General features: G+C 39.3%; 1 protein-coding gene across 9 annotated transcripts; it reads left to right on the forward strand.

Annotated features, from left to right (window-relative positions):
• Nucleotides 1-52422: 52422 nt before the first annotated feature.
• On the forward strand, nt 52423-210431 carry EYA4 (EYA transcriptional coactivator and phosphatase 4). Of its 9 annotated transcripts, XM_005230135.3 has the most exons (20): nt 53947-54763; nt 70655-70756; nt 133731-133780; nt 156960-157084; nt 158261-158329; nt 163679-163771; nt 169565-169631; nt 171549-171691; nt 171829-171972; nt 172969-173048; nt 173428-173593; nt 180838-180974; nt 182532-182615; nt 191488-191577; nt 197628-197686; nt 197791-197951; nt 200298-200412; nt 202275-202396; nt 204563-204663; nt 206397-210431. In XM_005230135.3, the coding sequence occupies exons 2-20, from the start codon at nt 70724-70726 to the stop codon at nt 206475-206477; spliced, it is 1920 nt and encodes a 639-aa protein (XP_005230192.2). In that variant the 5' UTR covers nt 53947-54763; nt 70655-70723; the 3' UTR covers nt 206478-210431. The 9 variants fall into 9 exon arrangements, with proteins under 9 accessions (XP_055667169.1, XP_005230192.2, XP_055667168.1 ...); XM_055811194.1 differs by lacking the exons at nt 53947-54763; nt 158261-158329; nt 204563-204663 and adding exons at nt 52423-52860; nt 204703-204803 and having other exon boundaries at nt 173428-173611; XM_055811193.1 differs by lacking the exon at nt 158261-158329 and having other exon boundaries at nt 53949-54763; nt 173428-173611.
• The last annotated feature ends 77927 nt before the right edge of the window (nt 210432-288358 follow it).

Here is a 288358-nt window from a genome sequence, read left to right on the forward strand (position 1 = left end):
TCAAAGACAGTAGGACAGTGTTATAGCTGAAGTCATTCCTTCTTTTTTTTTTTTTTTTAAGCTTGAATAAATTCAAAATCAAAATTGCTGCTCATGGGCTTAAAGGTAGGCAAATTCTAAATACCCTGCCTGTCAGTCACAGTCTGTAATGTTAAGCATGCCCTCATTTAAAAAATTCTGTAAGTACAAATGGAGTCAATCAAGACTCAGTTAGAAAGATTATTATTACTAAGGCAAAACAATATTAAATCTGTGAAGTTTTGGGTTCTGCAACCAACCACATCTTTATACAGAAGACCTCTCAGGTAGACAAGATGACATAGCTGATTTTTTTTAGATCATTGTCTGATCTGATTCTGCTGTTGCCTTCCCACAAGAGAAACTGGATGTAAGCAGAAACAACTTCAGTTTGTCAGTTCACCGAGGATTTTGCAGTTTAGAAGAGGCTGTAGTGGTTCTTCCAGACCCCTTCCCAAATCCTTTTCCTAGATTTAGAAGACACACATTTTTGAAGACCACATGTATTAAAACAGATGGTAAATCTGCAAAGTTATTCTCAAAAAGACAATGAAAATTCATAGATTATTCATAGATACACTATGAACATGCTCATTATTTCTTAATAAAAGCAAATAGAAATCCCTCTCCCCAAAAAATTATTAGTTCCAAATAGTTTTGGTCAGGCCATATAACCACAAATATGACCATGCCTTGGGTTTTTTGTTTGTTTTGTTGTTTTTTTTTTATATATGAACAATGCATTACATTGATATATGACAGTCACTGGAGGTGAATCTTAAAAATGTAATCTTCACTGATGAAATCATTCAGAGGAATGAGAGCTTATAAAAATTTTCTTGTCATAGCAGAACTGCTTACAAAGTGGCAATGGCTTCATGACTGTTCACATGTGCCGTTCACAGAGCTTTAATGAGGAACTACGGGTGTTCAGAGGCTGCCAAAACACTTGTTTGTGGGTCAGGTCAGGAATAGACTGACCAGTCTGGAGACACATGAAACTTTCCCAAAAAGTTCTTGCATGACAAAGGACAGTATAGGGATATATGTCTGTTCTAACACTTACTGAGATATTAAACTGTAGGAAGAAATACAAACCATGGAACTCATACCCATCTGTATGCTCTTAAAATGGCCCTGTAATATATACAGCTTAGACAGGGATACATACTGAATCATACCAAGTTTGATTTTGGAAAAATGTTGTTATGATTAAAGGCAATAACAATGATGATGTTCATCACCAGATCGTCATATGCTAATGTCCTTGTTTCTGTATTGTACAAGAGATACATTTTGAGCTAACCCCTGGTGCAGAGAGAACGAATGCTCTCATTTAGAGGGGGCTTCCACTGCTGTGGAAACAGCCTATCTCACCTGAGGAGCTGAAATATATTCCATGCATCCCTGTGCAAACCAAGATTGGAAACAATTTCAGGGCTACGCATTATGCTGGTGTCCATGCTACAACCATTCTATCAGGCTAAACTACACAGCCTGCAGGACTTCACAGTATGTGGGCCACAGTTTTAGTGACCAGGCTACTAAAATCCAAAACCTGGTAGGAATGACAGTAATTGCAACAGGAGAAAGAGTTCCCCAGTGATTCTACTAAAAAGAAAGTCTATGTAAAGGCAAGTTAATTAGCATTTCCTGAAGATAAGGCTTAAGGAGTGAGAAAAAGATAGCTTCCACAGGGTAAGTGCTTGAATAGGTAGAAAAAAAGCCTGTTGACATATGACCTGTCTTTTTTTTCAACTGAAATCGTAATGACTGTTAGGGCTGTAATGTCGTAATTCTGCATTGCTCCAAATACTATTAACCATTTGATACCAAAATGTCAAAGCAGCTGATAAAACAAGATTTTTAGTGTCTCTTAATATCCAGCTTTATCATTGCTTGTTTTTTTCCATGTGGCAACCATTAGCTGAACCTGCAGCACTGTATGTATGAACCTTATGAGCAGAGCACCTCAGATTCCCTTTGCTGGGTATAAATTTGGCTTAGCAATTTTTAGAAGATCCATTGGACAGGATCAGACTGTTGGATTTTGCTAATGAAGACTATCAGGATGCAATAACTATTGGACTTGCTGTGGTTTAAAAGTGTTACCCAGTGAACTGTGCTGACATGGCAGCTCAGCGTGGGAATTTTGCAGCATTTTTTTAACAGTTTTGTAAGCTAATGAAAAAGGGTATTGATGAAGGTCATGTTGATTGGCATTTGTACATGCCCACATCCTGGTTTCCTCTTTATACTTCAGAACCTTTAAATCCAAAAGGAAAAAAGAATTAGTGATGAGAGGTTAAAAATTATACGGTTATGAAATTAATATATGAAGGAAATGTTATCTTTTTTGAGTCTTCCTAGGTGCTGTTCCTTCAGTGTTAAGCACCTTAATGCCTATCTTGACTTGTGTGTTTCCAGTGGCTTTTTAAAATATACTGTACTTCATAAAGCACAGTGATAGCTCAACAGTGTGAAAGGAATGTTAGTATTATAACTCTATTAAGTTATGTGATTAGTGTTCAAATTCCTACCTCTGATACAATTTCAAGGATTATAATAAGTAATTAACATCATCAAGGGCCTTATTTTCAAAAAATAGCTTCTAAATTTGAACCAATATAGCACATGCAATCAACCAGTTCCTTGTCTCTGAAACAGTAAATCCCAGATCTTGGAAAGCCATTCCATCCACCTGAGCTCCTCTTTGGGAGCACACCTCCAACTAACTCCTGCATCCTCCCATGTGTGCAAGCTTCCATTCATAAAATCTCATTGCAGTTTGGACTTTGTCCTGCCAGAACAGCACAGAATGCTGTGCAGAATGACCTGCTCTTTGGAGACCTTTTTGATGGGGAAAAAAGAACCAAGAAAGAGCCCCTGAACAAAATTCTTGTTGGTCAGTCAGAGAGCTCAGCACAGAGAACTGCTAAAGATGACAGAGAGGAATCCACCCTAAGTTAGGACTCAGTATGTGTCAGCGCTAAGAGTCTGGATGTATTCTTCATCTCCCCATACAGAAAGAATGAGGGCCAGCCTGGCAAGGACAATCAGCCATCGCTATGCAACTCACTGTCCTTTCATCACCATGACACACAGGAGAGAGAATGTGACAGAAAAGTGCCATGAGAGGAATTTATTTTTGAAATCGCTTTTAAAACATAACTCTTCTGCTTGATTTCCTTCAGAGTCCTAGGTCTGAACAGATGCAATAAAATGCTTATTTCTTTCCCAAAATTGATGTAGGCTTTTGCATGTCATACTTGACAATACAATAAAATCCAAAGGATGTCATACAAGTATTGGATCCATTTCCAATATGCCTTCATTATGTCACACCATGAGGGAAAAGGTACCATGGCCAATACCATCAATCTGTTGTGTCCAAATACTGCTTGTACAACAGCTTTTGGACCTCACTGACAATTGTATATAGGCTATAGAAATCAACTGCCCCATTCTGTTCCTTGTGCACCAGCTGTATCACTGAGCTCTTATGATAAGGAAGAAGATTCCTCGAAAGAAAGCGTTTAGAAGGTGTTACACTGCCATTGGGCTAATAAGATACAAAGGCCTGTAATACTCTGCCACTAACACATTGCCCTAAGTATGCTTCCCATCGCAACACTTTTGGCTATGCTTTTAATACATGACACTTTTACCAGCTTGTGAAACAACACAGAAGGAAACTGTTGCCCAGATAAACCTTTTTGACCTTTGGCACAGTCATTAAACTCCTAAAATCTTTTAAGAAATCATGGTCAGTGCTTGGCATACCACTTCAAAAAGGATCTAACAACAGACAGACAATGGTTATAAATGGCAAGCAAAGATAAGTACAGATACGGAAACTGTTTTGCATAACAAGAGACTAAAAGTGTCTGCTAAAAGACTGCTTGAGAGGAATCACACTAAAGATTTACAATGTAATGAATACAGAAGAGAGGTTAATCAGAAAAACCTATATACCTATTCTTAAAATGGTACAACACAAGGAGACATGCTGTGAAATTAAAAGGTGTCAAAGGAGAAAGGGGCTGATACTTCCAGCACTAAAAAGTGTTTTATCATTCTGTTCCGTGGGAGTAGAGCTGGTGCTCTATTTCCCTGCTGCTCTGAGGGATACCTCATAAAACATTACTGTGCTTATGGTAAAAGATCCTGTGGTGAAACACACTGTCTTGGCTTCTAGCACTTCTTTCACTGAGTAGAACCAAATGAAGAAATGACAAAGCAGCAACTTTCAGATATTTTGCTTTACAGTCTTTGCTTCTTAGAGAAAATTGGATTAATATATTTTAAAAGATTGAATTTTCCACAAACGAAAAACTGGGATAAACCCGTGAAAATAGTGTTTTATCCTCAAAAATTGTCACAAAAAGAATTTTGTGGGAACAAAAGTATTAAGTGGAAGTGTGTTATCTTTGAAATGAAGACCTGAATGAAAAAAAAAAAAAAAAAAGTTAAGCAAAATGGTTTTGACTAGAACAAGTAAAAATGGAATAGGCTTCAAAAGAGAAACACACAGTTAAGCGAGAAGAATACATTTAGTTCACAGAGTGACATTTGATGAGATAAAACTTTTACAAAGGGGAAATCCTTTACACTTCCAGGTATAACATGGGTACTAGTTTCTGCTCAAAGTTAGGGAGAAGTATCTCCACTGCATGGCTTATTTTACAGTTAGTACTGCAAGATGCCTATATCTTTCTTCCTTTGAAGGTTAGGGTCACATTTTTTGAGCATTTGAGTCAGAAATGCAAGGTGGTGTGACCTAGTTATGGGCAGTCTCAAATCCCATTGGAATTGATCATTTGTGATGTGTTCAGGATTGCGTATATACCCCAAAGCAGCTGGTCAGGTTCCAGTCGCAATGTTTGGAAAACACTGTGTCAATTACTGCTTAATACTGCTGGAGACTAAATTCTGTTTGAATAAAAGAACAATCCTGATGTTTCTCCCATTGTTTCACATACTGCTATTTCTAGTTAGGAAACTGGCCTACCTGGAAACTCCTTATGAAATTGATCTGTTTTGTATTTTGAATGCAGAAAACAGATTCAGTAACTAAAAAGTAGTCCTAAAAAAATCTCTGTTCTGCTTTCCTGTCTCACTTTTTCTCTCCATATGTATATAAAGACATGTATATCCATATATACATGTATACATACATGTATTTAAATAGATATATAGAGAGACCTGTGTTGCAGGAATAGATATTAGGTGAGCACCAGCTATGCCTTCTGAAATCCTGAAAATTTTTGTAATTCCTCCCACAAACAGATAAATGAAGAGAGTGTCAAAGGCTACACACACGCCCCACCCCCCTAGAAGAGCAGGGCACGTACCCTGCTTGTAGACATCTATAGGCTGATGTAAATTTTAAGGTTAGCTTTTTTTCTTTTGCAGATTTCCAGTACCTTGAACTTAAGATAACAAGTCTAGCTTCTGCTTATATGGATGGAGTTTTAAGGTTGTCCAGCACAGTTCTCATCACTGTTTGGCCATCTTTTTATAAGAAATCCTTATGGGCTACTTCTCATAGGCTCAACCACAAGCACAACAGCCGCTTCAAGTAAAGCTCCATGTTCTCCCAGTTTATGTTGCTGCCTCTGCATTATTAACTCTTTTATAGTATTTAATGGGGAGAAATAAGCCAAGATCTATATTTACAAGTCTTGTGAATGGTAGAATTGTATTTATTGTACAGAAGTTCTAACTCAAAACCATCTTGTTTGAGGAGTTTAATCTATTTGACAAACAGCCATTTGACAAACATTATTTTTTCTTCCCCCAAATGGTTTATTCTGCAAGGAATGACAAAAAAGTAAGTTGGAAATTATTACATCAATTACACAACCTTGAAGCTAACATGAGTGCTTGATACAGATTCAAAAAACCAACACCAATGAGTACAATCAATCTTAAAAATCATGTTCTGGGCTACTTAAACAGTCATCAAAGTGACAAAAAGGAAACAAGTCCTGTCCCAAATTAACTTTTGATGCAAAATTTCCTAAGGATTTGTGTAAGTCATTACTTTTCTTCTTCTTGTCTACTGGTGGGCCAAATAGGAAAATGTGAGCTGTCACCAAAGCTGGAGATGTACAGAGGAACCAAACATGGGCATGTTATCTAGCACCGTGAGATTAACAAGTCAGGTCAAGATTTTGACCAACCATAAAAACACGCATGAATGAAAGGACCCTTTCTATCCAGTGAACAGGCTGATATCCTGAAATCCACCTGGCTTCAACAGGCTTGCGAGCATGTTCTCATGAGCTTCCTAAGACATTGCCTTACAAAGCCTGTCTTGCAGGTGACACTCTTAAGGGAAAGATACTAAGAGATTTAATCAGCAACAGTTTTCATCAGATTTCCTAGCTGCCAAAACATTCTTGTGTGTCAATTGGAATATGAAGGATTACAGTTTGAAGAGCTCTCATTGACATCCTTGTCTACTTCACTAAAAACTATGTACTTCCTATCATGTGGGCTCTCAGGAGAGCAAATCAGAGGCCTTGGCAACAGCATCACATGGAAAGCCTCTTATGAAATGTGAATTGAACACAACCAGTGAGTACTCTCAGGAATAAGATAGTACATGGCAGATATTTCTCATTTCCTTGCTCTTAAAATAGGTCAGAATATTTTAGTTTGCCTTTAAGATGTATATTGTCTTCAAGTCAGAAAAAAACACATCAGTTTCTAGCAGTGCCTTTCTAGTGTTTTTTAATCATATGGATTGAAAACGTCTTTTTTGTTGTTTTTAAATGGAATTAAAAGCACTACATTTGGAAGAGATTTTTTTAGACATCTGAATTGACACGCAAATCAAAAAATAGCTCTGTTTTTAAATGGGCTACATGTTGGAGAAAGTAGTCCATTGCCTGCCTATGAACAGAGCAGTGAAAGAATAAACATAAAGTGCTTTCTGGCTCAGCTTTGTAAGCCAAATCTTGGGTGTCTCTCTTGCACACAGCACTGCAGCAGAAGAAAGAACAGAGTGTTTCTGTGTATTAGAAAGCATTTTTCATCTCATACATCACTGTGATTCCAGAAAGTCAGCTGATCTTCTTCTACATTCACATCAACACAGATAATTTAAAATAATAATTTGAGGTGCTGGGGTTTTTTATAATTTTTCTCCGCTACAACTCCTTCTGCCTCTCCTTCCCTCCATAATAGATGGATAAAGCAGATGTGTCAGTAGTGAGCATTTTTAGCCAAATACCTTACTGAGTTTGGTTCAGGTGCCTGCCTAACAACAAGCAGAGCATTCCTTGTAGTGGCCTTGGTGTATTAGAAAAGGATTTACTGTCACCGCTTTCCAAGCTGCATAACAAATCCTTATAGAATATTACAGCAAATAATAAAGGGACTGTCTTGTACACACCTCAGCTCAAAAGCAGCCTTACAAAAGTAAGCAGAATAGCTGAAAAGGGAAGTGCCTCTTCAGAGAATAATATTGTCTGTGATTTTTTTAAAACACCAACTAGTGTCCTCTTGTCACTGGCCATGCACAAACTGCTTCTTGTGGATGTCGCCACAAGAAGATGAGAGCTGCTGACGAGAATAGCAGAGAAACAACTGGTGGCTATAGAAACTTGCTTAGGACTGGAACCAAAAGGCTAGCATCTATCAGATCCATGTAGTCAAGAGAGCAAAGAGAAAAGGATGGTTCTGTGCGGATGGGGAAAGAAGAACTGAAGAGCTGGCAATAGGGAAGAGTATTGCTGAGTAGTTTAGGGCTGAGAGGGGAGCTGTATGCTTAGGGGTATGAGTAGCATCAGGTTTGGCAGGCAAGCAAAGACAAACCTGAATGCTTGTAAGCAGAAGGCTAATAGATTATGAATCAGTGATCTCAACAGGAGAGGCTTAGGCAGTGAAGAACTGAAGGAGATGACAGAGGGATTCAGCAGTTTTGACAGGGGCAAATTTTTATCTGTGAAGACTGTGGGAAGATAAAACAAAGGGGTTTCAGATCAGGCACTCAGTGGAATTATAGGAAGATGGGAAAAAAGCATGAGTGGACTCCAAGTAGAGTCCTCTGAGCTATTTAATGCCTAAACAATAGCATCTGATTTCCAGAACCCTGGTGTGTACTGCTTTGAAAACTGCAGGCATTTCTAAACGGAACAAGTTAAAAACTTGTAAAGGTGCAGCTAATTTGAACTTTTCAGGTAAGGGGGACAAAGGAAATAGGGATAAAGGGCTGCACCTTTGGAGATGCTGAGGTCCCATCACTGCTGTCCTAAAAGACACAGCATCTTTCAGAGTTAGCTTTCTGTCCCCACTGATGCAGCACAGTGTGGCCCTTTTGTACTCCAGAGCATGACAGGACTCCATTGCATTTCTAATGCAGGGACACCTCGTTCAGTCTCTGGCAGCATGAACTGACACCATGATGATTAGTGAGGTTCATATTATTGAACGCCCTCAAGTGCACACTGTGGACTGCAGGGGATATGGGGCGTTCGGACTGCACACATCTGTCGATGTGATCAGAACGACCAATCCACTTTTATGACATTCTTTTAAAACAAAAAATGATCTTTGTTAGACCCTGGGGGGCCCTTACCAGCAGCGTGAAGAGTACTTATTAACCATAAAACCATGTTTAAACTGATTATATTCAATACTCCTGCAGGGGAATGAAAATCACCAGGCTTGCTTGGGTAAAGGTAACTCTGTGATGCATGACCAACAGACACACACAGGAGACTGTGGCCCCAGACTTTCTAGACATGACCGCTACATCAGACCGGCTGCATCAGAAGTGGCTTACCCATGGAGTCAAAGCTAAACTTGGGTTCTGAAGAATCAGTCAGTTTATTCCCTGAATTCATGCCTGCAGAACTTTACTAAAGGCACAGCTGATTTCAAATTCACTTCCATATTTCTATGCAGCCACCACACTGGTAATTACAATTGTGTTGTACCACTAGGGCTGGCCATCTTAAATTGGCTCCTCTGTGTAAGAGGGGAAGAGGTTTGTTTGGTCCTCTTAAACAATTTTTTTTCTCCCTTTTTTTTAATGGTATCAGCATTAAAACCAAGGACTGAGACATTTTTGAAAGTTACACAAAAAATCCAGGCTTTCCTTTAGCACTTTGGGACACCACTCCCTTTGTTTCCATGCGATCAGAATATTCATTTTTAGCTTAGAAAGGAATGGTCTTCCAGAGTGGGGTGGGACATCAGGGAGAATATGGAGAAGAAATGTTGCATTAAGAGAAAAATGCAACCACCCTGTCATAAAAGGAAGCCAGAAAGGAAATAGGGAACAGAAAGTCAGATGGATTGATTTCTGAAACCTTTCTAAATGCATATGTCTTTATGTCATGCCAGCATCAGTGTGTGTTGACACCACCATCAGAATTATCTCTCTGGGACTCAATATTTCACAAGGTGCTTAGGCTAGAAATGCTGCAGAGGAGACACTTGTGTCTTTCTCACTCTGCATTTCCTTAGAAGAGTGATATGAACATGAATGTGTAAACCTGAGCTGGGTTTAGAGGGAAGGAAGGTGCAGCAAGGTTTAAAAAATTATTTCACTCATCCCACTTAATTTCTGATTATCAGGACTCTTATACCTCCAGTTCTTGCTCTGGAGGGAGTCTCATTTTAGTGCTACTCAATACAAGTAGTCCCTGGAAGGGATTAAGGACCAGACTCCGTGAGAAGCACATGATTTATCTGTATAAATAGGAACTAGAGAGAAGCCTCAGTAGCTGTTCTCCACAAATCTGCATGCAAAATGGTATAACTCTTCTTTTTCATAAGCTCAGAATCAGAAGCATCATGATATCATTTTACAGCATCTGGGAAAGTTTTGTTATAGGCAGATCTGTATAAAATGATTCCATTTAGTCTGAACCAAACTTCACTGGTGGGTTGGCAGTCCCATAGTATATTTCTCCAGAAGTCTGAGTTGACTGACATTTTGAACTGTCTTTCTTCACTGAGGTCACATGAAGGTAGGCAGGAGGTAACACCTACAAACTCCCAGCGGAGGAAGGGAAATGATAGTGAAACTTTCCTTATTGTATAACACTAGCACTGAAGAAGTATAAATGCTTGGATATCTGCGAGTCCTCCCTGACAAAGTATTAAATCTGTACCACAATAACTAGCAGCTTGCTTTTCTGTGAGACCACAATACCTGTCATAGTCATAGTCATAGTCATAGTCATAGTCAGAGTCAGAGTCAGAGTCAGAGTCAGAGTCAGAGTCAGAGTCAGAGAGTCAGTCAGGGGAGGCATGTACAGGTTTGGTAGCTTATCTGCAGAGTTTAAAGGACTATCAAAGATACTTAACAGCCTATGCTACATTTTAAAATATTATAAGAATCTGAGCAGAGGTGTAGGATAAAATAAAATTGTTAATACCTAAGGCACATGTTTGTGTATATGGAAGTGTATATGCAGTCAGATTATTTAAAAAATTGTAGTGACTATCAAATACAGAAGTACCTATCATCATAAAATCTGAGGTCAGGTATTGGAAGGAAACCACAACAGAGGCCAGGAGTGAGTGCCTGAATCCTAAACAGATAAGTCATTGATAGCTACAAAAAATGACTTAAATAACCCTAGGATATCTCATTTAGTTGTCTTTGTGCAACTAGGAGATATCCATTTCAGTCTCTGAAATACTGGCTACTTTTTTAGCCAATTTCTGCATCAGACCTTCTTCAAAATGTGGACAATGCCTGCTATTGTGTGGTGACAACACAAAGCACACAGGAGGGTGAAGGAGCACTTTTTATTTGTGTAATTGCCAAACAAAGCCAATGGCAGTGAAACAGCATAAATGAAAGCTATGAAATACCAAGAGTGGCAAATACAAGAACTGAGACTGTGAGTGGAATCATCTATTAGTAATCACCATAATTAAAAATAGATTGGTGATATAGATTCCTCAGGGGGGCTGCTGCAGTTAAAAAAAAAAAAAGAAAAGAAACCCCTTCATGCCTAGCTGTGAATGGAGTTCAGTTTGACAATGACTGAAGATTGTCACTTCATTAGCTTTTTATCATCCTAACCACATGCTTCCTCTCCTAACTCCACCCCAAAAAATCACAACCAGGATAAGTATTAACTACCTCCTTCCTTCATTCACAGGTGCTGAAAATAAGTCAGTCTGAAAGCAGCATCCACAGTGTGCTTTCCTTAAGATGCTGGAGCTGGAAACTGGAATGCATGAATAGGAGAGGCCACCACTGTGGCATCTACTGTACTGCTCCAGGAAAGACAAAGGTCCACTAAAGATTTGTGGAATTTATTTGGAAGAGTTTAGAGGAACCCTAAACTACCCAGTGCATGGCACTGCTGGCAGAAGCTTCATCCAGCAAGTGTTGGGCTGAGCTTCGTCATGCTGGAGATCTGGTTTTGGCTGTGGTGATGTAGCTGTGGTGCCCCCCATTAGTGCAAGCAGCGGAGTGGGACAGGGTGGCCCTGGAGGGGTGTTGGGCCGGCACCTGGCACCATGGGGAGCTCAAGCTATCCAAGAGGTGACCATGGGCCCATGTGGGTCACCTTGGCACAACACCACTCCTCATGGCTGCCATTTAGGAGGGAGAAAGGGAACTGCAGAAATGTGCACTCCTCAGAAATAATAGAGAAGCCAAATGTACCTTCACTGATGGGTTTCTTTTGCATTTAATTTCATTTCAATGAGACAGAATTTGGGTGAGTCCCCATCATCCCTGGATACTCCTAAAATACTTTCCACAGACCTCCCCTTTCCCTCCTGAGATGGTGCCACACTGTGTCCACATGATAGAAAAATCCACCTTCCCAAGTGCAGTGCATTTTCAGACACCCATAAAGCACTTTCTCTGTTTAATGCCTGGCATTTGGGTTAAAAATAATGAGGATTAATAATTTTATTCCTAAAGCACTCCCCCTACTGATAGACTCTGAGAGATCTATACTATGCATTTAAGTATATGATAAAATGTAGGAAAATAGAAGAATGATCACTGAACAAGCCTTGATAATCTGCAAGAGGTATAAAATAAGATGAAGAAAAGGGATTGAATTCCAAGGAAAAAAAAAAGAACACACACGGTAGGAAAGCATAAATACAGAATAATCCCATTAAGAATTTGCTAAGAGACAGTAACTTCTCACATTCCTCAGTTACAAGAAAAAAGGACTGGTGACTTCAGTGCAGAGCAGCTTCTGCAGCTGAGGGCCACTGTCAGCCACCAGCAAGTGGCATTCCCCAGAAAGGGAGTGCTTGGTACAGGATGCTGCATGTGAAGGGTTCAGCGTGTGCTGGGGTAATCCAACGGGTTAGAGCCTCAGTGAGGATACCTTGAATGCTGCCAGGGCTCCGGCTGTTCCCGGCTCCTAAAAGCCCTTCCCTGCCCACTCAAATCAAGCTGCTGCTTCTTAGGCAGGCCATGTAAAACAATCCTGTAACACACTAATGGCCAGAAATGAAGGCTTGAGTAAGCACGGATGTTGACAGCTCTGAAACGCAGAGAAAGGAGTGGAGAGCATGGGAGAGGTGCAGAAGGGGGCCTTACTGACAATCATGATAAATGTTTGTGGCTTTTCTTTCACACTTGGAAGTGTAACAAACACCAGACTAAGCATTCGCAGGTAGGAATTTGGGCAATGCTTATTTAATGTTAAACTCCATGTGTAATACTATTGTGTGATTTTATTATTACAATCTGTTCCTACCTCTCCCTCTCCTTGCCCCCACTCCCTTCAACTCCCAGCACAGTATGACACTGAAACCACGGATGCCCTATTTCTACTGAAACCCTTCTCTCAAATCTTTAGGAACAATTGTGCATTTTTAAAGGGTTGTAAAAATAGTCCTGGTAGTGTTGCTGAAAAATCTATCCAGCTTTTATTTTCATAGGAACTATTTTTCATGATATCCAACAGTCCTTCCTGTTGGTAGCCTTTCCAAAAGATGGAAAGTGTCATGATGGTAAGCCAACAGAAAAAAAAAAACCACAAACAAAAAAAAAAAAAAAACAACCCAGAAAGCTTTTCCAGGGCATTACCCAGATAATCCAGCCCACACATAGATCTGCACATGAGCAAGCAATCCCATGGACTGGAGCAGGTCTACACATGTGTAAATTGAGGCAGAATCATTTTGTTTGCAAGATCTGAGCTCTTCTTCAATTCTGAAACAGAGTATGATTCACATGGTTGTGATTCACGTTGAATTTGAGCCTCAAATTTGAACATGCCAGCTTGTCATCAAGCTAGCTGCCTTTATTTTATTTTTGGCTTTTCCTTTGTCAGTGCAAGCTTCTTATATTTCAGACATATATATATTTTGCGAGGCACCTCAGCCTGCTGAGCCAGGATCTTTCATCAAGGAAAGAAAAGTGCATTGCTTGATTCTTACAGAAAGAAGAAAACATTGCTTGCTTTTTGGATTACATCCAAACTGTCTGTGACACCTTTAAATACCATGCAAGTAGTGCAATTGGTCATAAATTAAGCTATAAATGGGCTTTAAAATACACATAGTCTGATTAGCATGTGACCAAGTGTAGCAGCCAATAGCAGTCAATGACATATCCTTATACAATTCTAGATCTCTAGTGTTCTCTAAGGAATCTGTTCCTGAATTGTCTGTGTTTTAAGAAGTAATGGATTCACTATGTTTTACAGCATAATTCATATTTTGAGTGCAAAATCCTTCCAAATTCTTTCCTCAAAACTCCTGAAAGCCATGTTTTGATGCTTTTTCAGCTTTGTTTCTCAGATCTTTAAAGGCAACAACCCCACCACCAAAACCCAGAAAAATCTCCAACACAAAATTTCCCATGACTGTGTCATTAAGATACAAGAAAAAGCAAACCCCAAGCAATCAATTCATATTTTCGCATAAGAAGGCCAAAATAGTTCAAGTATTTTCATAGTAATGGGTGAGTAAAAAGAAAAGTGGTTACCCTTTCTGATTCTGCATCACTTCTACACTTAATCCTCCCGCTATGGGCCAAATGCTGTGCCAGAGCTCATCAGCTCAGGCACCACACCACGCTTTCATGACTGTGTGGCTTGAGGACGAGTAGGATCACATCCAGATAATCAGGATGAGAAGCTGAGAAAGTTGCTACCGTCTGTGATGGATGTGAAGATGTGACCAGTAAAGGAAGCTGTATTTCTGCTTCTCTTATCTATGACACCCCTGTGGAACTAAGTGTCTATTAAGGGTGCGAACATAATGTGTGGACTTGCTATATTCCAGAGCACCAGTCTCTGCCAGGAGAGCTGGCTCAGCCCTCCAGGTGGGCTTCCCCCTCAGGACCCATGTTGATCATGCAGAATTAAACCTGGGGACCATTTCCGTGAATAGAAATCATATATTAAGATTCAAACACACATTTTTCTTTTTAAAATAACTTAAAACTTCAGTGAAGAAAACTGAAAATTCCATCATGAAGTTGCAAACTGCTTTTCTGCAGAACTGCTTCTCTTAAATTTGTCCATTTTTCACAATTACAGTAGAAATAAAGATCATGACCATTTTGTTTTGTTTTATTTTATTTTACCTGAAATTTCATGAGCATTTTTCATTATCACTAGCACACAGAGAACTAAGATCTTCTTCAGGATACACTAATGCATTGATGACCATGGGAAAATTGAATAGTCAAGAGCAAAATCTGACCTCTGTGTCTCCTTGTCAACAAAAATAATACAGTAGATACACGTTACAACAATGGCTAATTTAATAATACCTATGAGAAATGTCATATGTGGTCAGCATACTATGAACTATAAAATATTTTTATATGCTTAAAGGATAGAACTGTACAAGGTATTTCATGTAGCATTTTATAGACACCAATATATCTTTTAATGCATGTGCCAGAGAATCAAAGAGGTCTCTTGACTTCATACTATCTGATCTTTTCATTAGATACTTTTGTAATGTGGCAGTGATATTAGAACTTATCTCATTATAATATAGTCTACTGCCTGGCTCTTATTCTCAACAGCTTCCTTATGGCTAGATGAAGGTTTGAAAACTTGGAATTACTTCCAAAATTCATAAGCACAAGAGAGTTGTTCTAACTAAAAACAATTTTGCTAAATAAAAAAGAATGTTTCTAAAAATATATATTAACTAGTTTTCCATGGTTTATTTGTGTGTAGGTTAGTTCTGCTTGTGTGTACTGGATACTGTAGTATACTGGATGAAATTCAGCCCCTTCATATAACTGTATTGAAATCAACACAACGGGATAATTGAGAGGAGTTTTCAGCAAATTATATCAGCTTAAATTTAATAAAAATAACACTAGGATAAATATAGCCTGAGGTTAGAAAATCCAAACTTTTTCTTTTTTTTGTCATTTTTCTTACTTTTTTCTTTTTTCTCACTTTTTCCTCTTTCCCTTCCCTTCCCTTCCCTTCGCTTCTCTTCCTCCCTTTTTCCCTGTGACTTTATGATAAATGCCTCACCAGCTCTGCCATCCTAGGAACCATGACTTTCTGTCTGCCTGGTGACACATAGCTCTGTGTAGAGGATGATGAGGAAACCTAAACAGTACTTGAGCCCTATTCAGATGAAGCACTGTCAGTTATGGGTGAGTTATTTGACTACATCCAATTTAAAAGAAATAATTTTAAACAAGAGCAGGATTTGAGCAGAGGAGGAGTCAGCAAAAACACAATCACCTCACAACTTCTAACCACAGACACCAGAGAGAACAAAACCAGCAAGTCTGTCCTTGGTTTGTTTTGTGTTTTGCTTTGAGAGCTTCACAGACACCAGATTTTGATTTTCCCCAGCTAGAAATATGTATATATTCTTTTTTTCAAGTGTACAGTTAAGATATTTATGGATGCCACTTCCATACCAAGCCATAAACCCACAGATCTTTCTCTGGATGAAACACTTGTCTCAGTGAAGAAATGCCAAGTAAGCCTGGCAATTTCACAGTCAGATTTGGGAGCCCTGCCACAGGTCGAACAGCTTGGTACTCCAAATCAAGAAAGTACACATTTGCACATCTGTTTAAACCACCAAAACAATTGTTTTGTCCTGTGTTTCCTTGCAGACTAAGGCTCAAGATGCAGTAAGGCTCTGTGATTGAACTCTGTCTGAAACCATAACATTTAAAGGCGTATCTGATGGTAAACTGAGGAAAGGTTTGTGGAGGTGAACAAACGGGACACCATTTTGGTCAAGCTTGTGCCTCAGGAAGCAGAAATGCACGATATACAGCCTGGCATATGGGCTTAAATTGTTGCTATTCAGTTGCAAGGTTCACAGTTTTGGCATCTGTCTTTCATTGTTCCTTACGAGTTTATAATGTATAGGCTACAGCCTTTCCTGGTAGGCTCTGGAAGCCCTTCGCTATAAGGAGGCCGTTCATCATTGTATCTCTGGGCAGCCTGGGGTCTCCAACTTCGGTACATAGAGTTGCCCTTTGAGCAAAACAGTGCATGTGCTGTTAACTATTTAACTGTTACCCAAATGAAACTCATATATTACAGTCTTAGAGTAAAAATAATACAGAACAACACAGTTTTAATTGCTATTTCTACAATAAAATTGTGGCTTATTTATAAGTTGGGATTTTATTACCTACTGCAATTTATACCCACTTTATCTGGAAGTTCATGGTGGGCAACAAATGACTGCTCACAATTTTTTTAGTGATTTTTCCATGAAAACATAACTGCATCTTAAAATATGGAAAAGCAATTTATAAGTAAAATGAAAAAAGCTTACACGGAAGATTACATAAAATACATCTGTCTTTTCAAACCACTGAGATATATAAACAACTCATTAAAAACTGAAAAAGCCAAAGAAAAGGACAAAAGATCTTTTAATGAGAAGATGTTTTGAACAGATATTTTTCTACTTTTAAAAAGACAGGATGTTGCTTCATTGGTAGGAAGATGATCTCGAATGAACAGGGAAAATACCAGAAATTTCAGCAAGCCCTGTCCCTGAAATGGCTTATGTTAAAGCTCAAAAAAAAAAAAAAAAAAAAAAAGAAAGTGGAGATGTCATTTTAAATAGAATCCAGGCTTTTATTTTTCCATTGCAAAGAGTTTTCTTTTATGTCAAATGAAATTTTAAGATCACCTATGAATTTGCAACTGAACCCTTTGCTGCCAAATCTGATTCCAATCCTTAAAAAATCTGTTTCTGTAATATGGCCAGCAACACACTAACTTCTAAAAGGTAGCCAGACGTATTGGCAAAAAATATATGTGGTTAATCAACTAAAACTATGTAGTAGTTTGGGAACAATCAATCAACTTCCAGAACCTTTAAGGCATGCAGTTGCTGTGAGAATATCCATGAGCAATGGTAATGCTAACAGCTAATGTACACAGATGGTTTTGGGATGGTCTTGTCTTCATTTTTTATTTTCAAGATGCTTCCATGCCAGTATAGGCTTTACTGTTAAACAAGAATAAACTCACCACAAATAAATTCCAGATAAAATACAAATATAGAGGGACAGTAGGTGTCACTTTGCACCAGGTTAAAATAAGCACTGTCAAAAATGAGGTTTGTGTTTGGCCAGTGGTGTTGTCTTGGTCTGTGCTCATTTGCACAAGAACTTGGGGACTTAAAGAGGGGCTTAGGCAAAGATGTAGTTAAATATATGCAAAGTTGGGATTCTGAAAACTGCCTCTGAGTTGCTCCTTGAGACATGATAGCTGGTAACTTGAAAGTTGCCCAAGCACTTGAAAACATTTCTTCTGTCTATATGCAGAAAATGTCTCATTCTTAATAAGCTAAGCTGATCTGCTCACTTCTACCGTCACACTTAAGCCTGCCTAGCATCTGCTAAATTCCTGGAGTGGCTCATTGAAATACATTGCATAGTCACCCCTAATGCACAGCAGTAAAGGAACAGTCACCCATAAAATGCAGCAGCACTTTCTGTACTTCTTCAAAACAGTTGAAGAAGGACTCCCACCACTCTCATGTTCCCTTTACACCGTAACACTGTGGTCTGAGTGCTGACTGAAGAAATCCGTGACCAAGGTTCAGTTCCTGGCTTTATCTCACAGCACTTTAACCCCCGTTTCCCACTTCCTAACTTGACTCTTTCTCCATCGAGTTGCTGGCTTCCACCCTGAGAGAGGTTTATGTATGTACATTACATTAAACTATTCTTGGATAAATTTGCAGTCTGAGCACAGGAACCAAGACAAATGGAACAGCATGATCCATGCAGAGACAGCATCTAATTCACTGCGCATTCTACTGAAAATTATGGAATTGCCTTTAATCTCCTTGAAAATGCTTTCAGAAATCTGTGATCAAAGCAGATGTAATAGCTCTGTCACATGAAATGGAAGCCCACATTTTTATACTTAAACTACCATAGTCCTGTTTAGGCCATCTGAGAATGAAAAAGTGATTGGGTTTTAGTTTTGCTGCCCCAAATGAAACTAGCTGCTTTTCAAATCTAGAATCCTCATTCTGATGGAGGCTACTGGTTCCACAGCTGACAAGAACTTCAGAAATTTTCTTGTCTTGAACTGGCAACATCTGGTTATTTTGATTTTGTTTTACTTTTATTGGGATAAATGTGTACTAGAATGTGCCTTGCAAGCAGATGAACTGAAGATGAACTAAGTATTTTTGTAAAAAATCTGTAAAGAAAGTGTGCCAAATAAATAGGTTTAATTTAGTCCATAAATGTGACAAGTTAGCATCATTGCCAATATTATGATTTTTTAAAATCAGTTTAGGATTTTTCCAAAACTATTACGGTCATTTAGATCAAGGTGGGAGGTTGGGTAAGGCTTAAGCCAAGTGTATTTTGGAAACTCAAATTTCAGGAGTTCTTTTTCATGCATTTTGTTTTGCTACAGCTCCACTGGTTTCAGAAGTCACAGTCATAAATTTTAAAGATTTTCAGGTGATTTTGATTCATATTCCCTTGATAAACTTGAATAAAGCAAATCAGATTAGTCTGCCTTACGAGGCAGTTAGTTAACATTTTCTACAACCATCTACACTTCTATTTACTTAAGGAGCAGTTCTTGTTTTCAGGTATATAAAAGCATTTTATAACCTTGAATATATTTTTCTTTTCTCTTAAACATTAACAGCAATTCTTCTGTACACAGAACATTCATGAATCCAAATCATTAACAGAATCTACGTCTAGACTAAATATTGCGTTTTAAAGCACAATCTTTCAAAAAACAGCTACTCCTCAATTTACATATGCAGGCATATTTTAGGGGTTTGTTTCCACTGCAGCAGATGATGATGTCATTGACACCTAAATCAGGACAGAAAAATGCCCATTTTTAGGTGTCAGTGACATCATAACTAGTTCAGGGAGCACATTGCACCCAGGACTCCTAGGCTTGGCAAGAGAAAGATCTGATGTCAAAACACACTTGTTTGAATGTACTCATCTCTAAGATAAAAATTACCAAAGATCTTACTGTGGAGATCTTAAAAACTTTAAAAAAAAGAAGGAAGGGGCGGGGAGGGGGGGGGGCCGGGGGAAGAGGGCAAAAGAAGATTTTGCTGTTCACACAGAAAAGAGTTGAAAATATGTGTAAAACGTATGTTTTGGTATTTTGAAGTGGTTTGTTTCTAACAATAGAACTGCACACTCATCACTGGTCATGGGATAAGTGTGGTTTGGGGATCTATGTTATGCCAAGACTCAAAGCATTTAATATGAGCTTTGTTTTGGAGCAATGGCAACAGCAAAAGGAGCTGACATGCAGACAGACGGTGGTGACTTCAGGCTTCTGAAAGTTACACGATCTTTTACATTTAGGATCTGATGCTTCCAAAAGTGCTGCATGACACAAAAACATCTAACCCGGTGTGATCCTTTCCCAGATGCTCATCAGCAGATGCACCTTCACAAGTTCTGGAAGATACTAAATTCCCTTCCTGCAAAAGTCTTTTTCAACTCTCACTGGGCTGTGCATCATTGGTTTGTATACCAGCTGACTGGTTTATGTGTGTTACTAGCTTTGTACAGCATCTCCTGGAAGGAAAAAATTCAAGGGCTGCTGCTGCATACAATAGTTAGCTGGGCTAATATGCCAAAAGGAAAACCAGCAATAACATAAAGCAAAGACACTGCTTTTTACTGCTTTTCAATTAATGCATCAGCAGGTCTCACCTTTCTTAGAATATTGCTATTTAAGATGCTTTCTGATTTGGAATCCAATTTCCTCATGTCTTAAGACTCTGAATGGTTTTAGGCATTCACTACGCATGGCCCTTGCAGCTCACCATGGCAAGATTGTATCTTCCCAGCTGGGATGTAGCATAATACTTAAAAACTAAGAACAGTAGGCAATTATTTTCTGAATGTAATTTACATTTTACACAGACTTAAATATTGCATGGTTATGGATATAAATCCAAACATTTAAGGATATATATTATATATATTCTATCCATTAATAGATATAGTCCCCATTTTGTGCGCCCATGCACACACTTGCAGAGCACATACATTATGTGCACATGGGAGAATACTGCTTTCCCTGTTTAGTTTTAACCCGTCAGGCCCCAATTGTTATTTGTAATGGGAGATGATCTACACACAGAGCCCTCAAGAGCACTTGACATCTTCCAATCCAGCCACATCTTCCCTCTTTAAATCCCCCTGCCCTCTATGACTCACAACACTAAAATCCCAGGGTCACAGCTATAGAGGCTGGAATAGACAAAGGAGAGGAAATTTAGGGTCATCTGAGAAAATGAAATTAAGAGATCCAAGAACCTCTGAGTGGCTCTGCTACAGTCCTGTGTCACCCCTTCAATGTAAGGAAAGAAGCCAATGTTATCTGGTTTTGCATGAGACTCATATTTTGCTTTACATGAAATTCAGATGAAAACACTAGGACTGACAAGATCAGCAAAAGCAGATCATCAGCAGAGTCTCAACTTAGCTTGCCTTACTCAGGCAAGTAAATACCATGATGTTAACACACACTGGAAACACATATTTCACACGCAGGAAGCATTTGCACGATTGGGTCTCCCAACAGAGACCCAAATGCTTCACATGTAAATAGTGAGGAGAGAGGGGAAGGAGAGGAGAAGTTCTGATGAAGCATGAATGGAAAAAGAGTGGCAATAACATCAGTTGTTAAAGTACCAACTATATTCATGATACAAGGTCTCATCCATCTGTCATTTAATTTAAAGGCAGGAGGTAGGTGCAGCCCCTCCATGTCCAGTCCTCTAGTCTGCATATTTCTGTAACCTTTAAAATCACTTCCGCAATTTCTTTTAACCATGGATTACTGAACTGGCAACAAACTATAAAAGTAAATGCATTTACAATACGCCTCTAGATAGCTTTACTGCCACGGAAATAGTTTTGTTGTGACCGTGGGCTGTAGAAGCATGAGGCTGGGGAAACTACATGCTTTGTAATGACAAAATCCAGCAGGTTTTAGCAGAGCATTTTGCTTCAAACCTACAGCCATTTCACCTGTGAAGCGTGCTTATTAAGTTCCTTTCATGACCACAGGACCTGCAATTTATAAATGCTGCAGGTGTGAAGGCATTGTGTGGCACTTTTAGGTTAGTGAAAGGACATTGTTATTCGTGGGTGAAATATTTCATTTATTCAGTGGAAGAGGAGTAATGTGTGTGTGGGTGGAGAGTGCGAAGCTGATGATAGAAAGACATAAATAGAAACAGACATCTATGGAGCACCTCAGCCATTCCATTGTATTGCTGCTTCCAGTGTTTAAATCTGCCAGTAATGGCAGGGTGCTGGGATTTTTCCTCTAATGATGCAGGCTTATTATATCTCCTGCCACTAAACTATTTTTAAAAGTTTACCTAATCTTACTTAATTCTTATGGAGTAACAGTGATGGTGCCGGACCATACTAAACCAGTAGTTGCTTTCAGTTAAGAGATCCAAGTTCATGTCAATGTGGATCAGTCCCTGTATCATTCCAACAGCCTTTTGCTCTGGTCATCATAGATGTCTATCCCAGAAACAAATGTCTTTCAGAAGTGGGACACTGGGATTTCTTGAAGTTAAAGGCAGGGCTTAAACTATTTAGTAACTTCTTTTTTTTTAGGATTTAGAACAATTGCTGTACATTATTGTTACTGGAGAATACTATGTCTTACTTTGCCTTCATTCTCTGGACTGTTTTCCATTAGCTATCCTCATTTTGGTTTTAAGGGGCTGACAAGCAACAATTTGAACACAACATTATTTTAACTTTATTTATATTTTTTTAAACAGTTTGTTAATGCAAACTTCAGAATTTTGTGATAATTAAATGTTTTTTTAAAGAATAGACTTAGTTAATGATCTTCAGTTTGGAGAAAGTTGGATAAACAGTTGGATCTAAGCTAATGAATTAGTGTGACTCTAACATTTTCTAGCTAAACCTGCCATGATCAGATAACACAGAAGTTAAGGTAACTCCGCCTGGAACTGTGATTTCATCCCATGTTCTTTGAGCAGCACCTGCAACATCATCTTTCGTCCTTGTTCCCTCCAATTACAGATGCACTGGTTTCCTTGCATTTCTATATCTTCCATAGGTTTTAGTATGATTAGACTGTCAGCTGCTGTTATTCACAAAGGAATACATCTCCAGAAATCTGTTATATGAGTGACTGACAGTAGGCTTTGTAAGTACATTATTATTTTAGAGCTAGATACTTGGAGGTTGGTGGAGGACTTTTGGTGGACAAATGTACTGTTCCTCTTTCAATGAGATACGGTCTCTCTGATGTATCAATACTAAGCTGTTCAAATAGAATATTCAAGTAATGAAATTTTTGTCAGACCAGTAAGGTAAAAAATAGATGTAGCAAAGCATGTAGACTCAGTGCTGTCAGAAACACTGGAAAATGATCTTTTTAAAATGATACTTAATCCCTCATTTTTCTATTTTCTTTTCTAATTTGGCTACTGGCACTTGGGCATCTCAATCTTTCAGCTCCAAGTGTGCTACATTTTTAAGTTATTGGGGGGAGCAGGGGGAGCAAAAGCCATCCTTGTCCCATTTATAGCTGTAATATTTGCTGAGTTATTGGAATATTGACACACACCCTCAAAAAAAAAACCACAACCAAACCCCAAAAAACGTGCCAAAGTAGATATAGACAAACATCTAAGACATTTTTTTCTTTAAAAAGAAGTTCATAAAAGTTGTGGGTTAACAGTGAAACTGCTTACAATAACTGTAACACAGAAGATTCCCTTTCTTACATCTCTTGTACATTACTGGCAGATGCTGAGTAGACAGTAATACTGCTTTCTCATTAAGAACATTTAATGGAGAATATTTATCCACCTGAAGCTAAGAGAAACTTGAGCAACATCTGAATTCATCTAGAACTGAAACTAAAGGGTGCCTTCATTTGGCCAGAGCACCAGCGTATCTTCTGCTAGATCATGAAACCTTTACAACTGTCAGAGCCTCAACACCTCATTCAGGAGACACAGACATGATTAAGTACGGACTCAGGGAGACTCATACCTCCCATCCAGTTACCAGCACACACCCCTGCAGCGCTTGCAAGACCCTTAGCATTGGGGGGAGCAAATACTGATCAGCTTGCAAGATTTCAGCAAATCATCCATAACAGCGGTGAAGTTGGAAGCTAGTACTTATAATAACAGCAACAACAATGGCACGTAGGACTCTTTTTTTAACTCTTTTCTGAGCATTTCAATATCTTGCAGTACATTACAAGCCTGCATCAAAAGACAAGTTGAAGTGAATTTTGAACCCGTGTTTCTTTCAGACACACATTACTTCAGGCATTTGAAGAAAGTGTCGAACAGCTTCCCCACCCACTTTCTCAAAGTGGAGGAGAAATTGCTCTCAAATGTTGGTTATAAACGTGTAATCTGAACTCCAGCCACTCGGCAGGGCTGCAGAAGAATTTACGATGTGCTAAATATTTCCTTTGTTCTTCCCAGTGGTAGCCTGCTGTAGCAATTAGAAAGCAACTGGCTGCACATGTAAACTGTGGCTGTTTTCTAAAGAATTGTTGATAACTGTTAAAAGCTTTCCTAAGCAGGACTTGCTTTGCCAATACTGTAATATTTTATCTTTAAATGTATGTCTATATTAATTCTCCATATTTTTTCCCCTCATCTTCTAATCTCAGTCGTCTTCTAGGTATCTTACTACTGGGATAGAAAGCAGACACAACCGGCGACCATTGCTGTAATTTAGCTGTTGCTAACCTTAAAATACAGCCTTCCAAATCACTCTTTCTTTATTGGGCAGCTATGTAGCTTCCATAGGAACAATGTGTTCATGTAAATGTTCCAAGCCACTGCAACAACATTTATTTCCATTTTTGCATGAAAATAATACAAAATAAAATCTAATATTGGTTCCATTCTTCTTGCTTTCAACAAAGAAAGTAGTGTCCTAAGCCATTCTGCAGCACACTGAACAGACAAGGTATCAGATCCCACAGTGGCAAATTTGATGTAAGCCTGCTACAAAAGGAATTGCAAAGAAATGTGCCTCAGGAAGACTGCAGGTTTTACAAACGGGAAAGATGGCTTTAGGAGGTGTCCCCCCACCAACATCCATTGCCTTAACCATGGCTACAGAGAAGGCAACAGGCAGACCAAAGCAGACAAACTGGTATAGCTGCCATATGTGGGAGCATGGGCCACACAGAAGGAAGAGCCTGCTAGTGAGAGGAACGTCAATAAACAAATGCACTGAGCATGGGAATGAAAGTTCAGAGTGAAGAATATGTTAGTTACGCTGGGATCAGCTTTAGGAAGCCTTTTGTGGTCCATCACCTCCAGCCCAAGGCTCAGCATGCAGGTGCTGGCCAGGAGCCAAGGGCAGTCCAACATCCTTGTTGCCTGTGCTGCCTCTGCAAAAGAGGTTGAGAGAGGAAGCAGAGGGAAAGCTTCCTCCACGTGCCAGCACCAGGATCCATGGGATCTGGCCTTGGAATTCCTATGGAGTCCTAGTCAATACATCAAAGTCAGTTCCTTGGCACTTGCATGCTATTGCTTAGCCCCCTGGCTTACCTAATCCTTGAGAGGTTATGTCATTGGTTCCCTCCAAAGACTGAGGGAAACACAGTTCCCTAGTCAAAAACCAGCCAGTGCCCATTTACATGTCAGAAAAAACACCACCTCTGCCAGGTGGCCTTCAAGGTAAGCCACTGGAAAGACAAGTTGAAAGCAAGCTTTCAGATACAGGCTTTGAGGAGAGCACACTCTCCTCTGTGGTGGCCTTCACCCTGTTGCACCACCTGGCAATGTCTGGAATGAAGTTCTTTATAGTCTATACAATAAGAGGTCAAATAAGTTGGACAGTTCAGGGTTTTGGTAATGGGATACAGAGCTTTCTGCTTTGGGCTTGCTGGGTCAGCCCCAGGCCAGGCTGGTGTTAACGAGTGGAAGTCATTGCCATCCAGCTGCTTCTCAGTGATATCTGTGAAATGGGCTTGGTTTGGGCACCTGTCCTTAGAAGGCTCTGCAGACAAACCAAGGAGGAGGGCAGACTAACTGTCTCTTTCTTCCCTAGTTTTGAGCCTCACAAGGAAGCATGGAGATACTCTACAGCCAGTGCTTTAACACCTTGCTAAGTCTTTGGTGAGAAATGTTTTCCAGAGCAGACCCAAACTGTGCTGAAGTTGGTGGAATGAATCCCAACTTGTGCTACTTCCTACTATATTACTGCATTTTAAATGTAAACATGGATGAATAGGCTCCAGAATAATATTTCCCTTCACAGCTATGTCCATCTGCTGCAAGAGAAAGTCATGGTTTTACTCTGTGCTACTGCATTGGTTCCGGCATTCAAACACAGACCTGCCATCCATTCTTTAATTTGGGACAACCACCAGTTTTCTTCTTCAATTGGCCAGCTTCCCATCACTGTTGTGAACTTGCATTTCTTTGGATTTTTAGGGCAAATGAATAACCTCTGAGACCCAAACACCTGTGCTTATGTGAACGCTGAGTATTTTTTCGTGGTTAGTCCCTCACAGGACATCCTGAGATTCCAGTCTCATAAGATGCCTTGAAACACAACCCATCCCCAGCTGACATGTTACATGGAGAATCTTGATGATTCCACCTTGCTAAAAAGCAGTTTTAGTAGTGAAATGACCAAGAACTCACTATTTGCCTCTTTTTGTGTCAACAACCAAATACTGGTATGTGTGTCCTGGATTGATTTTAATATTCAGCAATGTTGCTTACTTCTATATGTAAAAAGAAATATGCAGCAAGTAACATGATAGGAAGAAGTGGGAACAGAGAACAAATTTCAATGGGAGTCAAAGCAAAAGGTAGCACTTAGCCGTTACACTCACAAAGAGTGCAATCAGCACAGGCATCCAATGGGATCTACTCTGATGTTCTCAGTGTTCATTTATTACTTGTTTCTTGGAGATGTATGCTTCTGTCTCAGCTTTATATTGCAGCAGTGCTGACATCACACACATTCCCTCACTTTTTTTTTTCTTGCTTTGACCTACTGAGAGGAACACTTTTCTGCAGGCTCTGCCAGTGTAAGAGGATATCACTTGTCTCCCAGACTGTAAGTTTCCATCAGGCTGCAGCTGTAAATCTAAACACTAAATTGATTAATTTTTAGCACTATGTGTTATGGCAGAGCCAACAGGGCCAAAATAAAATTGACTCATTAGGTACCACAGACACCTTATGATAGTCCTTGCTACAAAGTTCTTCCAATCCAAATAGGTAAGACAGACCACAGATTCAAGGGAAAACAGAAGCAAGGTGAACAAAGATAACTCATCTAAATTCTAAAAGGAGCTCAGAATGAGCTCTGAGGATACATATTTATAATGAAAAATCTAAGTAAGGTCCTACATTTGGGCTGTTTCAGCAGGACTGCAGGAGGTGTTTGAAAGACATCGAGAATAAAAGAAAATAAGAAAATAAAATCACTATATTTAATGTTATTTATTCCTTCTTATAAATGGACTGTCTACATCTTAGTATTGATAGAAGCACTTTCTTACCCAAGGATTTCAAACAACTATTCTGAAGTGCAGCCTCCTCCTTATCCGATACTATGGGTAAATACTGTTCTCAATTTACAGACTGAAGCACAGAAAGTCAAGGGACTGGCTTGGCATTCTCCTAATGAATCCAAGCTGAGGCAAGACTCCAGAAGCAAAGATGTGCAATCTTGACTGTTAGCTAGGTGACATTTGCCTTGCATTCTACTGACCTATTTTGCAGTTAGACAGTGTTGGGGTCATCATGCTCGAGACTTAAGGCACATTGCTGTAGGCCCAGAGGAGCAGAAGGAGTAGATGGAGACAGGTATACGTCGTTGTCTCTCAGATAAAACAGCAGTGGAAAGATAGCAGAGACAGCACAAGTTAATACAACAGCAGTGATTTAACAGTTCGTGTGATGACAGAAACATCCTCTCCATTTGCATTTTGAGGCAGCTCTGATCAAACACAGCCATATTGTATATTTTTCCCTCACTGATCACTGCATTTAGAACATTATCAAGAAGCACTGCAACAATGAAATTAAAGTTATCAAAGTGCTGTTGAATTTCACCCACTTGTACATCAGCTAGAGTGTCAGTAACTTGTGCCATCAGTCTCTGATTATTTTTATACTTTGTTTGACAGACACTTCTGGAAATGTCTTCTTGTTTTACGTCGTCAGCAGAGCTCCCAGGCTAAGTTCCTTGCGTATCTTTCAATGCTGCTAAGCTGATTGGCATTTACTTGTACCCCCTCACTATAAGAATCACAGGCTCAGGCTTGGCAAGGATCACTTCTTTTTTTTTTCTTTTGCTTTTGAACAGAACAGCTACCCTCCAAACTTAAGCTCATCTGGTCTTATTGAAAAAAGAAGGGGGAAAAATTAAAATCAGTTCTTACTAATTAGAGGAAAATTGTATGTAAACAATTGAAAGGTCTTTTCATACTTATGGCCTGACATTTCCACAAAGAGCTTAATTGCTTGCATGGGCCTAAAGGGTTATGTTCTTTTTTTAAGTTGCATATGCTCTCTGCCAAATACTAGCTTGGACATGCTGTGAGTGATTTTTGGATCACCAGCAGCTCTTACTATTTTAGGCTCTGTCACAGCTTGAAGTTGTAATTAATTTTGAGGATCCTGACAATCATAATTATGACAGTCCTAGTTTCTGATAAGGCTCACTTACCTTTTTTTTTAGCAGGGAAAACTTTGAGTTTTGTGTTAAGAAAAGAATGTCATTCTACAGATTATCACACTGCAATAAATTCCCAATTTAAAGAATAAACATCTGCCTTAGAGTTGGGTGGGAAACACACTTCTTGTCCATGAAATTTGCCAAGTTTTCTTAAGTGTTCCCACCACGAAATCAAGATTCTTTGAAGCTCTATTCATAAAATCAGGTAAAGGAAAAGCCAGTCAAAACTCATCCATCATAGTAGTATACTGTTTTGGATGCTCAAGATGCATATGAGAGACAATTTCAGTTCCTTTTATGGCATCCTCTTTATCTGAAAGTGAAGAGCCCTGAAGAATAGGCCACTACTTATTCCACAAAAAACCTTTCCTGCTGGAATCTTCTAGATTCATGTAATAAGTAAATACTAAGTGAGGCACTAACTAATACTTTAGTTGGTGCCTTTCTCTGCCCAAGTCTGTGCCTGATTAAGTTGCTCTTTGCTATTCTGGGGTTTCTGTCTCTTTCTCTTCCCATCACTTCCTTCAACTTCTCTCCCATTTTGATTAAGAAATCAAGTTTTGGACTAGAGAGATCCCCAGAATATTGTACTGAACTGGTATGTTCCTACAGAAAGCTTCCATTCCCTTGAATATTTTTCTGTGAGATAAAAGGTTTGAAAATTTCTCATTTGTTCCCTGAAACTTAAAAAACATTGAATTCTTTTATTACAGGTGGAAAAGCATGATGCTTAAAACTTCCAGTATGGCTTTGCTTGCACCTTCACATCACTGGTAACTTGTAATAGCAATAATAGCAGGAGTATTTTCCCTTTCATGTTTTTAGAGATTGAACTAAAAATTCACTGGAGTTGATAGAAAGACAAATATTATATGTATAAAAAGATGTTTGCTGGACATTTGGATTCACTTCTGATGGCCCTGGGAAATAATAACGCCTCCCTCAACAGTTTTATGGCCCTTAAAGAGAGTAAAAGCATCCTGCATAAGCCTCACACCCCAAACTAAGCACATGCGTCATGCTGTGGTCACTGCTTTCTGAGATTTATCCTCCCTCTTTAGCAGCTCCCATTAATAGCAGAAGGAATTACACAGTTACAGAAAGGAGGATGTCCCTTCTGAAAGAATATTGTTGTGTGTTATTTGTAATACAACACTCAAGGCCAGCTTGTACCTTACAGGTTTTGGCTGATTTAGGGTAGCGCAGGGACTCAACATAAGTAAGGAAGCAGCTCAAGGAGTTTCCTAGGGCACATATTCCTAACCCAAGGAGCAAACCAGTTAAATAAAAGACAACACATAGCTCTGTGCCATCCCCTGCCCTGGGAATCACACTGTCGCTGTACACAGAGAAAGTGATGCCTGCCTTCTTGCCTGCTCCAGGGGGATTTTTTCCATCGCTGGGATCAGGAGAAAGCATTCTCTGTGCTTCCCCAGCACAGCAATGGCAATTTTACCTGCATTTATAGCATCCTTTTGCCTTCCCTCTAGAAAGAAGTGCCAGCCTTAACCCTTAGGAGATAAAATACAGCTTTGCATCACTATTTGAATCATATTCAGAGAGTTCTTCAAGGGACCGTAAGCCTTAAAATTATGCAAGCTCAAAAGGATCTCTTTTTTTTTTTTTAATCAATAATGTGAGCTTCTAGCTCCTCTTTCTTTGCCAAGAAGAGTCTGACAGTGTAAAGTAAGTAGGTACTAAATAATAGGAAAAAAAAACCCTCAAAAACAAAAGGGCAATGAAAAGATCCCATAACTTGTCATATTTTTTCTTAATTAAAGGTTTCTAAAGGAACTTAGTGATTTTTTTGTTAGTATCCAGGTTTTTCAGTGCCCAGAACAGGTAACTTTGGTTAAACATTTATTAAATCAGAATTAACACATTTAAAGCTATCCACATTTTATTTGGAATGGGTAGGGGAAAGCTTGGAACTTACTCCTTTTATTCAGTGAAAAACTCAGATCTAAACATGTCCGGTTTTCAGACCTAAGCATGGATGTGAGAAATTTGTAAGAGGTGCTGAAGAGCCACTTTAGAGATACAGCCACATCCATGAAGGAGTAGATGACTACCTGCACCCTCGAGGGCCTCGGTCTGCCACAGAGATTCTTAACCTCCTTCTCAGATTTTGCCTAATTCCCTTTAAATGTTTTATTTTAAAATTCCTAAACATCCAAAAATCTGCCGCTGGATATGCCCAGAAACCTGTTTTTTTACAGGACTAAGCAATTTGGTAATTTACTTATTCTTGATGCTCAATAGGATTTGCAAATTAGATGTTGCCTCACTCAGCTCTTAAATGAACTTTGCTCTGGTAGCCAGTTTTTTAATACCCTTAAATATTCAAGCCCAGCACGACTATGGCCACCAAAGAGGTTAGTAGCGATTAAAATATTTATGCAACTTCAGTTCTACCCTTTATCTGCCTGTCTCAGATGACAAGGCTATTGGCTGTCCTGGAATATCTAATTCCCTCCTATTGAAACAGCTCCGGTCTTTCAAATGAAGTCACCACTAGCAGTCAGACTGGATCCAGGGCTGCCTTCCTTACCTCAGGTGGCCTGCCATCATGTCTGATTGTACTCACACTTTCCCTTTCTTTAGACCAGTAAATTAAAATACCTATTTTTCTCTCCTAGTATAGCCTCTGGTCTGGCTGTTGTAACATTTTCTGGAGGACGCAAAGGAAGATACTGTACCCAGAGTGGCAAGTGTTCAGACCACTGAGTGACTAATAACAAAGAAAGAATGAGATGCAGGATAGCCATCAGCTGTAAACCTCTACTTACTGAAACGCAGCTTTAGTTATTCCAGTTTATTTCACCTTTTTTTACAGTGTTGTCCATTGTTAAGGGGCACGGTAGTGAAGTTTCATACAGGTGCTTCTGCATCAAGTTCGGGGTACTTGCTTTTTTCCCCTCTCCTTCCCCACAGCTTCCCAGGTGCACTCAGTGTAAGTGTGGTATCACCAACTCTTACTTCACTCTGTTCTGTTTTGATTTCAAACTACCCCACTTCAGAAAGCCTAATACACATCCTTAAACCACTGAGAAGTTTCTAGTGCACTAAATATCACACGTTGTGGATCTCTTGTTTTATCAAGTTTGCAGATTCTGCTGCATGCAGCCTCTGAATGTGACTGTACAGAGCCTTTGGGGGCACCTCGTCAGTAACAGAGATAGATGTTAAGAAAGAAGCTCCTACACAAAACATGGCTCAGAGGGCAAACTTCTTGCTCGTTGCTCTTCCCAGTATATTGCCAGGTTTTGGGATTCCTGAAACACAGGGAGTACCACCTTCTATGAAGTCTTCAGAAAGGATGAAACAGCCAATCCTTGGCTGCTGAAAAAGAAAAAAAAAAAGGATACATAAACACCCCACTCCACGAGGCGAGACTATGAATCCTGCTGCCCTGCAGCTAGGGTAAGGCATCTGTGCCCTAGAAAGTACTGACACCTAAGATATACCATGTCCTCAAAGCTTGCCCTGGTGGCTGCTCAGCATGCTGGCTGCTGTGAATTCCTCTGGGCGCTGAGGCAGGCAGGCATGTTGCGCTTCTGGAGCGAGGTGCCTGCCTTACAGGCACTGCCATGGAAAGAATTGCAAGGCCAAAGTTTCTTTTTTGGCTTTGGCCCTAGGATGCTTGAGATGAGGCAGAGCATCGCCCAGTGTTGCCAAAGAACCCTTTGCAGGCTTAGCCTTTAGAGTACAATTTCCCTCCAGATGTGAATGTATAACAGGCGACTTAGGAGGTAACAGCTTAATTGTTCTTTAGGTAGTAACGCTCTGTCCTGATCATTAAAAGATTTTATGTACTGTTCAGAGTTTGTACATTGTAGTAGTCATTATACTTACATAGATAAAACAAAACAGACTGATAAACTCGTTTGTTTTCCCTTAGTTTTCTTTGAGACCTCCTGTAATTGTAGTAACAGAAAGAGTAACAATAACACTGGTTAATAGGGTTGTCTTTGTAGGATGGATTTATTTATGGCTTGGAGTGAATTCTGCTCATAGCTCACTACTGAATCCCCATCTGTCCTGGGGCAAGGCTCCTGGTGCTTCTGCTCCCCTTTTGTAAAGGGAGTACATCACTCCATTTTCTACCTATTTTATGCATGTCTTGTCCTTTGAGAGCTATTGTGTTAGGGATTAATCTTCAGGCCTGCCATGAAAATAAATCTTCCTTAGAACATTATCTGACCATTGCAAGGTCTGTTTGGGCTCAGAACTTCATTTTACACTGAAAATTCCATCAGTACTCCACAGTGGTTGCACTATGTATCCAAAACCCAAGTTGTGCAAACCCAGGCATAAAGCCTTCCCTTGTCTTTAGAAAGATTCTGCTAGGTGCATCCTACACCCAGTAACTGGTTATCATTTCTGCCTAAATTATGTTCAGGCTGCTTGCAAAGCTGTGGAGAGATGATAGATGAGTAAATAACATAAAAGCATTAGAACCAATACCTATTTATTTTATTTAAATAAAACTAAGATGAATAAGTGGTGCCTCCAATAAAACAAAACAGTCCCCAAAACCTCAGTTGTATTAAAATTTTCATTCTCACAAGAATCTAACCAGTCAGTAAACCATCACATTATTATTACCCACATTATCAAAAATGTGCAAGATTTACAGACTTTAAATCTAAAAGGGACAATAAGAGAGGATCCTAAAAGGACATAAATTATATAATTCCGTGTAGTTATAATTCATAATCAAAATAATGGTTTTGACTGCAGCATCCAAACTGGTTTAGAAAGATATAAGGAGATGGTGCAGGTATCATATCCTGTGGGAATTTATTCCAGTGACAAACATCGCTTGCATTTGAAAATATGTGGGTTTCAACTTGAATGGCATTAAAGTTTACCCATTTGTTCGTCCTACTTTTTTTCCTAATAGGTGCAGCAGGTATTCAGTACTTCTTGTCTCTCCCTGTAAAAGTGCCCAGGCACTGAACATTGGCAGTATGAAGCCCACCATCAGTGGTCTCCACAACTGCTAAAAACCAGTTGGGTTTTCTCCTGTGTACCTGGAAGGAGATGTTTCCAACAAATTCAGACCATGCCAAAGTCCAAGGCTCTTGCAGAAAATGCCTTGCATGCAGTCAAGGATAACAAACCAGTTCTAAGATTTGAAAAGCAAGCAATCAGGAGGGCCAAAAAGCCACAACTAAGTAGAAATGTGTATCTCGAATTTTATGAATAAGAACAAATAAAGAATAGAAAAGTATCGCAAAAGAGCCTTTGAAAACATTATTAGGCTTCATTGTCCATTTAATCCTAAAGAAATAAATTATGTTGTCCTAACTAATTAGGATTGGTCAACCACCCTTGAATATTTGGGAAGAAAATGAAAAACTTACTCCTAACATAAAGCTGACACCAGAAGGCATCCAGTTTGTTCTGTGAAGAGGGATCAATTACCTGTTTATTTATAACTCATGAACTGGGATTACAAAATGTGGGCCCATGACTCACACGGGCTCCCAACTTGCTGTTGGAGCATTGCGCAATGCTCACCCATAAAGCCCGTGGCTGCTACGCTTTCAAGGTAAGACTGCAACTCCTCCTGGGTGGCTGCCTCAAGCACTAAAGGTGTCCAAGCAAACCTGGCATAATGGAGCACTTCCACCTTTCTCATCTTCTGAGACCTAAAGGTCTAACTCAACAGTTATTTTATCTATTTAAATTATCTTTTTTAACTGACCCGGTTTTTCTTCCATCTCCTTTAGTTTCCTGCCAATACACATTTTTCTTGTGTTGGGCCATGTAACAGTTTCTACTTTCTGAATCACCTGCATGTCATGTAGTCACAGAACAGCATGGGAGAACCCCTCTGGCTCCAAGACCCATGTTCCTGACACTCCTGGCTGGCTTTCAGCTATGATTTCCATCCTATCTTCCTATTTGCGTTTGGGGAATAGGGTCATGGAGAAGATGAAAGGCTGTGCCATAGTAGGGACACACTGCCTAAATGACATCCTGTACTAAAAGGGGTCTTGATAAAGACAAATTTCCACACAGCATCATGGGGTCTCCCTTTCATGTAACTTGGTGTGACAAAGAGCACCTGAAGAAACCCCACGTGGAGTTTATTTCTCACATCATCTGATGCTACCCTACTTGGTGCCTAGGTTTTTGTCATCTCTATGGTCTTGGGACCACAGTCAGGGCTCAGCCAGCCAACATTAACCAATGGCCCTACAAAAGCTGCTGTTTTCCAGGGAGAAATAGTTTGAGGTGTCACTGTGTGTTTATAGGAACACTGTCTTGCTGAGCCACAGTTTATCTAATTGAATGAGGAACTAAATGAACTACTCGTTTACTAGTCCTCACATCATCAAAAGCCACATATTGAGAATTATGAAATATATTTAAACATGCACACAGCAGCAACTAAATATATATCATAAAAATACTACTGTTAAATATCACAGAAAGGACACCTTAAAAAAATAACTTGGAGTATGAACTTTGAATGAGCTTATGCTGTTTCCTAACCTGGGAATGAAAAAAAACCCATATAGTAATGAATGATCTTTGCATTCAGCTATGAAATCCTACACCACCATAGATGTTTTTTTAACTCCTTTAGTCAACTCGGACAATCCTTCTAGAGTGAAAAATGTGAAGGTCATAAAAAACTACATACCAAAATATTACATGTAGGTATTTAGAGCTGAATGAACGAAAGGCTTTCCCACTGGAATAATTTACTCTCCAAAGCAGCCCCTCCTAAAAGATGGGTCTGTATGATTAAAATATGGCCAGCATTTTATAGTAAGTCTTTACCACTTTACAGTAGCTAGCTCTAGGGCATATTACAACTCCTATTCAAATGAGTTTTTCTATTGAATTTAAGGGGAGCTGGACTGAGCCTTTTAACAGCAGTCTTCTGGCCTCGTGCACTAAGTGTATGTAGATGTACAAATCTACACTTACTCTATTAGATTATTTCATGGAGCTTCTTCTAGCATAATTTTAAAGTTTCTTTTACATTAAAATAATGTAGTTTAATTCTCATTACATTTGATTTCTCAAATCTGAAATTTGTTATGTAGAGCCAAATTTCATTTAGAAAGTTTTTATTGGGACAATTTAGAGAATTTTAGCTCTTTATTGAAACATTATTACAGCATGAAACAGAAATTTTATTTCTTATTTGACTCTAGTGCTTATTAATATTTTGTTTTACAAATGTATAGCAACTTAATAGTCTGAGTGCCTATAAGAACATTAGATTATCTTTCAATACCCATAAATACGACTAGTAGTGCAGAATATTCAGCCTGAAGGTTATATCAAATTCAAGAAAGGTGAATGCAGCCTCATGCTTGCTTGAATCTCATTTTTAATTTAATAGTTTGCATTATAGAGCAATATCTTTTTAAAATAATGTAGAAAGAGATTCAAAGTAATTCTTTATCTGCAAGTTGATATACTCTTAATGTGGTGTAGATGTAATAATCCCATTTCTTTATCTGTATGTTGATACATTTCTATCTGCTTTAGTAATAATTAATGCCATTTAATTTCTTTTAAATGTCAAATTTTATTAAACAGCACAAATTGTATACATCACAGACAAGATATCAAGAAAGAGATGATTGCACCTCATGCTTTACGCCTGGGGCCTGACTGTGATATCTAGGGCCCCCAGGCATAATCTGCCATCTAAGACAGTGCATGGATCTTGACTACCGCCCAAGCAATTTAGGCAGCGCTAAGGGCGGTTTAACTATCAGCATAAACCAGACTGAGCCATTTTCAACACTATATCAAAACCCGGTGTGGCGGTGATTCTTTCCGTGAAACCTCTTCCAAAATTAAACTCACGAAGTGCCACCCAGAGAGGGTCCGAGCGCCCTGCAGGAGCCAGCAAAGCCAGCCCCTCCAGAGCCCAGCCCGTGGGCGCTGCGGCAGGTGGCAGCTGGTGCCCACCTCAGGAGGCTGCTCCATGGCAGCACCCGCACGTAGCAGTGGCAGGGGACAGGGCTAAGCATCACCCAGCCATCACCTAGCACTGGCAGGCTACTTGGCATGGGTTTGACCCATTGTAGCTCACGCCTGGATTATGTCAGGGTATGTGTGGAGAGAACATCATGGCATCCCTAAGACAGCTGCTTTCCCAGCAGCTTCATGAAAACCTGTATTTTCAAAACCATTTAGTTGTACCAAAATGTTTAGGAGACACAGATTAACCCAGGGAAGGGACACCAAAGGGCTTTTACTCTTCTACTCATGTTAGCACCGGTTGCTCTGCTTCGCGACATACTTGCTGTAGTATGTCTGTACAGCCCTCCGGTCAGACCGGACCCTTGGGGTTGCTGTTCAGCATTGTTTTCCTAAACGTTTCCACTCCTATAAAAGTTGAAGAAATTTCCTGACAGGCTCTGTTTTCGGTAGTTGGAGAAAGTATTCAGAACTGATTACAGTACTTATTCTTTAAAGAAAGAGGGAAGGAGAGAGCACATGGATATTTCTTCTTACATAAGAAGTAGGCAGAACAAGTGGTGGGTCCCAGCCAGGTCCTTAATAAAACGAATGATGTCTGTGTTCCCCAGAGGGCTCATGACGCCACTGCGGAGTTTGCAGTCAGCAAGAAGCAGCTCATGTTGCACACCACATGACACTGGAATATGACTAATAAACATCAGGAAGTCCCCAACGGCTGCAAATTTGGCAGCACTGTCTGAATTGGCCCGTCATGGTGTTCAAGAACCTTGTGAGCATACTTGGGCCCAGTTTCAAGTGGATAGTAGATCCCTGGGTTTTGATTTAAGGCACCTTGTTGTTTAAAAGAACCTGGCAACGTAAATAATAGAGGTGTTGCCTGTGAAGCCTGAGGTGCACAAGCTAAGCAAGAGGGAGCTGCAACTTGCACAATGCCTATCTGGTTTAAATAAGGCTATTAACATTCCTCACTAGCATTCATATACATGCATTCGTATTAAATGTCTAATAAAAATATTCAAACCACATCTGTTAACTAGTACTTTAGGTCAGTGTGGCAATTGTAAATTTTCACAGCTAAGTTCTCAACTTCTCAAAAAGAGTTTCTAATGGAAATGTTGATAGGCCATTAGCTAAGCACGGTGGTGAGAATGGCACTGCTGTAGTAAGAGTGATCACAAGTCAGTTTAACAAATAATGAAATACTAGTAAACAGATGAGGCTTTAAGCCTATTCATTAGGCTCACTTTCTGATGAGTTAAAACAGACTGCTTATTTATTGTTCATAAACACCCCCAGGCAGTGGAAATCTGTCACGGATAAGGATGGTGTGACAAAGTTTGTTTAGTTCTAGAATACAGTAGTCAGAAAAATGCAAGAAAACACACATGGTGACATAGGGCCCTTATGTTTGTAAAGTAGGAGGGAAATTTTCTGGTTAAAAATTCTAATATGTTATAATAATGTGTGTTATCCTACTAAAAATTAGATATCTGTGGGACCAGCCTAGAACAATGAGACTGCTAAGAATATCATTACTAAAAAAGTGAAACCGTTGTCTGAAACGGTCTCCGGCTGGAGGGTTGTGTTGTGGGAAAATATTTTAACAGGGTTTCCTATTAGTGTGATTGTTCTTGAGATGTAACACCGGTATTGAAATACAGTGGAACGTTTACCATGTGTGTCTCTATAATAGATGGTAAGTACTTCATGGCGATTTTATTTTTAGAAAACCTTCTTTCTGATTTTCGTTCTGTATTGCAATTCATAAATTGAAGGGCTAGTACACTTTACGCTTACATGATGCGTTTACACTAGAATGGCAAATGTTACACCACTGGATAGGCAGATCTGGGGAAGAAAGAGGAAGCCATCAGAGCTTATGATATACAGAGCCCGCAGCCGGCATGGTAGGCTCACGGGATCCAAAGCCCAGCCTGTCCCCTGCCAACAGCTCACAGCCAAAGGGCCTTATGCTGCAAGCACTGATAATTGTAACTATTGATACAGGAAAGTATTCACAGTACTACTCTGCAAGCAGGTAAACTATAGGCAAAATCTGGCAAAAGTAGGAGGTGAAAAGAAGCTAACTGGCACGTTTTTATTAGTTCCATTCTCCTGTCACTTGCCTATTGGTCTTAGTATATAAACTTGTAGCAAAAATATTCCATTAATAAGCTTATTTATACAGCAATGTGTTTAACCCCAGTTTTATATAGAGTGAATTTTTATATAGGTAGCGGATTTGTGCACAACTTAAAAAGTATATGCTATGATTTATTAGTTTGGGTGTTAATGAATGCTAAGATATTTGCACATTACAATATTTTAATAGTCCACTACAATAAGATACCTACAATTTTACAGCCAAAGCTTTTTATCCTTTTGCATTTTTTCCAGCCCTATGTTAAATACTTTTTCCTTGAATGGGAATGGCAAAACTCACAGTTGCCTCAGTAGAGAACTTTGGTTAAGCTGTTGCCCGCTTTTACCACTTGTTTTTCTTACAAAACCAGTTGTTATTGTGGGCTATCTGAAGTACACTTCCATGTCAGGCAAAGAGGAGGTCCTTTGCGAGAAGGAGGTCCTCCTCAAAATGGAGGTCCCCCTTGAGACAATGAAACTGAGGTGTTTCATCATCTTATCAGAGTATTGTGTTTGTAAGTGGTTCCCCTCCACTACGCCTGGCATGGAAGCATACTTAAGATAGCCTACAGTAACGATGGGCTTCGAGTTGTCTCCCACTCTTTAGATTACAAACATGTCACTCAGATAAAAGGATGAAACTCCTCAGTTCAGCATTATGCAAACACCACATGTGTACTGCAGTTCTGCACTTCTTTGGAGAACACAGAATTTATGCTAAGCTTTGTGTGAGTATAACCTGTTTCTGTCCTACAGAAACAAACGTAGACTGCAGAAATGATTCATGCAGATGCTTTGCTACAGTTCTGGCTTTAGTTACAATTGTCTTTGATTTCACTATTCATGTAATTCATGGAAGGATCTACAACTATCTATGTTAACAAAAATGTGTATTGAATTTGCACTACACATATGCTGATGCATCAATGGCATGGCATTTTCACAAGTTTAAATTACAATGTCTTGGCCTTGCTAGCGTATAGATAATTTAGTTTTGCTTACTCAAAGCCTCTGCTGAGTGAAATAATCCAACAGAAGTCAATGGGATTTCTGCCTTTGATTTTTACATCAGCCAGGACTTCCCATCCTGTGTTTCTAAATGCCTACACAGGTGGGGGTTTCATTTCTTTTTCCACAGCTGCTATGTTATACTACTTCCTTTCCTCATACAATTGTCAATAAGTGGTTCTAGCTTTTGGTTTTTAATTCTTAAGTATTATGGATCATAGGTAGTGGGGAAAAAATCACTGTTGAAGGTATTGTTTTCTTCCATAAACTCATGTTTCACCAGCATTAGGGAAACAAGAAACAAGTGTTCCCTGGAACGTATCTAAGATTCCCCTTCTGTACTGGGACATCCTATTCTCCTTCTGCAAGCACATACTAATGAAATTGCCAAAAATTGTCTCTAGCATTTGTCTTCATGATTTCAGTGTTGTTTTGTAACGTGGAATCTATCTCCCCTCACTATTCATAGCAATTTCACACTGGCTTCCTAGAAAGAGAGGAGAGCAATCCATCAGTGGTGAACCTTTGCAACACTAAAGATATACCTTTGAAGTTTGTCTTCACAGTCCTGTCATGGCTTGTGAAGCTTCCCTTAATATAGTTGTAATCCAATCGTGTTAACATATTCCAATAAGAAAAGAATTTTAGAATAAAGTGGAGGTTTAAAAGAAATTCTCTCCTGTGCCAGATTCTGTTATCCTTTTGTAAGACAGTCTAAGGAGATCCACTGAAATCTAGGAGACTGTTCACAGAAAAAGAGCTAACGTAGCTAAAGCTATTGAACTGTCTGGCCTGGGTTTTGGTGTTACTGATCAACATCTGCTCATCTTCCAAAGACATGGTCTAGTGTTGCTTTGTAGGTCTTGAATACCTTTTCTCCAAATAGCTGCCAAAGGTGACTGGCCATCTCAGTATGGTTATCAGGGTAGTAGCTCCATCCTTCACTCCAGAAAAGGTACCAAAACTTTTCAGACCTCTTGATCTTGCCAAATCTTCTAGCAGAAATATTCCTCCTGCAGCCTGGGACCTGGTGAAGGTGGTTGCTGGGGGCAGAAAGTGTAACGCCAGGCCCCATAACAACAACCACTGCAATATGAGATGAAAGTGATCTGATTTCAGGAGAGCTGAACAGCAGGAGGGCACTGCTTATGCAACATTTTTACCAAATTACTTAATGGGTGAAGACACCTAAAACAAGTTCTAGCACAGTCATGCCTTTAATCACATGCATTTGTTGTTGAAACTCAAGCTAATAAAAGGACCACTCTTTCCTACATTGCAGAAGTGTCAGAGAACTTTTAGTATCAAAGCACTTCAAGATCCACAGTATAAGGCATACTATGCATCCAAGTATTATTCTAAATAACCTCACTCCATTATTTTGCCTTGTCAAACAAATCCTTTGTCTTTGGTTTCAACTTTTTTTTCTGAGAAATAATGGCAAAACATGAAGTTAGTAGTGAGTTTATAGGTACAGATGCAATACCAGAGGCTGTTAGTTAAACAGGAGACTTAAGCTAGTATATGTGCTATAGGCTTCCACAGTTCTTTGCTGACTGCAAACTTGTAAATATTTACAGCTGTTTACACTATCAACAGTGAGCAAGTAACTCTTTCAAGTTCTTAGTTGTTTAAAGATGGCATATACTTTTTACATAAAAGGGAAATGGAAGTGAGCAAAATGTTTTTTATTCATATTTAAACAATTCATGGTGACTTTACTATTTGTATTTTTTTAATTCTCTGACTTTAAAATAAGGAAAGAGAAAGAAGAGAAGTACAAGAGTTTATAAAGATCTTTTCCAGTTAGACTTGTCACTGCATGGATGGAAATTAAACAGCTTTTTTTGTGTTGAAGGACCAAATAAAAAGATGTGTTACAGAGATGGAAACAGAAAGCAAACAAAAGGTTGAACAGCCCTAGTAGTAAAATATCTTTGCTGTATTTCACAAAAACAAAGTGAAAACTTTTATGGAGGCTGAAAAAAACCTTGGACTTTTGGTGTTCATAAAATTACAAATTATTGATTCACCACATGAAAAAATTACATTAAACCAATAACCAGGACTGTATACTTTCAAGGTTTTTTTTCCACATTAAAAATTATGTGTTGCTGGCTTTAAAAGGTTTTTTAATGAGATCGTTTAAAGCAACTTTAATGGTAGAAAGATCAGCTTCAATAAGAAGCGTAGAAGATGTACCAAAACATTAAATATTGTACATATAGGAACCAAATATAGCCCTTCTCAGTGCAGTCTAGATTTTAAGAACTAGGATGACTGGGATACAAAATTTATTTTTAATTGGAATCAACATCAGTATTAGAATAACCAAAATAATCTGATACCAGCAATAATGGGGGAGTAGGGACAATGTAACTAAAGACTCCAGCCAAGGTTTTCAGTAGAAGCAGCTATTTAGACAAGCTTTCCAGGAGGGTGGTGAAGTTATTTTGCTGCAATTCCAGAAGTGTGAGTTTAAATTATGCTGAAGACAATCTTCCAGTTAACCAAGCCAGACAGGTACTTTGTCAATCGGGTTGAGGAGCCAATTCTGACCAGCTCCTGGAGTCTCTTGTACACTATTGACTATGCAAGCTGCTTTGACCATTTGAGCTTCTTGGGCAAATTGGAAGTGCTTTGAAAAACTAGCAAACAAATAAACCCTAAATGTAAATTAATGCAGGGTATTCATATTTTTACTCCAACTATTTTGTTTAATTCTCTACCCTCTTTCCTCCATCATTCAAACAGAAATACAAGACGAATGGAGCCAAGTGCCTTAAGTTGTATGAGGTGTCTCTTAGATATGGACAGTTTCACATTTTACAAGCTGTGCCATCGATCTCCCCTCTGACTCAAAAAAGGTAGGTACCTCAGAGGAGGTATGTGAGAAGAATACGGAAGAGGCCTTTTATAATTTTTGGTGGGTTTTTTTAGTTATATGCTTTCAGCAGAAATGGAGATCTATTATAGGAGCAATCTACCTCTCTTAACACTGAAGTGTACTGCAGCATGTGACTCAAGCCATGAAGTGGTGCCTGGTTCATCTACGTAAACTACAGTTTTTTTCACCTTGTGATTTGTTAAATCAGTTAATATCTATTTACACAAGCCTACAGTCGCTACTTGTAGCAACAAGGTACAAGACTGTGTTCATCCATTTTGCTTGCTAACATGATGATAGTTTATTTAACAGAGCTGCAGTGCTTATACCACAAATGGTCCTCCTTTTCTTCTACCCTAAGTGCAGTCTCATCCAGTGTATTTACGCGAGTAGTTAATGACAATTGTAACAGCAAGGAAGCCTGGAAGGCCATGACACTTCAAGAGGGAGCACAGAAAAGATAATTTTGCATTTGGGGGTGGGGGGTGGATCCAGCTTATTCTGTAACTCTGAAAACTAGAAAAATAACCTAATAATTTGAGAATGAAAATTCCTACTTATTATACTCTCGTACTTATGGTACAGGGTGTACCACAGGTACCAATATGGTTTGACAGGAGGCATGGGTTCTGTTCCAGCTACTGGTACCAAGGAATTGTTTCACCCTGGGGAATTACTTTAACTAGTTTATGTTTGTCTTCCTACACCCTTAAATTTGAAGCTCTGCAGGAAGGTTCTTTCCTTTTCATTACCCAATGTAACATAACCCAATATAACTGAGCCCCACCCTGGACTGATACGCATTTTGTTTCCCAAAGCTAGAACAAATCTGGAAGTCTCTAGTGTTTTCCCACAGCAGTGTTAATTTGAGTTGTATAAATCTCTGTGGTACATATGAAGCTTTGATATGGAAACTAGGGAGACAGGATCATGTCTAACATCACTTTAGCTGCCTCTGCAGGATCATCCCATTATCCCTGTGGGGACTTTACTTGCCCACCTTTGCTTTTTTTTTTTTTTTTTTTCTTTAAAAACCTTTCCTCAGGACTCATGTAATATGTCACGTTGTTCTAATTGATGGGGGCTGACAGGATTCTTTTCAGAGCTTGTCAGCGCACCTCTTTAATTAGCCAGAAAGACCACTGCTGAGTGACAGCAGTGAATTCTTCCCACAGGTTTCCCAATCCCAGGTAGTACAAGGCAGGTGAGATGGGACCTGAGGGTAGCAATCTGTTCCTGGTTTCCAGAATAACATTGTCAGATGATAAGCACCATGAGGTCATGAAGCCAATATTACAGTTGATGGAAGGTTGTTTTTTTTAATTAGAGACTTCCAACGCTGCAAACTTGCCCTCCTTTTACAGTAATTTTAGTGTAACTATAACCAACATACAGAGTCAAACCCCTAAACCTGTAGATGTTTGAAAGATTTGTTTCATGTATATATCTGTGGTTTTCTTCTTCCCCTCTTCTTGACTTTTGGCATTTGTGTTTTTTCATATATTTACTATTTACAACTTGCCCAAGCACTAGGGCACATACTAGCTTGGAATTCCTCTGGAGGTGGAAGAAGTATCACTGACAACATTCACCACATGCTGCTTCTGTAGTCAGAGGATTCATTTACAGCCTTAGGTACCTGGGTAAGCAAAGCTCTGGTCCTCTGCAAGGTCTGTCAAACTCAGGCTTTGTATAGTTCCTGAAAAGAATCATTCATGCTTTATTACGTTGTTTTCTGTAAAATAGTGCAAGAAATATTTATATACATTATAAGGAATAAACTTTAAATCACTGATGTATGACTAAACGCCAAGGAAATCTCAAAAAAATGTTAAGTATTTTAGTAAAATGCAGCTTCTACACTGTGACAAGACTAATGGAATTATTTTACAACATGAGTAGAAGATACCAGAGTTAAAACTAAAAAAATCTGGAGAAACACAACAGAAAATGAATTGGCAGTTCTCAAGAGACTAAATTAAGACATAAATAACAGTGCCTTAATCTTAAATGAAATTCTACTAAATGTGGAGTATTATTAAGCTATCTATTAATCTTTCTAAACTGACTCAAAATTCTAATTTAACTGTAAATATATATATAATTCAGAGAATTAAAATGAGACAGACAATAAATCTCTCAAGCATTTGCATACAAACTACAGACATAGTATTTGCAATACAATATGATACATACTAAGTCACTTCAAACAGAACATGATCACAAGGGGAAAAAATACAGGCCAAAAATCAATACCTTGTTATTTCAACATTATAAATGTCACTAAACTCAGCTGTTAAGAATGTAATTCCTCCTTCCATGGGCATTTCTTGCAGATAATAGTACAGGCTGCAACTACAGAACCCCAGAAGAATTCAGACCGAGGACCCTTTCCCACTGAACATCTCATTAGAGTCTGTTCTTCAGGCCTGTTTCTCCATCAATAAAATCTGTAAGAATTTTAATTGCCAAGCACTTCCTAGAACTGAGGTTATAGAGATTATTTTTCTTTAATTTTCATCAAAATATGAGTAATATTAGGAGAAAAAAAACCCCACCATATTTCTACCTATACAGGCTGAGAAACTTATTTTGGTGGTTCTTGTTTCTGATGGAGGAAATCTACCTCCTCTACGGGGAACCAACAGTGCACATCCTTCCTGGCTGTCACGTGGCTCTATGTCAGGGCAATATTGCTTTGCTTTTCCAGGTTGTTCCACTTGAGAATAATTGCTGAAACAAACCCTGACTCAAACCTTTCTGATTTTAAGAAAGTACTAATTACTTCAGCAGTACATCCCCATTCTAGAAATCCTGTTTCACATTATGATTCATTTACAGGACAAGTAAGAAGGTTCCTGTATAAAAAAAATCCACCATTATTAACAGGATACATGATGATGAAGACTACTACAAGGATTTTATTATTTGTTTGCAAAGGTTGAGTAAATTGCCTGTAAATTATGCAGTCCTCACAAGCTCTGAGCAGTAAACTGTTACTACGCTTTGCACACTATGTGACTTTAATACCCAACCTGAAGTTCATTTATCAACAACCACTCTTGTGTAAACAAGCCATGGAGAAACCTGACCTGTTTTCACTTGTTATTGATGATCTTTCAAAACTCAGAAATTGCCTCCTCTTCAATTTCCTACCACTGAATTCTTAGGTAATCACCTCATCAATAGTTCTCAACAAAAATAATTGTTTCCAGAGCAAAACTCTCCCCAGACTTTAGGCCCTTTAAATTGGTCCCTCTCTGTGCTTCAAAAGTGTGAATAATAAAAATGTATACATAAAAAAACACTCAGAATGTGTATATGCTTTTATTAAGTCAGAAGTGCAGAAAAGTTTTCCCAGAACAGGATATGGGGCAGGGAAAATGAAACACAGGCTGCCACCTTTTAGGATACGTATATTTTTTTTTCTCCTGACATGAAGTTCAGTCTTCAGTCTCATTTACAGAGCAGTACACGTCATTCAAATGCTAATAAGGTACTCACATTCACAGCCAATCCCAAGTGCAGTCAACTAATGCAAAAGGTGAACAGAACTTTGTCTTTTAATGAGGAGGTATATATGCCACAGGGCCAAGTGTAGAGATTTACATTAACTGCTTTGTTCTCATCTGTGGTCCACATCCCTTGTGTCCCTTTCCTCCACCTCTCTTTTGCACTGTAATAGAAAAGATGCTCTGAAATCAGAGCTGAATTAACCACTTGTAGGTCTCAGAACTTAAAAGCTGTGGCAAAACGTACACTATTTGGGTTTAGTTCTTTAAGAAATTTTGAAGTATTTGTTACTAGGAAAAGAAGAATATAATGGGAGGAGGTGAGGAAGGATAAAGGTTAAAGAGAGCTTGTTTACCTTGATGAACCTCTGCCTCCCATTTTAACCTACTCAGGAGCGCTTTGGGGACTGTTGGCAAAAAAGTCCTTTTCCTATCCCAGAACTTTTGTTGCCCAACTGCAAATTAATGGAGAGAAAGCTGTGCATGTACCATTGCATCAATACTCAATCACATGTAGCAATCCGTCTGATTTGCTCTTCTTCCCCCAAAATGGAACTGAGAAAGCACATAATTTCTACTTGTCTGATTTGGGAAAATCAGTTGACTGCTGCCCAGGTGGTTCTCATAGCTCTTGATGTATCAATAGTGTTCAGTAAGCTGAAAAAAGGCTGTAAAGCCTTAAATAGTTCCACATTAGCATCTTCTTATCTTGCTTATAATTTGGAGATCGTGGTTTCAGAAAGTACATCAAACAATTAGCTTGTTCTCTGCTGAAAGTCTGTTTTATCATAGATGCAGCTAGGTGTAATTACAGTAATAATGTCCACACAAAAGCTACAGATATGTACCAAGGTATGTTCCAGTTAATACTAAAACTGAAGCACTTCTTTCCATTGATTTCAACCAGTGGATGACCATGACAGAGGAAATTATATTAGTAACTTCTTTTGTGTGCTTTACATGGGGCTAACTGGTAAGATCCCTGGGCCAGGGACCGTGTCTGCCTCTGTGTTTATAGAGTGCAATAAGACCTCCAAGCAAACTGTATAAATTATTAATATATGTAATAAGCAATCAAATGTAAATACAATAACTACATTAATAACTAATATTATATTACATAAACAGGCTAGACCCACTGGAAGAATGCAGAAGCCATAAACATTAAGGACTCTTTCAGAGTACATTTATTACTTCACAGCCAGAATGGAAAAAACTTAACTCTTGCTGGATGTCTTAAGATTTCAGTGCATAAAGAATGATTTAATAAGGAGTTTGCCCTCAGGATTAACTCACATCCATGTACAAAACAGATCTCTACAACTGCTGTTTAAATGCCCTTAAAGTAACCTGAACAGTGTTTTCTTAATCGATATTTCTGAGATTCAGGATGAGATCCTCACAGAAACTAAAGAGTCTGGTCAGGAATATCCCAAGACAAGACAACACTGCAATACCTTCTGAAAATGAAGGACAATTGCTCCTAAATGCTATACTTGGCTTTCTGCCTCTTACTATACTTACAGTGCTGCAACTAAACTAGCAGCTTAAATCTATATATACTTTCCGAGCTGTAGTTTACAAGTTCAGAAATGTCTAAAGTCTTTGAATAGAACATTTTAACAGGAGAAAGGAACTTGTACTTTGAAATAAAACAGGTTTTCTGAAAACACTCTTTGACATAATTTTTTGGAATCCCTGCTTTTCATTTTATAGTTTTTCTGTGTTTCCTTCCTCTATTGCATACCACCTGCAAATAAATGAGTGAAATTGCCTGAGCTTCATTTAATCTTTTACTAGTAGGAGAATCAAATTCAATCATGCTTCTGGAAGAAACAAAGTTATTTTTAGTGTAACAGTAATACTGTCATTTGTGGCGTCATTTGGAAGTGACATTTTTACTTCTATAAAAGATGTGAAAAAGTTTGTGGCCAATTATTCTTTACCAAATGCGTGTTATTATATTATAATGCAATACAGCAATGCTACGAAGTTGCAGTGTAGTAAAAAGTTCTTGGCATGAATCTGTATCTGAGTTTATTGCATAACAACCTCAGTCATGCTGACGATGACACTGATGAATGCTTCGCCATTGGTTTTGCTGGAAACCTCAACATGACTGATAACTGACTAATAAACACAAGTGCTCCCTTACACAGACCATTTCTGATCAGTGACAGTAAAATGATTGTATCATGTCTTTCATTTATGCTATCTGTACATGCAGCCAAAACCTATTTTCAATATGCTAGGTTTTACGGAATTTGAGGATGCTTTAAATAGATTTATAGAAATAGCATGGCAGCCATCTCAAAGTTATTCTGTTGAAGAGTGGTTGTAAACGGATATAAACAAGCAGACAAAAGTCTTAAAAGATGGCTGAAATTCCTAGAAGTAATCAGAAAGTGAGGAAACTACATTTAATATGAAACTGATTAAAAATCAAATACAAGGGAATTACACTAAGCAGCAGAACTAATGTTTAATGAAACAGATTAAAATGTTCACATTTTTATAAGTCATCCATGGAATGCTCTTTATTTTATTTGTGATGAAATGAAATCTGAAACAAGGTTCTATGGCCAGAATAAACACGGATGCTGTGGGGCACACCCTCAGCCCTCCCCCAGTGACAGAGGCTCTGGAGGTGAGGTAACACCAGCCATGACATCTCTCCCACCTCCACAAAAACCTGACCCAATGTTGTCTCTGGAACAGCTCTAAGAGTGACTTTCAGGCTGCATCTGCACTAGGAAATGCTCTGGAGGTTGCTCCTCTGCCCTGAGGCCATCTGCCAGAGCAGTTTCCGTAAGGCTGAAACTCTCATTATCAGCTCTCATACTCTCCAGCACAGGATGGCTGGACCAGACAAAGCACCAGGAACAGTCCTTGGCCCATACCACACCCTAAATAACACCAGGGCGTTTTTTAGGAGAAGGCTAACTTGTGAGAGCAAAACCATGCCAAGAAGTAAGCTCACAGATCAGTCTGCTAGCCCTGATCAGTGCAGACACAGTTTTTGTATCCCACAGTGAAAAGGAACACGTGGTTCATCAAAAAAAAAGTGTGGCCCAGCATTTTCTCTGGGTAGGCTCCATGTATTACTTAAATGAAACTTGCTGAAACCTCCATGAAACATGAAGGTCTTGCTGGAAGCAGAGTGGGTCTCTCCCAGGAAGGAAAAAAAGAATCCTGGTATAATTGCAGGACGCAAATTAAAATTACCAAGCACACCTCATTCTGCCTGCACAGCCAGCTGAAAAATGCAGGTTTTCCTTTGCACTTAGCCAGCTGCTTTTCAAGCAAGCTTTAAAGACAAAATTTGCACCGATTTCAGTGGGGCTTTTGCCCGTGTATGGGATGCAGAACAGAGCCCTCTCCTGGTAAGCACTGAAGATAATTGAGGACACCCCTGGCACCGTATTTGGCACTATCCACAGCACATATCTATGCAATGAAGTATTGAACGTAGGCACTCAAAATAAAATATTATAAAAGCTCAGCTATTTGGAGCCACGGAACCTTATGATTGAGGTCAGATTTATTTGGATTAAAAAAATATGGAAATCTAAATAACACTGAAATGATGGTATGCTTGAAAACTGAAACATTTAAAAAAAGTTATATAACATATTTAAAGGCACAGCTGGCATTTCATGATCACAACGACTAGCCAGTTGTAACCTGTTTTTGAACCCACAGCTGAACCCTGCATGTCGAATTACTGAAAAGGGTGGGTCACCTTCTTTTTAAACCTGAAATCTGATAACCAGGGTAAAGGAACCCTCATTCATTCTTTCTTTTTATGACTATAAAGCCATGAAGCACCAATAATAACCTTAGGTATACAGATCAACAGACTTTGCCTAATTAATACACTTTTGGATTTCATACTTGAACCTGTAAATAAGAAACCATATTTTAAAGCCCTGCTTATATTAAAATTTACAACAGGTACCTAAGCTGGATGTGGCATATGGTAGGCACTTCAATAAATCATAATAAAGATACATAGCCAAAATAGTGATTGTCTGTCATTAGATTTGCACAGAACAAGTATTACAACAACAAACCTTTTTTGTCACTGAGATGCCATGTAGAAGTATATTGGTTTAATTTCAAAATTATTTATAAAGGTTCTAAAGCCCATTTTGTTTGTAGTTACATATGCAAACATGATCATCTGGAACCGTACTACTTATGGTTGTAATCTCATTAGATTTCACAAGGTAGATACGGTTGGGTCTATAGTATTTGCATTTGAGATCTCCAAGGAAATTCCATTACCATATGAATTGGTATCTGTGCAGGGCAACATTCTTCAGCTGACTCCGTATTGAACCAGCATAAAGTATATGATCATAAATGTTGTCTTTATATGAAGAGGTAAAACAAAGGATAACAAGTACTTGAGGTCATTAAATACCCTATGGTAGTTTTTACAAGTGTAGGAGTGTCTGGCCTAATACCCATCTAGATAATGACATCCTGCCTACTTACATTCCCCTGTTCCTTTAAATGGATAAGGTATTATTCTTCTATTCTTGTGTAAAAGTGGACCCTACAGCCCTTCCTTGGGCTCTTAGGACTATTTCTAGCATGACCTTCTCCAGGCAGGACTCTATATGGTCACACAGAGTCATTTATATGGCTCAGTATATTATACCAGATTTTGGATTTGCCACCTTCTGAAATCACTTCCACTGAGCTCACTGGAATTTACTTCAATCCAAAGACACCCATTTGACGCAAATCGTCATTTAGTTCCTACCTGTGAAAGTCGCGTTTACAATAAATCACTGTGAAAAAACTACTGTTTGGTCATGAGATCTGTTTCTGTAGGACTTCCTTCGGTACATGTGACCCAGGCCAAATGCTCATTAGACCTTGCCCACTGTCACCAAAACCAATAGCAAAATAGCAATGCTGTTCAATGACAGCAAGGCCAGGCACCTTAATGGGACACTTACCTCGGGTCCGTACCATGTAACAGCAAATCTCCCATGCCTCCTCAATGGCAATGAAACATGTTACACTGAACAAGATCATACATAATCTTTTCAAGTCAGCTGCACCTTACATTTTAAGAGAGGGTGCAACAGATGGTACGACCTTGCTTTAAAATGACACGTCTATTAAAACAACCGATGTTACTAGGGGACTGTTCCCTACAACAGGAATTTGCTTCATTGAGGTAAAGTGGAAGGAAACCAGGCTTCAGAAAACATTCATTATTGTGTTCGTGTACCGATGTTAGACTGCTGCCGCTCACAAAAGTCCTCTCGAAAGGAAGGAGTTGTTAGTACATTCCCCTATGGAAGGAGCCTGTTAGCAAGATGGGTGCCGGCGTTAGTCACGACTGTTACTCTGCAGCAGGGTTGTCAATCGTAATTATTCCTGCAAATCTGAGTTTCCCCCCATGCTGGTTACTCTCTAAACTCTCAGTTTCAAAATGCACTTCGTATTTCTGGCTTGTCCTACACTATGTCAATTGGAAGGCTGGCTTTGGGGGGCTTTTTTAGTTTAAGTGCTTTTCTAGCTGTATTTCTGTAGATCAAAAAAAGCTTTCCAAGTCTGTTCTCTTTCTGAGTGGCGACTCTCCTAAGACAGCAAATACAGGTGTTTTATAGACTTGTTTTCATGAAGATTCAGTCATTTAAAGTTTGAAATTATTTAGGAGAAAGATGACCATTTTAGTACAATTCATTGACTGCATATTATGAAATTCAAAGGTGGACACAGCTTGAGTAAAGTTTTGCTTTAAATAGTATCACTGGATGCAAAGTAAGCAAACAGAAGGTAGGTAGGAAGGAGTTTTCCCCAGTCTGTACTTTTCATCATTTCATGTGACTTGCTGACCTCAAAAGCTTCTGACATTCAGTACTTCTGAAAACCAAGACTGTTCTCTCGCACCTCTCTCCAGCTATAGGGTCTAACTTTTGCCTTCTCCTTTGAATTTTTGACTTGCAGCCTTGGAGAGTGAAGTTAAGTTGATAGAAAGAAGGTGATGGAGCTGGTTGAGCAAGAGCCACCCAATCCACTCAGGAGATAATATGAGGTGAAGGGTAAGAATATGAAACGTGACTCAGAAATGAGGGATTTTCTTTTACTTCCCCACACTGGGCAGCAAACAGGACCAAACACAGCTGCTGAATTTCCAGCAGAAAAGAGTGTTCCGTTTCAAAGCAGGAAAGGATTTGGTCTCCATCCGCACTGACCAGCTTGAGGGGGAGACAAATGCATCCTGCAAAAGGGTACAGCGACAGGTCCTGCCATACGGTGCTTCATCGTAATTGATTACTCATATGCTCCCAGCCATCCCAAAAGGTCAGGAACGGTTTATAGGCTTGGTTTGTTGTATACGAAACAAAAGGGAAAAGTGCAGTAGTGAAGTGTGGGCTCTGCTACTCGTACTCGACGGATCAGCGTGAGTCAGCCAGGGGCTGACGCGCGACCCGTGCCCTTCGGGGCCCTCTCCGTCGCTCCCACCGCTGCTGGCGGCAGCTGCCAGGGAGCCGCGGTGGTGAAGGCGCCAGGCCCCGGCCGCGGGGCCGGGACACCTCGGAGGTGCGTGCGGGGGGCGGCGGGCCGTGCCGCCGCGGTGCCGGGGCCCGGCGGCGGCAGCGCAGGCGTGTTGAGCGGGGCGGCGGGCGGGCAGCGGGGCACCGGGCTCCCGCGCCGAGCATCGGCCGGCACCGGGCGCAGCCCCTCCCGGCACAAGTGCAAAGCGGCGCCCCGGGGCAGCGCTGGCCCCTGCGCCCCTCGCCCCCGCTCCCGGGACGACCTTTCTGGGCGGCAGGGGGTTACCTTTGCTTAGCAAAGCCCCGTCCCTTGCCAGGGAAACTTTCTCCGTGCCTGTGCGTGAGGCGCAACTAGTCGCACTCGCTGAAGTGCGGGGAGTGTTTGGCTTCTCCCGTACCAGCCTCCTCCTCCATCTATCCCCCCCGCCCTGAGGCTCCCCTCCCGTTTTCCTCCGAGTTGCGCTTTATTTGTGTGTGGAGAAAGGAGGGGGGCGACGACAGCGGGGGGGGGACGGGACTTGTGGAGGGGATGTCCTGTTTTTGCCAGAGGAACAGTGCAAAAGGGGAACCTCGTCTCGGAGAAGGTACGAGAATAAATAAATAAGGAGCAGACCTAAAATAAAGGTAGCGGCATATCCCGGCAGCAAGAAGGTGAGTGTCTGAGTCCCCCGTCCCCGAGCCTCCCTCCCATCCCTTCTGCCCGGAGGTGGGGGAAGCCGCTTCCCCGCCGCATGTGCATGTGTCCGCGAGATGGGTGTGTGCGTGCGCTTGTGTTCAGGGTGTATTTAGTATTGTTCTCTTCTTGGTCCGATGACCAAAAAACCAGTTGCTGTAAAACAAACGTGATGGCAAGGAGCAGCGGAGCCGTCCGTCGCGGGGCAGAGACGGTCTTTCGCCCCGGGCCCCACGCGAGTTTAGCTGGAAACCCCCCCTGGTCCCCGGTGCGGACGGGGTGACTTTTTGCCCGGCCAGCGGGACTTTATGGCTCTCTCCAGGTGTACGGTCGCTGCCGTTTTGCCCTCACTCCTCTTCGACTGGCTGTTGCCGTAGCTGCTGGGGTCAGCCCCGAGACAGGCGCAAGCCCTGCCGGCTGCCGTCGCATTGTTCCCCGCTTGCGCCTCCCGCCCACCCCGCAGCGGCGGAAATGGGGGGCCCGGGTGCGCCCCGCGAGCAGCCGGGGGATGCCGGCCCGCCGGGGCGAGGCGGGGGCAGGCCGGGCGGGAGGGCTCTGCCTGCCGGCGGGTTGCCGAGCCGCCCGCCCGCGCTTGTGTGGGCCGGGGCTGGAGCGGGCGCCGAGGCCGGCGGCGGCTGTACCGGACGCTGGGGGAAAACAAGTTTTCTGGCGGTGGGGAGCCCCTCCGGGCGGAGCGGCACGAATACACGCAGGGGTGGTAGCGAACCCCTTCCCGGAACACCCGTTTCTGCCAGCGAGGCAAGGGTTTGGGCAGCGCGGGCCGCCCCGCAGCTCGGCCGGGATCCGCCAGCGCAGGCGGCGGCGGCAGCGGCGGAGGAGGTCGGTTCCCCGCCCGCCCTCGGGCCCCGCTATGCCCCAGCCGGCGGCAGCGCCCGAGGTCCCCCGGGCTGCCTTCCCCGGGGCGGAGCGCCGCGGGCGGCGGCGTTTGCGGTGCCGGCGGACGGGGCAGGCTGCCTGCCGGCCGGCAGCCACCGGGGCTGGTGCAGCCGCTTTCCCGGCGGTCGAGAGGAGCGGGGATAGAGCTACCCGTTGTTTTTGTTCCTCGCCGTTTCCTCTCCCGGAGGGATCCCTCCTGCCCTTCCCCTCCCCCGCCCCGGCTTGTTTTTCTTGCGGTTTAAAGACAAAACGGTGCGTTTTCGGGTTGTCCCACCTCGCCCCCGCCCCCGCCGCGGGTCCCCGCTGCCGCCGGCGGACCGAGGCACGGGAAAGCCCCGGCGCGGGGGTCCCGGCGGCGGTGCGGGGTCTTCTGTTTTGGTTTGAAAGCGTTTCCACGTGGGGCAGCCTGTGAGTGAGTGTGTGTGTGTGTGTGTGTGTGTGTGTGTGCGCGCGTACTTGATCCGTGAGGCGGTAACAGGATTCTCCGTGTTCAAACCCAGTGGGCTGCTGGCCATTAATTTGCCTCTCCGGCTGTCATTACAGACGCTTCCAAAATCAGATAGCGGCGCAGAACCGCCGGCCGGGTTTCACTGGGCTCCGGCAGCGGCGGTGCCCGAGCCGCGGGGGCCCCGCGCCGTGCCCGAGCGGCGGGGGGTGCCCCGGGGCCGCCGCCCGGCACCCACCGGCGGGGCAGCCGCGAGCAGCGGGAGCGGGATCCCGGGGCAGCGCCGCTGCCAATCGCGAGTTGGCATCTAAAGTTTCATTTACATTTATGAAAATGCCGCTAAGAGCCAAGTAGGTACGGCGCTGCCTTCCCGTTATCCCGCGGGCAGGATTTAAAGCGGAGCCCACGGAGGGACACGGTTATCTCGCTAGTGGCGGTGTGAAGTAGCTGGTATTTCCAAAAATTCCGGGAGGCACGCCGTACCAGACAAGGGAGCGCCTTGGCCGATGCGGGTTTAAGCATGAAGTCATGCTGGAACAGTAAGAAACCAGTATTTTCGCTTTTCTGACTTCGGTTTTACGTGCTTCACTTGCTGAGACTAGAAAGCGGATCTAAGATTAAACTAACCGACAGTGCAGAGTTAGAGCAAAGTGTACAAAACAAGCTTTTTTTCTGTATGGTAAATATTTTTTTTTCCTTCGGTCTGACCTCAGTGGTTATTTGAAGAGTGTGTTTTGCATTACGGCTCAGGTTGTATCATTGTTTCATTTCCTTGACGCTCAAAAGAGAAGTGCCTATAATTACTGTGGGTTTGACTTTTTCTCCTAGTACTTCTGAAAATGCTGCCGAATAACAAATGTTTGCATACCTACAATGGGTATCATACTGCGAGTAAAGTGGAAGTGCAGATTGACATTTCTCTCTCTTCCCTGTGATTCTTCCTGTATGTTTGACATCTAACCTTAGCTGCATTACGTCTGAAACAGCTCTTCTTGCTCGCTTTTGAAAATTCTGGCATTGATGTTACCAAACGTTCTTCGATCAAAATTAATAAAAAATAAAGAGGACTATATTGACTAATGCTTTATTTATCTTTGTTCAGATAATTGGTGTGCAGTTATAAATTGTTATGTGTATATGGTTGTACTGCTAATAAATTTAGTTGAAGGTTACTCTTGCTGAATTTGTGTTTATTAGTGGCTTCACAACACATTGCAATAGAAATTTATTCTGCTCTATGGATAATGCCAATGGGATAGATAAATTCCAAACAAGGAATTTAATGAGTAGAAAACGGGTGCATTCCCAGTTCATTGCAGTTGCCAGTTAAAATGTTTCAAACAAGGCAACTAGAAATAGAGCTGTAGATAGTATCCTGTTGCATATTTTTAGCCTCTGATGCAAGCTTTTGAGATCTACTCTTTGAACTTTATGCAACTTTTACCTTTCAGTCCTAGAATTAATCAATATTAAACATTAGCATTTGGTATGGGAAAGGTACCTGTCTCTTTCCTTGATGACCTGGTGGTATTGCACGATGTTCAGTGCAATTCACCAGTGTTAAATTTTAAACTGTTTCTTCCTCTTAAATACAAAGGTTAATACAGAAAGAAGAAGGAAATTCCTGGAATTTCTGTCAAGTACTCTAGGACACAACTACTAATTTTTTCTGTGTTATCTTTTTCTTTCTTGAAAGCAGCAATTTTATGAACTCAGGGTAAAACAGGTCTCCTTTTTTATAAGGAGAGTTTATTCAGCATACTTCTATATTGCAGCTGCTGATCATATTTCATAGAGCTGTTAAAGCACTTAAAACCTAAAATTAGGTACTGTTTGGTAGTAAATATTTCAAATCACTCCTTGAAGAAATAAATAGAGACAGGGGCTTTAAAAAAAAGATGTTTTGAAATATATCATTGAACAAAAGTAATCCTGCTTTGCTTTTACTCAAAATAATGCAATTGCAACCTAAATCACTAACACAGTGTGCTTCTTCCTTAGGTTTTCTTCATCTCTTGCACTTATATTGTGCGCTTACCCTGAGTTTATTTGATATCATAACCTGGTACTTTGTTCAAGCTATGTTTACTGTGGCGACGCTTGCATTAACAGGTGGTGAATTAACTTCTAAACATACCTGTATTTCCAGTGAGTATTCTTCTGACACTAAGAACTGGAATGTTAGTTCCCTTGCTTCCTGGTGTGCATGTTTCTGTATGGCTTTTAATTGCAGAAGGTGTACGCCTGCTTTTTTCCAGATTTAAGATGAGTTAGTTTATAGATTAATATTTTTAATTTATGGGGCTTTTTGTTGTATGGTAATTTTCTGTTTGTCTTTTAGTTGAACATAGGAATAGGTTTATTTGTTCATTATCATTAATTTTTAGTATTGTTAGGGTTTGCAAGAAGTATGCGAACACAGGGGCATCAGACTAACAGACATCTGTCAAGTTGGTCGAGTATTTTTAAAGCTTTTTGAAAGTTTAGCACTAAACCAAGTCTGGTAGCAGAAACACTAAGATGTCTTTGATTTTTACTTTGTACTTGAGAAGCCAATGTCATTTCTGCTCTCTAACGTATCTAGACTCTTGCCATTTTGTGTTAGAAACGCAGTATTTATGTTGTGCAAGTGGAAGAAGAGCATTGGTATTTGGTCATCGATTGAGAGGCTTATAAGTAAACTTAATATGTGCTATTTTTCTTTTTTGGATTTAAATATTGTGTAAATGTGTGTCCAACTTAACCTTTTCTGTCATTGAAAAATGCTAATTGATCTTGCTAGCCCTGACATAATAGTATAGTTTGATATTTGAAACCTTTCAGCTTTGGCATGGCCCTTTAATCACCCCTGAGATTTCAGGGCATGATTCTACTGAAGGCATAAACTGCTACTCTTTTAAAATGTAAACAAAAATGGTTATTAAAAATAAATCATCTTAATGGTCTTTCAAAGTCAGGAGATGTTCTACCTATCAAAGCCCCAGGCTTTACAATATACATTTAAAACTTTCTGCTTTACTTGTATGTATTAGGTGACACTTTAGAAGTTGCTGTACAGAAATCTGATTTTCATGAAATTTTTTCTTTTGGCCAAGTCCACATATCTGTGTTGCGATGTTATTAAATCTGTCATTAAATCAGAAGTGCTTAAAGGAACTTGGATGCACTTTGCAGTGTGAAAGCTCAGATAGGAAGAGTGCTTATCTGTCAAGTAAAGAATAAAATTTATTTGAAAAGGCAGTGAAATTTACATTTTTAGTTTTACACATTGCAGATTGTAATGCTGCCAGAAGGATTGCTTTTTGGATGCCTGTAATAGAGGACCTTGGTGAAAACTATTTTAAAGCAGTTTCTTCTTTTTGTCTCTAAGCCCCAGAAATGTGTCGAATAGCTGGCCTGCCTTTTGCTTTAATGTTAAACAGTAAAATTACTTTGATGATTGATTATCCTATATCAAAATGCATCACTGGGCAGTCTCACTCACAGGACTGTTTATAGGCTAGTTGTCAGACTTTTGAGCAAAATGTCAAATGCTAATGGCTGTCTGAGGAGTACTAAAGTTTAAGCATTTTATTTTCAATTTGTTTAAAATTTCTTCATGATAAGGGAAGATTATAATGAGGAGTGATAATCTTCGGAACTCTGGGGGGTCCATATACCAGTGAGACTAGTGTATATTTGGTCTTAAGCTATTAGGCTCAGGTACTAGACACTAAACTGATTTAGACTGCAATTACCATAGATTTGAAAAGAAGGATTTTGGAGGTTATCTGTGCCTAAATTCCTTTGGAGGTCTGTGTCCTTTTCCTAGAATCAAAAAAATAAATAAAATCATGTTTTTTTTCATGAAACAGCTGTCCATAGAAACACAGTGCAGTGAGTAATGTTGCAGGACTGTGTAGGGCTGTTTAGTTGGATGTAATGTCTCCGAAGGACGCAGTCTGTCTGGGCTGACTGAATACTGTCTTTACCACCAGGATTGCCTCCTGTTGTGGCTGGACTATACAATTTGACTAATCTCGAGCAGTATGTTGCAAAAAGACCTCCCAAGACGACCTGCAAAAAATTCACATACAGAAGACTAATTTTCATATAGGTGATAACTTTTTGCTTACATATTCAGGTTAATATGCACTAGATTTTCTGGCAACATTAAAATTTATTACTATTGTGACATGACCCAGCATAAGTTGATGCTGTCAGCAGTGTCAAGAATAACTGCTGCCTTTTTTTTTTAATTGCGTAGATGCAGCAAGTAAGTGTTCTGCTCTTGACACATATATAATTAAACCACAAACCCCTATATTAAAATACCATGGAGGGTCTGCTTTAGACCACAAAATTAAAAGGAATACAGAGCTGAGTTTGCAACTTTTCAAATAATTCTCCTGTATGGCTATGTGTATATAACTATTGAAATCAATGCTGGTGCATGAGGTAATTGGAAACTTAACTTCATGTTTTGTGCCAGATCCTTAGCTGTTGCAAATTGGAGTGGGAATGTTGAAATTACTAGAGTGGTCTCACATTATACCAGATTAGTATCTAGTCCTCTATTCTTAGTGCAGTCTGTTTTTCTGGGGGAGTATTGTGGTATACTTTATGTGTGTGAGATCATGTGCACAGAGGAGTGATCCTGCAATACTTAGAAAAAGCAAAGGAGTGTTAAGTATAAATGTCCAAATCAACTTTTCATATTTTCTTCCATTTTAAGACATTTTCATATTCTTGTGTTAGAACATATCTTTGTATTTTTTATAGCATTTTATAAATGGTCACAGAAACGCCTTTTACAGTAACTGTAGTCCCAAAAAGGATGCAGATAGAAATATTGTTAATTGACTGCATTCTTTTAATTCCTTTCAGGCAACTTTGTTGCTCATAGAAATGAATAGTCAGTTTGCGTTTACTCGGGGACATTTTGTGAATGCCAAGCCTATTCAATGAAGGGTGTAAAGTCTGTTTACCATGTTAAATGTCACCTGGATGTTCCTTTTTACTCGCTGTAGTATATTCCCAGAGAATCACAGAAAATGAAGTTCACCTTATTCCCAAGTGAGAGCAGCTAGCCCAGCCTCTGTACATGCTGATTTGTGCATCCTGATGTCACACTGTATATGAGGTCTTTCTCCCAGCTCTCCTGAGTGTCCCAGCATAGACACGGTTTCACAAAACCAGGCACAGCTTAGGCAGATTATGCACATTTTGTCTGCCAAGTTCTAGCAATACAACTCAGATTCAACCTAATGTTCCTGTTCTGGTCTTCTTAATGCAGAGAACTAGGGAGCCTGGAAACTAATAGGGCTGAATGGTAGAGAGCTTTTACAAATGCAATAATTATATTCTGGGAAAGGGTCTCCAAAATAAAATTTCCACGTTACCCCAAGGCAAGATTTGGAACTGTGGTAGGTTTTCCAAGTGGAAAGATTACTTTTCCACTCAGCCACCTATTTTTATGTTTATTCTAATCTGGTGTGCTAGAAGGAGCTGGTGTAATGTTCATATTAATTTGATTCGGTTGATTGCTCCTTCAGAGAAGCAATTTTTGTGTTCAAAGCACCACCCAAGTGCTGAGCTCAATGTGCAGCAATATGGCTGGGAGTCACCTGCAGTAAGATCTTTCGGCTAAAATGGCTAGCCCGTGTGTTTGCTAGTAAGTTCTAGTAGCTAGTTAGGCATGAGTCAGATTGTTCTCCAATTTTCTGATTAAATGATAGCCTAATTTCTCCCAGGGGTAGCTGAGCAGTCAGATTTTTGACTTAAGACAAATGAAATGGAAGGAATTACTGCTTGATAGTTGTGAAACCACCCAGGTCTTTGAGGCCTTGCTTAGATCTGCATTGAAGAAAGTCCAGGCTTGGAACTGCAGCTTTAGAGTTGCTGTCAAATCAGGACTAAGCCTGCAGCAGTTTGATTGTAAGGTCTGCAAGGAAGAGGTCCATCATTTTGCTCTGTTTTTACATCATTTGCTAGGGGTATTGGTTCACATAAGCAGTAACAGCAGTAATCTGCATGTGACTCGATGATGTGACCAACCATAACTGAAGTTCCTATGTCCATCCGTTTTTTGTGGCAGAGGACGGAAGAGCGCGAGGCTACGGTTTCACGTTTGGTGGCAGTGCTTCTTAAGCAGCCCTTTACCCCTCCTCTGCCAGCCACTCGTTTAAGCTGGATCTGTTCCTTGCTGTGGTTCACAAACAGCTGTGCTGGCAATGAGGCAAAGGTCGGAATGAGTGGCAGCACTCGTGCTGCTGAGCCTGGCACTGGCGCTGCAGAAATAGCTGCGGAACCACAGTCTCCGTTACCTAATCTGCCACCTCTGTTAACTGAAGTGCAGGGTCAAGTCTGCGGGATAGGTGGAATTTTTCAGAACAAAAACCTTGTCTACAAAGATGATCCCTTGATCTTTAACCAAGAGGTTTTGTTGATGTTTTTTTTAACTAAAACTAAAGTGACTCCATATAATTTGCAGATATATGCACAGAGAATAACAATAGGGAAAGTTATGGTGCCTTTGGAGGGGACAGCTATGACGTTCTGAAAGGAAGGCAGGAGTTCAGATGTGATACTACACAACAGAACTTTTCCAGGTCTGTGCACCGCTGTCCAAAAGCTGGGCTCACAGCGGGCAGGCAGAGAGCAACTGCACCAGGAGGAGCATGCCATCGCCAGGGGCTGCAGCGCTTGTGACAGCCTGTGTTCTTTCACCACTGTTCCTGGGGAAAGAAGTAGAATGATTTCTCAAAAGTGGCCATTACTTAGCTGTCACTGTAGACAAGTGCTTAGTTTATGGCAACTATTTTTTATTAGTCTCAACTGTCACAAAGTATTAACTTACATGCTGTGACATTCCAAATGCCTTTTACATGTTGTTCCCATATAACACTGAAATACGCATGTTATACCACATCATGCATTTAGGAACACTCGAACATGCCAAACTAGTGATACTCTTTTTGATGTGAGTACAATTTCTAGATTTCTAGAGATAAGAGTAGTGTTGTAATAAAGGTCTGTAAGGGTTTGGAGTTGATGTGACTTTTTGGTTAATAAACTTGAAGGATACAAATTCAGCTTGGCACAAATGAAATGGACTAAACAGCAAATTAAAGCATAGATTTCAAAAATACTTGTTAATGAGCCTGTAAAGAGGACTATTACAAAGAGATTTTCAGGGGCTGTTCATCAAATCAAAAACTATTTATTATTTTACCTATGACACAAAGATCAGTGAGTTCTACAAGAAGTATATACCTTTGATTAGATCAATTGCTGACCTAATAAAAGAGATTTCTTCTTACAAACTTTCTTGTACTTCTGTTGTTAGGCTGTAATGTCCACAGTACTGCTACTACAAAGACTGAGGGAAGAGTAAATAATGAACAGAGCAGATTGCTAAGAGTAGCCTGGCTCGTTCAGCAAATGGAAAGCAAGCAAACACTATGTGCTCCACTACAAGCCTATGGTTTAATTATTTAAAAAAGCAATTGGAAGCTATAGCAAATGATCAGGATGGTATTGTAGCCAAAAAAAGGAGTAGTAATTTAAACAAAGTATAGGTAGAGTAAGAGAGGTTACATTACCTGTGTAGATAATATGGGTACAGCTACTAATGGAAAGCTGTGCCCTCTTTTAGCTTTGGAAAGGAAGCTTGAAAAATTGGAGAAGTTTCAGGTGTAAGACCAGAGGAGTAATTAAACAATTAGAAAACATGTCTTCCAGGGAATAAGCAGATTTTGGTTTACTAAAGGAGAAGGTAGCATAATTTGACCATGGCTAATAAATACCTAAATGGGGGAAAGGAGATCTGGTAAAGGCTCCATTGTTCCAGCAGTTATAATTAAAATCTGGGAATACCTGTTTTTCACAATTTCTTCATGTTGCACACTTAGTGCTGGCTCTTAGTAAAAGACTTGCCTGTAAAATGGTGAGCTGTTCCATGGATGTCACAGCATTTCAGTTGCGTATGGGGACTGCTGATGGGCTGGGAACCAAAATGAGTGCAGAGAGCTCGTGAGGATCATCAGCATAAAAAATGTAGACTACACAGCAATTCTAATCTGGGTTTTAAAGTTTTGTTTGTGCTGGACAGATGTGGCACATAGGAATTTTGCTACTTTTAATTTGTTGTATGTTGATGGTTTCAGTTTAACTTGATGGCCGCAATGCAGCAGTGTTAGGTTTGATGAGTAATAATTGTCCTTCCATTCCATCAGAAACTGCCTGGGCTGTGTGTAAGGAACCAGCAGGAGTTCCTTATTTTGGGACAGTTTTGTGTTCACATTTTTTGTTTCCCATTGTTCAGTAATTCCTTGGGAATGGAACACTTTCTCAAATGCGATATTCAGGCGTTACTGTCAACTTTGATTAAGAAAAAGGTTGCCTTTCTCCTACCAAACCAGAACCAAAGTACCCATGTTTATTTTTGGTGGCTTTACTCTTGTATTTCTTCCTGGCATTTCAAAGTGTTCCATTGAAGAACTGTATGTGAAACACTTGCAGTAACAGGAGTGGCAGCTGCTGGCCAGGGGTGGGCAGTGACGCTGACAGCTGAAAAGGGTGGGCAAGCTGCGAGCTTCCTCTTTCTTTGGGATGCTTCTAGGAATCTTAGTGAGTATTTGAACTTATTCAGTAACTATCATTGCATACTCATACTGACGAATGCAGTCTTCAAAATGTGGCATGGCTTTTTAAACCAAACAGGATGTATAGATACTGTGCTGTCATGGCTTTCATTTTAACACTTGATTGGATTCTTTGGCTTAATTTGTCCAGTCTTGTAAAACTGCTGTTTGCGTTTACCTGGAGGGTGTGCTCATTTTTAGGTTCTCCTAAATTCTGAAATTATAAGCAGGGTTTCTGCTTTAGAAATAACCTTTGTTGCTACCTTATGCTATTATTGTGTCACAAGGTGATATATATATATATTTAATGTATAGAAAGTAAATTTGATATGTCTTTTGGGGAGAGGAAATAAATAATATTTTCAAGTTGACAGTGTCTCTTTAAATATGCTGGCTAACAAAGCATAGCCTTTTTCTTTCTCTTTTCAGTGGCTTGTTTATAAAGAACTGAAATGTTTTATTTGGTTTGTTTTCAGCTGTTTTCTACAAAAAGGAGAAGGAAAGTGTCTCAGAAATTAACCAAAATATGCTGTGTAGTAAAAAAAAAAATCCTTCCTCCTAAAAAAATTTAGTTCTTCAAACCATTGAAATGGCCTGCTAGTAGGAAAAACAAACTAAATTTTTTATAAAAATTCTAAAACAGTATGCTTCCACCTGTGGCATCTTTGCATTACTTTTTTTCCCCCCTGGGAACCATCTTTTTGGTAAGGAATGTGTGGGTTTGATCAATCATGGGTTTGAAAACACTGCATTTAATTTTTTGTGCAAATCAATTTCCCTTGATTTTTAGGGGAACACAGTGAGATTCTAGATCAGATTTATTTATAAATCCAGGCCTGGAACAGCATTTGTTTTATTTATTCCTGGTTGGAATAATCTGTAATTGATTAATCAGGAATGAGTCGGAAGAGGTCTGTGTAGCTGCATGCCTTATCTAAGTGTGAGTGAAGAGGTCTCTCACCATTGGGAAGCCCTCAAGCATCAGTGGATTCACGGCTCTGGTTTCAATCTCAGCAATTTCACGGTGTATTGTGCAATGTTAGGATAAAGGAGGAATTGCTGAGTTTATAATTGTGTACTCTGAAATTCTTAAAGCTAATCCTTCGTATTTGTTGCACAGGTATGGGTTGGGAGTGGTAGGAAGAGTAGGGATGATACTAAGACCCTGAATCTTCTGTGAATCAGAGCCTCGGGGTTATCAGTGTCCTGATGATAGAATACCAGGATTTTATTTTTAATTCCTATTTTGTTTTGTTTTGGTTTGGGTTTTTTTTTGTGCTAATAGGGTCTGACATTGCACCTTGGAACTTACTCATTTCAGAAGCTTAGTTTCTATGAGCATTAGAATGTATACTGTATACCCAGTTTAGATATACGCATGTTCTTATGCACATCCGTGCCGGATAATGTGCTGGGATGAGAATGCTGAGGGGGCCCTGAAGGGTGCCCTACACAGCTCCCTCCAAATAGCTGGTACACAGACACCCATATATTTGATGTGAAAGCGAGGGCTGTTGTTTATAGAGGAAGCTGGCTGGGTCCGTTGGCTTTTCAGCATATTCTGGGAATTCCTCCTGTACTCCTTCCCTGCAAATGAGTGGCAGGGCAGTGCACGTGGCTGCAGTACGCAGGAAAGTCATCTGTCCTCAGAAGCCTACAAAAGTTGCGCCAGTTGTATGAAATTCCGCTAATTCAAAATAAGGAATAGTGTATCTTTTCTATTTAAGCAACCCACCTGCAAATGCAGGTTGCTGTGGGCAGGTGCCCCGCAGAGCACAGCACCCAGCGAAGGTCACGTCCCTCTACCAGGGGCTGCTGGAGGTGCCCAGAGCTGGAGTGGGCTGCGGGGGGTGGGCGGCGTGGCGGGCTCGCCTCAGGCCTGTGGGACGAGGGTCTGGGTAAGGAAGGAGCTTAGTGTTTTGGAGGTCACTGACAGATGGAGAAGTGGGTCCTGGATGTGCTACAAAGGGTTCCAGAAAGCTCTAAAACTTCTCTAAGAGTAAAATTCTCATCCTGAACAAGCTAAAATTGGGCTGAAACTAAACTGATCCAAAGAGAACCATATCTAACACTCTAGAGATGAGGGCCTGAGGGGAAAAAAAAAAACTATTAGAAGAGAAAGAAGGGAAAGACGGGTATTCCATACTCCCCTTAAATCTCTAGTCTGTGGAGCAAGATTTGTTTCCATAATACAATATGTTTTTTTCAGGAGGCTCATTTCACCTGTCTTGATATCAGGAGGTTGACCAGTTATCTCAGCAAAGCCTAAATACGCATGCAAGATTCCCAAGCCGCTTCTAGTTCCTGCAGAAATCATTCTGACTAAAAGAAATGAAAAAAAAACAAAACAAAAAAAGTTTGAGAGCTAAAATAAATATAGCAATTTTGTGTATTTCTCTCCACTGGCCAGTTTTTCTCAGGAAAGCAGTACCTGTCCCTGACAAGGTCATACTTGACACTATGGCTTTCTTGCCTTTTTTATTATGTTTATTATGTTTATGTTATTTAAAATTTGTTAGTCATTTGCTCTTCCTTGAAATTAGGTAAAGATAAAGTTTCTTATTGGTTTTTCCTCTGAAGACAAATTGTTTTTATTGGGGTTGACACTCCTTTCAAGAAAACACAAAAGCCAAAGAAGCTAAAAATTGGTTGATATAAATATATATAAATTAGTTCTAAAATTAGTTAGAAATATATCTAGCAATAGCTTTTCTGAGATTATGTTGAGCTGAGTTTTCTTTTTTTAACAAAGCACAGTGATCTTCAGTTTCTGCAAAGGCCTGTGATTATAATTTTTTTTTAAAAGTGTTAAATTACTATGTTTTTCTTATTGACTTGCCTGCTAATAGTTTCACTTGAGTTTTGAAGAAAGCTAGGTTATAAAGCGCATCAATCTCCTTCCTCACCTGGGGCATGGATCTTTCTTCTTTTTCAAATACGATACTGTTGGGGTCAGACAAAGCCGTATGTTTTTACTGTCCAAAATATAGTTTGGGGCTGTAGATACAGGCTAAGCTGAAAATCTAACAAATCAGCATTTTTTTTTCTTTTAATTTAGGTTATATTTTATCTTTTTCACATCAGACTGCATGTGATATGCATGCAGACAACTGGAAGAATCCGAAGTAAGAAATGACTGAATGTTGGACGGTACCTTTTTGTTACTGCATGTACCCGCTCTTCTGTTCCTTCAAATAAGTGAGTTTCATCAAATAACTAGCATGAAATAATCCGATTTAGTGAGACTGCAGTGCATATGCACTAGTTCCTTGCACTTGGGCCTAGAGCAATTAATTTTCTCATTACCTGCCTTGCATAACCGTTGGCAGTGCCTAAATTGTGCTTCACTCTCCTGATGTTCTGTTGAGGCTGGGGGAGTCCTGGCCCTGGCGCCTGTCCTCATTTGTTGGCACCTTACTGCTGCACATCCTGCATACAATCAGTTGCAGTTCCAAGCACTGAGTACTTCTTCTGTCACAGTGTTTTGAAGCAGAGCACCAGAAAATGAGAAATTGCTCTACTTGTGATCACTTCTCACTTAATGTTTTGACTCTGAACCTGTGGCTGTGATAGAAATTACTTCTCCTATGTGGCTATGATTCAATTGTGTTAACCACAGCAGCGTCCGTTCTGTTTATTCTCTGGGCTTCTTATGGGCGCATTTCAAAATGTAAAAAACAATATCGTAAATTTGACTGGGATGCTGCAGCTCCTGTATTATACTACCAGAGCATCACCATGATACAACCGCAGTAGACGTAACTGCTCTTCAGATGAGATGGAATAAAAAGAACCTGACAATGTGCTCAAGGGGCTTATAATGAAAAAAATTGTTGTGGTGAAAACAGAGGACCACCCTCCCATAATTTCATTTAAGAAAATGAACTCCTAGTGGACTAAAGAGAGGAATTTCTTTCTAAGTTTTTGGGTTGAAGTGAAAGGGAGGAAAATTTTTGTCTGATGGCTAAACCCTTCTTCCAGATGATGGATTATTCTTGGAGCTCCACCTCTCCATGTGGCTGATTGGAGGGCCTGAAACAGCCTCTGAAATACTCTTGGAAAACATTAAGTGCTTTAAGGCTGTTTTTTACCTGTGGATCCCCAAGCTTCACATTCTGTCTTGAGATTGTGAAAGCTGCAGGACAGGATGTTATTAGTCATCCTACAGAAAGTGAAGCTGCCTCAGTCAGTTTATTTGTTCCAATCTTCATTTTCTGAAGAAATCATTGTGAGGGAAGGCATCATGTCCTTCCTGTCTTACATTTTCAGTCATTTACAAAGCAGTATGGAGCAGATCCTCAAGTAGGTTGTTGTGGGGTGTGGTTTTTTTTTGAACCTACGGGTATATCTCTGGGAGGAAACACATGTTTCTCCTCATGGCCGAGTCCTGGAAGTTGCAGTTTAAATTTGATGAAGTGTTTTATTCCCCCAGATAAAAATAAATAAATAAAACATTAGATTTAAATGCATTTGTTGATGAGGAAAGTCAGGATTCCTCCTAATTAAGACATTTCTTAGAAAGGTAAAATTTTTATCTGAGAGCATAAAACACTTCATCAGTTTTAAAGCCACATCTGTGAGGACTGGATCAAGAGCAGAAACAGGCATTTTTCTTCATTCTGGCTTGTCTGTGAGTTGAAGACTTTTAACAACAGTTTTAAAAATATTTAAACCCAGTTAGAAACACTTGCAATATAATAGGGATAAGAGTGCCCTCCCTCCCTCTGTTTTTAATCTGGTTCTCTTGATGGAATAAACTACAAGGTTGAATTGGTAACTGGATTACTGCCTCATAAAACAGCACGAGGTTACTATTATCCTTTAATTTTATATCTTTATTAGGGAGTAATGTTGGTCTTATTTAAATCACTGACTTCTCTAATGGTTTTTCTCCTCTTTTACAAATTTATAAAACTAAACCCTAAAGGATTTGGTCTAAGTGCAATTGGCATAACTACCATTATAAAAATCATTGTGTTAGCAGTTGGTTATAATCAGCTGCTTTAACTAGGCTCAAAATGTAGCAGAATTTATCTGTTGATAGGTAGAACATGGATAAAGTATTAATTCTGAATTTTATTTTAAAAAGCTCCAGTAAGAGTATTCGAATTTTGAAGCAGTGTGAAGATGAAAAACAGAGCCCTCGAAACTATTATAATTCAGCATGTTCGTGCAAAGGATATATTTAACGCATTGCGTATTTCTGCAAAGATTAAAACAAGCTTGTCTTTGTCTTGCAATTCAGTAGAGTAAGTTTAAAAATTTGTGAAGGACCGTGTTTTTTAGAAGACGACTAATACAAGTGGCATATTTAATGATGCATTCCAGTGGATATATCCACCTGAATTTTGGGACACAACACACATATTGTGGGTGAGTCACAGAGAATTTTTAACAGTAAAATTATGTTGGACTTACATGGTCAGGATGTATTTAAAATATTGATACTCTTAAATTTTTAAGGAAAAACGTGACATCCATCTGTTGATTCCAGTGTGCGTTGATTAAGATCATGACCAATATGAAAAGAAACACGAATATGGGTCTGTCTGTTACGGTGTGGCTCCGTAGTTGATTTGTAGTTGAGTTTCACACAGAAAGTGAGGGATCTGACAGATTTAGAGCACTTAATGTTTGAATGCAAGCCAGGCATTGACTTTCAGTCAGTAAACCTAGAAACTTGTCAATTTGTTCTGAATCTTGTATTTTACTACTGAGTGCTTGACCATTTCTTTCTGCAGGCAGTCTTAGTAATGCAGTAACATGCTCACACTTCAAACTCTTAATTAAATTAAAGCAGATTTTGTGTTTAAGTTATTCATGGAATATGTTAGGATCGGTTGTGAAAATTTGCCTTTGTCTTTGGAATTGCCTTCTTCGGCAGAGGCTGCCACAGGAGCTGCCATGCAGAATTGCTTTCCCTCAAAACACCCACTGTTCTTCATAGGCTTCTCTCTGAAATTTGCCTGTAATGGGTGTTTTAAAGAAGCCTTTCAATTCACCTTTTGTCTCCATTGGACAAAAATAGCAGAAGAATTTTAAAAATACAAGGGTGTGTGCACCACATTGACCAAAAAGCCATGGGTGGTGGTTACTGTTTTGGTGAAGGCATCATGGGTGAAGATGTCAGTGTCTTGGCTCCCTCTGAAATAATAGAATCATCTAAGTTGGAAAAGACCATTAAGATCATTGAGTCCAACTGTAAGCCAAACACTGCCAAGTCCCACTAAACTGTGTCCCTAAGCACCATGTCTACACATCTATTAAATCAACGGGAGACTGAAACCATTTTGAAAAACAAGAATTATTTTCAGCTTTCTGATAAGTTGAAATACATGCAACATGATTTGCTGGCATTGGTCTTTTCCTCATATAACATCATGGTAAAAATTAATGAAATGTGAATAAAAATATTTTTGAAAGTTAGAGGGAAGGAAAACAGAAGAGTATCATCCAGGTAAGAATTGGGAAAAAAGTAGACCGGGGGTGTCATTGTGCACATGTGTATGTTCTAGGAAATACTTGGTACAAAAGACAAAGAAATTTTGGGAGTTGCATTTTAGGCAGTAAATGGAGATAATGGCAAGTAAGTGGCACTTCAGACTAAGGAGGTATTCACATTACAAGGTAGGGCGGTGGGTGGGAATGTGTGGGTGCGATGGGCTGTGGCTCCGGTTCCTTTGAGTGTTCTGCAAGTGCCAACAGAGCTACACATTGTTTAACCTCAGATAAGTGGTGGTTACCTTGGGACAGGGCAGAGGTAGCATGAAGTGTCAGTGTTTGCTGGTCAGAATTTAAAACAAAGATCCATAATGTGTTTATGTTATTGGGCATACTCCCAGGTCATGTTTATTTAGGGTGCCTTGTTGATAAACAAATCCAGGTAATATTGATAAACAAATCCAGGTTGTTTGTGTTCCTTAATTTTTGTGTTTACATACTGTTACATATTTTGTTTTCTTTTAAATGTAACATTAGCTACAAATATTATGATTATTGCATATATGAAATATCCCTGACACTTGTTTTGTTCTAAATTATGCAAACTTGCATAACTCCAAAGCGGATCTTTTGAGAATGGAGATTATAATATAAATGTGTGGCTTTATAGTTAAGGTTACCATAATAATTTGTATGCAGAACTATTAGAAAATGGACTTTTCTTATTGAAGATCTCAATATTTGATGAGAGTGATTCACCCTATGAGAGAAGGCATAGAGACATAGCACATAATTAGGGTAATGTCTGCCATTTAGCACTTTGTAGGGAGCTGCTTGTTATAAACCACTTTGTGTATTTTATTTAATCCTAAAGGAATTTAATGGACCTTAGAGAGGGGACTTCATGCTGATAATTGCATAGTAACCTTTTTCTGCCAGACACTTAATGACTAAGAGGTTATCATTAAATGTGTATTAAGCAGTTTTGTTCAAAGTTCCATAATTGTTTTTCTAATGTGCCCTCCCAAGGGTTATCTTGCGTTGTCTACTTAAACAGCTGCCTGTATTAAATATTCTAGCTTTTTAGCTTTTTTATTAGTTTGTTTTCATAACTATTTTTTATTGCAGGAGTTGAATAATTATTACTTAAGTGTATTCTTGTTTCTGTTGGTGTATTTTAGATAGCTTACCGAAATAATACTGGAGGTGTTGAAACATTTTATATGAAATTAGGCTCCATAGAAGTCAATGGGAACTTTGCTGCAGATTTTAGTGAAACCACAGCCTCAGTTAGGGTGTATGTTGCAGGTTTGCCTTGAAAATGGAACCGCAGACTAATATGTTCATTTTTTTTCTTCTTTTTAGAGTATTGAGCTGTAAATTGGAGGGAAGAGAATTTCTGCCTGAGGGGGAAAAGAAAAGTGAATAACCTCCATGGAAGACTCTCAGGATCCAAGTGAACAGTCAGTAAGTGCAAATGTTGCTAAACTCAACTGCATAAATTGAACTTTGTTCAAGCTGTGTTTGAAGGGATTTTGCTTCAGGTTTGAGAATTATAGTAAAAACAGGGGAAAGCTTCTGAGCTACTAGATTCAAACCTTGTCTTAGTTCATACATAAAGTGAGGGGTTTTAATCTTTTTAACCTGTTGAAAGGTAAAAGATCATAGTTGTATAGCATTTTTCAGAACTAGAATTGTTGGAGAGCTGATGGATGGAATTAAGGTACACTGGAAGAATAAAATGTTAAAAACTTGCACAATGGTATGCCTTGTTCAAATAATTGTATCAAAATGTATATCCATAGTTTTGCCAAAGCGAGAGCAAGCAAATGCCAATGAGACATTTCAGATGGTCAGACTGTGGCAGACGATGTAAATTGTTTCAGGACTGTCTTGGATTTCAAGGGAATTGTGAGAATTGGCAGTATGGCTCCCTGTCGCATGTCAGAGGGAGATTCCCCTTGTCATTCATGAAATAGCTGGGAAAAACAGGGTGAACGTTTCTTCTCCTTTTTCCTTTCTAATTTTTCCTTTCCTTTAAGGATGTGGTCTCCAGACTTCCTTACCACCATGCTGCAGTTCTGAGGAGACAGCGTTCTCTGATCAAATTTAAAGTTGGCTGGGCTCGCCATCCAAAAGTATTGGCACTGTTTTTAACATCTTAATTTCTAGCTTCCACAGTACTGGCAGATTTTGTGAGTACCATGATCCCCACAGGTCTCAGCTTGGGTTCAGTGTACTCAAGACGAATAAAGGGATTTCATATTTTTATTTCTGACACGTTGGAAGAGGTTATCCATGTAATAAACTAGTATTAATATCTTTTTTTATAGCAGAGACTTTTATAGGTAACCCAAGTGCAAGGAACTGAGAAGAGTTGCATGTGTTTTAAAAATGTCGGTAATTTTATTTAATAAGTGCTTTGCTCCTGACTGGATAGCTCCTATCTGAGACTTTATCTTGGACTAGAGTTTTATTACTGATTTAAAATGGTACAGAACTGGAAAGTCTTGACAGTGTCTTAAGTCACTATGATGGCACTGCTTGGGACAGCCGTGCCTATGTATGTATTTAAACTGTTCCCAACCAAGACTTCAGAGCATGTAAAAGCTACATGGCTCCATAATTTAATAAAGTTTTATAAAGGTCATAAAAGATTACACAGAAGTTCTTCTCTCATAGTCTGTGGAACAATTATTCTGTGCAGTGTACATGGTATGGTTATTAATAGGAAATAGCTTAGTGCAAAATTGTGTTTTCATTGCAGTTAAAAGTTTTTGCACCACTGGATGCCTGGTAAATGCATACTTTAGTAGCCATTTTACTACTTTATTGTAGTATGCTTTCTGTAGTATTTTTCATAGTTACTACATAGCTTGATGCTAATATGTGGGAACAACCTTGCAAATTACAAATTGAGGTGAAACCTGTGCCATGCTGCATATGGAGATAGGATTTCCTGTCCTTAATGCTATTGTTAGTGTCACAGAAAACTGTGATTCAAGACAAGCATTTATTCTTGTTACTCTTTGATGAACAGTGGCAGAACTTCAACAGAAGGGGTGGGAAGAGTCCTCTTCCATCATGCTCTTCATCCAAGTGTGCACCTGTACTAAGATCTCACCTAGGCATTGGGCACTGTCCTGGGAAAGGAATTGTAGTGTGAGGCCTGTCTGACTAAAGCAGTCCTTTCATTTCTCCACTTCAAAAGCCTTTTCACTATTATTTCATGGTTAAACTCCTCTCATAGCCAGGTTTTAAAAAAGAAAATAGTGTTTCTGGCTTAGTTCTTTGAAGTCACAAGGCAGGACTGTGAGCTAGAGATGCCAGGAAGAAGGGTGCATTCTTTAGCCAAGTCTTTGGTGGTTTAAGCTCTAGGAAAGTATCAGCTGTATATCCTACAGCCCTTCTGCTTGTGCTGCCCTGGTGTTTTGTATCCGTTAATGTGTTTTGTACTAGTTAGCTCTAGGCAGTTTCTGCTCATCATGCAGGACTTCCGTTTCTTGACATGTTCAAGGAGCCTACATACTTCATTCGGCTTCAGGATTCCTCTCTGGGAGCTGGGTACATAAGATTTAGACCATGGAAATTCAAGGAGCCAAAGGATCTAGCTGTTGCTGCGAGCGTATTAGATTGTGTGAATAAGCATGAACGCAAGATCTGTGCTCAAAATTGTGCTGGCACCTTGCCCCAAATACTCTAGTCCTTAGTTACTTGACAGACTGCCTGTCTTTGCAACCAAGATGGGTTAGAAGGTGCTTTCTGGTTAGAAGGTTGGGTGGCATGTTTCATGGACAGTTGGGTTTTCTGAATAGAGAGATTCCTTTATTGAATTAATTTCCCTCGGCAGTCTGTTAGGAGCCTTTTGTCCTTGGGAAAGGAGGCTAGGCACAGTTCCTTTGGACAGTGAACAAGATTAATTTTCAAGTTTCATTTTAAAGAAAAGAAATTATGCTGGTTTCTGCAAGTGGGTTGTCCTCATGAAGTATGATGGACTGTAGTGTAGCTTTTATTTTGACAATCTGCTCTGTAATTCTGAGATCACTATTATTGTTCTAACTCAAGTTTTTGTTGTTTAGTCTTGTCTTCTATTCTTTTAAAATACACTAATAAGAAATGATTAGTTCTATGATTCCTATTCTTAAACTATATTACAGTCAGGTGAAAGTCATATGATCATAGCTATGAGCAATTCCACAGCATCCCAGCTGCGGCATAAGAAATAAACTCTGCCACTTTTGTCTCAGACCAGTGACTGCAGGACTACATGCTGCTTCAGAAACCTAAGTGCACCCCTGTTCTCTGAGCCTCTAAAGAATTGCATTTGACTGAATTGAGCAGCTGCTGTGTTTTCTGAGATGCCAGCTTGATTAGATGTAATATATACACTATTTATTGCATTATGTCAGTAATTTGTTTATTTTTCCTATTTTTATGTCCAGTAAATTCCTTGCCCCTGCTAAATTTTAAATCCTTCTGCACTGATTGACCAGAAGCCAGTGTCCTTGCCTGCCTGTCATACCACAGAGCCTCTGTACTGGGAAGCCTGTTGTGCCCACTTTCCTTCGCCTTCTCACTCCCAGTCCCATGTGGCAGAGGTGCGGGAATTGAGACATATCTAAATCATACAGTGATAAAAAGAGTGAGAATCAGAGTGGAGTTTATTATTTATCTAAATCATACAGTGATAAAAAGAGTGAGAATCAGAGTGGAGTATACTTCGGGTTTCCTGTCTTTACACACAACTGCATAGGTAAATAGCTGTATCTTGAAGATCAGCAGGAAAATAATGCAGGTTACTACCTAGCACAGAGTAGAGCTGGGACTCTTCAGGTGCAGCTGAGATCCAGCAGGTTCCTCCAGCTGGCATGGAGCGGGCTGGGCTGGGGCTCATCATGGTGCTGTACTTGTGGGGCAGGTGTGTGTCCTAAAGAGCTCACAACTCTCATTTTTCTTTCCAATTCAGATGCAGAATATACTTGTGCATCTGTGCATAAGAGGAAATCTTCTGTTCATTAATAGAAAGGTTCAATTTATAGTATTCTGAAAGAAAAAGAAGAAAATAGTAAGACAGGTATTTCACAGATAGAGGAAAATAACCAAATGGTCTTTTTTTTGTTCCTGTGTGATGTCTGTCACCAAGTGCAGGCTGCTACTTATCAAGTAAGAGAATACTTAAAGCTACACAAACTGGTTTCACACAGACAGATGTGGCAAGGTAAAAACATAGTTTTAATAACTGTGATTCTCATAGTCTTTATATGCACAAAAGAAAAACAATGTAGAAGATAATAAAACACATTAGATTTTGCTACTGTTATTGCTATCCTTTGAAATAAATATGCTGATTTTTGCTAAATTCTAAAAAATACTTTTTTCAAAAGATGCATGTTAAAAATTCTTCTATTTATCTTTGAAGTTGGGAGAGAAGGAAACTATAGATCTTTTATTTATGAAGAGTGTAGCAAAAAGGGAGACAAAAGTTTTTAAGACTGGTCTTGGACATGGTTAATAAGATGATAAATGTTTAGCACCTAAATAGTCCTCTGTTGTGCTTTGGTATAGCAAGCACAGGATTTTTAGAACGTCAGTTCTAGACTCTTTATTTTATCTTCTTATAGCCATTATTTGCTGTTCAATCTGTAGTAGAAGAAAAATAATTTGGCAGCTAACTTGCTAGTTTAGGGTTTCAAAGGGCCTTGTTAGAAGCTGGTGTAATTTCATCCTCTGGCCCTTTTATGTAACAGCGTGCATATTTAGATTACTTCATTTTAGCCGAGAATTAAACAATAGATTGCAGTGCTGTAGGACAGGATGCTAGCAGATGTGAGGCTAAACCTGAACGAACAGGTTTTCATTTTTATGATGTTTGGACAATCATCCTCATTGTGCCCTTGGTAAGTTATTTGTTTTTCATCAGATTATACAGACTATCATATCTGTTACTTGCATTTATGTCCTGCTTGCAGCTGGACATCCCTGGCAACCTTTTCAGACAGCGTTGTTTCCCCGTTTTTGTTTTGTTTTAACGTGTGAAGGTGTCAGATCTGATCCCCTTGCAGATCGGTTTTCAGTGGTAGCTACCTCTCTGATGCATGAGCCCTGCGCCTGCAGCATTTCGTCTTCCCCGCTCCGGGGTGGGCAGCCTGCTTGCACCCTGGGAACTCTGGCTGAAGCTCATTTCAATGAAATGAAAAATAGTTTAAGCTCTTTTACTGAGTTTTAAATGTCAATCATACTTTAGAAGACTGTTCTGTATCACCGCATAGCAGGTTGCGGTTCTTATTTCTGTGATACCAATATTTGTAGGACTTGGAATAGTACAGGCAATTCATCTTGTCAAATTAGTGATGGTTGAAATAGACCTCTGGAAGTTATCTAGTCTAGTTTCTGGTCATGAAATGCTGTCAGTATGCACAAATATTTCACTGTTATGAAAGCAGTGAACTATGTTAAATACCAGTAAGTGAGTATCTTCTGAAGAAATTACACATTTAGCAAGCAAAATATAGTTGCCTTAATGAGTGATTATTTGCTTTAACTAAAAGCAATCATTGAAAGAAAAATGTTGTAACTTGAAAGTCAGCTGAAGTAAACGAGAACCAGTGTGTCTTTTCCAAGTTACATTTCAGAGCATTTTGGAAGGTTGCTTAGGTATTTTATTACCCCCTTTCTATAGACACAGTAATTGGCACAGAGATATAGATGGCTTGATGATCCAAAATTATTAACCACTTTGAATTATAGTAGATAAAAAATAAAGTGTAATACCATAATGCCTTGCCTGTAATCTAATAGGAATTTGAGGCAGAAACATCACCATTATTCTCTTCCTGCTGCAATATCTTTACATACGGCATGACAACCTCTGTGAACACATAAATACTGTTTTTCTAATTTCTTTGCCCTCTACCACTTCAGCATTCTGTAATTTCTATACCATAATCCACCAGTGCTAAATCTGAAGGTAGCTTTTCCACTCTACATTAGTAGTCGTGTATGTGTTTTATTTTTCCCATTTACCAAATGGGAGAGACCAAATCAGAGGGCACTCAGAAGCAGATAATGCATTTTGACACATGGAATAAACTGAGCTGATTTGTGTTTTGTATGAATTGCATATAATAGGAATAATACATTTTGGCATTGGTCAAAGATACAAGTATTGACACATGTAATAGAATGTACATTTCTTTGTGAGTTAATTAAAATTATGATTTGAATGCTAAATACATGATCCCTTCAAAAAATATCCAAGAGAACGGGACAGAATAACATCCATAGCCTGTAACCTTGCAAGATGGGATGAGGAGAGGGGCTGGCAAGCAAACAGAACTGTTCCTCTCACTGGCACTGTCACATCTCCTCTGGGTCGGCTCTCCACCTGTTTCCTGGAAGATGTTACAAAGTCAGTATCAGAGTTTTAAATGGAAAGGCGTTTTATGGGCCATGTTTAATAACAACAGAAACCAATAAAAGAAATACATTCTGTTGTCACATACTGTCCTTGGAGCACTGACAAGGACTGACACGTAACTACCATATAGTTTGTTATGACTGGTATTCCTGGCTCCAGAGAGGCTCCACACTGGAATTTTAGGGACAAAACTACTTGAGAAAATTGCTACTTCCATAAGCTAGATAAACTTCCTTCAAGGTAGATACTGTCTTCTGCCCAGAGGGCTCTAGGGGTCCAGGAGCATGGAATTCTGTATTAATAATGAAGTTGTAGCTCTGATGCTATAGGGATATCAGAGGTGACTTCTATTGTATTATAACAGATAATACCACTAGAAAAAAATGGAAAAAACTTGCAGGTACAAAAACTTCTTTTCAAGGCCTGAGAAGTGGGCCAACTTAGGCCTTCTTTGGAGCCTCAACAAAGGCTTAGTCACATAAGAAAAGGTTTGTATATATGCATGTAAATATAAGATATGGAACATATGAGCCAGTCTAATAAAATTATTGCCTCTCCCTAAAAATGCTTCTTTATGTGAAATCATTGAAATCTGACAAGACACATTCCAAGCTCTGCAGATGGATTTTTCTTATAAGATAAGGTACTTGTTCAAGCATTTAAAATACCAAACTTCTAAATGCTATACTTCTAATTATTTTAATATTGTATTTTAACTTAGAATTACTCATGAAATTTCCAAGGATGTCCATATCAGTCCTATCTGTGAATGCAAAGTGAAAATATAATCATTTCCTTAGGACACTTACTGTATGTGTATCAGCTTAGGCTTCTGATTTTGGCAGGGTCCAGGTGACGTTAACATGTACAGAAATAAATACTTTATTCCTCAATAAGAAGGTGTCAGTGTTTTGTAATGCACACAAAACGTGACAATATGACAACCAATTGATCTTCTCTAGCCTTTTCATTTTGTAAGGCTAAAAGCCTAGTGCTTTCATGTCTATTAAATGACTATGCCTACATTTTTAAGTGAAAAGTATGGATTACACTGAACATATGTTTGGTCTATTCTCATTTGATTATTGCAAAAAGTCCAGATGCAGCAGTGTGCTTAAGAATGTATGGGACGTAAGGGATGTGAGTAAGCCCACTGAAATCAATGGGATTTCTCATGTACTTTAAGTTAGGCATGTGCTTAAATACTTTTCTGGAAAATACTTGGAAATACAAAATAAAAGCAATAATTTCAGAAGTATTTTATTAGCAAATACTTCTGAATGATTTGTGGCTATGGCTAATATTTATTTAGCATCATATAACAGTCATGGTTTCTTTATTCTCCCTATAGTAACTTTTCTCTGAGCTTTGCCTCAGTATCTGAGTGGTTGTCTTGCAAGTCAACTTGTATTAAAAAAGGGAATGACAGGGAGAAGTGTTACATTTTTAAATCATAAAATGACACTAGATGAAGAATATAATTTCATATTTTATAAAGTATGTCTTAAACACTTTGAGCACATCCAGACCCATTAAACTACAGTCACATCCTTGTCCTCTTTTGTATTAGGTTAATTCTCTAGCAACTTAAAGGAGGAAAAGTTTAGTGTTGAAATGTTAGGGCTACAGTGAATGGGAATAGTTTTGCCATAATATCACTTGGGGCAGAACTTGTCTCAGAGGATCCCATTGAAGAAACAATGCAAATCTTGTGTTGCTTATTTTATTAATTAATAAAATAATTTCTTTTAAGATTAGTTCATCCTCCATACTTCTGAAACCAACACCTGATGACAGGTGAGACTATTGTTGCTGTAGGGTGCTTTGCAGCATGCCAGCACTTAGACTTAAGCAGTGATCGAGCTTTAGTCCAGGAGGTCCACTGACCCAAATACAAAGCAGCGCTGCAGCCGAGAGACCAGTTTTGCATTAGTGTTACTCTTATAAAGGCAACTTCTAGATGAGAAACAAAGTTTATTTCAGCCAAGACCAGAGCTGATTCAACAAACCTTTTCTTAAATGTGGCAACAGACCTAGTTTATCATCTCACTTTCTTTGTCAGTATATGTTAACTGCATCCTGACACTGGTTTCATGATAGTTAGGGCAAAACCAGACCAGAATGTTGTTGAACAGAGCCACTAATAAGCTCAGCACTTGTCATTTGTCAACTAACAACAAGGCTGAGAAATACTCTGAAAAGATCTATAGTCCTGTAGTGTTTAAGAACCTGTACCTGAAATTTAAGGTTTTTTTATGGAAAATTTGCTTACCCTAGAAAACCTAGGCCACCTATGGTAAAATTTTTGTTTCAGTGAAGAGGTTTTCCCATTTTCCAGGTTCATTGCCTAAAGCAAAAAAACCCAAACAAAACCAAAACCAAACACCATCACCACCACCACCCCCAAAAAAAAAGGAAAAGAAAAAAGAGAGAGAAAAAAAGGAAAAAGCAGTCTAGTGGTTTGCACAGGTGCCTTTGGATAAACCTGAGTCTCAAACACAGTAGGACTTGCTGACTGTTGCAGGTGTGTTCTTTTGCTGATGCCAGTAGATGACAGAGCTGTATCTGGGCAATAGACAGAGATTTTCTTCTGTGTTTGAAACTGATATAAATTCTAATCTGAAAAGCTTAATATGCTTTCCTGTAGTGAAAGAAAAAGCTGTATACAGAGGTGTGAAAAATCTTGTGGTCAGATGTTCTTTATAACGTGAATTGTTGCTGGTATGCACTGGAAATAACAAATTTTCACAGTAAACAGCAACATTAGAATGATTTTATTTTTTTTTTTTTTTTTTAGATTTGCTTAACAGGAATAAAAATATTTGAGTAACAAGGCCGAACATATTACCAATGTGATACTTTTAGTGCACTCAGTATGCTGTATAGCTTTCCTGACCAGTTCCTGAAAGAAGTTTACAAGATACTACTTTCCAGCGCCGGCTGACATTCTTTTTCAATGCTAATAGAGAATATGGGGGGAGGGGTACCTTTTTCCCTGTGAAAATAGCTGCTGAAGTTAGAATTTGGTGGTATTAAAAGGAAGAGAATCTGCTGTGAAACAGCCTTCAAAGTGGAGACTTAAGTGGTTTTACCCTTGGGGTCCTTCAGGCACCCTGCTCAGTCTCATTGCTGAGCTCAGGTGTGTGCAGGTTGGCATTCTCATCTGTATTTTCAGTACGCTCTTTGCTCTACATCCCACTAGCAGGTAAGGTACAGAGAAGGTTCTTGGAAGATCGTCTGATTCAGAGAACCTGGAAGAAAGGTGCATTTTGATCCCTAATGCTTGTTTGGTTCCTTTTCTTGCACTGCCCCTCATCCTCAGCCCCTACAGGCTCCAATCTGGAAAATACTGGACATAGAATTTTTGAGGCATAAATGATATCATTTGATAAGGTAATATGAAGCTAAAAATATAGATGGGTGAATGTTAACTCACCCTGATTTTTGCTTTTTAGGACTTTTTTTTTTTTTTTAGTAGTGGAAGAAGTGACTAGTGGGATTTCTGTAATGAAAAAAATCTTCTATAATGCAAACCTTTAGTTGTACCTTATTCTGTGAAGCTTTAAATTTTTTTGTTCATGTGTTTCAGTCAAAATGTTTGGCTTTAAATTTTTTGTTCATGTGATTCAGTCAAAATATACAAGGGAAGGAGCTAAACAAACTTCACTTGTTTCTATCTCATTTCAGTTAGCAACTGTTAAAAAATTAGCACAGATTTTCAAGTTTCAGTTTGTCACACAGTCACCTTCCCTGTGGGACTGCATGTGGCTTTGTAGTGAAATGCATTGGGGTGCTACCTGAGCATATTTGGGATTTACAGGATAAACACCCATACCTTGGGAACCTCACATTGCTGGTCACAGCAGTGTAGATGCTAGTTCTTTCTTTCACAGAGTCAAACTATGATGGTAATTCAGAAACCAGCAGTGAGTAATGTGTGCTTAAACTGTTTTTAGGAATTCTTTTTACTGACTGAGTAAATAGGATTTGTAGATTTATCAGCCCAGGTTGGACTAAGCATGAGAAATAACTTGTTCCCTATATGGTCATCCTCATAGACGCTATCGGGCAGTTAGCAAAACCTCTGTTTGTTCTTTTTCTACCCATTGAAAGATTCTTATTCTACTGTTCAAATCCTTCCAGTAGCCTGTGCCTTGAGCGCAGCATCTTGCTTCCCAGCAGTTGAGGCATTTGCTTGAGTGGAACAGGCTGTTGTTTCTTCTTTAGCTTGTTTTATTTCAGGTGTGACGTAAACTTGATAGTGTTTGAAACAGTGAAATTAAAATAATTCTGCAATGAAATCTGTGGAGCATTTCTATCCTTTCAGTAGCTTTTACCATCAGAGGGAGAATGTCTTCTATACTTAACAGAGTTCACACAGGAGTCTCTGTTCTCAGGGAAGTACAGGAGACAGCAGGAGTGAATGCTGTGTACTGTCAGTGTCCTATATGCCATGGTCTAACTGTTCAGGAACTTGAATCCAATCAGTTTCCCTTTATATACATTTAATCAGTTTCTTGTACGCCAAGTCATACATTGAGCTACTGCTTACCATCTTCCATTACGCATCTATTATCTAATTTTCAAGTGATTTTTTACTCAGCCTAAGCTTAAGTGCCAGTCACTGGCACATTCATTTGTTCAGTATATGCTAAATAATCTTAAGAGCTGTATTTATACAGAAAGCTCTGTATGTATCTATATTTATACAGAAAGCTGTATTTAAGAGAAAGCTCTGTATGTTCTCTTCCATGTAGTTGTGGTCTTGTAGTGGTGCTAGAGCTTTGGTGGGCTACGGACATCCAGCCATCTTGCTCTTTATCCTGTTACCTAACTGCTTGTCTGTCATCTTCTCAGATTCATTGCCCAAGTTAAATCTCTTTGATAATGAGTTTTCATTGTTTTTTAGCACCACATTACAAAAGTAAGGATTAACCTTTAGCCTTTTTAATGTGGCATCTGTATCTAGAAGATTCATAAAAATGAAACTAGTTTTATCCCTTTTTCCTATATCTTTGAAGGTGCAAGGGGTTCCTTATCACTTCATTCTTTCAAACGGAATGTATTTATGTATTTATTAATAAATGTAGTAAATGACAATTTAAACCATACTCTTCAGGGCATCACAAGTGAAAATCATAGGCTTCCAAGGAATTGATATCATACTCAGTTTTGTGCATGACTTGCTTTTAAGTCAAGGAATCCAGAGTTTAATTAATTGAAGGAAATTTTTACATTTTTCTTGCTAGATGCTAAACTTAATCTGGAGATAACTGCAAAATGACAGTAGCAGTAGAGGAAATAGTCTTTGCAGCACAAAGGGCACTTATGTGATGCATCATTGGTTGATCATTCATAAACTCCAGTTCTTTCTTGTTAGTCCTAGACTTCAGTAGTACTTAATGTTGACAAAAGAAAACACATACTGATAGATTTGCCGGAAAAGTCAACATTGGCCTGAATTTTCCAGGTTGAAATAGTATCTATTTTAAATTTTAAAAGGTTAGATTTAGCTAACATTTTGAGAACCTTATCCTGAAATGTTTACTGAAAATCTCAAGTTCATGTAATTTAAACTGTAATTTAGAATATGCCTATGATAGCAGATGTATTACAATAATGATGGTACACTTCAGTGCTTTTCTGATGCTGTTGGATGTCTTCTGTTTTGGACTTTAACCTTATAAAGAGTTCTGTTGAAAGTCCTGGCATGATAAGACTGAATAATTGCATAACAGGACATCCTACCAAATATAACCAGGTTTGAAGAAGTGATAGGTTTGGAAAGTCTACTGACCGCCTTCATATTTTTACCTAAATGCCTGTGTACAGATAGAAGAAGACCTAGAATTATTTAGAATATTGGCATTTTACACATTCTGTAGCCATGCAACTGTAGTTAACCTGCTGAATGTTTCTTTTTTATGTCTACAAAAACTGAATGCCTATATAGAGCCTTATCCCAACATAATTATTTCTGAGTCATGCAGCTGTAAAATTCACCTGTTGTTGAAAGCCTGTCAGCCTATCAAGCAGAGCTACTGTGCAAAGAGCTTATGTGAGCACTTAAAAAAGGAGAAAAAGAGGTATGTTTAGATCATAGTAATTGCTACTTTTATCTTCTGTGGTGTATGGGAAATTGTATACTTTGTCAGTCAAGGAAATCTTGATGTGGTCTACATGCTAAATTACATAATGATAAAAAGCAGACTATAATGCTTTGAACTTGTACTACATATTCTTTCATGGATGGATTAATTTCTCATGTTTATGAAGAGCCTAATGTGCATCAAAAAGACCTCTAAAATTTTTATGTCTCAATCTACTTCCGTTTATAACTGATCTTGCAGTAATAGTCAGTGCTGTGGATATGACCTGATTGTGGACCTGCAAATCATGGTGCAAAATTCACCGATTTACCTGTAAGAGTGTGGAGCTAATGAGTAACTGTAATTATCCCAGGGGCATTGCTATATTCTTTGCTGTCTGGGTTCACATAACATGACATGCATTGAAGAGGAAGGATGCCAGCTGGTTGTAAAAGGACTGCAGCATGGCTTCTTTAAAATCACCAGTTACAGAAACCCGTCTGGCATGTCCTAAGAGCAGGAACTGACCTACTATTTGTCCTCTGATTTCTAGCAGTCTCAGGAGATGCTCTTGAGGTTTTATTGAATACACGGTGCAGTGCCTAACCAGAAACGATGTAGTGTTTTGAAACATCTGACACTTTCAGCTGAGTGCTTCGCAGTGCTCAAAAATTATACTTGCTGGTAGCATAGTTTCAGAAAAGAATGAGAGAAGATATCAATATTCACAATACAGTCTAATCAAGAGTGTATTTGTAAAAACATCATCCATAATGAGTACACATAAAACTCAGGAAAAGGGAAAAAAGAAAGAAAGAAGGAAAGAAAGAAAGGAAGGAAGGAAGAAAGAAAAAAAAGAAAAAAAAATCCAGCAGCTGATAAACCTCACTGGAAATCTCTCCTTCATTATTCTATGGAAGTGGACATTTCCCTTTTTGGAGTTTGAAACTTTATTTCCATTAGTATTAGCCAGTATCCTTCCAGCAGTCTTTCTTTGTCTGCTTCCAGTTGTGCTATTCCGTGGGTAGTGAGAGGAAGAAGATACAGTAAAGTTTATTTTTCTTCATGAGTAGTATTTTAAGCTATTGTTCAAATGAAGAGACTTAGGTTGTGAATTTTGGCTGTGCATGGCTTGCATGGTTTCTTTTCTATGTCTCTGCAGTGCTAGTTACCAGGCCCCTTGGACTGGAAGGATTTAACTGGAGCCTCACTGCTTAAGCATGGTAATTTTAAAATTCTTTCTAGGCAAGGCTGTCCTGTAACTCAGCTAAAATGGAAAACATCAACAAGGTTGTTAATTTTACTGAAACACTATGACAGCTTTGAACTGCTGTAACTTTTTCTCACCTTCTCTTCATTAGCAAGGCTGTAGTAGCAAGGCAGATGTTAACTCCTCTGAAGAGGATCGCAGCCGATAGATCAGAAACGGTGTCTGAAGTGCAGAAGAGTGACACTAGCATTGACAGTTTTATGTGGAGTATTTTTCTCAACACACAGCAGGTGTGTAAAGTGTCATCCAGACCCCTATTTTTTTAACATGTAATACTCACACCACCTGTAATAGCTAGCTCAGTTCTTTTGAAAAATTTACATGTTCACTGAGGAAATTTTTAGTTGAGAGTACACATAGGAATGTATAGGATACGGCTGATTTTCTTGCAAATTTTTAATGCTGAAAGAGAGCAAAAGATGGCATATAGCATCCATGGGAAAAAGGGTAACCAAATGTAAGTGAAGATTGTAAGGATACTTGGCCAAGTATGTGCAGTAATGTAGGAAAGTGAAGTACAGCATGGCTGCCTGTTGGGGTGAGTAATACAGACACGGCTCCGTGGCTGCTGGTTTTGCCAAGCCACTGTGTTTACTTTTCATGTTTTATACGTTTTGGTGCTGCTGCTCTAACAAATCATCAAAGTGCCATGACTGAGTACTACTTGAAAAATTAACTGTTGTCTAGGGGAGGCTTATGGAACATCCTCTGATGTTTGGAGCTAACCTGGGCTGTTCCCACTGTTCACCCATCCTTTACGACTGGTTCCTGGGAGAGAATGGTAGAATCAGTCCCTGCTATTTTGCTGCTGTGCAGTGGCAGCTTTTGAGCTTAATGCTAACAAAAAATTTATCTCAGACAGTCAAACCATTATAAAAGTCGTGAAGACTGTATAGAGGCACAGACATATTAGATTGTGCAGAAAGTATCTCCAGCTGCTTTATTTCTATTTTTTTTTCCTAGCCTTCCTTTATAAGACTTTTCTCTCTCAAGAGAGTATAATAGTTTCTCTTGAAATCTGGATTTGGAAAATGGTCTTTAGCAGATGCCATACATAGTACAGATCAGGCAGCAAAGGCTTGTGTGTAAATCTGTCTGTAAGAATAAGATTTTTTATGATGCTGATGGAGATCTCTGCAGTAGTCCTGTCTGTGTTATGACTGCTGCTACAGAGATAAGGCCTTTGCATTTGGCTACATAAAAAGGTCACTGTTTTGTGAAGGCCAAAACCATGATTCTGCCATTGTTTTCCAATTTCTGGCCAGCTGGGGCGAAAGACAAAGCTGTATTCTTATCTATAAATGTTACTAATGTCACCTGGTAAGTTTACATGTGTGACTTTTCTGCTCTCCCAGAAGAAAATAGCTCCATTTAAATTAGAGAAACCCAGTGAGTGAATTACGCAAGGCCAAACTAAGGTATGCTTGTGAGTTTGACATCCATGAGCTCCACTGCAGCTTGGCTTCATTCCCAGGGCTTCCCATTTAACATCATAGTGTACATACTGTGAGGTTATAATGCCCTGTAAGTCGTAAATTTAATGGTGTCAGATTAAAGGGGGGAAATGGAGAAAAGATTCATCTTGGAAATAAAGAGGAACTGTAGCTGCCTTCCAAAGGGAAAGAAAATGACAGAATAAATCATTCTGTCATTTCTGGAGCTGACAAGACTATTCTGCATTAATAAAAAGTGAATATTGAAAGTGTAATAAAGTGTAATAAAGGTATTGTGCAGTGTGTAGTTTTTGGCACTATTTTCCACTGAAAGGATACATAACTGGGTGGATGCTGTGTGGGCTTGCAACCATCCTTCAGCTTTTTTGTGCTTGATGTACTTCTCTTAGTTGCTTGAAGGAAGCTATTAGTTACACATTATTTTAATGACAGCATGTAATAGAACACAAGAGATAACTGCTGTGCTTGCTTTACCCAGTACCCACACAAGCCACGTGTAACAAAGGAGACATGCCTTTTCAGTGCAAAGAAGTGTAAATCACTGTGGCATAACTAGAGTTAAAGGGTTCTGTTGTAGATGACACAGTAAGAAATCATGGGAAATACTGTGCTCCTGCCAACTGTCTTTCCATTTCCATCTACCTTAAGAGAATAGAATAAAGTCCTGTAAGTAGAAGAAAAAATTGAATTTCTTTAGTAATGCATTTAGGCTAGTGGGGATGTTGTAGTTTTCCTTTTTTTTTTTTTTTTTATTTTTTCTTTTCTCCCTTCTTTCAGTACAGGCTCACTTCGCTTGAAATATATTTGAGTAAATCATTTGGGAGAAGGCAATTTTTTTTCCAAAATCTAGTTTATGATGAATAGCAGTCTAAGGTTCGTTAGCAGCCTCATTGCATGCCTGCATAACCTGGATCCTGTCTCCAGTTGGTACATTTTGAAAAACATCCAACATCTGTCTTACTACTAAGAAATTTATAGCATAATTCCAGTAAATCATGGCATCCATTTTCTGCCCTCATAAAGAATTAAGCCCTTGAATTTTGACAACATTTAGATACTCTAAAGACTTACATTTTATTCAAATGTACAATCCTTTCTTTTTATAATTATGGATGAATGACCAGAGTCTTTACATGTATTGAATATGAACAAACCAAACATTTATAGTTAGCAGGAAATGTGTATTAAGTGGGAAGCATAACTGTTATTATGCCAGCAGAGGTCTTCCAGTTGTGACAACACTGGCCATCACTACGTATATAATTGGCCATATATTATGAACAATTTTACACTGCCTAATACGGTATAGTACATTTTAAATCATTAAATTTCCTGAATTCAAAACTGTCCTACTTCTTATGCAATATATATGATTTGAAATGATTGTGTGGTTTTAGAAAGAAATATTATATAAAAATTTCTACCATCAGTTAAAGACCTCCCACATTCATATGACACTAGACTCTTTTGAATAACTGTAGTCATCTTTATTAAAACTTTATTACTGTATGTATTGAATAGCAGACTAAGTGCCTAAGACCAGCATTACTTTTTGGCTTAAGAGTTATTGCTTCCCTGGGACTTTAGATTTGCAAACTTTCTTTAAAGGAAAGAAATCATAGATTAAAATTAGGAACACTACAGTTTTACAGCAGATCCTGCCCTTTCTTGGAGTCATCTGCTCCATTTGCATGAAACTTAACATTGTTTACTTGTACAGAAGTGAAAAGCTGGTCTGAGGATTAAAAACTCCCCATACCATATAAAGAAATACACTTTTCACACTTGCTCTTGGTGTAAATATTTTAATATATAAAATTTAGTGGAAATGGTTGGAAGATATATATTTTTTTAATGAGTGAGTTTAAGCACTGTTACTACTAGCAAAAAACTCACTGTTTTGAACATTGACATGTTAATATTTTAAATACTGAATTTTGATAAGCCAGTAAACATCTGCTAATTCAGCAGAAAATTCTTGGCTCCCAAACCAACAGCAAACAAAGAAACCAAATACATGGTGACGAAAACAAACCCTGCAGACCCTCCACTCTATTATGCAGTGGGATTAGCAGGTGTGTGCACTTTATGTATCAGTGTTTTGTAGTTCATACCAGAATTTTTTGTTATTTGAGCAAATTCAGTCTAAGGATGAGCGAAAACACGACAAATTTTTTGGAGCTTTGGTCAAGCCTGTTTGACTTGTAATGGGGTGGGTGTGTGCGTGTGCCCAGCATGTAGCTGTAAATCCCTGCTATGTATGTATATCAATTTTAAAAAGAAATTGATACAAAGAATGAGTTGTAGAGAATCATGAGGAAAAATGAAAATGCAACCCAGGTAATTCTGTAGAGTATTCATAATTAATATGGCTGTAGGAGATGCTAGGTTTTGAGGGCTGCAGAAAAACAACTGCTGATAAGAGTATTTCATCTTCATACTCAAAGAGGATCTCCTGCATTCTATTTGGCATTCTAAAAGCACACAGTAAAGAAACTGCTGCATAGTTGCATGGGTTTGTGATTTGATACGTGATGCTTTAGAGATCCTTCAATGATTGTCGCATGATGAAAAGTAAAGCCTTCAGAAACTGTAAGTCAGTCTATGGTAGTAATGCATTAATTGGTATGCAGAATTTGCAGCCCTCTGCTATTTCTGTCCTACTTATTTGTCATGTTGCTCTGACTTGAAAAGAACCTTGCTTCCCTGTCTGAAACACTGCTGCAGCCCTGTCAAGTGTGCTCAGGTTATATACACCTTTCCATTACATAGGGTTGGGCTGACCAGCAGGTTATCAGTTTGTGAATGCTGCCTATGTGAAAACTATTCCGTTGGTTTAATTGCATGATGTTATGGTTTAGGAAGTGAAAGTAGAAAATAATATCTCATTAGACTGGCTATTTTAGCTTTCAAGATTATTTTGTAGAATTTAGCTTTTAAGATTATTTCATAGAACTACGTTTAATAACTCTGAATTATACCAACCCAGATTTTGACAGATTGGCTGACTGCAAAATATATTAGTAATGTTGTGAGAGTGTGTGTAGCTTCTGGTTTGTTAAATCCAAAGTTTAGAGTGGTCGGTACTTATTAAAGTTTCTGCTGATTTCCAGTGTTAATAAACATTGCCACAGAATGAAAGGGTAGCTTTTTATTTCATTTTCCTGTATTAAAATTATAGTCATCTTGCACTGAGGGAGATTCCAAATCTAGCTTTTACCTCTTTGATCAAAGCTCTTACAGGCAGCAGAATGTTTTTAAACTTCTCCATATAATGTTCTGAATGGTTATGCTACGATATACTTTTATTCAGTTTAGTATTATTTTTAAGTGATAGAAAATCAACATGAACTATGTGAAAAAAGTAACCTTTTTCAGCAAAACAGTTATTTGAAACTAAAGAAGGGGTCTGGTATTCCCACACATATGCATCATTACCATTCATAGACTTGTTTTTTTTCCAGTGCAGACCACAGGGTTTTCCTGCTGGCTGATAATCACATGCTGATATGACAGCATACCAAAACTTGTCATTTTTCAGACCTTGCCAGTGGCTCTTAATCCATCTGGCCCATGTGTGCCCTGTCAGCTTCCTGCTTTGCTCAAAGCAGCCGCTGTGCAATCTTGCTTGCTGATAGCCACCACCTTTTTCAGCTTCAGGTTTCTCAGAGAACAGCACTGAATGGAAGGAAAAATACAAATTTTTTGTGCTGCAGTGCTGCTAGTGAAAAAAAGGAATGACCTTCTTGAAGTCATCTTTCCTGTGCACGATTAACATGTACAGGGTTCTTTCCTCCCTTGCTCTGTTTTTGCACACTCTGACTAGGTATGTATCAGTAGCTCCAAACCACAGAGGTGAACAGCTCTTTGGCCACCTGCCATTTATCCCCATTATGTCAATATGCCCAAAGCTGCCCATCTGCTGGAGAATAATGCAAAAAAAGGGTACTCTGCACTCTGCACCTTTTGTAGCACTTTCTACAGTGGACTAGACGTGAGATTCTGAATGGGTCCTGGGATATGGTTATACAAAAGGTCTCCTTTTGGCCCCACTGCATTTTACAGTTGAGGGTGCTTAGCTGGGCTATGTTTTAAGCAGCGCATCATATCTTAAAAATATAAAAGTACATAAATGAAAGCTTACGCTATGGAGCTAAGTTCTGAGTTACTTTTAATCCTGCATTTAATGTCTGTTATACCCATTTCCTATGGTACCATGGACCTGATTCAGAAAAGCGTATAAGCATGTGCTTAATTAAGTGCTTTCCTGAATAGGTATGCTTTTCTGAATTGGAGCCCGTAAGAGTAACTGGCATGTGGGTTGTAATCTCCCACCTGGGATGTTCTGGGGGTGGATATTAGAAGACAAACTATTTTTTTTCGGCTATTCCTGCTTTCTGGAAGACTCCTACTGCTCTAGGTCATTTCAGTTTTTGATAAGGTGCATTCATCTGTGAGCTGAATTAGATTTTATATTTATGGTATTCATCACTTAAATCCTTTTGTTTTGAAATTGGTTGTATTGATAGAAAGTATATTTGCATTTCATGTTAGAAAGCTAGATGCCATAGCAACTGTTAAAGAAATTAAAGAAAGCCGCCTTTTCAGTCTGGAAACCACTTTGGTACCCTTTGGTTTTGATATTTAGTGGCGTTTAGGTTTTATTTTTACAACAAAATTAATTAAGTTATTTCAAAGATCATATGATCAACTGCCAAAAGTGTGTTCTTTGGCACAGACCCAGATTCCTGTTCTCTTTTGGAAGTGTTACAGCTGCAATAAATTTGATTTCACCCTTGATAATTTCTTTAAAGTATAGTAATAATGTATTGTTGATTTAGTGTTTTTACTAAGGAAAAAAAAGGTCACAAATCACAAAATCACAAATTTTATTATACTTACCACACCTAAGTAGTTGTATATACATAAAATTCAAATACGTTTCAAGACTTGTTTGGTGTCTAGTTTTGGAAGGTTACTCAAATAATATAAATTCTGCAGTTTGCATGTTATTTGTCACTTCTGAGAATTCTGATAGATGGTAGGTTCCAGTGTTTCCTTTGAGGTCTCTGTTGAGTATTTAATAGAAAAAACGTACAGAAATCAAGAAGCTTTGTCTCTGTGTCAATGGAACACAAAATATTCTTTATGCCTGGCAATGTAATAAAATATTACGAAATACATATATCAAAAAGGATCTTTGGATGAGTGGAAAAAAGTTGGCTTTTTAATTTGGTAAAGTCATTTAACTTTTTAATATATTTTTTTGAAGCTGTTCTGTGGTCTTCTGTGGTCATGCTCATTTCATAGTTGTCCCATTTCTTCCAAACTGTCTTTCAGTTGTGTAGTTAATAGCCTTTTTAACTATTGCATTACTCAGACAGACACATCTTAACATAGTAGGCTTGTTATTTTATTTTTTCTTGACAAATGCTTAATACTTCATAAACCTTTCTAAAGTGTTTCTCTTTAAACAGAAAAGACGCTTCTGTTCTGTGTGATAACGTGGGACATTGTCTGTGAAGGCTGGTAGTACTTGCTGATTGAACATTACCATCTCTGTGCTTAGCCTCATTAAAGAATATTTTTGGCAAGTAAGATGGAGTATATCCTTCCCCTAGTTGTCAGCCATTAGTGTATGGGTTCGGACACTGCTTCCCAGCCCTGTGGAAAACAGACTGTTCAAAGGGTTGGCACAGTCACTGGTCTACTTGCCATGCCCATGTACCACCCCTGTGTGGTTGTTGACTTTCTTTGCATATTTTAATTTATCCCTCGCTAGACACCCCCGCTTGTAACTCATGTACGTCGTACCAAAGACAGGCCTTTGAATTCCTCCCTTTTCATGGTATTTCTGCCTGCTACTTGTTTTACAGCTTTTCACGAGGAGGTATCTGTAGAGAAGATGCAGATTCCCTATACAGCCTTCACAGCATGTGATGCTGTGATGACACTAAAGCAGTAGCCTCAGTTTTGTAACCTACATCTTGAGGTGCAAGAATTACTGAATATGAAGATTATAATGAATGAACAGAACAGGAAAAATAATGATTTTATGTTGGGAAGAAATTTATGATGAGATGGCAACTCTGCTGTTACTATTTTACCCATTTTTTATTTTCCTACTATTTTACCTATTTTTTATTTGCCTCCTGTGTAAGTAGAAAAATAAGGCAAAAGGCATAAAACAAAACTTTCAAGGGCATCTTTCCTTAGCTGCCCATTCAACCCTACAGGTTCTGAGAAACTAGAACTTTCCTTTGCTTCATTAGCTGCAAAGGAAGATCCTTCTTTTCTTTGTTGTTCAGAGCACATTTTAAATAATTTAACAAGCACAAGTGATTAAGGCATTAAGTATTAAAGTAGCTTTAGAATCAGACTGTGGTAATAGACAAGCATTGCCTAAGTTCCCAGCTGACCAAAAAATGGGAAAAAGCCTTACCTGTTCACCTAACTCCTGTAAAACTGGCAAGGTTTTGTTGGAAAGAACCTGACTGAAAAGCACATTTTTATGAAAAAATACTTCCCAAAGAAGTGTAGAGGTTCTTGAATTATATTTTCATGCTTACTCCTCTTTAAGTTCATCTTTAGAAAGTGTCATATATTTTTTCAGCATATATTTTTCTCAAAAGTTCTGAAATAAAAATATTCATCTTTACTTTTTAATTTTTTGGGTCATCAGTGTCAGGTACTTTCAACTCTTCATTAATAACTAAGATTTTAGATCTGTTGTTGAACACTGCTAAGTAAATAGCAGAAAGACTGTTGGTGAAAATACTGGTTTTATTGTTCAATGGATGCAAGAAAAATGTATTTTGAGGGGAAAATATTTACATCAAAATGTAAAGTTATTCTTATTTCACCTTGTATGCGGTGGATGGTGAGCTAGGTTCTGCCTGTAAGATGAAACACTGAAACTAGCAAGTATCTATGAACTTCTTGGCCTGCTGATGAATTGAGGTAATTTGTACACTTCTATGAGGATATAATTTGTCCTAAGAGAATTTCACTTATTTGCTGAATTAATAAACTTCCAGAAAGTCATTCAAAGCTAAATCAGTAAGAAGCCAGTCTATTTTTTAGTGGTGTTCCCATAACTGTATATAGTATAACATTAAATTAATTTGAGCATTCAAAAGCAATTATAATCAAAAGCAATTGTAATCAATGTCCTTATTAGATGGAAAGCTCCTAACGTAGGTGAAATAAGCTATTCTTTTCTAAATAGAGCTTTGAGAGCAAGGCAAAATTACAGCATCAAATGCATCCCCTTCCTTTTCCAGTCTTTTTGCTCTTCCCCTTCCATCTCTGTCCTTTCTAGTTCATGGGTCTGGCAGTAAACTGGTGGAAAACAGTTGTATATCTCATTTCTGTAAAAGCATTGTTTGATGCCACTGGTGAGCGTTGCTCTGTTACCTCAAAGGGGGTAAGGGCAGGGAACGAGTAACAGCAAATCTATTCAGGTAAAGCAGCCTTAAGTACCAAGCATCAGCTACTGTTGTCCTCTTCCAGCTGGTCCAAGAAACCACTTCGGTGTGGCATCTAAGGTGTGGAATTTAACCACTAGGATGTAGCCTTTCTCCTACTTTTGATTTTTCTGTTACTAATATAAAATTGTTTCTGTGCAAGAGACAGCAGTAATTGCAGTTATCTGTTTGAAGGCAGGGTGGCTGTGGACTCTCTAGACTTTCCTCTTGTGTCTTTGCATACTTTCTGCACATGTTCAGTTGCACTCATTCCTTGGTGGAGAAAAGGCTTTTACATCAAAAAAACACAAGTATAGATGGAAGCAAGAGTGAACAAGGTATGTATGGGAGAAAGCAAATTCAGCCCTTCTCCACATTAGTTTGGTGACCAGAGCATAATTTCTGATACAGTTACACTAATGATGTGCATCCATTTTGTTGCAGAGTAATAGTAAAATTGACTAAATTGGTAGTTGCTGCTCTCTTAAACCACCAGTACACAGTTCTAGAGATGGTAGGCAAAACCCATAATCAATATATGCAGTCTCAAATCAATGGAATTAATGCATTTTCTCTTACCTGTACAGCAATTAAGTTGGCATTAAGTACAGCATTGTTGTGTTTAAAACTCCATGGTAATGCCTCACAGTGTCTTCTCAGCTTAGTGTAAAGGTGGTGGTGTTAAATGACCACAGGGAACACTCTGTAATTCTTCCAGAAAATGGGAAGATGTAGCACTGAGCACCCAGCTATACATCACATTCTGATGTCTTTTTCCTACTATACCTGGGGAAAGCCAGAGGGTGTGTAGTGTGATGAGTACAAAAGAACTTTGCTAAAGGCTTCTTTAAGAAACATAAGTAAGAATAGCATTTAATCTGCTCACTAGTACATTATGTTAAAGGCAACAATAAGATGTAGAAAATCACTTGCCTGTGTGTTTTATATATAGTTTCAACTGCTCTGTGATTTTTATTTTTATTTTCTGGGTTTGCTGTCACCCCAGAATGTCAGTTCTGTTTTGCCTTTTTCTTCCCCCATGGAATGCTATTTTGTTGGGAAGGGTTACCTCATGGAAGAACCAGGCATGCCTGCAGCGTGCAGTGGTGCAAAGTAGGAGTACATGGTGATCTCTATGCTAGTTAAAAAGACTGGAAGCATGATGCTGAGCCCAGCTTGGTAAGATGCATGGAAAGGTGGGAAACTGGAGACACTAACCAGCAGCTTTAACTGCCAGGTAAATGGCAGAGGAAATCCCAGAAAATGATATGTTACAAGTTTTTTTTTCTATAAAACTACTAATAAAATTGCCAATAAAAATATTGAAACCAGAACAGTCAAGAGGGATTTTTCCCCCTCTCATTTTTTTGAGAAACAGAGCCATGGAATTCCAGAAAATAAGAACATAGCTGAAATTTTTTCCATCTTTTTGTGAGTAGTTTTTCAGCAGAGAAATTCTAATTTTGATAATGAGGTACATGCTATACTGCTTAAAAGGTGATGGGTTACCATAGCTGTCTTGAGGGAGGATTTTAAGTGGGGAGGCTTGCTTTTTGGAAATTTTCCCTAATAGCATTAAAATAACATGTTAATTTTTAGTATATTATTTGGGTGCTGTGATTTCTGCAGAGAGCACGGATCAATATAGAAATACAATAAAAGAATGTAGCATCTATATTATGTTTAAATTTTGAATTACAGCATGACATTGTATATTTTTACCCACATAGCCCACATTTCTTTTAAAAGGATATAAACCAGTTAGCTCTGTGACTATAATTTTTCAGATAATCAGCACAGATTTGTAAGTAGAACAAAGTTATTGAAGGAGATGTCTTCTCTTTCCCTCGTGGCCTCTCCCCTGTCTGGTGGAGAGGAGGGACTAGAAGCAGATAAGGCGTTAGGGAAAGGAAGTAAATTTCTTCCTGTAGACATGTATAACCAGCACTGCTGCTAAATCACAAGAGTTTTGTGATAGACTGTGGCTTACATGCGTTGATTGATCCCTTAAAGTGTTTGTCTGTAGAAGTGTGTGCAGTTGTAAATTCATTGCAAAATATCGTTTTTGATGATGAACTATTATATAACTTAGATATTGTAAGTGAAAATGCTTTACAATAATTAGAATGTAGCTCTTGGGAAAGAAGGTGTTACAATTGCAGTGGAACCATGGGACTGACAAAAATAAACAGTGACACTCTTGTCTTTCACATTTCAGATAGCAGTTTGTTGCTAGAAGCCTAGTCATATGGTGTTGAAAGGACTGATGTATTAATGTTGCAGATGGTAAAAGAGGGTTAGAACAGATTTATAGAACAAAGGTGTTTGTTTCTGTAGTCTTTTAAAGTTTTTTTTTAATTTCATACAGATATTCTATGAATTAGAACATTATACATATATATTTTATATACATATATATATTTATAAACACAGTTCCCTGAACTGCACAGTAATGTAATTTACTTTTTTTTTTTTTAAAGAGGAGCAGTTGCATATTTTCTAGTTTCTGTAAGGAACAAAGCAAAATCTGTAATATTTGCAGAATACCAAGTATGCACCATTGCATGATGCTCCATGGAGATAAGAGTTTTCAGGTTTTCAGTATAAGACATTTCTGGCTTTGTGCAGAAGCAGAGATCCAATAGCAGGAAGAATTACAGCTAGTAAGCAGGGATTTTGAGGAGTGCAGTTTTAGATGATGACATCTACATGTACTGCTCCAGTCTCACTCTAGGTACATACCTCACTGTTGCAAGTTGTCCTCTGCACTGTGTTTCTAATAGTAAGTCTTACATGACTTCATGGGACATTGGGAATTAAGACATTTGGGGTATATGTCTGTATGTGTGTCCCATCTGTGGGGTTTTTTTCCATTCCTCTGGGACAGAAGAATTAAATACCCTTTATGCTAAATTTCTTGCTGCGTATCAGACAGAGAACTTAAGTATGTGTGTATCTATTGCAAGCCATTGCTTTACTCTTATTGGAGAACACCCTCCCATAATATACATATATATATATATTTAAATAAAAAAAGCCAGTCTTGCTTAGGAACCTAATGGGGCCAGGTGGCTCATAGCTGAGAAGCCAGGCCACAGAGTGGGGAATCATTGATCTAACTGGTAAACAGCAGGTTAACAAGCAAACCCACTTATCTGCTCAGCATTTCCCATCAGGTAGACAATTACAGCACGCTGACTTTTTTGGCACTGCCTTTCTTCCTCCGTGTATTGTATGTGGAGCCCAAAAAGTAAATTAGGGCTCAAGATTCTACTTCTAAATACCTAAATCTGCTTGTAGATTTAGCCCTTGGTACCTGGTTGGTTACAGTTTTGGTAACACTGTTAGCTGTTCAGTAAGATTATCTGGTGATCAAAACAGCCACTAAGTTCATCACCTATGAGTGAGTACTACCTTGCTTGTTACCAAACAGAAATGGGAGCAATGATGTTCCACGGAGGTCTTTGTTAACAGCACACCTGTGGCAGAGTTTGTGTGGTTTGAATGGGTCAGAGACACCTAAGGGAGGTGCAGCTTCAACATTGAAAGTATTCTGAGTGGTTCTGTATTATTTTGATCAAAAGTTATCAGTACTAAAGTATTTTCATTCTGAAGGATAACTTGTATCTTTATTTGGAGCAATCCCTGGTGTGAACAGAAGCAGGGTTCTGTTCAAAGACAGAAGCTTTGGCTATGCCTTCTATCTGTCTGATAGCATTCAAAGATCATTTGATGATCATGAACTTCAATGTATGTGGTGCTTTTCATACACTAAACTGTGTTTTTGGAAAGCAGTAATATGCAGCAGATCAAGAGTAGACTGCTGATCATGCCTTAGGCAAATGTAGCTGCCTAAAAATAGCATCATTAGCCCACAAATGCGCATATTGGCATGGTGCACTCTTATAATTCAGCTTCATACTTTTTTTCATTTTTCTTTACACTAAGTCTTTTAAAAACGTCTGTGAGGTTTTGTGGAATGTAACCCTCACTGTGAGATATAGTCCACTGGAGAAATAGTAGAGAAAATGCCTTTCCACTATTCTGAACCTTTTTGTCACGGTATTTTATGTCACTATTTGGTGTCATCTCTGCTCTTTGTTTTGTTTGCTCTATGGCTTATGAAACACCCTCATTAGCGCTTTCTGGCCTGTCCTAGTAGTGCTGATTCACTAGCAGCTGATACTCCACTGTTGTTTTTTTTTTAGTTAACTAGCAAGAGAAAACTTGAATAGCATTATGAAAAGCGTAGTGGGAAGTATGGGACAGCCAGGTTCATCTTCTCCTGCTACATTTCTTTTTTTCATTCATCCGTCTTTCTGGTTCTTTTAAGTCTTGAGACACTGAATTTGGAAATTCAAGGTAATTTTCTGTAAACCTATCTGAAATATTTTTTTTTCAGCTATCTCAGCTGCTTTGTGCTACAAGGAAGAAGCTGCTTAAAATACTGATGTGTAGGATCTGCACAAGTACTGAAGTTAGAGTTCTTTTTAACAAATTGAAGCTGACCTCATCCTTCCTCATGCCATATATAAATATACATATACCTCTGTTTATACTTGGAAGTGCCTGTCTCATCTTATCTGAATTATATTTCTGCCTTGCTTGTGAAAAACTGCTATAAATCTATTAAATAATACAGCTTTTCAGGTTAGGACTAAAACCTTGTAAATCTGTGTCATCATCAGCATCTTTTAAAAGATGGCACAAATGGTGACATCTGGGAGCCAATTCATCATTTAATTAAATTATCCTGTAATGAAATCTGCCTTAATGAGATTAATTTTAATTATTAATCAGGAGCTGACATGGGCACAAGGCACCATAAATAATAAATGGAAGCTGTGTCTGCTCTGTTTCTAAGAAAGGACCTACTTTAGAAGAGCAGTGCTTTTCATGAAGCTGTGTTGGTTTTTGTGTGCTATCATGATCTCTATTTTGTTGGTTTCTATATCAAACTTTAAGGCAGAATATTAGTCCTGTTTCTGTTGATGAGTAACTGTTGATGTTTTAATATTTCATTTGATTCAGTCGTTACATAACCAATCACCTTCATTATTCCAGAAATAAATTCTGGTTTTGTTTTCATCTGTAGTAGTTAATTATCATATGGACATATTAGAGGTAAGTAATGTAGGCATAATTTATGGAGGCTGTGCCCAAAATGTGCAAGGCTTTGGGCTGGTCTGTGCTATCACACCTATGTTTATATGTATGTATGTGCTCACACTTGTGCAGCTTCTCCCATGTTCTGCTGTGATGTTTGTCTTCCTGTGGATTAAATTAGTGTTTGTATTATAAATGCCATTTTTAAGGACTTATGTTGCTTGGCCATATATGAAGTTTATCTGGGAAGCATGGCTCGTGGGAGAAATGATCCCTATGGGTACCAGCCGCAAATGCTCTGTGAGCCTTGTCATGGTTGTCTTACATGAAGAATGAACCCTTTTGCCTTTTCCTCCATTAACAAGCCAAACACCACTTTGCTTTCACTTGCCAAATGCAACGTGGTTCCGCAAGGCCAGAGCTGGTTATTTGCTGCTCACAGAGTGATTATTTCTTTGGCCTCGTGGGCTGTGCACGTTACCTACCATCTATATTTGTTTTGAAGGAACTGCCATTTGTTGTAGTTCCAGCGTTCCATGAATACTTGGTTTCCCTTCATTGTCTCTTTTTGAAAAATCATTTTGCTTCAGAAAGAAGAGTAAGACCAAAGTTGGAACAAGAGCAGATGATGCTGAGGGGTGTCAGTAACAACCCACCACATTCAGGAGTTTCTGAACGAATGCAGGTTTTGTAGGCTACCATTAGCCTGCTGGCCTGATAGCACAGCACGTGTTTGAGCCTCAGAGGAGAGAATGAGTGAGCACGTGAGGAGACTTCTTCCTCTAAGCTGAGGGAATGCTGCCTTCTACAGCCGTCCTGGGCTGAACGCAAGGTCTATTCAAAAGAATAGCCTGTCTTTCTTCAGCTCAGGCTAGGTGTGCTGATGAAGGAGCTTGGCAGTGTGTTGTGGGCCTTACGTGCTGCAGGGAAGAATAAAAGTCATGGAAAACCAAAAGACCTTCAAAGCAAGATCTTACCTCTGATGAAATTGATAGGAAATTGCCATCTGTTGCAGCATAGCCCAAATACAAGTTCTGTTGCCCCATCAGAGTTGTGTTTCTTGTTAAGCCCAAACGGTCTACTTCTAACCGCTATAATATCCTTCAGTGACATACGGCAGTTGTCTCCCAAGCATTTATCAGCAGTGATGACTGGAGAAGGTAGGGAATTCCAGTGCCACCTTTTCGTAACCTTTCCTTCCTACAAAACTGCAGTTACATGGTAACTACATGGCTTTCCTAGAAGGGGTAAAGCAATTTGTATTCAAGTCCCATATGCTGCCAGTTATGTGATGGGAAGTGGCTTTGTTTCTTTGTCCCTCCCAAACACACATAAACCTGCAATTACAGCAGCAGGACCTTATAATGGCATCATATAATTTGTAACAGACAGTGGTAAAGGCAGAAATACCTAGAAATCTAGACTGAAATGACTTACTGTCAGTTTTAGGACAGGTGAAAATTATTTATAATGGGAATTGTTTGCATCACAGAGACTTTCTTGCCCTGTAGTATTCTCAGGTGCTGAGTATTTTGGAAAGGGCAGTTTTCATTCTTTGTCAACTTTACACAGATTCTTAGTGGACATTGTTGTTTGCATAATACAGTGATGTCTGGACTCTTTGTCCCATAGAGCCTATGCTATATGGTAGAAGTAATTATAGGTATTATACAGGATAATTGTATTATGCTTTAAATAAGTACATTATGCAATATGACTCAGTAAATTTTTGTAAGATGTTAATTAAAGAAAGAAACATCTCAGCCTAAAAGAGTTATTTGTCTGATTTAGAAGTCCTAAAAACACTGGGGAAAAATTACCAAAGCTTGAAGCATGCTGAATTCTTGGTGCATTTCTTTTCTATTTCTTTACTAAAATCAGGAGATTGAAATTTGCTCTATCGTAATTTTACAGATTTCTCAGTATACATGCCATATAGTATCTGCTTTGTTATACATATTTCAAAATCAGCTTTTCATCCAGTGATGATCTTAGCCCCACCAAGATTCTCTTTTATGCAATGGTAAACAAGACAATAAAGGATTCGGATGCCTCATTGTTGTTTTATAACTCTCTCAAGAGACAGTGGATCTGGCTGATCAGCTTTTCACGCATTTCCAAACGGCATGCAGTAGCCTTCTCTTGGAAATGCTTTTGAGGATATTCAACATGCTTGGGAGGGGAGGGTAGGCTCTCACATGGATAAAGTTCTGGTTAGAAGATAGGAAACTAGTGAAATGGTCAAAAGGGATTGGATGATGTAATGGAAAAAATGACTTCTTTTTTCTTTTTTTTTTTTAAATGTCAGTTTAAAAAGTTCACTTTTAAAGATGGGGGTGTTGGAGAATATTTTGGGCAAGTGTCACTATGTTATTTCCCTATTCTTACACATTTTCAACATCTGCTGATGGTGGGATATTGGTCTCAATGCATTTTTTTGTTATCTTGAACAGATCTACATGTGTTCTTAAGCAAAGAGTTAACTGTAGAAAAAACTACATTAACCTGCATCACGTCTGAGAAGCTTGTTGAGGCTAGTGCAATAGTGTGATCTCCCATGCAGACTGCAGGGAGGCCACATGTTCTAGGAATGCAGTGTGACCCACTCTGCTAGCACAGCGTGTATTCTTTTGGGATCTGCATATGCTTCTGAACACAATACATCATACCTCACTAAAAGGGGCACATTTAACTTGTCTTTGAGCTGCTGATCTCAGTGCTATAAACCTCTCCAGTACTGGCCAGTCAGCCCTCGAGTCACTGTGTTCTGCTAAAAAGCAGGATGTTCCGCTGTGTGTTAGCGGCCAGGTTTATTATTCTGCATTTGGTGGGTTCTACATACATCTCTGCATTGCAATCAAACTTCAAGTTGGCTTTGTTGTCTAAGAGCTGATCCAAAGCGCACTGACAACTTGGAGGAGTCTTCCAATTAAATGCTGTAGGCTTTGGAACAAGCTATTATAAGACAGGCTGGAAACATTCAGAGTCACTGTTTCACACATGCACACACACACACTCGAATGTGTTCAAAGGATTTATTATCCAAGGACTATGGAGAATATTTTGTTCAACAGCTGCGCATAAAAATAATACTATCCAGTCAGAAAAGAGAAAACTCACTTCTGGCATGGTGACCTGGCAGATACTAGGAAATCTGTTTTTGAGGGTGGATGTGCACCCACACCCGGGTGTGTATGTGTTTGCAAAGTTGTCTGCTAGGCCAATTCATTTCTTGCTTTCAGGGAGAATTATTGAAGATTTCAGTGATCTGTGGATGTAGTTTAAAGGTTTTAGTTTTCTGTCCAGCTTCTCCCAGATGCATTCAATAGATGACAGATTTGAGGGTAATACTGGCTAGTCTTTATATATTTAAGACTCCCTTCCATTCTTTATTCAAGCACATACTGTGATCTGGACAAATGTTTAATATCATTGTTAAGTTGCAAAATTAAACCTTGGCCAGTTGGACATGATTTATTTGGAAGAGTCCAGCTCTGTAGAACATTCTGGTAGTCTTCTTGGGCAGGACAGCCATAATACTGTGCAGTCGCCTAACTGCCTTGGCTGAAAGTCAGAACAATCCCCACAGCATTAACTTCGCCTTTCCTTAATTGCTGAGTAGTGTTTGCTCCCCACAGTTTGTATGTGGATGTAAACTCTGTGCATTTGGACTTGTCCCCATACACTTTTTTCCAAGTCCTAGTTGGCTCCTACTGAGTTTAAAATATGCCATTTGAAACCATGTTTTCATTAGGCTTATCACCCTTGCATACTGATCTGCTTTTGATCTCATTGGGTCTGTGTCTGTTCCATAATTGGTTTGTCCACATTTCCTAATGTATAAATGGATAAGGAGATTTTAGGTGAGATATCTAACTTGCCAAGAAATTGGAATTTGTAAATTCAGCCAATCTAGATTTCCACCCACTTTCTGATGTATACATGTGAATGTAAATTGGTTTCAGTCACTGTAATTTGCATCCCAAAGAGCCAGAAGAAGGTGTAAGTTACTATAGGAGTGGATAACTAACTTATTAATGTGTGCTCCTTTTAGTTGCATTACCTGTTTAGCCTTTCTCCTGACCGTTCAGTGTATCACCAATACCTTTATAAGCGCAAACATTTTAATAACTCGAATTCAGAGATAATATATGCAAAGATGTAATGTACAATTTGTGAATGAGTGTGGATGTGAATTTGCCTGTTTTGTGCTTCTAGATTTACTCATTTCAGTCTTAAGGCCTGTTCTGTCATCCCAAGAGTCAAGAGGCTAAAACTCATGCTAACAAGGAGAAAGATGCTCTGGACTCTTCAGAGCATTCTGGGTCTGGCCTATGAGATCCATGGTTGATTTGCTCTTGGCTTCAGTGGTGAAAATCAGACCTTCAAAATAATAGTCTCCTTGCTCTTGTTTAAGATTTCTTAGAATTAATTCAAGTCATTCCACTTCCCAGGGTTCCCTGTTTCAGTCAAAATGTTTAAAACACCACTTATAACCATGATTTGAACAACCCATCAGAAAAAAAGGGCTTTATCTTGCTTTTTATGAGTATTTGAAAATTGGGATTTTATTAGAAATCTTGTCACTGACAGTATAACAATGAAATGTGGTCCTGTCTTGCATGAGACCTGAAAAAAAAAATTTTATGGACTCACTCACCTTTAGAATCTCTGTTTATATATGTTGTTAAAAATAAGGATACCACATTTGTTAGTTTATAGAAATTTAAATTTGAACTCAACCTGCAGTTTGGATGCAAACCAGAATTCCACTGAAATGTAGAAAAACAACATCTAACTTCTTTTACTGAAATAAAGCAGTCAAACATTTTGAATACATAGCAAAAATATTTTCATGCAAATATAACAGATTTATTATACAAGAGAATTATTAATCACAGTTACTAAGTGAGCAAGTCATTACGTTGGGAGAGATTGTCAAAGCTGTCTGGATACATGAAGGTGTTGAAAAATATACGGGAGGATTTTCATACATTACAAATTAAATTAATTGCTGACATCTGAAAAAAATAAGTTTGAATTGATAATTAGGTTTCTTCCTGCTTAGACCCCTTTGAAGTTCTGTGTACCAGAACCCATCCAAAATTCATTTAACTAGTAAAGCTCAACTTCTATTGTTTTATTTGTTTTATGGATTGGAAAAGAAAAAAAATTCCTCCTTTTCCATATCTTAATTGAATTCCTTTATGTTAGAGGTAGAAAAACTTGATTTCCCTTGAGAAGAAAACTGAAACTTGAAGTGTCTAGGAAAACTCATTTTTGTTCAGGTGAAAACAAAATATTTGAAAAACATAAAATTGCCAACATTTTATCCCCTATATATTGTAAAACAATTACATATTGGGTATAGTATGATTTTGTAGTTTGCTTTCTAATCTTGAGTTATACTTAGAAGTTTTTCTTCCTATTTATGTCTGAGATTAAAACAAGATCTTGTTTATCTGTTTAATAAATGACTCAATAATGCTATTTTTTAAAAAAATTCTATTAAGTCAATAATTCTAGAAAGTTTTGGTGTTAGTATAGAGTCATACAATTACAAATATAATTTAAAAATGCTTAGAATTTAATACAAATCGTTTAAATAGTAGACAATACCTGTTCTTTAAAATGTGGCTTCTCTGTTTTTACATTTGATGGACACTAGTCTCTTGGAACATTTTGGTATGTTTAATATTTTCTGCTATATTTCCAGATACTATACTAGCACTTTAAAGAAACTGGCTGTTTCTAGCAAGACAATTTTGTAGAAAGTTAGCCATATTCAGCACACCTTTGGATAGTTTGCATGAGTGATAGCAGGCCTTTCCTCCTCAGCAAAATTTTCATTCTTACCCTGGTAGGCTTCCAGACCATCTTCTTAAAGTTGGAGGGGCACTGAACCCTGTGAGTCAGCTTATGAATCAGCTCTTCATACCTTGGTAACTTCCAAACCTTGTACAACTTAGACATCGAGACAAAATCTGAAAGATGCTTCTGGGTAATGGACTGTATGCCATAATGATTATCCTGATTTATGCTCAAGGTTGCTGAGTTTTAATTGTATTATATCAAAACTTTTAATATTTGGGTTTTTGAGTCACATTCTTTAGTGCTAATTCTTTCATGTAGATGAAATGAATTTGATGTCCTTGTATTTAACCTAGCAGTGACTACAAAACTTCTCTTTCAGTGATTGAAATCTCAAAAAACTTTAGGATTTAGTCCCCCAAATTCCTAAGTAAATTTAAAAAATCTTGCAGAACAAAACATTTTCGTAATATCTGTTTTCTGGATTTTTACTGTTAGCACAGCTCCTGTTTATATTCATTTTCATTTTTAATTCCCTTTCAACTGAATTGGCCATCTGAATTTGCTCTCTCACCTTCAGAAAATGGCTTCTGTTTAACTTAATTTTGCTGAAGAAGTCCTCAGCTGATTTATTTAACCTCTGAAATCTGAGAATCTGTGTAGTATTTATCATAGAGATGTAATCACAGAAATGAATTTTTTTTAATGAAAAACTCCATTTTCCATCTTCAGCTTTAAGGACCCCTGATTTAATCTTTAGCTGTGTTGATGAGGTTCATGTGATAAAGATTCAGAAAAAGCAAGACATAGAGTTTGTTTCATTCAGTAAGAAGCTATGTGATCTTTTCACGTAATGTCAAATGGAAGGTATTAGTGTTTTCCAAATGCTCAAGGTTAGTTGTTCATTCACACATGTTCTTCTGAAACAGTCCATCAGCTCTTTTTTGTATTTGGTTTCCTACATTTCGTTGAGATGGTAGCTGTTTCAAGCTACTTGTCCCTGCAGAATTCCTCTTTGAGCTGCTTAGTTTATTCTTAAACTTGGTGTACCTCCAGGTCCTATTTGTGTTCCTTTCCCAATAACCAACTCTAAGACAATGTGTCCCTCTGAGCTTGCAAAACTAACCTAGTAACCTGTGGTCATCACTCCTGTTTTGTCTGTATGGTAAATCTTATTATAGAAACCAGAAGTTTAGATTTTATTTCACTAAAGTATCAACCTTAAGGTTCCCAGTGTTGATTTTCTTTTTCACTAAAGCAAAATCTTTAGTTACACCACAAAACTGTTTGTTTTAATATGGTAGTAGGAGAGTTCACACATGTACTCCAGGCATCTAACTTTACATAGATTTTTAGCTAATCAAAATTCAGGTTCATCTAACCTAATTGTAACTCCCCATTGAGGAACCCAAGCCAATGAAGAGATGTGGCCTCTTGCAGTAGTGAATCGGGTCTTGGTTTGCTGAGTCTCATGCTGGAAGAGTCTCAAGACTGAATGGAGAAGTGGGCTATTCAGAAGAAGTGGTGGAGTTGAGTTGTATTGTAGTTCTTAAAATATGAGTAGACCCCTCAGCCCTGCCACCCTTTGTCTGTCATACTATTTAGATAGGTGGTAGCGTTGATACTCTAGAGGACAGCATAAATGATCTCACACAAAATCTACAGTAAGGTTACCCAATGGTCAGTTTCTAATCTCTCTCAGTCTTACTGTGCTGTCACAGGGAAGCATGGAGGGAGGAAGGGAGGGAAATCCGCACTCTGTATTCAGTTCTGTTTGCTCAGCCTCCTGTGGATTTGGAAGAATTACAAAATTCAGATATGGGAAATGGAAATTAATAAAGATATTCAAAACCCCAACCCTCCTTTATGGACTGTGACAAATACAGTTGACAGATAAGTGCAGTAATGCATATGCAGTAATGACTAGGATAAAGACTGTAAGTCAAGTGCTGCAATTTAGGGAGTATTAAGAGAAACTGAAATATGTTTCGAACTAATAAAAAGAATATTTTTCTACCAACACATAATAAAGATTTGGAATTCACTGCCACAAGAGAACATGGATGACTGCAAGACTGAAATTATTTCATGAAAAAGGACCATCCACAAATATTAAGCAGTTTTGCTTTGGTCAGTTAGAAATATTTCTTGCACACACCAAGAAATCCATATAGTATAGTGGTAAGATTGAACTCCTTGTCCTGACAGGTTGTTCCATAACTTCACTGGACAGCGGGGTGACTCTTTAGTTTAAAAACCATTAGTAATGTCCACTTCCATAAATATGTCATTGTATCCTGTATAACCCAAAGATCTAATCTAGTAGTCTAATTCGTAATAGAGACTGACAGCAGGGATACCATTGTTGATATCTTCTAAATGGAGCTCTGAGCTAGCGCTGGAGTGCAGCACTCACTGGGGAAAAAGTCCCGCATTCCCTCTTCTACTGCCAGTTGTCCCTGCTCCCCTCTTCAAACAGGCACTCTTCTCAGAAGCACTTCACTTGTGACTCACTGTCTTTCTACCCTGCCCTTCCGCACAGACCCAGCTAGGCATTTATTTAATTTTTTAAAATTCACTTGGGAAGTTGTTTGAAACTTCCTTTTATCCCTCAGTGCTTTTACCACAGTGCTGGTGTGCTTGGAGCAAGGACAGAAAACAGAATTGCAATCGCACATAGAAACAGGGTACTAGCTAGGGTTAGGCACTGCCTCTGTACAGATGTGACGGTTCTGGGCCAAAGTAGAATAAACCTTTTGTACGTGGCTTTGCAAGTCAGTAATGCCATGCACTCTGAATATGTGATACAATTTTTCTTGTAGTGAAGTATCTGAGCTTTAGTTTTGCTAGATGTCCTAGTTACCAGCTTGCATGTTTCCTCTCTCTGCTGTGCACCTCAAGGTATTTAAAATATTCTTTAATACTTTCTAATATTCCCTTGAATTTTTGCTAAAACTGAAGATATTTATAGTGGATTCATTTTGAATTAACGTATGTGCTTGAATTGTTTCAAGTCTCTGAAGCAGTATTTTCATGCACTATATAATTTTTTTAGTAATATCTGAAGGTGTTTGTACATCTCTAGAAATGTGTGTGAGAAGTCTCATTTCTAATTGCACATTTTACACTGTGATGTCATTTTTGTCGAAAACCCTGAAGTATTACAAATCTGTAAAAGACAATAGACCTGAAATCCCTGGCAGAAACTTAACAGTACTTTTTCAGTTCAGGTTCCATTTGTGTGGTGATTTACACATACAGAATCATAGAATCATAGAATTGTTTAGGTTGGAGAAGACATTTAAGGCCATCAAGTCCAACCGTTAATCTAGCACTGCCAAGTCCTCCACTAAATCATGGCCCTAAGCACCACATCTACAGGTCTTTTAAATACTTACAGGGGTGGTGACTCAACCGCTTCCCTGGGCAGCCTGTTCCAATGCTTGACAACTGTTTTGGTGAAGAAGGTTTTCCTAACATCCAGTCTAAACCTCCCCTGGCACAGCTTGAGGCCATTTCTTCATGTCCTATCACTTCTTACTTGGGAGAAGAGACCAACACCCATCTCGCTCCAACCTCCTTTCAGGCAGCTGTAGAGAGCAGTAAGGTCTCCCCTGAGCCTCCTCCTCTCCAGGCTAAACATCCCCATTCCCTCAGCTGCTCCTCATAAGACTTGTGCTCCAGACCTTTCACCAGCTTCGTTGCCCTTCTCTGGACACGCTGCAGCACCTCAATGTCTTCTTTGTAGCGATGGGCCCCAAACTGAACACAGTGAGGTGCAGCCTCACCAGTGTCAAGCACAAGGGGACAATCACTTTCCTAGTCCTGTAGGCCACAGGATTTCTGGCAAAAGCCCAGATGCTATTGGCCTTGTTGGCCACCTGGGCACATACGCCTAACTGTGCACAATTAAATCAACACTTACTAAAGCCAGTGAAACAATTCACGTAAAAAATGAGCACATGCATATGCTTTTTAATAGGTTATGTTGAAAACATTGGCATAGAAACCAGTATTTTGAAGGAAATACCTTACTTAAATGTGTATCTCCGAAATGCTTTCTTGTATCCTAAAAATTGTCAAAATACAGTTGTGTCTGTCTGAGAGAGAAGAAAAAGGTTTATCTGTACTCTCTTTGTAGGGCCTATGACCAGAAGCACCACACTACCTTCAAGGTTGAGAAAAATTGCTTTGGCATACTACAAGAAAATACCATTAATGTTTTGGGTTTTATCTTTTCTTTTTTTTTTTTTTTTTTTTTTTTTTTTTCTGTAGTCCATTAGGGTTTGCTGCTTGGTTCCCAGTTTGGACAGAAATTTTGTTTACCTGCAGAAATTACTAGGTTTTCTTCTTCCATTTTGTGTGTATTTCAGTTCACTCCTTTCTCCACAGAAATACGTTAAAGCTTCTACATTTTATTCTCAGTTTTGAAGAGGTACTGTTTGTTTACTTTAAATTATCAAAAGCCCAATTGGAGAAGCAGAAGACAAAGTTCCCTATTTAGGCCATAATGTCAGTTTTTAGAGGTCTTTTATTAAAATAGATTTAAAGGTATACAAGAAAAAAACCTCATGGTAGGTTGCTGGGGGGTTTGTTATCATTTTTGAAGCACTGTGTAACTAATGTCTCATGACAATAACAGAAACCTGCTTTTATTAAATCTTCTGAGTCACATTACAAAATACTATGATTTGTGGTATTTTATTCTTAATTTATATATGCAATCTAAGTAGCATGTACATACAACTTATCTGTATTTTTGTCCTTGTTTCCAGAAATAGAGATCATGATGTAAAGCAAATAATTCTTCCAAATGTTTGCACTGATGCTGAAAAATTGTTTATGATGATGGAGGATGTTTGCTCTCCAGCTCTAGTCACTTGAAAGATGATCCACCTTTGAAGTTGTGGTAAAAACTCTGAAACACTATATTTTTTAGTAGGGTAGTGTTGAAATCTGTATCCTGATCCAAATTTACTCTCACAACAGTGCAACCTCATTGACTGTAGCGGAATTGCAAGTGTGATGAGAATAAAACTGGATGCAATGACTTAAAACTTTATACATAGAAAATGAGTTCTTTATACACAGAAATACTAGGTAAAGAAATACACCCAGGGCCAAATTTTGCTACTATATTATGGGTAGTTTTAAATTGACACTGCAGTAATGGAGAACATTGTCATAAGTGGACATTAATAGCATTGTATTTCTAATTGTAAATCTGCATGTTTGAAAAGTACTGAAGTATTCTTGCATATGAAGCAGTGAAGAATTTTAAGGTCTTTCACAAATTTAAAAAGCTTACAGAGTTCAGTAGGTGATCGGTTTAATACAATGATATTTTGGCAAAACTATCTGTGGAAGTCAAAACCCATGTTCTGCTCTTGATTATTGTGGTGCATTCCACACAAAATTGATGAACTCCTCTAAAGAACAGAATATGCCCCTATGTTATTCTGTGTTGCAGAGAACTAAAAACTTAACTTCAGCTTCAGGATGCAATAGCTTAAAGCAAAGGGTGGATTTAATAAAATTACAAAGAGGGAGGATTGTATTTTAGTTAAGCTGTCACTGGAGGAAAAAGGAATAAAAAGCCTATAGTGTAGTACAGCAGAAAAAGGAGTGAGCTGCTGAAAGCTGGATAATTTGAGGATATAGAGATGTCACTTCCTCCTTTTGCCAGGCTGTGAAATTCTTTGCAATTCCCATTGGTAAAGCTGCCAACACAAATAGAGGAAAAAATGGAAACTTTTGTGCAAGTCCTCCTTTGGTGAACAGAAGAACATATACTTTCAAAGAAACAAATTTATCAGCACCATGTTTGATACAAACTTTTTTGAAGCGCTATGGAGAAAGCACAGAGATCTTACCCAAATCAAGAAAGCATATAAGAAATTTATTAATTAATTATGGTAAAAGGTTGTTAGAATTATGTTTCTAAGGAATGCTTTTAGCAACAGATGCATACATAAAACCCATGGAATACTAACTTGTCTAACAGTTACGATGTTATCTGTAACTTTAGGGAAAAGCTGGCTGTGTGATACCTGAGGATTGTTGTTAACTAGCTGTTAGTCTCTTTAGATTAAAATATTGAGAGATCAACAGTTGATATGGTTCAGCAGTACTTTCAGAGCATGAGCTCTTTATTAACACTTTGGTGACACATTGCATAAATGTCATTGTACAGAAAGAGCTATAAAAACTTGGTACCAAAAAAAGTAATTATTATTTTTAATTTATCTTTTGTTCAAAATGTTAAAGGACGCTGGTAGGACAGTGTCTCATAATTGTCTGAGAATAGCTGTTTCCGGTAAAGGCTAAATTAACTGACCCAGTTAAGCTAGGTATCTCCCTGGACTGTCCATAACTAGACATGGAGAAGAATTTTCACCGTAATATCCTATGTAATTCATGTGTGCTTTTGGTTTTTACTTAAGGCTTCTTTTCAAGGTTTTTATACAGTGTAAACCATTTTTCCATAAAGTGGCTGGCTTCCATAAATTTATGAAACATAAGCTTCATTTACTCAGAGATTTTCTTGAGTTTTTTTTTTAAGTGAATTACTGTACAGGCAATTACAAAATTACAAATCTTGAGATTTACTTCTTTTTTGGAATTTCTTATTTGTACCAGTTTATTTTTAGTGCATGTATAGAAGTAATCACTTGCACTGAAAGTTTGTATTTAAAAAAAAAAAGATGGATTTTTTCTTACATATGTATCAATCATAGTAAGGGAGGTGACCTCAGTGAAACTGCTGATTTTGTTAATCCATTAAAGAGATAGTCTAAAAGAGATTATTTGCTAGAAGAGAGTCACATATGGATAGTCTTTTTCAGGGTGAGTCAGGCATTCCTTAATTCCCATGTCTCCCAGGTCGGAACCTAAACACCATCTTTCCCCTCATGCAAAAAGCACTTCCCCTACCAGGCTTTGCTCCAGGCACAAATAAACAGTGTGAGCCCTAACACTGTGCCCAGAAAGGTCAGGATCTGTTGCTGCTGCTCCCGTTTTGCCTGCCCCAGCACAAAAGTACAGCCTTGAAGCAGTTTGCATACCACAGTTTAGGAATCCCCACTTTAGTTGTCTCAGTCCTGATACTGCTGTAGCTTTCTGGTGGGGAGGTCCATGATAATTACGGAGGTGAGAGTCAGCTTTCAAAATAAACAGTAAGTTAAAGCAAGGAGAGAGCCCTTGTTTTATATGAAAAATCTATCATGCCATTCCTCAAACCATCATTTCTGAGTATGTAGCAATGGAGTAGCCACGTGTGTACTGAGGGAGTGGGGAAGAGGAAGGAGGGCTGGTCCTGTTGCAGAAGCAGAACAGAAGCTTAAAAAGTGCTCGGTATGAGCAGTGAGAACTATTGTACCCATCTGAAAAAATGACAGATATAAATGGACAGCATTTTGTTTACTCAAACTGGATGTTACCTAGCATAGGAGGCTTGGCTGAGAGCAGTCAGATGCTTAAACACTCTTACTGGGTGTCTTTGAATGCGTAATAATTAAAACGATTGAAAATGTGGTCTGCTGATCAGAAGTTCAAGTCAAAACTCCCAACAGTTCGATCTCTTCTTTCCCTTGCAGCTTTGAAAGTCTGCTTCAAAAATGTAAACTCCTTCCCAGCTTTCATGTAACTGTAATTGTCTCCTGTACTTTCTTACATAAACTTTTTATTTGATCATAAAACAAACTTGGAAGATTATACTAGAGTTGACTCTCTAGAACCATAACTAAAACTAGATTTTAAGCTTTCAGTGTTAAGATTGTATTTGTGCCCAGCACTGATCACTGACATGTTACTAATTTTGATTGGAGCCCTAGAAAATGTGGTAATAAAACCACATAATAATTACCAGAGGCTTGAATTAATACTTTTATGAATTATTTGTACCTTAGATGCCTGCAAAAGATAAGGTGTTACATGACAGCCTCCCTTTCAAAGAAATTATATGAAAATGCTTTTCACAAAGTTTGTACCTTGAACTTGAAATGCATTTTGCAAAGTTCATTTTTTTCCTTTGTTTTCAATCAGAATTAATATAACAGACACTCAAAGTGACAGGTGGAAATGAGTTGTGAATGAGTACTTTTTGGAAGAAAATTCATTGAAACCAGTGGAAGAAATCAAGATGGGAGATGTTGAGGCAGAAAATACTGTTTCCAGTTACGATAATTTTTTGTTTATGGCATTGGTGTTTCAAGTTAAAGGCTTAATATTTAAACATAAAGGCATGAAGATGCATACATGCATTTTACAGAGTTACACATAAGACTGCAGAAATAAATTGAAAAATGTGAGTGCTAAGAAAACATAAGCAAATTAAGACAACCTCAAAACTTTTTTTAAAAAAGTGTTTTAAAGCTCTTCCAGGAATGTGATTTGTGAATATGTACAGTTTGTTGCTGTTAATAATTCATGTTTACAATGCGTAATCCTTATGTTTATAATATTTTTTGGTTACCACTGTTCGAAAATCTGATATACTTACATGTCTATTTTTTCTTTGAACTCAGAACTTAGCTAGCTTCCATCTGTTCTTCAATTTGTCTTTTGAGATCTAATCAAACAGCTTTTACATTTTGGTGGCAGTTTCGATAATGAAAAAAGTGCATGCCCTGAAATCCAGCTGGCAACCTGGTTTTACTGGTTTTACTGTTGCTGTTCTCTGTATCCAAGACGTTGCTCTCTGCAATGCTAAGGGGAATAAGGAGAGAGAAGGTGATGGGGACTGTGATGAAATCGCAGACTTTGCTCTAAGGAGCTGCAGGCTGGTGAGTGCTCAGCCGGAACATGAGAGCTTTAGTGGTGGCTGCGGAGTGTAATAAATACAGTATTATAATAGTAATTATTTTATTTGTCTCACTCGGTTTTACAGACCAGCCATAGAGCAGGTAGGAGGCACTCATAAGGTAAAATTCAAAGGACAGTTTGTCTGCCCATAAAGCCTAATGGATTGTCACAGATACAGCTCAGAGAAAACAAACAAACCAAAAGTTACAAGACAACACAGCTGTCTTAGTGGGGGTTGTAAATTTAAATTTAGTTTAAATTTCTTGGACAAGCACAGCAGTTCAGATCTGGGAATTTATTCTTTCTGACAGTTTTGCAACTAAAAAGGCAAACTAACAAAAAAAGGTGAAAGCAGTTGAGTGAGTTTTTTGGCAAAGTTGTGTTGGCTGGAGGCACCATTATACCATTGTCCATTATATGGGTAAAAGTTGCCACCCCCAGGGCCTGCCGTGACCCCCAGAGCCAGGCAGCCAGCCAGGGTAATGTGGAGAGGCCCCGAGGTGCGGAGAGGCAGGGGCTGGCGCAGTCCTCTTGTTCAAAGCACCTTCAAACCTGCTTTGAATGCAAGATCAGAGTCCACTAAAATATTTATTTGACATTGAATTTGATCTCCAGTAATGAAACTATTGACCAACCCAAAATTTCACAGGCAGGCCTTTCTCAAAAGGTGTCTCCGCTTCTTAAATTCACTTTGTGTGTGTGTGTGTGTGATTTTTATCACTGTCTTGCTTGAAAAGCAAATTGACTCACAATGTGGAGTGGTTGTGGTGGCTCTCAGAATGTATTAAGACAAGGTTACTCAATGGCAACAAAACATGCTGCTACTGTGTGTTTTTCCTTCTAATGTCCCTTGAGAAATACTTTGCGTCATGTGATGAAGTCTGAAGGAATAGTGAAAAAACAGCAACTGTGAAAATGCATTCAAGGGAAGCATATGTTCCCATTAGTATCTTAAAAAGAGATTACAGTTTATATAAATAGAGCATTTTCCTTCTCTCCAATTTCTCTACATAGAGGAAAAAGAAAAAAGAGATAAATAAATCTTTCATACCTCCACTACTATTTTATTAGGCTGCAAAGCTGTGGATGTAACAGTGATTGGAGCTTACGCGGCCCTGCATAGTTTGGTGGTTTGTGACATTCCTTAAAATGTAAAAGTGTGCTGGTAAGCTTTCGTTTTTGGTTTTGTATTCTCTGTATTGCAGGCAAACTGAAAAACAGCCTATAAAGCAACTGTAGAACAGGAAAAATGCTATCTGAAGTAATTGTCACTACTGTGGCCCTAAACCAAACACTTTTGGTTGCAGAACTAATTGAGAAATTCAAAATAGCATTTCATACTTTTGTATTTTCTCAAATGAGTACAATTTTTATTCACTAATATCTGCTGTTTTCCTTTCTGTCACGTTTGTGTCCTTATCATGCTGGTGTAAATAAAGGGCATGAAGTAACTTCTGATTTATATGTCCACAGAAAACATCTCCTCCTTAGTAATCTCAGTTTGCAAACAGAGCAGTTCATCAGTCACAGGGATGCTGGGACAGTGGTTTCCCCTGTCAGCCTGAGAAAGGAGCTCATGCTGTAGGATGTAATAAGTTTCTCTGATCACCTCTTGACTACTGCTGTGTGCACAGAATTATGACATATAATTTTTTTCTCTCTACTATGCGATAAACACCTTTAAAAGTGTATGGGACTATACTTTGCCTCCAGGTGTTCAGAACTGAGAAATGATAAAACCATCTTGTTTTACTGGGAAAAGGCGGAAGGCTGATGGTTATTTCTTTGGTCCTTGCGTTCTTGGGAGCCAAGACATGTTAGTCTGTAGCTGAAGATGGGAGGACAGAGGCGAAGTGGTGGCCAGGGGTGGCAAACAAGTCTGCTCTGGTTTGGAGCCACTGAGGAAAGACCTGCTGTGTACGGAGGTGTGCAAAAATCGTGACGGCATGCTCCTAAACTGCTTGGGGAGTCTTAAGACCAGGCTGGCTTCCCCCTGCCTGAAGCCTGCTAGAAGAAAAGACACATTTTGTTCCTCATCTGCTACTAGTGAAGACTCTCTGCAGTTCATTGCGCAACGTCTAAGGGTTTGAGCCTTAGAGCTTACTGCCCATGAATGTCCCATGGCTTTCAGTCTACCCCTGGCAGCATTTTCTGCAATAGCTTTTTCCTTTGTTTCCCTTTTTTTGGTAGTGAAAAAAACAACTGCTTGCAAGCAATCTTGCATTAGCAACCATCTGACATCTTAGTTGTTTAAGCAGTTAAGAATGAGGCTATACCCAATGCTAATGTCAAAAACAACATCTGAAAGCTGATTATGCTCTCCCTAGTACTTTATATATGCTCCGGTGGGTTTTCATTGTTGAAGAGGTGGGCCTTTATTATGCCACATAATGCAGTAAAATGAGGATTACTTGGATTTCAGTGCATGAGATAATAGCAGCTGACAGGCACCTGTTTAAGGAAGTATATTGGATTTCTAAGCACAAGTGTTTTACAAAAATTAAGTGAGACTTCATATGAAAAAACTTCTGTACTTAAACTTCATAAATAGGTTTAAGTACCAAACAAAAAAAAGGCATCAGGGAATCTGGATGGATATATTTATTAGTGGCCCTTACAGTCCTGACAATCCATTCTAAGAATAAAGTGTGGGACCTGTCAAATGATGGCACAAATATCCTAATCTGAACTGACACGGCTTTCTAGCCCAGTTCATCAATCATGTTTTACTAGCTTTAACAGAGCCAAGCTGCTATCTGTCAATTCGATGGCGTAGTGGTGACAAAAACTGGTGCTGAAAATGTGCTGCAGGTGTAACTTTCACTCAAAGAGCATTTCTGAGTAGCAGTCAAGTTTGTGTTTGCATGGGGAGAGAGTGCCATCTTCAGTTTCACATCTCCATGTGAAACAAGCCTAAGCTTCCTAGTGCTGCCGGTGGCTAAGAAGTGGAGGGAAATGTATCAGCTGGAATTTGGAAACGGTTCTCAGGTCTTCCTTTTGTAAGACTTTGGACTTAAGAAAAAAAAAAAGATAAACACCATTTTCTTGTCCTCATTTTAAGATACAGTTAATTTAGATACATCTGTTGTAATGAGTAATTTGCAGTAAAGTAGATTGGGCTTTGTACTTTGGTTTGCGATGCCACATGAAGAAAATAACAATTGCCAGTTGGATTGCAACCCCCTTGTAACCAGTAGCACACTGTATGCATAAGAAAGGGGAGCTTGGAGTCTGCACACTGCTGAGTATTTACTGTGTTTTGTAAGAGCCATCAGTTCCATGTATTCTTTTAGCCCAGAATTGACTTTGTGTTTGCATTGGGGTCCTGGCACTTGACCTTTGTTTTTCTTGGCTCTGTCTCATTTTGCAGCAGAGCTCGAGGACACTCATCTCTTGTTTCCAGCATGTTAACATATTCAAGTAAATATTATCTGGCACAGACACATACATTATCCTTTTGGGGAGTATTTGTAAAAGTTTTAAAGTCCAGATCAAACAATGGCATCCATCTTCCTTCCTTCTGAATTTCCTTTATTCACAAGATTAATGTTGCTGGCAAAATTCTTTCTTTGATCTCTAAAAAGACTTTATTTTGTCAATATTCACAGACATGGTTAGCGCTTATAAATACCTGTATCACTTGCAGAATATATATGCCCAGGTACGTCTTTTCCGTATATTTTAACACTTAATAGGACTTTGCACAATAAGGAGCAGATGTGTCATAGCGACAGCAGGCGAGCAGGGACCAGGAAGGTGGTTTCATTAAAAGAGCCTTGGGATAAATGCAGCACATTAGATACCTACTGAAAGACAGGAGCTGTTGATGGGGTGACCTCTGAATGCAAGTCATCTTACTATAAACAGAAGGGTGTGGAAAGCCATTGGACAGAGCCAAGCTTGTTTACTATCGAGATCTCCTCTTAGTTAACTTAAGTAACCGGACTGTGCTGGGCTTGGTGTGACAGTTCAAAGAAGAACAAAGTGTCTTCAGTACTTCCGAGTTCAAAAAATCCTAGCTGGCTGGTGCAAAAGCTTTTTGGTCCTGAAATTCTGTCTGCTCACCTTAGCTGTTCTACAGTGGAAGTTAATTACTGTGAAACATAACAGATACTCTCTTTTTTTTTTTTTTTTTTTTTTTTTTTTTTTTGTCCTGGAAACTGACTTTGCATATTTGGGGAATTCGTTTCTGTTCTTCAGAGACAACTGAGGTAAGGTTATGATGGATTTTAATTTGTGATATTGATGCAAATGTCGTTTAGTGATAAAATGGGAAATATAAATGGGTACTAATTCCACATTCAGATTCTATTCTGAAAAGGATATTTGGGTTTCATTTCTGTAGTAGCAGTTTCAAACTTGTTTTTGGAACAACATATTTGTTTATAGTGGCTCTAGAGTACAGGAGTTTAGGTAGGTCACAGGACTGAATCCATCAGATTCTTCCAGGAGCAGTTTTTTCTTACAACAGGAGGTTACTTGTTAAGTACTGTAAGAACTAAAAGGCATCATTCTGTAAGATGCTGCAAATGTCACATTTTGTCAAATCTGTGTGCTGTTCTTTGGTGTGTTATTCAATAACGTATTTGTAAGAGACACTTAAAGGCCAGTATGCTGAGACAGGTGTCTAGACATAAATTGAGTTCAAATTAATTAGCCCTAAATGACAAAACCTGTGGCTACAAATAAAGTGAATTTAATTTACTAATACTTCATTCGAGTCCATTTAGTCCATTTCAAAGTTGATTAGACATCAGTTTGGAACAAATAATGCTAAAGTATAATTATGCTAAAGCATCAGTCCTGCCTTCTCAAAGTTCACTTTAACTGTCTCTGTAACGTTATCTGTCAGTTGCCGCTATGAGTTTGTATTTGAGTCTTACTTCATTGTGAATCTCTTTCAAACTTTTTAATGCATTTTGCAATTTCACAGACCATTATTTTGAGAATAAATTCTGGTTAAAACCTTACTTCTTCAGGGACTCTGTGCATGTTTGTTGCTGTTGTATTCAAATGCTTTTCTCTGCCTTGGGGTCTGCGTAGCAGCCAATTGCAGCTGTGCCGGCTGCCGTGCTGCATTCAGAGGGCCACGGTGGAGCTGGCATAACGATTACTGCTTCTTAAATGTCCGTTTCATTCAGGGAAACTCAGGAGGGGTTTACTCTGGGAGTGCTGTTTTATTATCCTAGCACAGCAAAAACGAAGTCCCAGGGAAGAAAGAGCAACGCCATTTGGCCCAGCTGTAAAGAGCCATTTACTGCTATAGAGAATTGTAATGTGTAGGGAACCTGTTTGGACGAAAGGTATGATAAATTATTGCAGCCAATAAGTTCTTCGATTTTGTTCCTGGGGTCTGGTGAGCAGCAAGCATCAGGATCCAGTTACATGTTTCTTTTCTTGGATTGTTCACTATTTTCTGAAATCAATTTCAGCGGAACAGCTTTTGACTGTCTCACTACGTTTTTTGCCATTAGAATTTTTTCTAAAGTAACTCAAATGTAAATTTGAAAAAGGTATATAGAACAAGTAATATTATAAATTCCTGGATTAAAAATACAGTTCTTGCCACAGCATTTTTCCAAGACAATTTTAGATTTCTAAAGTGCTTAGTATACCTTGTTAAATGGTACAGCAAATCAAGTAGCATCAGCCTTATATGTATGTGGATAGTATCAAGCCAAAAACCTCAAATTTGTCTTTGGCAATATATCTCTATGTTTGTGTGATCATGCAAGCATGTATGTGTATGTTAGAGTGGGCATACAGGGAAGCTAATTCATCTGTTACAGAAATTAGAAGTCAAGGTTATTCTCTAAACTTCAGCGGCTGTGGATTGATAAAATGTCCGAGTATACTGTAAAACAGAGGAAGCAAGTGAAAAAACACACTGCATACTATCTGTCTCATTTGCATGCTTACCTAGCTTAATTTTTTTGTTTTCTATTGTTTTCTTTGCAAGTAGCTATACTTACAGTTTTCCTGAAGTTACATTTACTTTGGGAGAATATAGGAAACAAATAGCACTTTACTCAGTTCTGAACTTTGAATTGAAAAATTTACAAAATAGTTTTAGAAGGGATTACAATTTTAACATTATATATCATTTCAGTATTTCAAATAAAAGGATAGCATGGCTGTATCACATTTATGTTTAAAAGGTATGTGAGCAGTTTGTAGAATTTAATGCCTTAGTTAATATGCTACTTATTTGGTTTTTATATTTTATTTTATGAACTTTTATTTTCAACTGTGGTGCTGGAAAAAATACATTTCTGTAATATCTTAACAGAAAGTATATTATCTATGTGGTTTATTTCTCTACTTTATGCAATATTTAATCATTGCCCCGAATTAATACATGATTAAAAAGTATTCAATTATAAGTAAAGATCTGAAGAAAATGTGAAGATTTTTTTAAAAGCTAATTTTAAAATTAGTCCCATTTTAACTCCAAAAGGGTGCAAGTTAAAATATATACTGAAGAAAATGGATTGATTTAAAAAGCATAATTATTTTATTTGTGTTGGATTGAACAGAAAGCGGTAAGCTGTATCGCAGACTTGTAGAATTTCCATATTATTTTAGCTAGGGTTAATCGAAGATCGGCTTCCTAAATATTGAAGCAAAGTTCTCGGTGTGTTCTCATAGCAAATCTGTAATTGTTCTTCAAAATTCATTTGAGTAATATTTAAAAGTAATTAGCTGAGCTTTACAGTTACATAACTTTGGCTGATCGTCTGATGTAACTGATAATAAAACCTTTGGAGGGTAAAATAATCGGAAGCGATTTCATGTAAACAAAGTTTCTGTATGTATTATAATATTTATTTGCACACATGCGCAAAACCATGTTCTTGTGTGTTCGCATGCATGTTTGAACAGTTCATTTTATCAAGGGTTTTCTCCTGTATAAAATGAATTATGTCATGGTGTTAGATTTTTGCTGTACTTACAGTATTTGTACTGCTGTTCCAGGTGAGCTCTGCATTCAATTAGAGTCACAGCTAAGAACCAAATGTACATGCTGCTCTGCACATTCAGAATGTTAGCTCCACTGAAGCACAGTTTAACTTGATTGATACTTGGATTTTAAAGCAAATAAGGACTAATTTTTGCCTGTGGCAAGAAATCTTTGAAGTTTCATGCCTGTGCTGAGGCTGGATTAGTTAAGCGGTAGGACTGGGGCTGGGACTATGACCCTGTTGTGCTTGGCAGGTTGTGATAAATGGGGGAATCTTTCTTAACCTCGTGGCCAAAACATTCCAGGATCAGGTTGGGGAGACAGGAGAGGAGGGAGGGGGTCAAAAGACGCAGGAGACTTGGCATGTTAGAGCCGAAGACAAAGGACACTTGCTTGTTTTTCTGAAATAGGGGCAAATGCACAGACTCTTGTGGGAAAAAAGTACTGCAGATGCATTGCAATATATCCTCTATTGTTATTTCTGACTGTTGACTTTGGTAGATGAAATTCATCCTTCACTATGAAGCTGTCTCTTTTTGTTTTGAGTGCTTTCAGAGTTTAGAGAATCTTGGTTGTTATATTTTCCTAAACTGAAGAGGTTTTTTTTATTTGATGCCTGAGATGTGTGTATAAATCCATCCAAAATAAATTGGAAGAACTCCTTATTCCAAGTAATTGCCTGTTAGCTAAAGAATTTACTGGAGGACTGCAAATATAAAAAAAATTGTATGAATATTTTTTTTAATAACCCACCAGTTAATTAATTGCTACTGGAAACCTAGTTCAACTGTTTTATTTATAGAACATTTTGAAAAGTAAAACATACTTTTAAGTATTATAAAATTACATATTTTAATGTACAGTATTAATAAAAAATCTAAGAAATTATTTGGATATGTTAAAGTAGTATACTGGGACAAACCAGTCAGATTTTCATATCTGAAAAAAGAAGCAAAATTGCCTTTTATGTGAGCTGACATACGATCTATCAAGTGGTTCTTGTGGCATTTTAAGAGCTATACTGCCTCTGATGTTGTCCCCATTGGCTAATAATGAAAAATATGTTACTAGATGGTGGTTTGACATTTGTTTACACACTTTATACTGTAAATACAGCTATTTTGGCTAGTGTTGAGAACTATAGCATAAAGCAAATTAAAAAAGAAGGTATTTTTAATGCGCTTTCTAATTGTGGCTGTTGTTACTAATATACAAGCAAACATATGATGTATCCCTTTGTATAGATAAAATCAATCATTTATCGTTTTACGATTTATTTCCCTGAATGACATTTTAACACTATGATATCAATAGCATTTTTAATGACTATTGTAAGTGTTCCTGGAGTTTACCTGTTCATTAATATTTGAATAATTAAATGTAGATCGTATAAATACAAAGTAGTTTCAGTAAATACAATTCTGCTTCTGTGCTGCTTACTAGCATATAGTAACTGTGTGTACATTATGTGTATTATATTTTCCTGTGTATTTATTATAAAGTATTTTATCTGTCATTTGCCTGTGATAAATTATTCTTTTTTCCTACCCTTTGAAAAAAATGCTTGTTTCTTAGAAGCATTTTCTTCACTCTTATTGAAGATTTCTACAGGCACTGAACAGTAAACTAACCAGAAACGAACTAAATTTGGTTGCGTGACGATACAAATGCATGTGAATAGGTCTTAGAGTATATCCACTTGTTTGTGAGAATTTACTGCACCATTGTATGTCATTTTAAATTTCCTCTAAGAAATTATTTTTTCATGAGTTAACATCTGGGCCATAAAGAACTGATTATTTTATTTTGACTAGCAAGTAGTTTGAGGTACAAAGAACTTTTTTGCATCCTTACCCTAATAGAAGTAAGTTGCTAAAGTTTTTGGTTATCTAATGTAGTTAATTAATGTTACAACAGCTGCTAGAAATTATCACTACAATGTTAAACAAATTAGCTTCAGTAATGAGGAAGAACAGAAATGTATGAAACTGAAGAAAAAGGACAGCTGTTCACTGTGAATGTACAGGCGATTTACTTGGTAATTTTCAAGGTGGAATGGGATGTGCAATTGCTTATTACCTTCTCCTTCTACTTCGACTTTTTTCCCAGTTCTGAACACACTTTTATTTTTAATTTGCAATGTAGTCATTTTTATACATTTAAAGTAGGTGGGGTTAATTGCAAAAGCCTCAGTGCATTGTACAAAAAATCCTAGTGTTGTAGAATTAGCTGATGACTTCAGCTTGGGCGGTTTTCATAGATCAAATTATTTGTTCATGTTCATATTCACAGATATAATCTGTTGAAAAGTCAGATATTTATGGTCAAATATCTTTGATCTACTACCAGGAGAAAAACTACCATGGAATAGCAGAACAGGGGGGTTTGTTGGTGGTTTGTTATTGTGGTTTGGTTTTTTAAAATTTTTATTTTATATTAATACTGTTTTAACATGGTCTCCATCTCATTCCCACCTTCCACAATGCCTACAAAACCCTGCCAGCTGATAATGGGTAGGCAGGTGCTGAGCTAAAATCCTGTTCATATTACCTGCTCATATTACCTTGTTCATCCTCCCTCCAACCTGTCCTCTTGCTCTGTCCACCTGTTGCTTTTTGCCACTAATTGAGCCTCCTGTCCTACAAAGGCATATGCACATACTTACCTTCTTTATTCTGAATCCTTTCATTGGAGGTAATGGGCCTAACAGCCATGTTCCTATTTAGACTTAAGCTTACATCTTTGTAGGCTTGTCCCAAGCTTGACAACTCTTTAGCTCAGGGAATGCCTTTTTGCTAAAGGACTGACTACAACAGCATGTTTGCATCCCCAGAGCTTGGCACATGTACTCAACGTGGAGGTACTCTTGCCTTTCAGGGTTGTGAAGGAGAGCAGTGAATAACTGGTATCCTTTCTGACAAAAATAATCAAAATTTAGAGCAGTAATTTCCTTTTTTTTCTGTCAAACGTGCTGGTGGTGTTCAGCTGGAGCTGAGGAAGCCAACAGTCTGGAATGATCCTTGCCTGCAGCTACAGTCAAGCCTCCCCTTTCCTGAGCCTTATCACAGCACAACTTCCCAGTGGTGACATCATTTAATTGAAGTTGACATTTTAGACCAGGTATAGTCTGAACTCTCGTCAGGATGTGGAACTGAATTGCTGTAATGAAGAAGTCAGATAACCTTTCTTCATCTGTGAATAATGGTCACTTACATTTTCTCATTTTCTGGTACTCTTGTGCACATACAACAGTGTCCACTGAATACAGTTGTCTCTCCTGAGAAATGAAGAAGGGTCCAAATGACACAGAAGTGATTTGAGTTCTTCTTAATAGATACACACTAAAAAATGTACTGAAAAGCTGCAGTACATCACTAGTTTTTCTCCTTTGCTGAAGGACATCTACAAGGATCAACATTTCTTCCAATTCTGTGTGACATACATGTGCTTGACTGGCCACACAGCATGGGTTCCACTGTCAGACACTGCAGGTAATACACTGATATCCTACCATTACATCTGGCTCATATAGCTATAGCTATAAAAAGCAGTGAAGAAAAGTTGGCTGGAAGTGTACCTGAGCAAAAGTGGTACTGGTGAACAAGTCGGTGCACTTGGAAGAGCTTGTGCCTACCATGTTATCTTGAATAACTCAGGTCTCAACCTAGGAACTTTCTTTGGGTCATCAATAACCTAAGTTGTCATGCAGCTTAATCCACGTACAATGCTTTCAATGTACCCAAACTATTCCATCCCATTCCCTCAGACCATGAGAAAAATCAGGTATTCATTCATTCATTCTTAAATGGACCAGACTTTTATGAAGACTTTGGTGCTTGAAAGCTAATTAGTACAAAGCTCACATTGTCAGGGTATTGTGAACACAGTAGACCTGTCTTTCTGTTCCACTAAACAACATTTTCTGAACTTTTTAAATATCATTCAAAACCACAATCTTTGTCTTTAAAGTCCCTTTAGCTCTGGGATATACAACGCAACTGGTGAGTACACGCCTCTGAGACAGAGAGGACGGTGAAGCTGGTGGTAGTGTAGACATTTCTTACTCAGCGCTGACCCAGCATCAGTGAGTGAACTCTCAGTGTAGCTAAGAAACACAAGATTGTTGACCAGGAATAAGGCACATTTCTGGGGGCTGATCTCCTTTAACCTTAGCACATAGCAATATGCATATTAAAAATACAGAAGACAAACAAAAGAGTACAGGGAGAGAAAAAGGACTTCTCTGCTAAACTGGAATATTTTACGTATATGTGTTTCATCATCAGTGGTGAGGACGAGTATTTGACGGATGTGTGAACATGATGTTTACTGTACTTGGGTATCAGTATTTTCCTAGGTAGAAATCAGGATAGTGAAGAATGGAAAAGAGGAGGTGATCGACAAGGCCATTTGTTTAAATTTTCAGTAAGTGAGGGATGGAAAAGCTTTGACAAGTGTTCTTTGATCTTAAGGGGGAAAGGCAGATTATTTTCTGGTGAGGCAACCAAGTCAGGAGAGAAATTGGCCTTTGTTACTGGGGAGGTCAGTATGTGTAAGCTCTTGGGTGACCTAGGGAAATCTAGATCCCAGTGAGGCACCAGCATCTTCAGAACGGGGAAATGCCTTGTGGCAGAGATACTTGACTTGTGGTAGAGAAATCAGCATTAGCAGTAGAAATGCACTGTACTGTTGCTCATAGAAGATGGTTTCCACATGAAAAGAAAAAAGCATGTTTTATTATGCTTTATGGCACAGTACTATATGCCGTTAACAAAATAGCTTGAAGTATTTGCATGATGTATTTGCAACATGGCCAAGTTAACACAGCCATAGGAACATTAACTTTTGAACTTCCTGACTTTCATTGCTTTAAATTTCAGCTTCAAAGTTTACTTTTTTTTCTTTGCATTTGTTGGCCCTGGTTAGTTTTGAAAAGCAGGAGGAAAGAAAGTTCAGGTTTGCTGAGGGGGCACTGAACTTTATGCATATAACGAGAGACAATTTGTTATTCCTTTGAATATTAAATGATAACTCCAAAACAGTTTTGATACACCTAGTTTGCTTATGATATTTCTGTGGATCTGATGAATCACAAGATTAAATCTAGAAAGCATTGCACAGCATGGCTCTTTTCCTACATCCCAGTATGTTTTTCTCCTGAAAAAAGAGATCAATGGTATCTGGGAATGCTGAGATTTGAAAAGCAAACACATAAAAATAATAAAAACTGTGTGGTTACAACAAATCTGGAGGACATCATAGGACCATTACTGGGGTAAAAATCAGATGCATTTTTCTGTGTCTAGATTAAGAACAGTATCTTCTAGCTCATTTACAGTTTGGCGATACCAGGGAGGCACCAAGGGTATACTTGCAGATGCAGATGCGCTGAGACATACTGCTGACTTGTAAAGGTAAAAAAAGGCCACAGGCTTGTCTTTAGTCGTTTGTTTTTTGTTTTTTGTGGGGTTTTTGGGTTTTTTTTTGTTTTGTTTTGTTTTGTTTTTAAAAAAAGACAGGGAGGGAGGGAGGGAAAAAGAATGTCAGAGAAAAAAAATAGAATGAGACATTTCCAGTGCTAGTGCATTAGTATTTCTTCCAGAATGTGACTTGGGCAATAAATGAGCTCCAGGCTGGTGGAGCTTCCCTGCTTTTGCAACTGCTGAATGGGAGCTAACTGCTTTTCTTTCTTTTTCTTTCTTTCATTCTGGGAAGGGAGCCAGGCTGAAGGCCCATCCTCCCAGCAGGACGGGGGAAAGTGTTCTGTGAGCTATGAGCTATTAGGTAACCCAGGCTGAAACAAAAAGTGCTATTGTGGTGTGGCATTTGCCCTGCCTGCCCCACCAGTTAGGTGAAGGCATATTTCCTTCTTTCATCGTACACAAACAAACAAAAAGAAAAAAAGAAAGCCAGTTTTTCCCACAGTGCATGTATAAATGTATTTCAAAATGTAGAGGATAGTACTTTACAGGTTCCAATCGCTTAAATTATGACTTGACTGTCACACCCTCTGGTATTTTTTAAAGTGCACTTGTGCCAAAGGCAATTTAATATGTGTTTTTAAAATTTTTGCAGGTATAAAAAGATGTTAAAGAAGCTTAGAGCTCTGAACCGAGTGAACCCATTAATCAGGTTGTAAAAACAAACATGCAGGAAACACTTCCACTAGCAAGAAAGTACCAGGGAAGGAAAGCTTTGTCCCCAAAGATAGCATATGAATGAGAAAGCTGAGTAGTTAAAGTTGTCTCAGATTTTATCAGTTTATGTCATAAATACACCTTAGTGACACCTACTTCTGTAAAACTTTTCAATAGAAACAGTTTTATATTGGATAAAACTTTCTAAGTAGCGCAAAGGCTTGTGCCAATGGTAAGACTGTGCAGTGTTCCTGAAAGGTGCAATCCTTATGGTCTCCCTGTAAGAATGAAAAAGGCATTTACCTGGACTGATGAAATCCCTATTTACCGTCTATGTATTGTGCATACCAGCAAGGGCTCTAGTGTGTCGCCGCTCACCATGACCGCCTGGTGAAATAAGATCATGGGGACACGCTGCACCACTTTGCAGCTGCTTGGTCTGTCTTTAGGCTGATTCGTGTCAAAGTTTCATCCACGCTGTTCTCTGCAGAGGTTTATACAGAAAACCTAAAGCATTGTGGGAACGGTGAAGAGTTTCACTTCAAAAAGTGGAAGCATTTAGCAGATTAGTATATGTTTTGTAAGTGATAGCTCCTTCTATAAACAATTAGAGTCAATGACTGGTTCAAGGAAGCTGAGGCTCTAAAACATGAAACTAGCAGGAGACATCTCTCCATTGCTGTAGTCAGTGTTGCAGGGAGAGCGGGTTTCGTGGAAGGTGAAATGAGGCACACAGGCTGTGTGGTGACAGTGGGCACTCCCTACCTTGCTGGCAGCTCCGTTCTATTTCCTCAATGTTTTCCTCACTACCTGTCCTCTTCAGTAGCCAGCAGAGAGAAGCAGCCGTTATTCACAATTAATCTTGGCATAATTCCACTCTGTCTGAAATAGATGACTTCTCTGGGTCAGGTGAAATACATCTATATCTTTCTGTTAGATGTAAAGGAAGCCTGGGGTGACAAGCCTAGAAAGATTTAGGTGCCTAAACTGCAGGTATTTGATACTAGATGTAAATAAAATAACCCTCTGGGTTATTTTTCATTGCAAGTTACATGTACACCGCATAGTGTTGCAGACCAGAGTTACTACTGTATTTGCCTGGGGAGGAGTGGAGGAGACAGAAGGGTAGCAATGATACATTTAATCATGAACATGTCTTACCTTAGGAAAGGTTTGCATGGAAAATAGAAAGAAGTGACAGTGGAACAGCAATGGTTTCCTCTGTTTCCATCCCTTCCTCTCACCCCTGTGCTGTGCTACACATTTGATGCCCCCACACAGTGTCCACAGTGTTCTTATTCCATTTCTAAAGATGTGGAAACATATATGATGTCTTTCAGTATGAAGTCTCATCTACTGTGCTACATAAAATACAAAGGTCAACTTAAGTAGTCTGCTTCCATACCTGAAACTTTAAAATAATTTGCATTCTACTTTCTTTTTTTTTTTTTAAAAAGGTCAGCATATTCAAAGCTCTGATCTGTTTTGATTAGAGTTGTTGATTTTAGTTGATGCCATAACAATTCCATTGCTAAGAAAGTGGAAGAGACTAGTGCACAGGTAAACCTAGCTTATGTGATGAGTGAAAAACTTGTTTTACTTAGGACTAACTCGTGTAGATTTTAATATAAAAAATACTTTAATAGTGAATTGGAAAATAAGTTGATTCATACAGCATGCTTTTCCTCATTCTTCCTTTGCAATTAGAACTGATATTTTCCAATCTGCTGAGATATGAGAAATGCACTTTAGAATGTGATTCACTTAAAATACAGCTATGTACAGTCTCTCCACTGTGAACAGTTGGGGAAAAAAAATTTTCTATTGGTTCAAGGTCTTCTGCTCAACAGTAGCATCAGTGTTTGGGTTTTTAATTAAGTCAGAAACCTACACAAAATTTGATAGTGAGTAACTATGATATTACATTTTAATGTACCTTTTAATTTCACGTTACAGTTAAATAAAAACTGGTTTTATACATTTATGTTATATAAGTATTCTTTTCAGATGTTTCTTTAGGCATCTTCAGCATTTCTGTTTGTTTTTGCAGAAGCCTCACTGAGATTTTCTCTTTGCAGGACATGCACAGCTATAGTATTATTTGAATTTAGCAGTCAAAAAAATGCTTCGTTCTCAATAATATCTCGATACTTTTTAAAAATGAGTTTGAAAGCATATATATTTGCAGAATGGCTACAATTTGTTACTAAATCATGGCACTGTATCTTTAAGCTAGCCCTGGTCCTGTTTTTGTAGGTCAAGATAATGTCATTATTTGTTTTATGGTAGCAATGAAGGATGTCATAGCAGCAAAGGAAACCTTTGTTTCAGTAGGCATTGTACAGACAGTCTCTGCTAAGGTTTTTGTTGTTGTTTTTAAGATGGTTGTAAAACTAAATGTAAACAGTGTCAAAGTTGGCATCTACAAAACGTTTGAAAGAGAAGCTACTTTTCTTTACTATTCATTCTCATAGCAGTGCCACAGACATCCTGAGATACATTCTTCTCATGTATTTCTATCAGACCCTTCCCCCTGATTGCCCCATCCTCTCCTGGGGCCATTCGACAGACACGATCCCTTCCCTGGACAGTGAGTAGAAGCTGGTGAGCTTTCACCAGGGTAGTTTGCTGCAGGGAGGTGTCCAGGCAGTAGAAGTGCGCTTGCTCTGCCCACATTGAAAACAAATCAGAAGTGGCATTAGCACAGGCTAAGCAAGCATGTAGGCATGCTTTAAGAGATGTCTCTGGGTCTGCAAAAAGGACTTTTGCCTCCTCATTCTTGTCTCCTTGATGCCAGAGCTTCCATAGCTCAAATATGCAGAGCTGTTTCCTCCAGGTCCAAAGCATTGCTGGCTCTGTTCATGCCCTGTTGCTCACCTACCAATTTGGGAGGGGTGCTTGAGGCAATATTTGATGAAGTAGATGAAGCTCAGCAGATTTGTTGCCAGAATAATTTACTGCTGATGTTGCAAGAATTTTCAGCAGTGCTTATTGTAAATGTTAGAAGAGATTTCTCACCTGTGTTGCATTATGAGTTTAATACCATGATTGTGTGTGCAAGAACACCTCACAGAACAGGACCCGTTCATGGTTTAACATCTAGTGTAATGAGGCCCAATAAAATCATGTTAAAAGGATGTTAATGTTGCAAAGGAAAACATCAGAAGCAAGGAAATGCCAGAATTAATATGGCCTGTGGAAATCTAGTCTCTTATGCATTATGGTGCAGATCTTATTACATGACATACTAGGCTTTCCAGGGGATGTGTCCTTTTTTCAGTGAATGTGTAGTTAGTTTTTTCTTTTTATGTTTCCCAGTCTGTATTTGTTTAACACAAAGCATCCAAAGGCCATGCTTAATCTAAAATCATTCATTATGTAGTATTTCTCATATACCTTAAGTGAAGTTCTTCAATGCTTAATAAATGCATCTCTTTCTCACACTACCCTCATAGTATCAGATACTTGTAACAGTGTTAATATTTAAAATACAATGAACCAAGGCAGAGATGAAGGCAGAAAATGTATTAAATGTTGACTGTTTTTTCCCCAATTTGAGTCAAATTAGACCTTCATTTTTCTGGATAAACATAACGTTTATACACTGCCTTGTAATTTCAAAGTATAGTTTCCCAGCTTGGATCATTAATTAGGTCTGCAGTGCAGCTGGTGTAGCAGAACGAGCCTGTTACTCTGGGCAAACTGGTCACTAAAGACTTTACTAGTGAGTTTCACAGATACCTGATGAATGCTCAGGCTTGTGTTTGTGGTGTTAGTCCCAAATCTAATTAGAGGAGAGGAAAGCAAACTGCTGTGCTGTCCCATCCCAGCCAGCCCCTGTACTCTTCCCCATTCCACCCCTATGCCTGCCACATTTTTTTCACCTGGCTTCTGCTCTCTGATTTTGCCCCCTGCAGATCCCATTCTTTGTTTGTCTACTGATTTCTGTTCCTTTTCTCTGTTCCTCCCTGTATTTAAGTCTACAGGGGGGTTCTGTTTCAGGGTATTGCCTGGGTACCTGCATGGTGGGAGACAGGACTGACAGAGGAGAGAGGGACAGTTTTGCTAACGTCAGTCCCTTTCCTGGTGTCAGGGGGGCTCCAGCCGCTGGGGAGAAGTAATCCTAAGTCTTATTCAGCACCAGCATCTTTTGAGATGGAGAGTATTCAATGCAGGTAGGGTCTTCAAAAATTCAGGAGCCAGACTACAACAGGAGTCCACTAATGGTGTGAAAGCAGGGCTTTTAGAAGCTTATAAATTGAAACAAATTTGGGCACCATTTCACAGAGATGATGATTCCTGGCTACTGGTACACCTTGGACTGCCCCCACTTCCAGTTTTGGGGTTCAGCCTCCAAACCCGCAGGAGCTAAATCTGCTCAGCACCATAGTGGTGTGACTTTTAAAATGTACGCAACAGCGTGTTTTCTCAAAAATTTGCATTTAAGAATTTTTAGCTGGAAACGTTTCAAACAGGCAGGGTAGGAGATTCCAGCATAGTTTGACAAAATTCAAACCCTACTGAAACTGGTAACTTCCTGCTCTTGTGAATGATTTTCAACATGCATATAACTAAAATTATGAGAAAACCTGTGTAAACAGGGGGGTGGGGGGGGTGGGGGGGGAAGAGAAAATAGAGCAGAAGTAAAGAAAAAGTTCTTTTTATAGCATTTAACACATGAGAATGGAAATAAATGTGATGTTAGTGACAGTTAATTATTTTGAAAACAGTCAGCAAGGCAGATTAAGAGGAAAAACAGTGCAGCTGAAGACAAAGGGAACAATATTTGGTCTTTGATCAGATGTTTTCACAGTCATTTTCTGTTCACCTTCAAGGGTGGCATAATTTTATGATTAACAAAACGTGTTTTGCTACTTGAGTAGCCTTAAAGAGAAATGGTGTTCATTCCATATGGCCACTTGAAAGAAAATCACATGCCTGTTCCTCCTTTAAGAAAGAAGATTTTAATTATTGAATCTTTTCTCTCAAAGAGGGACTCTAAAGATACACAATGAAGTTTACATTTAGTCTCAGAGGAAAAGACAAGTCTATACCATGTGCTTCTGCTGCACATTTCCTTTAGAGAATGATCACAGATGAAATGCATCATCTATATACCAAGCTAAAAAACTGAAGTACTCTTAGATTTAAAAATATTTTGTTTTCATTGCAATATTCTTGAATACAAAACACTCACTTTTTCCCCCCCAAGTTTGTTGCATCTCACAGGAGGTGAGTCTTTTTGATGCAGCTGGTCTGTCACTTTTCTGCTACTCTGTTTTAAGGTACATCAAAATTTGTCAGTTGGTTGGTTTTTTTTTTTTACGTTCACCACACAGGTAGAGCATAATCTTTCAGCCATTTCAGTGACTTTCTAATGTTGGTCAAAGCAAGATGCAGTAGTATCATGAGCAGGGGTAGGACAACGCATCTGTGAGTACCCAGCTATTTCTTAACCGGGGGAAGAAGCACTTCTCATCCCTGCCCAAGGAAACCAAGGCTCTTAATATATTGTGTATGTTAAAAGATCTCAGGTAGTGTAGTGTGTGTTTGAATTTTCTTTGCATTTCTGTGGTAACTGCCCACCACAGGCGCTGCCATCACTTTGCAAAATCAGTGTTGGGATGTGCTGGGTGACTGTCAGACTCTCCAGCAACTGGTTAAAGTCAGTGGTTGAACTTTCCTGACCTGGGGAGTGAGATCTGAGCCCAAGTGCAAGTGTGACAGACAGTGCTACTGGTGACAACCACATGAACAGCAGAGGAATGGGAAAGGAATGTATAAATGCCAGTAAATTTAACAGCAAGGAGACAGCAAAAATAGCCTGGTAGTTAATATGTGCTAAAGGGAAAAAGAAAAAGAAGCTTTACTAGGAATTAAGTAAGTTAGATGCATTTATATTTTCATTAATTTTATTTTAATTCTGTTATTATATTTGATATTTTTTTATTTTATAATCATACTTCATACTCCTTAGCACCTTATATTTTTAATTATTTTAAAGTATATTTTATATGGAAAATGAAAAGATTCTTTTCTGGCCAAGTCCCTCTGTAACTCAGTGAGACAATCTCCTTCTGAAAGTACACACCTCCTCCGAAGGAAGGGCTGTTTCAATTTCAGTGTCTCTGAATGATTTGAAGGTTTTTGAATGGTTGGCTGTGATGTTGTCAGTACACCAATCTGAATGACTGTTTCTCTTGTTGTATGTGAAGACACACTGCAGGCATTTTTCTTGGTATTCGATCATGTGCTTATATCTCAAGTATTTTACTGTATTTCAGATTCAACATTACTTCAGTAACAATGTAGTGATCATGAAACTATAGCAATGATGTTTGCATCTGAATGTTTATGAAATAGTACCTGTGAGTTTTGGTTTACATGAGCCTTCGCCGTCTCATGCTGAGCCACTTCACCATCACATACCTCCATGGCACTCCATTGTGACTACCAAGTCCATGGAGTAGCACAGCAGGAACAGTGAAGAAAGAATCCAAGAGGAGGAAAATTATTGGTGATGAAACTGAATAACTGGATAGGTTGAAAAAGTTTTGTAGTAAAAATCAAGCAAATCATAATTAGAAGATCCTTTGTGTTTGCTACTTGTTTAGTGTTTTGGATGACCCCTGTTACAATAATACAGACAGTTTTACGTTATCGTCATGGGGAAATTTTTATTGCTGCTACTGGAGTCTGATTTCTATGAATAACCATGTATGCAGCCATATTATTTTTTCAGTGTCTAGAATACAAATGAAGAATAAAAATGACCATCTGTAGAACCATGCTTGTACTCAGACATCTATGAGTGATGTTGCATAGCATTCAGTTGAGGTATTTAGGGAAAATTTGCCTAATCCTTGTTCTGTTGGAATTGGTGAATATTTTGCCAATTACTTCAATAGAAATGCTATTCTATTGAACATTCACGATCTTTTCTCTCCTAAATGCTTTTAAGTAGCAAAAATGTGTAGAAGAATCTCTTGATGCAAAGGTATTCCCCAAAATTCTCATTGAACATTTGCTAGTTTTAATGGGAATGTTCTCTGTATTGTGTCAGTCACATCAAGTGAGTCTGAGTGACAGTGGTGTTTCTAGATGGCTTTAAAAATGGAGTCTTGAAACCTCCCACACAGCCCTGAATTCTGCATTAGCACAGAAGTGTGCAAATATTTTTTTTTCTCTTCTGAAAGTACAAGAAATTTAAATTACCAGAAGGTACAATTAAATTTTTGCAGGAATGTGTGAAGATCCCAATGAGATACCTAGTCTGCAAGAGAACAGTTTTCTATTTTTGTGTGAAAATGATGGATTTTTTTCACCTTTAATGAGCCTACAGCAATGTAATGTGAAGATTAAACCGGAAGTTGAAGTACCTTTTACGTAATTGTATGTTGCAGATATGAGTGAAAACACTGTATGTGTTCATTGATGCAATAGGAAAATACAGTTAACATACAGTTAGCAGATTCACAAAATAAAATTAACGTATGAATTATTTAGCTAACGCTGCGCTTTGCCCCAGAATCTGGTGTTTATTATTGTGAACTTTAGCAGGAAACAGAATCAGTATCAATTGGGAAAACATTTCTTTACCAAGCTGAGAACAGTATGGCTTTCTCGTTTCGAAGTGGGGAACCTGGTTCTTTGGTTTCTTTGTTCCTAGTTGGACTTCTCCCATGCTATTTTAGCCGAACATTTTACATACTAATGGAGCCTGGGGAAGTGCAGTTGGCAGCTGTTCATGGGATAATAATGAAACACACTGTTTAGTATTGCATACTGCTGCTGTAAAATGCGGGAAGTATTTTATAGAGATCATGGTGAGCAGAGCTGGATCCACTTTAAGCGCTGTAAGTGCGTGAACCGTGAGCAAGGAAGTTGTGTTTCAAGTGAGAGTAACTGGCACTCATTTGCTTTTGCAGGTAAAGAAACCGTGTACAGAGTCAGATGGTTCAGAGCCGCAGAATCCCAGGTACGGTACCAGAGGGCAAACGCCGACTGCCTGCAGCACGGTGGCGGGGTGCGAGGCGGAGCTGTGCTGTGGCTGCGTAGCATCAAAACATGAGAGACACGTTTTGCAAAGAACGAATGTTTTAAATCAATTTATATGGTTTTCACTCTGGAAGGTTTTTTTTCTGTTTTCCCCAGTTAAAGATGCGGGCTAGCGTTTAGGTTGTTGACTTTAGATGGTGCCATAACACTGAATTGTCATCCTCGATTTAAAAAAACCAAACCATTAAATAATCTGTGTAATCAAATCTAACTCTTTTCATTTATTACTTTTCCACATACCTGAGTCTTGCAGTTTATTAATAATATAATTTATTTTTAGTGTGGGAAATTCAGTCTTTATTTGGGAAAATTCAGCTTTATCAAAACTTCTTTGTTTTCACCTATGAAGAACATGCCACTGCATTAATAACTTGGGAAGAGGCCATACGTTATTTAAAAAAAACCTTCTCAAACACAGCCTTTTCTGATTTCATGTACATGGGGAAAAGGAAATCAATTTAACTTCCATATTTATGTACGTGTGTGGCTACTTTGGAGGAGGTGAAGTAGCAAATGTTTTAGATGTGCCATTAGGCGTGCATCCTGCTCTTGATTAGTAAGCTGTTGAACTACAGTGGATGATTTTCTTCAATTTTTGGTGGTCTGCAGTGCTTTTTGTCTATTTGTCTGGTTTCTGTTTAGAAGACCTATCTCAGATTCACAAAAAACTCAGAAGCTTTAATTGTGAGGGGAGGGCCACAAAACAAACCTGACATCATACTAACATTGTGATTAAAAATCAGAAAAGCATAATTCAGGGTCCCATCCTTAACTATGTCTTTGTGCCACTGTTACAGCAGGATCTTCTGGGGGTCACCTGCAATATTCAAGGTCGATAGAATATCTGTGGCTTGAGCTGTGCTGTGCACCATCTGAATTTCTTTGATTAGGTCATGTCAGTTATTAATACATCCCTTCATTTAGGTTGGTAAGAACTGGATGTATGTGAGGGAATACAAAATGCAATGTCCTAATATGCTTCCAGTGAATTCAGTAGCAGTTTTGCCCTGGACTTCAGTGAAGGCACGTTTTGCCCTTCAGTCCTTGCTCCATAACTTCTTAATGAAAAATGTATCTGCTGTGTGTTGGATTAAAGTTTAGTATAAAGGTCAGGCTCTTTCCAAGTGCTTTGATGGTATGGAGAATCCCAGCTTAGCTAAACACTTGTGCACATGCATAGTTTTAAGCATCTTGCTTGTCCAGTTGAGACTGTTACATCTCCAGTCTTTAAAAATGATTATGAAGTCCATAGACTGATGTAGTTTCATCAGTTTGATATTGCAACAAACTTGAGGACCCAGAATATAATGTACATCAGGAAATTTCTTACGAGCTGTAGTTAAATTCTTCATACCGAGTCTGAAGAATAGGTTACTTTTTTTCTCCCAAGTGCAAAAGGGAATCCATGTTACAAGTGGTCAACCTGGAGGCTAAATCTGGTAGTTTCATTTTTCTAAGGTGTACTTTCAAACACAAATGCTTTCCATTTTGAGCTCCGCAGCCTCAGTTTGAGGATCTATCAGATACAGTTGGAATTCATGTTGCTGGCCTGCGTGTGGGCAGTGCTGCATATACAGCCTGACTTTCCGGTCAGATCTCGGTTCGCGATGTGACTTTGGTCGTGCGGGGGGCTCTGTCGGTGCTGGCTGGAGCAGTGCTAGAGGGCACCGTGTGGTGCATAGAACTGTAAAGCCTGGAGCAAGGTAATTCTTCTCTAAACAAGGCTTAAGTGAAAACATTGCACATAAAATGAAACATCAGCATAAAAATGAATGCTGGAGACACACAGCCTTACAGAATAGCTCCTGGCTTGGGACCTAAGGCCAATATCATTCATTTATTTAGCTAGCTTTATAGTCTGTTGGTTTTGGATTTGAAACTATTACAATACATGCAGATGGAAAGTGTTTTTACAGTAGGGAAATAATTAAATTGGGTGTGGGAACTTTGTCAGGAGAATTCTTGGAGTGACATGTATCAGCAGATTCTTTGTCTTGCTTGGCCTTCATTTGTCTTTCAGAAAGAAACATTCAAACTGCAGATGTGACTTGTAAATTTTTTTAAGGGAATTTACTAACCTATGCAGCATATCAAAAAATGCTTTCCAGAAGTATCCAGCTATACATGCAGTAAAAATCAACCTTGCCAGCATTTATTTATAGAAAATGGTTGTTATCTGAACAGAGAGGTAAACTGCACAGATGGAGACAGAACTGTAGTTAAGAATTGGTGTTGTGGTGAATAGGCGAGGTGTAAACACAAAAGGGTTTAAACATGCATGACACTTCAGTATTGCTGTCACAAATTTTGACTCACAAATTACTTAGAAATTCTTTCAAAGTTTCTCAGTTGTTATTTTGCTAAATCCCTATCAACTGATTGTGAATACTTCCTTTTATCCCCAAATGTTTAGATATTATACCTAAATGGTGGTATTATAGCTAATCATGGCGGTATCAATATTGTGGCATTCTTTCTTCATAATTTTGTAACAAAAATCAAATTCACCCTGCAAGTCTGGGTAGCCATCTAGTCATGCAAAATGCTTACAGCTTTCTGGAGCTGTTGGTGTGTGAGACAGAGGCAGTAAATGGTTGGTACTTGCCAACTGTCATACTACAGGTCTGGCCGACACAGGAGTAACATGCATGGGTAACAACTCCAGCACACTGGCCCTGTATCAAATTCGCTAGCAAGTTTAGGAAGATAAGTTCCTGTGTTCAGAGCCTATAAACATATATTGCTCTTCATTTTCTTATATGATGGGTCTACTTTAAAATGGTACCAGTCCTGAGTATGCTGAACAGTTCCTACATTGAAGGTAATGTTATACAAGAATTGCTGAAGTCTGGTGCAGTGCATGAAAGTTAATTTGTTTGCAGTTATTAACCAGCTTCCTCTTGACACAGGTAACCGTCTAAGTAATTTTAATTCTAATAAGAGAGCATTTTGTTGCCATAAAACTTGTAAGCCACGCTTGCAGCCTCATACACCAATACTTTGCTGTGGAAATGGGGTAAACACTAGCATATGTGTAATTCTGAAGTCTGGTAAAATGATAAATACCAAGTCCCAGACTTCCGCTCACACTCAGTTACAGCACGTTTGGTTTGGCTGCACATCCCAAGGCAGCATCTTTCCTTGAGACAACAGACTGCCTGATGAACACATCTCTGCTACCCCCAAATCCTCTTTCCCTTCCCACCAGGCCTGCCAGAGATTCCACTATAAAACCAAAGTCACGTCAGGAATTGAGGTCTGACAATAAGTATTGGGTTTTCTGGGCTATAGAATGAAATAGGGAGGAGAGAAATGAGGGGAGGGAGAGGAAGTTCCTGCAGATGGAAATTTGGCAGGGTCTTCTGCTGCTTCCTCAAAGTCCACTGATTGGGGGGGGTGGGGGGGGGGTGGGGGGGGGGTGGAAATCATGCTTTTTTACTCTCTGCAGAAGAATGAGGAGATTTTTCTGACAGCTGAGACAGTTTGTTTTTTTCCTGGAAGGTTAAAGGAAAATGACCATACAGTTCATATATTTTCCCTCTTTAAAATATGATTTTTATATTGTGAAGATGGTATCTATGAGGAAAAAAAGGGAAAACTTGAACATTTTGACAAGTAGTTTTGTAAGCTTAGGATGAAAGTTAGCTGGCAAATTAACTTGTGAAAATACATAGTGGTGTCAAAAAGACATTACTTGTGTATTCACAGAAGTGCAATGGAGGGCAACAGATCTGTGTAATGGTAAGTTAAAGCTAAGCCCTGTGGAGTAAGAAGCCCTTCATTCTTGTTGCATAATTTTTACTACAAACTTGTGGATCCAGTATCTCAAGCTATATCCATTCATCCTGACTTGTCTTTTCCTTTATATACTTCTTTTTTTAAAACTTCTAAAAGCAAAAGAAGGGGAGAAGAAGCCACTCTTAAGCAAATTCTCCCTTTTAAAACTTTATTAGATGCTATAAGAAGAGTGTAATCAGAGGCATTATAGCTATTGCATTAGTACCAGCTACAAAAAGTTCATTCCTATGTATTAGTGAACCACAAATTCACCAGTGATGATCACTGGTAAATATTGAGTCATATGCATGGACACAGTTACTGATACACAGATACAGATACACCAGATACACAGGCTGTCCAAAAAAGCACAGAGGGATTTTTTTAAGTGTTTAAAAAAGGTCTCCAATATTTCAATTTAATGTGGGTTTCAGTGGGTCTTTTAGCATAGATTGCAGCTGTTCATCAAATGATTGCTGTTCTGTTCTTCCACACCCACACTACTTAAAAGTGTACCACATAGTAAGATTTAAACGATATGAATTCATGTTCCTGTTTCTTCATCTTAAAAGTCTGTCTTTAAACTTCTGAATGAGAAATAGGCTTTCACGTTTTCTCGGTGGTCTCATTTTGATACCGGCTCATGGTTTTTCATTGGTCAGGATATAGGGTGCATGTACATGTCCAGAGACAACTGCTGTCATTAATGCATTTGCAAGTAAATAGGTAGTATTGAATGTCAGTGAGAGCTACCACAGTTTTCACATTCAATTCACTGGACCAAGGTTTGTTTCCTCTGTAATTTGAGGGTGGTGTTGTGAATACGATGTTTACTATACTTACTGTATCTGAGCTACATTAATACTGCATGGGTGCATTACTGAACAGTGCTTCCGTGGCCATCCATATATTTAACAAAAATTAAATGGAAAATAACATGTATATTCTACATCTTATTCCAGACAACCACATAATCAAAAGTGTTTCATTCTCAGCAGTTTGGACTGTGTAAAATACAAATGAGATCTCTTTTTCACTGACTAATTTCCTCAACAAGACCTTCACAGTCTTATCTCAGGATGATGATTGATTCTTTCTGTCAGGTATTGGCTTTATTTTAATACCATGTAATTGTACATGTTTACCAGATCTAACATTGTAACTCCTGAACACAAATCCAAACTTTACAGGCATCTGACAGATTCTGTGATGAAGCTGTCATGCTTTTCCCATGACTGATCACAGCTGACCCTTTGCATACCAGTTCCTAGGAGAGTGAGACCAGCAGTACCATCCCATTCATTTGCAGTTCAGGAGATGAACAAATGTTTATTGTTACATGGTGAAGAGGAGCTTTACAATTGAGCTGCCAAGCAGGAAAAGCCATCAATAAAATTTAAAGTTTCAGCAATTATAATAGAAAAAATAAATAGAATTGGTTGCACAGTAAAAATGGGCAAGCTCAAACTACCGAGTTTACATATGTGTTGTTTAGCCACGTTACTTTCCCTCATTTTTTTCTCATTCATGTCTTAAAAGTTTTTTAGAAGGTAAGGGTTTGTTGGCTGTCAACCATATGTAACTTACCTTGGCTAGAGGGTAATTTAAGTGCTTTTCTGAGTCAGGGATAGTGTAGCTCCACTGTATCTCATGCTGAATAATCTGTAGATCATAGTAATCTGATAAATGGGCTTCACTTGAGGAAATGAGATAGAGAGAATTCTGTTTGATTTAGACTTTGAAGGTGAGATTCATCTCACCCTGAAGTAGATGTGTGAGGTAGGCACTTCTGAGATGCCATTTATCTGATCTTTCTATTGACCGGGAAGGCAGCTTACTGTATCCCTCTTCTTCTGAGCAACCATGCAGACTCCCACCAGCAATCACCTGTTGTACTGCTGATTTATTACAAGAAGACCAGCTAGATACACAATATGAACAAAGGCAATGAAAGCATTTATTTTGATTTTACAGATTCTGCTTTTCTGCAAAACTGTTCAGTTCCAGAAGGGAGTACATATAAAAATAAGAGTATTCTTTAGCCAGGAAAAAACACACTGTGACTAGCTGCTAGTATTTCTTGGGTTTGGGGAAGAGGAACAGAGAGAGCAACACAAATTTGCTATGAAAAGACAGAATAAATAAAGTTGAAATTGAAAGATTGCCACAAGTAATTTTGGGAACTAGAAGAAAAAGTCCAGTCAACAAGGAGGGATAGTATATGTCTGTCAGAATATAGCATTCATGTCAGTGAGGCCACTGTAGTCATAAACACTTCACCTAAGAGAAACGTTTGGCAGGATCAAGCCCAGACTTCTCAGTCAAGACAGTGGCTGGCAAAAAAGGTATCACAATTTTCCAATTTTAAAATAACTGCGTTGTGGAATAAGATTTCTCATAAAGGCTACATTCTGGGACATGCAGATTTAGCTTGCAGTTGAGAGAATGTTTTATACAAATCTGTTACTTATTAAAGATTGGGTGCCCGTATTTAGTCTGCAGGCCACTTAAGCAGTTGGAGTCAATCAAAATAACATAGTTCATAAGATGACTATGCAGATACGTGTAACTGAATGACATACACCATCCACGACAATTGCACGACAGTTGCTACAAAGGAGTATGTTGCCTTGCTACGTACGTTGTGTTGTCAGGCATGTAGTTTTCAGGCAGCACAGTCTTTCCTATTTTTAGAGCAGTCTGTGTGGTATCTCTCTGCCTGCTGTACACGGATGTTCTCATCCGTTAACTTTAGAAATTCAGTCTTCTGATTACCCGAGGCCTATTGAAGCTGGTCACTGTCTGCCTGTCAGTTTTTGTTGGCTCTGGATCAAGCCTCAAAGAGTTCTAAAAATATGTATGATATATTTACAGAAATTACAATAATCTATTTAGAGTGCAAACACATGGTAACTGATGACATCACAGGGAAGTGTTTTAACGGTTTATATTAACAGATCCCTGTGGCTTAAACAATAAAATTAATGTATTTTTTATATTTCAGGTCTGTTACGAATTCCTGTTTTTTTGTTAAAAGTGGTCATAAAATATTTTCTGTTGTATTAGTAATAGTTTCTCTGTGTGATGCCAAGCCAGATCATGTCAGTGTTATGACTTCCATTAACCTGAATCAATGGTGGGTGAGACTTTGGAGTAAACGAAAGCAACAAAACTCAAGAAGTTTTGAACGCTTTGGGGAAATTTATATCACCTTAAAAAAAAAAAAAAAAAGATAAACAATTTTTACAGAAATGTTAGTAGAAGTAATTTGGAGATTCTGGAGTTACCCATAGGTGCAGGTAGTCTTTTTGTCCAACATCACATACTATGACATATAAGAACTTTCTAGTATGGATTTGTGCTACTGGAATACAAGAATCAACCAAACAGAAAAAATCAAATACATCTGGAAATCAGTTAAAGGTCTCTGAGAAAGGACGAAACATGCTATTCTAGCAGTTCTGAGTTTATTGTCATCTGTTGGTAGAAATATGTCCTACTTATGAGATAATGTAGGTAATACAAAATACTGTGCAAGTGCATGCTGGAATTTACTGATATAAATTTAAAGGTTGTTTTTTTTTTTGTTTGCTGTCCCCTTAGAACAGTGCTATCATTCCTCTTTGTTAAGGTGTATTTTGAAAACAGTTAAAATCCTGTTGAATAATGGCTTGAACCACCTACTCTTAAAATATTTCTTTACTGCTTATGTTTTCCTAGTTTTCACTCAACAGGTACAAAAAGATACGCATTTACAAGTAGTTGATATTTTATATATTTATTCACTGTATATAGCCTTATGTCTTAAATATCTCGAGTAAATGCCCTAAACATTAGGCTGTTATGAAAGCCATTCCACTTGGTACAGTATTAGATATTTCTTGGAGTGGGGATTTGAACCAGGGTGTCCTGTAACCAGCACACATAAGTCTAGTCCCTTTTGCTATCCCAAACTGATCTGTGTGAAAATTTTCCATCATCTTGAGTAATTGTTAGCTTACCATTACTGTTGTATGAACAAAGGTGGTGACTCCCAGGATATTGCTGCGTACCCATCTCTGTTTTAAACTCTTCTCATCATTCTTTTTTCCACATGTCCTTCTTCAGACAAAGGAAGTTTTCTTGCATGAATGTTTGTGGTTAGTTGTAAGGAGGACTGGAACCACCCCATATATTTGTATAATCAATAGTTTTGATATAATTGTGACCTCCAAAGTGCCTTGTGACTTTTGAGCTTGCTCAAGAGTGCAAGTTATTTGGCATGCCCTAGCCATGAAGCCACCCTCACACATGTTGAACTACTGTTACGTATATTCTGCCATCATAGGCAGTGCGATGGTGAGTGCTCTTCAACCTAAATACATGATAGCGCTCTTTATAAGGTCTGGCAAAAGCTTGCAAAAATGAAGGTCTGGACTCAATAGTAAGTATTAATGGCAGTTCAGTACCAAGAAACCCCCCAACAACTGAAAAGGGACTACGGAAGAACTGAAAAGAACACACCAAAAATTTCCAAAATTTCATATATAAGCAGCACACTAAAACCAACTCGCTCATAGTAATGACTTTCAACTAGTAATGGCAACCTATATGCAAAAATGTACACAGACAATTTAACATGAATATTGTAATCAAAGATTCTTGAAAGCACATTGAAATAGTCCATGTAATCCATTAGTCAGCATTGCAGAACAACTTGTTAGGAGCACAGGTACAGCAGCGCACAGTGCAGTTCTTCCATCCGTATCTTCCATTCCCTTTATCATCACTTACTTTTGTATGTGGGTGCTGTTGCACAGCATAACTTGGCCAACCACAGCAGGTGTTTTTACACCAGGTGGAAAAGATAACAATGTATGTTCTTCTGCCTTTACTACCAAATAAAAAGATGGCACAATGTAACATATATGCTGATTGCAGCAGTTAAATGTAATTTTGAGTCCATTTGCAAGGCTGTTGTCACATTCCCCCATCCACTTTCTCTAGCTGGAGCTACAGGTGTATGGAGGCAGCAGGACCAAAGCCATCCCAGGGGCTTCACATGCATGTTTTTTGCTCATCTGTTTTGGACACAACAGATACCAGTGTGGGTGAATGGGCCAGGGTCCTCCCCACCTGCCTGTGACACGGTTTACGTCACAGCTCATGGTGTGGGCACTGGTAGCCCAACATACAGCTTGAGCTATAACCACTTGCATAGACAGATAGTATTTGAGTTCACTTTTACGTCCGTTCCTCATGCTGCATTATAGACTAGCCAGTGTTTGTTAACTCGCTGTGAAGTGCCTTTGGATTGCCAGCAGTTCCAAGATGTCAGCCTGGCAGTCACTGGGCTGGCTGACATTAATTGCTGCGTGAGTATATTGCTGCTTTGCAAAGCAGGTGGACAAGGTCTAAGTGACTGACCTTTAAAGGACGAGCATTTGTTATACTTCCCTTTCCCTCTCTGTTCTTCCTCCCTACATACCTACCCCCATTTAGACTAGTTTATACTGAATCTGTTGATCTGCTAAGTCATGATACTTTTTGGTACACCCAGTCTTCCTGAATTTCAAAGAGAGGGAAAAGAAGTGCATCTATTTCTATATTAATTAATGTAGCAATCAGAATTTAGTATTTTTGAACCTTCAGGAATGTCTTGGGATAGGGTAAATACTATTTTTGCATAAAAGAAGATAACCTAAGATTATACCCGCAAGTTTTTACTTAATCCAGTAGTTTCTTAGAGCCTTACCCTAAAACTGAAGTGGATTTTGAGCCATAAAATGACAGTGTTTGTTCTCCAAATGCAGCACATGTAATCACAATGAGGAGTTCTGTTTCTTTCTTTCTCCCTTGGTCTATTTTTTGCTCCATCATATCACATTGCAGCAGTACACAGGAGAACTAATTCAGACTCTGTTCCAGCTTCTTTGACCTCTTGGATACTCCAAATATATTTTACCATTGCTGAGTCTGAATAGTAAAAGTATTTTGTTCCACCTACTTTGCACTTCAGATCCCATTGAATAGATTCCTAGAAGAATGCAGCCATTAGAAAAAATGGTCATTTAGATCCAAATCCCCTATTCTGAAATTAGTACAGGTTACTTTTTAAATTAATCACTTTTTTTCTCAGATATTTTTTAAGTGTATGTTCTTGGCTAGATATTTCGCAACCGGTTCAGACACATCTTAAATATCATCAGTCAATGTACTTAGTAAGCATTTAACTAACACCATGCAGTTAGTATGCTGTGCTAGTATTTAACATGCCAAAAATCACCTCTTTGCCATCCTGCTAGATCATGAACAGTCCTTAGAAAAAAAATAACATAGGAAACAAAAACAGAATTAACCAAAAAAATCCATATAGAAAGAGACCACATACAAATAAACTAATTGCGAGTTTGCTTTCTCTTTTCTAACAGCTACATCTTCCACACATTACACACATGTGCATTAAAGCTGTTTTAATACTTCGGACTTGGTCTCCTCTCTGTGTTAGGGTAGCCTCATCAGAGAGTGACTCTCTTGTCTCAGCTCTCTCCACACACAGCTTAGTCTGAGCAGCAGCCATCATTGTCCTCCTCTGGGAACAGAAGTCAGAGGATCCAGATGACAAGTAGAAAAAGAGACTCCTCCATAAGCAGCATCTGGCTCTTTGGCAGATTTGTCAAGCACTTCTGCTAATGGGTTTGGATTTGCCCAGGGGTCTTTTATGTGGTTACATTGCAGATGGTCTGTCTGTTCTATCTTCTTCTTCTGAATGCTTTTATTTAAAAGAAGAAAAAAAAAAAAAAAGGCAAAAAACTTTCATCTGATCCTCAGAATTTACACACTCCTTTCCAGCTGATAAGGTTCTTTATGGGTCTCCTAAGATGCCTGTCCAGGCTCCTTTCTGTTAGAAATCACAAAACTTTCCATATATCCAAATGTGTGCCTTGAGCTTTGTTGGCAATTCTGGACTTAATTCTCCAGTTTAGCTGCCAAGTGATATAATTTACTATGATCTGAGTCCATATTATTGTAAAATTTCTTTGGGAGTTACTTTATGTCATTTGTAGAGTGGAGGTAACTTTACCTCCCCTTGAAGCATGAAATATCCTTGTCTTCCCCTAGCTGTCCACCTTTGAAAACCTAAGTTCAAATCTGGATTTGGTTAAATGTGAAAATGAGTATGATGGTCTCAGTCTAATTCATAGGGGATTCTCATCTGCCATTTAAGAGAGGCCCAGGACTGAACCAGCAAGTCTGTGGGAAGGTATGTTTGGCAGATTTGTGGAGAAAGGCATATGCAGCACCCAAATTAAATAAAGCAATTCCACAGATCAACTTTTTAGCAGAATTATTTGTTGTGTGGTGCGAGCACAGAAGAGGACAGAGAGGGAGCGCATCCTTTTTGGTGAATTTCATTGTATTTCTGTTTCAATTTACAACTGAACCTCTGTCAATTTAATTTTTAAGTGTATACTTACACAGTGTAGAATTGGCAGTTGACTAGACATAAGATCATGTTTTATTTCTATGTTATTTCAGGCTTATGTCTTATTTTCCTTCTAATTATGTAGATTAAATTAAATAGAAAAAAACCCCTGTGCTCTCAAAGATGCAGTGCTTTTCATAACTTTCTCAAAATAGTACCAGAGAAACATATTCATTCCCCTTAGCGTTTCGTTATTACACCACATTTCACAACAGTAATATTTTAAAATCTGCTGAGAAACGAAAATAATTGAATTACAAAAAGCAATTGTTATTATTAACATCTCCTACCCTAATGTCCTGTCTCACAAACCGGGTTCTTAACCACCGGGGCACCTTTGCTAAATGCAGTCAAGTTATAGCCTTACATCTGCAGTATACATGTGTGTGAACTTAAAAACCAACACCACTGCAGGGTTTGTTTCCTCCTACCCTGCTTTTTTTCCTCAGGACTTGAACAGAATTGGATATCTAATAAAATATCTACTGATTTTTAAAGGCTAGGCGGTATGTCAGAAGTCATAGCAAGGTCAAACCATTTGGTCTAAGCTGGGCTTTTAGGAGAGGGAGGTATAAAGGACAGTTCCCACTGGACAGGCTGTGTGTGTGCAAGGGCAGTGAGGGGCTGGAGCTGTGGCTCTGCCCTTGCCCCACTCCCATGCCTCTGCCTGGCCAGCAGGTATCCCCGACCCCAGCTGGGGTGCTGGGATGCAGGCTGAGCTGGAACTGGAGGTGTTACAGATTTGTGGCTGGTACCTGCCCCTTCCTGTGGCTCAGGGGGATAATTCGGGGGAGATTGTGCCCCAGAGTCCTCAGCGACATGTATTTATTGACTCTTAGAAAAATCACCTACTTCACCCCAAATTAAAAAGGTACATAAAAGCTGTGCATATGCTTTAAGTCTCGAATTATAAAATTACTTGGGGAAATCAAACAGTGAAGTAAAATGAAACGTAATCATTTGATATCAATTGTAAAGGGCAGCCAGCATGAGTACATTTATCAGGGTATCATTCAGTCTCTTGCTCGGAATAACAGAAATTGTTTTGAATGTAATTAGTTATTGAAAGTAAATGTAATAATCTCCCTGTTCTTTCAGGTGTACAGGTAATAAGGTCTCTTGGACAAAATGTAAAGGGATGTGTGCAACATGTATCTTTGCCATCCAGAATGGCTTTTCCCAGCTACATCTTACAGAAGTAATCAGATGCTGAAGCAGTTAAAGCATCAGGCTCTCAGAAAGTTGTATATATTTATTTTATATTCTAAACCTAGCTCATTGTTGTGACTGCGATTAGAGAAGAGAAATAATTGCTTTTGACACAAACTGTTTTGGAGCCAAACATAATGTGCTCCACATGAGGTAAACTGCAGAATATTTTTCTTGGGAGCCAAGGTTCAGATCAGGTTTAACTTTTAAAGGGAACTTCACTGTTAAAAGTGAGATGCGTTAATGTTTCCCATGTTAAGACTGCTTGCCAATAATTCTCCATGTTTTATATGTACCAAAAAACCCACCCCCAAAACTAGAGAAGACTCAGAATGTTTGCATTAAAACACGAAGTTTGAATGGGACATGGAAACTACAAGGTTTTGGCAACTCCTGTATTCTGCCCAGTCTGTCATCCTAAGTCATCCTTTCTGGAGATAGATGAAGGTCTTGCAGGCCCCTGTACTGGTGGCTAAAGAAATTTTGTTAAAATGAGGTATGGTCACTCTAATAGAACACACCTGAAAGAGCTTATTTTCCAGTGGGAAATCCCTGATGAAGAAGAACTAGGTTTCAATAACTAGTTTGAAATTTAACAGACATTCCAATTCAGGGTAAGTCAGACACAACCCACTCCTGCTCTCTTGTTATGAAAATATGAGTTCATACTTAGATCATGCAGTCCAGGCTCCAATGAAGCAAAATTCCCAGCCTTTCATCCTTGATTTCCCAATTTTCAGTTTGCTTAAATATTATTTTACATCAATAAAGTTGACATTATTATATTGCAATTAATAATGTTATTACTATATTGCGATTATAATGTAGATATGTATCAGGCACCAGTATCTGGATCCAGGCATCACAGCTGTCCCATCTTCATTGGTGGTTGTATTTATGTGGCAGGTCAAGGGAAGGAAGGATGTACCACCATCTACTGCACAGACAAGCCCAGAACGAGGGGTACTTGACAGATACTTCAGATCTAAACAGAAAAGCTCCCCCATCACAAAAGCAAGTTTCGGATACTGTCCAGCCCCCTAGGAAAGGATATGGGGAATTATATCCCTTTTCCTCTGCAAAAGGTAGTTAGAAGATAAGATAGTGATGAAGTTATGCCTAGAAAATCCTCTTTCTCTTGCATGGATGAGTACCAGGGATTTGGAGGACCTTTCGTACTTTGATGCTCCTCTCCATCTCAATCTGCCATTAGCATGTGGTATGGAAGAGGACATTTCCTCTCATTAAAGAGTGAAGGTGCTAGAGCATCCCCTATTAATTGCCCATAGGAAATCAGGGCCTCAAACAGCCCTTTCAAAACTCCTCTCCTTATTGCACTTAAAATCAGGCTGTCATGCCATAAGGAACAGTCTTGTGTTTTCTGTGAGATGTTTTGAAATTCTGTGCAGTAAGCCATGTGGCTTTGAAGGCTGTGTCTTACAAAGGACAGAGTAGCAACATGCTAGTAATTGAAAGAGCTGATTATCTCCCATGTTTCTCTGTATATATGAGAAATAGTCTTTGTGGCTCAAATTAGACTTAAAGAAAACAAAGACACACTTGGTGAGATTCTCCAGCCATTGGGTTTGTTAGCTGTTCCTTACCACTGACCAGGTCAGCTGTCAGAGATGCAGAAAGGACTCAGAAATTCCTATCAGGTTTTTCAGATGGGACTCCAAGCAGTTGTGCTGCAGACATGGCACAGGAGGGAAGGCCATGGGCCTGCTGCTTGCATTGCAGCCATCTCCACAGAAGTGTTTGTTATTTGTTCATGACATAGCTCATCGTGCTGTAAGAACCACAGAATCTGCAAGTGCCGATCACATCTGGAAGTGATCAGAAATGGAAATGGGAGCTGTTGGGTGAACTGCTCTTTGAAAATGTGGCCTTGTGATCCAAAGACTTGCATTTAGGTCTTATGTATCTGTAAGCCAGTAGTCTGTATTTCATGTAAGTTGGATACCTGACAGGTCACTGTGGAACCGCAGTGTCATTATCGCTTTTGATCTATTTAAATGCTCACATAATGACCTCAAGCCTACTTTAGTCACCTTTTCTTAAGTACCAGGCGAAATGTGAGTTTAACCTCCTGTGGTACCTTCACACATTTTCTGTTCACACCAGGACTAGGAACCACATAATGCAGCCTGTGGGCTGTGGGCTGCGTGGCCAGGGTCGTGGCAGCCTGTGAAACGTGCCCCTGCCTGAGCCCGAGCTGTGGCACAGGATCGTGACTGCTGCTGGGGTTGTGCTGGGCAGGGGTCTGCTGTGGGCTAACTGGTGCCCGGGCACGCTCCGGTACAGCCCAGGTTCAGGAAGGGCCAGCCTTGTATGTGCACTAAGAGAAAGGAGCTCCTTACCATTCTCTCTGCTGTTCCATCAGTCCCTGGTCCACGCTGCTTATTAGTTTAGATGTTCTCTGTGTGGGTTCTGGAGTGGTTTTCTCCAACCCGCTGCCTTTTTCTTTGACAAGATGGGAAATATCTGTTCAGACACAACATTACCTCATTCCAGATACTTCCTCCAGTGCCTGCAGCATAGACCCTGAGCTAAAATTGTATCACAACAAACCTATGGCTGTCATATTTGCACAGCCCAGAAAAGAGATCTCAAGGGCTGGAATCCAGCCGGCCAGAAGATATCGCTCTGCGTAGCTTTGCTTTTTGTGCATACATCAGTTTATTACATCACAATGTAGTAGTTTCCCATATAAAATTATAATTTGCCTTTGTCAAATCAAACCAATCCCAAACTGCAAGGTGGGGAGGTGAGGTGGAAGGGCATCCGTATGGAGAAAAAGGCTCTCATTATCTACCTTCTCAGTGACAGCCTGCCCCTTTCGCTAGTGTAGGCCTGTGTTTTGTAACTGAAGAAATCTCCTGAGCATAGAGAGGATGAGCTGAAAGTTTATGCTGAGGTAAATAATTTAATATGTTTCCCTCCCAACCCCAATTTGTCTTGATTTTTATCTATTAATTTTAATACTTGTTGGCTTTGGACCAATGGACTGCATGTCCAACAGGAGAATCCAGTGATGGCTCCTAGAAATTATTCTGTTTTATCCACAAGTGTGGAAATCCAAATTAATTATGCATTGTCTTTTAATCATGTCAGGGAAATGACGTTCATTCCCAATAAAAGTCAGAAAGCAGTGAGAAAACAATGTAATAGGGGTTTGTAGCCAACTGAACTGCACTAGAATAGACAGTGTTCTGTGGTTTTCTGGAAACCACATTAAATGACATTAAACTGAAATAAAATGTCTCAGTCAATCAGAAAATAGGGAAACCATACAGTTACTGACTTTTAAGCAAATGATAGTTTTCAGCAATTATACAGCACAACAATCCAAGCCTTCTAAGTTCATTGCTGTGTTTAGTCATCACCAGAACAAACCTAACCTTTTCACTTCAGTTTTATTCCTCAGGCAGGAAAAGAAAGTGTCAGTTTTTCTTTTACAGCAAGGATAAACTTGAATTTGTAAGCAATTATTTTTCACAGTATTTAGTCATATTTTCACACTAGCCCCATGAGGAAGAAAGCCGTATATCCGTCTCAGTAAAACGATATCTGCCTATTACTATAGGAATAACTGTATGCTAGATAAACAAAAGCTATGGCCTTTTGCATTCACTCATGCGGTGGGGAAAGAGGGAAGCATAGATTTAATGAAGACAAAAAATACCTGATACCCAGTTGTCAGGAAGCACAGAGAATCTCGAGGTGCACAGGATCAAAAAGGGAGGGTGATGGCAAAAGTTTAACTGGGGAAATGGGAAGGGGGGCTGGGGGAGAAGCTGCAGTGCTGTTAAAAGTGTCCTTTTTCTGTAGCTGTGAACAGCATAAGGAGGCACACTACAATGCTGGCCTTTGTCACTGAACCTGCTTGCCCACGTTCTCAGCTGAGCCCTCTGCACCAACTGCGTCCCAAGCACTGAAACTGGCTGCCTGTCAGACAGCTCCTGTAAAGTAATACTGTCTGTGCGAGGGTTTTTTCTTCTGGAATTAGAGCTTGAATAGCCAAGAGAAGGACAATAGGCATGAAAACATAACTGAGATACAATCACAACAGTGCCACTTTATGCACCAAACAATCACCTAAGGAGTCCCATCCTCTGCAAGATAAGCAGTATTGTTGAGATCGAAAAGGCTATTAAACAAAATCAGGCAGTTTTGAGTTTTCCTCAGATTATTGTCACTTTATATTAGAAGGACCCTCTCCACGGTGTGGTTATTGCAGTCCCTGGGTAAAGGTTATTTTCCTATGAGCTTGAATTCATGCACTGGGAAGCTGCATGATGATATTCACGCTTGTAATAAATCATCCATGCTCATAAGGAGTTTACCACAGCCCTTACTGTACACTTACAGTTCTACAAAGCTGAACCTCATGATACTTTTATTATTTATTACCTATGTGGCATTTTTTAACATGGTAAAAAAACTCCAATGTTTTAATTCTTTGTTTCACTAAGGTTCCCTCCCTTTGATACCCTCTGACATTGGCTGTAGATTGACAGAGAAGTATTTTTTTGGAATAACAATGTGGCATTAGTTTGCCTTCTTTCTTTTACTTTTTATATGAAAGTTGACACCCTACTTACAAAACCACGAGAAATAAAAATTATACAGCTAGAACCCACCGTCCATCCCCAAATGGTTGCAAAAAGTTTAGCACTTGTTTTTTGAATTGTTTAAAAAAAAAAGTAATAAAATAAAACTGAAGGGCATTTGCTGGTTTTATCCCTATAACATGACATTTTTTATTGCTTCTTAGCACTGTATCAGATCGCTTAACAAGGTAAGAAACGAGGCCTCAAGGAGAATGAAAATGAGGTCTTGCTAGTGTCCAGCAGTATTTGTTTTTAACTCTCTGTCAAGTTTCCAGAACTCACATGATGGAGGGGCATGCTTTGTGATATTGTGTCTAGAACAGAAAAAAGATCTGCTATTTTGGCCATCTATTAAGCTTGAGCCTGGGAAAACAAGGAGAGGCACTTATCTCAATGGAGAAAATTTCTCTCATCAGTCTTGCTGTTTCTTCATTACCTTTTACAGTGGCAAAAAAATGACACAGGCTGCCATACACAGCATAAAAGCACTTGGAAAAAAACCCCAACATTATTAACCTGTATTTTAGGGTTATGATTGGAAATGTTACTCATTTGAGGAGTGTTCCTAGGCTGTGTGTTGTGTTACGCTATTTGTGGAAGCCTTTGGTGAAAAGATGTTGGAAAGTTTTTTGTTGTGTATTTATATGATTATACACGTGTATGTGTGGATATTTAGCACCAAAAAATTACTAAAAGTTTGCATGTACCTGTGTATTGGTGTACATGTATTTTATGCATGTGTATATACCCTAGAAACCTGTGCATCATCCAGAATCCTTCTCTCTCCACCTTCTTACTGCCCACTGTAGTCTTCGGGGACTGTTTAAGTGTTCGTGTAACTTCTTTTTCATTGCTTTATTTACAGTTTGTGTTGGTGCAAGTAAACATGAAAAAATCCTGGTCTGACTGTGAATGTCACATGTAAAGTACAGTTTTCTAAAAAAAAACCCCTTAGGAAAAAAATATCTATTGTTCTTGATTGTTTTAACATTTCTTGCAGGTTTTATGTAGATTTTACTGAACTAATGACATTTGTGTTTGTGCATCTATTCTATTTTTTTTTTATCAGAGTGAAAGGCTTGTATGAGCTAGCTCAGACTGTATATGGAAGAGAGGTGGGCTTGCTAGTCATGTTCAGAACATGGCTGAAAGATCTGGCTAAAAAATGACTGTGGGAAATGGAAAACAACCCCACCCCACTTGTTTTCAAAACTGTGTAGTTGGTCAGAGCGCTGAGCTGACAGCAGTAGGGAACAGATTTAGCTGAGCCTGAACAGCTCTTTTACCCAACTTCCATATTGCTTTAATAGTTAATTTTAAGTAAAAGGGAATTCCCTGTTTGTTTAATTTCAGAAGCTCTAAGGTAGCTGACACCTGAGAAAGTTTGGGATATGTAAGAACTGGGATTACAACAGGAGGGATATAAGAAAAGCGGGCAGGGGGAACTAACAAAAAAAACCCCTAGATAATGTGGATTTTTGCTACAGTGAAGTTTAGTAAAGATTCTGATGAAGAAATTTATGTAGAGAAAGTCCTATGAAAGAAATTTCAGAAGAAAAATCCTTTAAAATACTTTTTAAAAAAATGATTCTGATTAATTTATAAACTAAATTAAATCATTCAATTTTAAATAGCCTTTAGCTAGTCCTTCTTTCAGATCACTTTTATTTTGGATTTGCTGCAAATTTTGCACAGTGAGGAATTAACATTTGTAAAATGTTTCCGAAGTACTCTGTTTTTACATTAGAATATTCATTATTTTATAAATCTTTGGCAAATGATTTCATACTGTCAATCTTGTTAGTAAAAAAAGTTACAACTATAGTAGAAGTAGATTATGTAGCAAAAGATTTACATGTTAAAACATGATCTCTTTAAAGAAGAAAATTACTTAAATATGATATACTAGTAAAATTCATGAATAATCAACAGAGTTTCTAGCGGTGGAAGGACACAGCTTTTAGTCCACATTTATAGTAGTTTATTTGGAAGTGCAAATGGATAACAGAGTTACAACAACCCAGATTTTCAGGAAAGAGAATTTAAGTCTGCTGAAGAAAAGCAGTGTACAAATGAATATGTGATTGCAATGAAAGAAAAAAATACAGGAGTTTAAAAAACACAAGCCTAGAAGCAGGGCTTGAGCTTTTTACCTTTCAAATAATGGAAGCAAGAGCTATACAGAAATACAGTGATGCAGTTGTCAAATCGGGCAGTCATAATGAGCCATAGTCAAACCTTCTTATGCAAGGTTGGCTTACGGTGATGGGCTATGCACTTCGGCGGTCTGGGCTGCGTAACAAGTTCTGTTTGCCTGCCCTTGGAAAGACAGAGGTGGTTTGGGGGGTAATTTCTCTCTTTGGATGCTGTTCCTTAACCCACTTCTGAATCTAGGTTAACCCTTGAAGAGATGTCATGTCAAGCTAGGGAACAAAATGTGCTGTAATGTGGAAGGCCAAGGAATCACGCACAGCTGGCTTTTTGGTACAAACCTGCTTCAGTTTGGTAGGATTGTCCACATCTGGGTTGGAGCTACCACGGGCATCTGAGAGACTGTTCTGTGAAATGGGATGTTTTAGAGACTTTCCCAGTAAGCCCCTAAAATGATCTACTAAACATGTGCAAATACCAATTTTCAAAGTCTTAAAGCATAGCCAAAGCAGAGTAAAAGACAAATCTGGCTTGCCAGATTTCAGGTTTTCGCTCTGGAGTTTGGAATCATACTAATGTTCTTCAAACAAACAGTCAAGAGAAAATCAAAATATCTTCTTATCAAGTGAACCATTTCCTCTCAAAATGTATCTTTTGATACAATTTAGCAGTTTACTTATTTGCTCTATAAAGGCGTCTGAGGGGGAGAACTAATGCTCAAACAGGTACGTGCCTGGCAGAGAAACAAAACATGGAAAATAAATCTGTACAATGTAGATTTTTAAGCAGCTTTAACAATAGGCTTTATTCTATCTACACTGGAACACACTGCATCTACTACAAAACAGTCTTTAATAAATAACTGCATAAACTTAGAAGTATTAATTGGTCCTTTGGAGATCTCTCTTTCTTACTTTTTTTTTAGTGCAGGAAAACACATACTGAACCCAAACCTGCTTCTCATTAAGTCAGTGAAAGCAGGACTCTGATAAACATTTAGTTTGACAAAATTAATTCAAGATGTTGGAATTATTTCATCCATTTTATTAAGCATTTTTCCTGAATCCTCTATTCACTGAAACTGTAAGATTTTAGTAGGTCTGTTACATCTTACTGAGAATTTTTTAGGCTAAAGATAAACTAAACGCATCTAGAAAGGTGAATTGAGTGACATCTGTTACACAGAAGGTAACGTGCGCTTCAATAAGTAAATCACTTAGGGATATATTAAAATAATCCCCTTACTTGTTCACATAGAGCACCCAGGATAAGTATAATGTATACACATGGTTTTGTGAAACTTTTATTGGTTTGAATATCCTTTTTATCCTTAATAGAGTATCAGTAAGTGCAAGATGTCTTTTACTCATGCAAAGAAAATGTATTTGTAAATACACTGCTTTTAAAATAGTATTAGTTAATTAGCTTGCCACGTCTGTGGACTGAGGTGCCATTTGCTTTAGAAAAAAAATATAACGCAAACAAAATACTTTTCTGCACAGAAGGTTTCATACTGGTATGGAACAAAACCTATTCCTTTTACAAAGTTGGAATGTTTATATTCTTTGCCAAGCAAATGAAAATTGGTGGATTTAGTTTTCTAATTAAGAAAACCTGATTCGATTAAGAAAATCTGATTCATTTGCGTGTGAAGAGTGCTTAAGATAGATACTTCTTAAATACACTTGGCTAGGTATATCAGTGATTTTGCTTTTAAAATATTGCTGAAGCATTCACATCGGTGGCCTTTATATATATATTTGTGTGAAAAGAAATTATTGTCATTTTCATGCTAAACAAGAAAAAAAGCACGTGAACTTTCTAAGCTAGAACTGCCCATTAGGTGTCTGTGGGCTGATAGTAGTTGAACAGGAAATCATGACACTTACCCTGCTAAGTGAACACGTGGGGAGTATTACACTGTATATGCAATGAAACATATATTGTTTATTTTGTGTAGCATTCTCCTGCTCCCTTAAATATATACAAGATGGAAACTCACAGACTTTTTTTAACCTTTAGCTGCTATCCTCGTACAGAAACTACTAAATAAAACCTGAAGGACTACTAAACCACCTGAATTCATTTTATTTGATCTAACACTGATCACATTTCCAGTAGACAATGAATATAATGCACTGCTGACAGATGTGCGGAAATGTATATACAATTAAATGAAGAAATCTGGGTCAAGGCAGTTCAAATCTTCGTTTTTGCCTTTGCATTTCCTTGAATATGGCTATAAAATTCTTGCCTGCTAATGCATACCCTCCTGCAATATCAGTTTTCCCCTGCTCATCCACACTGCTGCCGGGGAGGCTGCCCTGCCAGTGGAGTATCAATGCATCTCAGGTTTGATTTGAGCGCTTACTGGAGTAAATGGCATTCTTTCCTTCATGTACCTTTGGGTAAGGCCTTGGTGCATTTTCCCAGTTGAGATGCAGTATTTCAAACATTTCCTGGAGCATATTCAAGACATGAAAGCTCTAAATCTGTGTCTTGGGTTAAATGAATGCAAGGAGAGGCAAGCTAGAGCATCCAGGAGGTTAGTGGAATTAGGAGCACAAAATGGGAGACATTTTCATTCCATGGTGTTGGTTGGTGTTTTTTTTTATTTTCCTTATCTTGGAGTTAAAAAAATAGAATCAGACAGCAGATCCCTATTTGATGGAAAGATGGTGGCGTTTTGTTTGTTTTGTTTTTTCTCCAGAAGAAGGTGTATGGAGCACAGAAGATAGACAATGTCGAAGTGAAACTTGCAATAAAGACTTGAGATGCTGGGTGTTGCCTTAACGATTTGCCACTGGTTTTCCTGGTCAGAATATATGAAGAATATGTAATTCATATAATATCTGAATATACAGGAGTAATTATTTTTATTGAATTATCCCACCTGTTCACCTCTTTCCTAGCCATTTCAGTATTTTACAGTGTAATTGGGCTTTTACAGCTCTGTAAGACAATCTTTCTGTTTGCCTTTGTAGTATACATATGGTAGACAGTTCTCCTGTTGCAGATGGGCTGGCAACTTTGCTTTTATATAGCAAAAATGTTTCTTTGGGGAAAAAATCTGCATAATTAATTTATAAATGAAGCAAGGAGTAGGCAAGCACACACTGTAAATTGGATTGCAATTACCGGTCTATCAAGAAATGCTCCCTGTCTGCTTTCTCTGAGAAAGGCAGATCTGCTGTCAGGGAACGAAAGCCATCCACAGTCCCCCCAGTATAACTGTCATGCTGAAATCCATTGCCGTCTAAATCACTTGAAATTTTGCAAGTTTCCTAGAAATGACTCAGAAGAAAAAAAAAAATAAAATCAAGTGAGCTCATAAGAATATATACATTTGTAAGAGAAGAATCTTGCAGATGTATGGGAAAGTTCTGTTCATTCACCTGTATGGTCTGTTTCTATGGTGTAGTGTGCATGCAGTGACTGCTGATTATTGGAATACAGAAAATTAGAGGCAGAAGTTCCTATTCTGACTTTTTGTGTAATGACTGACTTTTCATTTAACTTCTGTTTTCTTCTAAGACATACCTATATATACGCATTTATCCTTCCATCTGTCCATCCATATATACACACTCCTTTGTGCACATCTTTTACAAGCTCTTTGAACAGTTTCATAATCCTGTGTCATTTATTTCGTATTACCTAAAGGAAAAGTGAAAAATACTGGTGGTGTTATTCACATCAAATTATTAGCTACTTTCCTCGGTTTGTAAAAAGCAAAGACCTTAAAGGAACCTGTACTGATCTGTTAATCCGGCTTTTATTATTCAATTACAAACTCTCCATGTAAAAAGGTTGTTATAGAAAAAGCAGTTTATTACGGACAGTATAAAAATGCATTTAAATACTGTCACCTTCTTCTTTAACAGGTCTATGGAAATGCAAGATCTAGCCAGTCCTCATAATCTTGTTGGAAGTAATGATGCACCAGGTAGTTCCAAACTGGATAAACTTAATCTCAGTAGCACATCAGTTACAACAAATGGAACAGGAGGTAAGTGTAAGACACTGCTGGCACATAGACAATTTTGGATAATTTTTAGTTATATGCATGTTTAGCATAATTTTAAGGATGACCATAAACGCATTTATAAACCCAGCAAAAATTATGAAAAACTGGCAGTCCTACCAGTGTAAATCTACTAATTCCAACAGCACTTCTTTTCTTTGCACTGATTGAAGTAAGAGACAGAAGTGTACAAAAGGTGAAACAAGGAAAATCTCCCAATGGTTGGTTTGAACAGTGTTGAAGGTTATACCTGTTGGTAACATCAAACAGATTGCATTTTTTTGCCATACTTCATTGCTGAGTAATAATTTACTCTATACCCTGAGCTATGCACATCTAGGTTAGTTTATAATCTCTGTCGAAAGAAGTGCATCAAAATTAGACTTTTTTTTTTTTTACACGACAAACATGGTAATTCCATTTCTTGGCAGGTAATGATAGTTTGTCATAAAGAGATTTTTAGATTTTCTTCAAAAGTAACTGGTTATTACTGCTGTTATCTATTACTGTAGGGACAGCACTGCCATGCAGCTACAACACAGATGTTCCAGTGCTTTCAGATAGTAGATTCTACTATAGCTGAGTTGGAGCAGTGGGATGTGGAATACCATGTTCTGAGATGGCAGTCCTATTCCCATTAGTGTCCATGAGAGTGACACCATAGACAGAAGTCAAGCTAGAGTTACAGCCCTCTTTTTTGGATTTTATACATTGCTGTCTTTTTTTAACAGTTGGCACCAATAAAATGTTGTTAATTTTTCTTTCTGGCCACAATGTAAAGCATTTTGTTCACTTATCCCTATTTAGAAAAAAAAATCTGTCAATGTCAATTAAAATTGTATGTGCCCGTGAGGGTAACAGCTCTGCAGAGAAGGGCTGAATCGTTAAGGTTCAACCTATTTATATTTTTTGAATACAGTCCTTATTCTGGCATAAAGAGAAGGGAAAAACTTCAAGCATACCATTAAAGAACACAAATAACTCAATGCTTCTATATTATACTTGCATAAATAAAACAGTTAAAATAATACTCATAAAAACAATACAATGCAGTTAAAAAACTTGGCTCAGAGTGCAAAAACACTTACTTGTCTAGAAGACTATTCACATACACTGAACAGACATTGGGAGAATGAACCATTATACTATTCCTGTTCTCAGGAGACAACATGACTGTGTTAAATACTGCAGACTGGTTGCTGAGTTGCAGTACTCCCTCTTCTGCAACAAGTATGAGAGACCCTGGTACAGTGCATGTGTGTGGTGGTGTGTTTCCGTGACTGCTGTGTGACATCTCTCTTGGTTTGCTCTGCTCGTTTGTTATGTGGTTTGAACATTTTCATGGGTTTTTTTCCCACCCCTGTTTTTCCACCCCTTCTCAGAGGCCTTTCCCACAGCCAGAAAACTGGTAGGAAGCTGCAATAAACAGTTACTTTGCCATACTTTGAAAGTCATTTGATGAGCAAGGAGAATTTAACCCACTTAAAATTAGCTTAACTGTCTACATGCTCTGAGAGACATGGTGATCAACATCATTGGGAACTGCCAGTAATCAGCATTGCTAGAAGCCAGACCAATGGATTTTCCACAGAATGTGCATTTCTTTTTCTTTTATTTTTAGGAACAACATTGCATGATTACCTGAGCACAAATCAAGGTTGTCACTATTGTTACTACTCCTACTACTACTTTCATTATTCATTGAAGTCTAGTGTGCTACTACATGGAACTTGCCACTTCACAAACATTTGGCCAAATTTTGCAAGCTGTTGTTTTCATTAATGAGTTCCCTGTCATGTGGTATTAATTGTTATAAGTTGTAATGATTAATAATAATCAAGTATGTGACACTGTTGCAGTACATATGGGGTTAATGATAGGTGTAAACATGCATCACTATGACTCTACAAGCCATTACACAGGTGCTTAAGCTTTGGACAGGTGCAGGTTTGGACTAAAGATAGGCAGATCTCAAAAACTTTCCTTTTATAAAAAGTGCTCAGAATTAGCTTGCCATTTGTCAGTCACATATCCAGAGAGAATTTACAAAAAAAAAAAAAAAAAAAAAAAAAAAGTTCAGACTTGAGCACAAAAGATTGCTTGCACTAGAATAACTGATTCCATGTGAATGCTCCTGCTCAGTTACAAGAATTTAAGGAAGGACTGAGCTAACTTAGTCTGCCACCTCAGTTAACTACTCAGCATGTTCAGATAAATGTGGAAGTCAATAATTTAAGTACTAATTATCTGTAGTGAGGAAATGTATTGTGAAAGTCCTTGCATTACTTGCATTAAATCTGATTCTCCATATGCAGAAGTTTAGATCTGTGCTTCTTGTTGAGTATATTCCTAGGAAGACCGTTAAGGCTTGCTAAAAGAAAGGAAAATTGTTTCTATGACAAGCTGTGTGGTTTAGTGAGCTTTTCAGTCAGACTTGCTTGCTCTAACAGCTATTGCACTTGCTTGTCTGGTTCATGCATAATAGTGACATCTCTTGCCCCTAAAACACCACGTTCATTTTCAGTCATTAACATAGAGTGGTTCTTTAGGAAAAAAAGAGGTTGGCAGAGCAGTACTCATGGTGGCCTGCTAAGTCCTTTCATCAAGTGAAGAACTTACATTGTAGAAGCTGTGGCCTGTTGTGAGCTGCATTCTGAGTTTGTCTGAGAATAATTAAGTTTGGAAGGGATCACTGAAGGTCAGCTGGGCCAAGCCCTGCTCAGAGCAGGGCCAACTTTGTTATTAGATCGTGTTGCTGAAGGCAGCGTCTAGCTGAGTGTTGAGTATCTCCAAGGTGGAGGTGCCGCAGCCTCTCTGATCACCTGTCCCAGGGCCTGACTACTGTCATGGCAGAGAATTTTCCTCTTACATCTGATTGGATTTTTTCCTTGCTGCAGCTTGTGTCTATTGCCTCCTGCCATTTCACCGGGTACCTTTTGAGAAGTGTGCCATTTTTCTTTGTCATCTTTGCAGCTTCCCATTAGATAACTGCAGGCAGCAGTTAGCTCTCCCCTTTCTAGGACAGCACAAGACCAGCTTCTTCCATCTGTCCTTGTACTTCATGTGTTCCAGCCCCTGACAATCGTGGTAGCTCTACTCTGTTAGCATGTGCAGCCTTCACTGTTAGCAACCATCAAATGTGTTTCCAGCTTGAGATTGCTTTTAATTTTATTTTGACTCTTTCAATATGTCAAAAAACACCCAACACTAATCCATGCTTTAAAAAATAGATATTAAATGCATCATCTTTAAAGTATTCATCCAAAATGCTGATTCAGACTCTTAGTCTTTGCATTATGTCTAGAGCAGTTGCCATAGTAGTATCAGACCCACAGTTTATCTTGCATGTGGGAAACATAGGGCTGATTCTGTGTTTTTAATTGGAATCAGCTTTTATTTTGATTTCAGCTTTAAATGTTCCTGAGTTTTTTGATCTGATGTTAGAAATCTTTTTTTTTTTTCTTCTTAGTTAGCTTTGTGCTTTTCCCCCTGTTGGTTTAATGACATGCAACACAAAGAAAGAAAGGTAATAGTCCAATTCTCTAGCTACACTGAGGAAAGACCTTGAGGAATTCCTTACTGTGATAAAATCTGAATGTAACAAAGTAGAACTGTTTAAAATCAAGCACGTACAAAATTACTTTCTACATGCATTTTTCAACAAAACACAGTGCCAATATGATGTTTCTTCTCAAGTTAAGTACATGAGAGAGTTTCTTTTGGTTTAGATCCTTTTCTGCTTGACAGGGAGAGAAAAAGATGGTGACTGTTGGTGCCGATGGAAGTGCACTGCAGCTGGCATTAACCAGAACTAGACACAACTCTAAAGTAAACTTTTCAATTCATTACTGAAGTTTGTGTTAAATAAAAAGTTAGACACATACTGTATTGTCTTTCTGGATGCAATACTGAGCGTAGATTTGTAGCTCAGTATAGGCAATAGTGGAATACCGTCTTGAATAGAAGGAGGTAAAGGTACTAAAAGTAGTTTTTTTCATGTAGGTAAATGTGTACACTTTGCAGAGAAGAGAGACACGCATCTTATAAAGTAAAATATGACCAAAGTTCTTCAGAGGTGAAAATACAGATCTTTCAAACTTAGTAGTATGATTTTTCATACTCCTATGGATGTATGTGCAGATACCTGTATATAGTAATCAGAAAACAAATTTAGTTACTGTTCATGCTTCGGGTAACAATACATGTTCAACATGACTGAGAAGCCTGAGTTTCAGTGGAGGCAATCATTCTGTGAGGAATGACCCTTAAGCTTTTTCTTGATTAATATTTTATTGATCTGATGGAAATAAAATCACACCTGTCTCATCTAAATAGAGAAATGGGAATGATTGATTATTCTTATGAATCACTGTACATTTTGTGTAATTTTTGTCACAGCTTCTTTTTTTTTTTTTTTTTTAATGAGAAGATAACAGCCAGGAAAATGGCAAGGAGGGCACAACAGCTTGAAAAAATGCTACTAAAATTCTTCCCAGATGATTTCATATTGAATTAATATCCTGATGCTTGCAGGGACGATATATGGGTGTGGCAATTATACTGAAGAGAAGCAATAACGAAAGGAAGTTTATGCTTAAAAGACACACATTCAAATATTTTTTAATCTTTCACGGTAAATAGAAAGATATAACTGTAGTAACTTGTGTAAGAAGGTGCTATTTGCTTTGATTAGCACCAGTGCACTGGCAACACCAAAGGGCACTCTCCCTGTCAGAGACAAATGCATTCTGATTTTTTAGATTTTCCCTACTTGATCTAAACAGACATCCCTCAAATTCAGCATAGGTCCCTTGTGCACTTGTAGACATCTGCAGCCTCTCATATGACTCACTGAAGAGCCGTTAAGCAGCATGACTAGAAATCAGGTGTGATACTGTAGGAGAGGCAACTCAGGCAAGGCCAGTCACAGGCAGCTGTACTGGTGGCTGTGCAGTTCCTGGTGAGCTCCTCGAGCTCCCAGACACAGAGAGGAATAGAAGAATGGTTCGTGGTTCTGTAGGTGTTATGGACATTTTTCCCCATGAGAAAACCAAATCCTTTTTTCAGCTCATCCACTAGCTGTTCTGCTACAGACTGTAAGAGGCATGGTGAACGTGAGGGCAGCTCAAGCTGTGCTTGGACTGAATCGCCCTCTGGAAGTAGCTTGCTTTCTCAACTGAACAAAAAGGAAGATTAGTATGCACATTTTATATGCCTCAGTTAGGTGACTTGAATCTGAGCCATGGTTTGTAAATACATTGCTAGCTCATAATATAAAATTCCCTACACACACACACACACCCCCCACCACACACATACCACACACACACCCCCATTATTGCCATTGATGCCAAACATGGATGCAGCCATGTTGACAGACAAGAGCTTTGGTCAGTTTACCTGGTGTCCTTGAAGGCATCAGGTAAATAGATGGCAGAAAGCGCCTTTCCTTGCCATATGTTAGACCTGCTGGAGGGGCTCTGTCAGCCCAGCTGTCACAGCAAAGACTTCTTCTCAAATCTCAGGCTGTGTCCTTGGAATTTCAATACCTGGTGTATGACCCTGGCAGTGGCCTATGCAGGTCTTCATTACCACTTTGCTCTGTGCCCCTGGGCAGCCACCAGTCCTGTGGTATCTATAAGAAAGTTGCTGATACATATGTGATAAATGTTCACACACCCCTAACTGACCTTCGCAAAACAATTGTGATAATGTGATGAGGGTTTTCACATTTTCCAGTCAAACATCTAATAAAAGCTGCAGTGTATTCTGTACTGCTGTTTCTTACTACAACAGTTAGAAGGGCAGTTCCCAAACTGCATTACAAAAGTCTGTGCCAGACAGTCTGTTCAGGTAACATACTGAACTATAAAATCTAGACTGCCTCTGTTGTGCTTTCAGTTATAGCTTGGATGGCAAGATGCATGATGATCCGTAAGAAATAAATTGAGTTCGGAGTGAACCCAAGTGTTTGGTAACCTGAGCTAGAAGCTGACTTGTCATGGCTGTCATTTGTGTCCTACTCTAGTTCTTTTGCTTTTGCTTTTTCTTTTAAACATCTCTCTTCATTTATGGAAAATTGCTTGCTGGTGACCTAGCTCACACCCCCCCCCCCCCCCCCCCCCCCGCAGACTCTGTAAAAGGGGAAGGGGAAAGGCAGAATGCTGGCACTGTGAAAGTAATTTGCTTCTATATGAGCATGAAACCATATTATTATTGTTTCACTTGTCAGGCAAAACTATTTTTGTTACATGCTACATCCCTTGACAGCTAATGTTTCCTTCCTCTCTGCTACTCTTAGGGAATTGTTAGAATCCATTAGATTTAGGTTGAAATCTCCCCAGAAGATATTCCAGTTGCTAAAACAAATAGATAGACAAATGCACAGATAAAAAGCTATGTAGATGCATGAACATTCCAAACAGCAAGTGTAGATTGTCTCAATACGGTGGTAGAGTGAAGGTCGAAGCTGTTGCACCGCATGCTTGTTGTAGCTGGACTACAGCTAGTGAGACTGGCATGAGGACTCCAGTGTAAATTTAGAAGTAAATTCTCATGTCTACTTATTCTTCTATGTAGTGTCTCTTCTTGCAGTCAAAACAGAACCCATGAACAGCAGTGAAACAACAACAACAACTGGAGATGGATCGCTTGACACTTTTACTGGGTCAGGTAAAGCCATAATAAGATCACGTATTGTTAGAGGCACATTAATATGGCATTTAATAACCTTCACTAATGAACATTTCACTGCATGGTAGCAATCTGTAAAAAACTAAAATAAAGTAACATTTAAATACATAGCAATAATAATAAATAATAATAGTAATAGCTTTTTCATTTTTTAATTGAAAACTTGCAATTTTCATGAGCTATGATCTTAAAGAAGCTTTAGTGATGCCTAAGATAATTACTGTATGCAAAAATTTTATAGTAAGAATGTTATTATTGTGTTGTAGATTTTTCTCAGTGTTAGTCTTGTACAATCTTAGGAAGGAAGAAATAGATTGTATTTGTTTACAGCCATTTTAATTTGTAAAATCTAAAATCTTAAGGATTTTATTTCAGTGCTAATCTTTTTATTCCAATGAGCAGTGTGTTAGATTAAACACTGACCTGATTGCCATAAGCTACTTTCTTTACATGAAAATAAAGTCTATAATTTACTTCACATAATTGTAAGTTTCTGTTACCTTCTAAGAAATTCAGACAAACAGAAATTTTTAAGTAGATTCCTGTGGAAAACTGTGGAAAAGTACAGATAATCTGCCTTCTATTCATTAAAATGGATACTGCTAATAATAAAAATATTAACAAGGAGAGGAGGGAGATTACATCTTGTGTCTGAAAACACTATTTCAGTGATGGCCTGACTGAAACATCACTGATGCCCAGAGTCACCACTCCACACTGATACTACTATTACTTTAGTAGACTTAGGTTGTCAAGCCCTATTTGAAATATTTTGGAAATCATAATGTTTTTGTGTAATGAAAATGTTTTAAAAATTGAGTGTATGTTTCTGGAACTGTTTTTTAGGCATCAGTAAATGCAGATATACTCTAAAGTTGGTTATTCAGAAAGGTATCTGTAACAAATCTAGTGCCTCAAGAAAAGGTCTTTTGTGAGATGTAGAGCAAGTGTATAGTATTTCTGATTAGAAAAAATGAAAACATTGTCCTCATTATGATTATGCTGAAAGGAGCCCCATCAAGTTAAAGTCTAACAAGTTCCATAAAAGAATTAATATTCTTGGATAAAAATTAGCTTTTCTTTTTCACTCTGTTGTTACTCTATCCTAAAATTTTATTAGTAATGATTACAGTTTATAAAATGTCCAACCCTATATATGATTTTGTCATTGTTGGTGAAGTTTTATCAGCTTCTGCCATGTATTTAGGACTGATTTGAATTCCATGTGTAAAACATGGCTAAGGCAACATTTTCATGCAGGAGCGCCAAAAATTGCAGCCTCCAGTCCAGGTTTAGACAGTGAAGTAACAGCTCGATTTCCCCAGGTGCCACTCACCCGTTAGCTTCCACTGACTTCAAAAGAAGTGTTGAGATCTCTACACTTTGGAGATTTGGAAACAATTGGTGCCTCCAAAAAAAGGCAGGAATTTGAGCCTTACACAATCATTTTTGTCTGTTAGCCACCTGCATACTCAAAAGAAATATGAACCTGATTCTCAGTTTAGGCCACAGACTCAAGCATTAAATGAGTGTGGTCATTCACAGTGGGATATCAATAGTCTGCCTGTCTGGGTGATGTGCAGTCTTCATGAGAGGCACGGAGCTGCCTTGATAACGCACTGATCCTTTTATAGGGAGTAAATCCATTACTTTCACACTTGACTTTTACTGGTACTTGCGAATTGGACCGTTTGGTTGGCTCAGGTTTGTGGAAGAAGTATTCCTCTGACTTTTTAACCTAACTGGTTATTTCAGAATTTTAATGGGTTGCCAAAGACAATAAATACTGACTAGTAGAAAGATGTGATTTCAGACAAACCAGCTGCAATTGAAAACAATGCGTAACAAAGCTCAACAGTGAGCAGTTTGGTTTTTCCTAATGATCAGTTACATATGTGTGTTATTCCCAACTATGACAAAGTGATGATGCCAGTACTTCCCTGCAGCTTTCAGATCACCTGTGAGCTCGTTTTGTGAGGATGCCTAGGCATATAGGCCACTAGAAGGGATGTCACCTACCCTGTCTTAAACAAACACAGGTCAGATGGATTCAAGCATTCTTTGTTGAGTAGGGAAGGATTTAGGGATGTTATCAAATATTTTATGAAATGAGACATGGGTGAAAATACAACTCCTGGTGCTGAGAGCCATGTGAGAGTCTGCCATGCAGAAATCCTCTCCTTCAAATATTCTACCCATTAAAATTGATTTCCATGCTCCAAGGGCAGTCAAAACCTGTGGCATGTCCTGGAGCTGAGCAGAAGGCTCAAAGCAAAGTAAAGTAGCCAGCTCTGTCCCTAAGGACCAGCTGTAACACAGAAAGTGATGGTCAAACAGACTGTGCGAGGTGCCGAGCAGGAAAGACAGATTAGGCTTCACAGGTAGCTGTGAGGAACTCCAGTTTTTGATTGAAAAGTTGACAAATAAAGCACATAGATATCTCAAATTTAGAGCTACAGTCACCACAGAGGCCTTTTGGCAGGCCTCTGCTCGGATGTTGCAGCTCACGTCTTGCTCTGGTTCCTGTCCTGCAGAGTGTCCCCTGGGAGAAACTCTGCCTCTTGGAAAGGGTTAGCCAGGTGGAGAGTCATGTCATGCACCACTCTTCCTCCTCCTTTTTCTTCGAAGAATGACAGTTGGTAATTAATATCAGTACACTTGATTTGAAGCTTTATGGTCCTGCAGTAGACCCCCATTGGGATGGGTATTCTCAGGATGTGGAGATCTGGACAGCCTTGAACTGAGCCTTTTCATACTCTGAATTTGCTGCAGCTGCTGTACTGCGAGTGCATGCATACTTATGTTTATATTGCTTACAATACTGGATTAACTTGAGAACTGTTTATCATTTTAATGGAGCGGAGAGGCATGTGAAGTTCTCGTCATCCTTTTTACTTAGTATTTATTACACTCAAAAAGGATATAGAAAACAATTTCTGAAGGCTATTAAGGCAAAGTTAGGAAATGCCACCGCTGTGTAAGCTACGTTTAGTCCCCTTGTGTGTAGACATTGTGATTTGTTATTTAAATGAGATCCTTTTAACGTACCCTCTTTGCACAGAATTTTCTGGATGCATAATGAAAAAATAAAAATCCTAGCCTGTGTTAATATACAGAACTCAACACATACTATCAGAACAGTTTATGGTTATTTAAATTTTCTGCAGCCACCTTGGCCAGTTGAGCTAACAGGGTGACTGGTAAGAGCTGGCTGCCAGCTTCTTGTCTTCTCTGTGAGTCAGTGTTAGTGGGGAGTGGAATATGCCCTTCGTGCCACAGTGAGACCTGAGAAATCAAAGGTCTTATACCTGCCCTGAAGAGGGTTCCTCTGGTAAATTCACCTAGTGAAGATGTAGAAATATTTTAGTTTTTCAGAGGAGAAACAGATTTTATTTTGTTGTTAATATAAGTAATGTAAAATAGTGTTTAGCCCCATTCATATAAATAGCTATATAAAGTGGTGCAGTTATAAAAACCATAACAACCTGCCTCCATCATCTCTTCCATTGCCAGCAGTCCTCAGAAGCAGGGTTAGGAGGCTATCCAGCAGTGAAAGTTCTGTTAAGTTTGATAACCCTTAGAATTACCAATCTGATCTATGAGATACAGGTGTGGTCCACAGGCTCTGCTCAGTCATAACTGATATGACATGAGTCCTATTCTTAGTCATACTCAGTTATCTTACACCCTGTTTCTCAAACATCTCACTGTCTAAAATGTAGCGCACAAATTGATGAGACAAGCTACCGGAGAGAGTGAAAGGAACAGACTTTTTAATTTGAAAAGTACACAATTCACTCTGGGGGCACTTGCCTCTTTCTCTCTCTTCCCTGTAACTGGTAGTATTTTATTTTCTTGTCTGAATTTATAAAATAAGGTATATGCAGAAAGAATAAAAGAGTAGGCAGGACATTTTTTTGCTGAAAAAAATCTAGCTTTTGATAGCTCAAGTGGTTTAAATGAACAGTAATTAATTTTTTGTAGTTTACTTCAGGTGTGGTGGAATGGTAAATGTGCTTTACCCAAACTGATTAATCAAGTGAGCTGTCATCCAGCAAATGATCAGACAAAAAGTGAGCAGTATGGGCAAAAAAGATCCGATATGCTGATAATGGATCATGAAAGTTCCTCTCCCTGAGAATCACCAAGGTCACTCTTGTTAGCTGTTGCTTGTCTTTAGAAAGGTCATAGGGATACAACAGGGAAGATAAATTACCCTTCCAGCCTTAAATAACTAAGAGCATCCTTTAGAGTTCTATGGGCTGATTATGTTGATATATACAGCTATAGGTTCATCTTAACTCTGGGAATAGCTGTATGCACACATAGTGGATCAGTCTGTGGATTAAGTTTAAACCACAGAAAGGCATTCTCAGGAAAAAAGAATACCCACACAAAATTAAATTCAGCAGATTTGCATCACAGACAAGCCCTCAATATCTTTTCAATCAGCAACTTGTTTATGAAATCTGGTGGCATATGATCCAAAAATTATTATACAGTTCTTCTCTTTTTACAAGCCATACTCAACTACACATTTAAAAAAGAAGCTAATTGTTTTTATTCTACTGTATTTTCCTTTTAAGTCCTACATGTTCTAAATGCATTTAAACTAGCTTTCAAAATAAAAAGTTCTGCATATGTTCAAAGCAATAGATCGCAAAGACGTTAATTAGGCCTGGATGTAGAAGTATATCATGTTTTATAAAATAGTTAGGAACCTAAACCTATTTGTCACTTATATAATTCTGAAAGTTCATTTCTACAACCATTATGAACAACTCAGGAAAAGGGTACACTTTGAAGTACAACTATGATTGATTAGACTAAAGAAATTCCAGTGCTTCGTTGTGTACTACTTTAATCTTTTGAAAAGTGAATGAACAGCAGATGGCTAATAAAGACACCCTGTATGTTTGCCCAGTATGTATTTGCTCTGAAGGGATTGGTTCAACACTTTAGAGTACATATATTTGGAATACATCTGTCTTAGTCAAGACAGATGGCTAAAAGAAAGAGAAACTTCCAAACACTTGGAATTAATCCAGCTTGAGAACCACTTCTGAATGAAATTTTAATGGGAGATGGCTATTGTTCTGTTAGCTTTCTTGGAAGAATGCAGCTGTGAATAGTATAGACATACACAATTTTGATGGCTACTGGACAGGAATATTTATGCTTACTTTTGAAATAAAAATACTGTTAGTGAATATGTTCTAATCAGCCTGTTGATAAGAAATAGTATTCATTTTCTAGTAGTCCATCTGTTATCTTCTATCATGTATTCTGAATAAAAATAACCACACCCATATAAACCATATTTTTCCTGTCAGTATTAAAATTAAATTTGTTAATGTGAGACTTTAAAAGTATGTGTATATTATTTCAATCCCATGCGATACCATATGTTAAATCATAAGATTCTTTTAACTACCAATTTTTATACAACTTGCAAATTTGAAAGATCTATGGTGTGTGGATCACAGGTGGTGTATGAGATTTATGCCTCTGCAATATACTCGGAAACATGTCAGTCAAGCTGAAAAAGCATGACACACCCATATGAACTAAAGAGTTCTGTACAACGATGAATGATATGGGAGAATTTTAATTTTTGTATTAAGATGTTGCAGTTCAGGTGATGTCTGTTGAAAAGTTGTTCATTTCAATAAGCTTCTCTGCTAGTGTTGCTGCATATTAGTATTCAGACTGTTTGGCTGTATTGGTCTCATGATGTTTCTAACTGCTGTACTTTTGTTTTCTGTTTTGCAGTAATAACAAGTAGTGGCTACAGCCCAAGATCAGCACACCAGTACTCTCCACAAATATATCCCTCCAAGTTAGTGTCTGCACCTCTTCTAGTATTTTATAGGGAATTGACATTGGCTGTAGGCAGTTCTGTGGTTTGTTGCAAACAAGAGTTCATCAGCAGAAGAAACAGAAAAAAAAATACTTAAGCCTCAGTACTGCCTCCATCATAGCTTCCTCTCCAACTTTTTTTTTCCTCACATGGCTGCGGAGTAAGATTCTGCTCTGTGCAGTATTACTGCATAAGAAATACCCTTGAATATCTGCACGCAACAAAAGGAAAATATTGGACTGTTATGTTCTCAGACATCAGCATCTTAACAGTGCTGTCAATGTATACATACGTATTTTGAAGTAAACAGTTTATATTTAGAAATCACAATTGCATGTGCAAGATGCGTACTGAGTGCTATCCCTGTCACAGACCCTCCCAGTGCCAGCATTGCCACACTTCCAGACATTCCACAGTCATGAACCACCCTTTCCTTCTCCTTCTCTGATATCATAAGATTTAAAAATCAAATAAATTGGATAAGCTTTTAATCTCATTTGTTTTATTTCTGAAGCCAATAGGCGTTGTTAGGAATAGAAAATTTCTTCCACCTTTTTTTGGAGGAAAACAGACTTTTGAGCAATCACATGAATCAAGGGTGGGAACTGTAGGAAAAAGCACTGAGGATGTTACATGAAACTCTTGAAGTTGACAGTCTGTTAGTTTGCTTGTCTACAATCAGTGTTGTGCACAAGGATGCGTGATTCCAGCATGCCATCTATTTATTTCCATGTATTGGATTCAGCTGCCTGTGTGACTGTGATGCAGAGAAAATATTGAAACTGTAGCTGATTAGACTTTTTATAATTTAACAAAATTGCATTCATATCATAGTAGCCAATATGTATTGATACAGAAAGTAGGTGCCTGAAATAAGAACAGTCCTCACTCCACTTAATACAGGTTTTGGCAGACTATATCAGATACTTTTGGCCAAATATGTAACAAGGTTTAATAGAATTTTTAATCTACTGTTACAGTTTATTGGCATCTAAATTAATGAGTAATCCTTTTTCTGATAGTAACTGCTGCCAACTGTACTGAACTAATTAGAAAGAAAAAAAAAATAAAAATTATAATCTGAAATTTAGTCATGGCTTTTAATGGCCAGGTTTCAGCTAGCGTAATTCTGCAGAGTGTGTTTATTCAACTCTTGGTCCATAAAGTCTTATTTGACTTACAAAACAATCCAAGACAAATGTTTCTCTGTATGTTTTTGCAACTCTGGAGGGCAAAAATTTTAAACTTGATTTTATTCAATCTTTCTATAAAACCCCAGTATTCATAAATAAAACCCCATTTTTATTTCCATTCTGTTTCCCAAGTCCATATTTTCCAAACATTTAAAGACCATCTGGCTGCCAAAGTATTGCTGTCAATATTATCCATGCCAGTCTCAATAGGCATGATCTATCTCCCGTTGAAGCCAGAAGGCTATATGTCTGTTGAAGCAGAACCATGCAGAGAGGACATAATGTAGTAGCTTTAACGTCCACCTCTGTATTTCCTTTATTCTTCTAGTCCAAGTTTCCCTCCCCTGGATTAAAAAAGCTTGGGAGCTTTTCTAATTCAAGGGTGCTAATCTTGGCTGAAGGGGGTCATATCCATATAAAACTGTATAGTGGTGGCAGAGTCCATCTAGAGCTGGACACAGTAGCTTGTGAATTAAATTGTAGTGGTGGGGCAGCACAAAGTATTCACCCTGCCATGGGGAATGTGAGCTGGAGTGGTTTTCATCTTATTTCAGTGGGGAATGGAATAAATCCCAGAAGAGAAACAGTTGGCAGGATAATGAACTGCCTTTGGACATCTTTAAACCTTTTTCTTTACTTTATTGCTTGAATCAACATACAAAGTATTTGTTGCCACAGTAATGCTATTTTTCCTGATATTTAGGCCCTATCCACACATTCTTTCTACACCAGCAGCTCAAACAATGTCTGCCTATGCCGGACAAACCCAGTATTCAGGAATGCAGCAACCAGCGGTCTATACAGCGTACTCCCAGACAGGACAGCCGTACAGCTTACCCACTTACGGTATTTGATCTCTTATTACTTCACTTTACATAGCAGTAAGAGCGATGCCGATGTGAATGTTTTTTTCTTTCTACTTTATTTTCCCACCTGTAAGAAAATATTTTAAAGAATCAGTTGAAAATTGATTTCTTATACAGATTTGGGTGTAATGTTGCCAGGCATCAAGACGGAAAGTGGGCTCTCACAGACCCAATCACCACTGCAGAGCGGGTGCCTCAGTTACAGCCCAGGGTTTTCCACCCCACAGCCAGGCCAAACACCCTACTCTTACCAGATGCCAGGTGAGTAGCCACCATCATCAGGGCTCATCCCATCCCGTGGCTGCTGATGGCCCTCTTCCCTCATATTTATGATATATTTTCCCTTCATTTTTGTGAACTCCCGCAAGTATGCTTGTTGTTGTCAGCTACCTTTGCCTCTAAAATGTAAAGCTAAGTATTTTTTCCCAGTACTAATATGCATATATGTATTCATTTTGGTCATCTGTTAATTTAGATCTCACCATGCAATGCAGTCCCTGTTTGCACCTTCATGTTTTTATGGGGTGAAATCACATGGCAGGACTGGAAGCATTTGTTGTATTTATTAGCATGCAGAAGTCACTTTTCATTGTTTCCGTGTTCTGAGTATGGCCTCATTTGATACTGGTTTCTTTTTTGATTGACATAATTTGTTAGAATTTCTCCTTAATTCATATTTATTCTTTCATTTGTTATTCAATTATTAATTCACTTATTACTATTTGATCATTGACAACCTGTTTTATTTGGATAAGGTTTAAGCTTCTTCTAAAACAATTAATCTTTGAAATATTACAAATTACAATATTAATCATCTGACTTGTTGAAAACAAGGACATGCCTCATTACAGGTCGATTAAAAACAAGTGGATCATTAAAATATTCTTTGAAAAGCTTTTTGTTTCATAAGTGAATGTATGCTAAAGTATTAGAACTTAGAAATTAAGGCAAAAGAGAAAAACAATATTTGAGTAGAGGTGAGACAATGCAATAAATTGAAAAATGCTTTCTCAGCCAGTGTAATGACTTACTGCCAATACCTTCCTTGCATGGTGTGAAAAGGAATGTATGTCTGTATGCATGGAAGTACCATTTCATTTCTTTTAAAATTTCATTGCAGTATTTTATTGTTTAAACAGAAAATAAAAGTTGTTTGCTCTTCTGATTTGTCTACATCTTAACATAGAATATTGTATTTAGAATTTTATTTTGATTCACAAGCGACTTCTCACAGTTAATTGTATTTTTTTATTTTAGGTTCTAGTTTTACACCATCATCCACTATTTATGCAAACAATTCTGTTTCAAATTCTACAAACTTCAGTAGTTCACAACAGGTATGAATATTAACATTTGTATTTGTCAATTACAAAAGGATTTCTATAACTCCAATGATAGCACGTTGCTTTAATTTAGATCTATTACAATGAATTAGACTCACTGTGGTTCAATGCTGTTTTCTGTGGAAAGCAATCAAAATCCCAGTGGAAGCCTAGTTGCATCTTTTGGCACTTAAATACTTCAGCAACCTCCCTGTAGCCTTTTGGTAAATATCCTTACATTAAAAAATGTTAAATATCCTTAAATTAAAAAAAAAAAAATCTACACTAAACCCCCAAAACTCTTGCAGAAGTCATATGATTGCACACTTAGAAATACTTTTTGGAAAAATCACTCATTACTCAATTAAGTACTCTGCTGCATTTGCTGTTTTAGGATTATCCATCATACACAGCTTTTGGCCAAAATCAATATGCACAGTATTACTCAGCATCAACATATGGTGCATATATGACCTCAAACAACACAGCTGATGGCACTTCATCATCATCATCAACCTACCAGTTACAGGACTCTCTCCCTGGCCTGACTAGTCAACCAGGTACAGATCTACATTCAGGTGAAAAAAATTTTTGTCTTTTATTCTGTACTGGTATAAATACAAGATTTTCATGTCCATTTTGTTTGAATATTGACATTTTAAGCCTATGCCTTTCAGAAAACTTTGCCATGCAAACCAGCCATATAAGCTTTTTGTTTGTTTGTTTAGTTAGGAAACCTGTCTACTTTGTTTGTTAGTTCAGTAAAGGTCTTTGCAGACTGAGATGGTTTTCTGTGGAAGGGGTAGGCCTGAAAAAAGTTGCAACAGTTGGATAGAGATCAGTTAATACCGAAAACAACTGTACAGTAATAAACCTTTACTAAATTTTGAAATAAAAATTCAATAACCTCCCTGTTACTGATGGTGGAACATTCCTGTATCCACCTACGTGTTCTGAAGTATTGCTGTAAAGAATTTAAAACAAGATACTGTTGTACCTTTAATTATGCCCCAATCATACTAGCAAGAGTACATGGGCTTTATTCAAATGTATGCAAGTCATGCTTGCTAATTCACTGATTTAAGTAATAAAAAATAGAGCAATCTGATATTGGCACAAGTCTCTTTTAAAAAAATAGCGTTGAAGTAGTTGGAGTTGCAAAAAGAACGTTCTTAGGAGACATCCATACACCTGACTTGCCTGCCTGGCTCTGCCCCCTTGTGCACATCCACCACTGCACAGTATTTTGTCACACAGTTGTGTTCCTAGTTCTACATTCCTGAACAGCTCACCAATTCCTTTTCCCCCATTTGATATAAATGAGACTAAAGTAAAGAAAAGTTAAAGTTATGTATTTGAAATTATGCGTAGTGTAGTGCAGAGCTATGAAGATCTTGGTGGGCTAGTTTAGGAATTCACGGCCAGAGTCAGCTGAATGTGGTGTTATTACTGGGTGAACGGTGAACATTAGTGAGTTCTTTTTCACATTCACTTCCCTGTGTTGTTTCTCAGTATTTTATCATATATTCATAACCTAAGTAGCCTACTAAGGCTGTGCGTAGCATGCATGCGAGAGGTTATCAGCTGCCAGCTGCCTGGCTCTGTGCTCTTAGAGCAGTCTCTGCCAGGGACGCTGCCTTCACTTGGGCGGCATGGGTTGTGTCAGCCTTACCCACTGACTGTGAGCACTTCTGAAAATACTTTCAAACTGGGTTTTGGATTAGGCTGTGAAGGGTGAGGAAATGCACTTTAAGCACAAAATCAGCTCATTGGATGAATCTTCCTAATTCTCATCCTAACAACTGCACCATCTCGCTGAAAGTGTAGTAGAGAAGCATAACACATTATAACCATGAATAAAGGAAGAGTAATACTGTATAGAAAAGCGTAAGCAAGGCTTCACACTTCATATAATCTGCTTAAATTTACTAAAAGCAATGGAATTTGAATTGCATTACTTGAAATTTCTTCTAGTCAGCTGTTTTCCTCAGGCTGATTTTTGAAGCGTGTGTGTATGTATGTGTGTGTTTGTGTTATGGTATGGTATGGAATGGATATGGGGAGACACACATTCCCTTGGTTTTTGATGAAATTATAAAATGTTATTCAGTAGTCTCAGAATGCAAGTTTAGGAAGAAAAAGCTAAGAGGTAACATGAAATCAAGCGAAATTTCAACAGTTGCAGGACATCCATAACAGACACAAATCAAATGTAAAGTATTTTTAAAAGAGAGCGAAGAGTACTTACAAGTGATGTTTTGATAACTGCACGTCCTGTGCACTCTCCCTTGCTGCTTTGTTATTCCTTCATGTTCATATTTGAGAAAATCAGACAGTGTTTCCCATATTGTCTCTCCCTTGTGTATCTGTGTTTCCTAGAAATGTTGTATAAATTTATCATGTATTACAAACTCCCTTAATATTGAATAGCATTGGCAAAGAAAAGGAATCTTAATAGCTTGAACAGGTTGAAAAAGTATTGAAGGCTTCACATCTGTGAAACAGTAAGGATTTTTCTTGTGTATGGATTGTTTAAACATACGAACCGGTTTTCCTGTTAAGTAGGTTGTGCATCTGAACTTACAGATCTGCCCACACGCTCCTTATTTCTGTGAAGTGTTGCACTGATCATGCGACCCTTTGCTGAGAGTGAAACACCCACTTTGCAAATACATGACATGCCTGTGTGGTTCTGTCTCACTGTAAAAATAAATTCCCGTCAGTGAGGTACAGTGTCTTGGAGATCACTTCAGATACAGTAGGTCATACTGCAGAGTTTCAGCACTCACCATGTTCACTTGCTCAGTCTAACAGCCCTTTATTGCTCAGTCCTTAAGACTTACTCCAACTAAAACCTAAAGTTAAACACAGCAAGACATTTCGCTCTTCTGCCATCTCTGCTAGCTATTAATTCAAATAACTAATCAAAGCCTCTAGTACTCTCCACAAATACAAGATTTCTTGTTTTCATGATAAAACCTCACCAGATAAACAGTTAATATCAGTTACAGTTTTATTTATTGACCAAGTAAAGAAAATAAGATGACAATTGAAATAGACTTTACTCTTTCTGCTACTCGTTAGCAAGCAATAACACATTACAAGTCAGGAAAGAAAAGACATAATGTTGAAGCCGTCTTCTGCCTGCTCTGTCTGTTAAGAATATGTAACAAAAGTCGAGCCATAAGGGGAGTATGAAGGGGCTCAGAAGTTCATCCATCCCTCATCTGTGTAAGGCTCAGTTTCTTAACCATCCCATGGACTTCTCTTCTGAGCTTGTTTTGTGCCTGTCCAATATTAAGATTTTTCAAAATGCACTTGTTACCACAGAGTATCTCTGAGACAAATAGGTTTCTCCAAGGGGACTTCCAAGGGGACTGAGTACATTTGATGAGTACATGAGTACATTTAATCTAAGGCAGATAAAATTCTGGCAGAGGAAATACGCCTGAGTAAAAGCTTCATGTTTAGGCACCTCACTTACACATGTCCAGAGTTAGGTGAGGTGAATCACTTGTAGGATATTAGCTCCAGTTTGGTTACTGGGATGCAGCAGAGCTTGGTCTCTCTGAATTTGATACCCACAATGAAGTCACCATTTGCAGCTTCTCCAGGAGATGGCATTAGGTCTACATGCAGGCTGTGCCCACACCTCTTTCCTCCTGCTTAAGTGGTACAACTGTCTTTTAACAGGGGAGGAGGGAATGTTTACGTCAAACTAGAGGCGGGAAAAAATGTCTGGGTATGAGAGACCCCCACCATTTGTAATGGCAGTGCTGTAACTCCCTGTCCTCTAACTGGCGCTGCTGCAAGGTCTCCATGGCATGGAAGGCTTCATGCTGGACATGAACCAGTGTATGAGTATGTGTATGAACATCTGTGGTAAAGTGGTCATTCCATGTTCTGGTTTTAACGTTTTCTGCTTGCTTTATTGGATCTCTGATGCTGCTCATAGTTCCAGTGGGAGGAGGCTATGAAGTATATTTATTAGGCATGTGTTGAATGTTGGAAAAACCTAAAAAATTTCAAACATTGCAATAAAAATTTCTGTCTAATGTGAGCTGCAGTAGGAACTCTTCATGAGGGTAATGTTTTCAGTACTCCTTGGTGCTAGAATTTCTCACATTCTTTTATGTTATGTGGCTGAATTTTTAGTAAGTTTTCCTTTTATCAGCATTGACCTCTTTTCTAAAGCAAACTGAGGGTAAGAAAATGCAGTTGCCCCTTTAGCCTGCTGTTGGTAAAAAGCAAGTCAAGTAATTAAGCCTACAGTTGCTCCAAAAAACATGCACTACTGACTTCTGCAGTTCTAAAATAGATGCATACCTTGCGTTCAAGTAAGAGACAGCTGCTTATTCTGATTTAGAGATTAGTGTAATGAAATAAAGTTGGCTTTAAATATCGAGAACCTACAAGGTACAGTGATTAGTTACAGTACTGATTAATGGATTATTATGCAATCATGTACTGTGTTGACCCAAGCAGAAGCCTGGGGCAACTGGTAATGGCTAATGCTAAATGAAAACTGAAGTTATTTATTTCAGTTGTTGGATACTTTTAGAGAAGATTTAGAACAGGGCTTTTCTTTATATTTTATTTTTGGTAGATTAAACACAATCATTGAGAACAGATGTTTTAATACATCACTGTAGAAGTGAGTCCTGATTTTGTTGTAAAATGTTGAAATGTTATAAATATGAAGACTTTTGTGGTAAGAATGTAAACATTCATCCTAACTTATTTAATTTTTGCCTTTTCATTGCTGGGGCTTTGGTTTGGGACATTTTTTCCACTCTGTCAGAAAAGTCTGGGAAATTATTTTTTCGTACAGAACTCTCTCACACTCAGAACTTTTTGAAGCCAGTGTAGGCTTTTGCTGAATGAGGATTCTGGTTATGAAGCATCCTTTTGTACATTTGTGTATTTACCAAAGTATATTTTGCTTTTCTTCTTATGGGGAAAAGACTAAGATAATGTGACCTTATTGATCTCTCTACTGCCTGCAGTGTCCTTACTGACATCAACACCATGCTGGGAATAGGAATGATTAGTCAACAAGAACGCGCTCTCTCTCTCTCTCTCTCCATTCTGTAGGGACAAATGAAAACACCATGGGAACATTATTCATTAGATACTGTTATTGATGCTTAATTGTCCCATAATTTCTTGGCAAATGAGAGTTTTAGCTGAAAGAGAAACTGCTTTAGAATGCATATGATCCTTATCCAAATCAGGACAGACCTATCTAAAATGGTATCTGGAACAAATTCTTGAATTGCAGTTTTGAAGATCTCTTGTTAGCAGCTGCCTGAAAGTTCAGCTTTGTTCTGCCCAAGCAGAGAATCATGTTGGTTTTGTGACATTGAAGTAGTCATCACCTAGTTTGAGAAAAAAGTAATAGTATGTTCTTCCAGGTGATAGCAGAATAATTTGAGTACTTTCCCAGGAAGTGAGACAGATTTTATTTCCTCCTGTTTCATGGAACCTTCATCACCTACCACTTGGGAGTACAGGGATGTGGATTCTGGGCCATGAAAATATGCCTTTATACTTGGTATGTATCAGTCATTCAGTCAAATAAACAAGTGTACCCTGGAGAAGGTAGTGGAACCTAGATACATCCTTCTCCAGGTAAATGTCCTAAACAATTCACTCAGCAACTAACTTTCTTCTTATTCTCCCCTTTCCTTAAATCTTGAATTCTTTCCTTACAATGTCTAGAGCTCTCACTCAGGAATGTGACATTATGGGCTTAAATCTCATTCTTCCAAGAAATACAACAGTATTTTTCCAGTCAAGATATATAAATATATCTCCCAGTGTATTTATTTTAATAATCTTCTGTATGTGGTTCACTGTAAGGTATAAATAAATGATGGAAAAGATTAAGAATTTTAACTATTGTGTTACTTTATGCACAGACTCTTAACTGAGACTGCAGTCTATATTTTCTTCTTAGACTCTGCTAGACCAAAACTGGTTTTTTCTTTGTTGTGGAGGGAGAATGAGATGAATAACTCAGGGAAGATCACAGAAACATTAAATCATTCATGCTAGAAGGGACCTCTGTGGGTCTTTTGTCCAGCCTGCTCATGGATGAGCCAACTTAGATCATGTTGTTTAGGGCTGTGTCCAGTGGAGTTTTGAGAATCTCCAGGGGTAGAGAACATACAGCCTCTCTGGACACCAGTCCCAGGTCTTGACCATTCTCATAGTGAAGGGTTTATTTCCTTGTATCCAACAGGAATATCCCTTGCTGTAATTTCTGTCTGTTGGGTCTTGTCCTTTTTCTGCATACCTCTGTGAAGAGTCACTCTGCCTTTCTTCCTGCACGCTCAGCCCCTTAACTGCCTTGGTGGCCCTCACCTGGACTAACTCCAGTTTGTCAGTATCTTCCTTCTACTTGGGGACCCAAAATGATGTTTTTCTGGATATGGTTTTGCAAGTTCAGAATGGAGCAGAAAAATGACTTGATCTACTGGCCACTTAAAGATGGTCTTCAGTAAAAATGAAAAATGTTCAGATTCCAGCTCAAAATGAAATGCATCATAGAGGATTCTTGGGAAATGTTTGTGCCAAGTGTTAATCTATTGTGCAGATGTGACGTAGTGAACACTTTTAACAAATATTGCCAAAGTGGCCCTGAAATGCACAACTACATGCAGCACAAGGACTCCCTGGAATCAAACTTTGTAGTAGATGTCAGGTCAAAGTTTTACACTTTCTTTTTTTAATGGAGAAAAATCAAATCGTTAATAAGATAGATGATGAAGGAGGATTTATGTTATTTAGCATTCAGGAACCTAGCCAAGCTGTGTTTACTGGTATCAGTTTTAAAGAGGCACTGAAGGTACTGTGCTGTGAAGAAAAGGATATTTTCTATTTATTGAGTTGTGGCATAAAAGTAATTTGTAAAGGGAAGTTCCATGCCATCCTTCCTGGAGATACCTTCTTCAGTCTGTCTGCCTTACATAGGTACTGGTTTGTGATCACCTCTGAAGCCCTTTGTTACCAGGAGAGGCAAAGTAGATTAAATGAGTAAGTCAGGGATAGGCATGAGTGTTAAGAGCAACTGTGCCGTGCCAGATCAAAGCTCCTTCCAGCACATCTCTCTGACAGCAGACAATAGCTGATACTTAAAGATGGCCGGAATACAAGAAGTATGACTTCACCCTCTTTCTGGTAGTAACTGGAATATTACATTTAATATTATGAATTCCCTCTGCCAATTTATGGGCAGAGGTAAGGTGGAAAAAAAAAAAAAAGGTGAACTCTACTAAAGAGCAGGTGACATGGGAGGAGGAGATGAAGCAGGAAGGTGACTGGCTGTTCTGGTGCGTGGATGAGTGCCAAAGGGTGTTCTGGTGAAAGTAACACAGGACTTGGGAATAAGTCTAGCTGAACTACAAACATGGGAAATGAACTACTTTAACTGAAAGGAGCTTCATGTTTTAAGAGGTCATTAGTGTGACTTGTAAAATACATCTTCCTTGGATATATCAATATTTTGCATGAGTTCATGTGTATATATATATCTGCACATGCGTATGTGTAATTTTAATCTTTCTCTTACTCTGTTAAGGTTTATAATGTTTCCTTGGTAAAGTCAAAAGTGTATGTGTCATGTGCAGATTCCATCTATGTAAGACAAATCGTGTTATCACTCATTTTATACCACTCTTTTAGGTGCATCTTGTGGCTGAGTTTGCATGCAGACATGGCTAGCTTTGAGAGAAAAAAAACCCACAAACTTTATTATTTAAAAATCCAGCACTAATTTTGCCATGAATGGTTGACTTTACAGGGGAGTTTGACACGGTGCAGAGCCCCTCCACGCCAATCAAAGATCTTGATGAGAGAACATGTAGGAGTTCTGGGTCAAAGTCTCGGGGTAGAGGGCGGAAGAATAATCCATCACCCCCTCCGGACAGTGACTTGGAGGTATGCCTGCAGTAACTGATGAATGGTAATGTGGAGGTTTCTTCTGATGGAAGGTAACTTCTGAAAACTACAGCTGTGGAAATAGCTTAAAGCATTTTAGAAAACATCATGGACTCGGTCTCACTAACTGAATAGAACTGATACTTGTTGCTGTTGTAACGTGTACAATGAGACATCAGTGTTCTGTATGAAAAAGTTAGGCAGAAAAGTAAATGTGATTCTGCCTTGCAGTTTTTAGCTCTTAAGATTACGTGCCTTTCAGTTTCTTGCACAGTAGAACAACAAACCTGGGAGACCTCTGTATTCCAAATTCTCACAGTTTTTTTTAGTATTTTGCATAGGAAATCTTACATATATTGCTCAGCTTAATTACATGTATTTAAGAACACAGTGTAAATAAGCAGGATCATCAGACCATAACCTTTCAAATACTTAGGCACAGGTTTGTCCTTGTGCTGGTAAAGTGATGTCAGTGAATTTCAATGAGGCAGCTTGCATTAGCGAAGTTATGGCTGGACTTAAGTATGTGCAATATCAGTGCCTTAGTGAAGAAATATATCCGCCTAATACATGGGGTGACGATTTAAAACACAAGTGACCTCCTAGCAACGGAGTAATTATAGTCACATTTCTCCTGTGTTAGCAGTGTGCTGCCTTACAGTGACAGGGGGAGGAGGAGGAGGAAGCAGAGTGCCTGTGTGTGTGTGAAACACTCAGCTCTGGCATCAGGGGAACGTGCTGCCCACCAGTGCAGTGTGTCCCCTGCTGCCACCAGACCAGCACTGGGAGCAAACAGCTCTGGCCAGCCCCACTGCTCTGCCTTCACTGACCAGCTCTGGGTACAGTAGAAGTCAAGACTGTTGCTGGGACTCAGCTGGCCACACATCTGGGGTGGCAGGGTGGGCTGCAGTGCTAGGCACTGAATGTAAATACCATTGCTTTTATACAGAAACATACACATTTTTAGCTTTTCAAAGGATTTAACTTTTCCAGTGGAAAGACTCTTAACTTCCTACATTTCAGTCTTCCTGTCTCCTTTAGAGTTTGCCAGTGAAAATGAATCCCTTATCAATATAAGGAGTTTCTTTTTTTTTTTTTGTGAGTTAATCTGGTTTATCCTACAATATTATTTAAATCCTGCATGACGTTATATGTGACCTATAGCACTTTTACCCAAGATATAATTTTAGCTATACAGTAGAAATAAAGAAGAACCTTGAATCATAAGATGTGCAGAGATGTGAAAATACTGTTTATCCTTAAGTTAACAGTTCTGTTTGACCCCCATCATTTTTCTGAAATTTGTGTTTTACAGCTTTTTTGAAAAGCTTTTTAGAGGAAAAATAAGAAATGTTTGAAGAGTTCAAAAGTTACTCTCCTGTCTTTTTATCACGCATGATATACTGTTCTTGCTGAGTTTCAGAGCAAACCTGCTCAGTTAAATGGCTGGTTGGTTAAACTTTAGGACTCAGTTGACTTTTAGCCCCCCTGGGTGGGGTGGTGGTGGGACTTTGATGTTGATTTTTGTAATAATATTATCCCCACTTCTTTTTTCAGCGTGTATTTGTTTGGGATTTGGATGAAACAATCATAGTTTTTCATTCGCTGCTTACAGGATCCTATGCACAGAAGTATGGCAAGGTATGTGAGCTGTGAATTCTGCATTGATTCACTGTATTAGAGCTATCTGGCCTGCACATGTACGTGTTAATCACCTGTGTTCATCATGGCTTGGGAGAAGGTAGAGGGGAAGAGTACAATACCCATTTTCAGAGGGTTAGTGTGAAGAAACCAAGGGGAGAATTGAGACACAGACCCTAAGCACAATATATGAGGCAGAGGTGAAGCAGATGCTGCAAATGGGGGAAGAGTTTATAGAGGAACAAGGATGAGGTAGCTGAGGTACATTGGAAGAGGCATTGCAGGGAGACAATAGATGTGGTGGGCAGATGGAAATAGCTGACAGTATCTGGATGTGCAGAGGGAAAAATAAGAAATAAACTGGAGGGACGAGGGAATTTACGGGGAAGTTGATGAATCAGCATGAGTAAGTGACTGCCCTGTTTCAGTGCCAGCTGTGGATGTTCTTGGACTCCACAGCTTTTCTGTTGTATCTTTGGTTCCCTTGGCTGGCTCTGGGGTGAGTAATGCTGGGGAGTGAATCCCTCTCCCAGGCAGGCAGTTGCACGCATCCTCACCCTTTCAATGGGATCCAAAAGGAGTTCAGGACACAGAGCAGTGAGCAGGAGGAAGAGTGAGAGAGGCAGTGGCAGCCTGCAGGAGTAGGAGCTCACCTGCTGGGTCAGCAGCGAGCCCCACGGGGCCGGTGGTGGGACCCCAGGCAATGGCTACTTAGGCAGGGGGAGAAGGGCCGGTTGGAAAGCCCAGGAGACTGCTGCGAGGCGTAGACTTAAAGGCCTGGATAAAACAAAAACTTAGGGCAAATGTACAGAGGAAAGAAATGGACAAGGGGGAATGTTGGTATGTACATATGTGGGTTTCTAAGTGGTGTGCCATTCGAGTGAAATTAGCACAGAGGTATTTCTGTTAAAGAACATAACCACATCCATACTGCATCAGATGAAGGGCTTGTTTAGCACGTTTCCTGCTTCTTTATCCTAGCCAGATTCAGATGCTGATGAAAAGGATGTGAGAAACAGTACATTAGCGAAATGCTTTCCACACCCACCTCCCCAGCCAGTGAGTTAGGAATGTCCAAAACCAGGACCGTGGATTATAACCACGGGTGGGCCAGTCCTCCATGGTTTGAGACAGCCTTTTGTGGTTATTAGAATAGAAAGCTAATAGAAAACTCACAGGCCCAGACAAAAATCCAAATTTCTGGAGTGCTAAGATAAGCATAGTTATTCATGTCTTGTAAAAAACAGCCTCACTTGTTTTGCAGCTTCACAGTGCCAAATCAGCGCCCATTCTAGTACTCTGTCAAAAACTCCTCTTCTGCTGTTCTGCAAACACTGTAACAGCAGTGACTTTGTCAGAACCATTTCTAACATAGTTATCAAAACAAGAGAGAAGCCTAGCTGAACACAAACATTTATATCACTTGAGTGTAGCCCACAGACGGGTCCAGAATTTGCTGAATTGCCCCAGTGATGCAGTCACTCCTTTCATCCTTTTTTGATTGTGCCCTTAGGGTGTTTACATCTCATGCTCCATCTCATGTAATATATGAGTAAAGTCTAAGTCAGCTTTGATACAAAGTTTTAATAATCAGAGCACATTTTGTAGCTCACAAACATCTATGGATAACTTTGAAAGCTTAGAGACAGCAACAGAAATACAATTTCTCTTGGTTTCCCACTTCCTTATGAGTAGGGATACTTGAAAAAATCCCAGTACCGCTGTTCTTTAAGAACACATCTGCTGCTAAAATTGACTCTCTATAGAGAGTCTCCATAGAAACAGTAATGGCATGTTAGCAGCCAGTAGTACTGACAGCAGATAGAGTTGATTTCTATAAACGAAGAGTATCTGAAGGGCAAATGAAATTAATGTAGTTATACTGCTGAGATCAGCATCAGCAAACAAATGTCATGAACAACTATGAAGCAAAAGGAGAGGAATTCATAAGTAAAATCCTTTTTTTTTTTCCTTTTTTTTGTTGTTACTGATAGGTGGCATTCACATAATTAGGGAAGTATGTTCATTTCCAGACACTGTAAAACAGAAGTAGTACACATTTTGCTTCCTGCATTGACTACCATGTTTATAGAGAGCTTGTTGAGAAGGTAATGAGTAATTATTAGTGAAACTCAAATACATATATTGTTGATTGCAAGAGGGCTAGATCCCTAGGAAAGGGAATACAGGGAGAGCTCATCATGAGTAGGCTTTAACTTTTGCATGTCATTGAGGTGTTGCCTAAAGTTAAAGTGGGATGTGTCTGAGCCTGAGCGCCTGAGAGTTAGACATGGGAAAAGGGAAAGATAGCACAGCTGGACCTCAGTCCATCCCTGGTGCATGATGCCTTTAGCAGATGTGGCCCTTATCTTTTCTGCACGTGATTTCCGTCTGTAAACAAGGTCTTAATCCAGAGTGAAGTCTGGATTGTTATGAGAATTGGGTTACTATGAGAGCAAATAGTCCATGAATTGTGAGGTTCTCAGTGTAAGTCCTGTGAGCGCATAGGTCTTTCAAAAGTGTTCAAGGAGCTTTTTATACTGGAAAGGTGGTATAAAATTTTTACTTCACAATGAAAAAAATTTCTAGGTAGTGTAAAATAATGGTGACACTAATTATTTAACTGTGGTAAGTTACTATCTGATTTTTAAAAAATAAAGGTGTGTGATGTCACACAATGCTCAGCTGTGCATACTGTGTTCTTCCATATATGTTTTGTATAACATAATCAGGTTACTCCCAAAAAAGAAATGACAAAAAAAAAAAAAAAGACAAAAAGGGCCCAACCTCACAGAAAAAGCAAAGTTTTCCCCTGCCCCATATTTAAATAGCCTCAATGAGCTTAGTGAGTCTTTAATGTGAACATTGCTTTAAGGGAAGGCATCTTCTCATACCAAGTGTGCTCACTTCATACTTTCAAGGAGTGAGATGCTGGATTTAGCGGTCATGTGAATATACAGATAGGCAAGAATATTCACCTTCTGTTCTTTCCCATCTAATCCTTGGCATGTAAACGTTCATTCCCCTTTTCCACTAGCTCTTTGCTTATTTCTTGCAGTAACTGGGTGAAAACAAAACATTCAGAAATTAGTCTTTTAATCTCTCTGCTGTACTGCAATTCAGGCTGCACAGGGAATGCAGAGAGGGGAAGTGCCGCACATGAAGGTGGCCATCACACTGTTATGGCCAGGCAGAGGGACCACTGCAGAAGTGCAGGAGCACTTGAGAGCTGCAGTGATACCAGGAGACAAACAGTTTCTCTTTCAAAAGATTCCTACAGCTTAACAAGTGGTTGGCGTAGAAGAGAAAAAGGAAAGGCATACCACCATCCCCATAAGCAATGGGGGTATTCGTTGACAGAGATTATGTAGGAAGGCCTTGATCCAGTAGGCTAATTTCAAGTTATATGTTTGTCAAGAGAACAGCAGATTTCTGATTTATGCTTGAGAATTTCTGAGGCTGAGAATGGACACTCTCCTTGGTATACACTTGTCCAGCATTTTGCACGGTGTGATAATTATTTGATTTCAGAATTATATAGGGCTGTTGTAATAACTATGTTTAAAAAAACCTAGTGATTTGCTGAAAGACGTAACTTGTTGGATGCAGCTGTAAGCATCTCATGTAAAACAAATTGCTGCTTGTCTGGACACCAGTAGAGTATAGCTTTAAACTCCACTGAAGTGGCAAAGTGGCAGAGATTTGGCCAGAGGTTGGTCAATGCATCACTTTGATATTTAAAATATAAAACTTACCCAGAGAAATATTCTGTGGCTTGCTGTTTTCTACCTGTGGGTGTCTCTGTCTGACTTTTGGTATAGTGATTATGTTACAGGGCTGGCCAGAGCTAACATAAAGAGAGAATAAAAACGACACTCCACCTCTTTGGTTTCAGGGAAACCATGCCACCTCCCATCAGTAAGACTGCCTCTCATTGTTCAGCTTATTTGCTCATCTGCTTCGTACATCATAAAACTAGTACATTTCTATTTTTAATTATTTACTACAGCAGCAAATTATGAACATTGGCATTTGAGCAGTTATATTATGACTTGTGTGGCTGATGATGGTTTTTGCAGCTGAGCACCAGTTGGCAGATGCAGTTTTCTACGATGTTGAGCCCTTAAGTGAGGATTTGATGATGTGACAGGACATGTGTTAGGAGATGTCATCATCTGTTAAAAGTTTATGAGGTACATTCTTATTCCCTGTGAACAGTATGTATTCTTTGTTCCATTGCATTCCAGTTATTCTTGCTGATTTAAGGCTGATTAAGTTGGGATTTTGTCTACCTCCAAGCATTTATATTTCATTCATTTCTCCCAGGTCAATCCAGAGGGCAAGGATGCCCAGATAAATGCTGTGACACAGGTGCAACTGGTTAAAAAAGAATTAAAGCCCCTCGTGACTTTAGAAGGGGGAGAATGTGATTTCCAAGTGCAAAAATCAAAATAGATCCACACTAGAGGATCAAATTTTGACATTTCTGATAGCACTGCCAATGACAGAAAGTTGTCAGAGAGGCCACATTAACCTCGTACACTTCTCTGGAAAGGGCTCAGAGGCTTTTTATTGCTCACTCTGCTTGTCCAGTCATTAAACAAAAAAACTTTGTCGCCATTAGCATTCCCAAATTCACTCATAAATATGCTTTTGTCTGCCTGTATTAATGTGTATCTCTCATGACCTCCAGTTGTCCTCTCCTTTCACTCCCTTGTTGTCATAAGACCTCTCAAGTCCATTTTCATACTGCTTTCTAGAGAGTGTGGAATAGAAACCCCCTTTGTAGTGCATAAGTCTTCCTTCATCAGCCACCAGATATGGTTATTTAGAAGAGATGTATTCTCCATTGTCACCCACATGAAGCTCTCCTGGGAACAAGTGTCCCCTATGAGAGAGGGAGAGCTGAAGTTAAATCTGAGATGTCTACATAATATAGGGAAGTGTCTTTAAGCTAAAAATGTTGTACTTAACTGAAGCATTTCCACTTTTTCCAGAAGTCGATTTTGTTGTCTGTTCAGAACAGCCACCCATTAAAAATCTATTCTTACAATTTTATTCATATATTTTGTTTGTTTTCTTGCTTATTTTTAGGCTTCATGCATACAAAGCCCTGTCACCTGATACTCCTGTCACCACAAATTCCTGAATCTACCTGATAATCTATTTATCTGTTTGTTTTCTGAGGTTTCATAAAAACTAGTTTGTTGTGTTTGTACTTTTTTTCCCAAGAAATGAAATTATTTTGAACATTTTGTGCTGAAACCTGACCTTCAAAGACAATATTAAATAGATTAGCTTTTGGGGCTTTATTCCAGTCGCTTTCCTCTTGATCAAAACGTTTAAATATTGGTCCTCCCAGCATATTTTTATCTAGTCTCCCAGGAGGCATTGGAGTAGATGGACCAGTCTAGTACAGAAGTCAACAGACAGACAGTCTGGCTCCAGTTTAGTGCCCTTCATACTAACGTAACCAAAGTAATTTGTATTTTGGTATACAGAAGTGCTGTAGCTGGTCTTGCTTCTTTTGCACGCTAATGATATCTGGCTAAAATCATGCCTCTGAGAGCCAAAGAGTTGTTCTTTATTCTGCAAATCATCTGGGAAAAGCTTCCAGGGTTGTTTCTTTTTTTAATTGTTTCCTTTTTTGTATATGCTTGTGCAGATAGCACAGAATACCATTCTGGCAGAAGTTCAGTCTGCCTCTTACTCAGCTTCTCAATTTGCTGTGCTCAAATCTGTATCAGCTGCACATGTTTCTTGCTTTCTTTTCAACACTCAGTTTTTTGTGCCACTTGAATCAGTCTGCAACTTGGGCTTCAAATTGAAAGACAGTATAATGATGATTGGGATGTTCCTCCACATTATGCAAACATAAAACCACAAGACCCTGACAAATCTGCTTCCTCTGTCTATTTTTGTATGTAAAGGAATGAACTTCACATGGCAAGAGCTGGAACATGATGTTAAATTCTTGTTAAACAGTTGCAGTGCAAGTTTTGGCCAATTTATTAAAGGAAGAATTGTTCATGTCTTAAGAATTCAATCCCAGTGACTCTTCTTATGAGAACTTGTTATGGGGAGATCCCAGACTGATTCATGCTAAGCTGAAATGAATTCGCTTTGCTTTATTTTATTTTACATATAGTGCCTAGCAATATCATTCACATGCCTTTGTCAAAACAGGAACATAGGAAATCTCATTTTAACGGTAATAAAGTCAGGCATAGTTGGTTACAAAAATACTGCTAATAAGAAAATCATAAAAGCTTTGTCACATTTATGTCTTTCAACTATACTAGGCAAGGCAGGAAATTGTGATACGTAGTTGGTAGTTTCTGTAAAAATAAATTGGATTATAATGGAATATGTTATAGCAAATTTCCGCATTTAAGTCTGCTTCTACCCAGGAAGGGGAAAAAAGAGGCAGAGAATCAAAAGTCTGAGATTCCAGTCTTGGAAGCACTCCAGTGAATAACTTAACTCACATAAATAATAATGAGTTACCACCTGTGCATAAAGTTATGCACATGCCTTAATATTTGTAGAATTGCGGTTAGAAGCATATTGCAAATACTCTATTATATTATACCTAGGAAGAAAAATCTATAATTTACTGTGCACTGAAAAAAACCACGAGAGAAAGGAGAGAGAAACACATGTTTATATGTGATGACATTTTGATAAAAGCATTATGACTTGATGAGGAATCGCAGGAGTCCAGAGTATTTTGATGATTTGTGTTCTAAGTATCTTACATGAGTTTTTGCAAATCTGTTAACTTGTGTTCCTTTATCATCCCCTTGGAAAACTGACCTTCGCATTTGTGGCTGCCTTCAGCCACGTGACTTTCAGATCCACTGAACATGACTGCAGAAGACGTAGGGGATGAAGTTATGTTACTAGACACTGCATTTGCTTTTACTTCTGAAAGGTAGTCTAGACCAGTTCAAGGGTCAACATAAAAATATTTCCTTTCATTGGCAGAGAATTGGGTCTAACTTTAGATCATTACAATTTCTTGTACACTGTTCTCCCCTTCAAGTCTGACTTTTTCATGAGCAAGGGTCAAAATATGTCTATGTTTCAGATTTTACCATTAATTTTGAAATACTTGAGGGCAGAAGCCATCTTTTATTCTGTCATTACGAAGCCCTGGAGTAGCAGATGTCTGATCCTGATCGGGAAGCCTTTGATCCTAATACTAGCAAATGATCATTTAAGGTTTTTTGTGATTTTGTAGCCAGATGCTGGTAAACGTTAAGAGTTTTAATCTCAAGGTATTTAAGAAGGGATTTCTAAAACTTGCTAGTGTCAGCGTTTTAAATGATGAAATACAGATTTTTTTTCTTATTTTACTGAGAAGAGGATCACATGTATTTTAAAAGTCCATTGTCGTATGCTCCCATTTTAGGCGTAAAAAAGTTAACTGAATGCACAAGCTCAGGCAGATGGTTAAGGCAATGGTAAAACTAGTTACCAGGTGTCAGTTAAGCATCAGGAACTGTCCGTGTGCATTCTCAGTAAGGTAATGCAGATTAGCTTAAACTCTTTTCTAGCAAGACTAGCAAAATTAAATTAATCATCTCACATTTACTGGACACTAAGTCCTCTCAGACAAACTGTTACTGCAGATTGGTAGATTTGTGGTATCTTGTTGAGGTAGAGTGATTTAATGGTGTGAAAGCTGACCTATGACAGATACAACATTTTGAATGAATGTCATCCAGGGACAGGAATCCTATAGTTCTTCAGAAACGAAGGGATGATCTGTAGCAAACAAGCAAACTCACATATGCTTTCCCATTCCCATGGACCACCTAAAGAATTGTGCCATAGATTGTAGGCATGCTGAAGAACACTTAGAAGAACACTTACAGGCACTTTGTTGAATGAATACCTGCAATAAAATCATAAAGGAGAGCCCAGAAATTCATCAGAGTGCCTATATGGAAGAAGTGTAAATATTGAGACAGAGAAGGACCAAGTGCAGGGTTTGAAGATACATACTGGAGTGGCGGAAAGTGTGGAGAAGAAGTGATACAGGCCTAAGCATAGGCAAGGCAGTGGTGATTTATCCAAAGTGAAACTCAGTTTGGGGGAATGGGCATAAGTTCAGACTACCTTTTGTATTTTTATAAAGCAGGGACATTAGAAATTAAAAAGGCCTCTGAAACCACACCTTCCTATCACGGTGTAGGATAATTGCTCACAGAGTAATAATTTGTTAGAGATAACTACCTTTCCTAGTCCTGTTTAGCATGACCTTGGTGAGAACTTCTGTGTGCCCAAAAATTAGGAAAAAGAGCCAAGAGATCAGTGGAATTGTGCAGTGGACTGGGTGTCACATGAAGTAACCTCGTTCCTACCTCTGCTGCTGACTCAAGACATTCAGTCAGAAAAATCAGTTATTGCTCCATGACTGCTTTTTTCTGCTCACAAATTGACAGGCAAGATATTCACATATTTTTATAAAATGCTCAGGGATGAAAAAATTAGTGCATTCTTACAATAATAAATATTGAGTTTCTTATATTACATTTTGTGAGAAGATCGTTCCCTGTTTACAGCCGCCTTTATGCAGGTTTTCATACAGCCACCAGGTTTTCCCCTCAGTTTAGCCAGGTTACAAATTCCTTGACTTCCAAAAAACTTGATGTTTCAACTTCCTCAGCTCCCCAGATGTTCTCACACAAGTCCAGCAGTCTCCTCTTGTAGCCTTATATTAAAATAGCTTAATACTGAAAGGATTTTAGAGAAATTTTCTTGCAGTGTTAATTTCTCAAAATACTTTGCATACAGCAGTTTTAAAAGTAATTTTGGTATAACTTAAAGGTATTTAAGTAGTTAACCTTGTTTTCTCTGTTCAAAGGATCCACCAATGGCAGTGACCCTTGGATTGCGAATGGAAGAAATGATTTTTAATCTTGCTGACACACATTTATTTTTTAATGATTTAGAGGTAAGAATCAAAAGAACATAAACACTGTTACTCCTGGGGTTTTAACACAGTGGTTTTGCTGTGCCTTAGTGTTTGTTATGTGTGACATTTTCCACCTACCTAGACTTTGGGTTTGTCATACTGTAATCAGAGAGAGGTTAGCCAGGTGACAGTGACTTCCTGTGGGACCAGAGTCCGTCCATGAAACTGGGTGAGACAGAGAATCTGCAAACTACACTTTCTTGGTTTTGTCCTATGGCTGTCTTTTCAGTTTCCATGGATTTAGAGCTGTCTGCAGTCATTTCCAGGCGGGACATATGTGCCACCTATTCATTCTCTTGAAGTTCTCTACATTCACTTTCAGTGGGTGCTGCCATCTCACCACAAGGGACTGTGTTCTTCTCTTCACACACCTGAGTAGCCTTTTGGCCACAGGCCCCCCTTTCTTGCTCAAAGGTAGAATATTCTTCATTTTCCTCATTGAAGACTGCAGCATCAGAGAGCTGGGACTATGGCAGCTGTACACATCAGTGATGCCTCTTCCTGAGACAACCAGGTGACCACATGTTTCGTCACGATGTACCCAGGGTATGCAATTTGTCATGCAGTCAGAAAAGGGAGAGACCTCTTTCTAGAGAGTGACTATTGTGGATTGCTCACCTGTCAGGGGGACACAGGTGGAGTGCCACAGGAACAGCAGTCTGGGAATCAGGCTCATCAGCTGGGCTTCACAGACTTCTTGTTTCACTCTGAGAGTCCAAATCTGTTAATATGGAAAGTGAGTCTTACAACCACGTGTGTCAAGAGACAGGCAGTGAAAAACAGTTCTCAAATTAAACTGTGGGCTTTTCAGATCTTCCCCTAGTCTAAATCAGTTGTGTTCTTCCTCTCTCCATGGAAAGAGATTTTGCCACTAATGGCAGCTGGAAGACACTGAGGGGTTTTTTTTGTTTAAAATCCAATAGAAAGGTCTCTGGTGAGTGAATAGAAAAAATGAGGGTAAGTGAGATTTTTCTATTCAATGGGACATTGATTTTCCTAGTGTGCACTTCTTTTGTTCCTTTGTCGACTGTAGGCAATAAGAAAAGCTGAAGGTACCAGGCTGCGGTTGTCTTTGTCGTCCCTTGCAGACCTCATTTATTCTTAGCTCTTTTTAAGTCAACAGACTGGGATGTACTTCACCCTGTACCTGAGCTGCACTTCCTCCTTCCAGCAGCAGAAACAAAAGAAAGTAAAGCTCTGGACATGCCTTTGCCAGTCGGAGTTTTATTGCAGTCCTAGCGAATCATCACTTGACAATGCAAGTGCGTTTGGTGAATGTTCTCCTTCTGGTGCCCCATGCCAGGAATAGAGTCCAAACCAATTTTACAAAGCATTGCTTGAATTTCTTTTTAGCAGACCTTTGTCCCTGTGTGTTCAGATTTCACATGGCACCCAATGAACTTTAAGCCTTTTGGTAGCATATGCCCAGAGTTCTTCCATCTTGTGCTGAGTTCAAGTGCAAGAGTTCAGCAAAATGGAGCTTTACCCTCTTTCTATACCTCTTTATTTTTGCTTATGGCCGTTGAAGCTTCATTCCTTTTATTTATTTTCTTTGTAGATCTCAGGTTCAGCTTTCGTAGGTGGATCATCACATTTTGTATATTCTTCATAGAATGGTTTTAATATCCTGTCCAAGAATTCATACTCCAGCTTATTCCAGCTTGAACGGTATCCAAACAGTTTTCAGTTTTAGATAAATCAAAAAATACTACTTGGGGACTTTCTCGGAGAATCTCGTAACTCAATCAATTTGATTTGATTAAAACAAATTTCTGTATGCAGCTAAGAATCTTCTAACCAATTCATCGTTGTTTCACAACCAACTTTCTTATAAGATTACCAAAATTCCAAACTTCTTGTTCTCAAATGAGCTGGATGCACACATTCTGGCATATGCAAGAAGACAACAATTTTGTATCTTCTTGGCAAATAAGATACAGTTGCATGGCATCCTGTGTCTTTAATATGCAAATGAATAAATCTGTCTGTTTAAAGATGTTTGCAGAGCACATGGCCGTTACTGAATATTACAGAGCATCTGCATGATGACTGTGTAATGAATTACAAGAATTCCCCAGTTCTGACTTGGGGTGTTTCTCATTTCTCTCCATATCTCTCTCTCGTTGTCTTCCTCTCTCCATCCTCCCCCAGGAGAGGGGAAGCGAGTGCTGAGCTGCTGATGGTCATGGCTACGCAAGACACAAGACCTTCAGTTCTTACTGGAGGAAGTGAAATAGAACTTTATTCACTAGACAGATTACTTATCCTTTCATCTCACTTTTTTTAGTGCTGAGTCATGAACCTATATTCCTGTGATACTGGCTCCAGTCAGTATGTTCCCTAAGCTTTCTTTCCCCCCCCCCGCCGTTTTTCTTGGTTGCAAACACGGCATACCAGGGTATAGTAATAATAACCAAGTTACTGAAGTTATCACATACAAAAATAAAGTTTTCCTTCCTCTATGCAAATCTGTCTCACTACAATGACTGCTGATGCAGAAATTCCAATCTGCTGAGACATTCCCTGCTGACCCAGTAACCCATGTTCTAATCAGCCAAGCTGCACTTTTATTTCAGGCTAGGCTGTTCTCCAGCTATTTCATTCTCAGTGTATAAATTTTAGTTAGCTTGAGAAGTATCGCTTGGGAGGGCAGTTGGTGTTTTGCCATGAAAATAGGAGTCTGGTGCTCTAGAAAGTTCATGTGCCTAAACAATGCTTAGAGATAGGACACAATTCTGTAATGATATCCAGACTAATGCATTCTTTTCTCAACCAGATAAGGGATAAAATGAAGTTTTTCTCACTATCTCAGGGTTAATTTTAAGACAGCTTTTAGAAATGTTGGTAGGGCATGCATGCAAAACCTCCAATTTCTACAAAGTGCAAGCAGAAATTTGGGTATGAATCTTCCAACTCCATTATCCCCCTCCACTCTCAGGACAAACTGAATTACATTTCCATTTGAATGATAATCCTGCCATATTTTAAACAAGATTTTGTCATTGTTTTTTTCTCAGAAATAGAAATAAGAAATAAAAAATAAGAATTAGGTAAGTCTCAATTTGGGAGGCAGGTCAAACTAGTTTTAACAGAGACTGAAGCATATACATAAAAAGGGGTGTTCTGCGTACCCTGAGAAAGCATAGTGCTGAATATCCCCTCAGTAATAACATTTTTTTGTTCAGTGTGGTGAGTCACTGTTTTTACTGGATAATGGAATTACTGTCCATTCCAGGAGGATAATTTGTATGGATGATTTGTTGATTCTGTACTCTCAAATTTTCAGGCTCTAAAAATTGCTGCAAAGAATTGACTGCACTCAGATATAATTTAAATTAGTATTGCTTCAAGCAACAGCCAGTTACTGTACTTAGATTCCTTTCCTGTATTCTCACTAAAAGGAAATATATTTTATCTTTCTTAGTTTTGACCTTGCACTGACAGTAAGCCACTGTGATTTGAGTGTAACTAGTACTGGAGCTGATGTGAAAATTATTTCACCTTAACATTTAAAGTGACAGAGAGCTTGCTTGCTTTCCTTCCTCCCCACAACTGCTTGGTATCTTCTGCAAACCAAATACCAGATGTAGTGTTGTGCCACCAGTTTCCCATTTCCTATGAGAAAAGTAAAGAATTATCTCAAATCTGCTCAAGCCATCTGCTTTTCCTCTTTTTCTGGAAAGTTATTTTCATACCATGTAAGTGAATTTGTAAAATGTAAACTTTTTAGTTGTAGATAAGTAAACAAAAAAAAAGTAAAGCAAGGAGTCATGAGCATGAGTTTGTTGTTGGTCAGCAAATGTGCATGGCGGGTGTGTTGAAGAGGTGAGTGATAGATCTGAGAGGAGAAGAGAAAGGGGGAAAGCTGGAGAGTGCTGTTGGGTTTGAGCCCTGTACAAGCTTAACAACTTCCTTGCAGGGACCGGTGGCAAGTAATCAGAAAACTGCGTGTTTCCCTCATCTCCTGTTCCTGGACTCAGAGAACAGTGAGAGAAAAAAAAAAAAAAAAGTAAACAGCTGAGCCTTTGCCACCCACTCATATTTAACTTAATAATGAAATTATCAGCAGAACAGTTATCTGGAATTTTCAAGGCTGGAACAATGTAGCTGAAAGGCTTAACAAAACCCAGACGGCAGTAGACACTCCTGCTTATCCATCAGGGCTTCTGCATGCCCTCAATTTAATTAGTACACTTTCAAATCCACAGGACTGATTTTTGAACTGTTAGAATTATTTTATGCTTTGACCAATTCCAGGGAAATCTGTGAAGGTAGTTAGGAAGCCAGATATTGCTCAGATATTGCAAAATATAGAGTTAGAATTTGTCCCAGTGGGGCTTTTTCTCTGATTTTTGAGTTCCTGTCCTATACTGAGTGAAGTATAGTTGCATTTTTTTTCTGGAGTGTAAATAATAAATAAGGGTAAAGCAAGGAATCGTTTATTTCAGCTGCCACTTCCCCTTTTTCTTTCTCTTTTCATTCACTATTTACATCCAAAAGCAGCTTCTTTAAAGTACTCTACAGCTCAAGATAATCTCCTCAGACAGAATGAAAAAATTGTGTTTCTCTGGTGGGAGAAGAATGCTTCATTTCTGGTCCTTGAACACAGCTCTTTCATGCCTGTCTTAATGGATTAAGCTAGATGAGTAGAGTTTGGCCACTCGTTCTTTTAGTCTTGATCCAAAATTGTAAATGATGACTGCCTGTATGATGCGAAGAAATTACGTATTTGAAAATGAAATGATATATTTATTTTATAGAAAAATGGTTCATTTTTTTTTAACAACTTGCTTCATGCGGGTAAAAATCTGTTAAGTTTTCATTCAGTGGAAAGCAAACAAAACAAAAAGAAGAAACGGTCATTCCCCAAATGCACACTTCAGGAACTTGTGTCATACACATTTGCAAATCACTCCTGTGTTCAGATTTATCCTGTATCTGGACAACTTAGCACTGGTACGAGACCGAGACTGGAAATTTAGAACTGTGTACTCCTGTATGTCACAGAGAGTCTGAATTAAGTGCTGCTTGTCAGCAACTTTATTTGACATAGATTAGTCGGGCAGCTTTTCAACTGAGGCACAGAAGTGGACATACTGAAAGCTCAGCCTCATTTTGTCTTAGTGTTGAGGTTAAATTATGGGAAAACATTAGTTGGGGAGTAATTTTTAAATACATCCTTTAACTTTTCCATAAATTATATTACACTAACAACAGCTATTTTAAATATTAAAAAGTTACTTACATACAGGAAGGTAGAATGTCTGGCCACCAAATGTCAAGTGCATCCTTGGGTTAATTCTAACAGCTACAGAAAACAGTAATACAATGCCTGTTAATATTTACTGTTGCGTGATGGTTTGACATTTATTTGTGCTTCCCCCACATTTTCATACCTTTCTGCCGTAACCACTGGGCAGAAAGGGATATTTGATAGCAATCCAATTGTAAAACCAGCTTGGAGGGGAGTTCAGTTTTCCAGTGTATCTCAGTTCCCTGGAATTACTTCCATCCCTTCCAAACCCAGAAAATAATTAAGTTCTCCAGGACTGCTTGATTATCTATGATTTTCCAGCCAAAGACATTTGGAGAAATCAATAAAGGAATCTGATAAACATCCAAACTCCTAGAAACTTAATAGAAATTATATGCCTGTTGAGGTCCATCATCACTAGCTTTTAGGAAGTGGGGAAACAAGGTTTAGGTGATTTTGAAACATTGGTATGCTAGGGAGACTATAAATGAGGCTTGCAATTGTTGGGGTTTTTTTTTAGTTAAAATTATTTTAATCTAAAGTCACACTAAAATTACATACCGCTTTTTAAAAGGCCTATTTTAACTAATACATCATACAGTGTAGGAGTTGAAGGTGGTATTATTTTGTAGGGTGATAGGAAGCTATAGGTGTACATATTCTGCCATCTTCTGGTGCAGTTAGTGGCCTGCACCGATCTTTTCTTAACATCTATACTAGGCATATAATGAGCATACTCTCTTATAATTTATCATTTTTATTTTTTTTTCAACAGGAGTGTGATCAAGTTCATATAGATGATGTTTCTTCTGATGATAATGGACAAGATCTAAGGTAAGATACAGCATTTGTTTCATTTATTTTTTTCTTCAAAGATTAAATTGAGCACTTACAGGAATACATTGTATTTATTTTTACTGTATTTTGGGTGTTTGCAGTACCTACAGTTTTGCAACTGATGGCTTCCATGCAGCTGCAAGTAGTGCAAACCTTTGTCTGCCAACAGGTGTAAGAGGAGGGGTTGACTGGATGAGGAAGCTGGCTTTCCGTTACAGAAGAGTAAAAGAGTTGTATAATACTTACAAGAACAACATAGGAGGTGAGTTTAATTGTCAAAATCAATTTAGAATGCTGATCAGGTTAAATTGCATGGCGATGAACTCCCATCAAGGGAATGTGCCTCGGAAGCCACAGAATGAATGGGAAGTGGTGTAACTAGACTGTGGGCTATTGAAAGCTACTGACTGTAACAGCAGAGACAATACTGTGCTGTTGTGCAGAACCAGAGATGGGGAAACTGAGCAGGCTTCCATTTAGCTTCCACAGAGCCCATTTTCCTCCTTCAGACCCAGCTCAGCTATACTCACTGATTGGTTGAGTCACTTATTCTACCTAAAAGATGCTGTTATTCTAGAAAAGAGTTTGAATAGTTTCCACAGCCCAAATTAGTTGTGGCTGACCTTTTCCACCCTACATTTTCATTATTCGGTTCATAACAGCACACCGTCTGCTAAACTCCCTGCTGGGTACCTGCTAGTCTGGTTTCACCGGTGGATGCAAGAAAACACTGCCATGCCACTAGCCCCTTTTGTTGACCATGTAGCTTACACAGTTCATTACATTAGCAAGAAATCCAAGTCTTATTTGGGCTGAGAGCTTTCTTGTTTTCATTCATAGACACACTCATGTCTGTGCTAGCAGGCTTGTAGGAAATCAAGCAACAGAACTGAAAGAATATGTTCTGTAGAGCCCTGTGTGACTTGCAGGGACTGGAAGAACAAGGAATATTTACAAGTCTTCAGGTATTGCTCCAGCCACAGTTGAAGATAAGATGAGGCCAACCCAACCAGGAAGGGGCCCAAGTGAAGACTTTCCCATTCTATAGCATGGGCTTTTTCAACTCATCTGAAATTTACTTCAAAGGAACCTGAAACTTAAAGTAAACTCACCTTCAGCAAACCCAGACAGTCTGGTGTTCTTTTAACACTTCCTGCAGTCTCTCAGACATGAGGAACAGTACAACTAATATGGACAGTGAATTATTCATTACCTTAATCATTTTCTAAATTATGTAAATCTGCAATATATGTTTTCACTCAGAGTAGTTCAGTCTTTACTTGTCATGGGAAGAAGCAGTAGGACCGAAGGCTGATAGCAGATGGTTGGCTTTCACTTGCCTTGCCTTGCCCTTCATTGGTGTCGTGAATAGAGTTTTTATGTATTAATAATGCTTCAAACAGTATTATCCAAAAGTTTACTGGGCTTTCTTATGTGCCCTAATTCATCTAAGGTTCTAAAGCTGTTGCATTTCATAAAACCTTTAACCCTAGTAAGAGCTTAAGTCCAATAGCACAGCATAGGGAAACACACTAAAAGGAACATTGCAAAGGCAGAGTGCAGATATCTGGTGACTTGTATTAAGGCTTTTATTCTCTCCCACAAATACTGTTTCTGAAATATATTCCATCCTTAGCGTGCAAGTTCCTTCATTCATCCTGTACCTCTTAACTTTTATAAAAATCTTTTTATCACATATGCATGTATTCCAAAATAGCTGTGAGAAGGCAACAGAAGGCTAGATCGAACTAGCCTTTTTAAAGTATTTTTCGTTGCTTCATTTAAAATTTTTGAAGACAGTCATCACCACTGCGTGGGAACATATGCTGTAGGAAAAGAGGGATACTAAAGGTCATGAAGCTTGCTTCCTTGCTCTTCCAGGACCAAATCTAAATTCAGGTTATTTAGTTCCAAAGAACTCATGTCTCAACATTCAATAGGCAGGGTATTTTTTTAAACCTGACCATGCATACCCAAAAGTGAATTTTAAGGTGCTTTTAAGGGACTAACTGAGATATGAGAATGTAAGATGTACAGCCATTACAGGGCTGTAAACGCTGTAAAAAGAGCTGTCATTACTAACTACAAGGATGTGAAGAGCAAGCCATCAGCAAACAAATGTATTTCCATATGTGTAACCTGAAGTTCATCTGTATACAGAGTCATAAGCAGGGCAGTTTTAAACACACACAGATACTGCAAAGGCAAGTTTATTCTGAAGTCTCTTGATTTGTGAGTGTTTCTGCCTATGTTCCCGATGGCATGGATCTACTTGTCACTGCCTCTGGTAATTAAAGAGGAAGATGTATGTGAGCGGTTGGTTTAAAACAAAAAAAGTGTTTCTGAAAGGTATGCTTTGAAACATAGTAATCAGACAACTAATTATTGCTATCTGCAATATTCTCTGACATTGCTTGATATAGTGGAGTGCAAATAAAAACAGAGCACCATTTACTGAGCCTTGTAGACAATAGATTTTCTCTTTGATGTTTTTTCAGGTTCTAGTAGAATTTAAAATAGAGTCAATGACCATAAAATCTATATATTCCAGCTAATACAGAACTTAATTTGTTTGGTTTTTTTCTTTTCTTGCTTTTTTACGTAAAAGGACTCCTAGGTCCTGCTAAAAGAGATGCATGGTTGCAATTAAGAGCAGAGATTGAAGCTCTGACAGACTCCTGGCTAACAAATGCACTTAAATCATTATCAATTATTAGCACAAGGTATGTATTCAAGTCTACTGTAAAAAATTTTTTAGTTTTGGGCTTGTAATGGCTATTTTTTTGACATTTTAAGTTACAATAAATTAGTGTCTTTAAAGAACAGAATAGATCTAATATGACTTCCGAGTAGGAAAAATTCCATGCAAAGTGATTACATTTTCAGTGATTCTAGTATTTACTAAAGATAGTATGAAGTGTCTTCTAAAATGTGATAAATGTCCCTGTGGACATTGAAAGGGAATTGTAGAATTCTGAGCCAGCCTTCAATTTATTATCTTCTGGGCAGCATCCTCTGAACTCCACATCTCTCTCTTCTTTCCTTCGATGTTTCTGCCTATTCACAATGCCACCTAAATACTGTATAGATCCCAGAACACAAAAACATTTTCCTTCTGTCCTTCCAGACAAATCAGTATGCTTAAGCGTCTATCTAAGTTCTCAGAAGAGCAGAAATCTGTTTTAACTGAGTTAAAAGTCTGTGTTCCCAGTAATGAGACATAAAGTGTATTGTTCCTTTGAAATAATAAAACTGTGAACACTGCTCCTACTTAGCCAGCCATGCAATATATATCTTATCAGAAATCCTCAAAAATTCTCGTTGTAAACCATAAAAAAATCCAATGTTAGCCATCTTGCCTTCTGAACATGTCTGGGAAAAGACTCAGCATCAAGTGGAAAGAACAAACTTGGAAAGATGTGAAAAAATTATTTTAAATTTAACAACTTTTGCAACATGTTTCTCTCTTACTTATTGTTTATTTAAAAGTGTCTTAAACACTTCAAGATAAAGAAAAGTAAAAAAATTGTGTAAGCCATTGTGTTTACCGCTTTCCAAATTGCTAGTCTTCAAAAAGACATTTGGTAATGAAGGCCAGTTGAGCATTGGTGGATGAGTCTGGAAAACTCTTACGAGTTACTTAGGACTCTTAAATAAGTCCTTTGTCTTGTCTTCAAAGAGCTGTACAGCTTTAAATCTTCAGAAGCTCCCTGTGAGGCAGCTAAACATTACCTATATGTTACTGGCAGAAAATCAAGATATATTAAAGCAGAAATAGTAGCCTAAGGTCTTGCTTGGAATTTGTGGAAGAACCGGGAGAAAAAATCGCAACTGTTTTCTCTCAGCTCCATCTTCAAACCATGGTCACACTCACGTTCCAGCCTGTCGGTACCTGAAGTAGCCTGGCTCTGAGTTTTCTGTTGTGTAACTGCTAGCACAACTCCATTCAAGTTTTCATCCTCACCATTCGCTTGCTAGCATATTAACACGATTTTTTTTCTCTCTCCCTCTTCTCAGAAATGTTCTTACTCTTGAAACATTAGTGGACTTGGCAGTGCTAGGTTAATGGCTCAACTTGATGATAAAGGTCTTTTCCAACCTAAACGATGCTATAATTCTATGAAGAAAGTAATGTCATTGTGCAGAAATGTGAATTGGCTTTTTATTCCCCCTCAAGACAGGAGTAACAAATGATGGGTTTGCATTCTCCTCATTCTTTTCTTTGGCTGGTAGCTACTGCCAATTAATTGCCAGCATGAAAACAATGCTTCCAAAGCATTCAAATGCCTATTTTCGGGGGTAGCTGATAAACTTAATGTCTGTATTTTAGTTGACTTGTCTTCAAGGACCTGTTTTTTATAAACCAGTGTAGAATATTTCCTACAAATCCTGTGTATTTCTTTAAAGGACTTTGCCAAAAGTTTTATGTACATTTTTCTGAAGTGATGGTGCTGAGCAGCACTGCTGTGTGAGTGAAAGTAAATGTTGAGGAATCCTGAATACGCTCCTCACAGCTGGTTCACCTCATCAGCATTTGGGTAATGGTTTTAAACTATTTAAACTTAAACTATTTCTCTTATTTTAGGAGTAACTGTGTAAATGTGTTGGTAACAACAACCCAGCTTATCCCAGCACTTGCAAAAGTTCTACTATACAGCTTAGGAGGAGCTTTTCCTATTGAAAATATTTACAGTGCAACCAAAATAGGTAAGAAAATTATTCTTTCATCCATTCTGACTACATTGCGTTACCAATATTTTTTTTCCAGTAATGGATGGATTCCAAGAAACTTCCCTGACACTTGCAGTGTTAGTTATGAGATTTAGGCATTGCATATGTTCAGATGTGTTTATGTCAATAAATTCTGAATTCACCTTATTTTCAGTGATGCCTGAAAGAATAAGGTCCTCATACTGATCAAAAGCCTCAGAAACTCCTAAGTACGGTGAAAACAAGGAATGTGCAGAAAATAATGAAGAAAAATGTTGTGTGAATTAAATCTAAGCAGAACTTCTGTTAAAATACTCTCTGCTCTGACCTTCAGTTCTGTGTAAGCTAGGCTACCACTTCACAATCTTTTTCTGGAAGCGTAGTACATCAGTGATGGCAATGTTACCAACAGAAGCTGTGTTGATGGATGCCACAAGGACACTTCCCTGTTCTGTTGATAACTGTGTACCTCTTGTGTATTACTGTTTGGAAATCTGTGTTTTCTGGAAATGGCAACCAAAATTTTCTTGTAAACCAAGAAAAGTTATTATTGCTGTGGAATGTGACAGCCTACAATGACTGATTATTTTGGCAGATTTCATGATTCACCAATTATTAATTAAGGAATGAATCATTTCTATAACTATGACGCCTTATATAACACAAAGTGTGACACTTCATTGACAAAAGCATTACAATAGGTTTCCTAAACTAATTTAGTAAGTGAAAAAACAATGCATATTCTAAGAGTGTCAGGAAAAACTATGACCTTGGTCATCCTTTAATTAGCTGTAGCAGTCCTCTAGACAGAAGTGCCTCAAATACTTTAAAAACTTAAGTCAAGGCACGAAGTATCCCAAATACCACAGGGTACTGAGCAGCCTCTGGAATGAATGTCATCTGTCATACAGCCTGTACATGTTGGATTCGGTCACTGAGATTGCACTCGGACCAAAGGAAGGAGCATTAAGAAATAGTGCCAGCAGCACAGAAGGGGTGGTGAAGTGGAGCACAGTCTCTGGAGGCTCTGTTGAAGTAATTCTGCACCAGGAATTCCTTCTGAGAACAGTGTGGCTGCTGTTACACCCCTGTCAGGAGCACAGCAAAATCTGGGGTACAAGATCTCTCTCTGTTTTTCATGTCAGTGATCTCTGCACTGTGCCGAGCACAGGACTATAATTGCAGCTGTTGCTTGCATGCACTGAAATCTGGTCCTCACTCAACAGTTAATAGACACGATGCTTTTTCTAATCATAAGCCTTTTTTTGTGACCAGCTGAAAAAAAGCAAGAAAGCAGTGAGAATCAGAGATCTAGAAATCATGAGCTTGTGAGAAGAGACTAAAAACCTGGGGCGGGGATAGACATAATAGCAAACAAGGTAAAAAGCTATTGCAGAGAGGAAAGAAATAATCGTTCTCTGCGTTGATGGGAAGTATAACAATAGGTGGTGATTTCTTTGCAATAGGGCATGTGTAGGTGGCATTTCAAAGAGAAACTTCCTAATGGAAATGGTTAATTAAAAATGGATATCGCTTGTGTAAACAGTGGAAACATCATACTATGGCGGTTTTAGGATGGATAGGACAAGCATTTGTTGTTAAAACTGAACCTGCAGTACAATGAGAAGATCAGTCTGATTTTGCTTGATCTCTTTCAATCCTGTTTATTGTTGTTACTGGCTTAGCCTGCTTGCTTCCACATTTCTCAAAAAGAGCCAAATGCTTCATGAAGTTCTCCCAGGAACCTGTTGTCTAAATTTGTTTTGCTTGTCCATTGTACTTTGAATAGTTTTTCCATTGCTACATCACTCATTGTTGCAAATACGTTAGAATTAAAATTTCTGCTTTTCCTGAAAAAATATTACTGCAATAATAGGGAAATATTTGAACCCAATTATTCATTCACTGACCTATTCATTTTTGCAGTGCTGCTAATTATTTTAGTGACTTTCCTGTAACTGTTGAGGAAGAGATTTAGTTTTACCTGGCACAGCTTGGCATCACTAAGGGAATTAAGTACTTCTTACCAGTTTTGGCTCTAAATCCCAAGGCTGAGAAATTCTAAAAAGTAGTAGTAATAATGTCTTACCCCTGCAGTAATCCTTTGTAGGACTTTACCATTACTCACTTGATAGCTTGAATAAGTAGTGCATTGTTTTTCAGGCAAAGAGAGCTGTTTTGAACGTATAGTGTCCAGATTTGGCACTAACATAACTTATGTTGTGATTGGAGATGGACGAGATGAGGAACATGCAGCTAATCAGGTAACTTCACGCTGAACTCTTATCTCATTTATCTTCCAGGAAAAGAAAGTTGCTTTGAACGAATAATGCAAAGGTTTGGCAGAAAAGTAGTATATGTTGTAATTGGGGATGGTGTAGAAGAAGAACAGGCAGCAAAAAAGGTAACCTGTCTTCTGAAATGTTGGTGTGATACATAGCTACTAATGCAAGCCTTTCTGTTTGCATTTCTGTCAGTGTTGCAAAATTGCAGAATGACAAATAATTTCAGTCCACAGATGCAAGGCAACGAGAGCATGATGAGATTAAAACTTAGAGTAAATTGAACCATTTGGATTATAGCATTTGCTTCAATGCAAAATTATTTTAAAAATAAATGAGAAATGCAGAAAAAATGTCTGACTAGCTTCAAGCAAATAAAAGATAAACGTAAGAGCTAGAAAGAGCTATGACACGATGGTTGAGTGGTGGTTTTCTTTAAATGGTGAAAGAGAAGTGTTACAGAGAGTGTGGAAAAACATCCAAAGGACTGTGCAATTTTTTACTAACATAGATGAAGATCTATAGTTTCCTGGAGTGAATATGGTGAACATATAATTTGCTTCAAGAAAGACATACCTGCAAAAGGAAAATGAACACAAAATAGAGATCATGCATCAAATCTGTGTTTCTAAAAATGAACTTTTTCCTTAATTAAATTTTCTTATGATAATAATTCAAGTCTAAATTTTACCAGATAAGTTTTCAATGTTCAGAAACAGCTCAGATTAGTAATTTGCACCATACTTCCCAGTATGACCTCTGAAAGTGTGCAGAAATTGAAAATTTTTGTCTCACAATGTGTGCACAGGACAAGTAAAATATCATTGTGCTAGGAGTACCAAAATTAAGTGCCCTTTTAGTGTTGTGGCTGGAGTGAAAACAAAATGATAATAACTAAAATGCTCATTCCAAATGGTTCTTTAATATAGGTACAGTGCTGGTGATGGGTCTTTTATAGTTTGTGCTAAACAAAGGTGGTTGGATTGTGTACTTTCCAGTTCAGCATGCTTTTTTTCTTAACGTTGGCTGTATTGCATGGATGGAAACAGAATTCCAAGAGTTGAATGAATATAGAACATTACAAATAGATCTGAACACAACATGAAAGTATGGGGTTTTTTCTATTCCGATGAATTGCTGAAGGAGAATAGTGCATATATATGCATCTTTCACAGATACTGATGCTTTCTGCAACACAAATAATCTTTTTCATAAACCAGAAATGTGTTATTTTCTTATCCAAAGAGATCTTTTTTCCCCCCTAGATGGAGAAAAATGTAATTCAGATGTGTTTCAAAGTGTTGTGTGGGAAGCCTCTTTTAATGAAAGTCTTCTAGCTCTTAAAATGATCATTTGGTATTTTGCAATGTCTAATAACTAATAAGTGGAGCAGAAAGGGATTTTCTGTTAATGCTCCTTCGTATGAGTTTGCATGCTAACAATAAGCAAGTAGCCCTTACTAAATAACAGGCTCTTTCCAAAGGAAGTATTAAGAAAGACTACCTAGTTATTTTAGCTTCAGTTGAACTGTTAAACTCAGATCTATTTTGGTCTGATTTTTGTCAGTACTTTACTAGCAAAAATCAATCCAGAAACACAGTGGTGTAAAAGGTGTAAAATACGTGGTGGTAGTCTGACTAGCCTCGTGTGTCACATACCACCCTGTGTCACAGTGTTCATCTTTCCTGACCTTTTCCCCCCTCTAACAAACGCAGCACAACATGCCTTTCTGGAGGATATCCAGTCATTCGGACCTCTTGGCTCTCCATCAAGCACTGGAACTAGAGTATTTGTAACTGTGTTCTAAAGTTGGCGATCCTTTTTTTTTTTTATATATGTATTTCAAGTACACTGAAGTTTTATGTGTGATTCAATGCCTCTGGCTTTACACATATGAATTGTCTTAAGAAGGGAAGAAATATTTGGAATTAAAAATTCCAAATTGAAGAATTCAGATTGCTGAATGGAGTTAAAACATTAGTGCTACGTAATGAAGCTCTATGGTCTTATATATGCAACGTTTTTAAATGAATTAAAACTGTGGAGGTTGCTGGTACACACCAAGTGAGCCCTGACAGGAGAGAACAAAGGACTCGAACTGGCAAAGCACCAACACGCATTTTCCAGCCAACAAGGTGGTGTTCAACAACATTCCTCAAAATGGGATATATTCTCAGCACTGAGGTTTGAACCAGACTTTAGCCTACCTAACCCAGAAAATCTGAATTGGAATGCACTCAGACTGTATAATGACAATCCTGTCTAGACCTGTAATTTGTGTAAATTATTGATGAAAATAATTTACTGTGACTTTATTAGCAGCTGATTTTGGAAGTGGATGCAATTTTTCTTTCTTTTTTTGGGGGGCAGGGGAGGGAGAGGGTTATATAATGTCTCTTTTATAAGTTTGGCAAACAGAATGTGCATAATGATGTGTTGTGCCTTAAAGAGAAGACTGTGTTCGTGTGTTATAATGTAATTTTGGTTAAGAAGTATGTAGATAAACAAAAAAACCTTTGTGATAATTTTTGACATGACCAAATTTGAAATTCAAAGAAATCAAAGAGCAGGGCTGCACCAAAGCATTTAAGTATTTGTTGCAGTAAGAAAAAACAATAAAAGGAAAGTTTGTGTTTTTATTTGGATTCTGAATAATTCCACTGATTGTTTGAGGAAAGTTAAGAGTATGTTGGGAAGTTGATACTGGGGACCGCTACCTTGAAAGCTAAAAAAAGTGTTTAACACCTTCAGCATCATTTCTTGACTCTCTGACAAGAGAACTAAGAGCCATATTCATGAATTGCTTAGTCCACCGAAAGCCATACAGTGAGTGCGTCTGCTGTGTTTAAAATAACAAATTTCCACCCAGCAGACAAAGTGTGCAGGTGGCATTACTGGAAGGTGAAAATGTGGAGTTTAGCCCAGATGGGGAATAAAACACAAGTTTGGTAGGAATGAAAAATTACTGAAGAATCTCTCACCAGACAGATGCACAAATGATGCTACATTTAGCATATTCAGGATCAACACAAGCTGCTGAAATTGCTGGCATGATGATGTTGGCCATTTCAGGAACACAGTCCACTTCAGTAAATAGAACAGTGTTTTGGTAGCTCTTCCATTCTGTTCCACATTTATGTGTCTTCTGGTTTGGGTCAACATGATTTTCTTTCACCCATTTTTGATTGCACAATAGTTATTACACAGGAACAACCCTAAACGTTTCTGAATCAAAAATTTCAGTAGCATCTGAAGAGAGGATAAGCAGGGAATTTTTATGAAGAAATGTTGAGAAATATATTACCTTAATTTTCATCACTTCTATTAAAAATTACGGTCCATACAGTGATAATTATCTTGCAAGTTTTGAACATGCTGCCTTTCAGCTTTGGAAAATGAGTAAGGTTCGTATTGCACACAGGGACCTTAGTGCTCCACGTGCAGCTTTGAGCACTCTGAACAACAGCAGGTGGTTCGTCTCTCATGACAGAAGATGGAAACTGCTTTTTGATTTTTAACACTGTACGTGGAGACACCTGAGGTTACTTGTGCTCTGACTGCATGAAGAGGTATGTGCAAGAGAAGATGTTAAGTGTAAACTCCAGGATGCCTACACAAGTACAGTAGCCAGCACTGAGGTCAAGATCTTCCCTCTCTGTGCTGTGAAGCCACCATATGTCTAGTACCAATTCATAATTTTGTTGATTTAAACCTTGTAGGTTATATGAAGGTTAGTTGGTAGGTGAAAGCCTGGAGCCACTAAAAGTCCAAGGCAAAACTCCTCTTTAAATTCATTAAAATGGTATTTCTTTGCTGTGTTGGAACTGGGTATACAAGTCATCACACAACAAACTAATGGTAACTTGTTATCACTAGGCAGTTTAAAGCCATCACATGAGACTTGCCACATATGAATTCATTATACACTAGCTATTTGGGTGGTAGATTTGTGTGTCCAAAAAGTAAAAATTGCGCATACCTTCTTTATATTTACAGTACCTGTCTAGTCAAATTTGCCTTGGAAGTAAGTTTTTCAAAAAAAGCTGTAGTACCAGCTTTTGGTAGTTTTTCAGGTGAGGAAAAAAGTGTTTCTACTGGAATAGGAAAAAAGTTCAAACAAGGCCCTCTCAAGTTCCAGCATCATAACATTGCATAGAAGTCTCAATGTAAAAGCCTTAAACCAAAAAAATTGGTATGGTGAACTAGCTTATTTTTCTTTTTTTGTTGTTTTTTGGACAAGTCATAGTGTTATTTAAATGCATGAAGCAATATTATTTCTCAAGTTATTTGTTCAGCTTTTCAGTGTTCTTTTCCTAATCAAATGTAAGAACAAAGAATAGCCCAGCAACAACCGTTGGTTCTTGTAAAGGTTTGCAGTGCCTTCATTGGAGTTGTGCTTAGCTCTCTGTGGCAGGTATGGCTCAATTAATACACTGGACTTCTGGAGAGGAGATGGAGGCAAAAGGAGGGAAGTTTTACAGAACATGACAAAGTTCTGATTTTAACTTGGATTCTGTGTGCTGCCATAGCAGAAGTTAATTATAAAAATAAATAATCCAAGAAAACGTACATCCAAAGAAAATTCAAGAATGGAACTCAAAAGCCTTCGCAATACTAAAATTCTAAAACAAAATTTCAGAGCACAAATACTGTCTTGCTAAGCAAAAATTGATACATATCTTTAAATAAAAGTGTGTAACATGCCTTCCTTGTAGAGAAAAATTACTGCAATACATTTTCCTGCATGAACAGTACAGAGGAGAAAATAACCAAGGCAGAGACACAGTCACGCCAGACTGTTCCAGATGGGCCTAAGTAGATTAAACTGAAGGCTGATCTTTTGACACTGAGTGCATTTTCAATCAACAGCATGTTAACCAGAAACTGCCTTCCCTTCAGCCTCTCAACAACCAGAATTGAGCACAATGTCATGTTTTCAAGTGTTTTGGGCAAAAGAAGTAGAGAATTTAATGCCTTTTGCTGGTACTCTAGCAGTTCTGTCAGTACAGAACTTGAACGTTCATTAGGCATTTGAGTAGTCAGCTAGCAGAATACAAATACTGTGTGATTGCAGTCACAAGATAGTATCTTAAATAGATATAACTCTGTGCAGTTCAGTATATCAGTAAAAGAGGACAGGAAAACCTAAAAATTATGCTTATTTTTTCATGCCTGTGGAGATTGTGCACAAAGATATAGGTGGCAGTTAGCTCCCAGATCTGTTTTCATTAGACTCCAGTGTGAGCAGCAGTGGCTGCATCTAAAGCAGACGCAGAGTATGTTCCAGTGCAAGCACTGACAAGGGAGACGAGGCCAAATCAAAATCCTGTATACAAGCACACTTCATGATGAAGTGCAGATGAAATCCTGCAGCCAGTTGGAATTGCAGAGTTTATGGAGAACATGGACTTGACCCATGATAGGAAGACTAGTCTTGGCTGTGAGGTTGTATCCATATCTAGGGTTTCGGTTCAAAAGTCATCTCTGCTTTACAGGATTGACACCAGGCATATGCTCTAAATGAATATGGTATTTAGTATCTCTGAAGAGGAGCTGAAGTGACAAGAGCCAAAATCCCAGCAAGAGCAGCATTTTGGAGATATAATTGAAGCCAAGGGTCTCTGTCATGTATTAGCAGATTATAGTTTATTAGGGCCTACATAATTTAAGAAAATGTAAATTAAAATGAAAAGCTTGTAAAATTATGTACATCTTTACTATTTCTCAATAAATACACTTGGAAATGTCATTTTCTGCACTATATGATGTTGTAAGATGCTTGGTTTGTGGTTGAAACCCTCCATACACAATGTCTCTAGCAGGAACTGAGTGTGACCTTGGACTCTTTTTAAGTATGTCCACACTGCCTCTGTGGTTTGTGCCTGGAGCAACCCTGTGCCCGTGTGGTCTGGTTGACCTGCGTACAGTTTGCAGGGTGCAGCATCTAGAGGGAACCTCCCTCTGGTCTCCACCGAGCTTTCCTCACCAAGAACATGAGGTGCCTTGCCCCAGACATTAGGTGCCTTGCCCCAGGTGCAGCCTGAGCAATAACACCTTTGTTGTGGTGTCCGTGGGGCAAAAAACAGAACAAACTAATTTGATGGTCTAGACACATAATGTATTTGTTTAAATTCCCTTACCAATTTACTCACTAATGTTATGCTAATATGGACATGGGATGTTAGGAAAGAAACTGGGCTACTGAAGGGCAAGCAGCCACTCCAGCTGAGACTCAGCCTCATGAAACTTTGTAAATGTCTTTGGGAGCAGGGCTTCATGTCTTAGTGAGGTGCTGACCTTGGTTTGAAGGCATCAGTCCACCCACAGTCTGCTTGCACAGGCTTTGAGGCAAAAGTGGGACTTAGGACTATCAGCCCACTTAAGTGTGATAGTAGGATCTTGGGAACATAGCGAGTGGCAGAGCCTTGGTAACCACAGTGCTTCAGCCACAAGAGACAGCTTGTAAATAGTGGGGCTTTTTTTCCCCAGTAGTTGAAAGCATGTCTGTTACAAATATATGTTCTGTATGTACATCTGTCACTACTTCAATTTTAGGAACGAAAAGGAAAATATTTCAAAAATAGAGCGGACAAAATATAAAGAAGGCCCATCTACCGAGCAAACAGACCCATAGTAAACAGTAGTTTTAACACTGTGTCTCCCAGCTGGGTTTGGATGTGACTGTAGAGAAGAGGAACCACTTAGTACCATTTCAGGAGACTGAGATAAAAGGTAGTCAGAAAATTATTTTCCTCTCCATTAAAACTGTGGGAGATTTCAGAGCTTTTCCCTTGTCGCATCAGAATAAAAATGAGATATTGGGGGCTTTTATCTTAAAAGCTTTTGTCTGGGTTATAGCACGTGACAATTCACAGTGCTGAACTGAACAATATTAACCTGAGAGCATTTACGGGTGGAGAAATAACTCTTCCTCATTTGGGTGCAAAAATAACCTCTTCTCATTATCTATTACCAATAGAAAATCCCCAAGGAAAACCAAGCAGAAATTCAGAATGGATTTATGTATCTCTTCTGTTGGTTGCCAATATATTATCTCTAGGGGGATGCATGTTTAGGGTTGACATGTTTGATCCATTATTTTTTTCCAAACAAATAATGGATTCAGAAACATTTTGCAAATGTTTATAAATTTGGGGGAATTGTTTCAGTCGCCAAAAGCCCAGGCAGCAGGAAGAACGCTGAGAAAGTCAAAACTTCTCAATAGTCTGTTTTTGCATGTTAGTTTCTCTACAAATGTCAAGGCTTGGTTTTTCAGAAACTGAATCTCTTGACTTGAAACCACTAACAACAAAATCAAGAAGGTTTTGGGGTTGTTTTTTTTTCTGGTTGGGAAGGGAGAAAGGGAGAAAACACCAGAAAGTTTCACGAATTGATTTTTAAGAGGACTAGCAAAGAAAATCCTTTGCTGCACAAAGCACCATTTCTCAAATTTGCCAAATGAATTGGTCATCAAACATACATCTAAACATAAGTTACTAGAAATTCACATATGTACTGCAGTAAACAAGAAGCAAGAGAGCAGAGGAGCATGAAGGACAGGATTTAAGTGAACTATATCTCATCAAGGAGTCAGGCTGAGAATGGAGGTTAATTGGACTTGATTTTTCTGCTGTGCTCTCACTGTCTGGGGGAATGAATTGCTGCAGAGGAGCAAGAATCATAAAGTGATTCATGTTTCCTATGCTACTATACACCCTACTGTGCCCTACCAGGAAGCACACACTTTTTCATCATGACAAAAAGCAACTGAAACTATTTGGAAACTATTAGAAATTGTTGACTCATTGAAACCAAACTATGTTTTGGGACTACACACACCATCATCAGTGAATGGAACATATCTAGTCCTGTTTAGAGAAAGGGTGAATCAGGAGCCCACCAGATTACCCAGCAAAACAGGAATCTGGTGACTGTGGCTCTCCGCTGGCATATCAAGCTCCTGTTCTTTGCTTTCAGTTTGTGTGGATTAGGATCTTGTTTTCTAGCTTTCTGACTCAAAAAGGTCCTAGTGAGGTCTTATAGTGAAGAGGAATGCTTCTGAAATCAGGGGGGATGGGAGGGAAATGAAAGGTAAGGGATGGGAAGAAGAAATGAAGAACATATTCAATATTGAACTGCCTGGTGGCCACAACAGAGGCTGTGTAGCTACCTGGCCCCCACAGCCAGTCGAGAAAGGAAAGGGCTGAACCTGCCCAGGTCCCTTCTCAAGCTGGGCACTCACCCCACTTACCTGACCCCTCTCCTTGCACACCACAACTTTGCTTGCCACCATGCCAGTGGGAAAGGGCAATACCCCAACCCTGGGGTTAGCTCCCAGGGAGCAAGAACTGCAGCTGCCAGTGCTTTACTAAATATCTCTGAGCTTTTTTTACACCCTCCTTAGACTAAGCTGGTTCTGAGTGAAACAGGGGTCCAAGCTGGGAGGAACCTATTCAGAGAGGAAAAAAACCCAACCCCTAATTTTGGCCCTCAAGAAGCCAAGAACCGTTCAGGGTATCCAAGCACTTGCTAGTGTTTTTATTTTACCTAAATGCTCACAGTGAATTTTCTTCTTTAGTTAAACTGCAGTTCCTTAAAAGCAGTTTATTTATAATGGAAAGGCTGACTCAACCTTCACTCTAATAACCAGGAAAACACAACAGTAAAATGAAACAACAAATCATTGCTTTGACAGTAATGAGGCGCTTGCTTAGACATTTATCTGTCCTTTTACAAGGCAGTAATTTTACGGTTGAAAAGCCTTGGTTTTAAACTTCACGTCCGGCAAGAAATTGCCAAGCCCTGGCCAAAATTGCCTTGTTTAGCAGATGGCAACATTGTACATAATTAATGCATTCATTTTCATTCTTAAAAACTAGTAAATGCAGCTTATTTGAATTTCCTCCTGAAAGCTAAATTTATTAGCTACAAAACACAGAGACAGCGCCAACTGTTTCAAGGAGGTTATATCCTGTGTATTCCCCATTTTCTGTTTTCCACCAATATCACCTGGGCAGCTCTTCCCCTCTCTATAGGAAACTTCAGAGCAGGTGACAGCTTTCTCCTGTCCCTTTCATTCCTCCATATGTTTTCATGATAAAAATTTCTTTCTTTCACTTCCATTTAAAACGCAGAAAGGCTGCTATTTGTTTGCTGAAAATGACTTTAAATTCATCAGCTCTCCCTGACCTAATAAAGTGACATGTTTACAATGTTAAAGGAAATCAGGTGCTTTAATGTTAAATGAAAAAAAACATATTTATGTAGTGTTATAATAATACTGTTTGCCTGGCCTTTCTCAGTCTATTCATCACACAGCAGTCTCCCCACGAGATGCTGTGGAGCCTGTGTGCTGGAATGCCATGCAATAATAAGCCCAAATTCACCATAAATAATGTATGGCAGTGGCCTCCCCCCTTGCTGCTGGCTGCCACGGCACTGGGGCACATGTAGGGAAAAAGCCGGCCCCCAGGAACGTGGCAGTGAGGATGGAGTAAAGGAAACCCGCTGGCAGGTGGGTACCGCTGCTGTACCCCTTGTGCTGCTCAGGCAAATCCCTTTCCTGCTACTGGTCCACCGCAGAAGTGCTGCTGGTCCCTTTCATGATGGTGGTCCCACTGCAAAAAGCTGGAAGCTGAAAGCCACTGGTCTCTTCTTGCTGGGCTCCTGGGTCACAGCTGCTGATGCCCTCTTCATTTTGAAGGCCGGCCTCCACTGTTGCCACGGAAGTGGGGGCAGTGTGCACCAGTGGACTGTCACATTTTTTCTGGAATTCAGCCGTGCAGTTCCCAGCTCCATGTGCACTGCTATCCATTTTGTTACCCAAGTCCACAGTGTTAAACAGCATTACTGCCCCAAGTGTCCACACTGCTTGAGATCCTTCCTTCAAAAGATAGAAACCTCTCCCATCCTGGGCAGTGGTGTAGGTGATGGGAACCTCCAGTTTGATGAGTTTCTTCTTGACAAAAAGTTTCTTAATCTCCTAATCTTCTTTGTAAATTCAGTGGCCAGGTGTGCACCTCTTAGCAAAAAATCAGGAAGATTCAGTCATTTCCGTTAAAGTGGGTAACAGCAGAGTCCCTTCGGCAAGTAATGCTTGCCAGGCTATGGTTTATATGTGGTTTCCCAAGCCAGCTCCTACCTCACTTGCAGCTGGGCTGAACACACTGCACCCTGGATGTAACCCTACAAGAGAAATCCATTGTTTACCTCTAACACGTCACTTGTTCCCACACTCTGAAATACATCATCAGCCAACACCATGTTCACAGAGGCCTGACCAGGGCAAGTCTAGACCTCTCCTGGCACATTTACTTACTGCTGGGTCTCAGCATGGCTATTTTCACAAATCCCACAGAAAAAAAAGCAGAGTAGGCAGGTAGAAGCTTAGTGGTTTGTATTTAACAACAGAATTTTTCCTTTCTTTTCTTTGCTTTTGTCTTAACTTGCCCTAACAAGGAAATCCTCCATTTTCCCAACAAGATGAAGCCCACCATGGAGCTCCCCACCAAGAGATTTGGTGCTCTACTACTAAGCAAGCCTAGGGAGAGAACTTTAGGGAGAGAGGCACAGTTTGCTTCTTCCCTGCTGACTGGAAAAGCACTGTTGTTTTGTTCTAACACGTAGGCAACTGAGGCACTAAGTGATTTACGGTGGTACAGCATGGCAGGATATGAATCACATGTCCCACACTAACCTCATCTCTCTGCCCTTACCTGTTGCTAAATCCAGTACCTCTTCTTCTCTGGCCAAGGCCCCATGTGACTTCTTTTATCCTTGTTGAACTTTTTATTCTGCTCCATGTGTAAAGATTGGTGTAGGTTGACAATGAAAACATGTTTTTTAAGAGGAATCACTGAAGGAGATACTGAATTTCTATCTAGTAATTTGACCGCTTTTATAGAGTTAGGTAGAATATATATCTTCAGTTGGTAGCCATTTCTTGTCCCTGCTCCTGCTGAACCACCATCAGACTCCACTCTGTGGCTTTATGCTGGAAAACACCTGGAGAACATGTGGTCCTTTACTTCCTTCAGCTGCTTGTCGACTGAATTTCAGTCTTCCTTGCAACTCCAGTGGTAGTCCTGAGCTTAAATATCTTTTCTTTCACCTGTAGATCTCAGAGCCAGCAGCTCCTGCATTCAAGCATGCAAAGCTACAGACACTTGACACTCAAACTGACTGCTGGCATTAATAAAGGAATCTTGTCTCTGCTCTGAAGATTCTGCAATAGTGACCTCTGCAGTGATGCCATAGCAGTGATCTCTGTGGTGATACAGTAACAGCACAGAACGAAACATCTGGCTATAGAAAGCAGCCATTGGGCCCTGTAACAGCTCCTTTTAAATGGCTTTAAGAGGATGAGGTGTGTAAAAAAGTGGACATTGTTTTGACATATTTCTGAATTATAAGGGGCTGAACCTCTTTATCTCTGGTAACCATTGATTTCAATATTGAGATGTATTACCAGAAAAAAAAATTCATGATAAATCATCACATTATACTCATAGCCTTGTAACTGTAAGAGTTTTTTTGTTATTAAACTTAATTTTTGACTCTCACAGTAGTAAATTGACAATCTCCATGATGCTTTTTTATATGGAGAGGCAATGCTTTCAGAGTTTTTACCATTGCGGATTTCAGGACCATGCAATGAATAGAAGCCAGAACTTTTGTCATGCTGTTGGGATTTATTAGAACAATCAGGAACTAAATAAATGTGTTGATATTTCCTTTGTTAAAAACAGCAAACTGAGTAACAGAGCATGCAGGCTCTGTAATGTGATCCTTGCTGATAAGCCTGTCTCTCCACGTCTGTACTTAATCCAGAGTCCCTCAGTGGTTTTCAGCGTGCAGATTGCTACCCAATGCAGAGCTTTTCTCATGATCCAGCTTACCTTTCCATGGCTGAGCACACATCTCCCCTTTCACAGCAGTTTACTGCTCTGTAACATCAATGCTTGGTTTCAAAAAGCCACATTCATTCATGTATGTTTGGCTTTTTCAGTGTAATAAGGCTGCCCAAAGAAAAGAAGACTGCCTTGTTTTCTAAGACGTAAGCAGATGCTTATAGCACTATCGGCAGTCCCAAACCAATAGCTGTGGGAACAGCTGCTCGTTTTGCCTGCTTGCAGCCATTTCTTCAGATAAACTGATCTTGCCTGCAAAAGACTCCTTCTGTTACTGCTCTTCAAAACACAGAAATCATTACAACAATTGTCCATTGAGAAAACTGTCTCTAATAAGGCACAAAGCCTAGCAATGAGATGAGTGAAAGGCCAGTTCAGTGGCTTAGAACCCATTGCAGCAATGTTGGGAGCTGCGCTCCCTCAGCAGCTCCTTGCAGTGTGCCATGGCCCAGATGTTCAAAGCTTGTCCCACCTTGGGGATTTTCCTGTTGTGGGGCTCTCTGGATGCTTTCACAAGTGGAAGTCATTTGGGTCTTTCTTCCAAAGTTATTCAGCAGAAGTTAGGTAGGTGCCATGTGATTTGTGAAAAGCCGTATCAGATCTAATTAGACCTATTGTCCATCAGGTCTAGCCTGTCTCTGACAGGGACCAGCAGCAGGTATTTCAAGGAAAAAGGAAAAACTTTCAGTAAAGATGAAGAGGCCGTGACCCATCTTGAACAAATTTCTTCTAGTCTTGCAGCGGCTACTGGTTTAAGAAAGCAAGCTGGCTACTTGTGTAACTTCCTACTTGCACTGATGGAATTGATGGTATTAATATTCATCACCTAACCTTAAATTTTTCTGAAACTTGTCATGCTCCTTCCCGCAAAACTTCACTTGGCAGTCAAAATTACAGGTCAGGTATAATGTTTTGAAAACATATCTCTTTCTGTTATTTATTTGTTCTCTCGATTTTATGTGGTATTGCCCACACAATATTAAAAGGGAGGAGGAATTGTGGAAAATACGGAAAGTAAAGTAGCTAATTATTGACTACTTCGATCAATTGGACATGGCATGTTGAAAAAGGGTAGTCATACCTGGAAATGGACACTGTATTTTTCCTGGCCGCTTCTTCCTACTCCCACCTTTCCTGAAGCAAATTATCTTCTACACTGTGTAGTGCATAGTTGTGCATTCAGCAAAGATGCCTGGGGTAGCTAAAACAACATTTAGATATTTCACTCTTTCTTGCCCCTTGCTGATGGAGTATCTCCGTTCATACAGTATTCTTATCATTTATTTTGTTGCTAATCTCTAACACACTTTTTACTCCATTTTGTAACTATTGTGCATTAAAAATTATCTTTCTCCTACTTAATTGTAATCAAGAACTTCCACTATTTTAGGATTATTGTTTTCCTTTTAAAAACAATGCTAACCATTTCTTTCTATTGATGTGTGTGCTAGCTGCCTCCAGTTAACAGACAACATCGGATCCAGCGATTTAGACAGAATTCCAGCTGTCTGATGATGCCCCTTACAAAGTCTGAGGGGTACCAAGGGATAACCTTTTCATAGTGGTTAAAGTTTAGGGGTTAAAGGATTAAAAAAACATTTTGCCTTGGAATTAGCCCACCTTTGGGACTAGTCAGGCATCTCCCTAGGATGTGGCAATAATGTTTTGGAGGCTGTTTGAAGAGAAGAGTATGCTGCACGGCCCATTTACTGAGAAGTAGCGAGTGTCTGAGAGAGTTACTTGAGAAAACTTCCTGGAATTGCTATCTCTAAAGCTGACTGTCATCCAATAAACTGAGATCACACATGTGTAACATTACCAAAGTGTCAGCTCCATAGCATGCTATCTGCAGTGAAGTTTTCTCAGAGTTGTGTAAGCAGTCTTGTGATTTGCTTGAGAGATGAGAGGAGACATGTGCACCGTAACATTTGGCCTCAGCTGTAAGATGATGACTTCAGTGATGGTAGACAATCCAATAAGTACATTTGTTGTTACAGTACGCCTCTCAGCCAGGAAAATGCTTCTGCTGTAAGCCAAATTTATGTCTCAGACAAGTCGCATAATTTATCTGCAAACCAGACCAGACCTATTGTTGCTCACAGAAGTAACAGAAAGAGCCTTCGGAGATGACAGGAGTGTGGTCCAGAGGGTTTGTGCTGCAGCATGTGGGGCTTTTCCAGCTCTCAGCATGTTAGAACAGGCAGAGATAAAGGGGCAGATTGGGATCTCTGTGACTTTATCACCCTGTGCTTAGCAAGGCAAGAGTTGGCCATAGTCATATTCCCAGGAGACATTCCATGAGAGCTCTGGAGCCAGGACTGGATTTTCAAAGAAGCCAGGAGAAAAACCAGTATTTTCACTGAATGAGTTTCCTTTCTACTGAGGTCATAGCATATTGAGAGTGGGCAATTCTACTATCTAGAAAATGTTCCTGCACTCCCCCTAGCTTAAAAAAAAAAAGAACCAACATTCCCATGCTTTGTGCAAAACAAATTGTCAGCAAACTTAATCATACAATCATACAACCATAGGTTCGTACAGGCTGCAAAATACCTTTAAGATCATAGAGTCCAACTGTTAACCTAGCACTGCCAAGTTCATCGCTAAACCATATCCCTAAGTGCCACATCTACACACCTTTTAAATACCTCCAGGGATGGTGACTTCCCCCTGATTCTTAGCCATAAACACTCAACCCTATCACCACCATCATTAAGCTCTAGACAATCAAAACACTCCCTGACACGCAGGAATAACCCACCTCCTCCCCTTCCTTGCCTGTCCCTTCTGAAGAGTTTATAGCCATCCACTGTAGCACTTCAGTTGTGTAAATCATCCCACCATATTTCCATGATGGCAACAATGTCATGGTTTTCCTGATGTGCAATGGCTTCCAGCTCCTCCTCTTTATTGCCCATGCTGCGTGCATTGGTGTAGATGCACTTCAGCTGGGCTACTGATACACAACCTTTTGGGGGGGGGAAGCCCAGCCCTAATTCCTACATGATCTTTCTTAGGTGCTTCTGTGGTTTCTAACACATCAGTAACCCTTGTGTCTTTGCTGCTCCATGGACCTCCATCCCCTACTTCCACTAAGTCAGTAGACCGAAGGCCCTCGCTCTCACACCATCCTCAAACTTCGGCATGCTGCCCCCAGGCTCACCTCTAGTGAACCTGGTATTATTCCTTTTGCCCCTCAAATCTAGTTTAAAGCTCTTTCAATGAGCCCTGCTAACTCCCGTGGAAAGATCCTTTTCCCCCTTTGAGACAGGTGTATCCCTTCTGTTGCCAACAGGCCTGCTATCATGTAAACGGATCCATGATCAAAAACCCCAAAATTCTGCCAGTGACACCAGGCTCAGAGCCAGGTACTGATCTGCTGGCTCTTCCTGTTTCTTTCCTCACCATTCCCTGCAACTGAGAGGACAGAGGAGGGCACTGCTTGTGCCTCTGATTCCTTAACTAGTTGTCCCAAGGTCCTGATGTCTCTCTTGATTGCCCTCGGATTTCTTGTTGCAACGTCATCACTGCCTACCTGAAAAATCAATGATAGAAATAATCTGAAGGCTTTACCAAAGTAGGAACTTCCTCTTCACATCTTTAACCCAGGCCCCAGGGAGGCAGCAGACTCCACTAAGAAGTGGATCTGGTCTGCGTATTTGGCCTTCTGTTCCCTTCCGAAGGGAGTCTGCTATGACAGCAACCCGTCTCTTTTTCTTTATGGAAGCAGTTTTGACACAGGTCGTAGGCTGGTTTAACCTTGGTGACACCTCCAAGCTAGATGAACCATCATCCCCGTTATTGTTCAGTTCCACTTCCAGACCCTCATTCCTATTGTGCAAGGGCACCAGGGAAGGCTGGGGTAGTCACAGAGGAGGTGCACCTGCTGCACTGGGCGGGAACCTGTCACCATTGCCCCCTATTCCTTAAGTCACTATGTTCAGTCAAGTGGAGGGAGGACGGAGAATGCTGCATATCATGTGTCCTGTCTGCCTGTGGGGCCTGTCTCAGGGAAGGTAGGGTGCAGTTCCAGCAGTCTGATACTCCAGCACTCCCTGATACTCCTCAACCTGCTCCCCCCTCACTGCAGCTCTGTCACTAAGTGGAGGAGTTCCTCTCCCCAGGCACACCTCTGGCAGGAGTGCTCCCTGCTGCTGTCCCATACTGGCATAAGAGCAGGGCACAGCTGGCAGCCCAGCACCGGGGTGGCTATGTGTTCCCACCAGGGCTCTCTCTGGGCAGCTGTGTCAGTCAAGTAACTAAGCGGTTAAGTAAGCTGTGTCTCTGTCTTCTTTTGGATGCCTGTTTGAGTTCACAAATTTTCTTTGTATTGATTCATTCTAGGAGAAGCAAATGAAATGGAGCTGGTGGGCCAATCTCGTAAGTATCTGACACCCTCAGATTCCCCAGACCTCAGCCATTTAAATAGTAGGCTTAGTATAGCATTATTCACAGTAGCTGACGGTCTCCAAAAGGCTTTGCCAGTGCTATTACAACTTTCAGCATACTTCAGTTCAATTGATCAAGAGCATATGTTGGGTTGAGGAAAGATGGGATAATATTGTTTCCTGAAAAATAGGGTACTACCGAATGCCTCTCTTCTCCAAAGGTTTCTAGCTATAGTGGCTTCTCAGTCTTTTCTACTCCTCAGTATTTTGGTAAAACTGGTGGAAAGAACAGCAAACCAATGTGGGCTGCAGTGTTGCAATGGCAATCCTTCCAGGGTTCCTTTAAAAAAATTCATAGGTTTTGCCATGTTTTTCCATTGCCTGTTTTATTCTGGGAACTGAATGAAACTTACTGGTAATAGCAGAAATCTAAATGTTCTGAAACATGCAAAAGAATTGTATTTGTAGCACGTAACAAACTTTTCAACATCTGCCTCAGTGGAAGACATCCATACGAGTTTTGGATGAATGTTTTGCAGGTCCCTAGATCCTTTGACCTCACCACTGTTCAGACACTGACACAAGCCACTGTCACACAATGGCAAGCAGATTATAGTTTTTCATTTTGGAAGTAGAACTGATCTTAATAACATAATGCTCCAGCACAAGATTTTGTGAAATGCTTCACCATCTCAGGCACCAAAATCACACTAATGGAAGCACTGACTAATGCATGCATTCACTTTCTGGACAGACTAGTAGTCCCAGATTGACATGCTATTAAAGTTGGTCAGAAAATGCCAGTTATCTTTCTCAAAGGTGATTTGGACTACATGTGGAAGAGTCCTTAAAAGTCTGGGGAGAGAAAAGGGACTGATAAAATAGACATATCCAGAGATAAATTTCCTTCCAGGTGTTAGGAAAATAACACCAGGAAGGAAGGAAAGACCTTTGCAGAAACCTTTGTTGTTGTTGTTGTTAAAACAAAGATAAACTAGAGGGACTCTACCGGCTTCACCCTGGGAGTCCCTGGGGTGGTGCAGGGGAGGACATGTGACATGGGACCAGCTAATGGAGGAGAGACACTAAGGGAGAAGAAGAGGTTGGGAGGCATAGCCCCTCCTCACTGCCAAATTGAATCAGGTGCACAATGAGCTTTGGGATGTAACTGGGGTAGGAGAAGCACGGAGCAGAGCTAGGACAGGGCTGAGGGCTGGTACAGATCAGGGCCTGAGATCTGTATAGTGGTTATTGCAGCAGCACTCGGTGTTTGAGCTGTTCCTGAACTGCTGTGCTGCTTGAAAGCCATTGTCTCCTCTAGCTATGAGCTGGTTTTGAGATGGAGAATGACAACCTCCCTTTCTGCCTCACATTGAACACCCCCCAGAAAAAAACATGAATTATTTCTCCTGTCACTCAGCCCCTGGTAGCAGAGATAAACCATAATGGGTGACAGGTGAACAGCTATGTGATTGTCCTTGCCTAGAATAGTGAAGCCTATGAATATTTACATTACACCATCTGTCCGCATTTCCCCTTTTTTCATATAGGCTGATCCCAAGCAGATATTGCTGCGATTGCTGTAACTGTGATTCTCAGTACCTGAACTATGGGAAGTTTTGCATGTGAATGTGAAACTTCTGCTGCTCAAGGGTCTATCGTTTATGACCAGCTGCATTTTGCCTGCTGCAGAAGACAGGAGGTACTGCTCATGTGCTCACCTGCCTTGCACCAGCTTCTCATTTCTCTGAGCTCTGTAGCAGAGCAATTGCTGTCTTCAGCTCACCAGTTGAAGGGAGTTTCCACGGTTCTCTGCATTGGTCTGATACCCTGGGGAGACTGATGTCACAGCACAGAGCTCAGCAGAAGTCATTTCAGACTGGTTTTGGGCCTCTGTAGGTCCTGACCCAGCTGGCTGGTAATTGTAGGGAGCAGGGAGCCTGTGGCCCAGCAGCCAGCCCTGGTCCCCATCCCTCAGGCAGTGGCAGCAGGGTGGACAGGCGCCCTGAAGGCTGGAGAAGAGGGAGCAATGCTCCCTTGCCTGACAAAGCACAGACTGATCACTCCAGCTCAGCGGGTGCCACAGACTGGTCCCACTGCTGCTCCCCAGCCTCCGGCCACCAAGTTTCTCCTCCAGGGCCAGCTTATCAAGCGTGGGTTGTACAAACACACAGCTGAGTGTATTTCAAGGGAGAACAAGACTAACGCTTGCTGTGGCTGTGGCTTGTGCTGCTGTAGCCGTGTTTTCTCTGGCTGCTGGTGGATACGCCGCGCTGCGGGGCAGCCGTCAGCGGGGAGACACCGCCATCTCCCGACACCGCGTTGCTGGTGATGGAGTGCTCTGTACCCGCATCTCCTGGGATGCTGTGGGGAAAACAGCGGGGCATAATGTGCCTGGAGCTGCAAGGTTGGGTCACACTGACGTTTTGGTTGCAGGGGGGGTTCAGACACCTGGCTGCAGGCAGCCTAGCAGCCAGCGGTGGGAGGTCAAGCTCCGGGCTGGTGAGGCAGCCATGGACTGATGTAGAAGTTACCAGAGATGACGCAGGGAGATAAACCGAAATGCAGCTGAGAGCTTGGGAGGCGTACTGAAGTGCTTCTAGCTGAAAACTGAGTAGGCTGTCACAGGCCATACCTGGCACCACCATTAACAGCAGAGTAGACAGGAATCAGTAAATTCTCTGTGCCTCTTCCTGCCCACACCCTCTATCCACACACCTGGACCACCTTCCTGAAGGAGAGAGGCATTTAAAGGAGGCAGTAGCGCCATTTTCTCCTCCAAAATGATGTGCTGTAAATCAGAAGAAATTCATGCATCTTTACGTTTAGCTGCTAAAAATACCACTCCCAATCAAGCAAACCAAAGTCTGGGAGACAGAGACGCGAAAGTGCGGCTTTGCCGATGCACGCAGCCTCTGTGCCTGTCGCTGCTCCAGCACAGCCGACCAGCTGTGGGATGTCGGTGGAAGTGCGGTTTGGTGTTAAACTGAAGGCCAGTAATTCCCAGGCAAACCACCAGGGGTCATTCCACTCTTTGTCTCCTCTCGAGACCAGCTTCTCAGCACAGCAGCACTAGCAACACCTCTCCCCTTCCCCTCTCCCTTCCGACTGCCTACAATAAACCTACGCTGCAAATAAGGTTGTGTTTAGACGGGAAAGTGGTGGGAACTTCGTCTGAGTAAAGACAGGAGGATCTGTCCCGGTGGAAAGGCTTTTGAGTGGTTTACAGTATTTGCCTGTAATTGTACACATTCCTTGAGCAAATCACATCCACTCATTTATTATCCATGCTAAACATCGCAGTAGGTCTGGTACACAGGTGTGTCACTCACCCTGCTTCAGGCTAGAGACATCAGTGATGGAATGTAATTTTTCCACCCAGAGATCAGTTATGTTAACGCAACGTCAAAGGTGGCTAGTTTGAAGAGATGGGGAGAGAAGGGAATATGGGAGGAAAAATAAGCTGAACAAAATGTTCACACAAACTTGGAATAAAATTACCGAGAACAGGTGTTTGCTTTCTTCCCTGATGTGTACAAAACAGAGATGGCTTTTTGGTTTTAATAATAACTTTTATTTACAATTTAAGTACTTCTCTGGCTAGTGATGGTTTGATCTAAAAGGCATCGAAATCAAAGGGGACTTTCCCTGGACTTCAGATCATGCCACATGTGTCAGCTGGATTTATTTGTCATGGGAGTAGTACTGAGGAATAGATTGTTTGAGGCTAGAATACCTAGGGCTTTGCTTCTGGTTAAAGCAGGTTACACATCTAATAAATGTGCGCCTCCTGTCAACTACCGTGAGTGTTTTCCACATTAATGCAAGGTGTTTGAGGCCCAGAATCCCACAGGAACAGAGGTGAAAGTGTAGGGAAAAGTAAAAGCTGCACACACACTTTTTTATGACTGTATTTCGTCTCATACATGAGCAATGCAGTACACAGGATTAACCTGCTTTGGGCAAGGAACTGAGTGCTAAAGCCCAACCATACCCACCAGAAGGTTAACCCCTTCTTTCCTGGCCTTCCTCTGTACTTCACCAGGAAAGGGCATGTCACTCTTCTTGTGTTCCTCTCCCCCACCCCCATCTCAGGAGAACGGCTAGAAAGAGAGAGATATCCTCAGTTTCCAATGTATATCAACACATTCTCACAGCCTTAACATTTATTTGGTATAACAGGCTCTGGTGCCTTAGTCCATCTCTGTCCAGCACTTACACAGATAATGCAGCCTGAAACCTTTAATGGATGCCTAAGATTACACCATGTCGGCACTCACTCCCTGGCTTGTCTGAAAGTTTTTCATCATCTTGGCCAAGAGTTTCCATTCTCTTTAGCCCCCAGAGACATCAGGCAACCCCTGTGCAATTTATTGCAGTTTATAGTTTCTCCACATGAACATCACTTCCAAAATATTCATTAGGAAAATTAGTCATTTACAATAAATGTTACATTTTTACAAGAAAATGCAGTGTTTATTCATTAAGCATCTGGATTTTTTCGGCACCACTTCCTAATGGGGATGAGCCTCAACTGGAACACCTGATCTAAACCTTCTTCTGACTTTTGGAGAATTTCATATCCAAGTTCCTGAAGGCTGGGATTGTCTTCATTTCAAGTCTTCTACAGCTCTGAGCACATTGTTGGCGCTTAACAAATAAACAATAGTAATCCAAATCTGGACCAGAAATTAATGGCTAGGGTGTATCTGTACTTTACAAAAAATGTATAGATCTTCCATGTTACCCATGACACACGAAATGCAATGCCTTCTTTCTTTTGTAACCACAAATGATCGCTATTAGAAAATATAACCTGCAGCTCACAGCTCATGGGGTTGCCAGGGAAAGCCACCATCCTTCATGGTAGCTCCAGCCATAATCCAGAGGTGTGAATTGGGGTGGTGAAGTGGCTTTTAGACAAGCACCACAGTGCAATGATAACATGAACTATGTCAGCACTTGCTGCAAAGCCCACCTGGGCTGGGGCCCAGCCTCTGGCCAGAAGGCATACCTAGCAGGGAAGGAGCAAGCTGCACGCGAGGTACAAGGGAAACATGAACTAGTGGCTGTGTTGCATCACAGAAACCGAACCAGCTGCCTCACTGATTCCCAGCTCTCAGAAAGGACAGAGAAGGTGGCTTTCCCAGGCTGGATTTACAGGGATATAGCTTCACATCGGCACTCTTGAGACAATGAGCACTTCATATAAGGAAAGAGCTCTTGGGGAGCTTCCCCTTGCAAAGTTATCACCTGCCAAAACCTTCCGGCTAATATCACTGCTGCTTTACATGCAGAGTGCACCAGGGGTTTAGGCCACTGTTTGGAAGTGTTCAGATTTCTAAACTAAAAAAAGAATGACAGAAAAGCATCTCACATTGTCCTCCCTCATCAAAGAGAAGTGCCCATATTTAACAGGGACAGGCCCAAATGCAGTAGTACAGTAGCGTTTATTGTAATTTGTATTACTTTGGTCCAAAAGCTATACTATTTTTTCCTTAGTGTCTGCTTTTGGGTATTTGGCCTTCTGTGTGCTTCACAGTGGAAATGAAGAAATGGTGAAAACTTCTGGCAGTTTGCAAAGAACAGAAGGAGAGAACATAGATGGAAAAGCGCTCCAGCAGAGGTGGAGTAATGGCAACTGATATGCAAGGGGAAGTTGTAGGAAACAATGCAATCTAACTTGTTCCAGCTGCCTGAGCAATCACAGGGACAGTGCCAGATGTAATATAGCTCTGGTTAGCATGAGCTGAAATGTGGGATAGCCTCCAAACACAAGGACAGGGAGAAGAGAAGCAGCAGCTTGTTTGTGAACAAAAGACTAAACTATTTGGTTGCTAAAACACAAGCAAAGGAGGTATCCCCTCCTTTTGCCCCATGTGCAAATCACATCTAATCTGGGTAAAAGACAAAGGGAAAAAAATAATCCAGTTTGTGGTTGAGCTGAATTCATATGATAAACATTGGAAGTTGTGCTAAATGGGGAGGAGAGCTTTGCGTGTGTTATTTTGGTTGTGCAGCAATTGAGTCCAATGTTTTAACAAACTACTGCTGCTCTGTTTGAGAAACAGTATTTTAAAATTTTTGATCAACCAGTATAATTCACAAGAGAACAGCTCTGAAAACCCCTCCATTAGGTGTAGGGTACATTGATGGTCTGTTCTTCCCATGATTACACCATAGGATGGAGGGCCTGAGTTACCTTGGGACCTGAGGTACAAATGGCCAAGGACTATGGTAACTGAGCCCAGCCTATGTGGCCAAGAAAGAAAACAAATACTCTTATGCTGAACTCCCTTCTACTGATATTTAATCTTTTCTATCTCCGATAACTTTATACTATGTTCAGTCACGTCTATGACTATTGATTTTACTTTCCCCCAGACCATTTAGACAATGAAAGAAACCCAGAAGGACCATGCAGATCGAATACCTCGTCCGTCCCATCACCCCCCATTGCCTGCTTGCACCTGTTCCCCAGCCTGTGAGAGCACAGGCAGAGCACAAAGTGGGCAGGACAGGTAGCAATTTCAGTGCTTCTCTAGAAGTGTTTTGCAGAAGACCCCTGCCATAAGGAAGGATCATTCTGCCTTGGTTTCCAGAACACATTAAAAACTACCTTTAAGATGTCTCCATTTTTAACATGCTTGTGTTGTCCTACCCATGAGGGTAGGATCCAGCTGTTCAATTTGCTCAAAGTAGCAAATCAATCTGTATAATGTGGTTTGAAGGAAAGGATGCTGGTTTGGTTCACTGAATTTCAAAGCCACTTGGCAATGATTGCCATTATTGGTTTGTATTAAAGTGACAAAGTAGCAGGAGGTAAGAAGCATTATTGTCCCTATTTTACAGAAAGAAAGGAAGACACGGGGAACCCAGACAATTTAATTACGCCAGGGTCTTGGTCCAGCTCCATCTCTGACACAGAAGTCACAGCTCTGAGGAGAGCAGCAGGCGCTCCCTGAGCCTGCCACTCATCACAGTCTCCAACTAGGAAAACAGGGCAGAACCAGATCACTCAGCTTTGCAAGACAGTTTAAAAAACTCTTAAAAGCAGAGTTAATCCTTCAATGTAACAACAGAGGGGACTTCAAGACCAAAATCTCTACTCTATTCACAGTTTCTGAGCGCTGCTATGGTTGTCCTTCCTGCAAATATGATCAATTATCATATACTTGTTAACATTTATAGATGTTGCCACATAATGTAGATATGGCTGTTCCTTCCCCCACAGCCACAGTCTATTTGAGGGATAAAAGCTGTTGCCTTCTTACAATCAAAATGCCATCAGTCTTACAAGTATCAGATCTGCGTTGAGTTCTTGTCGCAGAAGCACTTTACATTTATCACCTGGCATGTGCCACCTCTGTGCCCTTTTTCCCAGGGACACCACTTCTGTGAAAATATTAATAAATGACAAATTGCATTTGTGTAATCTTGTGAAATGTTTTGACTACTAAAGTTGTTCCATAACAGTTCATTAAAGGACACATAAAGTATTTAAGTTTACATTTTATAAAAAGATCAGGAATGCTTTGGCTGATAGCTTTCTTTCTATTGAGCATCTGTTTCCTATTTTTTTAACAGCTTACAGCAGTGGTTGGCCAGTTCTGAACTAATAGTTGATCTTAACTGGATCAAAACATTGTAATTTCTTAACAAAGGTTAGAGAATGTCCTTCTAACACAGCTTCCTATGGCTGCAACCAGCAATGTCTGTGCATCAGCATCTGGTTTCAAAATATTAAAAATGATAAACACTTCCAGATACAATCCATCTGGCCTCCCAAAATTCTACATCTGCATAATTTTGCTTTCCTTTTAAAAACCAAACACAGACTTAGCTTGGCCCAGCTACATTGCTGAAGAATCCTCCTAAGTGCGGGGCAAAGCCTGTGGCTGAGTTTTGTTGGAAGCAGCCATCTGTATCTAGCTGACTGTTGTGTCTAACATTGGATGTATTAGTAAGTGATAAGTGGAAATTCTTTGTTTGATTAGCATACAGTATCTGATTGAATCAGAAGGGAGGCTGCAGTGAAGAAATCATGGTGAACTAAAGCAGCAGTGAGGTTTGCAATGCTGGCTGTGATCAGGATTTTGAAAGTTGTTTGTTTGTAGCCTGTCTGCATCACATCAGTCCCCTCGAAGACAGCACTGAACCTGCAGGGTTGCTGCCTGGTGCAAATGTAGTCATGGTTTGTAATTCACTGCTTCACTCCAATGTCTCAGGCTTTCTTAAGCAGCATATTCCTTGGCTCTAAAACCCTGCAGACACGTCTTCGACACTGCAAGGGTCAGGGCAGTGGAAGGGGGACCACCCCTCTCCCTTTTGGCCAGAGATACTTCCTGTGGGATGGCTGCTGCTGCTGTGACTAAACAACCTCAGACAACTTCTTCTGGCTTCTCTCCCCTTCTTTTTCATTTTCCATGCCAATTCAAGGAGCTCTGTACTGTTGAGTCCCTGACTGCTTTACCCAGATGGAAAGATGATTTCTATTTCATATGCACAGAGAAATAACAAGTCATTCTTATGCAGATAACTGTGCGCAGAGTATGAAATGTCATTGGTTTCAATTGCTTTTGATTAATGATGTTACTTAGCATTCAACATTAAGTTTACAAAGGAATGGTGAAATTAATAATAATGTATGGAAATTAATAGAGGTGTGGGAGATAAGTATTCCAGGTTCAAAGTCAGAAGTTCATCTTATCATTTTTTTTTTGTCCCACTCAATGGTCCAATTTGCAATGAAACAGTGGTTTTCCCTGAACTTTTGAAAAACTGAACCGGTTCCACTGAGCTCTGAAGGCAGGACATTGAACAGGCTTTTCACCCAGCTGGAATGCTCCAGCTTAATGCTGAAGAGGTAATCAAGATGGGAATTAACACTTCTTTCACTCTGCCAAGATTTTACTGGCTCTAATAAGACCATCTTTATGTTAACAACAGGAACAGACGGCCTTTTTCAGATCAGGAGAATGTCCCAGAGAAGTCACTGCAAGAATTCATATCTTGACTTGGCTATTGGTTCACAGATACCTGATACCCCATGGTCTGTTGCACAATATTTCAAGTTAAAATATACTGAGGATCATGGCCATACCCTGGATGGCATGGTTGATAACATCAGCCATGAAAATGTGAACCACATAGATAACAAAACCAGTTATGGATGTTCATTTCATTATGGAAAAAGATCCAGTGAGGCCAGCCAGTCTAAATGTTTCATTCCATTGTCATGCTCATGAGCTGCATATACTTCTAAATTCAGTTTGAGTCCAACTTTCCTGAGTAAACTAGAGACAGCAAACACCATCCTAACGCTGTACCTAATCTCTCAAGACTGATGTGGCTGTTGCTAGCGTTTCCTGTAGTGAAATGCCTTGCCAGGTGCTGAGGAATAAAAGCACAGCCAGATCATATACTAAGCTAAGTAAAACAAAGGTCTACAGCTGCACTAGTTATATATGCTGCTGTTGTGATCTCTTAAATGTAACTGTATCCATAAATATGTGCCAAGTCCATCAGCAAGAAGATGCCCTAAAATGTATGGGAATGACAAATCAAAGAGAAAACCCACAGCAAACTACAAGCAGCTGGTGTCTAACAACCCCGCATCGCCTGCAGCAGCCACTAGAAAGCCAAGGCAGAGAAGGCAACTCTTCCCTTTCTTGAACGAGATCCGTGGCAGCTTCTTTTTTCACTGTTCATGGCTAGAGCTTCCTTCCCTTTCTATCCATATTTTGAAAGAAATTCAAGCAGATCTTACCTTCATTCTGAGAGATGCTGTAGTTTAATCATGAAAATTATTTTATTTTCAATTTAAGCAGCCAAAATAGAGTTACCTCAACCGCGAAAGAACTTTGCAGGAAAATGTAGGTGTTGTCTTCAGTTTCTTGAAGATCCTGAGCTGCCAGTCACAAAAGACAACCATCCCAGTAGTATCCCTGTGCCACACTGGAGTTTAATTGATTTGATCTTTTGATAACCAAACAATTTGATAATTTGTTAGCCATACATCGTTCTTAGGGTGGCAAGTAACATCACCATATGCATCATCCCTCATTTTCACCTCCTACAATGAACACTTTTTTAATGTCAGTCTTCAAAGTCTTTCCTTCTTTCCTCCTCTTCCCTGTTTTCATCTCCCCTGAGTTTTTTGTCTTGCCTTTTCTCAGAACAATTTCCTCCATTGCAAACCCAGTAGTTTTACTGTCATAAGGGCAAGTGATTAGACAGAGATAGTCATGACCCTTTTGTTTCTCATCATCAGCTGAGGAAAAAGAGCTCTTAAGATGTCTGGGTTAATTTATTTAAAATTGTCTGTAAAAGAAATCAGAACCAAATTATGTTCTCTGGGTTTTTTTAGGAGGAGGGAGTAGATACCCAGTATGTTCTTGAGCTGTGATGCTGCTTCTGAAGACCTGCTATCCTGCCTTATTCCCACTGCTCAGAGGTGCACAAGGTTCCACTCTCCCTGGCTTGGCTGGGCAGCCATTTCAACATAAGGGAAATTTCCTGAGCAAAACTCCTGTGGGTATGAGAAGCTAGTGAGGAGTGCAATGGCAGTTGTCAGCCCTGTCAGGGAGGGATGTTTAGAGTCCCTAAAAAGGAGATACTGAGGGCTGAAGCTGGGGATGAGGCTGTGAGATGAGTCAGGGTTCAGGATTCCAAAGTAACCAGAATTTTAAGCAGTAATTTCATTATTGGTGTAAGGCTGCCTCACAGATACCTTTATCTATTCGGCATGACTTAAAAAAAATATGATTGATATGCATAGAGTGCCTGGAGTTACAGACCTACTACAATTATTTTGCTTGTGTAGACACTTAGATAAAACCAAATTCATTTGAGATTGTTTGGCCAACTTTATGGTCATGATTTTTTCTGGTGAAAAATTTTGCTACCATTCTTGTTCAATGAGAAAAGGATGCAAAGGCTATATTAGATGCTTTATTTGGTATCAGAGAATAATCAAGTACACTGCATATTTGATTGCATTGACCTTGGAAACAGGAGTCTGAGAGTTACTCACTGAATCAAGACAGTGAAACTTTGGCACAACCTCTATAAGAATAAATGTTATCAACACAGCTTAAATACTTCAAAGAAGCTCTATATGAGGCATAAATAATTGCATAATTCAATGTAACAAACAAGCTAAGAAAATCAAATTGCTTCAGCAAATTTGGTTTTCCTAGGCAGCTCACAAAAGAAAAAGAACCAAATCAGAAATCATATTATTTGCTATTACTTACTCTCTAGCTCTTAAAAGGTTTTTTTCCCTTTATTAAGCAGAAATAGTTGAGTCAGAATCTGTTTTGTTTCTGTTGAGACTAATAGCAATAGCATGATTTCCATAGTAGGGAAGCAAATCCATTTTGCCAGAGCAATGCTGTAAGAACTTATCTATGCTCTCTGACATGTAGATAAAATTAGCATTTACTTTTCCTATCTGATAGAATTGGTTTAGTATGAGCTTCTTATTGCTTTGGAAGGTTTCTTGGTGTGACCTCAAGATCTCTGAAGAGTAATGGCCTAAAATTATGTCAAATAAGGCTGTCTGAAAATAAAAAAAAGCAATAAGAAAATTACACTGGCTTCAAATTATTCTGCTCAAGTGTCCAGGTTAAATTCTTCTGCTCAAGTGTCCAGGTTACTGCAAATCAATTTTTAATTGTGCAGAAGCATTTAAAAAATAACTAAATTGCCTCTGTAGTTGGAATTTCCACAGTCTGCTCTCACTCACACTTTAGTCAATAACTAAAGGCTGGAAGGCAGAATAATATGAATATATATCAGAAAAAAATTATTTCCAAGCTATACCTCAGAGGAACAGGTTACATATGCAAATCTACAATTCAGTTGCTGGGAGATTTTATGGGTGCTCATGGGTATGAATATTCAAACCAATATTAAGAACTAAAGGTCTTAGCTGTTCAGTGATGCACTTAGTTAAGCTCTTCAGTTCCAATTTAGTAACAGATTTCTGTCCATTCCATTTGTGTTACATGTTCCTTCAATTGTACAAGTTCAGTCTTATAATAAAGGAATGTATTTCCTCCTCTGGGTAAACATGTAACCTCTTAGGGATCATTTACACTTGAAAATTATCTTGGCACAAATGCAGGTGGGAAACTAAACACAGTAACTATTTTTGTGTAATTCCACATGTAGATATTGTTACTGCACATTAAAATTGTCTGCTTATGGGATTATTCAGGAATGTTGATCCAGAATTGCTGTTCTGAAAAAGTGTTTAGGTGCAATACCACATTTGAAAAAGTCCTTCTGATCTATATTCAAGTCACGTAAACCAGAAGAGAAGTCAAGACAGAGAGAAGAAATTGGGATGCCCACATTGCCTAGGTTGGCAGAAAATCATTAACAGAGATGCCCAATGCCCAGTGAAGCCCTGATGCTTTAATTCCAAAAGATTTCACTCATTTTAGCAGATTTACTTCAGCAAGCATGTACCAGTGATGAGATCAGAACCATGATTCCCTGAAACCAGCTCCACTCTCACCTACTTGCATGTTACCTCTCCTCAGGATAGCTAACAGAGGCAAATGAGAAAGTAAAATTACATAAATACAAATTAAAAATCATATTGACACTATACTAAAGTAATCAAGGGCTGTGATTTAATCTCATGTTTAGAGGCAATTGCTTAGAAAGGTGAGGACGGAATTCCCTTGCAACACTCAGCTGGTCCTGTCACTTGTCCAGAAGTTTCCTGCTCCTTCCCCGCAAGCACGGAAGATTGATCTTATCTGAGGACAGACAGCAAAATCAGATCAGCTCTCTGCGGTGTGAAAGGGGTTGCTGAGATTTCATGTTGATGAATCTCAATTGTGTGCTTGTGGTCAACCCCTGGACCAGATGAATGAATGATACCTGCTGGCCTTAACCACTGGAAAACAATGCAGCTTTCAAAATGCTCCTTTCCTACAGGGATCCTGGAGGACGGTGTGTTTCACAGTGTCTTCTTCAGCTTGTAGCCATTCCAAAATGCTAACACTGACTTTGGGCCTGTCCTGGTGACTGAATTGTCTGCAGGCATTTAGTAAACTACTGAGAAGTCCTGCAGAGTTGCAATTAAGGCTTTACAGATTATTGCTGGTCACATGTACCCTTCTTCTGCCCATTTCAGGCAGGAAGAGTAACAGGAACATTTGTGTTTGCTTGCCTAAAAATAAAAATCTCTTTGTAAAAATATAAAATATGGAAACAAGCTGACTAGTGAAGTTTTAAAATACTGGCTGCAAATCAAACACAAGAAAGGTATTGGTGAAGGCCATGCCACACACAAAGAAGAACACAGTGATATTCAGCTTTGCAACCTTCCTTGGGTTGTGGAAATAAATCAAGCTTCTTTTAGACAAAATATCTTCACAACTAGACAGAGCTCTGCTTTGGTTTTGTATCTTAAATGTAAGCATCAATGTAAAAGGGCATCGGTGAATAAATAAGCTGTACATTTGCTTTTTGTACAAAAAGACTGTATTTTCCTAAGGCCTATCCCAACCACATCACTTAACAACACCCTTTACAAATAGTGTCTCCTCTTAAAAATAAAAAAGGATCCAATAATATTTATATGGTCAATCTTGCTTAAGATGCTGCTTGCTCCTACAAAGTACAAAGTGATAGACTTACAAAACTAAGAGTTGTACAATAAATTGACCTTGACCTCTACAGGTCAAATTCATCATTAGCTTAACTTGTCCAGAGAACATGCTCACAGCAGCTATTGTTTTCATTGCTGAGTGCTTGCCTAGGCTGAGACTGTGGCAAATCTTTAAATCTCAATGAGGTGACACTAGGATTATCATGTAGGTAAATATATGCCCAAAATGTAATCTTTACTCTCCATTAAGAAAGAGTTAAACAAAATGTTTGAATGGAAAGTTTAATAACAAAAGGCATTTATGATGTTTACTTAAATTTTCCGGACCATTAAGTCTAAATTGCATGAGTTATTGGATGCTATATCTGGCCAAAAAATCTTTTTGACCAGTTTAAGTTTTACTACATGTTGAGCTGCCAGCATCCCTATTGGGAAAAAAAAATATTTAAAAAAAATCTGTGGTCAAATCCTAGTTTTCTCAGTGAAATCTGGATTCAGAATAGCCATTCATGCCAGAAAGTACCTTTTGAAGTTTACATTAACATGGATATTTATTTATTTTCCCTCTGTAACAATGACAGTGGTTGAGATAAACTGTTTAATTCTAAATAGAAAACACATCTGCTGTTCCTGCATTGTTTGTGGTTGCTGGAGGGGTGACAATTTAAACCAAGTAGCACACATGACATTTTAAGTGAGATGTTGTATGAGGATTTGCAGCTGCTGCACTTTCCTATTTTCTTCTCGCCTGACAGTACTGTTCCATTGCAGGGCCTGTAAACCTTTCCATCCCAACACGGCTCTCAAAGGGAAAGTTTATGCAGATACTTTCATATGTGCATGCAGAAATGCATACATGTGACATTTTTGACACGATCATTTTCATTTCTTTTCACAACAAAATATGAAGTGCATTTTCTACACTGACCGGGATCTCCGCGGCCAGCACAGCCCCGAGATGATCGAATTAGGCCAGACTTTGCTAATGGCTAGGTGACAATCAGGTGTCTCAGAACTCCAAGAGCAACCATCAGCTGAATCCTGACCCGACGGCATTGAACATCATGGTCCACTTGGGGATCCAGTGTGTTTGATATACCCCTGGGCTGTGATTTGTTTGGCACTGAAGAGCTGTGAGGTCAGTAATGAGCTGGCCCCGTTCTCTCCAGCAACATCTCCATTATCTCAAGGCTGCTGGACAGTGTTAAACAAACAGAAAGTGATGTAGGATTGGACTGAGCAAGGTACTTGGAGGTTAGAAAGCCTGGCCCTGCTCTAGCCAGGGTAGCTGTGAAAATGGGCACAAGCGCTGCCCCAGCTCCCTGCTAGTATCTCCTCTTGTCTTCACAGGCTTTAACGTGGGGCATTATGTATGCCCCACCCCAGGTAAATGATGGCTGAGTAACAGACTTAATTCATGCCCAAGAGGCTCAGAAGCATAAGCCCTATTCACAAAGCTGGGCACCTCTGAATGACATTCTGCAGTGCCAGCACCTAAACTAGGATTAAATTATCTTTTTTCAGATTCCTATAGTGATTTAGTCACAAGGACACATTGCTCCTTTCAGGTTAATTGACTTGGCCCTGAATAAATGGGGGTTACATTTCTAAATCATCTTGGCAGTTTGGAAATTTTGCCTGCTCACTAGGCCGAGACAGTGAAACTCCCTGTTTCCTTCACTCCGGTGTTTCTACACTGCTTTAGGTTTTATGAAACCCAGGGGTTTGACAGTGCAGTAGTGCAATCCACTAACCATAAAACCAGCATGGGCTGATATTTGACTCCTATATTATGGCTGGAGAAACTTAAAAGTTCCGAGCTCTGTGAAAAGCTTGGGTGAGCGTCTGAAAGAAAGTTAGGGCCCACGGAGCTCCCAGTACGCAGCCTCCACTGCATTTCTGCTGATTTTTACTTTTCAGTTCAAAGGGTGTTGGTATTTGATTTTGCCATAGCTTGGTGGAGAAGAGGCTTCCTCTTTCTCTTCTTGAAAAATCCTGCCTTGGATCTGAATGGAAAGTTATGACGTTTGCTTTGCCGTTTTGGGATAGTGTGGTTCCTCCTCTCTGTTGTCCCAGCAAAGCAAGAGCTTCTATTTGGAGCTTATGAAATGCCTGGACCTAGAGCAAATTGTTTCCCTTGGGAGGGACTAGATTACAACAAACTGCAAATATTAAAGAAAAAAAAAATTCCCAGGGAGGGGCCTCAGTATTGACCTCCAGGTCACCTTCCCCTACAGCCCTCTTTGCATGGTACAAACTGAACTTTGTCCTGTGCTACTAATGTGCCTGGTCCAGTTTTCAAAAACGAAGTATAAACACAGCAGCCAAGTGCAATCTTAATATAAATGTGCTGCCTCTTCCTCCGGTTACAGTTGTGAGAAATTGTTTGTGTTTTAAGAGGGAGGATGGGGAAATTGGTTCCCAGGTTGGGCCTCGCTACAGCCACGCAGGCGGGGAGGAGAGAGGCCAGCTCTGGCGCAGGGTGCCTGCACACACACTCGCCTCCAAGTGCTGTTTGCAAGCCACACACTGACAGGGATGTGCGGGCCCATATGGTTTCACAGGGTCAAGGTGTGTTTGGGGTTTTTTTGCAACACTGGCCCCCACACAGCAGCCACAGAGAGCGAGGCCACAGTTTTCTGTCAGTTCAGGGGATCACTGGGCTGGCAAAGAAACCACATAACAGCTATTCAGCAGATGAATTCAAATAATGCCACAGCACTTGGGTGGCCATATTTATACTGGGCTAGCCAGGAATGTCAGGATTTCAGCATTCAGAAAAAATGCACTTCTGGCACAAACTGCCTCTGTCATTTCAGCTCCAGTCCTCAGTCTCAAATGATCCATATTGTTAGGAGAGCCTCAGTGTTTGGACTAGCATGTGTTTCCCCACTGCATAGCTTTTGGGAGTAAGGAAATCAGCCCTGCTCAGCCATCCTCTTCAGCAGTTCTTCTTTCCTCTAAGTAAGCAATGGCAAACATGAGATGGGAGAGAGATACATCTGAACTCCTGCAATCTGTCACAGCACAGCATCTCCTGAGCACAGGCTTTTTACCCTTGGATCTATCCCATCTCTGTCTGCACAGCCATATTTCAAGGATTTGTCACAGGTCACATCTGCCAGCAATCATGTGGAAGAAACATAGAGAAAGAGCGATGCGCATTTGCTCCACTCTCTTCCTCCTGCAGCCCTCCAGTGCTCTTGACAAACGAACAAACTCCCATGCTGAAGACAACCAGCCTAATCCCCACCCCACAGAAGCAACTGAGAAGCTACCATGAGATTCATCCTATGGGATCAGAAACCTGCAAAACCCACTTGCATAGGTGGAGGTGAGGCACAGCTCCCCAAAAACTTCAGCCCAGCAAGGAGGCTTTGAGCACTGCACCGTGAAAACTGTTTTAACACTCAGAAGTGTTGTCTAGGAAGAGTAGTAGGGGATTTTAGACTCGTTCAAGACTCCTGGACATCTGGCAGGCCAGGGGAAGCAGATGTGCACTCCCTCCTACCTAACTGCTTCCTGCTTCCGAGCCCTGGGCCTCCTTGGCAAGGCAAGAGCAGATCAGATCAGCTGAACCAGTACTCCCCTTAACTCCAACAGCTCCCGACAGTATCAATTTAATTGCACTTGAGCTCTACAGCTCATTTACACTTAAGCACAAAGTCTGGTATACCTTGAAAGCCTCAGATTCAGTGCACATGTGCAATCTACCTGCATATCAGACAACTCCTGGGAGAAACATGTTCTTCTGTACTTAGTTTTAGGCCAGGAAATCCCAGGTATGAATGAATATAGGAGCCCTGATTATGGTTAAAATGGACAAGTAGAGATACCCCTGTAAACTGAAAGAGGAGTAACATCTGCCTTTCAGAAGCAAAAGCAGATGAAAGTATGGGTCTTCCAGTCTCAATGCCCTGTCCAGTTGGACTATGGTCCCAGGACTGCTTTTTCAATGTTATTCCATTTCTCTACACTGTCCATACAATAGCACTATGGGACAAAATGATCAAGGAAGATCTATTAAAAAAAATAAAAATCTAATACCCTGCTTTAAAAGAACTACAAACTTAAATATTGGAGTACCAAAATCAAATAATTCCAAGTTAGGATTAATTTGATCTTTGTAAGTGAAGTTCTGCTATCATATAAATACCAGCTCCATAAAATAGTACTGATGTTCCTTCTGATCATTTAGGAGCATTAAGTACATGCGGAGAAATCTCTTACTACAAAGTTTTCTAAAATATCAGAGGACTTGGTAGCATCTTTTGCTATTTGTGATCAATGAACCAACAAAAACAGCTGGTGCTGACACAAACATTATTTTGAAACCTGGAGGCCTGACACACAAAAACATCTCTCTTCAGCCAAGGCAGTGGGCCAGGTGTTTAAGACAAAGGATTTGCCAAAGTGCTTGGAGCTGAAATGGGAGCAAGACCAGTGAAACTTTCAATCTGTTTGCAGTACTTTAGTGTCTTTTTTACAGGTTTTTTGTTCTTTGATCCAGCTAATACAGCGCCAAAGACAGACTTGCACAATTTCTATTGAACACCTCCCTCAAAACAAGAAAACAGTATGTTGAAGAAAGCACCAAAGCTTGTTGAAAGATTCATACCAAGGCATTTTTTTCTACTAGTATGTTCTATAAATACACTATGAACAGGAAATATTAAACACAAATAATATACAAACAAACAAAAAATCCTCAAAATCCCAGCAATGGGAAACTGATCTCAGCTCTACTCAAGTTAGTGGAAAGTTTTCCAGACATTTCCAGGGAAATCTAGATTTCATCTGTCTCAGGAGGTGTCAGTCTTGAACTACAAAAGATAATTCACTAAACACTGTGGACATGAGGAATGACAAATGGAAATCAGGGAAACCTATACACTGTTTGGTGTCATGCTTACAGATGTTATTCTGGAAATGAGGCAAGGATAGAAAGGCTGATTCATTCAAGCCAACTATGCTCACTAAAAGCCAGGGTAGGTGTGCTCAGCAGTAACAGTGACAAGTCAGTCACCACCTGATAATTGACAGCATAATTTGTAATTTGCATTGTTTGCTCCTTTGAGGTGGCTTCTTCTAGTCAGTAACAGCATATTCAAAGAGCTGGTGGGTAGATGTTAAAAACAGAGACAGAAGCACATTGCACACATCAGGAAGTCTGACAAAAATCAATCCCTAAGACATTCAGTGTCTGTACACACTACCCAGTCTCACAGGCTTCTTCACCTGTGCGAGTCAAGTTCCTCTGAACAGAGCTGCACCACTAGTAATGCATGTGGTATGTAAAGCTGGAAAAATTTGAAACATTTGATCTGCTTTAAATATCTCATAATGTTCAGAATAAAAACTCTTTGAGGTATGAACAATACCCTTCTGTATTTATGCAGCGCCTAGGAAAACTTGGGAAGGAGTAGAGAGAAGGCTGAGGCTATGACGACTTCCCTGGGTCTATTTCAGTGAGAATTCCTGCTTCTATTTCTGTTACTCCTACATCTAATGAGGGTGACTCAGACTACGCTGAAAAAAAAGCCTAGAAGCAAAACTGGTTATTCATGGTCATTTTCCATATATAGGTAGGATACTAATATGACCTAAATTTTACAAACTCCTCTGAATAAAGAGGCATCAAATAGAGTGGTTGCATGGCATCAGGAATAGCCACAGGAGCTGCCTCCACGTGCTACTTTTCTTTTCACAGGGCCCTGTAAATCTGGGGCTAAGCCAGAAGTAGCTCTTGCCTCTCTGCACTGGATCCACAGTGCCGGTGAAACAGAGAAATCCTTGGACTTTCTTTGTGCTGCTGCTCTGGTGTAAGCAGGTTTAGTGTTGGACTGCAGTCAGTGTCCCAGGTAACTTGTCCAGGATCCAGAAAAACTTCAGATTTCACACTCAGCCTTCCTGGTTTGGTACTGTGAAAGTGGGTTGCTGCCTCATGTTACAGAGGGTGGAAAGAGTGGGTGCAATCCAGCCTTGCAAACTCCTCTGTGACTGCTGCTTATATGTCATGAACAGAGCCTTGCTGAAGGGGTGTAGCAGTCATCTGCAGCCCCAAATAAATTGGGGTTCAGAGCATGTTATGGAGCAGGCAGAGCTCCTTAGCCCTCAGACTTTCAGCTTAATACAGAGGGCTCCAAGAATTATTCCAATAAATCCAAATGTTTGTAACCTCTTCTTACCTGAGTACCTCCTCCTGCAGAGCATGTCTTCTGTGCCAGCAATATGGAAATGCACTCCTTGAATTCACATCAGTTGTTCTAGTGATTTCATAATTGTCACAGAAGTGGTAATCCCCTCTCTTCCAGATGATGAAATGTCTATATGATTGGGAGGATTACAACATTTAAGTTTGTGAGCCTCAGATTTTCTAAAGCCCTTCAGTTTTACCTACACCTGCCTCTATCAGTTTCAGATGATAGTGCATTTCTAAGCTTGACTGGTTAAGTTACTGAGGTGGGATTTATGGACAGTTGCAGTATTGTTTGATCAGATTAATCCCAGTCCTGTCCACTTCTCCCTTGTTCTGTGTTTTGATACAGTACATTACACTACAGAGACGGTAAGAGCCAGTAAGGCTCAAAAGATATATGCAATTGTTTTAATATTATTGGCATGGATGTGTGTATACAGTTGGTCAGGTACATGCTCCCAGATCTAGGCACTGTCGTGATGATTAACGAGGAAACAAGACTCCCAACGGTGGAGTTAGCTACCCATCCTTTATTTGCCTGATTGAATAGTATCATGGCAAAATCAAGAAAATTCCTTCACACCAAGGTATATTCTCTGGTAACTACAGTAATTTTATTCTAAATATACATTTCCAGTCAATGGAAGACATTTGCTCCTGGATGGATGCAGCTGCCAGAAAGAAACAATGATACATGAAGGTCCAGCAGAAGACTGTAAATCCTAACAGAAAATGCCCAGGAAATACCAATCAATTCATATAGTAACTGATCATCTTCACTCTTAAAATATCAAGCTAACAGCTGTGCACTGTCTCTTCTTCCAGAAATGAGTGCAGATCCCTTTTGACCTGGTGTACACTATTCAATTTCTGTTGTAGATTTTGGCAGTTTGCTTCATACTTTAATTATACCCTCTAAGCAATGAAAATCATCCTGAATAGTTTACAGCCCTTGCCTCATCTGCAAGCTGTAACCTCTTTCTTTGGAATTAGCAACAAGTCACACAGCTTTTTATTTGAAACAACCCATTCCTTTTCTGGTGTATACCGTACTGTATTTTCTGCGAATTCCTATCCCTTCCAGCTGCAGTAGAAATCCACTCTCCATTGACCTGAACCGGATGCCATCATTTAATTCACGGTTCCTAGATTTTTAAGGCCTGAAGAAGCAATTGCATTGTCTGGCCTTACTTCCTGTAAAATTAAGGCCATAAAATCTCATTTAGCTACTGCAATGTGAAGCCTAATACATTGCACTAACTAGAGCATACATTCTTCTATTTTTACTAAAAGTTAATATGAAATGGAAGAGTCATAATTGCATTCCTCAGTTTCATACTCCCTATACATGCCTGTAAATGACTCTACAAGGTATTAGGCAATGAAGGATCATAACAAAATTGTCAAATGGCTGCAGTCTTTCCTGATCAGTTTTCATGTATCCCTGTGAGGTCACAACAACCCCATGCAACACTACAGCCTTGGGAAAGAGTGGCTGGAAAGCTGCCCAGCAGAAAAGGACCTGGGGATATTGGTTCACAAACACCTGAATGTGAGCCAGCAGTGTGCCCAGGTGGCCAACAAGGCCAACAGCATCCAGGCTTGTGCCAGAAATCCTGTGGCCAGCAAGACTAGGAAAGTGATTGTCCCCTTGTGCTTGGCACTGGTGAGGCCGCACCTCACTGTGTTCAGTTTGGGGCCCATTGCTACAGAAAAGACATTGACATGCTAGGGAGTGTCCAGAGAAGGCCAATGAAGCTGGTGAAGAGTCTGGAGAACAAGTCTTATGAGAAGCAGCTGAGGGAACTGAGGCTGTTTAGTCTTGGAGAGGAGAAGGCTCAGGGGAGACCCTATTGCTCTCTACAACTACCTGAAAGGAGGGTGTAGGCAGGCGGGGGTGGGTCTCTTCTCCCAGGTAACAAGTGATAGGACAAGAGGAAATGGCCTCAAGTTGTGCCAGGAGAGGTTTAGACTGGGTATTAGGAAAGATTTCATCACTGAAAGGGTTATCAAACATTGGAACAGACTGCCCAGGGAAGCAGTTGAGTCACCATCCCTGGAGGTATTTAAAAGACCTGTAGATGTTGTGCTTAGGAACATGGTTTAATGATGGAGTTGGCAGTGCTAGGTTTGTGGTTGGACTTGATGATCTTAAAGGTTTTTTTCCAACCTAAGTGATGCTATGACTCTATGCATATTGGTTTAATTATCTCTTGTTTCAGGTTTCAGCAATGTTTTTCTGCAAACTGTATATACTTTCTGGAATAGAAAATTAAATAGTTACATGATAAATATTATTGTCATACTGTCTATGGAGCTTGGAAGGGATCTCACTAAACCTCTTTGTCAACATAAAACATTTTAGATGGGGATTATTTTTCTGATTCTTTGGTTAAACGAAGTGCTGTTTATCAATGAAAATATTCACCTTCAGATGGCAGAAAGCACATGAAAATATTCATTTACTGAGGGTGGAAAAATTTAAAAATGGTTCAAAAAGGGGGAAAAGATATATTGGAGTTGCTTCTGAGGTGGATTTTCATGTCTCTCAGATGAGACCTTGCACTGTGAATACCTTCCACAAGGGTGGCAGCTTCAAATTCTTGGGCTAACATTACAGACTTCATAAGACATTTCAGAATGGCTTTTGAAAAGTGTGAGATAACTTTTCCTAAAAATGCAGATAGTTTACGTAGAAGACAGAATTTAAGTACAAGAATGATTATTCTCTGTCCTGTATTTAGGTCACAGTTCTCAAGTATCCAGCTTGAGTGAGAGAAACAAGTCAGAGGAACACACTCAAAAGCAGGTTCTTCTAGAAGTTGGCATTTTTGCAATATTTGCCATAGAATTTAGAACACAAAATATTCTTCATCCTCCTCTAGCTCCCACTCCTCGGTTATATGTCCTACTTTTGCCTAAAAATTGATGCTTGGATATCTGTTGAAGTTTAAGCTTGATTTTAAAAGCCGTTTCCATTTAAGTAATTTTCAATGCTTGAGAAAGTTGTCCCAGCAAGCTGGAACTTTGGAGATTACCTACAGCAGAATTTAATAAATAGAACCACTGCACAAAAAACTGCTTAAATCTGCAAGAGAAGTAAATGCACCATTCCAGCTGAGGTACCCAGAGGGCTCATTGGTATGATCAAGTAAGTATATTGTGAAATCTATTTCTATATCTGAAAGATATGCTTATCCTAATTTATTTAGGAACTTGGAGTGAGTAGGCAGCATTTTTATATAGATTGAGGCATAAAAGTCTTTACAATTGTCTATCCAAAGCTGTAGAAATCTGACACAGGAGTGGCTTAGTCAGGCAGTATTAGAACATTTTCTTCCCTGGTGGAAGCATCAAACACAACATAATCCCATATAAAGATTCTGTAAAACAACATTTGCAATCCTGTTATTTTTCTTCTTTTTTTCTAGTACTGATATGAACCAGTCCCCCCAAAATTATCATGTGATTAAAAGAGAAATGTAAAGAATTACACAGTATTAAATTATTATAGGCTGACTCTTGCCCTCTATCCTACTTGTTGTAAGCTCTGTTATGCAACTGAGTGTAGTGACATAAATAGGATATAGGCCCTCTTTATCTTTTGGAAGAAGTTATAGTGTATTCAAAAGATTTTTGGTATGTGTGTTACTTTATCTTCATTATAAAAACAACTTGGATGTGGGCTCTGGGGGAAATTTATAGTCTCTCCATGACACAATTAAATTACAAATGTCTCATTAGAGACTGCCAGTGTACCTCAGATAATGATGCTAAAGCATTCATCTCAAAGCTCATTTCCAGACTACTTTTCTTTTGAACTCATTGTACTTGAGGATTGTACTAACTTTTATGAATATGTTTTTAAGGGGCACTGGCCTTTAGGGCATGCCATAAATACTGGTGTGCTTGGAGTAAAAGTTGTTAAGAGTCCAGAGAGCAGAATAAGGAGGGAGGCTGCAGAATGGAAGCATAAAACCAAACGAACTAGCTAAGCCCAGTTATGAAAACTTTTATCAAGCACATGATCAAAAGAAGAAGTCTTGAATACACGGATAGTTTATTCATTGCAAACTACAAATAAACCACAATTTCAGATGATGAAACAAGTACAACAAAAGAATATATTTGCTGTGGTTCACTTCACAAAGGAAGTTTGACACTAGTTATCTCTGATACTGACCAAGCTTTACAAAGTAACTCCTTTGGTGAATGCTTTCTTATATTTTGGCTTTTTGCCTTTGGCACCAATAACACACTTGATTACTGAAAAAGTAAATATTAATGAATTGAAAGTTAACTCTTTTCCCCTAACTCTGACATTATGTGAGTCTAAACATCTAACTGAATAGACTTAGATTACTTGTTGGTCTTTCTGGGTTTTAGTTTTTACAAAATACCACAAAGCTGTACTATTCTGTCTTTCATGAATTCCAAGAAATGGATAAATCTGATCAATGCATCCTTTGTATGAAAACTCAAGAAAGAATTTCTGGTCCTTTTCTGTAAAATGTCCTTTTTAAAAAAAAATAATTCTTGTTTGTAAAGAACAAACTACTGTTTAATGTTAAGTAGAGGTAACCTAATTAAATTTGGTTGTATTTAATGATTGCATTGGTGAGGGAAGACACTGGTCATCCTGTGTCTTCCTTCATGTATCTATCCAAAGGGAACATAACATACCATTTGTGTCGAAAGGAAGAAAGTGGTTCTAGTGTCTGTAGTTTACCTGGCAAGTGGAAGAGGCTCTTTATATCCTAGCACCTCTGCGCCCTTCCTCCTGACATCAAAAGCTTAAGCCCAGCAGCAGTGTGCTGCTATTAAGTCCTGGAAAGAAAACCTAGCAGTGAGCAAGCATGTAAAAGAGCCTTCTCCCTCAGTATTCCAGATGAGTGACCCCCGGTTATTGTTGTCATGTTTGCGTGAGGTACAAATAGTAGAGTGTTTGGCTGTTCTCCTGCTCCTGACTTCCTCTCTTAAACTGGATGATACCATGTATATTTCCTGCCTTGGAAGAATCAGTTGTAGCACAATCTATGTCATCATTCATTTCTTGAAACAGTGATAAATGAATGTGAGAAACAGTATGTGTTAAAAAAACCCTGCCAGGGCACATACAGCTGTTAAGGTTATGATGTTTCAGTTTTGTCTGAAATTTTCCCTGAGCTCATACACTCTTCAAAACTCACAGGCTAGAAATTTTATCAAAATTTTGTACTGTTAACTCCAGGTATCAGCTATTTTCTGAAGAAGGATTAACTATATCTGTGAAAGAAAACATACTGCTTTTTGCAGTGGCTTATGACCTCTATTTTTCATGCAACCTTTTTATTTCCAGGAACACAACAGGACACAAATGTTCAACCAATGTGCCAGGAGAGAGCGTCAGCATTGTTTAAACTTATCCAGAGTGCTGCATAGGTATGAAAATAGAAACTCAGAATACAGATATGTGTGAGTGGGGAAATGATTCATGAATGGCTAATATGCAAGTAGCTGTTCATTTCTGGTGCTTTCAAGCCCACATGGCTATGGAGAAGAGCTGACACACACCAACATTAAAATCTCAGAAATCAGCAAGGAAACAGAAAGTCATCTGTGAGCCTGATGCATGAATGCTAAAAGTCAGCAATACTGTATCGTTACCTCTTAACAAAAAGCTTTTCCTCCACTCCCCTACATTTGGTAATTCCCAGGGAGGCTGTATGTGCTATATCAGATTGTGGCTAGTAGTGAAAAGTTGGATATAGCAGTAGGCTTTATTAGGGAACTTAGGAATGTTTAAAAGTGCTAAGTAGAAGTAGGCCAAAAAGGCATTTAAAATATCCCAAAGGCAAGCTAAGAGAAATGGCCTTTTGGATGCTTCTGAGCAGATACTCCATACAGCTCAGTATCTAACAGCTCCTTCTTAGGCACTTAATGGCAAAGCTGGGATTTCAAGACTACTAAGCTCTACAGCCCAATCACTGTGATTAGGAGCCCAGCCCAGCTGGGTGAGGGACTTTAATTTTTCAGCCCTGGATTTCTCTGCAAGTCCAGTCTTGAAATCTCAGGGAAATCTTTTCCTAATTGGTTTTATTTAAAAACCTTTGCTGTGTTTCCTGGAGTCTGTCAGGTCTCACACTGTAACAGCAGAAAGCCAACATTCCTGCAGATGAGGTTTTTCACTGTGAAGTAAAACCAGGTGAGGTGATAGTTACCTGTACTACCCATGGCAGTCTGTTCACCTGAATATTGTATTTAAATATTCAAATACAAGCAAAAAACTGTCATTTAATTAAAGGAAAGATTTATACAGTTATAAGTGAAAACATTCTTCTGGAATGAATATGATCCTAAAGTTTAGAAATCCTCAGGCTATTTTCTAAACAAAGATGTGGGAAACTATTACTGTTTATATTAAATATTCCCATGTGGATCTTTTGGTCCTTGTAGAATATGAATGGCAATCTCTTGTAAAATCCCTACTGAAGCTGTCAACACTTTTTATATGAGGAATCCCAGATACAGAGGGAAGCGAAGCATGCATGTGGGTGGGACATACCTGATTCCTTAGGAATTCCTCACCCCTCTGGTGGCAGACAGGTTTTCTGAGGCTACCTAGGTATCAGAGTAAAGTCACTGGAGTGATTTTTCATAGGGAAGGACATGATACACTCTTCCTTAATTTCAGCCTTGTGAAACAGAGTCTTCAGCAGAACTACTCCTGGTTTAGAGCAGAGGAATTTGAGACTAAAAGGATGGTCCTGTGCCACAGAGTGACTCCCCCTTCTCACAAGCCCCATCTCCTACAGTCAGTGCACACACTTCACAGACTCCACCTTGACCCTTCCTGGTTTTATCTGTTGCCTTCATGGAAACCTAATCCAGAAACCACCTTCTGCCTTGAAGCCTAAATTAATTCCAGGACTGTTTGTAACAATTTCTCCTTGTGACAATATTTTCTACCTGTTTAAACTTCTCCTTCTCCTAGTAACTCTTCATCTCTTCCTCCTTGGTGTATTTCTGGAAAGCAACCTCGTCCTCCCACTAGTTTAATTGTATTGCTGAACCATGCCAAGCTCTTTTGGTCTCTTCTAAGACATGATCCCCAGTGGGCCCATTGGTAGGCCTATTCAATGAGCTCTTAATCACTCTATGAGCTCTTCTTTGCTCTTATCCCTTGTCTGTGAATCTGGTCACAGATAGTAAAAAAAAATAAATAAAAAGATGGATTCAAAGTACAGCAGAGGATCTCCTGCCACCACCTTGAAGCAGGCCAGTCCCTACAAGAAACACTTCAACCCATAAAATGCAAGCTTGCATTCTCATGGTCAAGACCTCATTACAATTTCCACAGTATTTTTTCATTCTTCTATTATTTCCAGATGATGCAAACTGACTTTATCGCTTATAGCACTTATACAATTAAGTGAGAGGTGAATCAGACCCAGGTTGTTTGCCAAAAAAACAAGTAAAACCCAAACACTTCATGTCACTGTTTATTTTCACACTCCTCTTGAAGAAATATCTAGGTCAACTACACCAAACTTTGACTTCAGGATGCCTTGGGTAAGGCTAATGCTCAAGCTACCTTGTTTATACCTTTTTGAATGATGTCTCCAGAAGTATTTGTATATACTCCAGAAGTATATAGCCCAAAGTATACTTATCAGTGAGAATTAAAACAAAAATCAAGACTAAAAGTTCTCTGTTGTTCCTGCATATGAGGAAATGAAGCAGCAATTATTCTGTGCATATCTGGTCACTATAACTAAGACATTAACTTTACTTCACACCTATACAAAGTTATTATTTTATAGAGCTACAGTGAAAATGTTGCTCTCTTGAAATCAATAGTGAAATTCCCAGAGGTCAATGGACTAGGATTTCTTCCACAGAGTCTGATTTACTACTTTGTTGCACCAGTTGTATGCCAGGGTAACTTCACTGAAATCACTGGAATCCCTTGGCATGAAAATGGTAAAATCAGAAAAAATCTAAGTACAGAGAATCATAATAATTTTCATTGGGATAAAAGGATTACAACTGCGGAATAACTGCTTTGGTAAACATCAGTTAGCTGAGATGCTCTTGACTGGCTTGTTAGACAGTTGCACACTGCTATAAAAGCCAAATACAAATACATTTCACATATTCATACCATTTTATAAAACTGGAATCTTGCATAGACAAAACAGAGAAACTGCGAAGACTTGCATCACTGCTAAATGAGTTTCTCTTTAAAAAGTACTTAACGTGTTTTAGACCAAGAGCCAAATTCTGCCCCTTGATATGCACATGCAAATTTCATTAAAGTAGCTGGAACTGCATATTCATATGTGTGGGAATGATTTGGCTGTTTAAAGGCAATTCTGGGAGCATTGACTGCTAGGGCTGCTCAAGAATTTGCCAGTGAAAAAGCTTTTTTGTTTTATTTTGTTGTCAGAAACTGTTGAGTTGTCAAAACTAAACATTTCTGCACAAATATATATAGCGTGTTTGACAATGATCACATTTCTCATCAAGGAAAAAGAGAAAGCTCATGTCCACAGCACAGCCAACAAGCACTTATGCCAAAATGAGAGCTAGTGTTCATTTTTATGCTTTTCCAGACATAGTCCTTTCTCTCCCAGTCCATGATGAATCCCTTGACCAGGATAAGTCATCATCAATCTCCCTCACTGGAGCTATTTTACACAGTTCTATAAATTCAATATTAATTGGTCAAAGAGACTTCCTAATCACCACTTCCCCATCTGGTAGCTTTGTGTTCATGTCAGGAAAAGCAATTACTTGAACCCCTCCTCCTTTTCAGGGGATTGTCCTCTTAACAGACACGGTTGTTCTGGATTGAACAAGGCATTGCTTTTTCAATGCCTGCCATGAAAGGAGTAGTGGGAAAACTTTTGACTCATCAGAAATGGTCGTGAGATGGGGTATTTGTTTTCCTGTAAATTCTACTCACTCCCATAAAAATACTAGTGAAATAGTACTTGGGTTTGGTTTTACTTTGAAAATGCATATTTTTGTTTATATCAATACCTTTTGGTATATTTGCTTCCCACCTCTAGTATTTCAGAAATTTAATTAATACTTCATTAATCACTTAGCTTTCAAGGTACTTGGGGATACAAACTCTGCAACAAACTTTACATGCATGCATGTAAGACAAACAGCAGGAGAGACACCACACTTCTGCTGTGCTGTTTGCCAAAGCAGCTGACAACTTAGGTGGGTGAATGAAGTTGGAAAGAGAGGAATTTAACACTAATAGTGCATATCATGGAGGGCTTATCTGGCTGGCCTTTGGAAGGTGACATGGTAGAGTAAAACACAACTTGTTCAGAAGTACAGCCAGTAGGTTGGGGTCTAAGTCCATCCCCATGTCAGGGAGTGAGGCTTATACAATGACTACATGCCAGTCCACCTTAGTCCTTTCTGTGGGACTTTTCCAGTGTGTGAGCCCCAGGGTGGTCATTCCGTGCCCCGGCAGGTGGGAATGCCCTCGAGGGAAGTGCAGTAGGGGTTGTTATGAGACACGAATATCATTGCACATTGCAATAGTTCTTTGGAATGATAAATACTGGTGCAATTAAACATGTCTCCCATTTACCAGTTCCGGCAGCTGAGAAAGGAAGTCTCAGACCCCATGAGCAGCTTTTGCTGTCTGGCAAACAGAGGGGACAGAGCTTACAAGAAGAACAAGCTTAGAGCTAGCTCTTCGCACAGGCTGAATTTCACTGCATGCTATTAAAGGTAGCACTTGTGACTTTTGACCACCATAAACCCCTTTAGGAGTCATTCCTTGACTGTTTTTTGACAAATCCTTACTGCTTGTAAATGAAGTTCAAATTAAACATTTTTTCTTCTCTGATTTTTTTGAAAACTGTTCTCTTGATCTGGAGTGATGGAACTGCATTTTTGTATTTTGAAGTTCATTCTTTCTTTCTTTTTTCTCTCTTTCTCCTTTCTTTCTTTCTTTCTTTCTTTCTTCCTTTTTCTTTCTTTCTTTCTTTCTTTCTTTCCTTTTTTACCTTCTTTCTTTCTTTCCTTATATTTCTTTATTTCTTTATGCCTTTTTAGTTTTAACAGTTTGACTTCTAACTATACTCCAGAGCCTGCAGGGAAATGTTTTCCCTTTAGCTGGGCCTCTTCATATCTTATCAAATAATATTAGCTTGCACTCCATTTATACCACATAGAGCCTTAGAAACTCTCATAGCTTTTAACCTGTCATGTAGATTAAGACCTCATTAAATTTCATACTACCTTCAGCATGATCGTGTTACCTAACGCTAAAGATTTTGGAGTAACATAATCAGTACTGACACAGAATGAAAGCAGAGGGATCTTTCATCATAGGGCTGTTTGTGGCTTCATTTGCTAGAAAGAGAATTTACTGACTGGTAAATTCAGTGCAGTCTGGTCTGCATTTCTGCACGTGCCCTGTCAGGACAAAGCACGCCTTACATTTCACCTCACAAACTGACTGCATGACCTGTGCTTCTGAGTTTGAATGAACGTGCCCATGCTCATAGATTAAACATGGATATTTGAGAATCAGTAAAGTGTGTGTGTGCGTGTACGTACACACATATTTATTTTACAATATTTAATTTATGAATAGATACAGGATGAATGAGCATGAATAGGTATAGAGATAATGCCCACCTACGTTTTTTCTGGCACTTCTCACATGTTTGCAGAAAAAGCTGTTCGGAGAGGAATAACTGGATCTGAAAGGGGGAATACACTCCTGCTTCAGGGTTTGCAGCGCAACAGCAGCTATAGGCTACTGTTTCCAAAGGTTGGAAATTTTTAGTGTGAGCTATGTATACACAGTGTAAAAGACCAGCCCTGTCACAGAAACTTTACAGTTGAAGGAGATTAAATAGATAAAATGATGTTACCCCAGTTTTATTGGTAAGAAACAGAAGTACCAAATGACTTGTTCTCAGTCATGTAGGAGATCAGTGATAAATTCCTAACACAGCTAATACCTCTGCTGCTAGTCCTGTCTTTGAGCACTAGTGGCCTGGCAACATTTCTAGTTCCCTTTCACAGATATAGAAAATCCTGAGAAAGAGAGAAAAAAAGAGGCCTCAGTCTTGCACAGCACACATCCCTCAAGAATATGAGCATCTCACAACAGTTTTGTGTTTACCCTAATAACAAGCCCCTTAACTGAGATGTAACCCACTACAGATGAGGAGCGGAGGCAGGCAAAGAGTGTGAGCAAGAGCTGCCCATGGCAGCTGAGGGAGTGAAGTTGAAGGAAAAGTTTTCCCCAGGTTTGACCTGGAGCTTTAGCATTTAGCTCACCCTTTCTCACCTGGGAGCTTAGCTAATTATCCAGAAGTCTTTATCAGGGCATTACAAGATCTCCCTACAGGACAGCATCCATTAGCAACCACTTTAATGAATTTCTCCACTTTTGTTTTTTCACTTCTAGAATTACTCTTGCTGTTCCAAAGGATTCAGCCACATAATGATATAATTATATCATTTTCCTCTCAAAAGTACACCTTGTTGAGTTCAGGGACTTGTTTTGGGGAGCAGGAAGGGTGGGACATGAATAGGTGCAACACCAGCTCTCTCCCAGTGCTCGATGCAATTCCCTTGCTGGTGGAGGCAGAGGACTGCCCTTCTTGACCTGCCCTCTCTGAACCCCATGTCCATCCCTGCTGCCTGCCCGCCCGGCATCAACAGCCTGCGGACCAGCCAGGATGAGGCCCTCCCTCTGCCGAGCCCAGATAGCCACTGGAAGGACTTCCCCATGTCATGCCTATTGTAAACTCCACCATGATTTTCCTGTGTCTGCACAACATCTCAGCTCATTAGGAAGACACGAGATAGCAGAAGGCCCGATACGGCGTGTTTCAGATCCCCCGAGCCCAGGAGATCCTCCTTCCCGTACCACACATGGGACCCTTAACTTTAACCTAGCCGTGCCTTTTGTCTGAAGGGGAGAGACTATTTATGAGGAGTCATACAAAATAAACACAAAGAGTTCACCATAAAATATGACAACCACTTTAAATAATGTTGACTTAATTAAACTTTAAACTTTATTTATATATTTTATGGCCGTAGTGTGAGCTCTTCTCGGATGTTTACTTCAGTGAAAAATCCATCATGTGAGGGCCTTGAAAGGAATTAATCCCCTTACCCCTGGCACAGAACTCAGCTCCAACAATTCAGATCTAAATATTTAGTGATGGATGATACATGTTTATAGAACAGAGGGCAGCATGACATTTAAATGGGATCCGGAGTTGCTATAGTGAGCGGACGTTGTTGAAAAGAAACTGGAAGCCGAAGCCATGCCAATTATTGGAAGCCGATAGTCAGACCCTTTTTGCCTGATTTTTCCCTTCCATCTATCCCTTCTGGGTTTTCAAAGGCTCCTTCACAGAGCGTTATGAGCGATTTTCAGAAGGAAAAGTTCTGCTGACTCTTGTACATTTGGTAGTGCATCCCATGGTTAAACTAATAGCCTTGTTGGGTGTCAGCCAAAGGTTACAGGCCTCTCAAAATATTCTTGGAAAAAAAAAGAGTTTATCACTGAACTGAAGTTTCTCATTAGTAACCCTGTGTTGTCTAATCTGTGAAATTACATGATTAACTCTTTTGCAGAGACAGCTTCAGCCAGAGTTTGCAATCCCACAGGAAGTTATTAAAAGTATCACTGAGATAATTTCCCTGCTTTGTACTTGGCCCTTAGGGTAAAGGAAATACATCATTAGATGAGTACTTTATAATAAAGCTATAGATCACTAACAATTATTAAATGGCTGTCAAGAACGATTATTATTTTAAAAGTTGAGCACTGTGCAATTTGAAAAACAAATAAAAAACCTTGAAAAGAAATTACTTCCTTTGTTTTTGTATAGAAATTAGAAACATGCCTTCCCCCCCCATTCTCTTTGAAGTGATTATTGGAATATAATCTTTCTCTGTACACAGTCATCTTACCTTCAACATTTCTTTCTACAACTCTAAAAATGCTCTTACGGAAAGCAGCCACTCCCTATTGAGAGAATATTCCTCAGTGACTCAGGTCTTTTTGCACGCGCTGAGAACGACAACTTAATGCATGAGCCCTGAATCCCTGATGCTTCAAGCCACTGAAGCAGAGGTGGTGGTCTTCACTCAGGAGCAATTCTTGCTTTTGGTGAAAGTTGAACTCAGGGCTATCTGGGACACAGAAAACCCACCCATCATGTATTTTAGCTGAAGTCACTTGCAGATGTTTTCCATGATTTGTTGCACTTGGTTTTGGCTTTCTAATGAGTTCCTCCCAGATCAATGGGTGGTTTAGTTTGCATCTTTTGGGAGGAGAGGTAACAGTTCAGATCTTTATTAACTTCCCAGCTAGTTATCAAGGCTTCTTTTTTTTTTTTTTTTTTTGGGGGGGGTGGTGGTTTGTTTTTTTTTTTTAAACTGTTAGTGAAAGAGAGATGAGAAGGAGACACTGGCAATGCCCATGAAGTGAGCCAGGCTGTGAGCCTCAGCCGGTGACACAGTTACGCTGCAGGGGTGGCTGTGGAGCATCTGGCTGGATTGTGTAAAAGACAGATAGTTGTGAGAGGTTTGACAGAGGTGAAGCACATGGAAGCAAGAGCCGACAAGCACTCTGTGGGTCCTCAAATCATATCCAGCCAAACAATTCTGTATTATGGTGTTCAGCTATAAGCCAGCAGAAACTGAGCTGAAATTTGAAAAAATACCATCTACGTATCCAGAAAAGGAAGGCTACTACCAGACACCTGTAAGAAACCTTATTCATGTTCCTGTGAAAAAGCCAGATCTTTCAAACAAGTTGGTTTTAGGAATTAACTACACAGCCCTAAAGGCCCAGCCCTAAAGCACACTGTAGGACCACCCTCGCAGGACACTGTCATGATTTCATCATGTTACAGTGCCTCAATGTGACTAATGCACCCATTTGGTACAATCTAGGAGTTAAGACACTGTGCTCTGAACCAGAAGAGCTGAAATCTAGTTTCAGCTGCATAAATGTGCTAACAGGTCAAGAGATTGGCTCTTTCTAGGGTGCTTTTTTTCTTTCCCTAAAAACTTCTTTCTGACCTTAAATAAGCCATGATCTCCTAGGGGAGAAGTCAGTTGAATTTATACATGTTTATACATTTTTAATATAAATGCAGTTTCTGAAGAAGGAAGAACTTCGAGCTACCTTGTTGCTCACTGACCTTTTCCATTGTGTATCACTTGCACTGGTTACAACTGGTATCCTCCTCAAGTGTTTAGAATAAAAATCAATCCGATCTGCTCATTCTTTTCCTTGAAAAGTGATCTAAGAATGGCCTGGATTAAACCTTAATCCTCTTAATGCTTAAGCTAAGATCTACATGCCTAGCTCTTCAAAAAGCTTAAAAAGGGGGGGAGAGTTTGTCTAAATTGGTGTATACATATGATAATATTCTTCTTATTCTAGTTTCTAAAAATAATATGACTGGAAGCCATTCAAAAATGCAAGATAGGATAACTCAGTCTCTGCAACCTTCCACGATCTGCAAGTGACAGATATATTTTTTACTGTATTTTGGAGTAAAGGAAAAGATGACTGATAAAATTTTCCCTAATGTTTGTTAACCAATTTAAAAGAGACAACCTATTCTCTTCTCAAAAACTTCAGACACAAAAGGTTCTGGTATATATTCAGATTCATGATGCTTAATAAATTCAACCTAAATCTTCTGAGATTTGTTTATTACCAGTGTAACATCTGTGTTTTAACATAAGGTCAGAAAACTCTTGAAGATCCATAGGGAAGAAGGGTACTGTGGGAACTGCAAAAGGTAGCTATGAAAAGCAAACCTATAGCCAAATAGGATAGTTTAAGTTTCTGTGCAGGTACCTATATTTCCATGGGAAAACTTTCAGGAGTCCACAAACTGGAAAACATTGAAAATATTGATGCAGATGTTACACGCATGCTTTCAGAATGGAAAAGCATTAAAAAACAAAAGGCACAAATGTTAATGAAAATCTCTCATTCACATCTCTTACTTTGAACTGTGATTTTATAATACAGATGTCTGAGTTTGTAGAAGATAACCAAGCATGCACTCCAGAGGTGATCAGGAAAACAGTATCAACACAATTCTGACTTGGGAGAAGAATGCAGAGTGCAGTATTTTTCCTGTAGTTTTTCATTCTCAGGAGATGTATTCTGGCTGGTGTTAATGATAAAACATTGATTCATACAATTAGAGAGATGTGCAACAGTATGTGACAGAACCAATGCAACTGTTGACCAATAAAATGCCAGTTATTGCAGAGATGGGTTTGACATCATAACATGGAATGGCAAGTACCTAATTTTGCCATTAATTTCTGCTGTGCATGGTGTATCTCCAGGAGGTATATGAATGTTCATTTGGTTTTACTGTGAATTATGCTTTTGCATCTCTGGGATCAGCTGTCATTTGGTTTTCATTCGGAAACCAACTTGGCACAGAAGACAACTGAGCAATATGCTCCTTTCTGCAGTACTGACTCATTTTTCCTCTTGCACTACTGATTTTTCTTAGTTCTGTCATCCAAGAAAGAGATTACTCTTTACACACAGAAAGTATAACTCCAGCATCTGATCAAAGTCATATTTTAAATCACTACTGTTCCTTTTTCAGAAGTCTTGTATAACTTTACTTTCATGAAATAAAGTATACAGCCCTGTTAATTTTAAATTGCTTTTGTTGGTCCCCATTCTATCTATTTTGAGAGATGTTGGCTCTGGCTACTCTTGTCCTAAAGGCAATTTTATCAGCCAGGAAAGATCATGCTCTTTATGTGTGCATGGCATTTGCAAAAAGTGATAATATCTGTTTTTTCTGCTGGAAAAGGAGGAGGAAAGCTCTCCCCTGATGGGGGTGGACGTTTCCAAGCGCATCTCCTTTCCCTTTTGCCGAGTGGCTGTTCTGCATCACTGGAGGCAGCACGAATGCAGCTGATGCCAGCTCAGGGTCAATCTCCCATCTTCTAATTATGTTGCTTCAGGTAAAGGTGAAAATGTTGTAATGATACAAAAGGCTCATTCCCTAAAGTGTTAATATCCTCACTCCCAGAGAAGTAGGAGTGGAGGGCCTTTCGCTGTAATTTGAGTGAGACATTGAAGATGAATAGTGGAGGAGGAAGATTCGAAGAAATAACAGTTAGAAACGTTGTGGAAAAGAAACCCCCTTCAATGAGTACTTCTTTTACACTTTTTGGCTTTGCAGGCTACCCATTTTTTAAAGCAAAAGTATCAGTTTATTTCTGTACTTTGTTGCCAAATCAGAAAACAGAATCACACAAAGTATTACCATTGCTTGTATTCATATTTGTAATTATTCTTACACTTCAGATGTGGGGAAAATCCATTACTCATAATACTCTGTTTTAGTTGGTAAAGCACCAGACTCACAGATGATTAGTGATAGTTGATGAAATGAACTTTCTCTAAAGTTCAGGGGTCTTATGTTATATAAAATTGAATTTCTAAAACCAGTGCCTTTGATGTCCTCCCAGTACAAATATTTTACTCACAATTAAGTACTTGGGACAAAAGTCTGGGAGAAGGGGGAGAGAGAGAGGGGAGGGGAGATGTGGTTAAAGGCAATTCTCAGCAGGACAACTTAAAAATATGACTATGATTTCTCAATAGCTGCTACTGACTTTCCGGTTTACATGAATTTGCCAAATGTATTTTCTTTGGGTCAGATCTTACTTGTATTGCTCATACAAATATTCTTATTGACTACCCCAGAGAATAAAGCAACCCAAATTTTGCTTACTTTTTCTGTTTTGCTAATTCCCTTAGGATCAGTTCAAATAAATGAGGGTCCTACGTTACTGGATCAGTTAACAGGCTGTGAAACTATACTGATGTTCACATTAGCTAATTTTTTTCAGGGAAAATACTTGTGCTATTTTCCTTGGTTCTTTCAGAACAAAACCAAAAGAAGTTTGCCTGCATTTACAGTGGAAGCCCTGCTACCCATGGGCCAGGCTAATTCGCACGCTGTGATTAGCCCAGCTCTAAACAGATGCTGCCTCTGCAGTTCCTGCCACTTTTGCTACCATAATTTTGTTTGGAGTTTAATAGATTATTTTTTCTCTTTTGTTTAGTCTTTGGCCAAATTTTTCATTTTCAGTGTAAAATCCAACAATGGTCTATCTGAAGACTAACTCTTTATGCTGACAGCCACAAAGCTGCAATAAATTGAGCTTTTGCAAATCCCAGTAATGATACATCCTCACAGTGCACCAATAGCTATCACTTCCATTTATATCTGAATCTGTATGTGTACCTGCATGCCTGCCTATATCTTTATTATCAAAGCTCTTTTTCTACCTCTGTATGCTCTGTTTTGCACATAACACCAGTCTCAGATAGTTCAGGCTATATCTGGGACAAAAAAAGAATTTGTAAGGACATAATGTATAGCTTTCACTGTAAAGCAAACTAGGAGCAAGCATGATGGATGAGTTGGGGTGTAAGACTGCAGAAAGCTAGGAGTCTGGTCAGGAGGGAGCTGGGTTGAGATTCCTGGCACGTGGATGCTATTTTTAGTGCTTCTGGCAGCCTCCTTGGGGAAGCTGCATATGTGGCTTCCCACATTGTTTTAAATCTTACTTTGCATGGAACATGGGCCATCTCTTGCTCTATAAACCTAAGGTAGTACCACAAGCACCCAGCTTCCAGTGCATTTCTTAAGTAACACTATGATGTATTTTTTTCCCCTCAATATCACCATCTTCTTTCCAATGCACTAGGCAGTGTTTTCAGCCTCTGCTGATTCTTTACCAAAAATATTTGAACTTTTTCTAAAACTTGGTTGTTTTTCATGGGTTATAAAACCTCATTAGCAGGAACTTTTCCTCCTTAGGTAGATACAATGCTGAAGTGGTTAAGACATCAATTTATATTCAAGGATATTCACCACTAACTGCCATTACATCAGACCAAGGACTTTGACCTGTATTTGAATGTGCCTTGCCCTTGCCTCCTTTGGCTAGTGAGCAGGTCTGCAGACAAGTGCACATTTGGAAGAAGGCGTCTTTTCCTTGGGTGGTAGGAAGTTTTCCCCCGATGTCACATGAACAGCCACATGGACATTGTCAAAATCCCACAAAACTTGTTCTGCAGAAGAAATTAGACCGGATCCCAGTCTTTTGTCTGGGGAGCTGTTACTGAGCTCAGGGCAAAATAGCTTTCAGTCTATAATCAAAAAGTTTTGACTCATCTTAAAAAAGTTAAGACTCATCTTAGCCAACTTGTGTAAACAGATCAGTTCTTCAGAGAAGTCATGCAGGTTTCAATAGGAAACAAGGCACCCTCTGCACATTTGGGACAGGTCCTGCCTTGCTGTCCTGCTCCCCACTGAGCAAGTGACAAAGCTCTTGAGATGCCTCCCCCTTCAGGCCACCTGATGCACAGTGAGAGGGGATTAAAAAGGGCTCCCTACCGGTGTCTCTGGACCAGTAGGCACCAACTGACTAATGGCAGGGCAGGGGAATAGCCACAGGGTACTTGGCTTTCAGCACACTCGGAGGGAAATGGTCACAGAAGATGGAAGAGGGGGAGTACCTGTTGCCAAATGGCTGTGATTACAGCAGTGGCAAACTTCCAGGGAAATGCAGCCTCAGTTCTGTGTTATCAGGATCCTTTGTAAATTGCTATTAAGAAGTATTTTTCAACAATCTCATTTTTATTAGCCGTTTGTGCCCATTACAGTTTTCTAGTTGCTAGTTTGTTATGGCTGTAATATAAATACAGTTCTAAAAATGTCTCATTTGAGGAATTGCAGAGCTGGGCATGCCATTTAGACACAGATAAAAGCAGACGTAAGGGGCTTTCTTTGTAATGGATCTATTCTATATTTAACAGAACTGTCATATAAACCTATGCTACCATTTAAAATGCAGTTTCTAGGCTATAAAATAAACACCATTTCTAATATTGCTGTTGGCTTTCACCTATGGGATACAGTTCATTAAAAGCTCTATAAGGCATTTATGTGGGGTTACCATACGATTTACAATCTAGGAGCCACTCCAGGCAACAGATGTGTTTCTCTCCCATCTGAGGAACCAGTTCTTCAAAATGTTAATGATACCTGCAGGATCACCCAGCCAGGTGGGACTGGTATGAACAGTGGTGCAGTGCTGGTGGATACTAGCACACCTTCTGTGGCAGGAGCTCTGCTGGGTACAAATACCTCCTTCAAGAAGAGTAAGCCTGACAAACACTTTTGCATTTAGTTCCGTTTACTGAAGTTTCTAAGACAAGAAATGTACCCGGCTCAGGTCTCTGTGGGAGGTAAGGCAGGACTGCCTGTACTGCACTGAGAAACTAGCTTGTTTGCTTGCCTGAGTTGGGCTGAATGACCCTCTGGAGGAGCTTCTTTGGCTACAGAGATAGACATCCAAGTGAGATGGCTAAAATAAGTGGGAAACACCTGAACACAAGTTCTGCATTATTGATCTAATGCGAAGTTCCAAGAGTGCTTAGGGACATTGCCTCTGACATGGTGCCGTTTTGTTCCAGGATGAGATGAACTTTTCCTACTGGACTTGTGATTCAGAAATCAAATCACTGAGAATGCTTAGATCCTTTTGGGCCCCAGTGTCCCTCTGAGCCAGACCAAGAGTGTGCAGCTCCTTCTCTCTGAATTTCTGCTGTTTCTTCAGGTTTTCTGGGGGAGGAAGCCTGGTGAAGAGGAGAAGCAACCTGTGTCCCCACTGCATGTGGAGTGCCCTGATTGATCCCCAATGGATTTGAGCTGGCAACACTGACATGGTGCTGCTTGTCACTACACAGCAGCAAGCAAATATCTACACTGAGACACACCTGGAAGTTGCTGTCCCCACAGGGGACAGCCCACCTGCTTGCTGGCCTAATTATCAGAGACAAAGCTGTGCATCTCCTGAGAAAGTTCCTGGGATCTCTAACTGTCTATGGCTGCTGATAGCTTTGTCAGACTTTACCTGGCTGTACTGTTATTTTCCATGCCTCAGGCTGATCTTTATTTGTTAATGGAGCAAAATACTTCAGCTATTTCTGAGGCAGGCACTGGGGGAAATAATTTATTTATTTATTGATTGATTGATTGATTGATTGATTGATTGATTTGCTGGCAATCACTTCTCCAAATGCCCATGCTTTCTGGAAGGCACTTCAGACTTCTTAGGGAAGGGGTCCTTTGTGCTGCTCAGATGTGCACCATTTTCTGTTTTGTCTCAAATCTAACCACACTACTGCTTTGAAAAATCAGACTACGTGTACCAAATAAAGACTTGGCTTTGAGCAGCTAAAATTTTCTCAGAAATCCTTTTTTACTAAGTATTCTTGACCTCTTCACAGCAAAATGGTCACATACAGATCCACTGACCCATGAACCTTGCCCAGTAATACCAGGAACTTGCCCAGCAATGCTGTGTCTGCTGTGACCTGAGCCGCAGGTGGGATCCAGATCTGCAGCATGGCACTCAGTGTCTCGGGCTCTCCTGTCGCAGGAAAACTGGACAAGGATCTTGGAAAGCTAACTTGAGACTTAATGAACAAAAAGTCTGTCGGGGAGGTGGGAGGAGCAGGGGGCTGACACAGTGCACAAAGACTATTTAAATGCAAAGAAACTGGGAAGAGAAAGGAAGGTGTGAGAGAGATCTGGACCAGGCAGGTATGCAGAATAAAACTGAGAGGAGGATGCAGGCATGTACAAGAGAGAGAGTCTAGCAGGAGCAAAGTGGCAGACAGGAGGAGAGGACTTCTTTATAAAAAGACTTGTAAAATTGTTACTGTACCAACAAGCAGTCACAAGGTAGAAAATGCTTGAAGTAAGGTGGTCTATGAAACTTCAGTTAGGTTCCCCTGTGCTTGTACCTTTTAACACTGCTAAATACATGGTAGTGTTTTAGCAAGGCTTTCTGGGTAAATGAGACTGGTGGGCAAGCACTATGTAGAAGTGCATATGTGCATGCATGTGCATCTGCCTGTCTTTATGCAGGTCAATTACCTCATTAAACAGTAACTTTCCTAGTCCCTTGGCTTATTTGAGGTATATTTGACTGAGGGACAGCATGCCTGAGGTATTAGTTTCACACACGTTTTGTGGTAGCTTGTGGCTTCTGCCCTAGCATCTAGCACAGGGCTGCTTGAGAAGACACCACAGGAGTAGCTACACGTGGGCTGAGAAACTTCAGTCAGAGGCAGCTGTGCTGTGACAGAAAAAAAAAAATAAAGGTAAAAAAAAAATTAGGACTCTGGTATTTCAGACTAGGCCTTGAAGATGAGTGGAAACTCAGGAGTTTCATCCCCTGGAGCCTCAGTTCCCTATTTGTCCACTAGGTCCTGTCACAGAACAGGAGTGTTGCAAGAATAGCTTTGTATTTGTGGGACAATAAACAATCAAGACAATAAACATTGAAGTTAATTCACAAAGGAAGGCAGGGGGGATTCATCATTATCTTTCTGTAGGATTATTCAGTGTATCCAGAAGTGGCGATAAATAGTTAAAAAGCCCAGTCACTTAACCTTAGACCCTTCACAGCAATGCATATGTGAGGATCCAAGCTGATTTCAGTCCCCTTTAAAGCGGGTGATGATCTCAAGTGGCCAGTCACCCTCTGGAGATACGTTTGTCCTCCAGCTACAGAAGGAGCCTACGGTGACCAGGCACCTCTGGAGTGCCTGAAGTGGGTCAGATGAGCTCAGGATGCAGTGGCTGCTCTCCAGGCTCTTCCTAACATACTGCAGTCGTATGGGAAAAGCTTGGGCAGTGGTGCTCGCTAGCAAGTAAGAGGGGAGCAGAAAATGTTTCCAGAAGTGGTATCCTTCCTGACATAACTTTTAATCTTTTATATTGGGAAAGATCTTCCAGTGCCGCTCCTTTACAAGTGATATTTATATTACAGAAGTTCCTGAAAGCCTCCAGCTTGGTCACACCAAGCACTGAACAGAGTTGTGAATTATCTTCTATCACAGAAGTCTGCATATAATTCTGAATCTGTATTTGGATTAAATGGTCTAACTTCTACTATATCAAGCACCATGAAGACTCAGAAAAGTTAGGTGTCGGGATCTTTACAAAATCAGGTCACTTTCATTAACAATTGTATATGCCAGAAAAAGAAGCATGAGCCACAGTTTTGGCGTATCCTTAAGTCACACTGAAGTTAATGCACCATTAAGAGCCTTGCTAGAGTCTAACACAGGACTGCCTGGGAACCAGGGGAAATCATGCAGAGGCCAGGAGCACTCATGAAACTGGGGAGAGCTGTAATGACTTCCTTATTACCCATCTCCAAAGTGCACTGAGTGGAGCTCTGGCACAGGAGACAGCCTGGCCTATAGCATGTAAATAAATAACAAATGAGCAAGTCAAAGCGAAGGCAGAGATGAATGAAGTGGTTCACACAACACAGCTATAGTTTTATGCTGTCTCCAGGCTATGGAAGGCAAGCCATCATACTTTGGTTCAGGTTCTCAAAATCATTTTAGTGCCATAAAGGGTGACTTTTTTTTTTCTTTTTAATGAAAATCCATATTCTGGAACTGTCTTACGAAGATAAATAGAGCCAAGAGGGATAGCATTTTTCAACAAAAGCATTAATAAGTGACCATTATTACATGGATAAATGTAATTTTGGGATGAAAACAAAGTGTAATTCATTTTTAATTAAAAAATTAATCTTTGAATTGATTAATAAACTTCAAAACCAGCCTCCACATTGGATTTTTCTAAAACCAACATGAAAGCCCATTTTCTATCTAAGGAGATCAGGAATGCAATTGTCAGCAGGACTAAAGCAATATTTATAAAAGGGCAGTTTTTAAAGCAATTACAAATTAAGATAAGGAATTTGTTCTCATGGATTGCATTAATTGTATACCATGTTCAAAAATCAAGTTATCAGAGTAATGGACTTGGGGCATTTAAATTTTGCTTGCCAGCAATGTACAAAGTAGGTTCAGACACCTGCTGTAACCTCACTCACCAGCATGTCCAGGGAGTGGTGATGATCAAGGAATACACTTTAAAATGTTATGAGCAGGCTGAAAAAGATGGCTGTGGACAGATGGCAGACAGCTCAGCTGGCAGATGTCTGGTACCCTTCAGTGTGGAAAGAGGGAATACATCTAAGTCTAGAAAGGTGGGTGGTGGGTTCCTCTGCATAAGAAAAAGTGAATTTAAGTCTGTGTTACCTCAATAAAAAACTACTGAGAGAACATGTCATGTCTTTTAGTTCTGGCTCAGAAAGCATTACGGGGATATGATGCTCAATTGAGCATCTAGAGATTTCTAATAGCCTGTGAAAAAAAGAATTGACTGAGCCTGGCTGGAAGCTTGCAAGAAAGGATCATGATGAGAGGGCCAAATGGAGGAAGTTGCGTGTCTGTACAAGAAGCTCAGCAGCAACAGCTATCAACAGCAGCAAGAAGAGCAAGCCTAGATAATTCACCTCTAGCTTTTAGGCTTTATCAAGCCCTGTGTGCTGGGACATGCCACTGCAGGGCTAGGGATCTGGGCTCCAGCTTCTCCACTGGGGAGATCACTTTGCTGACCCTCTGGGTTGTCACCCCATGTCTCCTTATTGTGGAAAACTGGCATGCGGATGGAACACTACAAGAACAGGGCTGATCCTGCCCAGGCCTTACCATCCCAGCTGGGAAACAAACTGTCAGGGCATGGACCCAACCCTTGAACTTAGAACTGACCCAGTAACACACAAATAGCTGCATAGAACCGCAGAAAGCAAAAATATTTGTCATCCAGTAGCCCAGACCCCAAATAACTGAGGCACCTGAAATACCAGCAAGATATCTGGATTTTGCTGTCTGGTGGCTGGACAAGGAAGTAACTCAAAGAAAAAAAACTAGGATGGACCAAGTGACTCTGCGGACCATGCTTACAGATCTTCACCCTAGCAAGCCAAAGCTGAATAATACATTTCTAGCCTCTATCAGTTAAGGCAGTGGTGACAACTGATGCCTATATGGCAGGAATGACTGAAACATTGGGTCAGAAAGGAAATATCCTGAAAGACAGATCAGCGAGACAGTGTGTACCTGCTCAGGACACTGCCAATAAGTCTGCTGAGGAAGATGGCTAGGAGGATCTCCAGATAATGACACCCAAAAGAGACATCCCAGCTGTTCCCTAAGCACCTCCAGCCTAATGACAGCTTGGTGGCAGCTGCTGCCATAGGGGTGCCAAGGGATCACTTAGGAAGGAAGGGACCTAGGGAAGGCTCTGGTCCCACCTGCTGCTTAGAGCTGGTTTAGCCAAGAAGCAGACTGAGATGCTGGGTCTGCTTGGACTACAGAAAGGACTGTCTCCTTCTAGAGGGAGGACATGCAACTTGCTTTCACCAGGGAAGGCTGTGGATGATCTAGACAGAAGAAGAAAGCAGAGGCACCAGCTGGCAAGGGGATGCCAATGGCTGAACTGGTAAATCCAGGGGGGAAGGGAATTGCCTCCTGGCTTAGCAGATTGACACATCCACCAGCACATCTTCTATGTGTTTACTGAAGTATTACAATCTCCTTTCCCAGGCTGCATGGAAGTTAGAGAGTTTATATTTTCATCTAGTTCTTTTTTGAGGAAGACTAAGAGAAATTAGGAAGATACCTAAAAAGACCCTCCTCTGTGAGCTGAGGAGTGAGGATGGCCAAAAGGCTGGTCTGCTTACCAGAAATAACGAGAATAATGAAGCACTAATCTGCCTTGTTGGTTCAGATGGATTTCCAGCATAATGGAGCAATGAAACTGCACATCCCCCGCTGGGGAGCTCCTGAGCAGTGAAGTATAATTCTTGTCTGAGAGTTAAATGTCAGTATGGCTCTTTGCTGTGAAATTGCTGCACTGCTTAAAATACACACAGAGACACACATGCATTTTGACACTGGAAAAAAAGCTGTGTTGGCATTTATAAGATTGTAAGGTCAAAGTTAATTTTATCAGATTTACTAATTGTTTTCAAACTGTGTCTTTTGTTTAAACTGATTTAAAAGTAAACTCTGACTTACTGTGATTTGGTCTTAAATACTTGTTGGTATCAGTCATTCTTAATTATAAATAGCTTCATCCTTCTTCCTTCTTATCAAACTTTAACATATGCAAGATAATAAGAGGGATTTTAGAAATATTGATGCAAACCAGCCACCCCTGAATCATGTTAAGTCAATAGTCCCTAAGAATTAATGTTCAGATCACAGAGGGAGTGTGCAGTGAGGGGTTGGGGAAGGGAGAGAGACTTTTATGGATTTTGAGCCTGAACTGATTCATTACTCATTCCATTTAAAACTGTCAAAGACGATTTTGTAAGCATGAGTCCATTTCCTTTCTGTTTAGAGGGGTATATGGCACTATGACTACAAGTGAGCACAGTTAAAAGAAGACAGTCATGGCTTAGCGCATGCTCTAAGAGGATTGCTGTCATCACTAAAGCTAAACTAGAGGGACTAGGGGGAAGATGAGATTTCCTACTAATATTTGTCCACAATTGTGTTCCTGAAGGTATTTCTGTGCTTTGCTTTGTTCCTGTATATATATATATATACATATATATATATATATATAAAATAATGCTTTCATTCTCTAAACAAAAAATTCCTAGACTAGATTTGCTTTCCTGCAAGAAATCTTCCAGGGACTGGATCAGGGCCTCCCTGTCTCCTCATGTCCTTGTCCCTAGAAATACTACACCAGATTAACAAGAACGGGTTGGCATAAGAGGCAGGAGAATTCCAGACTCTGATTTGGATGTTTTCATTGTGTTTCCTCTGAAATAGCTTGGCCCCGATCCTTCAATCATTAGTTATGCAACTGAATTTTGTACATGTGAGCATGATCATTGACTTCAATGTAAATGCTCCCATTGGTAAAATAGTTCACATAACTTACATGTTGGAAGGACTGAATTCTATGTAAAATGGTTGGATTTTCCACAGTTTCTTTGTCCTCTGTGTGTTTTCAAATCATGGCATGTCATTTTATTGGCATGTCAAACTTCTCCTTGGAGAACCAATAGAACTAGGAGACAGCAAGTTGGTTCTTGTATATTGCAAAAGATGTATCTGCAGAAATGTCTGCAAGACATGTAAAACAATCATCCTATCCTACCTCACCTACAGTCTCAACTGGAGTACTGTGTCCAGTTCTGGGCATCATACTTCAAGAAGGCTGTAAATCAAATAAATTAGAGAGCCCAGAGGCAAGCAAGTAGAATAATCATAAGTCCAGAATACATCCCTATGGATGCAGAGGATGTGGAGATGTCACGAAAGTACTTTGTTTAATCTAGAGAAGACAAAGGAATACATGACAACAGTCTGCAAGTTTGCAAGGGGTGATCACAAAGAATACAGGCTTAATCTGTTCTCCATGTGAATATGACAAAAAGAGATGAGCCTCACTTGCAAAATGGGAGACTGAGGTTCCTTAATATTTTAATACCTTTCTAGTTTTAGAAACAGGACAGCAGTCAGCTTTTTTGCCTGGAGAAGAAGGATGAAGGTGGTGGAATCTTCTGCACTGAAGGCTTTCAGACAAACATCTACAGCTATGAATAGCTGATCCTGTGTACTGGCAAGGGGGTGGTTAGACCTCATGAGGTCCTCTCCAACCCTTACCTTCTGTTCACACAATCAACAAAATTCACAGATACAGTCTAAGGGCAGTCTTATTACTGGGACTAGAGAAAAGACAGAAAGGACCAAAACATTGGTTTCAGACCTCAAATGGAGCTTGTAAAGCATCGATAATGTTCTCTTTTGATTAGTGAAAGATGAAGAAACAACATGAAAAGAATAAGCACAGAACTGTAATGGGACCCTTTTGGGGAAACGTTTTTTTCCTGCTCCAGCATACTTTTATCTTTTTTACTCCTGATCTTTAGATTTTATCTCGGGGCGGGGGAGGGGGGGAAGGAAATGACATTACCAAGATGACACTGAAGTAGCTTCTTACTTCAAACCCTTTTTGCCAAAATTACTTAAAAACAATTATGTTTATAATGATGAAATTTATATTCTTTGCAATGTCCAAAAAACAAGTAGAAAACCTGAGAACAAGCAACACCCACTTTTGTGCTACACTAATTTGGCAGGAATAAAAACCTGCAAATTCTAGTGCAGCTTTTTTCAGAAGTGAATGGAAATGGGATCTAATGACATTCAAGTCATCTGCTCAGGTTGCTGAAGCTGAGTGGAAGACAGATTTGATGGAAATCTGAGACTGAGTGCATATATAAAAATACAGAAATGAAACTGTAATTTTCTTTTGTTATCACATGAAACAGCAGCCCCATATTGCTTATGGAGGAAGAAAGCTGTAAAAAAATTAGGGAGAGAGATTAATGTTAAAGACTATAAAGAAATGGAGCTGTCTTGCTCCTTAAAAAAAAATAAATAAATAAAAAAGTTCAGCATGGATCCATATGGTGTGAGATTTCTCTTCTGTGACATTTTTATTAAGGTTATGTATATGACCGTTCATCTTCATTCTGCTGGTGCTAATTGCTGTCTATTGGACCCTTCGCTACTGTGTACAGAGAACACATGCTTCCCCTCGACACTGCCATCGCCGCGAGTGCACTGGATTGTTCTGCTGTCCTCAGATAGGAACCTGCTGCTGCTGCCTGACCGCAACAGCTGGGAATATTCTGCTTTTAAAAGCTTATCTTGTTGATACTTGAGTTGAGCTATTACACAGTGGAACAAGCAAACAGAATGAATGGACCCTCTGCGGGCAACTTATGGTAACAAAAAAAGCTTCCATGTGCTTTTGAATGTGTCTCTTGTCTTGGAATTGACAGTGATGTTTAGCATAGATGTTTCCTGCGAAGAAAACATGATGGTATAGAGCCAGGAACAGTCTAAAAAGAAACATGCACAGAAGACATGTTCAGCACTTAAGCTTCTTTGCAACTCTAAGCAACATTTAGTGACCAATTTTGCAAAAGTTTACTCATGCAAACAGCCCCGCTGAAATGCAAAGGGCTGCTTTTTTCTCTAGAAAGGCTGATTTGATTAAGAATTACTTTCATGCACAAAATGAGTACGTAAAGCATAGCCCCTCGACCTTCTATGCTTTTAGGCAATCAGCCTGAGAATAAGGTTATTTATTTATCGGTATCAGGTCCATGCACACACACATATATAGCATGTACATGCAGATCAGAGCACAGAAACACAAATATTCCCATGTTATGGATGGGACCACCCAGAGAAATACAGAAATCTATTAATTTTGCTTATCACTTAGACTCCAATTTAACAAAACATCTAATAGTGTCGTGAATTTTTCTGTCATGAAGAAAGTGTTACAATCATCTAATCTGACTTCCTACATAATGCAGACCGTAGGATTTCCCTAAGAAATTCTGACTTGCATGTGCATGCATTTTAGTTCAAACTGTAAAAGTTAGTAGCAACAATAAGAATAATTACCAGACTTAGATCCATGCAATTAATGAATCTTAAACTGTTACCTTCTTAACACATTGCCTTTTGTGAATGGTGCTGTGCTTAGCCATGCCCCGAACGACACACCAGTCTTACTACAGACTCCACATGACCTCTAGGCAGGAAAATCTCTCTTCTGAAGCCTTAATGGAGGTGTTGTCTGAGCAAGCACAGACCCTGAGTGACATGTGCATTATTCTGTGCGTGGACGAACATCTGAAAATTTGGCTCTCAGACCACACTAGATAATCTGTGAGAGTTGAACTTGACACCTAACAGCCAGACTTACTTGTAACTTTGGTCTCACAGTGATGGTGATTCTTGCTACACAACCGCTATTTTAACCCATTAACCTTAGTTAAGTGGCCGGTTTTAGTTGGCATAGGTGACCCGTGGCTACACAGTTCCTTTCCCCACATTCCTGGTGGCAAATTTAGCTTAAGGAAAAGCTATTCTCTTCCCCTTCCCCATCACTTCTGCCTTGTGCTACTTTCTCATTTGCACTTATGCAACTGTTTATAGGGTTATGAAAAAAATGGATGAAGCTTAGAAGTAATTTATTTTCTAATTCTATTAAAGGAGTGAGAGACCTTCTTCAAGTGGCATTGATACATTCAGGAAAAAATGATAATTTGGAATCAATATGAAATGAATTCCCATTTTCTCCTTTTATCACTATGATTAAAAAAAATTAAATAATTTGCATTTCAAAAAATAATTTCAGTAGGTGTACAGGCTACTTTCACTCCCTGCACTATTTAAGCACTTGCTAATTACTATATTTAGTCCATGTTTTAAATAGAACTGTTTCCAAAGTGCTGAGAACAGAATTTTGAAAATAGAACATCCCAATTATCCTGCAATTTTTTTCCTTAGCTAAAAAAAAATTAGTTCAATGAAAATTTATTAATATTTTTACACTTCTTCTGAAAAGAATGTGTTTGCATCATTATTAATAATAATAATAATAATAATAGTATTTTTAATATTATTTGCTTAGATCTCATTAAGGGGAAGTAGCACCTCAGAAGGCTAGCCAACAATAACAAACACATATATTTGCACGAGTGCATGTATATAATTAGACTGGAGATGGCTTAACACGTTACTTTGAGGAGGAGCCTTTGACCACTTACTGGTCAGAGAGATAAACTTCCAAAGGATCCCAAAGTTACTAACAACTCCAGTAATCATTACTGAAACAAACAAACAAAAAAAACAAAAACCAAAAGCAAAACAATAACAAAAAATAACATACTATCTATTTTAACTTAGATATAAACCTGCCTCTGGTCAAAAGACTTCCTCGTCACTTTTCTGAATGCTGCCCCAGGGCCTTGGCCACATTCCCTGTGACACATTTTGATTTTGGGGATGTGATGCTGCCCAGATGGGGATAGATGCAGCATCTCTCACTTTTTTTGCCAAAACCGGTTGTTTTGTGTGCTGTCAGTCTTCAGGTTTGCCCCAGAGTTGGCTGCATTTAAGATGACTGGAGGAAGTGGTTCTTGTGTTCACATTTTTATTTAACTGGACAAAATTGTTTGCTGTTTCTCTAGGACAATGCTATGTAATCTTTAAATTTTTGTGGCTACAAATGCACCTAAAAGTTAATCTTCAATAATATTTTGCTGCCCTTTTCTTCATCTTCTTCTCTTCATTCTTGTCCCTACCTTAATTCTGGCTTTTGTTCTTATTTGAACACTTCTTGCCCCACAGACTTCTGGCATGACAAGTCAAATTATTACCTTTTTGTTCCCATGTACAAGAAAACAAGGATACTGTCCTTGCTTGGGGAAGGGAGGACCAGACAACACATTTGGATAAACGCCTAACCAACTTTGAAATGTTTTGTAAAATTCTGTTAATGTTTCTCTGCCATGCATGAGGGTTGCATCAAGTGCCTTTTTCAACAACGTCACTGTAGACAACCATTTATCAGGTGTATATTGTATGGCAGCATGGTGTTTGGAAATTCCATTTGCCATATGTTATTCATGATCCTTGCTCACAGCCTTCATTTGTCAGGGGATTTAGATCTCAGCTGTGTTTAGTTTTGGGGGCTTGAGAACAAGTTGACCCACAGGCAGACACCTAATGATATAATTTGTTCAGTGCAAAAGGTTTGACTGCCCTCTATCAACCTTTATGCAGACAACTCCTTTGAATACAGTAATGGATGACAATATCAAAAGCATAAATCTCGGCAAACTTCAAGGTTTCCTGGAAAACATGACTCTTAAACTTTAGGCACATAGACGTTTGGCACAATGTCAGAAACTTTCTGGACTATTCATTTATCCAACTCTGGCCAAAAATAACCAAAGACTCTATGTGTCTGTTGATTTGTTTTGAAATTCATTCAAAACGGCAAAGAAGTTAAAAAGTAAGAGACCGGCAATTGAGAAACAAGACTTCTGAAGTATGAAAGATCCTTTTCTATATCTTACAACATGTGGTGCTAACAAGCCAGGTCATGTCCCTCATACAAAATGCTTTCTGTGAACTTAGTGTGGTTAAATTAGCAAGTAGAAATGACATGGTTCAGGTTCCTTAAGGTTTTAGAAAGTAGTAAATAAAGGCCTTGCTGGAAGAGCTGCTTTGGAGGAGAAGAACATACTGACAACTGTGGTCTCACTCCCATGAGCAGGACAGCACAGCCAGGGCAATGGTCTTCTTAAGCCCTGTTGACCTCAAGGGTCTCAGTTTCCCTTTTTTAAAATCTGTCCCATATGTGACATCATCCTCTGGGGTTTTATTATTTCTCTTCTATGTATACTTCTGCTTTCCCCCTGCATTACCCCTTCTAGTTGGGAGAAGGAGAAATCCACCCTCCTGTTCTGTACTCAGCCTCCCCTTGTCTTTCCCCTTGGCATGCATCCTCTTTTCCTAAGCAGAGGGGGTGATCAGGATACCTCCCAATTTGTATTGTCATTCAGGCTTTTTGTTGTTTTACCTGAGAGGACATGTTCCTGTGCCAATGAACGTCCTCAGCTCCAGACTGGAGATGTGCCCTTGATAGCACAAAACGTGTTTGAATGGACCTCAATCCTTCCATCACTGTTGTGTCATTTTAAATTATAAGGAAACGGGAGAAAATTAATCTTTTTTTCTTTTTATTTAAAAATTTTTTTCAACAGTCTCTTTAAGCAACTTAGTAACAACACAGATACATGAAATTGACTGCAATGTTCCTCATCTTTCCTGTTACGTACCCAGAATCTCTTTTAACAGCTTGAGGTTTTCTTCATTAAATCCTTCTTCACTCTCATGCATGCCAGAATGCTTACATATCCCAACAAGGGTGATCAGAAAAGAAGGGCAATTATAATTTATGAAAAAGTCATTTGCTTTGTTACTGCTTCATGCTGTTCCTCTTGTTATATAGTAGATGCAGGAACTACAGTATTTTGCATCTGCAACAGCTTTTTTTATTTTTATCTATGCAATGTCCACTAAAAAAAAAAAAAAAAAAAAGAGCCCTTATTTCTGTTTGGAGCCCTTGCATGCACTGTATAATCCCTGTAGTAGTGCCAATAGCAGTAACAACACAAAAAAACATAGAGCAGTTTTCCAAAAAACACAGCGCACAGACTGCACAAGTCCTTGCAAGGGATTTGTGACAAACTGGCTGGCAAAAAGAATGGCATCTTCTGAGTTTCAGCTGCTTCTGCAGATGCAGAACTGAAGATGCAACAAGGTCCCTCTCTGAATGCCAAGCTGCCTATGAAAGAAGCACGAAGAGAAAATACACTCTTGGATAGGAAATATTCTGTAGACGTTGGAGTGTGGCTGTTATGTACGTTAAGGGAAATCACACTTTTTTCAGTGTGACAGTTCTACGTACATGAAACAAAGGTGGACAGGGAAGGCCAGCTGGCTGTGAAGAATAGGTAGTGGAGAAGAAGTAAAGACAGTAGCAGAACAGATTGGAAGGGAGCTGTAGAGTGCAGAGGGAAAGCAGACAGCATGATTTAACTTTCAGAGGACAGGGCAGTAACTCCCAGCCTGTACATAGCTTGGAGACTGCTGTGTCTGTCTCAGAAATAGGTCTTCAGCACTGATGAAGAACAGCTTCTGTGTTCAAGAGTTTTTCTGTTTTCTGCAACTATAGGAGCTTCTTTTCTAACAATCTAATGAAAAATACTTATTACCTCTCCTAAGAAAAGATGCTTAATTTTTTAAATGAGCAAAAAAGATCATTTCAATAAACATACAATGGCAATGCACATGCATAAGAGATGGTTACTCTTACTTTTCCACATCAGGTGCTTACTGCAGCTGCTACAGCTGCGTTAACAACTCATGAACATAGCTGAGCTTGTGCACAAGTGTGACATCTTCACTACAGAAAAGGTCTGGTACATTGGACCCAGAAGAAGAACTAGCCTGTTGCCAAACAAGAATGTCTGTCTTTCTGTGTGGTCTTATCAGGTAATTCACTCTTTTACCAAAACGTCAGGTTTTGAGGCGGAAAGATGGTGAACCCATCAGCCATTGTGAGGATAAATCAGTTGTCAAATTCTTTCAATATGTAGGTAGCTGATTAAGAAAAAGCATCATTGCTGCATTTTGACATTTGCAAACGGAAGATGTAGAGCTGCAGAATTCTGAAACTGCAGAACATGTGTGTAGTTTGGCTCTGCTCAGAGCACAAGTTATCCCAATTTTCATGTGTGAATTATTTGGCAGACCTTCTTCCCCTGCTCCCACAAAACTGTCAATTTCAATAGTAAATCTCAACTCTGAATACTCCATCCTAGTTCAGCATCCAGGCCTGATATAAATCAACTAGTTTCCTCCAGTGGACCTATGCTGGTTTCTGCCAGCTCAGCATCCAGCATTGAGTATTTCCTCATATGCATTACTTCTTCTGGTTTGACCAGCCCTTGCTCCCCTTTCTAACTAGGCAGAGTGACAAGCTGTAGTAGGCATGCTCTGATTTCCTTATCGCAATGGAAACTCCTTCTTTTCCTTTCAGATTCCCTGTATAGTCTGGCAGGACCACCCTGCCATCATTCATCTCTCTCTCACCTCAAAACCCACACTAAGGCACAGTGTTGCCAGGCAGCTTCTTATGTTCTGGGGAATCCTTATCCCAGAAAACAGATGACTATAGTAATTGGGTTTGGATAAAACATTTCTCCCCCTGGCTGACCTGTGTCAGGGCAAAACCAAGGTACACTGAGGGGGTCCACTGAAGAGCAGTGGCCACTAGCCTGTCTTCCTGTAGAAGGCTCTGATCCCTTCAGAGAAAAGGGGAAAACTCACTGAGAAAAAAAAACTTATTTGTTCTTGGAAATGGGAATGGGAAGGCTTTAAAGTGAATCAAGATGAGAACTGAAAGGCTCTTGCAGTGTCTAGTTCATGAAAGGTATTAGAAGGTCATATTCATTCAAGATATCAAACACTGAAAGCTGCTGGAATGACAGCTGGCAGCAGAAGGGATTGTGTCTACTGCCAGTTATGGAGGTCAGGCCAGATCCTAGCCCTGGCAGTGCTTTCTTTGAGGGTTGACTACCTCTGCCTTCAAAGGGAAATGACAGAAGTTTCCACCTGCAACCTATAAGAAGTCAAAAGAGAATCTTCCTCTGAAACAACCTTTGGGGAATCCCGCAGTGAGGGGAATGATCACAGTGGAAGTGGAGGCATGACACACAAGAAGTACAGTCTTACTCAACAGTTCTGCTTTGGACTTAGTCTGACTAATAGGCCTAAAGAAACTTGGCTTGGGACCTATTTTCATTTCTAAACAAATATTTACTCAGTCTTGTCGAGTTCATTAACTCTTCATGTGTGTATCCTGTACACAGTGTACAGACAAATCATCAGAAGCTGTTGGCTGAAGACTGATAAAATGAAGAAAGAGCTCATTTTTAACATATATTTATATATGTCAGGGAAGTGTAAACTTTTAATTTTGTCTAGCTTTTATTTAACAGATTTGGCACCTTTGGACTATGGTCTTTATGTTGGCACACCAGCACTGCAGTCAATGGACCTAAGCCAAGAAGTTCTCAGTAATGCAGGTTTTGGCTGTTCACCTTTCCATGTGTAGTCACAATTATAAACTCCTACGTCTACCATCGCAGTTGCACAGTACCCCACCAAGCTGTCCTTCATTCCTCAAATCTCAAAAATTGTTACTTTAGCTAAGCGTCATAACTGAGGACAAATCAATACAGTAAATCTGCATTATAAAGTAATCTATAGAAAATCACAGGGGAAAAAAAATAAAAGAGCCAGAAACATACAATTTTAACACCTATATGTTGGGTGAGAATGCCTAGGAACAGACTTTTACATTGGAGCCTAATAAAAGAAATCCTCCAAAGGAAAGATTTCATAAATTATGCCCCGCCTTGATGACCTGAATCTGGGAAGAAGTGAGCATCAAGAAACCTTAGCTCAGTTGCTAGCCATGAAAGGAACTCAGCACCTCACCCTATGGAAGAATTCCGTAACAGAAGAGTATTTATTTTTCTGTGTACTTATCTACATATGAATTCAGTTGGATGCTAACCGTGTGTGCTGTGGAAGGCTGAATATATTATGCAGCTAGTATCTACTGACCACTAGTATCTTCTGCCTTTACAAGAATCCTTAATTTCAGGTTTTCTCCCGATTCATACAAAACCAAGTAAACCTTTCCTTCAGAGGTTTGCTGCAAGGTGAGGCAAATCCTCAGGGCAGTGACACAGTAGTTTACAACCACTTTTACTAAAGCAATGAACTATGGGCAACTTAAATTTCATATCCTTCCAAGGAAAGTTTAGAGGCTATTTCACGGGGTCGAGTGAAGTTTTCTCTGTCTCTTTTGACACAGCAATCTAAGCTAGATTTTTTTTTCAGTTGCTCTTCATCTTGTTTGAATTGGCTAATTCTGTTGGAAACTACAAGGATCAAACATATATATTTGCTCTAGAAGATGCTCTGTCTCCCATTGTCTCTGAAGCTGAAGAAGTAATAGGATACATACACAGGCTGTGAATGTTTTTGGAGGGATGGCTGTAGCCACTCCAGGAATTTAGTGTGAGCTCCCTCATGAAGATGACTTTCAGTGGGACATAAAACAACAGAGGTTTTGTGTTCAAGCTTGCTCCTTTGCCAGAGTCCCCGTCTCTCTCTCCAGCTGGTACACCCTACTCCTCCTTCCCTCACTTTTAGGGGACAGTGACTGCACTTTAGAGCACAGCTCAGCAAGGTGGAGGCAGTCTTGCTGTGCAGCTCAGTGGGTACCTGTCCCACCTAAAGGTACCTATGGCAGGTAAAAAGGAATATTTGGGGCTGGTGACTGTAATTCATTTACCCTTCTATTAAATCTAAGGATGAAGTATACACACACTCATAGGTATTATGTGATCAAAAACCCTCTGACAAATTCCTATGGCATTTGTAGCATCTAGTCAAGCCCGTAAGAGATCTGTGGGGAAATGGGAGGGGTGTGTGGGTGATGGGACAAATGGCTGTGATTCTGAAATGGACCACTCCCCCGCACAAGGAGAGGGAATATAACCAGTGTAAAGGTGAGTAACCATAACCATGCCATTTAATGTCTTGGGCAAGGCTGATTTTTCCCTCATGGCCTTCCGTGAGCGTCTGACTGCCCCCTGCATCCTCACAATCATCCCACAAGAAAGGGCAGCCACCCTGCCCTGCCAGGCAACACAAGCACCGAGGGCTCTGCCTCCTCCAGCCAGACTGAAGGGGAGGCAGCCAGGAAGATGACATGCTGATACAGGGGAAGCAAAGGAAAACAGAGGGAGAGAGATGTGAAACCTGATCCATCTAGTAACAGCAGGACTGATAGTGATTTTCCACTCTATCTAGTAGGTCAAATGATCTTATAATGCAGTATTTAGAGAGAAAGAAGATAGAAATATTTTCATTTTCTCTCAGAGTCAATATTTCCCTAGTTGGAAATTAATCACTGTAAAAGGAGTTTAAGGGGAGTCTGTCAAGGTTTATTTAGGCTTCAAAATAACTTTTTAAAACACTGCCTTTTGTTGCTGTTGCAGGTTTAGAGGTCAGAGTTTCCCTCCACAGCATTCTTCTCTTGACAAATGATCTTTGCAGCAGCAAGCCAGGTATTTTTTTATTTTAAAGTGACTTCTTGTGTGTCCTGCCATAAGCAAAACTGTGCAGATACAGCGGAAAAGGTAGAACATCCACAGCCAGCTCTATTAATAACTTATGAATCAAACAAGATGTCTCACTTTTTTCTATTTTTTTTTTTAATATCATTGCAGTGAATCTTCATCTACCAACTTGCCACATGATTCTGAAGCACAATTAAATTTTGAATTTAGGTAATGCCTTATGGAGTTACTCTTACTCATTCATGGAAGCCTCCCGTAGAATGGCTGGATTAATGGCAGCTGGCCATTACCTGTGGATGTGCAGGTTACTGAAGTTTGTCATCTGGAAACTAGTTGTAAATTGCAAGCTGAGCCTGAAAGAATATATCTGAAGAAAAAGTGACAATAACTTTTCTATCTATGAAATAGTATTAATCAGTCTTTTCACTAAACAATTTTGACCCTTTCAGACACAGAAATTCAAGATGAAAAAAACGTACCAAACCCATCAGTGACATCTAAACTGGGTTATTCTGGCTAAGTTTGGGCTCCATTACATGGCTGCTTTTAGAAGCAGCCTGGATCTGGAAGTGAAGAGGGTGCCTCAAGGAAGCATCAAATAGCACAGTTTTCCCTCTGTCGCTTCACTCGTGAAGCTGAATCAGTTTCAGCCACACACACCAGAAATAGTCCTCAAAAATCTGAGCAATTCACCAGGAGGGCTGTTGAGATCAACAGCGGGAGCAAAGCTGGCAGCGCCTCCCTGTGACTTAACCACAGTGGAAGGCAGGAACCTCACTGAGGGCCTGCAACTCTGAAATGTTATTTCTTCTTATCATACATCAGAACACATCTGTAGAAGTTTTCTGGCAGAGTTGCCAGATGTTTTGGTTCCCTTTATCATCACGCATTGATTATTTCTTGTTTGTTCAAGGCTTGTTTATGGTTTAACGTTTTGTTTGTTCAGTGTCTTTATAATTATTCGGTTATAGGCATTTTTTATTTTGCTAGACATTATTAATATTCTGCTGTTATTCTCCAAGAGAGCTTTTAAAGTTAGTAATAAAAAAAATATTAATAGGTAAATAACGTTTTTACTCTAGCCTTTGTTGCTGCAATTTTTTGGCACTCTTATTTAAGGAACAGGTTCCCTTAAGAATTTACCTAAGAACTACAGATTTTGGTCCATGCCTATTATAAATTTGGTTCACCCTAGATGTAACAATCTTTCTTTACTACTAGAAGATACTAGAACTTTCCCTGGAAGGCAACTGGAGCAGATCACTATGACATTTCTTATCTGGAGGCTCAGAATCAAACTGGGACACAACATGCCTCCCAGACTGCCAGAGCCTCGCTTGACCACAGCACTCTGTGCAGCTTCATACAGGTTGATATAAAATCTGTTTTCTGCAACTGACAGCCACTGTTTTACGCTGAGGGCTTAAAGTCTAATCTGCTGAAATCCAGCTACACAAAAGGTGATTGCACAGACTTCTGTGTGCGTCTAGTTTGTTTTGTAAATATTCGTCTATCAGTGAATTACTGACACCAGGCAAGGAGGGCTCTCTGCCTCACAGACCTCAGCAGGGTATTGCCTCTGTTTGCCGAACAATCTCAGCGCGTCTAGACGATGTATATGGGTGGGCTGTTTGCCATAAAGCACCGTTACTCTATAAGGAACACGGTTTCGCCTCTCCACAGCTGGGTGTGGGCAGGGAAGGGTGAAGTGGGGAGCAGGGGAAGGGTTGAAATGGAGGACCAGGCTTTGAGTTCTCTGGAAACCAGGGATCACAAGCCATGAATCATGCAGTAAATACAGAGCCAAACGTTTGGATGAACAGAGCCCTTAACAATTAATTAATTGTTGACTTTAACTGCCTGTGCTGCAGATGTGCTATCATTTCTACAGAGCAGTCCCTCACCAGTCTCTTTAAGTTGTTTACAAAGTAATTGGTAAATGCAAAAAAGAAAAAAAGAAGTTCTTGTATGAAAGTTGCTTCCACAAATGCACGGATGCGTAGGCGTGCACACAATGAAAATAGGAGAAAGGTTGAAGGCTGCATGATGTTTGATTTTATGAGTTTATGAATGTCCCTTGGAAAAGATTTCATGTTCTATTCTCCCATGCTTCCTGGATTTTGATGTTTCCCATAAAAAAAGGCAGAATATCCCTTCATTTACAAAATGAGTTGGATTTAACTCTATAATTTGTAAATATTTATACATATTTCCAAAGAATACATGGGCTGAACTGCATTTTTTCCTGATTACTTATATGCCTCAATATATCATCTTAGCTCCCACATCTTGTACTTGCAAAACTGAACTTTCAGATGAAAAGTCTGTACGAGATGACAACAATTTGGCAGTGTTGTAAGAGGAACAATGTAAGTGGCATGCAATTCAGACCTGAACAAATGTGATATGAAGTTATTTTCCATTACAGTTTTTCAGGTTTGTGGCTGAAAAAGAGCTTCCTGATACTAGATCTGAGTCCTACAAACACTTATGCACACACTTAACGTGTTCCACTATATTCAGAGATAAAGTTGTCCCACTGCATTCAGCAGAATTACTCTTGTGCAAAGTGCCTTCGAGATTAAAGCTCAGGTGATTTAAACCTTATAAGCAACACGGACTACAGAACAGTTATTTCATTTTTTTAGAATGCTTTCCTTCCATTGATATTTCCTTTGCCACAACAGCATTGAGGCATAATTGCTTTTTTAACTTGTAACACCTATGCAAATGAAAAATATTAAAAACAATGGCAAGAGGAAGTTGAAACACCCACAATTCTTTGAAAGAAAGCTGAGGCAGGTGTTCAGAATCAAAGACATCATGTATGTCTGATCCAGGATTTGCACATAAACTGTTACTCAAGACAACATCTACTTACACTATTGGGTAACCTCACTGTAAGTTCTTAAGGCACTTAATTCCTTTTTCACTAAGTCATTCTGCAAATCCTTCTGTACAGGATAGGACATGGCAATCAAAGCGTTTACTGAAATGCAAAATCTTTTGGCTTTGATTTTTACATCATCAACCTATGACCCTTCTTTCACTCCAGGTTTTCTATATCATTGTATTCATGCATTTCCCTTCACTTCTAATCATTAAAAAGGTATCAGTGTACATGTGTATAAATGTGTGTCTCTGCTAGATTACTAAGAAATGTGTAGAAATTTGAGGACTTTTTATTATTCAGCTTGAGAGGTATTCATGAGCCTGACTTAACGGAGACATGATTTAAAGAGCTCTCACAACATTTGGAAAGTCAGATCATACTTGCTAGTCAGTTTGAAGATGTTTAAAAATAGATTAGGAATCTACATTTCTAACCACTTCAGAGAACACCCATCACTATCTGCCTCCTTCTCCCCCTTGGTACGTGTGCACAGAGGAGGAGACATCTCATGACTCACCACACTTGCTTCTCAGCTCAGAACTGCAGAAAAGTTCACTGGTGTTTATAGGATGTTTGTGGTGACCCCTGGGATACACTCTCATAATGAATTTCAGGCTGCCTACCCAAGCCTTTCAACTATCTGTCCAATCTCCCTGAATTCTTAACCTCACACTTCCTCCTACTGCACGTCCTTCTGGGAGACACTAGATACTCGGGATGAAATATTTTAAAGCCAGTGCCCACAGCCTTGTCAGTATATCCAACACAAGACCCTGTTTTGTGGTTTATCTTAGCATAAATCTCCACCCCCTTCACTTGCTCACAGGAAGGGCTTTTTCTTACACATCGTAGTGCTGCATTTGAGAGAAATCATTCTTTCTTGTTCTGGGTCTTCATTTTTTTCTCACCAGAAGAGAGAGAATACTGTGTAAGAACAGTTACAGATCCTGTTTCACCAGGATACAAGGAAAAGTGTACTTTTTCTGCTACTATGTTCATCCCCAGAGTCAATTATTTTAATTTAAAAAAAAATACTAATCCCTGCATCCTTACTTGTTCAGAAAGCCAGCCTTTGGTAAACTGACCTAATAGAAACTGGAAGCCCTAACCCACCCCTTGGCTGATTCATGATTTATCTATGCCAGGGTGAAGTGTTCCACATATTAGCTGGAGAAAATACAGTTCTAGTTTGTAATCTTGATGAATAGTTAACTGAATTTATTTATTTATAATGCTCATTTTAGTCATCTATCATTATTCTGAAGACCTTTTACAAATATTGCCTTGAAACTTCCGATGAGTGATGTATTTGTAAAAGGAAAACTGCACAAATGAGAAAGAAAATTCCCTCAAAGAGCTGATGCCATCCCACCAGACAAATGAACACTAGTGCTGGATGAAACAGACTGCACATAAAACACATTAAAAGTTCAGGTGGTTTGCTCTGGTCATACTTCATGTTCCATGCTTATCTTACAAGTGTCTTATGAAGGGTTAATGGGCTATGGAACACCAAGCCAGTGTAGCTCCCCGCAGCAACAGCAGACAAGAAGGGAGTGTATGAAAAGGAAAGGCAGGTGACTCTGACTTTATGGAGAAGCCCTCATGTGGAAACGATTAAATGATTTCTATACCCAGGACTGTCTGGGTTTTTTTTTCCCTAATGACTTGTTAATTAACATTCTTACAGCATGGACCAGCACCACCTGATTTCAGCAGAGTACTATAAGCATCAGTAAACTGTGATTGACTAGCAGGTTTTCTGAACCTTTAAAATTTTGCTGTCTCACAAAGCATTGTTATTTTTCCTGTAAAGAGCACAGATTTGAATTGGCTCTACTATGCTGTTGCTTTTAAAGCAAATGGTGCAATGAGGAAGATGAAAACGCTGAATGGTCTAACACAATATTTAGGTCTCTGTCAAAAAATCAAGTTTAACCATATACATGGTTCTATGATTCTATTACTGGATATGAAAGATAGAGTTTCTAAGCCCAGACCGGTGGAGGGGTTCTCAAGCCATTATTTTCAGGGAACACTTCGCTACTTGATATTTAAAAGGTGGTGGTAAATAACTGTAAATCATTCTTTTCTAATCAACTGCAATAACAGGGAAAGAAGCTTAGACATTAAGAAGGACCTTTTTCTCTTGCACTGAGAATAATGAATTGGTGAAATGACCTCAGGGGCAAAGTTGTTGGGACAAGGCAGAAGGTCAGTCAAAGAGCAATTAAATGCTGTCCTGTGGGAAAACGGTAAATGCAGTCCCAAAGAGCGAGCTAAAAAAAGAGCTAAGAGTAACAGAGGTAGAGGAGGAGAACATCCCCCTGCCAGGACCATAGTCTCATGATCTTTCAGGAAGAAGCCGCAGAACAGGAGGTCTATTAGTCCCGTAATAAATACTGAGTTATCAGAGTAAGAGGGAATTTGGTTATAAACTCCAGATGTATTTAAAGCACAAGCTCATTACTCTCACCTCTCACAAACTGTGTAATAAGCCAACACACATGAGTCCAGGACATCAGTCAGCTGTAACTGTTCAGGTCTGCATGCCACAAGCAGGTAGCTGCCTGCAGATGTTTGGTCTGTCTCAGTCCTTTCAATCTCAGTGACCTTGCCAAAGGCAGCATCCATAAATCCAGAATTAAGCAGCACAATGTAATGGCAGACACCACTTTTGCTGCAAGGGAGAGCCAAAAGCAAGTCAGCCTCATTTACACTGAATTTGCTTGCCCCAGGTTACACACCTGTGCAGGGTGGATGAATACCAGAGCTATACAGACAAGGTGCACAAGGACTCTGCCGTCTGTGCCCTCAATTACACAACAATACCTGTATTAGTAAACCAATGCCGATGACCATTCCTGCAGACATGAGTACAGTCAGCCAAGGTGTTGTTAGAGCTGTTCCTGGCCATTTGCAAGGACCCAATCCACCTGAAGTTACCACTTTCATCTTGGGCATTACCTGGAAGTCAGTACATCAGAGAGCACTCCCAGCTACCTGGGGGGGCGACAAGGGATTTCAGCCATCCCAGCACTCCCCGTTGGCCCCATTGCCAAGGAAGGGGTTTGCACACCTATGATCTACCTGCACAGCATAGTCATAGTCTCTTTATGAGATAAGGCATTATGAGTCCTGATTTGAAGGTGATATTAACCTCAACAATAACGGAGAGATTACTCTGTCTCATCACAGAGAGACAAAGGCAAGAGCAAGAACTCCACCTGCTCAGGAGTCTGGTGTGTTGGTTGGTTGGAAGGGGAGGGGGTAGTGGTAGTGTTTGAACCACCAGCAAATCTTTCAGACTGGTAACTTTGGTACAGGACTATCTTGGGTTGGGGTGTGTGTGTAGAAAAATAAAAAAAAAAGCCATACACCATCACTTTAAAGCTGAGCAATAGCAGGATAGGCAACACCATAGCCCAGTACCACCACTGTACTACTTCTGGGTGGACAAGTCTAGCTCCCTCCAGCCACCAAGTCTAGTTAGATCCACAAACCAAGAATCAGGTTAGGGGAAACTTGCTGCTCAGGCAAGGCAGTGCATTCCGGTACCCTCAGTCCAGCATAGAGACACTGATCTAATAAATAGCTGCAACAGCATAAATCTTGATATGAGCTGCAAAACCCGCCTGAGAAGAAGTGCATACACAGAAGCTGTGACTACTCCTCTTGTGAGCAGCTAGCTGGATCTGAACTAACCTGCAACAAACTAGGTCAAGAGCATCTCTATTACACTGTAGTACCGATATGCCTCAAAAGTTCTGGGTTTCATCAAACCAGTTAATACTTGGAAGAATAACTACAACTATACTTTGGATGACTAGAACTTTGACAACATATTTATTTATCCAAATGATAACTTTCTCCCCACCGTCCAAACCAAAGCTAAACAAACAGAAATACATAGTGCAATGTTCCCAGTAGGCTTCTTCCTTCCCATGGAAAAGGAGATGATCCAGGGATTCTTTTAATTCAACTGCTCATTAAGATTTCTCCCTAAAAATTCAGTGGTAGATGGGCTTCTGAAGAGCTAAGAGGTTACCTATGAAGTCTTAAAACCCCTGCCAGGTTCTCTGTAGTATAAGAAAGCAAGAGCTAAAACTTCCTTCCAGCACAATTCTGGAGACCTACCCTCAGTATCTTCCTTTCCCCCGCCCATCATTTTTCTAGTGAAGGCCATATCAGTTCTAAGCTACTACAATCCTATAGGATCCTGCTAGCCCACTATCACTTCCACCTATGCTCCAGAAAATCCTACCTATAAAGATGTCTTAACGCTTACACACTTAACTATACATTTGTCAACACACCTTCACAACTCTAGCTCTTAAAAATTTCTAGAATTTAAAAGCAATTGAAAAGAAATTAGCAGAAAGCAACTAACAAACAAGTTCAAACTCCCTTTATTACCCAAAGTACCTACAAAAGCCTAAACGAGTCCCCCAAACAAAAATCCAGACTCTCCCTGTCAGCCCTCAACCCATTTTCATCTATTTCCTTTTCCTTTTCCTAATCCTCTTTTATGCCCATCAGCTGGTCCTTTTAGTGTAACATGGCCCAGCTGCATCGGCACCACTAGTATTTAACCCCTCACTGTCTGGTTCTACACTTCAGTATGAGTACATACAGCAAAGAAAACAGGAGCAAGGACCTATTGGTAGTCTTATCTGAATTGCTGTTTATTCAAAATACAGTGAAAGTATAGGGTATTTTATCTCGGTTTTTAGTGTTTACAAGGAGAAGAAACAGCAAGTATATCTGGATATAGACAAAAATCATCTTGGATCTGAGCCATCAGCATAAGAGCTGGATGCCAATGTAGATGGTGTTTATTCATAGGCTGGTGATGCCCTCAAAGCCAGGGGAACTTAATCATAGATTTGGCTGCTAGATTTTTATCATGACTTCAGTTTGTTAGTCTCAATGTGCTATTTACTTGTTTACAAACTTCTTTATGTTACAGATTTAACAAGTAGAAAATAAATGTAACCAGTCATTAGAATATACACGGACAACGGATTTTAGAGCTTTGCTTCTCTTCTGAGGATTCACTAGGAAATTTGTGTCCAGTTAGGCTCTTTCCTGGGAGCAGCAGTTTGAAGCAACCTTGGATTTAACAACTCTGAATTGTACTGTAGTCTTGCCAAACTAAAGTGGAAGAAAACCTTTCACATATTGCTATACAGCATTGACCTCTTCTTATATCATTCTCACTTCGTTGTAAAAGTCTTATTAGTAATTCATCAACACATACCATAGCAAGCACATTAGATACATCTATTTGATTAACATAACAATTGAGTAATTAGATGAGGTGAGATGTGGATTCCTGGGATATGAGTATTAAAACTGATACCAGATACTTAAGGGAAGTCTTAGGTAGTTATGTAATTTGAAAATCTTTACCAGCAAGTCACTCCACACCTGAAAGTGATTCATTTTCAGGTGCAGTGTTCATGTAATCTCAGTTCAGGGAGCAAATTTTCTGGGTTTTATTATTCTTTCAGATTGTATCTTTATTTTTATATTTTGATAATGCGAGGATTCCATAGCACAGTTTAAGAAGCATTGAACAAATCCAGAAATACAGTCCTGGCCCTGGGATGTTAGTTTTTGTTCCTCATTCTGTAAAGATTCATTCATTTGCTTAACATGTGGGTCATGAAAGGTCATTTTTGCCCACTACAACACTTCTCCTAACTTGCAAACTAAATCCAGGTATGAATAAAATCAGGAGTCTCATAAGATAGCCAGAGTTACTGGCTGGGCTGAGCTCTAACCAAAGATTGCTGTTCAGGATTTGCACATTTTTAACTATCAGAGTACCTGAAGCCAGGCATTATTTTCACGAGATTCCAGCGCTGTTCTCAGCAATCTAAAGTGAACGTTCTCCAATTATTCTGAAAGCTAGTAAATGCAAAAGTGTGTTTCTCTTGTATAGTCCTGACTTGCTGATGTCTAGGCATGTGGGTGTGATTTATTTTTTTACGCGATTTTTTCCTTCTGCACTGTACAAAACCCCATATAAACAACAAGGGAGGGCTGATCATCTTAACATGTATAATAGTGACCTTTCTATATACAAAATGCTCTCAACTGTATAATACAAAGAATTTAAGAAAGATCTTTCTTAACTATCTAAATTATACTTATCAGCATTTTTAGCTGTAAGACAAATGTCATGTTTGTTATGTTTATCTTGTGTTCTAGATAACTAAGGAGTTATACTAAAACCTTAAAATAAACTGATTTTAATCCCAATCAAAAAGTCACGCTTTGAGTCAGATGTGATGTCAACTTTGAAATAACAGTGTTTCATTATGAGGTATTGTTTATGTTTTATAGAGTTCATAGGATCTTTGTAAAAGCAAAAGTCATGAAAGCTCCTTTCCAAAAGCATTTATGTGTATTATATTTATTCTGAGCTTAGCTTTTAGTTGCTTTCCACTGCTCTTTTCATCAAAAAGAACAGCACGATCTGATTTGAACAGCAAAAATATCATGTTGCCTGAAAGGCAGGCTCTAGTTTTCCATTTGGAATGAGGAGGACAAAGTCTGTTGCAAATGTACTTGTGTACAGATTTAATCAGCTCTTTCCTAGCAAATTATGAAGAAAGATATTCTCAATAAAGCTGATATGATACAATATTAGAGTGTGATCCACCCACTCACAGCTGTCTTTTAAACCATGTTTCCTGTCTAAGAAGCTACTGTTCCACTGAGTTAGCATGACTTGATGTGAACTACCTTTTGTGATTTGTCCTGCATTAGAAGGAAGTGGAGACAGCAGGTCAGTGGAAACCATCCCAAAGCACTCAAGGTCACAGTACTGCCACTGCCCATATGTCAAAGGCAGGGCTGGTACAGAGTTAACGTTTGCCTGAGTTTCTGAAACAACCACCTATTTAGACAAACCTGAGTGTTAGTCTGTAGAGGCAGAGAGTGCCCAAACAGTTGTGTAATCTGAACAATTTAGAGCAATTTCTGAACAACAGACCTTGAAGAGAAGGTGTCCTGGAGGTTCCTATAAGCAGAATGGTATTATACACTATGCTGCATAGTGTACCAGGCTTTGGCCAAAAAATCCCACAAGAGCACAACATTTTAAGGATTTTTTTCTTGCTCCTTGTTTATTTTTCCTTCTAGAAGCAGTAAGCCAGCCACCAAGCACTGGTATTTTCTCTTCTCTGCCAAGAAATGCCCCTGATGAGGAGCATAGAAACAATACATAACTCTGAACCTAAACAACCTAAAAAATAGGTTTTTTCACTTTAGATATTTAATGGAGGTTGTGGTTGACCGGGACTTCATTCCTCAGCTTAATTCATCCTCCTCAAGAAAAACAATGTGTTTGTTATGCTCCCTCTAACTACCACTTCCAAGAAAGTGAAAATAAAAAAAAAACAGGCAACAGCATCCTCAAAGGGAGGACTATTACATATTTTTGGCACTAATCTGCTTCCAGATTGCATCTATTTTTTAAGCATTTTCAAGGTCCAAGAGTAGGGGGACTCCCAGATCCCACATTAGTTCAAAGAGTTAAAACATTCAGCAAGCTAAACTCCTTTCTTTGGCATGTCTATCAAAGTCTTTGAGCCTTTAATGTAATTGAAAACAATTGTCCCAGTGGGGAGGTCTAACAGTCTGACCAGTTGCAGTTAAACGCTTGAACTGCCTGAGAAAACTAGAGGGGTTATAAGAATTCAAGGGTAAACTACATGACACAGTTCTGCTGATAATAATGCTCCAGAATTTATATTTATTAATATTGCTTTCTTTTGGTCAGACTCCCACAGGAAATCCTGAGGAGTACGTGTCTCTGGCATGTTTTATCTTAGATAGTCCCATCCTTGCAGTATTGCGTGCTGATAGCAGGACAGAAGACTACCTTTGAAAATCTCTGGTCTTTATAGAAGCTGCGGATGACAACAAACAGGACCTTCAACACTCTGGGAAGACAATCCATCTACTTTCCTTAGTTATCATTAAAATGTCTTTTAGACATAGGTCATAACTGGAAACCTATAAAGGATGTCTGTGTATTAGGCACTTCCCACAAAGCCTGGTCCCTTGTGATTATAATTTATCGCATTGTTC

Source organism: Falco peregrinus, chromosome 7 (assembly GCF_023634155.1).
Source record: "Falco peregrinus isolate bFalPer1 chromosome 7, bFalPer1.pri, whole genome shotgun sequence".
Classification (NCBI taxonomy): Eukaryota; Metazoa; Chordata; class Aves; order Falconiformes; family Falconidae; genus Falco; species Falco peregrinus.

What these genes read in the sequence shown, in the direction of transcription:
- EYA4 (XM_005230135.3), top strand. Translation starts at nt 70,724, where the DNA reads ATGGAAGACTCTCAGGATCCAAGTGAACAGTCA. An exon ending in AGGATCCAAGTGAACAGTCA is followed by an intron (nt 70,757 to 133,730) that starts GTAAGTGCAAAT and finishes TTGCTTTTGCAG; the next exon opens with GTAAAGAAACCGTGTACAGA. An exon ending in TACTCCCTCTTCTGCAACAA is followed by an intron (nt 158,330 to 163,678) that starts GTATGAGAGACC and finishes TCTTCTATGTAG; the next exon opens with TGTCTCTTCTTGCAGTCAAA.